The sequence below is a fragment of the Chelonia mydas genome, chromosome 6 (assembly GCF_015237465.2).
Source record: "Chelonia mydas isolate rCheMyd1 chromosome 6, rCheMyd1.pri.v2, whole genome shotgun sequence".
NCBI classification, from domain to species: Eukaryota; Metazoa; Chordata; order Testudines; family Cheloniidae; genus Chelonia; species Chelonia mydas.
Window position 1 is genome coordinate 50,979,280 of NC_051246.2, and position 280,295 is coordinate 51,259,574.

Consider the following 280,295-nt stretch of genomic DNA (forward strand, 5'->3'; position numbering starts at 1 on the left):
GTAAAACACACAATGTATTTTCACTTTAATATCTGATTGCATCCTTGTGGAGAAGACCATGGTTCGGCTTGTCAATGAGCTAAACTTGATATACAAGGTATATCTACACAGCATCTGGGAGTGAGGCTCCCCACCTGGCTCCGCAGACCTGTATTAGCAGGGCTTATGCTACCATGCTAAAAAATAGCTTGTATAGATGTTGCAGCTTGGGCCCAAGCCCACCCCCACTCCACGACAGCCCAAGATCCAGCCCGAGCTGCAATGTCTACATAGGAATTTTTAGTGCAGTAGAGCAAGCCCCACTAACACAAGTCTGTGGACCAGGGCTGGGACCTTAATAGGTCATTTCTATTTCTAATTACTGTGATTCTATTAAACTATATATTGACCAATGGCTTTACTCCGTCCTTATGAATTATATATTCCAAATTCCATTAAGGACAATGGAAGGACTCCCATTGACTATTACGATGATGATGATGATGGTAGTGTCTAGGGACCAACCAAAAACAAGGCCCATTGTACGAGCACTGGACAGACACAGCATAGTAGATGTCCCTGCCCTAAAGAGCTTACAATCTAAATAGATAATACAGTCACAGTGTAGGGGGAAAGAGATACAAAGTGAGCTGAATCAGGCCCGGTGCTATTACATAGAATGGACTGGGATCTGGATAGTTAGTACCCTGGAAGTCAACATCCTAATTAACATGATAGCAACTCTGTCATACCTATGTTAGGGTACAGTATTTCTTCCTCTGATACCAATGTGAGTTTTATCACTAATTCAAAGGAGCACAACTTGCCCTTAATCATGACTCTGTGTGTGTGTGTGTGTGTTTGTGTGTGTGTGTGTGTGTATATATATATATATATATATATTCTAAATACTTTATAAAGCATATTTTAAAGTTTTGGACCTAAAAAGAAATCCCAGCTGAATCTTGAACTACCAGGTTTGTTTGGTTTGAATTTTTATCATTTTTTGGACTGGGTTTATATTGCTTTTTTGGCAAGTTATAAAGTTAAGAAGTGAATGATGACAAATCTTAACTGTGCATCAGCATGTAAAGTACCAGGGACTTTGCCATGAGAGGGGACCATCAGGGCCTGAACAAGAACTGCTGGATCTGGGGTCTGATCCTGCTTCCTATACTCCGGTTTCTGAATGAGTACTGCTGAGTCAGGCTTTTAGCCCCAGAAGGACATTATTAGTAGTATAATTAAGGAGTATTTTCCTTTGCTTCTGGAAATCTCACAGACTCTATTAGTACCAGGCATTTTTTCATACAGCATTACATAGATACCATTGCTTCCATACTGTACCTGATCAATGTCATTGGGCATTTTGCCTAAATAAAGACATAAGAATTTGGGTCACTTAGCATTAAAATCCGGATACCTTTTGTTTGGACTTTGAGCTAGTCTTTGACATCTGAATGGATTTTGTTATTTTGAAAAATATGCTTGCAGCCTGCCCCAGTGAGAGAATCTGGTTTTACTATTTCAAAAATGCTGGTCTTGTGACGCATGAGGCAATTGGATGAAACATGGGTCTCCTCCAGCTAGGCCTTTTCCAGTGAGGTTGAGGATAGGGAAGCTGCTATTCTGAGGGTGCACTACAGCCCTCAGTCAGCTTGTCCCAATCTGAAGAGTTGTAAGAATTCTGAGGCATTATAAGCAATGAAAACCCACAGCTGCTATTCACATCCTGAAATTAGTCCCTCCCCAAAAGACTCTTTTGGATCATTATGTGATCCTGTCTCGCCGCCCACTCGCTCTGTCATTTCCTAAACTCTGATGTTCTTTACAGCATCTCTGGCAGTTAAAAGAACATATGTATCATTGCTGGTTTCTCCTGCCCACCCACTCCCAATGAGATGACTACAGTGATATTTTAATCAAGAATGAAGAACGCATAATTTAAGAAGCAGGGTCTGAGGCCTTGCCTGTACAGGAAAATTGCATCCTTTTAATTTAAATCTGTTTTTAAACCAATGGAGTTAAACTGATACAAAGCCCTGTGTAATGGATTGATGACCTTAGTTTGGTTTAAGAGTAATTTATTTTGCTTTAGCTTAAACCTGTTCCCAATTGATTTAGGCTAAACAAATAAAAGCTGCTCTTATACAGACATAAGTGTCCACACAGGTATTTGCACTGGTTTAGCTAAATCACTTTAAATTCACACTTTAGGTTATACCAGTTCAACTTTCCCATGTAGATAAGGCCTTTCAAAAAGGGATTTTTAAGGACAACAGTTTTGATTCAATAAAGCACTTTTACATGAGCCTAAGTCCTATTGAAGTTAATGAGCTTTATGTATATGCTCCAAGTTAGGCATATCCTTACATGCTGTCCTGAATCAGAGACCTAATCCTGCTCCCATTGAAATCAGCAGCAAAACTCTTCTTGATTTCAAGGGGAGTAGAACTGGGCTCCGACAAGTTTAACATTTACCCTGGCAAAGCCCTTTTCCAGTGGTTTGTGTGTTTGCTTTATGACTTAATGAATGTTGTTTTCTAGATATGAGTCCAAAATGGATCCAAGTACTCTAGAATAGTGAGGAAATGTGTTTCAACATTCTTTATTTACAGCTTGGGTCCACCTCTGCAAGATTCATTTGGACCCCCTTTATTTTGGGAAAATTTCTATCCGGATCTGAGCTTTACAATTTAGAACTGTCTTCATTATGGTCCTCACTCCCTCTTTTTGACTCAGACAAGATCTTTCATATATTTATTTTGATATGAAAGAATATTCTCCTTTTCCCCCTCAATTTTGAGATCATTCTGTCATAACTGTATAGGCTTATGTAAATTTTACCTGAAACAAGTGGAGTGCACCAATTGTTTCTAGCAATTCCATTTGGGAATTGCACCTTTCCTCTATCACAGCAGGTGAGCTCATTGTTATGTGCTCAAAAGATGCTGATGTTAAAAGGGATGTATTGAGCCCTGCTACACAGAACAAAATCAATATTTTTTTAAAGAAGCATAGGGAGAGATGGAGGAGGCCTTTTACTCTAAAGCTCAGTAAAATCTGTACCTGCCACCAAAAAACCCCAAAACCCAACAACAAAAACCAGCAGTATACAATGTGTTTTTGCATTTTAGCTGCTTTCAGACAAATGGTATCCCTTGAAATGTTTCACAGAGTTAGACTAACAAAGTCCCTTGCTCAACAGTACAAGGTTGGAGGGCTCTGGGGAGTAGAAGAACCAATAATCTTGTTGTGCACTGCAAGTGGCTTCCTCTGTTCTGCTCTTTACACAAATTCTTAACACTTCAGGCTATTCCCTGGTGCTCCACCTGGGGTAAGGCAGCTTTATACTTTTGGCACAGGGTACCACAGTGTAGCGCTTAAATAATAGTTACCTAAATAAATAGTACCCACAGGGAAGAGAAATACAGACATAGAGACAAGGGATCAAAGATATGTATTCATCTGAAAAGAGTTGGAGACAAAAGGTACCTCTGCACTGCAGCTGGGTGCATGCTTCCCAGCTGCTCGAGCTAGCATGCAAAAAATAGCAGCATGGATGTTGCGGCACTGGCAGAACTTGGGCTACCTGCCTGAGCACAAGCCCACCTGGACCCCTGGGTACATATTTGGGCTGCTAGCCTGAGCCACTTATGTTGCTATTTTTAATTGGCTACCTTGAGCAGAGCTAGTGTTTGTCTACCTGAGCTGGAAAGCATGCTCCCGGCTGCAGTGTAGATGTACCTTAAGTGAGGCAGAGATCCATAGGAAGTCTGTCCAGCGGACAGGAGCTGCAGAGGAAAAGACACTCACAACAGCATTGGTAAGGCTGTGTGGAGCAGTGGTTCTCAACCAGGGGTACATGTACCCCAGAGGGTGTGCAGAGTTAGCTTTGCAGGTGTTTATGGGGAGCTCCTCCCAAGTGTGTGCAGCAGCAAGGGGAAAGGCAGTGGAGCATCATGGGGCTGATCGTAGGCAAGCACTGACAGCTCGAGTGAATGAGAGATGATAGGTAGGATGGTGATTGACTGTGAAGGGCCTAGAAAGTGATTACAAGCAGCTTATGTTAGATGCAACAGAGATGCTGAAATGAATGGTGGAGACAATAGAGTTGTTTAAGAAATGGGGAGGATGTCCCTGTTTTCTATGTATATGTGAGAAGGCAGGAAGTCAAAGACATAATGTGGTGTGTTTTGTCCTTGCACTGTATTCAAGTAATATATATTTCCAATTGCCCCCCAACTCAAATCTCTCCTTTTTGTACATTATTTGAGATTGACTTTAGAGCACAAAGATATATTGTTGCAGTTTTTATCTGTTAATTTTAAACATTTTTTTTCTCCTGCATTTTTCATTTTCAAAGCCTACAAAGTTCTGTGCTGTTTTTCGAGTGTATTGCTTGTCAGGCAATGCTCCATGCCCTTGGCTGCCAATGTTTCATCTAAACACGGCTGGTCATTTAAAAAAATCCAGATGTGCCCATATGCTTAGTCACTACATAATTTTCATTTGATTTCCTGTGCCTCTCGAAATACTCTCCTAAACTCAGAGCATGCTAAACTCTCTCTCTCTCTCTCTCTCTCACACACACACACAGACACACACACACACACCCCTACCTACCTCACTATGTTAACACTAGAGTTGAGCACGTTTCAACACATATGCTGTGACTATTCATTTGACTGTTTAAACAAATTTGCTTGAGCTCCTTTTGCATTTGCTTTCCCAGGCTGCTCTAGCCAATGACTTTAGTGGCAAAAATGTGTGTGGAAACACTGAATTTCGAACAAACATCAAAAAGAGTCATAGGAAGTGAATTCTGAATGTGAAAATGTCAGTATTTGCACCAGAAATCTGATCCTAAGACCTACATCCATCTAGTCAGATGCAGAAAGTTACCTATGTGTCTGAAGTATAAAGCACAATACATATTTTTTTAATGTAATTCCTTGAACTGTCATGTAATTTCATTTTGTATAATACAAATGTCAGCTGGAATAACAATGGCAACAGCAGCAATGCACTACCTGCCTGTGAGAAGGATGTTGATAGGATAATTCCTTTTATTCTGTCGTTAATGGAAAATGGAACATACTGAACCATCATTCTGCTCTCCCTTGTACGCAGTGTACACTGGAGTAATTCTACTGACTTCATTGTACACGTGCAACGTAATCAGGTGCTCTGATTTTTCTTTATAAAAAAAAGTCTTATTAGGACTAAATGCCAATAATAACATAGAACATATTGGATGAATTAGGGAGTTTTTACAGTGCAGATGAAAAGTAAAATATGTGTAGTAATCCTATATGTTTCTATAACTTCTTCTTTAGGGTGTAAGTTGATTGCAGCAATACAGAAGATGATAAAAACCTTCCCTTCCAAACTATAGTATGAATGAGTGATATTATCTTCCTCAGTTCCTGTGACTATATGACAAATAAACCCAAACATTAGTAGCATAGCTCTAAATATTATTATCCCAAATAAGTCAATAGCACCTAGATCCTCAAAGGTATTTAGATACCTAACTCCCATTGATTTCCCACTGGATGTTTTCACTTCGCCATCTAAGAGGCCCAGTATAATTGGAATCAGATTAGAGGTTAGAACCCCTGAAGTCCTGCTATAGATTAAATGTGTAGCCTTTGGCAAGTCACTTCCCTTGCATCAGTTTCCCAATCTGCAGAACTGAGAACTATTTACTTACCTCCCTGGGATACTGTGAGAATTCGTTAATGTTAATAAATTAGCATGCAGATGAATAGGATGATCGATGCTCTGAATGCATTTTAACTGCTTTGAAGATATGATATGTTAAATCTTGTCACGTGATTGACCGTTATAAATATCTCTATATTTTAGATGAATCATGAGAAGTCATTATCTGTCCCAGCCACCACAAGTACTGCAGATCCGTGCATTTTTTTATATCGCTTTTCTAACCTGGTTATTTTCACTATGGATAGAATCAGACCATTCTCACTTAAAGGTGCTTATGCAATGTTATTGATGCAAAGTAAATTGGTTCTTTAAGCATATCAAGGAAACAATCTGATGCTTTAATCCTTCAACATGTCTAGCTTTGTTGGCAAAACAACAAGGGTTTATGGATATTGTGGCTGCTTTAATTTCTGCCCATAATTGTTAATAGTTCATAGCAATGATTTAAACAAAAAAGAACTGAAATATTACTATGGGATCAAAGCAAAGGAAAGAACAGGTTAGAAACCCACATGAAAAAATGTGAGGTCTAGGGGGCTATGGGGACATTGTCTCATGAGGTAAGAGTTTTCTCATGGGAAAAGTAACACTTTGCTTAAATAAAAGAAAATAGATAGTCAAGGACAATCAGTTTGTTGTTTGATGTAACAATGTTATCTGTTCTTCAGGCTTTTTTTGTTTCTGTTCAAGGCATAAACATAATTATTGAAGGAGGCTGTTTCATCTTCCCAGAGTACAAAAGTCCCCTTGCTAATTGCCACATCAAATGATTCAGAAGAACCCAATAGAAACCTGCAAATGACTGTGAAAAAATTCAGGCCATCACTAAAGGCTGGGTACCCCCTTTTTTTTTTGGTGATTTCCCATCACAGATTAGGTTACTTGGGTGGGGGGCTTATCACACAGGAAGGGTCTGGCTGCAGATTAGTTCTGCACGATTGCAGGTCTGTTATGCCAGTCTCATCCTTGACCAAATCCACGGCTAGCACCTTTATTGTATTTTCGCGATAAGCAAGAACATTGGACTGCCTAAGGAACAAAGAGGGAAGCAGAAGGCCTACTGTGTTACTAAAGTGTAACTTCTCTACTTTTGGTCATGCATCAGTGACATGAGTGCCAGGCCCCAGACTCTAACCCCACACAGAGCCAAAAAAAGCTGTCAGTCTCGGCGTGTTCAAAGACATCTCCTTTGTGAGGATAAAACTATAGTGGCATGGTCCATATACTCACTAAAGCATGCCTGAAGTCAAAAAGTCATAGTCCTCCTTTGTACTTATTGCTATTCACATTTTCTTCCATACTTGGTGCCCAATTACCACTGCTGTAATTTTTCTCTTGTTGGAAGCCATATAAGTTTAGCCACCACTTATCTTATCCAGGTCATGACCTAATGTATTTAGACTTTGCAAATATAAGTAACAGTTCCCTTATCAGTGTCACCAGGTCTCTTTAACACTTAGAAAGCAGAAAGATAAATATACTTGGCAGATACAATTTGATCCATTGCTAAGCCTTCCATTTTACCGATGACCCATGGAGCTGCCATTCACACATATGTTAACTATTATAACCTTATACCCTTCAGTTAAATCTCTGAAACTGATCAATTTATGTTTACAAAGCCAGACTTTCATATAACAGCATGTTTCAGAGTAGCAGCCGTGTTAGTCTGTATTCGCAAAAAGAAAAGGAGTACTTGTGGCACCTTAAAGATAAACAAATTTATCTGAGCATAAACTTTCGTGAGCTACAGCTCACTTCAGCGGATGCATCATGCATAACAGCATGCAAACCTCACCTGTAACAATGAACAGTGGATTTTATGTGTCTAGCTGTAGAGTCATTTATGCACATGCTTCTTGGGAAAAAATTGGCCAGGTTCTGATCTCAATTATACCAGTTTTAGATTGATCCAATTTCACTGATCTCACTGGAATTACTCCTGACCTACACCAATATCAGCTGATCAAGAGTCAGGCTCCACTTAAAACCAGATTCAGACCTAGTGGAAGCCAGCTGATTTCAGCATTGCTGGTCGAACTTTAACTTTTCTGCATTTCCTGACTTTTGGGGATGAATTGAGCAGCCTTAATGTTACTTTACAACTCTAATGCTGCCCTCCCAGGACTGTTCTCTAAGGCCTTTACCCTCTTCTCCTTCAAATCCTTTCTCAAAACCCACACCAGCCATGATGCCTAGAAGACATCAACCAGCATTTTAATGGCTAGACTGAGAGGTGGGTGAAAAAAATTGATATTCTGTTATGTATTAAGTTAATTACAAAGCTCTCTGTGTGTTTGTACGTATACACACATAAGCAAGTGTATATATGTATACATTTTTCATATTTTGATCATTTAATTCTTCACCACCTGGCATATATTGTTAGAGGGTAAGCTTTTTAAGGCAAGGACTGTGTCTACCTCTATTTTAGTACAGCTTCTAGCACAATGCGAATACTGACTAGGGCCTCTATGGGTGCTATTTCAGTATCAAAATTATATATATTGTTGCATTATATTTCTTAACAAAAAGTTCTGAAGGAGGTCAAAGCATTTAAGAACTTTCAGATGCTGAAGAGGGCATAATCTTTAAGCCTCTTTAAATATTTATACCTGTATTAGTGCTTGAGCCACTTTGCAGCTACATTAGCATTTAAACAACTTGAAATCCTTAAGTGGCATGAGGTTTTAAAGCACAGTAGATTTTTAAATAACATAATCATCTAAACCTCCTCAGATTGTCTTAAAAGCACCATTACTTAGAGAGGCATAACCATGTTACAGTGGCAGAATTGATCAATCCAGTAATAGCATACATTGAAAAGTGTGTATTGCATTAAGCCCTTTACAGTTAGCCCTTTTAAATCCTTATGGCTCTCTGCCTCACTGAAATGTGCTGAAAAGAAGTGCACACTTAACAGGCACCTAATTAGAGATGGGCTGAAGATGCAATATCAGATCTGGATGGGGATCCAGTTTAGAATGAATGGGGTGAGGGGGATTCAAGGGTAAATTCAATAATGTCAAAATCCTATAATATTTTGGTCCCAAATGATGGAAATCTCACAAGATCATCATAGTATCTGTTTTGTTGAATGACAGTTTTGAAAGACGCAAGGCCATCAGTTTTGTAGCATCCAACCCCTTGAACAGTAACTTCAGAAACCCATTGTTTATTAATCACAGAATAAACTTTTAGGCTGAAATTTCAAAGCTAAGCCTAAGGGGTTTGATGTTCAGTGCTCATTAAAATGAATGGGAATTGAGGTTCAAAATCTCCTAGATGGTTTGAAAATTTCAACCGAACTCTTCATTATTTTATTCTCCGTTTATAATCAGAGGGGTAGCTATGTTAGTCTGGATCTGTATAATGATATCCAGGCCAAATGATCCCTTCTCTCCTTGAAGCAAATGCACAACTTATGTTAATGTTATCGTGAAGTGTATGGACACACCAAAGGGAGAATAGTCAAAAAGGTGCTGTTCTGTGATTTTTTAAAAGTGTTCTGCCTCGGAGCCAAATCTTGGTCTAATTAGAATTTTGCCATAGATTTTAGCGCCTAGATAGAAAACTGTTCTAACAATATATTAACTGTACAAGAGCTGAATAGTTTGAAGTCCATTGGTCAGGATAACTCTGGCCTGATTCTTCTCTCAGGTACACCAGTATACACCACAAGAAACTCCACTGAAATCAATAGAGTTACAGCATCATGAGATGAAAGAAGATTAATGAGCAATATGGAGAGTCGAATTTGTTTCTATGAGTTGTATATGCCTTCTAGTGTTATTTCCTGCATTACTATATAGTGCTGACTCTTAATACAAAGAGCTTAAATACAATCCCGTTCTGTTACCCACATTTTATTAGACATAGAGCAATGTTGGCAAATACCAGAATCAACCCTTCAATTAATAATGGAGATCTAACATCTTAAGATGCTTTTTTTAAACTACAGAGACTTCACAAGCTGTTATCGGGTATTTTGTTTCGAACTGTAGACAATTTTTTATGACCACTACAAACATCCTCTGAGTATCCCCCTTGAGTAGGTTATAATATGCTTCAATCATCTAGAGTTCTTAAATGCTAGTTAACTAATAGAAAAAAGAAGAAAAGGAGGACTTGTGGCACCTTAGAGACTAACAAGTTTATCTGAGCATAAGCTTTCATGAGCTACAGCTCACTTCATTGGATGCATTCAGTGGAAAATACAGTGAGGAGATTTAGATACACAGAGAACATGAAACAATGGGTGTTACCATACACACTGTAACGAGAGTGATCAGGTAACGTGAGCTATTACCAGCAGGTAACGGTAACACCCATTGTTTCATGTTCTCTATGTATATAAATCTCCCCACTGTATTTTCCACTGAATGCATCCGAGGAAGTGAGCTGTAGCTCACGAAAGCTTATGCTCAAATAAATTTGTTAGTCTCTAAGGTGCCACTAGTCCTTCTTTTCTTTTTGAGGATACAGACTAACACGGCTGCTACTCTGAAACCAGAAAAAAGAAGATAACTATTTTAAGAAAATTAGAAACAACCTACTACTTACAGTGGAATCTTAACCAATCTAAAATGATGGCTCAGATTCATTATTTATTAAAATAGATTAACCAGAATTAACGGCTGAGCAGCACCACTGGCTCATTTACACAAGCAATCTGGTGGCAACTACAAATTTAGATGTGATTAAAGGCACAACTTAAATATATGTCCATGTATTTAAAGGAATGTATGGTCCTTAATTTCAAATCTAGAAATCAGAGTGTGATTCTACACTCCTTGCCTAGGCAAAGCTTCTATGGAAGTCAAAGAGTTTGTTTGAATAGAGACTGCAGAATCATTCCCTTAGTATTGATATTGACAAGAAAATATTGTATTGTGATTAAACTTCTAACTCTCTTTATCACTAGTAGTGCAGTGTCAGTATTAAATATAAGCCAATGACTGAGAAATGAGTTAAGCTTTTGGTAAGTTCTAAACACTGAGCTTTCCTGACAAGATACAGCAGACAGAGGATTAATACCATTGGCATTGCACTTAATTTTTGTATTGCATTTTCAGCCCAGGATGACAACACTTTTTTAGTCCAAATTAGAAAGTTGTTTGTTCCTGTTTTTTGAGCAGTTCCAATTTTTAAAGGGACCTTCTTCAGATCAATGTAACGAGGAACCATGCCGTGGAAATGAGAGAGTATTCTTGGAAAAAACAATTCAGTAAAAAAGTTCATTCTTCCTCTTTAAAAAAAACAAAACAAAACCTCTCTGACTGCATGATCTTATGGAAAGCTGTATAGTCAAAATCAGCAAGGAAAAGGGCTTTACACACATTTATCGTATTGCTTTTCTAGATTCATATAGTCTACCTTTTTCTTGCTTCCATCCTTTAATCCATCTCTTTCTCTACAGCTGAACATTAGCAGTTTGTTTTTTAATACATCTCAGTCCTAACTAATGAATAGTAATTATATAGGGTGGTTCCAGCCCTACTGAATGCAATAGGAGCTTTGCCATTGACTTAAAGAGTGCATAAGATCAAACCCTTACTGAGCCTTACTAAGTGAACCTGTAGGGGTGATAGTCCCAAACCCTATATCCAAGCATTCCATGTTTTGGTAAAGTTTGTCTCCAGGGACAGACTTTGCAGTTGTCCCGTTCGCTACAGCCGGGCAAGCCAAACCCCCAGATTCAAATTCTTCGTGAGTTTGGGGAAAATGGAAATTGGTTCCAAACTCTTTGACTCAAATCTTTTCTCTGATTTCATTTTCTTAGAGTCCATAATCTTAGTGAGCACCTCACAGCAGCTTTTGGTGGAAGAGCCAGTTTTATGGGATCCATTTTCAGATGTCACTCTTACCTAGAGTGAAGATGCCCAGGGGAATAAAGAGTAGAGGTTCTTTTTATTAATGATGTGTCAATGGATGAAGATTCCTGAACATTTAGTAAAGGGGTGTCAGGGTGGAGCAGCTGCACAGATTAAGAGAGCAGTGAACTCCAACTCCTTTTCATCTTCTAATTTATACAGCTCTTTGTGAAATTACTCCACAGGGCAATGTGTGAATAACTGCTAAGTAATGCATGATCCATCCCATTTAAAGGTGATACAAATGGGGCTACCTGTGTTAAGCCATCCCCATCCCCCAGTAGCTGTTATAGGCAATTGAGCCAGTGATGAGAAAACTCAGTGTCATAAACTGATTCAAGTGATATGGGCTGATTCTTAGCTAATTATTTTATAGTTCATTGACATCCAGCAAATGTGAGAACTGCAAACCTTATAGCCACAAGGTGCTATAAGATAGCTGTAAACAAAATGTCTTTGATCCAACAAATGGCATGCCAGGGCAATTCTGTACAAGGATCACCATGACAGAGCCTCACAGAAAGGACCACTGCCAAAATTAAGAATAAACTAGGCCCACCTCTGCTATTCCAATCCTGTGCCCATGGGAAAACTCTGACATGAAAAAGTCCAAAGCACTCAACCTACTTGTCACTATCAGACCTTCATCTCTGATCCAGTTACAATTCAGTAGATGTTTGTGAATTATAAAAGAAAAAGGACTCCTTCATTTGTGTTGGTATAAAATGAAAACCCTTATGAAAAGAGATCTCATCTGCTCTGAGTCTCTAAGGCTATGTCTACACTACAGCTTATGTCGGTATAAGATATTTTGCTCAGGGGTGTGATTTAAATAAATCACAAACACACACACACACCCTGAGTGACATAAGTTACACCGACATAGGCACTGGTGTGGATAGCACTATTTCTGCATGGTGACAGGTTTCAGAGTGGAAGCCATGTTAGTCTGTATCAGCAAAAACAACAAGGAGTCCTTGTTAGTCTCTAAGGTGCCACAAGGACTCCTCGTTGTTTTTTGCTATTTCTGTGTGGGAGAGGTCCTCCCTCTGACATAGATACTGCCACTCACGGGGGCTGGAGTGGTTAAGCCGATGTTGGCTTAGAGAGCATCGAAGCAGCTGCATCACTGTAAACTCTCTAGTGTAGCCATGCCCTAAAACTTTGTAACTCAAGGGGACAATTAGAATTCTTGAAAACCTGTAAAAACAAGAATACAGGTAAAGCAACATGGAATGTTTACAGAAAGCTTATACTAGAATCATAGAAATGTAGTGCTGGAAGAGACCTCAAGAGGTCCTCTAGTCCTGCCCCTTGTACTGGGGCAGGATCAGGTATATCTAGGTCATCCCTGACAAGTATTTGTCTAATCTGTTCTTAAAAACCTATAATGAGGGGGATTCCACAACCTCCCTTGGAAGCCTATTCCAATGCTTCACTATATTACACATTAAATGGAGAGAGCCTGGCTTAGCTGATCATGTACTGGCCTGGGATGCACAAGACCTGGGTTCTATTTTTGGTTTTGGTACTGGCCTGCTAGTGACCTTGGGCAAGTAATTTCATTTCTCTGTGACTCAATTTCCCCATCTGTAATATGGGGATAATGATATGCTACCCCCTTTGTAAGGGGCTTTGTGAACTATTATTCTTTGTTTCCCTTTGAAGACATAAATCCAAAAGTTAGCAGTAAAAAGCTGTCTCCTAATTATAGATAAATGCTACTTGCTGTTATAATGTCATAAAACTCTGAGAAAATGATGTTTTAACCAGGAGAACATGCCCTGAAAATCATTCAGTTAATCTGTTAATCTGTTTAATACATGTTCTATAATTTTTCACTGAAAAATCACAATTCACTTTATTTTTTAACTGTAATTACTTGGCCCTTAAGTTTTCCTGTGTTACTTTTACTGAAGAGAAGATCAAGTATTGGAGATCCAAAAGGTTTCTTGGTGTCCATCCTTGAATTAATTTCAGTGGTGTACATTCAGTGAATTTATTTTGTCAATCTACTTGCAAGTATTTGGAGGAGAGTTTCAGCCTTCAGTGATCAAAGTTTCTTCAAATTAGACATAAATAACATGTGTTTAAAGGTTTATTAGCATTGTTTACAAAGAATACATAAAATCTCCTTTTAATCTGTTACTGACAGATGTGAAGACTGCAAAACATTTACAAGGCAATTTGGTTTGAGATGTGTTGACCAAAGTGCCACTTAGTTGAGTGAGCTGGACATTTTTCTCAGAGTTTTATGACATTATAACATATTTTTAAAGTACCAGTTTAAATGTCCTAGCACAATAGAAATCCAAAGTGAAAGTATTTGAAATTCTTTTTTCTGTTTTTTTTTTTAAATGTAAGTTCAGAAAAGTGTGTTGAACACTCAGGAAGAGAACCTACATGCAGCCATAAGAAGTTTATCATTCTGTTAGAATGAAATCTCACACTGAGTACCTGAAAATAGAGGAGTTAGATATTTACATCCTTGTGATATATATAAAGAAAACCCCTTTTTCCGCATATGTCATTAGCGGGCACTCACATCCACCTCAAAATACAGGAAAACAGGACCCTTTCATGAGCTCTTTCACTACAGCTTTGTATAGTCAAACCTCTTTTATAGGAAGGGGTTGCTCTTGGGGTTAAAGCACTGGACTAGGACTCAAGAGATCCAGGGTGAGTTTCCAGCTCTGCTGCATACCTCCTGTGTGTCTTAGGCAAGCCAGTTACTCACTCTTTGCCTCAGTTCCCAACTTTCTGCTTTTATGATGTAACCTGCTCTTTGTTGTCTGTCCTGTCTATTTAGACTGTAAACTCTTCAGGGCAGGAACTGTCTCTTATGCATTTTTTTTTTTTTTTACAGTGCTTAACATAACGGGGCTCTGATCTCATTTGGATCTTCTAGTTACTGCAATAGTAATAATAATTATCATTCCCATCCCCTGGCAATGCCACAGACTTCCTTTGTAACCATAGTCCAGTCACTTGGAGCCTGAGTTTTAGACTAGCCTCAGGCCAGTCTCCCTTTTTTGTGCCAACAAAATTGTGGGTGCAAATAATTGTGCGTGTAAGTAATGTCATGTAGACATGTGAGACTCTGATTTCACTCACTAATTGGGTATCTCAATATCCGAAAGCTGTTAATTGTAGCTCACAATTATCTGCACTTGCCAACTATGGTCAAACAATAGGGAGCCTTAGCTAGCCTAGCCTTAGGTTCTCTGTCCCCCAGTTTACTCATCTATCAAATATTGGCTCCAAAACTTAATTAGTATTTTGTAAAGCACTTTAATGATCCTTGCAGAAACAAGGAATTAATTCAAAGCCTATCAATTAGTTTTACCCTGATACCTTTACTGCAGCATCCTATTATTATTATTTATTATAATATTTTCGTTTACCACATCGTCTCAAAGAGATACTAGAAAAATACATGGGGTTTTTTTTGTTTTTTTTTTCAAGCTTGGGACACCTTTCTCCTTCTTAAGGTTTGATTTTTACAGAAAGCAAAGCAAACAGCTGAACTGTTCAATTTTTGATGGGAAAAACTTTGACTGAGTGTTCATTCATTTAGGTAATTAATGCTTTAGTGCTAGTGGTCAGATATGCAATGGAGTTCAGCTCTGCCAGACCTTTCTCCTTATTTTAATGGCAAAATACAACACTGCATATCTTTAGATCAATGATTCCTACTTAAGGAGATCCCACATTCCGATTTAGTCTGATGAATTTCTATTGATTTATTATTACAAGTCTCATTATTCACATCATGACTTTAAATTCAGGGATGTTCTCTTTAATCTTATTTGTATTAGTATTCCGCATACAGTCTGAATTTCGGTGTTCTGAATGTCCTCTGCTCAAGTTTCCTTTAGATGATATAATACTTCCACTTGGAAGCTCCCATCATACCTTATGTTCTGTGAATATAAGCACATGGAATGTTTAATTCCAGCAGTACTTTCTCTGCCCTGATTTTGGGCTGCATCCTGCTAATGTTCTTAATACTAGATTCCCATGTGGACCAGGGTAGGATATGGTCAGTTCCACACCAAACTGGAGCCATACCGTAATACTTCCTTTATATGCATCTTTTTATCTAGCTGTTCAGCCAGAGGATAAGTAAGAAAGCTCTTAGTTCTGAGCTGCAAATAAGAAAATAAGAATTGCTGCAAAATTCTCCTCCCAGTTACATCTCGGAAATTGCATTGACTTACAGAGGAAAGGTGTTATGAGCAAAGGGATAGCCTGGGAAAAGGATAAAAGTGAGACTAAAAGAAAGAGGGAAACTTAGGAAAAGTCAACAGGCTTAAAATTGTGCTAAGCATAGAAAGAACTCGGAGATTTCAAATCTTCCATATACAGATGGCCTAAGCCAAAAAATTCAGGGATCTTTAGATATGGGGTTTTGTTGCAGGACCTTCTCTAGTTTCTAGGCCTGAGATTTTCAAAGGAACCTTTAATGGAGTTATGTATCCAACTACCACTGAATTTCAGTGACATTGGGACACTTAATGCCCTTAGGATATGTTGAAAATCCCAGTCTAAATGTTTAAATGATTTCTTTGCAGAATATTATGAATGTACTACATTTCCTAAGATCTTACTGGATATCCAGTATCTACACTGAAAGCATGTTTAATATATAGTTGAAAGCACTTACAGTAAACAGTCTCTAAAAATTGAGGTTCAATATTAGGAGACGTTTCCTTCCTTCCTTCCTTCCTTCCTTCCTTTTTTAAAATATCCTACTACAGCAAAATATCACAGGCTTAAAAGACATGATATAAATAATAGGCCCAATCTTGCATGGTGCTGGGTGACCACAACTTCCATCAGTTTCAAGGGCAATGGAGGGTGCTTGGCACTCTTAAGAGTCAACCCCATTTTACATCTTTTTATTGTTCATTTGCTTTCTGAAAAAAAAAAATTCACATGAAAGATGACAGATTGATAGCCTTGTTGCTTGTGGTTGGCAGGACTGCATTCAGATATCATGAATTTGGCCCAAAGTATCACGAGATTGGCTTTTAAAATCCTTATATTTTAAAAGAATAATAAATATAGGGCTCTGTAACCATGAGGGCTAGAAACTAACTTTTCAAAAAATGAAAGCTGAGATTCTCATGGAGATGTTGGACTCCAAGAACTGGGGCTTTAAGAAAAACACTAAATATTGTGAGACTCTCACTAAAATCCTGAGAGCTGGCAACACTGCTTGTTGATTGAAGTCCTTTAGTTTTACAATATCACAAGTCTATTGCAAGCTGTAGCTGTCTTCAACAGACTCTTCTGATATCTTAAGGCTGAGCTTGGGAGCCCACATTTTAAGGTAAGAGCTTATTCACTCAGCTGGAAATACCTAAACGTCACTATCAACCTGAGCAAATTCAAGCCATGTAGGAGGTCAAAACCTGTATTTCCCATTACAAATCTTCTCTACCATCCTGTCCCTTGTGATTTTTTTTTTTACATCTAGATAAGTGTAAGATATTTCAAATATGAAATTTCAAATATGAATTTCAAATATGATTTTGTAAGGGATTGCAAGAGTCCACCTATTTCAGAGGAATGACATTGTCATACTGGGGGAAAGACTTAATTTCTAAAAGGATAATAAAAATTAAGATTAGTTCAGGAATAGCTCCAAGAATATTATATAACCTATAAAATGTCTATTTAAAAAGGAGACACTTTGTCTTTTTTAAAAAAATCAACAACAACAACAAAAAACAATCCCGAAGCCTGTGAGAGTCCCACCATCTGAACAGAGTTCTTTTTCTTCCCAGATGAATTAGTTGTCAGGGGAGGAATTATTTTAGGAATCAAGTAACCTATGATTGTGAGTGACAGACTAACACAAGAGCAGATGCAAGGTTACTGCTGTCTATCCATTATACAGAAGGGAGGCCCATGCTTGTACTTCTCACTGTGAATACTGATTTAAGTTATTGAAAGAGTAATTAGAAGCAGGTCAAACCCACAAAACTATCCGTATGACTTATAATATTGTCTGTCAAATAGTGGATATTTTCTTGGGATATTGCTGGGGCGGGGGGAGTCTTGATTGCCTTACAGTATACTACTGACTCAAAAGTTCATAGAAATATAAATATATCATTGCACTTAAAGAAGAATTGGTATGATAGAACTTAGACTGTAGAGAATTCTGCAGCAACTGTGTCTCTGGTCTGTGTCTTTAGATACTGAAGGTGCTGTAAATCCACACAAATATGGTTACTTATAAATAGCAATATTCTGGATTCATTCAAAGACATATGATCATGAGCACTGCAGCACGTCTTGAAAAAAAGCCTATAATAATTTGAAAATAGAAACCATTAAAAATTCAGTACTGCCCACCCCAGGTATCTACAGCAATTGGGCTAACTTATTTAGCTAGAAGAATAGGGAATGCCTTGCTATTGCAATCACTATGCTTCTATGGAGTCTCTAATGACACCCATCATATTGCTATATCTGTTTAGAGCATATTATATATAACCATATATATATTCCTACATATAGAGAAAGAGATATTGATATTAGAGCCATATGAAATGCTTCTATGAATCCACATGAAACTTACCTGATTTTATTTATATATATATATATATATATATATATAGTTGCAAATTCAAAACTCAGACTAGCTTCACCCAAAGGATTGCCAAGGTTTGTGATATTTGCATTTGTACCTGGGTTGCCATATGATTTCACGTCCAAACCAATGTGTGGTTTATATGGGAACCAAAGCAAATTTCAGTTACTTTGACTGAAAACTCAAAGTAAAATGTATGGCTGGGAATCCTGCATAGATTAGAAAGGAAAATAATATGTAGGTGCACTCCATAAAGAATCCATGTATAGCTAGATCCCCATGTTTTAAAAGCTAATGCATACACAGTGTGTAGATAAAATAAACAGGTGTATATAATATATGTGCCTGTTAAATATTAATGACATCTGGCTATTTTCTCTCTACAGCACATGGTGAAACATAAGAGCACTGTGGACTGCAGTAGTAGACAATAAAGAAACAAAAAAACAGTGCCATCTTGTGGTAAATAATATATTCAAAGTGGAAGAATAGTTTTCCATAAGTACTTAAAACTCCCTCCAGAATTTTGAATTCAAACAAATTTGGATTTAGCACCAGGCCTTTTGCCCATCGCTTTTCATGGTGAACCTGAAAGTGCTAATAATTTTTTTTTTTATGTGGAGTTTGGCAGGTTGCTCAGTTATACCAACAAGAAATGTAACTGCTTACAATCAGCAGCTAAAACAAGAAGTTGTTAGACAATAACTTCGGTAGACACACGCAGTTTGATTCACCATTGTGTTAATCCTGTTTTACACCAGTGAATATGCATTGAATTCAAACTCCCAAGCCACATAACTATTCTTTAGTGGTTAAAGAATTTGCCCACGATCACACAGCAAAAGTGTGGTAGAGCCGGGAACACGTACGAGGAATATTGATTTAGCAACTAGAGCACACTGCTTCTTAGAGATATTAGTTGGAATTAATTCACAAGGCCTGTTTGTCAAAAATAGACTCTCAACCACAAAGTACGGTTTTGCATGAGCAAATCTGCACGTTTGGAATGTGCATGTGTTTTCTATCTCAGCCTCTGTGTGAAACATGAAACTGGTTAATCAATGCATTATTCCAACATCTGAAATTCCAGCATAACTAAAAATCAGCCCCTATATTTTATCTGGGGTGAAATTCTGGCCCTACTGAATCAAGAGGAATGTTGCCATTTACTTCAATGGGGCCAGGATTTCACTCCCTTGCGCACGTATATCTAAGATCACAGAACATTTTCGTTCTTACTACAAAGTATTTTTCCAAACTCATGTGATCTGTTTACCAGTGCAACTAGTAGTAATGACATATAATAATAATATAGTAATAATAAAAGACTGATAATTATTTGTAAGAGCCATGGACTGTCTGGTACAGTATCTGACAAAAAGTAATAAATAATCTGAAAGCTACTCCATTAATTTGCTCCATTTAATTGCTTTGGGATAAGGAAAACACTTTAAAGGAAAGAACAGCTACACTTTTGTCATTAGAAGTTAGTTCTAACTTTCAAAAACCCTCAATTTTTTGGATATTTGCAAGCATCATGGAAAATAAGGAACAGGGAGAGAGGAATATCATTTTAGACACATATTCTACATGGAGTTTGAGCAAATTTTTTTGGACATTTTCAACCTAAGACTTAAGGTTAATGAGTTTATTTGTGTCATTAATTCTTGGCTCTTAAGCAATAGTACTGGTAATAAAGGGATTGAAATGTCTTTATCAAAGGTATGTCATTCATCATAAGCAATAAAGCCTACTCTTTGTCATAAACGTTGGTTTTAAGTGTTCTGAATGCAGCCAGGAGGAGAGACACTTAAGTGAAATATTATAGGTAACTTTCGGGCAAAACTTAAGTGACCTGATTGCCACTGAGGTTTCAAGCTCCTGGATAAACAACCATTTTACAATGTTATTGAAACAAGTAACTTTAAATTTTATAACACCATACCTTTGAAAAGACAATTCAGCTGATTTTTATTGATGAATAAATTCCAATCCCACAATTCCAACTGAAGTCCATGAGAGCTGCAGATGCTCTGCACCACTGAAACATCAGGTTCAATGTGTTCCAAGTTGGGCACTGAAAAATCGAGGCATCAGAAATCAGTAGCTGCTTTTAAAAGTTTTAGGCCAAAATTGGACTCAGAAGGTCACACAGGAATATGAACCTGTTTTGTTGTTTTTCCAGACACAAAGGTAACCATACACTTTCTGTCTATATTGACTTTTGGTTTAGATTAAGGAAAACAACAAGAAAGAAAGTCAAAGTCACCACAGATGAGCTATATGCATGTGTCTTTTCTGTAACAGGCTGCAGCAACTCTGAGAACAAAATGATTGATCTCTCTGCGCATAGAGATCTTTGACATTTTGAAGTGTAGTGCATTGAAAACAAAGGAATCTTAATTTCATAGCTGTCTACACCACAAGATCTGAAACCAGGTCTTTGTTGTAACTATTAGATAAACTCCCTCCCAAAGAGTAACAATATCTACATTAAAAATAAAAGTCAGATCCTTTGGCTTCAATGGTGCTATGCCGATTTACAGCAGCTGAGGAACTGGTTTAAAGCAGCCACAGCACTTCATCACTTTGGGCTAGACTGATGCTCAGAGTATCATAATACTTCTCCTGTTTGCACATGCTCCTGTGGGCAGAAAGTTGTAATACCCCTCCCACCCCATAATGCAAATTACTTCCCCCCTGCCCTAATCTACATACTGCCCACCTATTTGCTTGAAGAGGGAGTAGCCAGCGTGCAGGGGCTGCACTCCACACTAGACCCAGATCCAGGATCCATGGGCTCCAAAAGCTGCCATGAGGCATGTAGGACAAGATCACAATCTAGCCCTTTGTGTCTAGCTATTGCAGGATAATTTGAGCACTGCCAGTGAGTGTGCTCTACCAATAGGGTCTTATTTTGTGGAGATCTCTTAGACATGTGGGAGTTTGGCACAAGATTCAGGAATGAGATATAATCCCACATTTGCTATAATATTTCCACAGCACCAGAAAGATGATAAATAAACTGTCTGGTCTAATCTGAATTTCTGGGCAAGGAAAGGATTGTACCACTTAAGAATAGACAAATGGCTCTGGTCTATTGTAGAAAAATGTATTTCCACATTTTAAAAGTAGGTGCTATTTAAATGGATGATGCGACGTGAGTGCCAACAAAAATACACTGGCTCAGCATTTGCAGTTTTAGGATTGATCTTAATTATTTTAACAAAATAAAGCAGAAGTCAACAACTTCAAACACAAAAACAAAAAAGCAGAAAGGCAACAAAGCACAGACAACAACCCAAGTTTCCAAATGAATTTCTTGTTTCCTTCAGATGCCTCCTACCCCAGACTCAGCTCTCTGGAAAGGGTGGCCTTTATTCCCTGGAGAAGGTTTTCAGAATATGCCTTTGCTATTTTTTTCTTAATGAAGAAATCAGTTGCATCCGCTTCTCTATCCTTACTTATACCTTTGGGGGAATAGATGGGCTTCTAGGTATCAGGGGCCTAACCTTGGTCTATCTCTTTTCTCTGACCAGCTCAAAAAAGGCAGCTGTAAATAAAACAGCGTGGATGGGATTAAAAACCTTGCAAGACAAATCAGCATTTCTGCTTTCAGAAGGTCCTGATTCCCTGTGGTCCTATTTCAGATAACTGACTACTACAATCTTTCAGTCCTGAAATTACTGTCCCTTGTATGTAGTGCACCCAGTTTTAATGCACCTGACCCGTTATATCTTATTTTCTGGAAACATTATGTTTCCCTTATTCAGTTTAGCCTTCCTCTTCTCTCTATCGCCTCTCCTCATCCTTAACAGACCACCCAACCTTTGGATGATTAGTATGACTGCATGTTAACAGATTCGTGTCCCAAGGAGCTTACAGCAGAAAAGTTCTAGGAGATGAAGAATTAATAGAGAAAATGAAGAGAAAAGAGGTAGATCTGCCAATTGTAACAGGGCGGGCTGTCTTTGTCAGGGCCAGGAGAGCAGCCGGTCCTCTTCTGGACAGAAGCCCAGATGGCAGTTGCTGGGAATCAGCTGACCCAGCTGGAGAACATTAAGTGATTGAGTCTGAATCCCACCTGGGGGATATAAATGAGGGCCCCAGCAGCCCCAGACTAGGAGAGGGTTCCCAGCCCCTTCCTAGGCTTTAGAGCCCAAGCTTCAGCCTGAGCTGTAACTTCAAAGTGCAGTCTATTTTTGCAGCATTAGTGGGAGTCCCACAAGCCCTAATCTGTTGACTTGGGCTGGGAGGCTTATTCCAAAATTCTGTGTAGACATACCCTTAGCTAGCAGAGGCCAGAAGGCCCCATAGTCTCAGTCAAGAACAGGACTATTGCTTTTGTTATTGTTCCACATGTCCTTCTGTTTGTACGTTGAGGATAAATTAAGCCCTGAGGAAAGGACTGCAAACTGAACTGGGCCTTGCCAATTGTTTGTCTCAGTCTGGCAAGTGGGTCCACCAGCCTACACCAATTATTCTTCAGGAGAAAAGAAGAAGATGGGACCACACAAGCCATGAAGACCCACCCTGATGGGCAGAAGCTTTGGGCCTAGCTTACATATACTGTTCACAAATATTGTTGGAGAAGTTACTTACTTCCCTTGAGATTGTGAAAAGAAGACTCTCAATGTTTCCTTCGGGCACCCTTATATAAAATACTCCTTTCAAACTAAAGATCTATAGACTCTGGAATTTCATAAATTAGATCACTGTTTGTAGTCAGAGACCACAGAGCTTAGGTCACAGGGATTCAATGATCCTATCTCATCCATTCTTGTGAAATAGAGTAAGACAACTCCCTGTTGATGTATAAGCCCTACCCATTAGTTCGTATAAGGATCTGACCTCAGAGATTAAGGGGCAGCAGTACTATGTACCCAGGGTACTTCTCCTCCTCTTTGGGTCTTGTGCTGGCAGGAGGTGGCCAGCCAGTATTAATCAGTGCCTTTACTATTAAATGACTGGCACATCGGTGTCTCTCCCTACCTAACTACAGAGCACAGGGGCCAAGGATCCTGCAGAGATCAGGAGAAGACATGCTTAAGCAAGAGGATTTCTAAGAGGCTTTCCAGTATGAGCAGAGGCAGGAAGATCTGGTAATCTCATAAGAAGCTGTTCTTGTGAGATTTTCAGCCCTATATTGCAGTTCCACAAGAATCAGAAAAGAATCCAAATGTCTGTAGGCTTATTAGCGATGGTTCAAATTTCAAAGTTCAGAACTGGATCCAAACATCTCCCAAAGCTAAGGCCCCCATTTCTTGCTTGTCCGTATTAAATCAAAAGTCCTGAGATTTTCTCTTGAGAATTCCCCCTCTGTTGTAAAGACAATACAATAAAATCCATATTTTTGAAGGTAGATGCTAACATTGGCCCATATTCTGCCATTACTTTTTAAACAGAACTCCCAATTTGTCTCAAAAAGCCTAACAATTGATGGCATAATCTGGTCCATGGTTATTCACTTACGTTGTGAACTTACAAATTACATCCTGTGGTTTGACCCCTGTGCCCACCCAGAGTCCTACTGAGTTGATAAGGACTCTGCAGAAGCTCAGAGCTCTACCTCTATGGAGCTCGTTGTAGGATAGAGACCTTAGGGCCTGATCTAATGACTAATTAGTCAGAAGGACTCCTTCCACTGCTGAGTCTTTAGGGCCCTGTGGTGACATCTGTGAGATATTTGCCTATTAACGAATGAGCTTAGTATCTTAGTATCTAAGAAATCCAGCTTCCACAGCAATTGAAATAAGAAGAGGGAAGGAAATATGCAGTTTTCTGACAGAAATAAAATCACAGACACAGATAACTGCTTAGCTGAATGAGCATTTAGTTGCTAGTATTTAAAAAATGCCAAAAGTGAATCATTATTTCCAATCCTTCCTATGAAAATATACCTCAGGCCTAAAGCAGAGCAAAGCATCATGTTCTAAACCTTGGCACATATTTATTCACTGACACTAAGAAGTAATTGATTTTAACATGACTGAAGTAATCAATTTCAACAAATGGCCATGAGCTATATATTACATGATGACAGCAGCAGGTACGTATATGAATGTGTTATAATTCCACATAGGTCAATGCACAGATTAACAAAGCATTTTAGTCACAGTTTAGGTCATAACATACAAAGCTGTCCAGTAGGTGGTGTTATGAGTCACAAGAACTGGAAGTTTCTCCAGAAAACTAAAGTAACATGAATGTAAGGCAATGTTAGGATTTCATAAGGTTGTGATATTGCTAAATTAACTCTTAGAAAGTGGTTAATGAAAGTAATTATATGTAGAAGAAAACAACAAAGCATCTGGAGTGAACCATTTGTACAAGCAAACTCCACATCCTGCAAGCCATTTCTTTCACAGGATTGCCATTCTGCCACAAATTCATGATAGGGGAGAGAACTTGATTTTTGTCACCTAAGGTCTATTCGGCCTCATTTTAAACATTAAAAATTAGAGATGAATCTGAGTTACACATTTAGAACCAGAAGAGGGGTTGTTCGAATCTAGGATTTGGGCCTGAGCCAGCTCTGTTAAAAGTAAAGGACCAGATCTGCAAGAACACCAGAGCATCAATCAGGGCACCAGGGGAGAGTGGAGTACAAGGGGCTTTCTACCCTCTTGAGCCTTGGGGCTTTGGATGGCAAACTGGCCCCCAGCCCAAGTTAGAACAGACTCAGTAGTGATCTAACATGCATGGGTGGATAATATCTCACACGGAGCTGCTCTGCTGGCCATGAGTGCCAGTGCACATCACACTCTGGTATTGGTCCCAGCCCAGCAGCTGGCTGTGTCAATCCTAAACCAGCTAACAGTTCCTTTGTACCAGCAGAATCCTCATCCGCTACCTCAGGGCTGCTGTAAGTCTCACCGCAGTGTTGGTGTTGTACAGAGGAGTCTTAGAAGGTGATGAGGGTCAGGCTCCAAAAGCTGAAAGAATGGTGGATTTACCAAACTAGTCCAGAGAAATGTGGCTATCCTTGAAAAGAGGAGACCTGAAGAAGGGTGAACCTTTTTGCTACTCACACCACTATTTAACCCTGTTGAGATTCCTACAGCCACAGAAGCAAGATGTTACAAAGTAAGGATGAGATATATCAAATGGTCTCCAACAGCTTACCAGTCAGGGCATATCCTTGGATAACTTTGTATCCTTGGTATCTTAGGCATTAGAGAGATACTGTACATTTCAGAGTCATCTCTGACTTTCCTCACTTTTGTGGTTTTATGGTTCAATATAACCAAATCTTCAGAAATTTTGACATTTTTGGATTCTTTCATACTATTGTACCAAGTGAAACTAAATAAAATGTAGTCAATCTATTTTTTCATTCTAATGCTTTAGCCAATAAAATATAAACTATATTCTGAAAATGTATAGCTGCTGAGAAAGAGCAATAGCATGGATTTGTCTGTAGCAGAATTAATGTGCAAAATATTGTGCCAATAACTATCTGCTTAGGGTCAGATTTTCAAAAAAGCCCAGCACTGACATTTTCTATTATTCTCATGGGGAGCTTCTGGGAATTGAACACTTTTGAAAATCTGGCCACTTCATTTAGATGCCTACATGGTAGCTGAGCTCTTTTGGGCCCAGGTGTGGGAGTTAAGTTCTTTGTTCATTTTCAGATGTCTGGGACATGTGAAACATGTACCCTGTTCTCTTCTTCTCAAAAGTAGGAAAACTGGCTTAATGATATGTTATTGAGGACCTGAATGTGAGGAAAGAGTCTGCTCTCTTTTGTGTCTCATTCCCTCATTTAATGTAACACATGAACTTATCCCATAGGTCCTGTGATGTGTCACTGTTCAGCACGTCACAAGACAATGCATCCATTGATCCAGAGTCCTTAGGTTTCAGTTTAATTTTACAAACCAGAGGGAGACATCCCCTGGCAAAAGTGAGTTTATGGCTTCTGTCTGAAGGCTGAATTTGACAGTACACTCTACAAATGACATATTAACTTACAAAATTCCATCAGGATGCAAAAGAAACAAAGACTGTTCTTCAGGTCCATCGATTAATTATGTTACAAACGCTAGCCCAATACAATTTAAATAATGGCTATTCTTGAGCATGAGAATATGGCTTAAAGAACACAAAACCATAGAGTTGTGAGCTTATTAACCACTGCTGCCTATTTATTACTCCAGATGTGCATAATGTTTATAAACATCTCTGGTGCTCAGTGTGCTACAAGGCTGGAAGGAAAGTATAACTCCTAATGAAATAAAATATACAAATGACCTTTTAATGTAGGTAAGGAGTTCAGAGTTACACAGTTGTTATTCCTTAATTGCTTGGGTTAGAACATTCGTTATCCAGTGGTAGTGCTTTCTTCAACATTCTTACTTTCTGGTAAAGGGTAGCAGTCACATAGCTAGCCTCCTACGCCTTCATATGCGATTTCACATAGATAAGCCAGTAATGGAAAGAAACAAAAATTGAGAGAAACACAGTCAGTTGACTAAATATCTATTCATCAGCTATAAACATCTAATCACAGGGTTTATCTCTAATTTGCCTTTCACCACCAGTTACAGTTTTACTGGTGTATGAGAATTATCTTGTTTATTACTGATAACTAAAGTGAGTAATATCAGGCTGTGACAGGGAGTGCTGATTTACCAGGAGTACAATAAAGAGAAATCGTATAGCCTCAGCTATTTGCTATGATTAACAAGGGCAGGGTCGACAATACTTATAAGGAAATATAAAAAATGTTGAAAATGGTTGTGGGGCGAAAGGCATCCAAAAAGATGGCATTCAGTGAATATTTAACATGGATCCACTATTTCAGCTTTATTACTGTTTATTATTATTATTTATTTGTATTACCATCGTGCCTAGGAACCATAATCATGGAGCAGCAAAACCGCATTGTGCTACGCTCTGTACAAACACAGAACTTTACCTGTTTTTGTTTTCTGTTTGTATGTTTTTTAAAAGACAGTAATATGCAGTCAATGTGTTTTAAATTTTACAGAGGCAAAACAAATTGAACGTCAAACTCAATCCAGTACGGTTTAGAATTTTAGCTAACTGGCTGTTTTACAAATAGTCTATCTAAATCCATAGAAAACACTGCTGACAATAATGTCCTGATGGCGTTCAGTTTTGTGCCATGCAAGTATTTATATCATTACCCATTAATTACAGGTGCAAGAGCTGGAGGTATGTCTAGTTTATTAGCACAGTGTACTGCTCAGTAGTGTACTCACAACACGTCTCTGCTTGGATATAGAAAGGCTCACTCATAAGAAAGGCAATTTCAATCAGTGCTGAATATGTAACCGAAAATAAAGTCAATACACTATTAAGACAGTTAAGCACATTGAAATCAATGAGAGTATTTTAATTGGCTTTGGATCAAGACTTTATAAAGCAAAGCAATCTAATGCATAACATTGATGAAATCCCCATGCCTTGCTGAACTCCAGTGTGTGTGTGCCCTTGTTACTCAGAATTATAAGCCAAGAAAATTCCAGGCCAGGTCTGTAAAAGGTATGGCTTCTGCTTTTTCTATCAAAGTATTCACAATTCTCTATAAAGCAAATTCCAAGAGAAATTCTAAATGTTTAAAAATATTTTTGCACTGGTATGCTCCAACAATCTTTTCTAAGACATAAGCTGGACATTAATGTCTATGCATAGGCTGGCACTTTGCCAAGATTGCCTTAAAGCTTCAATTGGTAGTAAGCAGCATGTTATCAAACAGTTTTATAACGTGACAACCAATACAGGTAGCTGAGCTTTCACGTGAACAATGAATATGACTTCTGTTTCTGCTGCCATTTTAAAATAGGAAACAAAGCATAAGAGGTGTTTGTTGAACCTACGCAGCCACTGGAAGACTCTGTTGTTCCATATACATGCAACTAGATGGCAAAGTATTTATTCAGTTTGAAGAATGTATTCTAAAGAAAGACAATTTGACTCAGGAAGACCCACCCCTCTGAAGTGCTAAGCAATTCCAGCAAGATTCTCATGTTCAGTTCCCAGTCACATAAATGCATTCAGCATCTCATAGGAAGTACTTAGCATCTTTAATATGTTATGTACCCATTCCTTGGCACAGGCTAAATCAGATTTATTATACTGCAGATGTGCAAAGGGACTTAAAGCTGCAATTCTCCTATTAATGCCATCCACTCACCCCTCTTTGTATTGATTGGAATGGGATGTGGCCAGAATATAGTATGGTCTAGTCATCCTACGCCAGCCCAACAGTTCCTAAGGGGCTGTTCCAACCAGTCTAAGTTATAGCAGTCATAGGGCTGCTATAATTTGCATCAGGGCTCAAAGTGGCCTCTTGCCACCTTCAGGGTGAGTGGAGGCAGAAAAGTAGCTTAGACCCTCTTTTGCATAGCCTCCCACAGCTGGGCCTAGCCTGAGTTTAGCACCACTGATGATTCAGCACTACATTTCTAACATGTAAGAAACAAAGTAACTCTCGTCTTTAATAAGATGATGGCTATCAAACTTAAACACTGGTGTTTTGGATAACGTCACAAACCGCATAAGGTAGTTAAATCAATAAAATTTGCGTGGATGAATATGTGACAGTTTTGTTACAAACATACAAAAGCTCCTTAAATTGTATGGTATGAACTGAAAATATATATATATATATATATATATATATTTCTGCCTCTGTAGTTTTTAGAAGATAATTCCAGAAACTTAATTACAGTCTGGTGTGTGAATTCATATTTACGTTATTTATACAATCAGAGGCGGTGCATAATGGTGACTGGGGAAAGCTAAGCCTCCCCAAACCTCACGCTGCTGGGTCGGGGGGGGGGGCAGTGGTGGATTTGGGGCCCCTGGAAAAATCTCCCCCTGCCATAGCTCGGGGGCTGGAGGAGAGCTTTTCCAGTCTCTGGGCCACAGCGGGGGGCAGGGCATTGAGGGGAAGAGGTGGAACAGGGTGGGGCCATGGGCAGGGTTGCAGGTGGAAGATGCAGAATGGGGGAGGGGCTCTGGGCTTGGAGCTCCAGCCTGGGCCGAGACGAGAGCTCAGTATGGTCCCGACTGAGGTGGCCCCATCTGAGCTCTCAGACCCCACTGCCCTGGCCAGGGCCACAGGGGGGCTGTGAGCAGTGAGTGGGATGGCCTTGGCCAGAAGAGGTGGGACAGGGAACGAGCCTCCCCAAGGGGAAGCTTTACCTGCCGCCCATGTATACAATGAAGCTGGGATTTTCAAAGAGGCCTAATTGAGTTAGTTAGCCAAATCACACTGAAATTCAATGGGAGCTGGACATCTAACTCACCTAGGTCTCCAGATTACTGTATACATCAGGTACTGTTATGATAAGAAAATATTTGGTCCCATGCTCTGGCAGCCAAACTTCCAGGTTCAAAAATCTCCAGAGACTTTTTAATTGGTCAGGGGCTTCAACAGGGACAATACAGGGACAATTTGTTAGTCTCTAAGGTGCCACAAGTACTCCTTTTCTTTTTGCGGATACAGACTAACACGGCTGTTACTCTTTCAGTGTTAGTCTGTATCCGCAAAAAGAAAAGGAGTACTTGTGGCACCTTAGAGACTAACAAATTTATTTGAGCATAAGCTTTCATGAGCTACAGCTCACTTCAGTATTTAGGTCACATGTGGAACTGAAGTTCTGGCACAATACCAAAGAAGAGACCAGTGCAGTGCAATTTATGCAGTGGGCCCAGAGAATGTTAACGTTTTCTTGCTGTAATTGTTTCATTCTCTTTCACAGAGGCACCTTTCTTTGCAATTTAAACAAAGCTGTCAGGGCTTAAGTTGAACCAACTAGCTGCTGATATTGTAATCCTTTTGCAGTTCATTGACCATAACTGAATTAAGTATTGGTCAAGTGCCATGTCACTAGTTCAATGGAATTCAGACTTTGGCACCCTGAAAAAGGCAACAGATGTGCTTTAATTGTTATATAATAACTTTTATATATATATATATATATATTTATATATTTTCAGTTTGCTGTGCTAATGAAATCTAATCTCATTGACCCTGCAGACAAAACCATAACATTAAGGACATTAATGGGAAGACAAAGGACCTGAACAATAACACAGTTTGGCAAGAGTCTAGGAATCAAAGCTTTATAGAATGTATTAGAAGTGACAGATGGCCGGACCTCACTTTCACAAGCCCCCTTTTTTAAATTAACTAAACAATCTGAGAATTAATGGCAAATGTATGAAAACAACTTGTGTACACATAATCATCCTAAAAAACAACTGCTTTCCCCAGGATTGCAGTAAATCAGAACAAAAACAAATTTGGTTAAATTAATTTATGTTGGAATTTCAAGTTATATCAGGGATGAATTTGAATCATAGTACATTATCTTGTGAATACAATAAATCATAAAAGGCCTCAGGGATTATTGTACATAAGACAGTAAAGGAAGTACTGAGTTTATTTCTTCACTTCATGTATAATGTGCATAATCTCATGTCATGAACTCACAAGTGGAAAACAGATTAATAAAAGGACATTCAGTTTTTCACATATTTAGTTATTACCTCTTTTGTAGTCGTGCATTTGAGTTTTCCTTCATAAGTGTCATGCTTCACACTTGTCTTTATTGAATTTCATCTTGTTGAATTTAGACGATTTCTTCAGTTTGTCAGGGGTATTTCGAATTGTAATCCTGTCCTCCAAAATGCTTGCAACTGCTCTCAGCTTGGTGTCATCTGCAAATTTTATAAGCATACTCTTCACTCCACTATTCAAATTATTATGAAAACATTGAATAGTACTGGACCCAAAACTGACCCTTATGGATAGGGTGGCCATATTTCCTTATGCTCAATATGGGACACCTTGTAAAATTTCTCATATTCAACAGCAATCAATCAGAACTATGCAGTAGCCCCCACAACATACTATAAAAACTCCAGAGCCCAGAAGCGAAAGGGGGGCCTCAAGGGTTGGGGGAGGTGGCCTCGGGCATAGGCGTAGTATGTCTTCTATTTTGGGGGGCAGGGGCCAGCAGGGCTCAAGCCAGCTCCACATGGCGGGTCCAGGGAGGGAGTGCCACCTTCACTCCGACTTTCCCCAGGAGGCCACCCAGTCTGTCTTGGTTGTGACAGGAGGGAGGCACAACCAAAAATTATAACTCAAAAGTTGGGGGGAGGGTTTCAGCTAAAAAAGTTTGAAAACAGTTCAGGGTGCAGGGAGGTGGGTAGCTGGGGGCTGTGGGGGGGCAGGAGGTAGCTCAGGGTGCAGGGAGGGGGTAGCAGGGGGCTATTTGCGGGCAGGGGGTAGCTCAGGATGCAGGGATGGGGGTAGCTGGGGGCTGTGTGCAGGCAGGGGGGTAGCTAGGGGCTGTGTATGGGCAGGGGATAGCTCAGGGCGAAGTGAGGGGGTAGCTAGGGGCTGTGTGCAGGCAGGAGGTAGCTCAGGGTGAAGGGAGCAGTCTCTGTTCCCTGAGGGCTCTGCCAGCCCCACCCCTACGGCTCTTACTGGCTGCCTGAGAAAAGGGTGCTGGGGAGCAGCCAGCAGGAGAGGAGGGCAGAGGGCTCCATGGTACCAGCCAGAGGAGCAGTTGCCCTGCACTGCCCGGCTCCAGCGTCCCGCCTCTGAACTGTCCAGAGGGCAGAGAGGGAAGGAGGTGTGGGGGGTGTGGAGCTGCCCCCGGGATACCCCTTCACGTGCACTGCAGTTTGGGGTGGCAACTTTCCCGGTGCCCCCCAACTCTGCCCATGGGCTCAGGGGGCTTCTGCCCCATGGAGAGCACTGGGGTCCAAGATTCAGCCCTGCAGCTCCTGCCTTCAGCCTCATGGAGGTCGCCAGGGCTCAGGCATTCAGCCCCACAGCTTCAGCTTCAGCCCCACGGTGGGTACTAGGAATCAGGGCTTCAGCCCCATCCACGGCTCTGGCTTCAGCCCTGCAGTGGGTGCTGGGAATCAGGGTTTTAAACCCCCTCCCCCCTGTGACTCTGGCTTCAGCCCCATGACAGGCGCTGGGAAATAGGGGCTTCAGCCCCCGCATGGCTTCAGCTTCAGCTCTGGAGCGCGCGTCAGGAATCAGGGTTTCAGCCTCCCCGCGGCTCTGGCTTCAGTCCCACAGCAGGCACCAGGGATCAGGGCTTCAGTCCCATGGCAGGCACAGGGAATCGGGGGCTTCAGCCTCCCCGCGGCTGTGGCTTCAGCCCTGTGGTGGGCGCCAGGGATCAGGGCTTCAGTCCCACATCTCCAGCTTCAGTCCCACGGCGGGGGCCAGGGATCAGGGCTTCAGTCCCATGTCTCCTGCTTCAGCCCCGCAGAGGGTGCCGGGGATCAGGGTTGCAGCCCCACGGGGGGTGCTGGGGCTCAGGCTCTGGGTTTCAGCATCGGCACCCAGTGACCCCCTTAAAGCGCTTGCAGACCCCAATTGAGAACCCCTGCTTAAGGTTTCACATGGTGAGGGGTGACACACACCTCTAACCCCTCACACATGGGGCTGCCTCTTGTCCTACCTGACATGTCATCTTCCTGCCTCTCCATGCAGCCTGAGGCCACCACGTGCTCTCACTGACAAGCCACCGCCTGCCCGCACTCACTCGCCAGCCACAAACAAGACACAGCTGGGGCTGCGCTGACTGACCACTGACTGACCAGCAGCGGGAGCAGAAAATACTGGACAATTTGCCCGTTTTTAAAAAAAAGGTGGGACACCTGCAATAGGGCTTAAATACGGGACTGTCCCGTTAAAAACAGGATGGATGGTCACCCCACTTATGGAGCCCCACTAGATATGCCTTCCCAGTTTGACAGCAAACCACTGATAACGATTCTCAGTATCATCTTTCAACCAGTTGTGCACCCACCTTACAGTAATTTAATCAACCACGTTTCCATAGTTTGCTTATGAGAGTGTCATGTCGTACTTTGTTAAAAGTCTTACTAAAATCAAAATATATCATGTCAACTGCTTCCTCCCCTCATCCAATAGGCCAGTAACCCTGTCAAAGACATATCTTAGAGGTATTATGAAAATAAATTAATTACTGTTTGTGAAGCACTCTGATACTATAGTGATGAGTGCCTTAGAAAACCCCCTGAGGAAATTAATAGTTCTCTCTTCAAAGCAGGGTTTGAACAGTGTGCAGTAATTAAGGCCTAGGGCCACACACTGAGCAACGAGGAGAAAACAGTATATTGAATAGTTGCTTATTAAGTAAGCATCATCTAGCCGGTTCACTATGTGGTAGGACTCCTATGGAAAAAAAATAGCATGTGATCATATAGTTAGACTCTGTCATAATACATATACACAAGACGTCCCTTGTAAGGTTGCATAGGCAATGTTCATTCTGGCATTTCCTAACTTTTATGTGCTTGGCTTTGCAACTTGAACAATGTTCTTTTAAGATAGATTTGCTGCGTGTAGCATAAAAAGAAGGAATAATGTTGGTGTTTAAACTTTTCAGCTTTTGATTGAAATCTTTGCTTCAGACACAGACTGGACTGCAAACATTTGGAGCTTCCAAACACTACAAGTGCCAAATATTTACTGGGAATGCTAGAAGGTACTGTAATTTTTTCCTTGTTTAGTATCACAAGCACAAATGGCTCATAAGAGGTTGTTGTTTTCAACTTGAGGGGAATTAGTTTAAAAGTTTAGTTAGTTATATGAATTTATATATCCCATTTTTAATTGCCTTATATCAGTTTGGTCTCACCTATTCAAGTCTGTGTCAGGATATACTCTAGGAATTATTTCCGGGAAGTTCTGTGGCCTGTGTTATACAGGAAGTCAGACTGTATAATGGTCCCTTCTGTCTTTGGAATCTATGAAATCTATGAATCTATACAGCACACACAAAGGAGTAAAAGAAGTAGGGTAACATCCTGGCCCAATTGAAGTCAATGTGAATTTTGGCATTGGCTTCAGAAGGCCAAGAATTTCACTCATAGTGTGTTCACAATTTGTATTATGCATCACGATTGCACAGATTACATCCTCATTATGCCCTGACAACAAATATATCCGCTCATCTTTACAAATAAGACAGCATGACTGAGAGAGCCATGGCAGTGAATTCAAGGCATAAGATGTCAGAAAATAGCTTGGCATTAAAAGGAAAAAATATTTTCATGTTGAGAACAAAATTAGTAAGAAGGAAATTAAAGGCATGCATCCCACAAATTGTTACATTATTCTGAATGTATTAAATCAGAGTCATTAAGAGAACAAATCTCTCTCAGAACTCCCGCTCACACTTTTCACAAATGTAGTGGGAGTTTTTCATAAAAGGTCTCTTATTCTATTTGGATTTAGATCAATACTTTGTTCAATGCATCTTGACATTTCATCCGTCATTACAAATTTCTCAAGAGGGAAGAAGGAAGATCCTTGTCTCCATGAGAGCAGAAAACAATGATTGAAATAAGAATACTGTATTTGTTGTTATGGCAGTTTATTTCAAAAATGACATAACCCAATATCACATACAGTACAAAGGCTGCATCATGTTCTTAGCCTTCAAGTTATGTCTTGCTGCCCAACATTGCCTCGTATAGCAGCAACTATGGAGTTATGCTTTAAAAAAAGTTTGAGGACAATAAATCAATATTTGGATCTGTAATACAGAATAGAAATAAAATCTTTTCAGCATATTCTGAGAAGTTTCAGCATACCATAAATCAGTGTTCAAAACCCTTTTCTATTTCTACTTTTCCACATTATTCTAGAAGATAGAATTGTGATTACAGATCTAAATAAATATATATCCATCAGCTGCAAACTAAACAGAAACAGAACTCAAAACTCCATTGACAAATGGCAAAGCAAAGTTGCCGGGTTTTTCCTCCTTCGCATTTTAGTGTTCAATATTTTTTTTTAACATATACACACAACAGCAAGATTATTTTATTTCCTGGAATCACTTTAATCATAGAATCACAGAAATGTAGGGCTGGAAAGGACCCTGAGAAGTCAGCAAGTCAAGCCCCTGCGCTGTGGCAAGACCAAGTAAACCTAGACCATCTCTGACAGGTTTGTGTGTGACCTGTTCTTAAAAACATCCAAGGATGGGGATTCCACAGCCTCCCTTGGAAGTCTATTCCAGAGCTTAATTAGCTTTTTTAAGTAGAAGGTTTTTCCTAATATCTAACCTAAATCTCCCTTGCTGCACATTAAGCCCATCACTTCTTGTCCTACCTTTAGTGGACACAAAGAACAATTGATCACAGTCCTCTTTAAAACAGCCCTTAACATATTTGAAGATTGTTATCAGATCCTGTCTCAGGCTTCTTTTCTGAAGACTAAACATGCCCAGTTTTTTTTTAACCTTTCCTTCTACATCAGGTTTTCTAAACCTTTTATCATTTTTGTTGCTCTCCTCTTGACTCTCTTCAATTTGTCCACATCTTTCTAAAGTGTGGTGCCCGGAACTGGACAATGTACTCCTGCTGAGGCCACACCAGTGCCAAGTAGAGCAGGATAATGACATAACTCTCTTGCATAAGACACTCCTGTTAATACACCCCAGAATGATATTACTCCTTTTTTGCAGCTGCATCACATTGTTGACTCACATTCACTTTGTGATCCACTATGACGCTCAGATCCTTTTCAGGAATACTACCACCTAACCAGTTATTTTCCATTATGTAGTTGTGCATTTCACTTTTCCTCCCTAAGTGAAGTACTTTGCATTTGTCTTTATTGAATTTCATCTTGTTGAATTTAGACCAATTCTCCAGTTGGTCAAGGTTGTTTTGAATCCTGTCCTCCAAAGTGCTTGCAACCCCTCCCAGCTTGGTGTCATCTGTATATTTTATATGCATACTCTACTCCATTATCCAAGTCATTAATGAAAATATTGAATTGTACCCAAGACTGACCCCTGCAGGACCTCACTAGATATGCCCTCCCAGGTGATAGCAAACCAGTGATAACTATTCTCTGAGTATGGTCTTTCAACCAATTGTGCACCACGTTAGAGTAGTTTCATCTAGAACACATTTCCCTAGTTTGCTAATGCATGTCATGTGGGTCAAGATATAATACATCTGCCCCACAACCAGTAGGCCAGTGACTCTGTCAAAGAAGGAAATTAGATTGGTTTGGAATGATTTGTTCTTGACATGCTGGCTATTCCTTATGACTCTTACACATTGATCGTTTAATAATTTGTTCTAGTATCTTTCCAGGTATTGAACTTAGGCTGACAGGTCTATAATTCCCCAAGATCTTTTTGTTCCCCCCTTTTAAGATAGCTACTATGTTTACCCTTCTTCAGTCTTCGGGACATCACCTGTTCTCCAGGAGTTCTCAAAGATAATTGCAAACAGTTCCAAGACTGCTTCAGTTAGTTCCTTAAGTACCCTAGGATGAATTTCATCAGGCCCTGCCAACCTGAATACATCTAACTTATCTAAATAGACTTCAACCTGTTCTTTCCCTATTTTGGCTTGAATTCTCTCCCCCTTATTGTTAACATTAATTGTGTTGATTATCTGTTTGTCATTAACCTTTTTAGTGAAGACTGAAGCAAAATAAACATTAAACACCTCAGCTTTATTGATGTCATCATTTATTAGCTCTCCTTCCCCACTGAGTATGGGACCTACATTTTCCTTCATCTTTCCCTTCTCCTAGAAGGGAACATTTTCTTCTTGTCTTTTATGTCCCTTGCTAGGGTAACTCATTTTGTGCCTTAGCCTTTCTGGTTTTGTTCCTACATGCTTCTGCTATTCGTTTTGTACTCCTCCTTAGTAATTTGTCCATGTTCCACCTTTTCGTATGATTTCTTTTTGATTTTCAGTGGAGTCATATTGGCCTCCTACTATTCTTCCTATCCTTTCTTTGCATTGGGATAGTTTGCAGTTGTGCCTTTAATATTGTATCTTGAGAAACAGCCAGCTCTCCTGAGCTCCTTTTTCCCTTAGATTTTCTTCCAGTTCCCTGAATTTGTTAAAGCCTGCTTTTATTGAAGTCCACTGTCCTTATTCTGCTGCTCTCACTCCTTCCTTTCCTTAGAATCTTGAAATCTTGCACTCCATGGTCACTTTCACCCAAATTACCTTTCACCTTCAGATTTGCTACCAATTCCTCCCTGTTGGTCAGAATCAAATCTAAAATGGCTGCCTCCTTGGTTACTTCCTCCACCTTTTGGAACAAAATATTGTCCCCTGTACATTCCAAGAACTTATTGAAAATTTTGTGTTTTGCCATATTACTTTTCCAACAGCTATCTGGGTTGTTAAAGTCCCCCACTAATACCACGTCCTGTGTTTTGGATATTTCCTTTATTTGTTCTAGAAATGCCTCATCCACCTCTGTTTTCTGATTTGGTGGTATATAGTAGACCTCTACCATGATGTCACCCTTATTTTTTTTTTTGAATGCATTATCCATCTATACTTATAATGGGGAAACAGTGCCATAAATCCATCTTAAACTATTTTTGCTGGCTGACCTTCAGTTAGCTACTAATCCTTCTGGACTGCACTTTTTATTGATTCCGAATGCAAACAACTTTACTCCTACAGAATATTCTAACACTCTCCCATTCATCATGATGTTCCAGAAATCTAACCTGCATAAAGTGCAACCATCAAAATCAGGTTTCATAAACAGTACAAATTTCCAGTGTAAACATTTTCACTCAGTTCACAAAATTTTCGTTTCACTATGCTAATGCTTTTGGTTAATAGTAAGATATGGTTATACCAGAAAAGAATCCAACATTTGACTACATTAGATGATGACTGGAGATTAGAGAACAGGGCTAATAACACATCCATCCCTTGGGTCTTTGTTTATAAGGTAGGATGTGAAAAGAGAATCCCAATGCCTCCCTCCATTTCTGCAAGCAAAGAAGAGCACAAACTTGCAGATCCAGCGCAGACAGCCATAGTAGGGAGGAGAGTGCTAGCTACCTACTTGCCCCTACTGAACGCTATGGGTGTTCAGTTGGCTTCAGCTGAGCAGATTAAGAGGGAGCATGACTGGGAGGACAGCTGCTTCTGATATATTGGAGGGGAGGGAGTAAGGATATAATCACATATTTAATTAATAGCATAAAGCACTGTGATTGAGAAGGCTTTTACAAAGCAATAGTTACAAAAAGTGCCAAGCTAGTACACCAGAGCACAGGGAGGTCTGTATCCTATGTCATAATGGTTGTTATAACAGCTGGCTAAATTCAACATCAATTGCAGTGGACAGCAGCAGTTGGGGGCCCTGCTTGTTGGCTGGCCACAAGGGACCCCTACTATAACCTGTCATCACTCATCTAATGAGCTTGAAACAAGAGCAAAGACTTCTTGATCATCGTTTGCTATCTTTAGAAGGGACGGCATGAACTCACAACTGCTGTGTGTGGCAGTCCCCGTTGGAGCTGAGCACTGGGTGCTGATGACAGAGTGTCAGGATCAATTTGCACTTACTCCTACACTCAAGTGGGCAGACACTGTGGATTCACAGTGCAAATACACATTTGTTTCTGTCCTGGCTAAAGCAACATTTTAGAAAAGACCTTTAAGTCTTGCAAGTCCGACCAAACTGAAGCTATGATTGGGACGCCACATCAAATTAAAACATTCAGTATCATGATTTTGAAAGCACATCATTTGTGTGGCTCCTTTGCTCATTACAATTATTTGATTAAAATTTGCTTCCGTTTATGTGGAGATAAAATACAAGATTAAACAAAGAACACGTGCATTAATCTTGTTGAAATATGAGAAGCTGAGAAATTCAGATTCATAATGGCATAAAAACGTTGGGTCTGAACCTGTAGAATGCTAAGCAGCTTCTGTGAAGAGCTGAGCACTCTCATCTCCCACTGCAGGATCATGACAGCCTTACTGAGCTTCTGTTGGACTTTTGGTGCCTAAACCCCATTATCTAGTGATCAGTAAGTTAGCTGACTTGCCCTTTGATCATACAGTGACTGTTGTTTGGTTGTCTGCACCATTGATTTGATCAATATGTCTAATTGTCTCTCTGTAGCAGCATCTGGTCGATATGGTAGAGTTAAGGGCCATCCAGAAACCCTGTAATCATAGCTTAGCATTCAAAACTTGGTCTGAGTGTAAGCATTCCATATCAAGGTGGAGCCAGGAAGGATATTTAAGACAAATATTTAGAGGGACAAATCAGTGATTTCAAGTTACAGGAATTAAGGTGTAACAGAAGTTCCATCATTCACAGCATCTGATGAAGTGGGTTTTAGCCCACGAAAGCTGATGCCCAAACAGATGTGTTAGTCTCTAAGGTGCCACAAGGACTCCTCATTTTGGGTTTGTTTTTTTTTGCTGATACAGCCTAACACGGTTACCACTGAAACCTGTCATTATTTAGGCTTTTTTATATCACACCCAATAAGCAATTACATTTGGTGAACAATGCCGGCTATATCCTGGCCTATTTTTGTGACTAGGGTGCACTTTCCTGCCCTAATTGAGGAAAGCAAGCACTGGGAAGGAAACCTCTTTACCTCCACTCCTCCACTCCATGAGAGTCCTTCCTACTCAGTAGGTCAGGCTGGTGCAGATCTGGTTACCATGCCAACTAACGAACTTTCTTAATTAATTTTGAACAGCAGGCTACAAATCCCAGTTAAGGCCCCAATCCTACATAAATGTATGCATGTGCTGGATTTAAACACATGAATAGGCCCATTGATTTTGAGAGGACTATTGACATGCTCACAGTAAATCATGTGCATTAGAGTTTGCTCGATTAGACCCCATTTGTGGATGTAATAAAATCCCCATGTGACTGGTAGTCTCTTTCCAGGAGAGTCCTCACTATTTGGACTGTACTAGCAGGGGTGCTGTTGTACTGTTACATGAGGACTGAGGTATGGACTGGTGGCTGAGATGTTGGGGAGAGGAAACATATTTCCCGGCTGGAGTCAGTGCTATTAGCTACTCATTTTCATAAGCGCTGTGTCCATTTGTAACATTCTGAACAAAAGAATGGGTAAAAGCAGTAAGAACAGTGGGGGAGAGGGGTATTATATTCATGTCTAGGTATGTTTGGCCTCCTACTAACAGCAAACCTCACCATGAATTATTACACCATAAATCAAGCTTTAGACTAGTTTAATTATAGAAATGTCTTATCCAGGTGCATGCAGGGTTAGCAGTCTTAACTGCAAGATACCTAAGTATATAGTAATCTCCTTTAATTTACAGCATGCTGTGGGATTCAGATTCTTTAGAACCACCATTCAGAATTTGAAAGGGTTGATTTGGCATCCTGATAACACACTTGGGTTGTATCTGACTTTCATAGGTGGATGTCTCAGCACACTATCCTTGTGGTATAGATCAAATGAGCTCCAGGCAACTGGCTGTGTGGAGATGAAGTGAGCTGTAGCTCACGAAAGCTCATGCTCAAATAAATTGGTTAGTCTCTAAGGTGCCACAAGTACTCCTTTTCTTTTTGCGAATACAGACTAACACGGCTGTTACTCTGATACCCAAGGTCAGTAAGGGTTACAGCTTCAGGCACTTAGAATTTGTTTTCTGACCACCTTTTCTCTACTACAGTATTTACTTTTCTCATCCCACCTAATTTACTGGATGAGATGTAGCAATACCTGTGGAGTTCATCAGCACTGTCACCATTGTGACAATCTTTCTCCTGAACTGTACTATCATTTCTCAGCTATGACTCACTAACAGGCAAATCAAACTACTTGATTTCCTAATGCCATTTCATAGATTATGTCACACTATGGCAGGAAGTGCATTGCCCTGTGGGCCATATTACCTTACCCCATATCACTTTACAAAGCACAAGGCTTTGTCGGTCCATCTTTGGGGGAGGTTAGGATGTTGCTGCTGTGCTCAATTCTCCTGGGCCAAATCCAGGAATATTTGCTCAATCCTTTACACGGTCAACAGTCCCACTGACTCGGAGCTGCCATTTCTTGGAGGGGGTGAGGCCATGGGAGTTTTGCCTAACTAAGAACAGAAAAAAAGTGGAGATCCCCCTGCATCTCCTAATCCTGTATATATCTTCTGTGAAGGGGACCCTTGTCTCCACACTGTCCCCTGGGCCCACCATCTCCCACTGTCCCCTGGACTGGACAACTCCTGCCAGCTCCCCCTACTTCCCTTGCAAAGATGAGGTGGCAGCATCCAAATCACAGAGCAGGCAGCAGAGAAGGTTCCTCTGCTTTGCTCTTAGGTTTGGGGGAGGGAAAAGAATGGTTTGCTTCCTTTCCCCTCCAAATCCATGTTGCTGGGACCCTACGGAATGCCCATAGAGGGACTCCCATGGAGCCTGGGTGGGGTGGATGGAGAGGCAGCTTCCTATGTGCTGGCACTTCCTCATTCCAGCAGCCTGTTCCCTCTCCACCACATACAGTGTGTGATCCACATTGTGCAGGCTCCCATACAGATGAGACGAATATTACCGTGATTAGATATGGGGGGCCTGAGTAAGGACTTCATGATTTGGCCTAATAATTTTGCTATTCTTTGCTTTCACTGATGTCAGTGGAACTTTGCTGATTTACATGAACTCAGGATCTGGCCCTTAACATTTTTGCTGTGCAGGGTTAGAGATATTAAAAGATTTAAAACATTACAGACAGCACAACAGTTTGAGCCAAAGCTGATAATTTTCACACAGGGTTCAGCTACATGTGATTTTAAATGGCTGAAATGAAGGCATCCTGGGAATCAGTATGTACAATGACAGAGTCATTTTGAATGGCATTGCAATAAATAGACATAAAAAACAACCTTAACAACAAAATAACAGCTACATTTCACTGATGTGTAGAGGCTGCCATCTGGTGGCCGTATTAAGAAATTGGTTACTGAAAATAATACACCAAATAATGAAAAAAGTCATTAGAATTAGCTCTTGCAAAGTAATAAGTTCCTTATATAGGTAATAATGTACACACATTATACGCACAAAGTGAAATCAAGCAGACCATTTTAATAGGGTCTTACCTTTCAAGATTAAAAGGAGACATGCATTATGATGCAGGGTAATGTTGCCACTGCAATACCCAGTTCTTGAACAATTTCTTCAGTGCATTAGGAACTAATATGTTTTCCCTGAATAGCAGATCTTTTCCACCCAGACTTTTTGGTACATACATGTTTATATAATTGTTTGTAAAACAGAAGTTTTCTCTAACAAGAAATTCAACCATTGCAAAATTAGTTTCCATTCTGCACTGGAACAGAAATCAAAGTACTGAAAAGTTCCTAAACAGAAATGTCCACACACACAAAAAAACTTTCAACTTTTCTTTCTAGAAAAAATCAAAATTTTTCATTAGAAATGACATTTTCCTTCAAAAAAATTCAGTTTAAACTAAACCATGTTTTTTGGCAGAAAAACTTTCCGCATAAGAAATTTTGACTAACTACTGAACAATTGCACATTTAAATATTTTGTAAATATTACACATGTTTATGTATCCCGAACACAATGTCATCTGGAATTCCAGTATGCCTCACAATTTAATACAGTGAAACTCAAGAGAAAAATACACACAAAATCCTCTCTATCCGAAACCATGTTCCATATCATTCAATGTTAAATCCAGTTGTTAAAAGAATTGCTTTTAAAAGAAAAAATACATTGGAACATAGATGAAGGAGTAAGAATAAATTACCTTGGCTAATTAATTATTCTCATATTAATATCATACTCTATTTTAGTGAGAATTTAGGGACATTTCTGAAGACCTTATTCTTCCTAAATATCCATTGATGTTGGTAGGAATGTTGCCTAAGTAAAGACTAAATAATGTGATTGTAGTATAAGAGTCTCAATTTGGGGTATACAGAAGTGGGTAAGCATAAAGATGACCCTGAACAGAGGGGCAACATAAAACTATGCACTTAGGCTCTGATCCTGCACCGTGAAAGTCAATGGGAGCTTTGTTACCGACATCAATGAGTGTAGGCTCAAGCACTAAAGCACTTAAGTGGGCCTTTGATGGTTCATAGGCCTTGTGCATCCTTCTACCCAGGGGTGAATTTTATCTATACTGTATATCATCCTCCAGCTTCACAAGTGATGAGATATTTCCCCTGAAATTTGTAGACACAGAAGCCTTGATTCTTCGTTGCATTAGCTTAGCCTCAGATTCTCCAAATGTCTCTGCCTCTATCTCATCCTGATTGTTGTGTCTGCTCATTATGAGCTGGCAAGGCATAAAAAAAGACTAAAATGGTCTGAACTCTCTAGAACACTGTAGCTCCCCACATTTGACTTATGATCTCTCTTGCCTTAAAATCATCAGCACTTCAGACTGTTCCGGGAAACATTGGTGGGAATTCTATTCTCCTCTGCAGAGATGAATTATGTGACTAATAGTGCATACACATACCAGAATCTCCCAATGACCACACACTGTAAAACTTCTGAAATAATGTTTCCAGAAAATGAAGCTACCAAAACAAGCCACTTTTATTTAGGTGCATGGCAGGCTATGATTTCACCATGAATGTTTAAGAATTTCAGTAGTAAACTAACTGCCCCAGTTCAGGATGATGCCTAAGCATATGCATGTGTTACTCTCCCTTGTTTCAATAGGACACCTGACATACTTAAGGTTATGGATGTGCTTAAATATCTTTCTGAATCATGGCCTATTCCAGTAGATAGATCTTTACATACCAGAACTTTCAACAAAATAAATGATTTTTTTCAGGAGAAGGAGACGGAAGGAGGTATGGGAGTGGAGAACTGGTGTAAAAAGACTGACAAATACAATGAACACTTCTACACATGTAGCAACAAATACAAATAAATAGAATTGATTGAATGCTTAGTTCTTGGGACTGGGAAGAACTGGGCCCCAAAACTCTACTCCCAGATCTGTGCCAAGTCACTCTGGGTCTGATCCAAAACCCATTGAAGCCAGTGGAAATACTCCATGTATTAGATCCTCCGTGTTTTTGGTTTAGTCACCTACCCACTATGTACCTCATTTTATTCATCTGTTAATAGGTGAGTGCTAAGCTAATAATTTGTCAAATGCTTTGTCATGGAATGAAAGATAATATTGAAGTGCAAAGTCTTGTTTATGACTTCTTGAAAATTTGGGAGGTGAATATGGAAAAACCTAGAGTAGGTATAAAAATATAACCAATGGATCATCATAGCAGGTCCAAAACCAGTGTAATGAAAAACATCAATTTTGGATGATTCCATTTCACAGGGTTCAAAGTGGGCTTGTTTTCCTCCCCACCTTCACCCCTCACAACATTTTTGGATTTTTTTTAATTGAAAAGGGACAACACTTTGTCTAGCTATTAATCATCTAGTGCTATGAATAGAGACCATAACATATCAATCCTTCTTCTCTAGACTTGCAGGTTGACTGACACCAGAGTATCATTCCTCTGCATTCATATCAGTCTTTGAAAAGTGCTCATCACTGCAGTACATGTGAAGGACTCTCCTCCATTTTTCAGTCATTTGACTCTGTTTTCCTCAGTGCAATGTTCTGGCTTTATGAATATACAACAGAAACCTGAACTGTAAACTAACTGACCTGGGACTCATTTGAAAGTTCATTTTGTTTGATAATGCTATTTTATTTTACTGAAGACAGTTTTCTTTCTCATTGGATTTTCAAGAAAAGTTTCTCCCCACAGTCATAAAATGAAATTGTGCCCCTTCAGTCAAATGCCCTGTCTGTAATTTCCACAATAGGGCACAGAAATCCATTTCAAATATTCACCTCATTCATTCATTGCCCCTCTCTTCTAAGTGCAGGCCAGTGAACTAGAAGTCATTTTTTATTCTCAGCTTCCACTGACCAGCTGATAAAAATAGATTCAAGAACTCAGATCCCAATCTCACAGTGAGCTTTGTGTAGATGACCCCAGCATCCATGAGGAGCTCTACTGTCTTCAGTGGTGCTCTGACTAGAGGGAGAGGTCTGCCAACATGGAGTTCATTGCAGAATTAGAGCCTATGAATTTAGGTTCACAAAGAATTTCAGTGATAATGGTGATATTGCCAAGAGGCCCCATTCAGAGATTGGGGCCTCATAGCACTAGAACACATTACACACATAAAAAAACAGTTCCTTCACCAAACAGCTTATGATTGAAGTATATGATGAAACACAACAGACAGATACCACAAACAGATGTGGGATGCACAAGTAACAATGATGCTAACTGTATGTAATAAAACACGGCCGTAGCAAAACTGCCCATCCGTAGTCAGGTTTTTGTGGGCATCATGGCATAATAGAGGTCTGAAGGAGGATAGCATGGTGACCTTGCAAATATTTACGAGGTGCTCCACCCAAGAATAAGAGGCAGCACTGGAGAAAGTGCAAAGGAATTTGTGGGGAAAAATTGGTTAATGGGTAATGAAGGATGGCATCACTGGTGGAGCAGAGCAAAGGTCAACAGCTCAGCAGCCATGAGAGATCATACTGGAGTCAGGAATAAGCCATGAAGTCCCTTAATATTGAAGACAAGTAGTTTGTACTTGACTTACTGGTGAAAAAGAGCCACTATAAGGATATAAAAAGAAACTGGTGACATGGTTGAAATGAGGAGTCAAGAAGACTTTTCTAGCAGGTTTTTGAATGGATTTAAGGGTGACAAGATGGCATTTGTCAAGAATAGAATTGGTCGAATTCTGGCCTTTGTCCCGGAAGAGATTGTAAGACCAGCTTCAGTGGACTGCAAGTATGCAAGAGAGACCATCTAGGATGGAATTAGAGGAAAGGAAGTCCAAATATCAAGTGTAACTGGTACATTCATTGAGCTGAGACATGATGCAGGTTAGAATGACTCTGCTCTACCAGTTTCTTAATAATAATAATAAATGTTAGATCTAAGTACAGTGGCATTTTGAAACAGGTTTGAAGTAAGAATGTTCCCTTAAAAATAAATAAAGATAAAACAGATGAGATGTCATTTTCTATTAGCACTAATCACATCTCTTTCTGATTGTTAAATTTTCTGCATGCCAGATTTCTGGCTGAGCTGCTCTTTTCTCTCGTTGCTCAATGTCATTGGAAATCTGAGGTATTTATTGAACACTCCATAAGGTGGAAATGCATCATCCCTGTCTAAAACTTGTACATCTTCATTGTCTTTCGATAAATTTAAATCTGTGCACCAGCTCAAGTTTTCAGTCTGCTAAATATGATTTTTTAAAACTCTTTTTTGAAATATAAAATGGACAAAGGGACCATTTTTCTTAAACGAATAAAAGTGTAATGGTGCAAATTTTATTTTAATGACTAGATGAAATCCTGTATTACTCAACCAAAAGTCCCATTGACTTCAAAATTCAGGACCCAAATACTGCAGTCCCTACTTGTTCAAAGCTCTCACTGACTTCATTTGTGCTCCCAAATGTGCATTTGTGTATGAAAATAAGGTAAATACATGCACATATGGGTAGCTAACCGAAGAGTGAAATAACAGAGGGTGAGGGGCTGCAAGATATAATAATGGTGGAGGACAGCTTCCCCTCTTCTTTTAAACCAGAAGGAGAGTGCCCGCCTCCTTGGTTTGCGTAAGCACAGCTCCCTCTTCTGACTGCTGTGATTAGACCTTCCCTCCTATTTTAACCACCTTAGGTATCTTTTTGCAAGTAAAGGTTGTTTGTTGTCCCTTGTTGTATTGGATGGGAGGTTAGACTGAGTTGTGGACAGTGTGAACTGCAGGGTTACCATAAAATTGAAAGCTTCATGGAAAATCTGAACTGATGTGTATAAAAGCCAAATGAACAGAACAAAAAATTAATTCCTGAGTTTTTATGTTTATTGAAAAGAGTATCTAAATACACTCAAATATTGCAACTTCACATTGCTATGAAGTACAGTTTTCTGTGACTATACAAGAACTCAGTAATTATCGCGAGAACAATTCTATCATTTGAAAATACAGCAGATACTCAAGGAAGAGGGACTAAAATACTGCAAAATGGGAATAGGACTGAAATTCTACAACGCTAATGCATCTACTTGTTCCTTTAATATATCTGGCCCATGTTCCCAAGGTTGGTAAACTGGAAGTACAGTTTAGTAGCCAGTAGATGGGGCTTGACATCTCCTGCCACGATAAGTTTGGTTTATTTAGATTGGAAAGTTATATCTTTCTTTGGGATTTTTTGCATGCTTTTTCCCCCACTTCTGGTTACTTTGAGAGTCTGATTTGTTGCCATGCTATTATGTATTAGTTGGTTGGTGGTATAATACTGATTTAGAGTGAGAAATAAAGAATGCCCAAATTTTAAGAAGCTTTTGAAATAAGTATTCGGACACTACAGTGATGGGGCCACAGAAATATCTAGTTGGAGAGATATAGTAGACTGGCAGTACAGAAGTTGACATTTTGTAGTAAACTCTTTAAAAGGGCTGTTTCATATTATTCTAATTCCCAGGTCTTTTTCTTTCTTAAGGAAGTAACTTCTGAAGTATTCTGCATTCAGAAAGTGGATTTAGCAAAGCACTTGCCTAACTTTAAGCAAGTGCTTAAGTGTGATTGAAGACAACGGAATTTAGCAGGTGCTTAAAGTTAAGCATGTTCTTAAATGCAAATTCTGAGAGTCTGCTGAGAAATGATGAAGTTAAGCATGTGCTTAAGTGCTTTCTGGAATCATGGTCTTAACTTATTTACCCCCTTTTACCAAGCTATAAACGGTGTCTGGTGGCTCTATTGTTTGTGAGCCTAAAAAATACATTTTCTAATCCATAGGTTTAAAGGAGTTCTTGGTGTGTGTTAAAGAATAAGGATTATCGGTCACCTATTCCTGTTTCCAATAAAACCTGACAAGTTTTAGACTGGCAACCACGTATAAGGTGTGAGAAATGACATTGCCACTCTTCCAGAAATAACAGGGTGTAATGAAGGCTCCCTTTCGTAATATAAGGGTTGAGGCTTGTTTACGCAGTGTGGTATTTCCATCCCAGCACAAGTTTTATGCACCATTTAAGTTTTAGGAATAACTCAGAAGAGAATTTACCCTCCAAAACACAAAACAACAGTTCAGGGCTATTTTGGTTTTGTTAGTAGATCTCGTATATTCTTTGTTCCTGAGCATATACTGTACTTAAAGCTCCCCCTCCAGGTGGCATTTTTTCCTCTGCAGAGTTTATAAGGGCAGCAGACTACTGGCCAAATCAGCTGTCCTTAACTAGACCATGATTCACTGGTTGTAAGTTGCTTGATATGGAGGTATTCAACCTGTGGGATTTACACTTACGCAAATAAATCATTAACAAATGGGTCCTTCAACTGCATTAGAAAAAAGTAATAATGGAGAAGTTCTAATGCACTTGAGCAAAACTGACAACATTAATCATTCATATATTTAAAACTGATGGTCATCAGTCCTGGCTTGATTTGAACTCAGTGACATCCACAAAACAAGCCCATGTATAAAAATTCTAGTTTATCCATTTTTGAGTTACCAGATCACTATTGGAAGACATAAAGAAAACATTCTTTTTATTCATGCTAAATAATTGAAAAATGGTTCAAACTTTCCCTCAACATTTCTTGGGACTAAGACCAAACATGAAAATATTCAGCCCAAAAGATATGTAGATAGATGATTTTTTAAAAAAAAGAATGATGTGGAAAAATGAGGATTAGAATGGAAAGCATATTTCATCCTTCACTAAAGTAGATGCCACTGTAATTACAGTAACAGAAACAGCTAAACTAGGAAAATGACAGATGATAGGCAGAAGGAGGGGAGGTTCTGCATTTAGGATGAGTCACAGTGAGTTTGCAGATAAAATGCAGTAAAATATTTTGGCTGGACAGTGTGAACAGAAGTTAGATGAGATAAGTTAAGTGATTCTCTGTAAGTGGTCTGGTCTTTAAATATGCAGCAGACGAAAGGTTGTGGAAGGACGGAGACATTGCTGACGAGGTGGCAGTTAGTGAATTACCTGCTATTTCTATCAGTCTTTCAGTATGAAGACATTGTGGAGGAGATGTTGTGATAGTGCAATATTGCAGCTACAGGGGCAGCACAGGAACAATTTCGATTTTAAGAAACCCAACTTCCATAGGATGTTGAATGCCCTGAGGAGTTTTAATTAAAACTCTTTAATGTGAGCTTCTCCAGACACATGAAAGAAGCAAAACTACAATTAAAACTCATTCAAGTCATCCTGATTAGGGAACCTGACAAAATGGTGTAGTCAAGAAATAAAAATGGAAGGAGTGTTGTCTAGAATTTACAGTAGACGGCTGGGATTCATGCCTCCTGGATTTCCAGTTGTGTCACTGACTTGCTCCCTTCCTGTGGACAAAGCACATAGCCACTCTATATCACAATTGCTCCAACGGTACAATGGAAAATTTAGATATTTATTAAAATCTATCTGTGAGGTAATTATTTTTCAGGTGTTTTGAGATTCTTACATGAATGGTGCCATATGAAAGTGTACTTCACTAACCAGGCAGCCTTTAACTTTTTCTTTATCCCTTCTTACCAGTGACACACCAGTCTTGTTACCTCATTCCACCAATGGCACAGCAGCTTTGATACCCAGTTTGTATCCTTCTTTTATAGGCATCTTTGTGCTTTCTCCCGTGCTGCTCCTTATATTTGGGATGCCTTCCCTCAACCAAGTCACTTCCCGCACACCTTCAAATCCCTTCTAAAAACCTCACTTCTGCCATCTTGCCTCTGAGAAGTGCATAGGAGGAAATGCTAAACACACTAATAAATATATAAGTTGTTTTAATGTAACCATCAAGATGCTGGTCGTATCAAAAGGCCCTACCCAATGATTGCTAAATCAATTAAAAGATTCCCATTGACTTCAGTGGGCATTAGATCAGGTGCTTATTGTGTAACCACATTATCTTGTTCTCATCTCCTTTATTCTTCCTCTCCCTTCCCACAATTTTGTCTGTTTTTGACCACCCCCATCATCTACATCCACATGCACTGTTTGTATCATGTTGAATCCGGATTGTATGCTATTTTGGGCAGGGATTGGTTTTTCTTTTGTAAGGCACACAGCTTATCTTTGGGTGCTTGATAGTAATAGATACAAAATGTTATTTTAAAATCATGAATTATTTGATAAGAATAAGAAAACATAGTATGTTACATGTTAATTAGCAGAAAGAAATATTAAACAAAGTAACAGAACACTTTAACTGACATTAATGAAACCCTGGAGATTCAGTGTAGACAGAAAGTAAATGAGGAAGCAATCACTAAGAACAAATGGTGAATCTCAGACAGGATAAGGAAATGTCAGGTTAATCTGACAATTATTTAGCTTCTGTCTTTACAGAGCAGGGAGAGTCCAAAGAGCTACTGGCCCATGGGGATTAGATTTCCTAACATGGAGTGGGAGGAGTGAAAGATTGTTTAGATCATAAGGGAAACGGCTATGGAAAGACTGAATGCACTTATGTGAACAAAAGTCTGAACAGTATGTGTATGTGAGTTTCCAAGGAAGTAACCAAAATTAATGACATCCTTATTGATATTTTTAGATAACTGCTAATCCTTTTGTCCTGTGGAGTAAATGACAAAGATAATAGAAGGGGCACTGAAGGGATAGAGCCAGAAATGAAGTTTGGCTAATACCAAAATTGAAAGTATTAAAATGACAAAGGGTGGTGCACAATTTTAAGGGATTTGGATTTTTCAGGTACACGAGAACTCGGGGTTGATAGTACGCAATGAAGGTTTGACATACAGAAGAGACCGACTTTATTTACCAGCCAAATTCATATGAGATGGGTCAGGATTACGAAAGAGTTTACCATGACATGTAGCAGAAGGCAATGTCCACTGAGTGCAATGGCTTCTATTACAACATAGAAAAAATAGGCATTGAAGTCATTGGATATTCACCAGAGATGAATTTGGGCAAATAAAGCTTTGGGCAAAAAAGGTAGAGCAGGCTAAAGTGGAACAATTAGGATTCATGCTGATCCATGTAATGGGACTACAGGTAGATTGAAATCAACCTCAATGTATGAAGAGAAAGAGTCCTATGTAAACAAGTAAAGCTGCTATACAAGGGTCTGAGTCAAACTCCAGGAAACTGCCATGATTTGCCACAAGTGAAAAATCTAGTAAATTTGAAAAATTGCATAACACATGACAAAAATATTAAACTACATTTTCCATTAAATACAGCATAACTCTGGCCCAGATTTTTAAAGGTTTTGGGGCGTAGCTCCACTGATAAAATACGTAAATAGTCATTGGACCAAGGGGGGTGAGAGATTGACTATATCCCTGTGGTTAGGGCACTCATGTAGCAGGTGGGAGACCCAAGTTCAAGTTGTGCTCCTGTAAAATTTAAATATTTTATAAAATATGGAACAGGTTCAACAGAAGAAAGCTCCACCCCAGAATGTCCCATAGGCATTAGGGCAATCACCTGGGACTTGTGAGACAATGGTTCAAATCCCTGTGTTCTGTATCAGGCAGAAGGGGAGGGTGCAACTGGGTCTCTGACATCCTGGGTGAGTGCATTAACCACTGGACTAAAGGAAGAGGTTACTCCTCCTCCTTGTTTTTTCTTGACCTGACCTGGTTTAGCCTAACTCCAGGAAAGCATTCACAGCTGTGACGCCCAAATGGAAGGAGGAACCTACTGCCTTTGCGGTTTGGGCCCCACCCTTTCCTTGGCATTTCCTACTGGCTATTTTAGGCTAATCCCCACTCAGCCCTGGTCTACACTAGGACTTTAGGTCGAATTTAGCAGCGTTAAATCAATGTAAACCTGCACCCGTCCACACGATGAAGCCCTTTTTTTCGACTTAAAGGGCTCTTAAAATCAATTTCCTTACTCCACCCCTGACAAGTGGATTAGCGCTTAAATCGGCCTTGCCGGGTCGAATTTGGGGTACTGTGGACACAATTTGACAGTATTGGCCTCCGGGAGCTATCCCAGAGTGCTCTATTGTGACCGCTCTGGACAGCACTCTCAACTCAGATGCACTGGCCAGGTAGACAGGAAAAGAACCGCGAAATTTTGAATCTCATTTCCAGAGACTGCGGGAACTGTGGGATACCTACCCACAGTGCAACACTCCGGAAGTCGACGCTTGCCTTGGTACTGTGGAAGCACTCCACTGAGTTAATGCACTTAATGCACTTAGAGCATTTTCTGTGGGGACACACACACTCGAATATATAAAACCGATTTCTAAAAAACCGACTTCTATAAATTTGACCTAATTTCGTAGTGTAGACATACCCTCAGAGTGCTGGTTTCAGTTAGTCCCCATTTGAGATGCCTAACTCTCCTCATGTGTTGTAGAACAAGCCTGGGTACCTAACCTGGTGGTAGGGCACCTAAAAGTTAGGGACTGCCAACACTGAGTCTAACACCCCTTTGTTCCCTCCTTTCCAGTTAGTAAGTATATGTCTCCTCTTTTTATATTGCTTTTTTCCCTGAGTTTCCCCTGAAGAAAATTTTCTTTGAAGCTGGGTATGAATGTTGAGCCAAGATTTTTTAACAGTCTGAGTGGGTTCTGCTTGGCGTCTCTACCCTTTTGCTGAACCTAGCCAGTTATGTAACTAAATCAGCAGAATACCTTTTCCATTAAAGTAAAAAAATTTACGTTTCACCATTTTGGTGGGGGCGGAGGGGTGTCAGTGTGAGGATTCTCCCCTCACACCAAGTTTTTCTTGAGGTAGCTCAATTGACTTTACTGGGGTTACTCAGGATTTAAACTGGTGTAAGTGAGAGGAGAAACTAGCCTAGCCAAGAGCATTTATTTCTTAAAGGCATCATGGGGATTAGCTTCCATCAGGTGTTCTTGCTTTTGACTACCTTCCTGCAAGTCAGGAATGGTCCTGCACAAGATGTAACATAGGTGGGGGGGGGGGGAGACGGGACGGACAAGAATTACGCTAAAGAGGTTGGATTAATTCAACCGAAGAGAGAGCACTTTTAAGGTTACTTCTAGAGGTACTGAAAAAAATCTATAATCGAGATTGATGAAACTGAATGAGAAATGAGGCTGAGAACATCACAAGTGAAGGGAAAAAGGAAAATTAAGAACAGACTGAGGATTCAGGCCCAGAGATTTCACTGACGCGGTAAACAACAGGACTAATTTGCCAAGTAAGGCCATCAAATAAAGTAAAGTTTAATGAGTTAGAGAGGAAGATGAACCTTTTACTTGAGAGAGTGGATTTAAGGATTTAGTGACACAGCAGGAACACAGAATAGAGATAAACATAAAAGGCTTGTTCGACCCAGCAACCTTTCCCAGTTCAGCAATTCCATATGGCTTTATACTTTTCATCTCTGATTCATCATTCTAAACAAGGTCAATTAAATGCCATAAGAAGAGTATTGTTGCACTGGAGGAATGGATTTAGGCAGGCGAGTCAGGGCCAAATTAATCCCTGGTGTAACACCACTGATGTCTAGGAGGGCTAACAGAGTTGTGCCAGGCATCAATTTGGCCCATTGACTTTATCTGGAGCTAAATAGCTCTGTATCCATATCAATGGAGAAGTGCCAAAAATAAAAAGCTGTCTCAATCTGGTTCCACAGGGTCTACGTTCTGTTGTCACATCACTGGTGTGTGATGTCATGAGCTGTGAAGCTCCTTTGTAGCAATTTTGCCATAATTTTAGACCACCAGGCTGGACTGACACTTCTTGTTTTAATCTGTGCATGAGAAGTTTGTTCTCTTTCTGGCAGTTCCTAAAAATGTTTACACAGCTTTCTACTGAGTGACTCAAATGGGTCAGGGGCAGAGTTAGGGATTCTCAGCAGATGGTAATGTTTTTTCATAAACTTGTTCTTTGAATTTGATGGGGGTGGGGGAGGTACAGTTCATGGCAATGGCCAGATACAAAGAATCAAATGAAATCAAAAGGGATGAAAGTATCAAGCAACCAGTAAGAGTAAAGGACAGCCAAAAAAAAGTCTGCAAGAATAAAAATAAAGCAATAAGAAATGTAGTAGATAGCAGTGCAACTTACATAAAGCAAAGCATTAGAGAATGCCACAGCATCCATAGATACAGCAAGGCAAAATAAAGGATATTGTAATAAACATGTTCCTGGTACAACAGCTGAGAAAGTGAATATCAAGCTGTCCAGAGTAGCACACGACCATGAGTGCCAACCTCATGGCAGACTGTCAAGGAACAGGTCAAAACCCCCAAACTGGTTTAATGTTCTATAATTGGATTTCACCAACCAAGTAACAAGTTTGAATTCCTAAAGCACTATAACACCCTTAGCATGGAGTCATAGACAGTCCCCTTTGGCACTCCACTCTATATTGCCACCCAAGCAAGCCTGCCTTTGTGATAGATGGTTTCTTATGCCAAAAATCACAACAGTATTCATGTTACAACCAGTCACTTGCCCCTAGGTCAATTGTACCTGAGATCTCAAACCAAAGACAATGCTTTTAGCCAGTCCTATAGTACTAAAAGTATTCATTAACTATGAAAAAGAGTTATTTTACAAGGTAAAAGCTGATAAACATACACACACAAATGGAGATAGAGTCTTAGGTTCCAAAAGCTATATGTGCTATAATATGCAAGCCCTGTGTGTCTTTTAGGGCTAACCCAAGTCAAATAGCTTGGGGATCCCTTGCTTGTGCTTAGAAATATTGCCCTCTCCAAAATCCAAGCAGCATACTGATCCAGTTTCTTCTTGTCAGGCATTTTTATTCCATCCCCCCAGAGTTCAAGCTGATGGGAGGAGTTCATGCACAGATCCCCTCTTCATGGGTGAGGTGAAGAGAAATCAACAAAATGTCCTTTGATATTTCACAATGGCTCATTTGGTTTCACTGGGCCTTCTTGTGTACAGGACCAGCATTTTATACTATCTATTGCTTCTTTCCTGTTTGAGGAGATACACAGTTACAGAGGTTTCAGAGTACGCATTTCAACAATTTTCATCCCACCATCAACCTCAGCCTAGACCAATCTACACAAGCGGTCCATTTCCTGGACACTACTGAGCTAATAAGCGATGGTCACAAACACCACCATATACTGGAAACCTACTGAGCGCTATACTTACCTACATGCCTCCAGCTTCCATCCAGGACGCACCACACGATCCATTGTCTACAGCCAAGCTCTAAGATACAACCGCATTTGCTCCAACCCCTCAAACAGAGACAATCACCTACAAGATCTCTATCAAGTATTCTTAAAATTACAGTACCCACCTGCTGAAGTGAAAAAACAGATTGACAGAGCCAGAAGAGTACCCAGAAGTCACCTACTACAGGACAGGCCGAACAAAGAAAATAACAGAACCCCACTAGCTGTCACCTTCAGCTCCCAACTAAAACCTCTCCAGCGCATCATCAAAGATTTACAACCTATCCTGAAAAAATGATCCCTCACTCTCACAGATTTTGGGAGACAGACCAGTCCTCGCTTACAGACAGCCCCCCAACCTGAAGCAAATACTCTCCAGCAACCACACAACAAAAACACTAACCCAGGAATCTATCCTTGCAACAAAGCCCGTTGCCAATTCTATCCATATATTTATTCAAGTGACACCATCATAGGACCTAATCACATTAGCCGTGCCATCAGGGGCTCATTCACCTGCACATCTACCAATGTGATATATACCATCATGTGCCAGCAATGCCCCTCTCCCATGTACATTGGCCAAACCAGACAGTCTCTATGCAAAAGAATAAATGGACACAAATCTGACATCAGGGATCATAACATTCAAAAACTGGTAGGAGATCACTTCAACCTCTTTGGCCACTCAGTAAAAGACTTAAGAGTGGCAATTTTGCAACAGAAAAGCTTCAAAAACAGACTCCAACGAGAAACTGCTGAGCTTGAATTAATATGCAAACTAGATACCATTAACTTGGGTTTGAATAGAGACTGGGAGTGGCTGGGTCATTACACATATTGAATCTATTTCCTTAAGTTAAGTATCCTCACACCTTCTTGTCAACTGTCCAAATGGGCCATCTTGATTATCACTACAAAAGTTTTTTCTCCTGCTGCTAATAGCTCATCTTAACTAATTAGCCTCTCACAGTTTGTATGGTAACTTCCAACTTATCTCTATGTATATATCTTACTCCATGATCCATTCTATGCATCCGATGAAGTGGGCTGTAGCCCACGAAAGCTTATGCTCTAATAAATTTGTTAGTCTCTAAGGTGCCACAAGTACTCCTGTTCTTTTTACAATTACAGAGGTTTACAATGCAAACACTCAAAATAACTTTATATCATGGGCTACAGACGTTAGAAGTGAGATCAATACATGCAGCATCATACAAGCATTTTGTCCATTCTAAACATTCTTTTCAACTTAACGTCTATTTTAACAACCTTAACTCATAGGTGAGCCAGACTGGTTTCCAGCTATGCATTTATCAACATGCAGTGAGGCCTCCGGGCCTTGGCTTGAGCTGGCTCCTGGTCTGCTAGCACCACAGTGAAATTAGAGGCTGTGGGAGGAGGACGATTTAGTTGTTTTATTTGAACTAGTCTGAGGAGTCTTGAGATGGGATTTTAAGATGGTCTGGGGATCTGAGAGCAGCAGACAGGGGAAGACAGGAAGGGTCATCTCAAAAATCCTTAATCTCAAAGGATGGCTAATACAAGGGAATCATCCTGTGGTGGCAGCTATGTGGTGCTGGCTATGATGGAAGCAGAGTCCAGAGAAATCAGACTACAATTGAAGTAAGGGTTAGAGAGAGAAATATAACTAAGGAGGAAAGGCTGACAGAAACCCACCTATATACAGTTCTTGAGACAGGGAGAGCGGGAGAGTCCATAGCTCACTCTCATTGCCTTGCAGGGGGGTTGTGTATCATATGGGATGGTGTTACTGGAGAGCAATCACATCCACTTCCCCTCCTTAAGGAATTGTTCATCCTCAGCCTCCTCCTTTCACCACTTTAAGCTCTGAAGAAGGGGACCCACTACAATAGTCCCAGGTACACTAATGGGTTTTAGTATCTCACCTGAAGGAGCAATTAGTTCCTTTCCCTGCTTCACTTGTGCTCTGCAAACCATGACCATTTATCCAGTTCTATGGATTTTTCACATCAATAGCACAAAGCTGATATTTTTTCAACTGTTGCTCAGGGATGCTTCTTCTTTAGGAAAAATGACCCCCTTGTCACATTACAATTGTAACTCTAGGCCACAAATGTGTGCAGGTCCTTTTATGGGATTGTAGTGGTGTAGGGATGTGTGTGGCCCTCCCTCACTGCCAGTCTCCGAGGAAGGCTACACCTCTTTGCTGTCATGCCCCTAGAGTAGCAGTCTATCAAAGGGGGAAAGTTAGCAGTCTCACTGGCTCAACCCTCAGTCATGGGAGAGCAGCAAACAATCTCGGGGCCCAAGCCCATAGATGAGGCAAGGTCCCAAGCAGCCTAGAGTTCCAGCCCTCAAGTGGGGTACAGTAGTTAAGGACTGTTCAGAGGCCCAGGCCCTTCGGCAGGGTGGGGCACCTTGCAATCTAGCGCTCTGGCCCTCAGGCAGGAGCAAGCACCACCCACAGTCTATGGGCTCAGGCCTGGGGTGAGCACCAAGCTGAGTCTATGGGTCAGGGTCAGGCACCCAGCAAACACTCTAGGGCACCGGCAGGGGTCTCATTGGGGTATAATGCCAGTGGCAATCCCAGCAGCTCCTCAACGTTGGGTGTGTCTGGCAATCCTGCTCCCTGTCGGAGGTGTCCTCAGGGCAGCAGGAGTCTTCCACAGGTTCCAGTTCCAGCAGCAGGCTAAAGGCATCTGCCTCCTTTGGCAGCTCCTGCTCAACTGAGCTACAGGGCCTGCCTATTATGCTTCCTGTTCCTGTCCTGCCTCTCTACATTCGGCGTGGTGGGCATGGACTCCCTGGTTCCGCCCACCAGGGTGTGTGTGGCCCTCCCTCACTGCCAATCCCTGAGGGAGGCCACACCTCTTTGCTACAGGGATCCACTATTCATTCCTCCTGCCCTTCGGCCAAGAGGCAATACAAGACAGGGCCATAGCCCTAAACTCCACTTTCTTAAATTGCTTTCAGGAGGCTTGCATAGTTGTCAGTACTAGCTTCAATCCATCTCCTCAGGGTAAAGACTTGTGCCTGGCCCCTGCAAAGTGAACAAATAAGGGGCAGCTTCCTTGTTCCCTCCTCTTCCTTCCTCTTCCATCCTGTACCCATCTAGTTGTTAACAAGCATAATTATCTGGTACCTTGTATTTTCTGTTATAGATGACTATTTGTGTGTGGAGCAATCTGTGATACTTGGGTTTGAACAGAGCGATGCCAGAATAAGATCTCCTGTCATGCATTACATTTCCTACTTGCCCTATTAGCTTTACTCTTGCTGACTGGAGATACAAGGATCACATCTTTGGTGTCACATTTGACTGCTTTCCCTCCGTCTCCACTATATCCAGGCTGTCACTGTATCCCATCAAATCTTCCTTTAAAATGTCTGTAACTTCTTCCTTTCCTCTTCATTGAATCATAGGACTAGAAAGGACCTCAAGAGGTCTTCTAGTCCAGTTCCCTGCACTCAAGGCAGGACTAAGTATTATCTAGACCTGCCAGGTGTTTGTCTAACCTGCTCTTAAAAACCTCCAATGATGGAGATTCCACAGCCTTCCTAGGCAGTTTATTCCAGTGCTTAACCACCCTGACAAGAAGCTTTTCCTAATGTCCAATCTAAATCTCCTTTGCTGCAATTTAAGCCCATGCTCAATGTTTTTTAGGATGTCTGTGCCTTATTGTTACCAATTCACTCAATGAGGCCCGATGACTTGTACTTTTATCTACAGCTTCCTATTCTACAGGAGCATGAAAAGAAAAACTGCTGGTGGTGAATTGCAGAACTGTGTGTACCTGCAGGCTGTGCATTACTGGACCATTACAATCCTAATGCCACTTCCATCTTATAAATGGACTTCTGAGTTTGCATTACCTGTTGGTGAGCACAGAAATTAGGACGTGTAATGTAATGTGCACTAACAGCCTGATCCAAAGTCCATTAAAATCAACAGAAAAAAATTCATTAGGTTTGGATCAGACTCTATGTATGGGAGCCAGCTTTATCTTTGAACCAGTGCATTATAGTCTGCATTATAGACATGAAAAAGATATAATGTACTACTCATTGTTTTTCTTATTAGCCCCTTTTTTGATGTATCTAAACAATCTATTTTGTTCAAATAAACATATTTCTACATTGTATCTGAAAATATGTGAATCTATGAGGATCTTCAAACCAGAAGATTGCTTAAACAAGGAAAGGGCTGAAAAGAAAGGAAAACACCAAGAAAATAACGGATTGAGCCCTTCCTGGAGACAAGAACCAGGTACAGTCAAACGCTGGAGTCCACAATTACTTAAAATTCTTTTGACCAATGTATTTCATTGTGAAATTAATCAAATACTGTTTCTGTTCGAAGCCGGGGTTCATTTCCTTTCCTTAGATAAACACTTGAAGGTGCCAGACTCCTCTGTGGGATGATAAATGACTTCCTAGACGTCATCAGAAAGGAAGTTGTTCCTCATAACTCTTCTAAATCTGTTACATATCAAATTTCCTGTGCATGGCTGCCACGCTGTGATGCTTTCCAAACTGTGTTTCACAAATTCTCAGTGTGCCCTAGAAAATCGAGACACTCCATTTCTAATTCAATCATTGGCCACGTTTTCAAAACACAGGAGGCCATAGATTGGATTCGTAAGCTAGTACATTACATCCTGCCTACCCAGAATACAAACAAGACTCAGTTCAGATGTTTGATTTATGGGGCTGTTCCATTTTGTTTTATTCTGTGATGAGATTGGAAAAAGATGAGGTACAGGTTCTACTGGAATAATCATGGAATACGAGTTTGTACTTTTACTGGTATTCTCTGCAATCGCATTGACGACCAATAAATATCATAACATCAGATCTGTAGAGTCTTCATCCATTTCCTTTACAACAAAATGGTTATAATAATAATTCTTTGAGTTCTATAGCACTTTGCATTGGTGGAGCATTCTTTATCAAAGCACTTTAATTCACCAAATTGCTTAAAGTCTAACAATACCACAGTGAGATAAGTTAATATTTTTAATATTCAGAGCTTGAGAAAATGAGATAGGGAGAATGTAAGTGACTCAACCAAGGTCACGCAGCAAGTCTGCAGCAGAGTCAGAGATAGAAAGCAGATTGCTTGATGAGCAGTTCTATGTTTTAGCCACCCAATTCTGCTTCGTCTCCATATAGTGATCTAAAGGGCATGTCTACACTACATAATTAGGTCGATTTTATAGAAGTCGATCTTTTAGTAACCGATTTTATACAGTCGATCGTGCATGTCTCCACTAAGCTCATTAGGTTGGCGGAGTGCATCCTCAATACTGTGGCTAGCTTCAACTCACAGAGTGGTGTACTGTGGGTAGCTATCCCACAGTCCCCGCTGCCCATTGGAATTCTGGGTTAAGCTCCCAATGCCTGATGGGGCAAAAACATTGTTGTGGGTGATTTTGGGTACATATCATCAGTCTCCCCTCCCTCCTGCCTTGAAAGCAACGGCAAACAATCATTTCACCCCTTTTTTCCTGGGTTATCCATGCAGATGCCATAGCACGGCAAGCCTGGAGCCCACTCAGCTGAACACTACTTTTGTGAGCATTGCAGACACCTTGTGCATTATCCTGCAGTATGTGCAGAGCCTAGGTAGGAGCCGCCAGCATGAGGAAGAGTGTGAGAAGGACATGGAAACAGACATTCCTGAAAACACAGGATGTAGCAATTGGGATATCATGGCAGCAATGGGGCATGTTGTTACAGCAGAATGCCGATTCAGCCTGGGAAACAAGCACAGACTTGTGGGACCGCATAGTGTTGCGGGTATGGGATGATTCCCAGTGGCTGTGAAACTTTTGCATGTGTAAGGCCACTTTCATGGAACTTTGTGAGTTGCTTTCCCCGGCCCTGAAGTGCAGGAATACCAAGATGAGAGCTGCCCTGACAGTTGAGAAGCAAGTGGTGATAGCCCTGTGGAAGCTAGCAAAGCCTGACTGCTACCAGTCAGTCGGGAATTAGTTTGGAGTGGGCAAATCTATCGTGTGGGCTGCTGTGATCCAAGTAGCCAGGGCAATCAATACCCTTCTGCTAAGAAGGGTAGTGAATCTGAGAAATGTGCAGGTCATAGTGGATGGCTTTGCTGCAGTGGGGTTCCCTAACTGTGGTGGGGCGATAGACGGAATGCATATTCCTATGTTATACCATGGGTACTGTGCTATCTAATTGGTTATGTTTTGGCTATATCCAGTGTATGTTTTATAGAAAGAATTAAGGTATTAAAATAAATGAATAGGATAGTGGATACTAGTATTAGCCATTTTCTTTTTATGCCTTGTAAGTAACAGACAGGATTTTATCTGTGCCTATGTTAATTAGATTAGAGGAATTTTGGAGGCCCAGGCCCCAGTGTGGGAAAGGACAGTTACAAGATTTAGTAAGGTCTAATTTATGATGCCTTTCTTGTTCAACATAAAACACTGCTATTTGTTACCTTTTGAAGGTCTCTGCAAAGAATTGTTTGTGTGAATGAGGAATGTATGCATCAGGGAAAGATAAGGTGTGAAGGCCATTTTTGAAGCCAGATGGCCAAGGGAGGAGGAGTGAAGAAACTGAAGAGACTCAGAGACACCAGAGAACCATCAATGGGCATCCATGGTTGAGGAGGGGCAGACTGACAACCCTGAGGTGAAGGCTGGCATCCTTAAAACACAAGATAATTGATTAAATCGAAACCAGATAGGATGACCCTTCTGGAGGTGTTTTAGGCCATCAAAAGATAACACCAATTAAGGAGTAACTGGTCACAAACTGACACAGCAAAATCCATAGACTTCAATGGAGTAAAAAGACTACAAGAACAGTGTGCTTTGCCATGGGACTTTGAGTTCGTCTTGCCACTACTCCAGGAGCATCAGATCGTGACTGACAGAGCCTGGCTCCCCTCTGTGACCAATCTGGCTGGCCACTAGATTGATCCAGACTCTGAACTGGTAACTATAAACATCGACTGGCAGGACTGTGTGCATGGTGAGTGTGTGTGTGACTGAAAAGCATATGCTAATTGCTGTCTTCTCAATAAATGCGGCGTGTTGCCTTTTACTCTATAAAAAGATCTCGTGTGCTCTGTTTAAGCATAACATCTATCTTGGCACAGGACCACCTTGCCAAAGAGTACATAAACCGCAAGGGGTACTTCTCAATGGTGTTGCAAGCACTGGTGGATCACAAGGGCCATTTCACTGACATCAGTGTGGGTTGGTTGGGAAAGGTGCATGATGCGCACATCTTTCGGAACTCCGGGCTGTTCGGAAACTGCAAGAAAGGACTTTCTTCCCAGACCAGAAAATTACTGTTGGGGATATTGAAATGGCAGTAGCTATCCTTGGGGACCCAGACTACCCCTTGCTCCCATGGCTCATGAAGCCATACACAGGCAGCCTGGACAGCGGTAAGGAGCAGTTCAACTATAGGCTGAGCAAGTGCAGAATGATAGTAGAATGTGCCTTTGGATGTTTAAAAGGGCACTGGCACAGTTTGCTGAGTAGGTTAGACCTCAGCGAAAGCAATATTCCCATTGTTATTGATGCTTGCTGTGTGCTCCATAATATCTATGAGACTAAGGGGGAGACGTTTATGGCGGGCTGGGAGGTTGAGGCAGATCGCCTGGCAGCCAATTTTGACTAGCCAGACACCAGGGCAATTAGAAGATCACACAGAGGCGTGCTGCGCATCAGAGGCTTTGAAAAACAGCTTCATGACTCACCAGGCTACGGTGTGACAGTTGTGTGTGTTTGTCCTTGATGCAAAGCTGCCCCCTTTGGCAAATGTACTTCCCTGTAAGCCAATCCCGCTTCCCCCTTCGATCACAGCTGGCACAGGAAATAAAGTCCCCACTGTTCTGAATCCATTTATTCTTTATTTATTAAAAAATACTTGAGATCACTGACAACTCTTATTAGTAAAAGGAAGCCTGGGTGTACAAAGGGTTTAATAATGGGGTGGGGTGGGGGAGGAAGGAAAGACAGGCCACATTGCTTATTGTAGCCACCCTACAAATCACAGCTGTTTGAATGACAGCCTTTTGTTGCTTGGGCCATCCCCTGGAGCTGAGTGGCAGGATGCCCGGAGCCTCTCCACCACGTTCTTGGGCTTCTGAGTGAGGAGGATGTGGAACTTAGTGAAGAGGGCAGGCGGTTACACAATGGCTGCAGCAGTGATCTGTACTCTAGTTGCCTTTCCTGCAGCTCCACCAGACTCCTCATCATGTCCATTTGCTCCCCCATTAGCCTCAGCATCTCCTCCTGCATGTTCCGATCATACTAACTGTATGCTTTCCTGGCCTCTGCCACCAAATGCCTCCATGCATGCAGCTGTGCCCTATCAGTGCAGGAGGACTGCATGAGCTCTGAAAACATGCCATCGCGAGTGCATTTTTTTCACCTTCTAATCTGCGATAACCTCAGGGACAGAGTTGATATGGGGAGCATAGAAGCATTTGCAGCTGCAGGGGGGAAAAAAAGGGAGAGTAGACTTTTAAGAAGATACATTTCTGAGAACAAAAGGGAAACTCTTTCACAGTGAATTGAGCAATTCACAGCAGACAACACGTGTTTTAGGTACAAGGTGGCATTTTGCCTTTTATATTGAGCACCTACTGGTATGGTGACACATCACACATGACTGGGCAACAGAATTCGGTTTGCAGGCAGCCATGGGAAGCCAAAGGGTACGGGAGGTTCTTCCATGTTCATAACATGTGGGAATGGTTTCAAACTGCAGCACCCTCCTTTCCCATAGCAACCAATGCCAATTGTGTTTGTTGTTTAAAAGGAGGGGCTGCGGTTTTGGGGTGGATGTGCAGCACACACACACACACACACACACACACACCCTTTAGCCAAGTGCAAATTGCCCAGCATGCTCTGGGTTTAATATGTCAGGGATCACCAAACAGAGGGGATTACTGTTCCCTTACAAAACTTCCCCTATTTCAACCAGGTGACCATGAATGATATCACTCTCCTGAGGCTAACACAGAAAGATAAAGACTGAATGTTGCATGAATGTGACCAAAACCCAGGACCATTCGCTGCCAATCTTTGTGCTGCAATGATTCCAGACCACTAGCTACTGGCTTGGCATGGTAAAGTGTCCTACCGTGGAGGATGAAATAAGGCAGCCCTCCCTAGAAACCTTCTGCAAAGGCTTTCAGAGTACCTCCAGGAGAGTTTCATTGAGATGTCCCTGGAGGATTCCTGCTCCATCCCCAGACACATTAACAGACTTTTCCATTAGCAGTACTGGCCACAAATGCATCCCAATTCTTCAGGGCAAATCAAACATTAAACACAATTGCTTTTAACCCCTGTAGTGTCGTTACAAATGTGCACTCACCAATGGTGCCTCCTCTACCTTCAGGGTCCGGGAACAATAGGCCGTGGGAGGATATTGGCTCCAGGGTGAGGAAAAGGTCCTGGCTGCCAGGAAGAATGGATTCTCCATTTGCCTGCTGTGCATTCTCCTCCTCCCCCTCTTCCTCATCCACAAAATCCTCCTCCATGTTGCATGAGGCTGCCACCTTGAACATGTCCATGGAGAGTGTTGGGGTACTGGTAGGGTCTCCCCCTAGAATGGCATGCAGCTGATCATAGAATCGGCATGTCTGGGGCTCTGACCCGGAGCAATATTTTCCTTCTTTGTCTTTTGGTAGGCTTGCCTGAGCTCCTTAATTTTCACACAGCACTGCTGTGCATCCCTGGTGTAACCTCTCTCCACCATGCCCTGTGAGATTTTGGCATATATGTTAGCATTTCTTCTGCTGGTTTGGGATTCTGCCTGCACAGATTCTTCTCCCTGTACTGCAGTCAGATCCAGTGTCTCCCGTTCGCTCCATGCTGGAACTCGTTTGCGATTCTGGGGCTGCATGGTCACCTGTTCTGCTGAGCTCACCACACTGACCAAACAGGAAATGAAATTCAAAAGTTCCCGATGCTTTTCCTGTGTACCTGGCTAGTGCATCAGAGTTGAAAGTGCTGTCCAGAGCGGTCACATTGGAGCATTCTGGGATAGCTCCCGGAGGCCAATACCATCAAATTGCATAGTGCTGCATCTACACTACCCCAAATTCAACCCAGGAAAGTCCATTTTAGTGCTAATCCCCTCATCAGGGAGGAGTACAGCAGTCGATTTTAAGAGCCCTTTAGGTTGGCGGAACGGGGTTGGTTGTGTAGATGCATTCATTCTAAAATTGACCTAACGCGGCTAAATTTGACCTAACCTCATAGTGTAGACCAGGCCAAAGTCTTGCTCATTGAGGCCAAATATAATCTGGATTTAACATATATGTGAAATCTATTGTACCAGAGGCTATTTTCATCCGAGAGAAGAGCAAGCAAGTTCTACCTGCCTCTAAAAATGTATGTTTGATAGTTTTTTTCCAGTATGTGAATGTAAAGTATGGTTGAAGGAAGCTAGACTACTTTATACAATTTAGAAATCCTTTTTTAAAAAAGGCCATTAAGAAGAGAAAATTATGCACAGTTAGCTAGATGTCAAAGTATTATAAGATGTACACACAATAATCTGAAGGCGTAAAATCATTGGCTACTAAATCAAGCCCAAAAGGCATTTTATGCCTCTAATTTCAATGAGCAAAGAAGTGTACTAGAAGAGGAGTCCCTTTAGAGCTATCTATATTACTGTATTAAATACTAGTGGAGGGTTTCCTGTTTATATCCTTCCTTTCCTTTACTTCCTATCAGTCAGTGACAATCAGGAGATATGCCAAAGGAGTACTCTCTAGAGATCTGTGAATAAATTCATTAAAAGAAATATAACTTTTTTGTCAAAAAAGTTGAATGAAATTCCATCTAGCACTCTACATTCAGATGATATTACATTCAAAAATTATCTGAAAACACCTAATACAATTTATGACAAGAACAATAGGAATGTACTGGAATTCACAGCTCTCCTATTTCAATGCATCTTCAACCATGAGAAGAAGATACACTTTACTTTGGAATATATCATATGCTTCATGGGTTGCTTCACCGCCGTGAACAGTGAAAAGGCAAAATGGATGTATTGCTAATGTTTTCAGGACCCGTTATCAATTCCTTTCTCCTTATCTTCTATTGAATTATTTTTGGAAACTTTGGTTGCAAAAAGTGCCTCTACAAGTGGTACTTTGTCTAGTAGTGAATCAGGCCCTTTAGTTGTTTATAGCACTTTTGTTTGTTATGGTACTGTAACAGAAGAAAGTAAGTGCTTAGCATATTTCTGTCTACTTCATATTAAAATGAATGATTTCTAAAAAAGAATTCTTGAGTTGGAAATCAATTATTTGAGAGAGAAAATATTCATACTGTTTTATAGGTTCTGCTTGTGTGGACTGCTTATGATGCCAATCGTTCATAGCTCTCCTTTAAATGCAACGCCTTCATAGAATGCATAGGTAACAAAACACTCAGCACTGTACAGAGTATGTGTTTTTAATTTTGTGGGACACCACATGTTAGGGGTGATTTTGTTTTTCATCTGGACTTCAATTAACACAGAGATATAGATCTCTAACTGCACCTACTATTATTGTATTGTGTACAGGTCCAGACTGAGGCATAGGCAATACAAGCACATGTGTAGGGCCCAAGAGGGCCGTCCATAGGATTTATGGGGCCATATCCAGTATTACTAAACTGGTGCCCCTATGCCCAAGGCAGCCTGAGCTCGCAGCCCGGAGGGGGTGGGAGGGATGAGGCAGCAAAGAATAACAAGACGCACGGCCCTGCCTCACAGTGGCAGAGAGTCACAGTTCCCCGCAGAGACCCTTGTACCCTCTCCCTCATGCAGAATGGACATGCAGAAGGTACCTAATTAAAAGCACTAAAATTGGGAATAAAAAATGTCAGTCACAGGTTTTTTGATATGCCCTGAAGTTTGTCAGACATTTATTTGCAAAAACTTTGAAGTAAGGGTGAGTCAACTGTCTTGCTGAGTACAACATTAAATATTATGGAATACATGATGCAGCTCGTCTCTGTTTTACATTTTCTTAATCAGTATTTCTAAGCTGATTTTATATTTTAAATGTACTCTTAACCCTTCATAACGTAATCATTCCAGATTAGTACATATTTAACTCACTGAAACAAAGACGTTATTTTAAATTAATCAGTCACAGAGGTTTAGTGTGTTCATAACAATGTTAATTGCTTTTAGAAAAAGGGAACACTAATTTACTTTGTGTGATCTCCATAACAATAGAAAAGGAGTACTTGTGGCACCTTAGAGACTAACTAATTTATGCTCAAATAAATTGGTTAGTCTCTAAGGTGCCACAAGTACTCCTTTTCTTTTTGCGAATACAGACTAACACTGCTGCTACTCTGAAACATAACAATAGACATGTTTATGAAATTTCACCAACTTTAAAAAATATGTTTCCAAAAAATTTAGGCCTAAAAGGACTGTATATCTCACTAAGATACTGATTTTGCTGGACCGTTCTCTTAGAACTAGTTCATCAGATAGTCAAAAGTAAAGAAAGGGAAATTCTTTGTCCAGCTATCTGGAAGGAAAAGGGTGTTGTCCCTTTAAGGGCTCTCTTCAATGGGGGTAGGGCGGGGGGAATGGGGATGAAGGGAGAAAGGGATGGACAGAAAGGACAGGAAGACTTTGGAAGCAAGTTTTTTTTTTTTACTATAGCAATTAAAATGTGTATTTTAGATAAGGGTGATCTTTTTTGAAGGATTTATTTAAAAAACTATGTGTCTGAAGATCCAGGCATTTAAGGCTAAAGATGATTTTGTATCTAAAAATCTATGCAAGGATTTTTTAGAGATGTGATTTTATAATCTTCACCAACTCACTAATGCAATATTTTAAAGCAAATTTTAAACTAAGGTCCTATAGACTGACATGTTCTGTGTAAATATTACAGTAATGCACAACTGTTTTTGTCAGTAAATTCAGAAACTGACAGTATACACCTGGGGTTTGGCAAATGCCTGTTAAATGACTTAATTCCCCCTTGAATGGCTCTTTGACAGTTTCAATGCTGTGTTAATAAGTCTGGCAGGCTGGAGCGCTTTTTCACTTTTAACTACTAGATCCCCTACAGAGGAAGACTCACCAGGCTGCGGCAGCCAGCTGTGGGAGCCTGCAGGAAGGGTCAGAACAGGGACAGGAAAGCCAAAAGGGTGGACACTAAGGACATGGCTACACTTGCATGATGTAGAGCCCTTTGAGTTAAACCAGCCTTCACAGAACACAGTAGGGAAAGCGCTGCAGTCTGTCCACAAGGACAGCTTCAAGTGTGCTGGCGTGGCCACATTTGCAGCACTTGCAGAGGCATTGGGCGTGGTGCATTATGGGCAGCTATCCCAGCATGCAAGTGACTGCAACGGTGCTTTTCAAATGGGGGGGAGGGAGGATGGAGTGTGACAGGGAGTGTGTTGTTGGGGGGCTGAGCGTATGTCAGCTTGCTGTCTTGTAAGTTCAGACTTCAGCAGGACCCCCCTCACCCCGCTCCTCTCTCCCTCACACACAGCGTACCACACAAATGGTTGCTTTGTCTCGGAGGAGATAAGCAGCGGGCTGTCAGAAATGGAGCTTTCAATGGGCATTTCCGTCATTCCAAACAATGACAAGAGTGGCCACTTGACTTAAGGAGATTATGGGATGTTTCCGGAGGCTGATCAGAGCACAGTAATGCAACACCTCGTTCACACTGGTGCCGCGGTGCTCCAGAGGGGGCGCAGCAAACATTATTCCACTCGCTGAGGTGGAGTACCAGCAGCGCTGTAGCCGCGGATTCAGAGCGCTCTACGTATCTTGCCAGTGTGGATGGGTAGTGAGCTAGTGCACCCGGAGCTCCTTTATTGCCCTGTAACTCGCAAGTGTAGCCAAGCCCTAAGACCCAATGGTGCCCCAAATTTTCAGGTGCCCTGTGCATCTGCATATGTTGTGTATGTCTAAGGACGGCCCTGGGGCCCAAGCTCCTGGACAGAGGGGATTACATAAGAATTTCAGCTTGCTTTATTTTTAAAAAAGGAACTTTCTAGCCCTCACAGTGGTGAAGAAATGTTAGAAAACAGGACCTGAATGTAACAGGTGCAGTGACATCTACCAGGGTCTTCAGACAGGCTGATACAATAGCTCTGAAACACATGAGCTACCCCAGACATCACAATAGGGTGCTAACTCCAAGACCCACTTCTCTGTGGGACCCCCATCAACACTAAGGCCATCAGTGCTCCTTGTACTCTACTGAAACAGTTCTTGCCAAAGTCTTTAATAACATTTTTCTAGCCAAAGGTCAGAATCAGTCCTCCATTCTCATCCTCCTTGACCTGTCACAGTCGACCATGCTTTTCTTCATAGATTCATAGTTTATAAGGCCAGAAGGGACCACTGTGATCATCCAGTCTCACCTCCTGTATAATACAGGCCACAGAGCTTCCCTGAATTGATTCCTGTTTCAAGTAGTGCAAAACAGAAGAAAAACATCCAATCTTGATTTAAACATTGCCAGTGATGGAGAATCCATGACAACCCTTGGTAAGTTGTTCCAATATTTAATTACCCTCACTGTTAAAAATATGTACCTTATTTCCAGTCGAAGTTTGTCTAGCTTCAACTTCCAGCCATTGGATCTTGTTATACTTTTGTCTAATAGACTGAAGAGCTTTTTACCAAAGTTGTGCTCCCCCAGTAGGTACTTATATACTGTGTTCAAGTCATCCCTTAACCTTCTGTTTGTTAAACTAAATAGATTGAGCACCTGGGACCAAATTTACAAAGATACTTAGATGCCTAACTCCCAGTTTTAGGCACCACCATGAGCCACAAAACGCCCATTCAGCTACCACCTAACCTTGTAAGCACCTGAACTCACTTGGCACCTAAGTTTTCAGGAAAAAGAATCCCAACACTCCTAAGTATCTGCCTTTGGGCATGCACACTGGTGCTTCACTCTAGGCAAGTCTGGAAACCTATCTCTTGCCTATGCCCGAGTGCGATCTATGAACTAGAGGAAGACAGGCATGCTCTTCCACCTATCTCAGAGGTGCTCAGAGGCCACCTAACAGACTGCTCCACTCACAATGGAAGGAAGGATTAAGAGTAGGAGGGGTTAGTGTGTTTAGTAGAACTTTCAGCCTAGTGCTTAGAGCAGTCATTTGCTATGTAGGAGACTCAGGTTCAATTCCCTGCTCTACCTCATGGGAAGGCAGTATTTACCTGAACAGAGGCCTCCTCTCAGGTGGCTGCCCTAAATAAGGTGCTTTGGTATATTCTGGGGTGGGGAGTTCCTTAATCTCTCCTGTTGAAGATGTTCTACTTTGTATCAATAATTAAATAGGCAATTTAGTTCCAGGTAGTGGAACTAAAACATCAATAAAATTAATGCCTTATCCTCCTTAAAACTGTCCCTTTCTGTGAAGCCTATCAAAACCTTTCAGCAGTTCTCAAGTTTTTTGTAAGCATCACAGAAAAAGATAGTTTTAAGGAGCGTTTAAGGAACCATCTGTTCTGTTAGTACAGTGCCTAGCACAATGGGGTCCTGGTCCATAACTAGGGTTTGTGGGTGCTACTCTAATACAAATAATAATAATAACCATCTGTGATGAGGTATCTACCCCACACAGGTAAACAAAGAGTTAAAAGCAGTCAGAGAATTCAATTAGCCCACCTGGTTGCACCTGGAGAGTGGGTCAAGTCTAATTAATGATGAAACCCAGCTGGGGAGAGGTTTAGTGGTGTTATAAACAGAGGCAGTTCAGCACCGGGAAGAAAAGGAGTTTAAAAAATAGCAAGAATTGTGGAATAAGGAGAAAAGAGGAAGATGATTCTATGAAGTATGCCCCCAGATAGAGGATAACGCACCATTTCAAAGGTATAAAAGGATCAGAGAAGCTCTCCTATTTAGATTGTTAACTGGTTGCTTTGATTTGACTAATAACTTATATTTATTGAATAAATACAAATGTGACACATGAAAGGATAAAGAAACAGTTGCTCACCTGATATGGAAATGCTGGGGGTGTTCCCAGGAAAGAAAGGCTCTTTGTGAAGAATTTAGCTGCTTTAAGGTGACAGAACATTCTGTAAGGTGTTTAATATTACCCCACTTTCCCCAATACTCTCACGAAAAAAACTCTCCTTAAGGCTGTAGAGGAAAGCAAGAAAGTGTAGTGGTGTGAATGTATGAGGGCTATAGTAGGTGGTGGTTATAGACTCAGTAGATGCATTTACTTATCTGTTATGCATAAGAAGAAGAAAAGGAAGGGGGCTGTAGGGAGAAACTTTGCATTCGCTCTCCTGATACTCAGAGCAAAGAAACAACAAGGCTCATTCAGGGCCAGTAGAAAGCCCAGGGGAAGCTTATTAGGAAGAAGTCCAGAGAGCTGGTAGCAAGGAATCTGGCAGAGTGAACGTTGATTGCCTGTCCTAAGGTTACTGAACTGGTAGTTGATGTAGAAGGTGGGCCTGGGTTCCCTTAGAGCCACTGGTAAAGTGACGGGATGCCCCTGAGAAGATGATCTGGACTACTGGAGAACATGAGAAAGTGGGTATGAACCTCTGGGACTACAATTGAGGGCAGCAGATCTCACAGAGGGGTTGGATATTTGTCTTGTTTTGCTGGACTTTGTTACCTGGGAAGGGGTAGGGACCAAAGCATGACCTGGCTGGAGGGCCATGTCAGGAGGAAAGGCAGACTACCCTGGGATCAGAGTGATGTTTGGCAGGGGTCTCTATACAGGAGAGACTGCTGTACCATGCTTATCCATGAGGGGGCACTCTAGTGATGAGTCAACTCTTCTACACTATCTCAGAATAAGTCTCTCTTCATAATAAGATGAGATGGATGCAGTGGGTCTAGCCAGCCAAGCCACTACATGCTGGAGGGTGGGGGGACTCTCCTGCTGCTTTCATTGCTTTTATAGATGGGAGATGGCAGGAGAAAGGATTTCTGCTATTTCTCCTGGGGAAGGTAGAGGGCCCGTGTCATGACTCTGCATCTCTGGAGGTGGGAAGGGAGAGGGACCCCCAATACTGCAATTTCAGGTGAGTGAAAGGAATGGGGGCCATGCCATGGTGTTCCTTGGGCCTCAGAGTGTCTTTAATTATTGTTTATATTATGTTAGCACCGAGGAGCCGCAGTGATGGACCAGGACCACATTTTACTGGGTGCTGTACAAACACAGAACTAAAAGATTCTCTGCCCCAAGGAACTTCCATTCTAAGTCAGTCCATTCCTGATTATGTAGCTTTCCTCCCTTGGGAGACTGAATATAAGTGCTGCAAAGAGATAGATTTGTGTTATGGTGAAGATATTGTCTCTACTAGAACAAGTTAAATGTACAGAAACTTATTGTGGCTAACGTACCTATTAAAGAAAGAACTGTGCAAGAGCAGAGCTTAATAAGAGAAGACCACTCATGATGATGTAGAATTGTTTGTTGGATACAAGAATTGCCACAGTTATAGGCAGATAGCCATAGAGCTAACTATAGCATGAGGGGTCCACTTTAGTTATGCACCTGATCTTCAAAACTTATTTGCAAATATTTCATTTTTTATGTAGGCAAGGAGATATCAGTTATGCCTGGGGAAGTTTCAGTAGCATACCGTAATGTAATACACTTTCAACACAGTGGGATTAGCATCAAATATGAACTGCTTCTGACACTTCTCTGCTACAGAGAATATATAAGGTGTTTGTACCTAGAATTGTACTGAATGGTATTAAGCACTGAAAAGGAACTCTTGAGTTTGGAAGTGTTTCAAAAGTACATTTGCACTAGAACATAATGGGCAGTACAGGATAACAATTAGATCTGCCCTCTATATGTTTCTCTTGAGCCTTTTAAGGTACATTTTTCCTGAACTGTAAAAGGAAGACAAGACTACTTTTTTTTTCCAAAAAATATATACAAGATTTTCTATTCTACTGACTTTCCAGAATGTATCAAATTTGAAGGGCAAAATAACATACAGCTATTTGGATTGTGAACTATTTGGGGGCAGAGACCATCTTTTTGTTCTGTGTTTATACAGCACCTAGCACAATGAGGACCTAGTCACTATGGTAATACAAATAATAAACAATAAGTGAACTTTAGTGGGCTACACTGTATGACATGACTTAGAGTGGTGTATACTGCAGCCTACATCAGAGAGGTCTCTTGTTTTATACAAAGAGCAATGACTATCCAGTTACCAGGGATGGGCCTTGGCCCTGAATGTCTGGTGCAAAACTTAGCCATAACTTAAGTGCATTTAGCTCCAAGGTTTGGGGTTGGGTCCCATGTCTTCTATGTATTTTTATAAGAAAACAAAGAGTGGTGTTCATTGGTCCTGCTTTGAGCAGGGGGTTGGACTAGATGACCTCCTGAGGTCCCTTCCAACCCTGATATTCTATGATTCTATGATTTGGCCCATTGAAGTCCGTAATTAAAGACTCCCACCCTAAGTAGACTTCCAATTTGTGCATCAAACCATTACATAAATACAGTAAGCTATTAAACAAATGGGAAAGGAAAAGCGTCCTCTATTCTTCCTCTTCTAAAGTCTTCCCTTGAGTCACTACCATTGGTGTACTTGAATGTAAATATAGTGTCACAGCAAATACATATTTGGTGTCTGAATGGTTTATTTTATTGGCCTACACAAGTTATTAAATCTGAGTTATAATGCATATAAATTAGTGGCCAGTGAGTGTTGTTTAGTTATTGAGAAGCCTTGCCATTGACAGAATGACCTGTACTGGCTTTCTTGACAGAAAGTGTTGAAGTTGTTATGCTAAATTCTGGACAATGTAGTATAAATATTTACCCACCCATTAAAGAGATGCTGTATTCAGCCTCAGGATGTTAAGCTCCAGGAGAGCATACAAGTTTTCATAGGAAGCCAAGATCATGTTATACAGGGGAAACCTCAGATCTTGATGTGGTAAATGAATGCTTGCACTAACAAGGTGATGATAAAAAGAAGCCTGGACTTGGGCACAAGCACATCTCATTCATGCCTGCAAAAAATAATCAATAAAAATTGTAAAAGGTATATATCCCCACAGACCCATCTCTCTATGTGGGTTCCTATACGGTGCCTGTCAGTGTGGTATCGGAGATGGTGAACTCTTTTCAGTGCTGATACTTTCGTTATAAATTCATGACAACAAAAAAGTCCAATGAAGATCTGAAACTTGGCTTTCAGTCTCAAAATGTATGTTTCATCAGTTTTAGGAAAAATATCTGCTGATCTTTGAGTCAGGGTTTTGTTTCCATACCTCCTCTACCAATACCAGAAATGCAGGCACTGCTGGATAAATTAGTGGAGTTTTTAATACTTATTTCCCCTCCCTCCCTCCCCCCCCCCGCCCCGTTTAAAACAGCAGTGTGAGACTCAATGTCTTTAAAAAGGCCGTGAGGCAAGAATTTCACAAGCTCCCTGCCAAAACTTTGTCAATACCACCCATTTCCTACCTGCAATGATATCCCTGGATTTTTTTTTTGAGGGGGGAAAAAAACTGTCTAATATGCTTAATTATGTTAACCTGCGTGATAGGGAGATGAAGGAGTCCACTAAGCTTACTTTTACATGTGACCTACTGTAAATTAGGATATACCCAGGTCTCCAGAGATGAAAGTCTTGTCCATGAACCTGTTGGGACACCATCCTATTAGGCTTGTTATTTGTTAAACGAGTGCTGATGTTGTGCTCAGTTTTATAGAAGATTAAAATGCACACGATTCCTGTCCTGGGAAGCGTACATGCCCCTTTATTGTAGATATTTGGAATGTTGGTCCTTATTTTTGGTTTTGTTCTACCAGGATGGTTTTTGGAAAATGTGCCCAGGGGGTTAAAGTAAAGAGGTTTCATGAGAGGACAGCTATTGCTCTTCTACTAAAGCAGAGAAGCTTCCCCTTTCTCTCCTTGCTTTGAAGGAGCAGGGCTCTCCCTCAGCTCCCCCATTTCCTTAGCCAGTGCAGAGCTTCATTTGCTGTTTCAGTATACTTCCTCCCCTGAATCTATGTATATGGATTTCCTTTGTGCTCAAGTAAATGGCAATTAGTCAGGTATTGGTATGAGGAAGAAGTACAGCAGCTTAACTGCGTAAGTGTCAAAAAGTGGTACAATGAATCTGAGCTTCACATGATTGCTGGTTGAGATGTAGAGAAAAAGCTGGAAAAGCCTGAGAATTTGTCCAGCTGCTTGGCACATCATAGGCATTTAAATGTGTTCTAACAGGATTGTTTTTATATATTCTATAGCACTGCAACTATGCTAGTCACCTAAAAAAACAGATAAGACATGGTCCCTGAACAGAACTACTAATGGTCTAATTTTAGACAGGACACAACAAACCGGTAGCAAAAAAGTAGGGGAGAGGTTGATTGTCTATGTAAGTAAAATGTACAAATGTCCTTGTTAGCTCATTTCTTTTCAGTCTCAATAGTGGAAGGGTCCATTTAGGGAAGGAAGAACATATTTCTAGATCCTGTGCTTTAAAGGATTAAGATGAGAGCATCTTGCCCTTCTCTCTCCCCTTCAACCTTCTAAACATAGATATCTTGTACTTTTGTACTATTTGGAAGTCATATGTTAAGGGCCATGTCCTCCTCTAGTGTGAAGTCATATAGCTCCATTGACATCCACATGTTTCTAGACACTACTATTGCTCTAAATAGGGTGACCATATCCCAAAGGGAAAATGGGACACCGTATAGGGCTAGCCCGTGCCCTCCTGCCCCCCTGCATGGGGCTGGCCTAAGCCACTTATCGGAGCGTGGGTCCCCTCTCCCCATTTGCAGGGCTGGTGGCACTGCTCGTCCCACGCATGAGCTTGGGGCTGGCATCGTTGCTTGCCCAAGCCCTGCCTGTCTCCCCGCATATTCATCCGCACTACACTTTTTTGACAAAAGTGGGCATTTATCCTGTTTGCTCAGGCCACCTGATCAAGTCAGCAAGAGCAAACAGGGCAAGTAGCCAATTTTGCCAAAAAAGGGTCAGGATGGCTGGGACACGGCTTTAAAAAAGGGACTGTCCTGGCCAAAACAGGATGTACGGTCACCTTAGCTCTAAATAGAGGTTGAGTAACCAGACAGATTTGGGTCAGGTACATGTTTACTGGACACTGTCTCCTTTCTCCTTTGCTGTTACCTATTTTGCTGTCTGTGACTGCTGCAGTTTCGGAGTCAACAGCTCCAACCACCCAGGGAATTTTCTTTAGAATGTAGAAGAATAAGGTCTCCATAACATTTCACTCAGTCTAAGCTTTTCTTATGGGGAATTCATGTACGCATGAAAATAGGGTCTTGTACACGTGAAAATAGGGTCTTGTCTGATTTTTTTTTTTCTGACACTCCATATTTGAGGCACTAATGGCAAGGCTTTGAGAATTCTCAGCATTTATGAAAAAACAGCCATGGCCCACCTTGGGTTTTATGGGAGAAAAGGAATGTGAATCAAAAAATTAAATTCACAGAACTTTGTGTGTGGCCTTCTCTGCTATGCAGAACATCTTTGTGTATGTTCATGTCTGCCATGGCTTTGAGAAAAGTCTTTTACTTGTATAGCAACAAACTGTCATAAGTCAGAGTGTTTACGTTCTTAAGTGTTGTGTCATATTTCTTGACTAAGATAATGAAACAAATTAAACAAAACGCCACACAGATTCTTCTGTTAGAAAACTTAGCAAAATTCTTACAGATTCAGATTATAGCAGTAGGTATATTTGACTAGCTTCATTTTCTGTTTTTACAAGCAATCTCAGCTGGCATGCTGAAAGTAAATGCTAAGTACAAATATGCATTTTTCACATTAAATTACACAAGGAACGATGGTCTAATTGTTACCCTCTTTCCACCTACATCCTAACTTTTGCTCAAAGACTTCACTGAAAACCCTAACCTAAAAGGAGCTAGATGCCCAAATCCCACTGGCTTTCAACAGGAGTTGGGCACTTTACTCCCTTAGCCCTGGTCTACACTAGGACTTTAGGTCGAATTTAGCAGCATTAAATCGATGTAAACCTGCACCCGTCCACACGATGAAGCTCTTTATTTCGACTTAAAGGGCTCTTAAAATCGATTTCCTTACTCCACCCCTGACAAGTGGATTAGCGCTTAAATCGGCCTTGTCTGCTCGAATTTGGGGTACTGTGGACACAATTCGACGGTATTGGCCTCTGGGAGCTATCCCAGAGTGCTCCATTTTGACCACTCTGGACAGCACTCTCAACTCAGATGCACTCGCCAGGTAGACAGGAAAAGAACCGCGAACTTTTGAATCTCATTTCCTGTTTGGCCAGCGTGGCAAGCTGCAGGTGACCATGCAGAGTTCATCAGCAGAGGTGACCATGATGGAGTCCCAGAATCGCAAAAGAGCTCCAGCATGGACTGAACAGGAGGTACGGGATCTGATCGCTGTATGGGGAGAGGAATCCGTGCTATCAGAACTCCGTTCCAGTTTTCGAAATGCCAAAACCTTTGTCAAAATCTCCCAGGGCATGAAGGACAGAGGCCATAACAGGGACCCGAAGCAGTGCCGCGTGAAACTGAAGGCAAGCCTACCAGAAAACCAGAGAGGCAAACGGCCGCTCCGGGTCAGAGCCCCAAACATGCCGCTTCTATGATGAGCTGCATGCCATTTTAGGGGTTTAGCCACCACTACCCCAGCCGTGTTGTTTGACTCCTTCAATGGAGATGGAGGCAATACGGAAGCAGGTTTTGGGGACGAAGAAGATGATGAGGTTGTAGATAGCTCACAGTAAGCAAGCGGAGAAACCGGTTTTCTCGACAGCCAGGAACTGTTTCTCACCCTGGACCTGGAGTCAGTACCCCCCGAACCCACCCAAGGCTGCCTCCTGGACCCAGCAGGCACAGAAGGGACCTCCGGTGAGTGTACCTTTTAAAATACTATACATGGTTTAAAAGCAAGCATGTGAAAGGATTACTTTGCCCTGGCATTCGCGGCTCTCCTGGATATACTCCCAAAGCCTTTGCAAAAGGTTTCTGGGGAGGGCAGCCTTATTGCGTCCTTCATGGTAGGACACTTTACCACTCCAGGCCAGTAACACGTACTCGGGAATCATTGTACAACAAAGCATTGCAGTGTATGTTTGCTGGCGTTCAAACAACATCCGTTCTTTATCTCTCTGTGTTATCCTCAGGAGAGTGAGATATCATTCATGGTCACCTGGTTGAAATAGGGTGCTTTTCTTCAGGGGACACTCAGAGGAGCCCATTCCTGCTGGGCTGTTTGCCTGTGGCTAAGCAGAAATGTTCCCCGCTGTTAGCCACAGGGAGGGGGGAGGGTTGAGGGGATAGCCACGCGGTGGGGGGAGGCAAAATGCAACCTTGTAACAAAAGCACATGTGCTATGTATGTAATGTTAACAGCAAGGTTTACCCTGAAAGAGTGTAGCCACTCTTTTATAAAATGTGTCTTTTTAAATACCGCTGTCCCTTTTTTTTTTCTCCACCAGCTGCATGTGTTTCAATGATCACAGGATCTTCACCTTCCCAGAGGCTAGTGAAGATTAGAAAGAAAAAAAAAAACGCACTCGAGATAAAATGTTCTCCGAGCTCATGCTGTCCTCCCACACTGACAGAGCACAGACGAATGCGTGGAGGCAAATAATGTCAGAGTGCAGGAAAGCACAAAATGACCAGGAGGAGAGGTGGCGGGCTGAAGAGAGTAAGTGGCGGGCTGAAGACAGGGCTGAAGCTCAAATGTGGCGGCAGCGTGATGAGAGGAGGCAGGATTCAATGCTGAGGCTGCTGGAGGACCAAACCAGTATGCTCCAGTGTATGGTTGAGCTGCAGCAAAGGCAGCTGGAGCACAGACTGCCACTACAGCCCCTGTGTAACCAACCGCCCTCCTCCCCAAGTTCCATAGCCTCCACACCCAGACGCCCAAGAACGCGGTGGGGGGGCCACCGGCCAACCAGCCACTCTGCCACAGAGGATTGCCCAAAACAAAGAAGGCTGGCATTCAATAAATTTTAAAGTTGTAAACTTTTAAAGTGCTGTGTGGCATTTTCCTTCCCTCCTCCACCACCCCTCCTGGGCTACCTTGGTAGTCATCCCCCTATTTGTGTGATGAATGAATAAAGAATGCATGAATGTGAAGCAACAATGACTTTATTGCCTCTGCAAGTGGTGATCGAAGGGAGGAGGGGAGGGTGGTTAGCTTACAGGGAAGTAGAGTGAACCAAGGGGCGGGGGGTTTCATCAAGGAGAAACAAACAGAACTTTCACACCGTAGCCTGGCCAGTCATGAAACTGGTTTTCAAAGCTTCTCTGATGCATACCGCGCCCTCCTGTGCTCTTCTAACCGCCCTGGTGTCTGGCTGCGCGTAACCAGCAGCCAGGTGATTTGCCTCAACCTCCCACCCCGCCATAAACGTCTCCCCCTTACTCTCACAGATATTGTGGAGCACACAGCAAGCAGTAATAACAGTGGGAATATTGGTTTCGCTGAGGTCTAAGCGAGTCAGTAAACTGCGCCAGCGCGCCTTTAAACGTCCAAATGCACATTCCACCACCATTCTGCACTGTGCACCATTCTGCACAGCCTGTAGTTGAACAGCTCCTGACTACTGTCCAGGCTGCCTGTGTATGGCTTCATGAGCCATGGCATTAAGGGGTAGACTGGGTCCCCAGGGATATCTATAGGCATTTCAACATCCCCAACAGGTATTTTCTGGTCTGGGAATAAAGTCCCTTCCTGCAGCTTTTGAAACAGACCAGAGTTCCTGAAGATGCGAGCGTCATGTACTTTTCTCGGCCATCCCACGTTGATGTTGGTGAAACGTCCCTTGTGATCCACCAGAGCTTGCAGCACTATTGAAAAGTACCCCTTGCGGTTTATGTACTCGGCGGCTTGGTGCTCCAGTGCCAAGATAGGGATATGGGTTCCGTCTATGGCCCTACCACAGTTAGGGAATCCCATTGCAGCAAAGCCATCCACTATGACCTGCACATTTCCCAGACTCACTACCCTTGATATCAGCAGATCTTTGATTGCGTGGGCTACTTGCATCACAGCAGCCCCAACGGTAGATTTGCCCACTCCAAACTGATTCCCAACTGACCAGTAGCTGTCTGGCATTGCAAGCTTCCACAGGGCTATTGCCACTCGCTTCTCAACTGTGAGGGCTGCTTTCATCTTGGTATTCATGCGCTTCAGGGCAGGGGAAAGCAAGTCACAAAGTTCCATGAAAGTGCCCTTATGCATGCGAAAGTTTCGCAGCCACTGGGAATCGTCCCAGACCTGCAACACTATGCGGTCCCACCAGTCTGTGCTTGTTTCCCGAGCCCAGAATCGGCGTTCCACAGCATGAACCTGCCCCATTAGCACCATGATGCATGCATTGGCAGGGCCCATGCTTTCAGAGAAATCTGTGTCCATGTCCTGATCACTCATGTGACCGCGCTGACGTCGCCTCCTCGCCCGATATCGCTTTGCTAGGTTCTGGTGCTGCATATACTGCTGGATAATGCGTGTGGTGTTTAATGTGCTCCTAATTGCCAAAGTGAGCTGAGCGGCCTCCATGCTTGCCTTGGTATGGCGTCCGCACAGAAAAAAGGCGCGGAACGATTGTCTGCCGTTGCTCTGACGGAGGGAGGGGCGACTGACGACACAGCTTACAGGTTTGGCTTCAGGGAGCTAAAATCAACAAAGGTGGTGGCTTTACATCAAGGAGTATTTCAGGCACGACTTCACGGAGGGTTCCAATAAGAAATGGTGCACCTAAGTTATTGTTCTTATTGGAACAAGGAGGTTAGCCTGGCTGCTGATTGATACATGGCTAGATTTACCTCGCTGCACCTTCTCTGTGAGTGACTGCAGTGTGACCTAGAGGAATGAGTCCCCTAGACAGGGGAGGGGGCAAATGAGTACAAAACAAATCTGGTCTATTTCTTGTTTTGATCCACTCCATCTATCTTTTCCATCTTTGGCTGGCAGCAGACGGTGCAGAAGGACTGCATGCCATCCACATCTCATGGCTGCTCGGCAGAAGATGGTGCAGTAGGACTGCTAGCCATCCTCATCTCTTGCCTGACCGGCAGAAGATGATGCAATAGGACTGCTAGCAATCCGTATCACCTACCCGCTCACCATAAGACAGTTCAATAGGACTGACTGCAGGACTAAAGAGAATGACCTGGTCAAGTCACTCCAAATTTAGTCCCTGCGCCCATGTCTGCCCAGGCGCTCCCAGCCGACATGGCCAGGAGCACCTCGGACATGACGAGGACAGCTACCAGTCGTACTGTACCGTCTGCTGCCACAAGGCAATGGGTTGCTGCTACTGTGTAGCAATGCCGTACCGCATCTGCCAGCACCCAGGAGACATACGGTGACGGTTACCTGAGCAGGCTCCATGCTTGCCATGGTATAGCGTCTGCACAGGTAACTCAGGAAAAAAGGCGCGAAACGATTGTCTGCCCTTGCTTTCACGGAGGGAGGGAGGGCCTGACGATATTACCCAGAACCACCCGCGACAATGTTTTAGCCCCATCAGGCATTGGGATCTCAACCCAGAATTCCAATGGGCAGTGGAGACTGCGGGAACTGTGGGATAGCTACCCACACTGCAACGCTCCGGAAGTCGACTCTAGCCTCGGTACTGTGGAAGCACTCCGCCGAGTTAATGCACTTAATGCACTTAGAGCATTTTCTGTGGGGACACACTCGAATATATAAAACCGATTTCTAAAAAACCGACTTCTATAAATTCGACCTTATTCCGTAGTGTAGACATGATCCAGCCTAAACACAGATCTCAACATAAGAGACCTGTTACAGTGATTTTTTTCACCAGCAGAGGATCTCTATTGACTTCAGCTAAGCTATATAGATTTACTCCAGTTGAGGTGCTCACTTGAAATGTCTCAGAACCCTTAAGACACACATTGCGGTTGATTAATTACATACAGCTCATGGGCCAGATCAGCAGCAGTGACAATTTTCACAAGCTGAGATTTGTCCCCATAAGTCAATGCATTATGAGTTACCAACAATAGTCATTTTCAACTTGTCTGGGAAGGTCAGTGATTTTACAGTGATCTTTGAGGTGCCTTTGATGACAAAAAGGGTGGCTTTAGACTCTTCATATTAGAAGGGTACTTATAGCTTTTCCAGGGAATATAGATGGGTCACCTTCTAAGGGATAAGGGCACCTAAAAGTAGGTGTCTAAATGACTATGTCAGCACACAAACAAGAGTGGCCTGACTTTCAGAGCTGCTGATCACCCACAAGACAAAAAATCAGGCCACTCTTATTTAGGTCTGATATGTGAATTTGAAGTTAGACTCTAAACCAGCTAGGTTTCCAAATGTTGCCCTTATTTTTCTAAATGCTTATCTAAATCAACCCCCAAATTTGGATGTGTAACCTAGACCTGCTCAGCATGGTTCTGTCTCCCTAAAGTGGTGGCTGAGCCATATGTAGAAATGGATGAGCCAACTCCAGCCTTAAGAGAGCTGGTTTGTTTAGCAGTGCAGTGGAAGATCATGCTTTCAGATGCAAAGGTCCCATGTTTGATCTCTGCTGCCAGTGACCCATCCAAGGAATAAAAGAAGCTTATCCAACCACTTGTGTCTGAAAACCTAAGCTGGAAATCCTAGCATGAGTCCAAGTCTTAAATTGCTCAGTCATTTTTAATCTGTGAATTTTATGTAAAACTATTGGGGGGGGGGGGGAGAAATGGTGGTGACACATTAGGGCCATAAAGGCTAGTGGAGTGAGAGGGCTATCATAGCAGAAGATGATAGAATCATAGGACTGGAAGTCCAGTCCTTTGCACTAGACCATTCCTGACCGGTGTTTGTCTAACCTGTTCTTAAAAACCTCCAAAAAACAGATTCCCTAGGCAATTTGTTTCAGTGCTTAACCACCCTGACAGTTAGGAAGTTTTTCCTAATGTCTAACTTAAACGTCTCTTGCTGCAATTTAAGACCATTGCTTCTTGTCCTATCCTCAGTGGGTAACGAGAACAATTCTTCTCCCTCCTCCTTTTGTGTGCTTGAAACTATTATCTCTTCTATGAAGAAAGATTTAAAAACTTGGATGTATTTAATCTGGAGGTAATTTTTTTTAAACCCTTTTAATTATTTTTGTTGCTCCCCTCTGGACTTCCTCCAGTTTGTCTACATCTTTCCTGAAATGTGGCACCCAGAACTGGACACAATTCTCCACCTGAGACTTTATCAGTGGAGAAGTTTTTCAGCCTATAGGGAAAGATTCCTTGCTTGCCACTCCGATTCATCTGAGATGATAAGCATGGGAGAACCCACCTTTTTTTACTTTCAGTAAATTTTGCCATGATGGAGAAGCTTAGTAGACAAACCTGGATTTGATTTCCAACCCCCCCACACCCACCCATCCCCAGTCTCACACGAGAAGTTAAAGAGCAAGGATGAATTAAACACGACAGAACAACTCTGCCTTGTTGCTGAGCAGACAAACACATAACACTCTATCAGCATATTGTACTAAATGTCTTCATAGCACACACTGATAAGATAATTTGTTTTTCTTGGTTGTGCTGAGTGTGCTACTCCCCATCCCATAATAGGCCTGAGATAGCAAGAAAATGTATTTTCTCCATGCTAATGCTTGATTTTTCTTTCTGAAAATTATTAATCCCTCTCCAGGTGATCTGGATTTACATCTATTTCAGCATCCTTCCCTGAGATTCAATGAGAGAACTATACTCACATCATGAGTAATGCACGTAAGTGTCTGGTAGATTAGATTCTTAATATGATGTTCTGCAGGGAAACTTAGGTTTTGCAAGTACTGTATTTCCAGAGGGGGAAGTGTCTATAGCAGAAGCATGGAGATTGTATAATGAAACTGAATTTCTCCATCTACCACTTTTGGTTTAGTTACATTAATGGCACAGGAGAAAAAATGGTAAAATACTTTCCCACACCCAGATCTGCAGCCAAAGAAAAATGTTTTTTTCAAAATACCAGTGGAACTTGAACTTTGCTGAATTTCAACATGGGATTGAATACCTGTGGAATGCATCATTTGTTCCAGGAGAGCCTTGAGTGGGCCTGACTGTTATAAAAAGCCAGTCAGCTGCAAACCAGCTGACTGGCGAACAGCAGAGAGGCTAAGAGAGGGAGTTTGCCTGGGGAGAGCCCACTAAGGCTTTCATCTTGCAGGCTTCTCTGAGTAGTTACTGCAACACTTGAGGAAGCTCTTAGAAGGAAGGTAATATGGACGGTGAGCGTTCAGCTGTTGTTACCTGCACAGGATGTGCCATGTTTGTCTTTCTTCCACAGGAAAGAAGCGACTTTCTGTACAAACAGCAAAGAGTCCTGTGGCACCTTATAGACTAACAGACATATGGGATGTTAGATGGGGTGGGATCTGAGTTACTACAGAGAATTCTTTCCTGGATATCTAGCTGGTGAATTTTGCCCACATGCTCAGGGTTCAGCTGATCGCCATATTTGGGGTCGGGAAGGACTGGAAGATTGGAAGAGGCCCTGGGGGTTTTTCGCCTTCCCCTGTAGCATGTGGCACGGGTCACTTGCTGGAGGATTCTCTGCACCTTGAAGTCTTTAAACCATGATTTGAAGACTTCAATAGCTCAGACATAGGTGAGCGGTTTATTGCAGGAGTGTGTGGGTGAGATTCTGTGACTAGATGATCATAATGGTCCCTTCTGACCTTAATATCTATGAGTCTATGGAGCATAAGCTTTCGTGGGTGAATACCCACTTCGTTGGATGCATGTAGTGGAAATTTCTGTACAAAGTGCAAGCTCGTCTCCATATTGGAAGAGAAGGCTCAAGGTCTGGAGAAACAAGTATCGACCCTGCATTGCATAAGAGAAACTGAAGATTTCCTGGACAGATGGCAGGATATGCTTCTACGGACACAACATTCTGAAGATTGAGAGCAGGCTGCGCAGCGGGGACAGAAGGATGGTGAAGAAATTTGGCAGCATGTGACCTCCAGAAGAAGAAAGGGGAGCATCCATGTACCAGCATGCAGATACAGGAAAGCAACCGTTTTCATGTTCTCTCCACAGGTACTAATGCGGAAAGTGGACTAGATGATACATCTGAGGGAAAGAGAGCAGAAGGCGTCTCCGCCGATTGGAAGGCATGAGATGCACTGTCCTAGGGATGGGGGTTCCACGACCACCGCTCCCAAGAGAAGGGCGTGGGTGATGGTGGTCGGGGACTCCCTCCTCAGGGGGACTGAGTCATCTATCTGCCACCCCGACCGGGAAAACTGAGAAGTCCGCTGCTTGCCAGGAGCTAGGATTCATGATGTGACAGAGAGACTGCCGAGACTCATCAAGCCCTCAGATCGCTACCCCTTCCTACTTCTCCACATGGGCACCAATGTTACTGCCAAGAATGACCTTGAGCAGATCACTGCAGACTACGTAGCTCTGGGAAGAAGGATAAAGGCATTTGAGGTGCAAGTGGTGGTCTCGTCCATCCTCCCTTTGGAATGAAAAGGCCTGGGTAGAGACCATTGAATCGTGGAAGTCAACGAATGGCTACGCAGATGGTGTCGGAGAGAAGGCTTTGGATTCTTTGACCATGGGATGCTGTTCCAAGAAGGAGGAGTGCTAGGCACAGACAAGTTCCACCTAACGAAGAGGGAAGAGCATCTTTACAAGCAGGCTGGCTCACCTAGTGAGGAGGGCTTTAAACTAGGTTCACTGGTGGAAGGAGACCAAAGCCGTGAGGTAAGTGGGGAAGTGGGATATTGGGAGGAAGCACAAGCAGGAGAGCGCAAGAGGGGAGAAAGCAGGACAATCAGAGAGTTATCTTAAGTGCCTATACAGAAATGCAAGAAGCCTGGGAAACAAGCAGGGAGAACTGGAAGTCCTGGCACAGTCAAGGAATTATGATGTGATTGGAATAACAGAGACTTGGTGGGATAACTCACATGACTGGAGTACTGTCATGGATGGATATAAACTGTTCAGGAAGGACAGGCAGGGCAGAAAAGGTGGGGGAGTTGCATTGTATGTAAGAGAGCAGTATGATGGCTCAGAGCTCTGGTATGAAACTGCAGAAAAACCTGATAGTTTCTGGATTAAGTTTAGAAGTGTGAGCAACAAGGGTGATGTCGTGGTGGGAGTCTGCTATAGACCACCAGACCAGGGGGATGAGATGGACAAGGCTTTCTTCCAGCAAATAACGGAAGTTACTAGATCACAGGCCCTGGTTCTCATGGGAGACTTCAATCACCCTGATATCTGCTGAGAGAGCACTACAGCGGTGCACAGACAATCCAAGAAGTTTTTGGAAAGTGTAGGGGACAATTTCCTGGTGCAAGTGCTGGAGGAACCAACTAGAAAAGCTGGACGTGCACAAGTCCATGGGGCCGGACGAGTTGCATCCGACAGTGCTAAAGGAATTGGCGGATGTGATTGCAGAGCCATTGGCCATTATCTTTGAAAACTCGTGGCGAACGGGGGAAGTCCCAGATGACTGGAAAAAGGCTAATGTAGTGCCAATCTTTAAAAAAGGGAAGAAGGAGGATCCTGGGAACTACAGGCCAGTCAGCCTCACCTCAGTCCCCGGAAAAATCATGGAGCAGGTCCTCAAGGAATCAATCCTGAAGCACTTACACGAGAGGAAAGTGATCAGGAACAGTCAGCATGGATTCACCAAGGGTAGGTCATGCCTGACTAATCTAATCGCCTTCTATGATGAGATTACTGGTTCTGTGGATGAAGGGAAAGCAGTGGATGTATTGTTTCTTGACTTTAGCAAAGCTTTTGACACGGTCTCCCACAGTATTCTTGTCAGCAAGTTAAAGAAGTATGGGCTGGATGAATGCACTATAAGGTGGGTAGAAAGTTGGCTAGATTATCGGTCTCAATGGGTAGTGATCAATGGCTCCATGTCTAGTTGGCAGCCGGTGTCAAGTGGAGTGCCCAGGGGTCGGTCCTGGGGCCAGTTTTGTTCAATATCTTCATAAATGATCTGGAGGATGGTGTGGATTGCACTCTCAGCAAATTTGCGGATGATACTAAACTGGGAGGAGTGGTAGATACGCTGGAGGGCAGGGATAGGATACAGAGGGACCTAGACAAATTGGAGGATTGGGCCAAAAGAAATCTGATGAGGTTCAATAAGGATAAGTGCAGGGTCCTGCACTTAGGACGGAAGAACCCAATGCACAGCTACAGACTAGGGACCGAATGGCTAGGCAGCAGTTCTGCGGAAAAGGACCTAGGGGTTACAGTGGACGAGAAGCTGGATATGAGTCAGCAGTGTGCCCTTGTTGCCAAGAAGGCCAATGGCATTTTGGGATGTATAAGTAGGGGCATAGCGAGCAGATCGAGGGACGTGATCGTTCCCCTCTATTCAACATTGGTGAGGCCTCATCTGGAGTACTGTGTCCAGTTTTGGGCCCCACACTACAAGAAGGATGTGGATAAATTGGAGAGAGTCCAGCGAAGGGCAACAAAAATGATTAGGGATCTGGAACACATGACTTATGAGGAGAGGCTGAGGGAACTGAGATTGTTTAGTGTGCAGAAGAGAAGAATGAGGGGGGATTTGATAGCTGCTTTCAATTACCTGAGAGGTGGTTCCAGAGAGGATGGTTCTAGACTATTCTCAGTGGTAGAAGAGGACAGGACAAGGAGTAATGGTCTCAAGTTGCAGTGGGGGAGGTTTAGGTTGGATATTAGGAAAAACTTTTTCACTAGGAGGGTGGTGAAACACTGGAATGCGTTACCTAGGGAAGTGGTAGAATCTGCTTCCTTAGAAGTTTTTAAGGTCAGGCTTGACAAAGCCCTGGCTGGGATGATTTGATTGGGGATTGGTCCTGCTTTGAGCAGGGGGTTGGACTAGATGACCTCCTGAGGTCCCTTCCAACCCTGATATTCTATGATTCTATGATTCTATGATTCTAGGGGCAGAGCTCCTTTTGACCCGCTGCTCACAAACCGGGAAGAATTAGTAGGGGAAGCAAAAGTGGAGGGGAACCTGGGAGGCAGTGACCATGAGATGGTCGAGTTCAGGATCCTGACACAAGGAAGAAAGGAGAGCAGCAGAATACAGACGCTGGACTTCAGAAAAGCAGACTGACTCCCTCAGGGAACTGATGGGCAGGATCCTCTGGGAGAATAACATGAGGGGGAAAGGAGTCCAGGAGGGTTGGCTGTATTTTAAAGAATCCTTATTGAGATTACACAAAAAAAGCCATCCCAATGTGTAGAAAAAATAGTAAATATGGCAGGTGACCAGCTTGGCTTAACAGTGAAATCCTTGCTGATTTTAAACACAAAAAAGAAGCTTACAAGAAGTGGAAGACTGGACAAATGACCAGGGAGGAGTATAAAAATATTGCTCAGATATGCAGGGGTGAAATCAGGAAGGCCAAAGCACACTTGGAGTTGCAGCTAGCAAGAGATGTTAAGAGTAACAAGAAGGGTTTCTTCAGGTATGTTAGCAACAAGAAGAAAGTCAAGGAAAGTGTGGACCCCTTACTGAATGGGGGAGGCAACCTAGTGACAGAGGATGTGGAAAAAGCTAATGTACTCAATGCTTTTTTTGCCTCTGTCTTCACGAACAAGGTCAGCTCCCAGACTACTGCACTGGGCAGAACAGCTTGGGGAGGAAGTGACCAGCCCTCTGTGGAGAAAGAATTGGTTCTGGACTATTTAGAAAAGCTGGACGAGCAAAAGTCCATGGGGTCGGATGCGCTGCATCCGAGAGTGCTAAAGGAGTTGGCGGATTGCAGAGCCATTCGCTATTATCTTTGAAAACTCATGGTGATCAGGGGAGGTCCCGGACAACTGGAAAAAGGTTAACATAGTGCCCATTTTTAAAAAAGGGAAGGAGGAGGATCTGGGGAACTACAGGCCAGTCAGCGTCACCTCAGTCCCTTGAAAAATCATGGAGCAGATCCTCAAGGAATCAATTCTGAAGCACTTAGAGGAGAGGAAAGTGATCAGGAACAGTCAGCATGGATTCACAAAAGGCAAGTGATGCCTGACTAATCTAATTGCCTTCTATGATGAGATAACTGGCTCTGTGGAATAGGGGAAAGCAGTGGACTTGTTATTCCTTGACTTCAGCAAAGCTTTTGATACGGTCTCCCACAGTATTCTTGCCAGCAAGTTAAAGAAGTACGGGCTGGATGGATGGACTATAAGGTGGATAGAAAGTTGGCTAGATTGTCGGTCTCAATGGGTAGTGATCAATGGCTCCATGTCTAGTTGGCAGCCAGTATCAAGCGGAGTGCCCCAAGCGTCGGTCCTGGGGCCGGTTTTGTTCAATATCATCTTTAATGATCTGGAGGATGGCATGGACTGCACCCTTAGCAAGTTTGCAGATGACACTAAACTGGGAGGAGTGGTAGATACGCTGGAGGGTAGGGATAGGATATAGAGGGACCTAGACAAATTGGAGGATTTGGCCAAAAGAAATCTGATGAGGTTCAACAAGGACAAGTGCAGAGTTCTGCACTTAGGACGGAAGAATCCCATGCTCCGCTACAGACTAGGGACTGAATGGCTAGGCAGCAGTTCTGCAGAAAAGGACCTAGGGGTTACAGTGGACGAGAAGCTGGATATGAGTAAACAGTATGCCCTTGTTGCCAAGAAGGCTAACTGCATTTTGGGCAGTATAAGTAGAAGCATTGCCAGCAGATCGAGGGACTTGATCATTCCCCGCTATTCGACATTGGTGAGGCCTCATCTGGAGTATTGTGTCCAGTTTTGGGCCCCACACTACAAGAAGGATGTGGAAAAATTGGAGAGAGTCCAGCGGAGGGCAACAAAAATGATTAGAGGACTGGAACACATGACTTATGAGGAGAGGCTGAGGGAACTGGGATTGTTTAGTTTGCGGAAGAGAAGAATGAGGGGGGATTTGATAGCTGCTTTCAACTACCTGAAAGGGGGTTCCAAAGAGGACGGATCTAGACAGTTCTCAGTGGTAGCAGATGACAGAACAAGGAGTAATGGTCTCAAGTTGCAGTGGGGTAAGTTTAGGTTGGATATTAGGAAAAACCTTTTTCACTAGGAGGGTGGTGAAGCACTGGAATGCATTACCTAGGAAGGTGGTGGAATCTCCTTCCTTTTGAGGTTTTTAAGGTCAGGCTTGACAAAGCCCTGGCTGGGATGATTTAGTTGTGGATTGGTCCTGCTTTGAGCAGGGGGTTGGACTAGATGACCTCCTGAGGTCCCTTCCAACCCTGATACTCTATGATTCTATGATTTGGTGCTCCTGGTCAAAACTGATTAGATACTAGCTGCATGAATAATGGGTTTAGGATTTCAGCCTCTTTTTGTGATTAGCTCCCAACCTCCTCTCTTCCACTGCAGGGTAGTAAAGCCTTCATCCAAGGAAAACACTGATCTCCTCTGTATGGAACAACTCTCTGAAGACAGAGTTAAAGCCGGTCTACTCACAATTATGACAAAGAGCAGTCCTGTGATACACAAGAGTTGTACCTTCCAGTCCTTCACTCATATTCGAGAGAGATGCCATCTCGCTCAGTAAATCACTGTAGGTGCTTTCAAATCCACCTGTACCTTAGTATTTTCATGTGATGGTCAACAGTCAAAAATCAGCATTTGCCCTCACTGAGCACAGTCAGTATCTGAGATAAACATTGCTTTTCTCTGCTCAGAACAGGAAGAACTTCAATATCTCAGATAATATTTACTAACAGCTACCCACAGAATTTTGACATTTTAGTAAAAAGAAAAGGAGTACTTGTGGCACCTTAGAGACTAACCAATTTATTTGAGCATAAGCTTTCGTGAGCTACAGCTCACTTCATTGATGCATACTGTGGAAAGTGTAGAAGATCTTTTATACACACAAAGCATGAAAAAATACCTCCCCCCACCCCACTCTCCTGCTGGCAATAGCTTATCTAAAGTGACCATTCTCCTTATAATGTGTATGATAATCAAAGGTGGGCCATTTCCAGCACAAATCCAGGGTTTAACAAGAACGTCTGGGGGGGGGGGGGGTAGGAAAAAACAAGGGGAAATAGGTTTCAGAGTAACAGCCGTGTTACTCTGTATTCGCAAAAAGAAAAGGAGTACTTGTGGCACCTTAGAGACTAGCCAATTTATTTGAGCATAAGCTTTCGTGACCTACAGCTCACTTCATCGGATGCATATTGTGGAAAGTGTAGAAGATCTTTTATACACACAAAGCATGAAAAAATACCTCCCCCCACCCCACTCTCCTGCTGGCAATAGCTTATCTAAAGTGACCATTCTCCTTATAATGTGTATGATAATCAAAGGTGGGCCATTTCCAGCACAAATCCAGGGTTTAACAAGAACGTCTGGGGGGGGGGGGTAGGAAAAAACAAGGGGAAATAGGTTTCAGAGTAACAGCCGTGTTACTCTGTATTCGCAAAAAGAAAAGGAGTACTTGTGGCACCTTAGAGACTAACCAATTTATTTGAGCATAAGCTTTCGTGAGCTACAGCTTACATAAAGCTTATGCTCAAATAAATTGATTAGTCTGTAAGGTGCCACAAGTACTCCTTTTCTTTTTAAGGGGAAATAGGTTACCTTGCATAATGACTTAGGCACTCCCAGTCTCTATTCAAGCCTAAGTTAATTGTATCCAATTTGCAAATGAATTCCAATTCAACAGTTTCTTGCTGGAGTCTGGATGTGAAGTTTTGTTGTTGAAGACAGACTAACACGGCTGTTATTCTGAAACCTGACATTTTAGTAGTGACTGAACCACTACACCTTATGGACCAGATTGCAAAACCCCTTCCTCTCCATAGGCCCCAATTTAGGAAAGCACTTAAATTTATCCCTATTCAGGAGAGTACTTCAGCCTGTACTTAGTATTTAAGCACCCTCCTGAGAGGTATGTTTTCTTCAGCAGGGGCCATAATGAAAAAATGTTCACACACATTGTCCCACTGACTTTAGTCACCTGAGTAATTCCTCTCCTCTCTGTGTGTGTGTGTGTGTGTGTGTGTGTGTGTGTGTCTGGGGGGGTGGGGGGGAAGAGAAGTGTTTCACAACCTGGCCTTAAACCATCATCATTCTCTAATAATTGAGTAGTCCTGTGTATGCACTACTTCTGTGGTATAAATTGTGTGTGTGTGTGTGTAATCTAAGTATATTTAATGACCTATATAATAAATATCAAATGTGGAATTTAAGAGGTTCTTTAGACCTTTTTGTATTTTTACTCACTATCAAATGCATAAAGAAAAGGAGCACTTGTGGCACCTTAGAGACTAACCAATTTATTTGAGCTCACAAAAGCTTATGCTCAACTAACACGGCTGTTACTCTGAAACCTATCAAATGCATGTTGCCTTCTCAGCTTTTTGCTGTTTTCCATTCGTGGCAGTAGTTACACTGAAAAACTTAACCTTTGCTAGTTTACAAGTCTTTCCTTCTACTCAGACTTGAATATAATTGTAATACCTGATATCAATTGGAAATTTTAACCACTGATGATATTCAATAGAATATTTAAAATGATATTCAAACAAATTCACAAACTGCATCTTACAAAGAAAAACGCATCGGAGTCTGGGCAGTGGCACTGAGTGCCAACATTTTATTTTGTAGTCACTATACATATTTCCAAAAAGCTAAAGCATATTTTTCTTTTCAGGCCCTCTGTCTGGCATCCATTTTTAGAAGTACAGAAAAATTCCTCCAGCCTTCTAGATAGCTAAGTCCTAAAGTGCTATAAAAACAGTGTAAATATTTCTGTTGCTGGTGTTCCAGTTACCACAAAAGGGTTGCTAAGCTATTATGCTATTATCTTTGTCAGGAAGTTTGTTTTCCTCTCATGAAGGAAAACTGCCAGTCATTTTAATATGGTTATGCAAATATCCTGTTTTCCAACGGATTCCATCAGAGCAATCAAACACTCTTATCCTCAGTGTAAATGTAAATCTACTGAATCTTCCTCTGTCAATATTCCTAAGAACCACTTGTTGTTTATGTTCTGGAGTGATTGCAATAGCAAATTTATCTATATTTAACTTTGTCCCAGGAGACAAAGCCCACTGTGGGAAGACTTTACTATTGCAAAATGAGGAAGACTTTTACAAATAGTATTTTAATATCATGTTTATGAAAAGAATATAGTTAAACTATGATGTTGCTGTGTTTAATGGAAGGATACAGAGTGTGACATATTTAGGGAAAAGGAGAGGATAAAGTGGTGGTTAATCATTGTAAAATGTAAACAAGTATGTAAGCCTTTAATTGACTCTTTTGAACTGTAAATAGACTCTAGGATAGTGAGAACTTGTGAGTGTGTGCTTGCAGAAAGAGAAATTTTGTTTTAAATTAAAGTATTACCCTCCTTGTGGTGTTTGACGTCTCCACAGCATAGGCCCTGATTCAGCCAAGCATTTAAGCTTATGCTTAACTTTAAGCAAGTGGTTAAGAGCTTTGCTGGATCAGGACATTCAGTTTCACTTTCTGGTTCTCACTCTCACTAAATGTAAATAGAAAGTGAAGCTGACCTGTCCGATCGCATTAGAGATCCAGGTAAATAAGGCATAAAAAGTAACTAGTTTAATTAAACATAATGGTAAAAAGTGAGGTGCCAGTCCTTCAAATATGAAAGTTATGAACATGCTTATGACTATCCCTTTGGACTACTTGCATGGGTAAAGTTATGTACAAGCTAATATATTTAGGCATTATTCTAAATAGAATCCTAAAGTCCTCACTCAGTTTTCTTCACTAATTACTTCCTTGATTTCAATCACTGTTTTGCTTGAGTAAGGGCTTCCAGCTTTTGGCCACAGTCTCTTCTTATTATTCAAGGTAACTGAGACAGTTTTTATTATCTAATATAAGTAGATATAAACCTGGGTCCAATCATGAACCAAAATGAACCTCACACTTTAAACTTCAGATGAGTTCAGTTAACCTTTTAGTTTATTTGTGTTAATTTTTGCATGCCTCTGCACTGCCTGGTGTTCCTCAGAAATAGATTCATAGATATTTAGGTCAGAAGGGACCATTATGATCATCTAGTCTGACCTCCTGCACAACGCAGGCCACAGAATTTCACCCACCACCCCTACAAAAAAAACACCTCACACCTATATCTGTGCTATTGAAGTCCTCAAATCGTAGTTTAAAGAATTCAAGGAGCAGAGAATCCTCCAGCAAGTGACCCGTGCCCCATGCTACAGAGGAAGGCGAAAAACCTCCAGGGCCTCTTCCAATCTGCCCTGGAGGAAAATTCCTTCCCGACCCCAAATATGGCGTTCAGCTAAACCCTGAGCATATGGGCAAGATTCATCAGCCAGATACTACAGAAAATTCTTTCCTGGGTAACTCAGATCTCACTCCATCTAATAGCCCATCACAGGCCATTGGGCCTATTTACCATGAATATTTAATTACCAAAACCATGTTATCCCATCATACCATCTCCTCCATAAACTTATCGAGTTTAATCTTAAAACCAGATAAATCTTTTGCCCCCACTGCTTCCCTTGGAAGGCTATTCCAAAACTTCACTCCTCTGATGGTTAAAAACCTTCGTCTAATTTCTAGTCTAAATTTCCTAGTGGCCAGTTTATATCCATTTGTTCTTGTGTCCACATTGGTACTGAGCTTAAATAATTCCTCTCCAGTATTTATCCCTCTGATATATTTATAGAGAGCAATCATATCCCCCCTCAACCTTCTTTTAGTTAGGCTAAACAAGCCAAGCTCCCTGAGTCTCCTTTCATAAGACAAGTTTTCCATTCCTCGGATCATCCTAGTAGCCCTTCTCTGTACCTGTTCCAGTTTGAATTCATCCTTCTTAAACATGGGAGAGCAGAACTGCACACAGTATTCCAGGTGAGGTCTCACCAGTGCCTTGTATAACGGTACTAAAACCTCCTTATCCCTACTGGAAATACCTCTCCTGATGCATCCCAAGACCGCATTACCCTTTTTCACAGCCATATCACATTGGCGGCTCATAGTCATCCTATGATCAACCAATACTCCAAGGTCCTTTTCCTCCTCCGTTACTTCTAATTGATGCGTCCCTAGCTTATAACTAAAATTCTTGTTATTAATCCCTAAATGCATGACCTTACACTTCTCACTATTAAATTTCATTCTGTTACTATTACTCCAGTTTACAAGGTCATCCAGATCCTCCTGTAGGGTATCCCTGTCCTTCTCTAAATTGGCAATACCTCCCAGTATTGTATCATCCGCAAACCTTATTAGCACACTCCCACTTTTTGTGCCAAGGTCAGTAATAAGAAGATTAAATAAGATTGGTCCCAAAACCGATCCTTGAGGAACTCCACTGGTAACCTCCCTCCAGCCTGACAGGTCACCTTTCAGTAGGACCCGTTGTAGTCTCCCCTTTAACCAATTCCTTATCCACCTTTCAATTTTCCTATTGATCCCCATCTTACCCAATTTAACTAATAATTCCCCATGTGGCACGGTATCAAATGCCTTACTAAAATCTAGGTAAATTAGATCCACTGCGTTTCCTTTGTCTAAAAAATCTGTTACTTTCTCAAAGAAGGAGATCAGGTTGGTTTGGCACGATCTACCTTTTGTAAAACCATGTTGTATTTTGTCCCATTTACCATTGACTTCAATGTCCTTAACTACCTTCTCCTTCAAAATTTTTTCCAAGACCTTGCATACTACAGATGTCAAACTAACAGGCCTATAATTACCCGGATCACTTTTTTTCCCTTTCTTAAAAATAGGAACTATGTTAGCAATTCTCCAATCATACGGTACAACCCCTGAGTTTACAGATTCATTAAAAATTCTTGCTAATGGGCTTGCAATTTCATGTGCCAATTCCTTTAATATTCTTGGATGAAGATTATCTGGGCCCCCCGATTTAGTCCCATTAAGCTGTTTGAGTTTCGCTTCTACCTCAAATATGGTAATGTCTACCTCCATATCCTCATTCCCATTTGTCATGCTACCATTATCCCTAAGATCCTCTTTAGTCTTCTTAAAGACTGAGGCAAAGTATTTGTTTAGATATTGGGCCATGCCTAGATTATCCTTGACCTCCACTCCATCCTCAGTGTTTAGCGGTCCCACTCCTTCTTTCTTTGTTTTCTTCTTATTTATATGGCTATAGAACCTTTTACTACTGGTTTTAATTCCCTTTGCAAGGTCCAACTCTACTTGACTTTTAGCCTGTCTCACTTTATCCCTACATGTTCTGACCTCAATAAGGTAGCTTTCCTTGCTGATCCCTCCCTTCTTCCACTTCCTATATGCTTTCTGCTTTTAATCACCCCTCTGAGATGCTTGCTCATCCAGCTTGGTCTACAACTCCTGCCTATGAATTTTTCCCCCTTACTTGGGATGCTGGCTTCCGCAGTTTTGACTTAAAATAATCCCAGGCCTCCTCTACCTTTAGATCCATAAATTCTTCAGTCCAATCCACTTCCCTAACCAATTTCCTTAATTTTTGAAAGTTAGCCCTTTTGAAATCAAAAACTCTAGCTGCAGATTTATTTTTATTAATCCTTCCATTCAGTTTGAACTGAATTAGCTCATGATCACTTGAGCCAAGATTATCCCCTACAACCATTTCTTCTATGAGGTCCTCACTACTCACCCAAAAAACCAAATCTAAAATGGCATCCCCTCTAGTTGGTTCAGCAACTACTTGCTGAAGGAATCCATCAGCTATCGCATCTAGGAAAATCTGAGCCCTATTATTATTACTAGCACTCATCCTCCAGTCTATATCTGGGAAGTTAAAGTCTCCCATGATCACACAGTTTCCATTAGTAGGTTTCAGAGTAACAGCCGTGTTAGCCTGTAGTCACAAAAAGAAAAGGAGTACTTGTGGCACCTTAGAGACTAACCAATTTATTTGAGCATAAGCTTTCGTGAGCTACAGCATCCGAGGATGCATCTGATGAAGTGAGCTGTAGCTCACGAAAGCTTATGCTCAAATAAATTGGTTAGTCTCTAAGGTGCCACAAGTACTCCTGTTCTTTTTCCATTAGTATTTACTTTATTAAAAACATTAAAAAGGGCTCTATCCATATCCAAATTAGATCCCGGCGGTGTATAGCACACCCCAAGCACTATCCCAGGGGATGCTCTAATAGTTTTCTTCCCCAATGTAATTTTTGCCCAGACGGACTCAGTCATATCCATTTCATTGCTTCTTATTTCTTTACATTCTACCTCATCATTAATATACAATGCTAATCCACCACCTTTACCTTTATTTTGGTCTTTCCTAAACAGCACATACCCTTCAATACCTGTAGTCCAGTCATGACTACTATTCCACCATGTTTCTGTTATCCCTATAATATCTGGTTTCACTTCCTGCACCAGTAGCTCTAGTTCCTCCATTTTGTTACCTAGGCTCCTAGCATTAGTGTACAAACATCTTAATTTTTGCTGTTTGGCCTCACTCACATTCTGTACCCTATTAGGCAGGGTCATTTTACTACCAGTATAACCTATAGACTTGTATCTACACTGCCCTTCCTCCTACCCATGGCTGTATCCACTCTTACTTCATTTTCTTTCTTCTCAATGCTAAATTCTGGCGTGGAGATTACCTGGACATCTCCCCCTAATTCCTAGTTTAAAGCTCTCTTAATCAGTTGTGCCAGCCTCCATCCTAGAAGTCTATTTCCTTCCCTACTCAGATGAAGTCCAACCCGAGAGAACTGTCCTCTATCCATGAATGCCTCCCAGTGGCCATACATCCCAAAGCCCTCCTTATAGCACCACTGCCTAAGCCATCTGTTGATAGTCATAATCTTGTCACACCTTTGTTGCCCTTCTCTAGGAACAGGCAGAATCCCACTAAAGATCACGTGAGCCTCAATTTCCTTAAGTGTCTTCCCCAGCCTAGCATAGTCTCCCTTAATACTTTCCAGTGAGAATCTAGCCGTATCATTTGTTCCCACATGAAGGATAATTAGGGGATTCTTTCCCACTCCCTTTAGAATCCTTTTCAACCTCAGGTCTACATCCCGTATCTTAGCACCTGGAAGACAGCACACCCTCCTATTCTCTGGATCAGCTCTGGTTACAGACCTGTGTATTCTTCTCAGTAAAGAGTCCCCAATCACATAGACCTGTCTTTTCCTAGTGACGGTGCTATTCTCCAGTCTACCCCCTGTTCCCTCTGGCTGCAAGTTCTTTCCATTCCTATTCTCTGTTGTAATCCTCTTCAACCTATCCTGAATCCTTCTGGGGCTCATATTTGGTGTAATCTCCATTAACTCTTCCCTTTTCCTTTAGGACTAGCCGCTCTTCTCTTCTTCCTTGCCCTTCCACCTTCATTGACTACCTGCTGAGCCCCTTCTTCATTTTCCAACTCTGCAAACCTATTCCTGAGCTCTATTTCTCCTTCACTAGCCCATCTTTTCCTCTGCCTGGTTCTTTTAGTCACATGCTTCCACTGACCACTTTCCTCACCCAGTCTCCCCTCAGAATTCCCCAGCCCTGCTTCCATCTGCAAGTCTGAGCTTTTCCCTTCAGATACCTCATGTCTTTGCTCCATAATCTGCTCAAACCCCTTCCTAAACTCTACCAGACTCTCCACCTGCATCTCCAAACCTCGGATCTTTTCCTCCATCAGCTCTATCAGACGGCATTTCATACAGACAAAACTCTTACCAGGTTCCCCCTCTAGGATCATGTACATACCACAGCTTCCACATCCAGTCATCTTGAGTGTGTCTTCCATGACATGGGTCACTCCCGCTGCTACTTCTGTATCTGTCATTGCCTTCCCACCTAAATCCTGTTAATCTGGGAAACACAAACCACACCAAAACACCACCCCCCACAGCAAAAAACAAGCACCACAAGACAAACTCCCCTTTCAAACTCCCAGTCAAACTCCCCTGTTTACAGCTCTGTTTGCTAGCTCCTGTGCCGCTGCAGCTGTCTGCAGAAATGGAGGTTCCAAAATACTGCCAGGAAATATATTGCAGTGTTTCTGACCTCTCTGAAACTGGGAAGCAATGAAAATCTGATCAAAGGTACAATGAGATCTACAGTGTGAATTCCAGGCAAAAGTGATCACTTCATACTTGATTGAATAAATGTCTGAATTATTTGAGTTTGGCCCATTAGTCACTGATGATACTCTTGACACTGGGGACCATATATAGACACAGAGCAACTAAAAGGACAGAAAAATATCCATTCTGAGATGGTCATTTAATTCTATATGATTTAAACTGTGGAGTAGAATATCCTGTGTACTGGAAATACCATCTTGGTCTTGCATCTCTATGGATCAATCCAATCTTTTTTGCTAAATCCACACTAATTGATGTGAGAATTTTGATGCTCAGAGCAGAAAAATCCTGTTGCCTTCTAAAAAATGTGCGAGCTATCCTAAAACTCTTTCAGGGAGAATCATATTTTGACAAAAAGGCATTTAATTAACCAACTTCCCTATTTTTCTTGTAGGTCTAATTACAGCTGTCCTATAAAGACCCTTGAATTGGTCCTGAATGGTATGCCTCTAGTGCATGCACCTTTTAAAATAGGTGTTTTCTCCTAAATAAATGTAAGCATTAATGACAAATGTGCAATTAGAAGCCCTAGGCTGAAGTATTCTATATGCACAGAGCAGATGCAGAAGGAGAGACAGGCCTGTTGCTATGCTTGAGACATGACCAAGCATCCATACCCACTGAATGATGGCTTTGTAAGGCAAGCTTGGATTGCTGTATCTTCTTTATCAGCACTGTACATAAAGAACTTCAGTCTAGGGCTAGGTTTGAGACAGCATCCTTAGTCTTTCTTCTAAGACTGCCAACAAGGTTGCCAAATGCAATGAAAGTAACTGTTCTTAATGTGCTTTAATACCAGGTACTTTGGTGTGGTGCAGAAGCATGTGTGTGAAAAAGATGCTTGCATTTATAGAAAATACCACAAGATGACAAAGATGAGCCAATTACTATTTGTTACATACATCAGTAATCCCATTAGAGTCAATCTGACTACTTCCGTGAGAAAGGTAAGCAGAATTAGATGTATAACCTGATGTATAAAATGTAGAAAAACCACTCGGAATTTGACCCAGCCTTCCTTTGGATGGCATGTGCTCTTTCATCAGTCTCTTCTGGGATACTGCATGTTCTAAATTGTCATAATGAAGATGGCAAGGACAAATAAAATGTAGCTACAGGACCAGATCTTGCGGACAAAGTTCCTGTTGACTTTAACTGAGCTCCCACTAGAATCAGTGGTGGTTTTGCCTGACTTAAGGACTGCAGGATTTGGCCTATATTGATTTGTATGCATGTGCTCAGAGCGTCACTGAACTGCAAAGATCAAGACTCCCTCAAACATAGTGATATTTTCCACTGCAGCTTTTCTGAGAATGCTACCTTTAGTTTTTACTCCTGAAAACCATCATTTTATACTACACAAACACTTTTCTCTTCACTGATTTTTGGTGGGAGAGGCTTGAGGTTTGTTTTACTGCATCATGAAATAGTTTGTGCTGTGTTTGATTCTTTTATCTGGTTGATGTGATCACAAAAGTCCATTTAGGGCTAAGCTTTTTGCTTCCATTTCTAACAGCAATGTTAGGATGGAGATACATTAATTCAAATATATTCAGCAAGGACTAACACAGATATAGAAAACATCTTATTATCATCCACTTGCAGCAGGGCTTTCATTTTTCTCTGAATAACAGGTCAGGGTCAGCCACCTTTTCAAACGAAGTGACCTCTGTCTGTTATCTCAACTTTTATAGACCTAGTATACCAGGTCAATCCCCCATTTGTCTCTCTGGAGAACTGTTAAATCTCCTAGCCTGTTTGATTTGTTTGTTTGTTTTTCCCATTCAAAAATGATAGATTTGGGGCAACCCTTTAACTAGTAATGCAAAATAGCTAGTAGTAACTTCTAGAAGCATGTGTTCCTGTATTTGATTAAACACTCTTCCATCAGGAGGGAGAAGGGGGAATGTATGGAGGCAATACCTGAATTGTCCTCCAGACAGAACAACAAAATTGAGTTGGATGCGGACTAACTTGTTACTATGAAATACTGGAGTTGGGCTGGGCTTTTTTAGATCTTTCAAGGGTACATGCTGAAGGATAGTGTCTACTGCAATGAAACAAAGGCCCCACTTTAAGCACTGAGGCAGTACTGTGATAGAAATAATCAATAATCATTGGGATAGAGGTGTGTGGTTTTTATGTATTTTATTTAGGCATGTTGACTTTTCTTCCCCCAAAACTAAGTTTCAAATATTTAGTCTCTGTATGAAATTCTCATGATATATCCACTGTCTTGAAGTCTTGTTTACTGCTGATCTGATGCTTTAATATGTGTGAGACATGTTGTAAGTGTTGCTATGTTTGTGAACCAATAAAAAGTACTCTAAAGAAAGAAAAGAAGTACTAGTGGCACCTTAGAGACTAACCAATAGAGAAGTGGAATTTAATTATTTTAATATGTAACCTGGGGTTTCCAAAGGAGCCTGAGGTAGTTTAGAACAAAATTCCAAATGCATGTTAATGGGATTTGGGTACCTTTACTCCCTAAGGCTCCTTTGAAAACCACAGTCAAACCTGGATTAAGGTGGAGGATTTAGTGTGTCTCTTTTTGCAGACTCCATTCAAGAGTTGAAATAATATCACAAATAGTGAACATAATTTTATGCATTAGCTTACTTTTAAAAGTAAGAAAGAACTCAATTTTTCCAGGTTATCTGTACCAAATGACTCCCTAAAAGGTAATTAATGAACAGAATGGCTTCTAAACTAGGGTGTTCAGTAAAGTTGTTGGTTTTTTTAAAAGCTTCAGTTATTGAAGGATGATACAGTTTACTAATTAAATTTTGTTTTTCTGTTTTAAATGTAAAGGATTATAATGGGGGATTAGAGGCACCAAAAGGTTAATGGGATGGGTTTGAACCATCTAAAATGTAAAAGGCTCTGTATCTCAACTCAAAAGTTACCAAAAATGTATGGTTTGTAATTAAACAGGAAACCAGCAGCAATCTGCTTATTTTGGGGAATTTGTAAGGAAAACTTTATACAGTTCTATTATGTCCAAACTCCATGATACTATTAAAAACCTCTCTCCAGTTTAGTACCATCTCTGAAAAATAAGTCTCCTCATTGCTGACGTAGCAATACTGGTTTATCAACATTACTGAGGTTTTAATGACATTCCACAGGGAAATGCTTCTAGAAATTAAAAGGTAATATGACAAAAGAATTGCAAAGTTTCTACTCGTTGTTCTGCTGACGCTGTCACTATCGTTGATATGAGCCCTCACAAAGTTACCAGCTGTCTTTTACATAAGTTATGCACTTAAAACATTAATATGACCTTTAAAGAACATTCAACACTTTATGCCTCTCTCTCAAAATGTTTAGATTTGTTCAGAATGTACTAGTGTGTGTTTCTTTAAGGCAGCTCAACATTCAATAATGGGTTTTGTGGTACTGTGACCCAATGAAATGTATTCTGAGGAGCACATTATGTATTAACATTTCTTCAGTAAAACAGACTGTCAGGTTTTATAAGATGTTAGACTAATCTATTCATTACTGTTGCCTAGGAGTTATGTTCATTTCAACACGTTTCAGTCGTGTTTTGTTTTTTCTGGTGTGTGAATTTAATGTTAATGCACCACTTCCACTGGCTAAAATGCCATGTGGCATGCAGTTTTCACACACAAGTCAGCCAGAGTGGAAGTCAATAGTGGAAACATAAATACAGGTTTTTATACTAACAAATTTTTTAGAATGATTAGCTGGAATTAAGAGTGAAATAAGTACTGTAGGAGAACTCATACATGAGATAAGCAAAATGAATCCTTTGTACCTTTCTGGCTATCATGGGCATTAATATCTCTGCTTACAGAATACCATAAATTACATGGCACTTGTAAGTAGCAAATCCTACTTTAGGATTTACTGTCTGTATCTACTTTAGCAAATGAAAGAAGATAAAAATATTGGGACAAATTCATCCCTGGTGCAACTCAGCTGAAATCAATGGACTTACACCAAGGATGAACACAACCCATGTTTATCCAGTCTACCTTTAGTGAGTTAGTCCTCTGTAGTGCGAAAATTTATTCAGAGAAAGTATTGCCAAAAACAAAATATTTGGTATCATGTCTGTGACAGGGCAAGGACTGAAGCCCATCATCGGATTAAAACATTTCCCAGGCCTAGATGTACTCAGGCCTTTTTCATAAAGTAAATTCATATTCGGCTATCCTTTGGAAAATGTACTGAAAGCAGTGAGAGGTGAAGGGTAATTTCTAAAGTACAGTAGGAATGAAAGAGTGAACAATAGTCAGCTACCTGGATTTTCAATTAAAATATGACCTACTGTATTTGTCTGTACGGGATATTTTTGTTAGACTTTCTGGAGTGATACCAAAGAAGTCATGACCCTGCATTTTGCTCATGATGGATGGGATAGATTATGTGGTGGGGGGGGGGGACGGTGACGGGGACTCCTACTGCATTTATAGCCCCAGTTCTCAAAAAAAGTCAACATCTCCTTTTAGTTACACAGCTACATAGGCAATATTGATGCCATCTTTAACTAAGATTAGGCAATAAGGGCCAAATGCAGAAATCCTTAAGAGTTGTGACTGTGTTAAAGCTTTTTGTTTTTTTGGGGTCTAACTAAGAACTTCAGAATTTGCCTTCAGGAATTGTTGTAATAGAACAGACGAGTACTCTATCTGTACTTGACATATAGCAAGAATTAGAGTTTTTTTGCAACATGTTGGTAACAAAAATATAACTTGTGAACCAAAACACCAAGTTTCTTATAGCTCCAGTCAGAACAAGCTTATTTCCCATATTCTCAGAACTACTTTGTCTATCTGCATTTTCTTATCTCTTTTACTTATACCCTAATATGACCCCATTAGGCAGGCTAAAGTCTCCTCCGATTTTGCTCCTGCAGTCTGAATCTTTCCAGAGGAAGAAACATCCCAAATGGATAAAAGTTATCCAAGAGAAACACTAACAAAGACAGTGAGATACTAGGTGCTTTGGTTGAATGTACACACCCAGTCATGGCCAGTGCAGTCTGTAGCTTAGGACTGCTCCTGGATTCCTTTCTCAGCAACATGAGGCTCCCACATAGCAGCACCAGAGAATAATGCTTTCTACCATCTCTGGTTAGCAAGGAGCTCCGTCCCATCCTGGTGAACAGTGACCGGGCCTCAGTTATTCATGGCTTTGTCACTTCCTGGCTGAAATACAATAACTCCTCACTTAACGTTGTAGTTACGTTCCCAAAAAATGTGACTTTAAGCAAAACGATGTTAAGCGAATCTAATTTCCCCATAAGAATTAATGTAAATAGGGGGGTTAGGTTCCAGGGATTTTTTTTTTTTGCCAGACAAAAGGCATTATGTGCATTTTAAACAAGAAATTTAATACAGGTATAAGTTTTAAACAATGTTAAAGAAACAATTTAATATTATAATCATCATTGCTGAGCATGAAGCTTGGTTGAAGTGGTGGAGTTAGAGAGTGGAAGAGGGTGGATTGTCCGGCCGCTCCTCTTGCTGTTCTTGCAAGCTCAGGCACCAACTTTGCCAGGGACAGGGGGCTCAACCCTCAGCCCGTCCACACCACCCCTTTCCCCCAAACCCCATCCTTAAGCCGCCTCTTCTCCCCTGCCTCGTCATCGTCCTCCTCCTTCTCCTTTACTCCGCACGCCATGTCCTTGCTCCTTCCCCCTGCCCCCAGCCTCCTGCCGGCGGCAGTCCACTGTCTTGCGGTGTTCAGGAGGCGGGGGGGAAGGAGCAAGGATGTGGCACGCAGCCTCCCCCTCCTTCCCCTGCCTCCTGCCTGTGGCAATCAGCTGGTTTGGGGCATTCAGGAGGCAGGGGAGAGAGGAGGGATGGGGGAGGCTTGTGGGCCGCATCCTCGCTCCTTCCCCCTGCCTCCTGAACACCGCAAGACAGCTGATTGCAGCAGGCAGGAGACGGGGGAAGCAGGGGTAAGGCACTGATCCGCGGGGTGCACAGGCGGGTGAAGGTGCTGGGTGGGGAGCGTAGGGGAGATGATATGGGGTCCGCCAGCTGTGGACAAAGCAGGCAGCCAAATGACGTTATAGGGGAGCATTGCACAACTTTAAACAAGCATGTTCTGTAATGGAGCAGGGACGTAACCTCGAAACAACGTTAAGCGAGAGGACGTTAAGTGGGGAGTTACTGTTTAGCAATGTGATAAACCCGGGCATGAAGCCTTCAGCACTTAGGAAAGTGCAACTAGCACAGAGCACTGCAATGCATCTCCTCAGCAACACAGGCTACCCTCAGCTCATTAACCTTGTGCTCTGCTCTCTGTACTGGCTTGCCATTGAATATCACATCAAGTTCAAGGTCTCAGTCTGTATTTTCAAAGTTGTTATGGCCCGGGCCCAGGCTGCCTAAAGCTCAGGCTGAAGACTATGTTGGACCACCATGTTCCTCTGGCACAATGGAACTTTCCACAATAAGGGTAAAACTCATCTGTGCAGGAGTCAGAACTTTTTCAGAGACCACCCCAGGTCTGTGGAATGAACTCCCACAAGAATCCAGGACCAGCACAATCCTCACAACCTTCTGCTCTAAGAGCAAGGCTCAGTTCTTTGACCTGGCCTTCTCTAACATAAACATGTAGCAACATGTGTATGTTATAAAAATTCCATAATAAACATTCTACTGAACACACTCCTCCCTCTGGGGACAGGATGAGAGAGCAAACATGTGATGAATGTTAGTCACGTCGCTTAATGAACTACTGGAAGGCGTTCAGATAATATGGTGATGAGCATGATATAAGAATGTATATAGATTAGCATGAAATTAGTGCAAAATGGGCCAAATTCTGAGAGGTGCAACACCACAGTTCTCATTTTCTCCCAGTCCCATGGAGAATGAGAAGAGAGACACCTCACAAGGCAATGTCACAGTTGTAATTTTCTCATAGGACTATCCTTGGCAGCCATATAGTGACTCTGTAATAACATGCTAGAATCTTTGAAGGGGAATCCCCCTAGAATGGAAATATCTTTAGAAGGAGCATCTCACTAACTATGTTCAAGTCTGTGGGAAATTATGATGCTATGATGATCTCCTCTAAACTGGAGAGGAATGATTTTTTATTTTTAAATTATGGTTTATTCTTGGCAACTCCCCCATGGTGACTTTGTCCTGAAAACAAGACCTTTAGGAGACTCTCAGAAGCTGGAAACCCCATTAGCAGTATTTATTCAGTAGACCTGACAAAGACAAATCTGGTTTTATAACTTTTCTCCTCCCACCCAGCTGTTCCTTTCCGTCCCCATTCCAGAGAAGTTGCTATCTATGTTAATAACCACTCTGTAGAGATGAAAGAAATAGATCTTCCAAATGAAGAGAAGATCAGTTGGAAAGCAGCCCTGTATCTGCACAATCTGACATGTGGCACCTGATCTTATAGTTTTGAAATATTTTCTATTATTTTTATTTGTCTTTTGTAGGGTGGGGCATAAGGGAGTGTTGTATGTAGGCATGCAGAAAACTTTGCTAATCTGAGTGCATTGTGTATGTTGTGAATGTATGATCATAACTCTGCATATGTACATACACAGACTATGAAGTTACCTGTAATTATCTATACAATAGACTAGACCACTTTCTCTCTCTTCACTGAACACAAAGTGCATTTCTACTCTCCAAAAAGTGACTGTAAAATTGTGGAGTTTCATGTTAATGACTCAACAATTTCAGTATCAAATGTATTGTCAATTTCAGATTTTCAATATCAATATTATTGGTTTGGTTCTGCATAATTAGCAGTAGAAAAGAGCAGAAAAATCTTTAGCCTTTAAAGGCAGGTATAATTCTGAATGCATGTGTAACCCATGCTGACTGGTGCCAGTCCGCGAGCCATCAGCTGCCGGTCTGCGCGCACATTGGAAAAAAAAAATTGCCGGTCCCCCACATCAGATAGCTTTAGAAGCACTGATCTAAACCATCCTGACAGGTATTTGTCTAACCTGTTCTTAAACTTCCAGTGACAGAAATTCCACAACCTCCATAGGTTATTTGTTCTAGCGCTTAACTACCCTGACAGTTAGGAAGCTTTTCCTCATATCTAACCTAAATCTCCTTTGCGCAATTTAAGACCAGAATTTCTTATCCTATCTTCAGTGTTAAGAAGAACAATTTATCACCCTCCTTTTTATGTACTTAAAGACTGTTATGTTTCCCTTCAGTCTTCTCCAGTCTAAACAAACCCTATTTTTAATCTTCCCTCATAGGTCATGTTTTCTAGACCTTTAATCATTTTTGTTGCTCTCCTCTGGACTTTCTCCAATTTTTTCACCTCTTTCTTGAAGTGTGGTACCCAGAACTGGACACAGTACTCCAGTTGAGGCCTTATCAATGCTGAGTAGAGTGGAAGAATTGTTTCTTGGGTCTTGTTTACAATGCTCCTACTAATACATTCCAAAATGATGTTCATTTTTTCTGCAACAGCATTACATTGTTTGACTCCTATTTAGTTTGCAATCCACTATAACTCCCAGATCCTCTTCTGCAGTACTTCTTCCTAGGCAGTCATTTCCCACTTGTTCATCACAGTATGTGAACTGTCCATTTTACTTGAACTAAACTTGGAAAAATAATATTGAATTTAGAAAAGGAAAAAGCAAGTTATTAATATTTTTACTTCACTTTCAAGATATTTTCTATTTTTCACATGAATCTGCAAAGCCTCCATAGTATCTAGCACTTAGAGTCATTTATTTTATGCTCAAAATGGCAAAAATAACATAGACTTCAATTAGAATAGAATCTGAGGCCCTTCTTATAACTCAGTGGCCAGGCATATGCAGCGTTTTGCATTATCTCCGTTATCTTCTATGACAAAGTGAAAATGAAGATGCTTGTGCTTAAGAAGCCTGATGAACTTTCTTGTTTTACACACAGCCCTGTTAAGATTTGATTTTGGTTAAATAAAACATCTTGTGGTGATTTGCTTCTGTACCTCTTTTTAGTAAAACCCTGTGAAAACCATCTCAGGCATTCCCTGCCACGCCACCCAAAATTTCCAATACAGCTTTGATTATTTTGTATTTTTTATTTCAGAAGGTGGAGAAAGCTACTAGGGAATAGGCTGTTCTAGATTTGATTTGGACAAAGAAGGAGGAACAGGCTGAGAATTTGAAAGTAGAAGGCAGCTTAGGCGAAAGTGATCATGAAATGGTAGAGTGCATGAGTTTAAGACAGTGGTGGGTAATCTCTGGCCTGCAGGCCGCACGCGGCTCATCAGGGTAATCTGCTGGTGGGCCACCAGACAGTTTGTTTACATTTCCGCAGCCACCTGCATCTCCCAGTGGATGCGGTTCGCCGTTCCTGGCCAATGGGAGCTGCAGGAAGCAGCAGCTAGCACGTCCTTGGCAGATGTAAGTACGGAGAGCTTATTTTACATCCTCCCTCACAGTCATACTTTTTGTGATTTTTAGTAGAGCTAGAATCCAGTCTTGCCACCCAATACGTGCAGGCATTGGCATGTATCTTTGTAAGATCAGATACTTCACTTATGCAAATATCAGAATTGAGTTGGTATGTGATGATTCATGTCTTGGTATCAGAGGGCAGGGCAGTGCTTTTAAATGCTAAACCTATGTTTAGACCTAGATTGAACAGATAACCAACCTAGAAAAAGGATATGCAAAGGTACATAAAGAGCCTTACATAGTTTCAACTTCCAGTTATTGAAAGTTGTGTAATCAAAGGTAAATGGCTATCTTGACTACAAAGCATACAGTTCCTTGGAAACGGTTGTCCAGTGCATAAGCTTTAACACAATGCTTGACTAACAAATTTTTCCTTTGTTGGACTTTAAGATTTATCCCCTCATTTAAAAAGATCAAATAAATAAACTCAAGTTTATGAAATCTATGTTTGCATTTAAAACTGTTCTGCTGTTCATTGTAAGATAACTCTGGAGACATGGACTGTGTTATTATATCACTTCCATTAAACATTGGAAGCTCATGTTTTTACAAAAAAATTCATACAAGCATTCTTCCCCTGTTAATCCAAACAGAGAGGTTGTGAACTGTACCTCAAAACAGAACTTTTCAATAGTTCTCTTTACAAATCAGTAGCACCAATATGGTATGCCAACTACAATGCAATGTAATTAATTGTCCTTTTAGAAGAAAAAAACTTTTAAGGCAGAATACCTTCTGCATATAGCTCATAGGCATTTTTAACCAAAAAAGGTAATATAGCATTTCACTGTTTATAATAGCAACATGAAATACGATGTTTCAAGCTGTTAGAGAAAACATATTTCAACCTTTCCTGCCCATTTCCAAGTTTCTTTATCTTTTTTTAAAAACTGGCTATGAATCTCTGACAGATTTATAGAAACTTCCATTTTTCACTTTCAAAACGTTTTAACAAAGCTTCAGAGATTAACAAAATATCACCTGAGTTCTGGCACTTATGTAAGAATTTCACACAGTTTGGAACGAATAAACATGTAAAAATCAATCCCAGAGACTGACAGAAAGCGGAACTAATTAAAAAGACCAAAACTGCAGAGATTGTTTTTTGAGACAAACATGTCTTTTCCTTAAACTTATTTCAATATTTATCACATGAGCAAGGTTACTGCTGCAGTGTATCGTGGATAATATTAATACTCTGGCAGTATTTATAAATGTTTGGCACTGCAATGTGTTGGTTATTAGCATTACTGTAATAATAAGATGAGTGTAAATGTTAAGCCCTGCTAGGTGACTTTCAGTCCAGTACTTTAGGCCTCTGTCTTACCAGTGTACCTACATGGACTTCAGTAAAGTTACTCTTGATTTACACCAATGTAAACAGAGGAGAATCAGTCTCCATGTAGTTTTCATTAAATGTTTTCTTACATAATTCCATTGTCTATTTAACAATAATACGTTAAGCTATTCTGTGGGTGTAGGGCCAATATTGCAGGGTGCTGAGCACCCTAAATTTCTTTAGACTTTGCCTTGCACAAGGTACTCGGCATCCCTTGAGATCAGGCCCTGATACAAATCAGGCAAAATGCACTCTCAGAATTACACTATGCTATTATGTTCTATTGTGATCACAGAGAAATGTCAGTGAATTTGCTGCTGGAGTGGGGAACAGCAGTTTAGGATGAAAGAGTTGTCTTCCTCAACGTAGAAAAAATTCCACAGTCAATGTCACTAAAGGAAAAAAAACACTTCTGAAACAAAAATTGTTTCTATCATTTAATCATGTCACTCTGTTTTTGCAAACTCTGCCCTAGCCATGTTAGGATGGCCTGTGAAACTTGTCCTGAAGATGAAACTCTCTAATCAGTGTTGGCATATGTCAATTGTGAATTAAGATTATAAACTTGTTGTTCAAGAAATTCAAGGTAAGTTCCATTAGAACACTGAACTCCACCTTTATTTATCAGCAGTGTTTTTTTATTTTTTCCCCATTAACTTCCTGTTCATATAAATCGAGAGGTCCAATTTTCACTAGCGGTTTCTTTTTGTTTCTAGCACACTGTAGCATCTGAAACAGGAATACGTGAACAGGGGACTGCAACTGCACCTTCCACTGCAGAATGTACTTCCTTGCCACTGTTACCAAGTAAGGAACCTCTTTTGATTATACTACTGTGCATTAAACTGACTGAAATCATTTTTATTTAATTTTATAATCTTGATTCTTTAGTATATTTTAGAATAAAGTTTATCTGAGGTCTGTTGGATTGCTCAGCAGTTCTGTAAACATCAAATGCACTCAGTAAGCATTACAATTTTTAAAATTAAAGCGTTAGAGGTAACAAGTTATAGAACACAATTCTCTGCAGATCCAATTTTAGTTGATGATAATGGAAATTCTCTGTGCAAAACAAATGGAGATCTGCAGCAGAGCTACATACTGCAGATAACACCACTCAACAACACTGCATGAAACAGTATCTAAAGAAAGACACGTGGATTGGAGAGCTTTGCCTTCAAACGTGCATTATTGGATATCCAAGCTTGTGTCCACAGTATGTACTGTATGTAGAACCTCCCTTTTATTAATGTTATGTGGTGTTCTATGAATTCAGGCCATTATTTTTCGGAGGACAAAACAATAGTCTTAATTGGAAAGCAAAAATAAAATAGAAAGTGAATTATGGTGTGTTGACCATCAGACTTTTTTCAAACTTGTTTTTTAGTGGATGGCTTAACAATACAACTGGTCAAAATTCAGAATTTCCTTTCCAGGGGAAAAACTGACATTTTGAAATATGCTACAAATGGAAATGTTTGAAAATATTTAGTTTCAGCTCAATCAAAACAATTGGGAGGGAGGGATAGCTCAGAGGTTTGAGCACTGGCCTGCTAAACCTAAGGTTTGTGAGTTCAATCCTTGAGGGGGGCCATTTAGGGTTATGGGCCAAAAATTGGGGATTGGTCCTGGTTTGAGCAGGGGGTTGGACTAGATGACATCCTGAGGTCCTGTCCAACCCTGATATTCTATGAAACATTATTAAAATGTTTTGTTCAGATTTTGATTTTATGTAAAATTAGAATTTAATACAATATAAAATAAAACACATTTTTAAACAAAAAGTTGAAACATTCTGTTCTGATAAGTTTGAAGTGTTCCAGTTTTGACCTCATTGAAACTGTTTTCAATTTTTTTCTAAGTGAAATTTCATTGAGACACATTACTGCAGAAAGTTTTGATTTTGACAAAAGAGCATTTTCCAATGGAAAATTTTTGACAAGCTCTAGATAGTAACTTAAGTATCATGTGTGGAATGTCTCGCTTCCCTAGAACAACATGTTCAAATCCCAACACAGTTGATTCATACTTCTGAGGTAGCTATATTATCATGCAATTTTCTTGCATGAGGATCTTTTGGATGTGAACCAGATGTTCTACGTGAACATAAAAGATGTAAGGGCACTGTTTGCAATAGTAGAGGCTTGCTCTGGTGTCCTTGATCCACCCCTCTGTGTTGTTCATTGTGTTGCATTCTGTTTGGATACCACCCAAAGCGGATGGTTGTCAGTGGTGTTGTATGTACATCTGTCTATAAAGTGACAAGGGATGAAAGTCAGTGTACAAATGTAAAATATCTGTAGCTGAAAAAGTTAGCAAAATGGAAAGAAAGCAGTAGGAATCAAAGGTATTTCACAGGGGAGAAAAAACTGAAGATAAATATCGAAACACTACAGCAAGTACTAATTGTAAACAAAGGATCCACAAAAACATAGAGGTATTAGTCCTGGGTTGCAGTAGAATAGATGGTGCCTTGCATTTGCTATAATCCAAACTATCTGTCCCAGTTGTAAAGTCTAGCAAATAAACTTATTCCAGTTCATAGGCCATGGAGATGGGGGGAGACACTTGGTTCATGGCCCAACCATTTTTTGGCTAGGCCAAACTCCAGTGGTGCTGTGACCCCCAGTGCTACTCTCTCAAATTTGGAGAGGGTAGGGGCTAATGGGCCGGGGTAGGGTGACCAGATGTCCTGATAAAATCGGGACTGTCCCGATATTTAGTTATTTGTCCCATGTCCCGACTGATGTACAGTCGGGACGCCATTTGTCCCAATATTTTGCTTCAGCGGCACTCTGGCTTTTTTTTTTTTTTTCCTTGTGGCGGCAAAAGACCCAGAGCTGGCCCTGGTGGGGGGGGGGAGGAGTGAGCCTGTGGCTGCCCCCCCGTGTGTCCCAATATTTGTTCTTGTCATCTGGTCACCCTAGTCAGGGGGTCAGTTTGCTGGAGGTGGTTGTGGGATGCCTAAGAGGGCAAGAGAAGGGTCAGGCAGGGGTGCAAATCTATGCCCCCCCCCAAAAGGTGCACCACAGCCCTCACAGTTAGTAAGGTGACTGCTATTGTCTCAAGTGGTGCAGACTGAGGGTAGTTCTGGATAAATAGGGAACATTGTGCAATCACATAAGAAGGAAACATAAGCTTTTGGAAGTACAAGAACCCAATCACAATAAAATAGCTGAATCATGATCATATTCAGAGTAATGTGTGTGTATATATAGGAAGTGAATGCCACTGATATTTTTGGAAGTGATGAGGGAGGAAGAAAGGGAGTAAAATTTGGCTTAAGTACCAGCTTAACAGGTCCAAACCAAATGCTTTTCCCCTCCCCATTTCCATCCCCACCAACAGCCTCATATTAAATAAGAGAAGGAGTGGAAGCTAACTTGCTTTGGATGTGTGACCTCTACCCTCTAGTGACTGGTCCACAGGGATGATAGAGGATTTGCTGCTACTCTCAGTTAGAGCAGAGCAGTCATTCTCAACCAGAGGTATGTGTACCCCTGTGGGTACACGGAGGTCTTCCAGTGGGTACACCAACTCATCTAGATATTTGCCTAGTTTTACAACAAGCTACATTTAAAGCATTAGCAAAGTCAGTACAAACTAAAATTTCATACAGACAATGACTTGTTTATACTGCTCTATATACACTGAAATGTAAGTACAATATTTATATTCTAATTGATTTATTTTATAGTTTATATGGCAAAAGTGAGAAAGTAAGCAATTTTTCAGAAGTAGTGTGCTGTGACACTTTTGTATTTTTATCTGATTTTTGTAAGCAAGTAGTTTTTAAGTGAGGTGAAACTTGGGGTGCACAAAACAAATCAGACTCCTGAAAGGTGTACTGCAGTCTGGAAAGGTTGAGAGCCACTACATTAGAGCACATCTCCTTTAGATCAAATGCGGCCTTTGTTTTTGGAGCTGTAAAAGTAGGGGTTTAGGTCCAGGTCTGCACTAATGTTTGATTTTCCTAGTAATTGTGTCTGTCGTGAATGCGTGGATTCCTTACAATAGGTAAATATTTTATCCATGAAGAGCTCAACTCAGAAAAGCTAACTGATTAATGGTCACACAGCAAGTCCTTGCCAGAGCTAGGAAAGATCTGATCTATTGACTCCCAAGCCTGTGCTTTAGCCACTAAACCATTCTAAGTTAGCATGATGTTTGCAAGCCTATTGAACTGAAAGAATACGTCGTACGCTTTCTTTAATGTGGGTTTATTTACAGTACCAGGAAAGTTTTCTCAACCTTAAACTCTACTGGTAATTCTATATAAAACAAGTCCGTGACAGTGACTAGCAAGTATTAGTTAAAACAGGGCAAGCTTAAGATGTATGAACACAGGGAAAAAAGTATGAGTATCTTTTTATGAGCAAAAGTGGAAATAGCAAAATACTGGTAAGTGATCCTTCGCATATGTAATCTCATAACATGACACAGGATTGTGCTGTAGATTGCGAGAGTTAGGAAAGCAAGGCATACACTGAGCATTCAGGGCTTTAATTATCACTTTTCAGTTATATATCCTAGTATATTGTAAGGAAATGCTGCTTCATAACTCAGGATGATAGGTACAACTCTTGGACCATCCCAGAGTAGGAGAAAAATTCTAGGAGCCTGTGACACATCACTCGATGAATATTTCCATACAGAACAGCACTGGTCTCAAGCTGAGTCTTATTTATTCGGGGGGAAGGTTTATATGTACTCAGTAAAATTCACCCCTGTGAAGAGGGACAATCCCAAGACCTAGTTACCTCTTATGTCCCATTGCTGCCCTGTTTTTGAGACTTTAATGGTGCACAGACCTCATGCTGACCATCAGCACTAAGATGAATTTCACTGTTAGCATGTGCATATGTAAAGAGATGGCCTTGAATCCAAACCCCAGATTCGAGTTCAGAGCTGACAAATTTAAAATGGAAAAGTTCAGATCTGAATCTACATTTCAAGCTCGCAAGTTTAAGAGTGTTTGGAATTGCCTATGAAAGGAATGCAAAATTCAGATCTGGAGCTGACATTTGGATTGAATTAACACATAATCCTGCAAATTCCATTGTTTCATTTAAAAAAAAAGAAAAGGCACTTGCATGTCCTCTGGGATCAGTGTTCTCACTCAGACATCCCCACGCATTCAACAATTTCTATTGAGATGTTAAAATATCTTCCCTACATTGTAAAAGAAACTGGATTTTACCCTCTGTAATATGAAATCATTCAAATTTCACCTAGCAAAAGAAACAGCATACAAGACACATAACAAGGATTTTTGTTTATACAGTTATTTAATATAAATTAAAGAGCATATTACATTGCCACCCTTTGTTCTCAAAATCATTTTCACTTTAAAAAGTGTGAAGATTTGCAGCAGTTTTCTCTAATTTAACATGCGTGAGAAAAATTTAATCATTCATCCTGCTCCACTAGCTTGCTGGTGCCCCCTTGTGTTTAAAAGAACCGGATACATTTTGCCTGATGCTTTTTAATCCTTTAAGATAAACTTCATACAGGAGAACTTGAAATATTGGAGCCAGTTGAAAAATGAAATCTAATTTTGAGAAAAAACTGAATTTTTGAAGTTCTTTCATTTTGAAGGGCTCAAAACAGGTCACTTTTTTGTTTTTTCATAATGTTTTAAATGTTTAAATATTCTGAAAAATATTATTGAAAAATTTGAAAGTAAAATTTTTTCACATGAAAATAAAAAATTTGGATAGTGCTGAAAATTTTTTAAAAAAGCCATTTTTCAAATAATTGTTTTTACTATCACTATTAATTATTACAACGGCTCTATTGAACCAAAAATATTTGTTTCACTATTATAGAGGTATTTCATAGATACATGATTACTAAAACAAAACTGGGTACCTGTGGAATGAGATACTACTCAGTGTAAGGCTGGCAGAAGCTCGCCCTGTATTCTTAACCAGAGAAGGCATGGTAAGAAAAGATTTACAAGACTTGGGGCCTGATTCTGATGTCACTCTTACATGTTCTATACAGGCATATAGAAATTCTCTGAGATCAGAATCTGAACCTGTATTATGCAACTAGGCCTGTCACTTACTTGCTTTCATACCTTGGGCAAATCACTTAACTATGCTGAGCTTTAGTGTCTCCATCTGTAAAAGGAGATATTAACACTATGTACCTTTTTTACAGCATCTTGAGATGAGGGTGAATGACTATAAGAAGTACCCTGTATGTCTGTCTGTCTTTTGGCACCATAAAAATGTTGTTGTTCATAGAAATATAATATCAACTTAGTTGCTAATGCCTACATTTTGTGTTTAGTCATGTAAACAGACCTAGGGGAGAGAAAAACCATGGCATTCAGGTCCCAGAACTAACACAAATGTATTTGTGAATTCTCCTCTGAGTCAGCAGCAGAATTGGCAAACACACATGTGATTGGGACTGGGGTTAATGGCAGAAAATTACACCCATCATATCTGTTGCAACTCAGGTGTCGGTGTATAGTCCACATTGATTAGAAGCATATGAGGACATGTCAGCAGCATATCTACCAAAAAAGAAATACTAGACTGTGGCGCAGCAATTGAAATAGTGAGGTGCAGATACAGTTGGATGGATGGTATATGCAGGTATAGTACAAAGATCCGAGTTCTAAAGGATGCTAAAATGCATTGTGTTTTCAAAATTTGCCTTAAAATGTCCCCTTTTGAAGGGACCTCAACCTAGCCACCATATGTTCACAAGTTTGCTTATGCAAGTACAGTAGTTTGTAATGCATTTTTTGAACACTATCATTTGTAGAAACAAATGATGGTATATACACTGTTATCTGAAGCCCCTTAAATTGAATTTTCATCTGTGGTTATGAGGACTTTCCTGTATATACTTCTGACCGCTGCCCTGCAAGCGGCACATATTCTGGAAGAGGATTCCTTAGTCCAGGCTCTTGACTGAGAATCCCGAGCAGGGTAAGATCCAAATGACTGATCTTCAGCTACCATTCTTTAGCGGTAGCAGACTGTTTATTTGAGCTCTCTGGGACAGTCTTCATGAAATTCCCAATCAACAGTTTAAATCTCAAATGATTCATTTATTAAGGGTATACAGAGAAGATGAGACTAAAACAAAATGGCCTGCTTGACACTTCTAGACTGAAATGTGACAAAAATTAATCTAGACAGGTTCTTCTTAAACTTAAATTATTCTTACTCATTTTTAACACACTACTGCTTGTGTTGAAGCTCGCTGTGTTGCAGATGCTACACCTGGTGTATTTTATGGGTGTGTTAGTTTTAATTATGCAATGGGAGACATGCAGCATCCTTTACACCATTGCTGTTTGCTCACATATGGCTGTGTATGTGCAAATACACACTCTGCCCTTGCACTTTATAATAATCAGGACACAATCATAGCAGCCTTATTTTATTTATTTAGATGTATAAAAAGCATAACATGAATATGCTCATCTAATACTCTGGGCACCTTTGATTATTTTTTTAAAATATACTAATATAAACAGACCTGTCAATTCCCCAACAACTCAATACATAGTGATGACAGAAATGACCAAAATTAATTGACTGAATCCGCAATCTTCAAATGCCTACATTCATCCAAATCCAACACTCATATCCTTATATGATATTCAGTCCTGCTTGGATCTATGTATTCTTCCCTGGCTAAATTATTCCATATAGAAACAGTTTTTCTTGGGGCACATACATTAGAGGTATATAGGTAGGAAGACTGAAGAAGACAACACATTTGTTTCTTTAACTGTCAGCACCATCCTTACATCTGATTTCTGCATAGTTTATTCCCTTTTTTTCAAGTGAACCTTCACAGAGGCCATGCTTGAATTTGGACCTCACTTGTTTTTTTAACACAAGCTCTCTAGAGATGAATTATTGATATCAACACAGGTAACTTAAAACAAACAAACCAGAAATATTTGACAGTAGAATACAGTTAAGGATGAAACATAAGGATGAAACATACAGAAGGCAAGAAACTCTGTAGTAGTCCTTCCGCATAAGTACTCCACTAATTATGGTTAACTATAAAAGGGTCTTGCAATATTTGTATGTTAAATACCAGGGGAAATAATTATTGTATTAGACCCCTATGGCACGAGTGGCTGAATGTAAAACATGTGATTGTTTCCTGAGACACTGTGTAACCATAGTATATTTGGTAACATCACCCAGATAGTTTTGCAACATGTTGTTGTATCTTTTATACATTTTGTAATGCCAGATTCTGACACCTTCACTCACACTGAGTAGCACTTTAGTCCTGTAACAAGTAGCCCTGTTTCAGTGGGACAATATGAATAATAAAGTACTACTTTTTGTGAATGAGATTGATGAAATCTGGCCCTAAATTATCTGCTCTCTCTGCATCAAATGTGCCATTAAATAATTGACACTCTAGTAGGTAGGAGTTCTAGTGATTTTATTCAATTATATGTAATAAAGATGTATCAATGTATAGCTGTCTGTTTCAGGTATTTGTCTACCTTAAGCCATTATAACTACTGGCAAAATGCCTCTTGATTTCAATGTGAACCAGAGAGGAAGTATAATTATAGATTAAGGCCAGAAGGAACTATTGTGATCAAATGATACATGTGCATACAGGAGTGACTGCTGCTTTTATGCTGTTCAGATCATTTTGATTATATGTATGCCACTGTCTTCAAATATCCATCTAACCAAACTGCTGAAGAGATGTATTAGAAGGAGCACTGAGAAGGTTTCACAATACCTGAAGTGAATAAAAGGCTTAACCTCTTCTCTATACTTTTCCTTGTAAATTGTACAGTGATCTTAGATTGGAAAGGCAACATCACAGTGTGGAACGGGTCACTGAATTCAACAGGTTTCAGAGTAGCAGCCGTATTAGTCAGTATTCGCAAAAAGAAAAGGAGTACTTGTGGCACCTGAGAGACTAACCAATTTATTTGAGCATAAGCTTTTGTGAGTGCATCCGATGAAGTGAGCTGTAGCTCACGAAAGCTTATGCTCAAATAAATTGGTTAGTCTCTAAGGTGCCACAAGTACTCCTTTTCTTTTTGTGAATGCAACACACATCTCTGGAGAGGAGTATATTATAAATTAAATAAATGCCAAAGCATATAGACAAATACTCAACTCTTTTCTCCATGTGATATAAAGGGGGCTCAAGGAACTTTAGCTGTAACCAGAACCATGAAGGCTCTTGCTTTCTAATCTAGGGCGAACACTGTCTGTCTGCTTTTCTAACTGGCACCTCAGTAGAGTCAGAAAGACAAGAGTCAGAATGCAGTGGTGGCTGGCATAGGTAGAGCCTGCCATTCAGAACCTATATTTGGGGTTAGTTGTGACTTGAACTACACACCCCTGCAAGGGAGTAACAAGAGTCTTAACTCCCCTTATGCTCTCTTAGGTCCAGGCATGCAGGAATAAGTGGCTGTCAGTGGGTGGGGAGTGGAGGGAAATGACAAGTGGCTTGGTTCCATCCCTCCCGCCCCCTTGCCTATTCAGCTGGACTGGCATGGGGTTTGCTATAATTTCCTTCCCTCAACAGCAAGAAAGGAGCAAGAGGAACTGTGACTCAGAGTTGTGTCTGAGTCAGTGCCTCTCTGGCTACTCCCATGGCAATGCAGCTTATACACAACTTCTTGCAGTTAAATCAAAATCTAGCCTTCGAAGTCCTCTCTGGACCCACAGATAGCATTACATCTCACAGTGTCCTCCTCAGTGGGAGAAGCATTGAGTTCCTTCAGCTTCCTCAAAATGTCTCTTGAAAACTTTTACCAGTACTAGTGCTAAAACTTGTACTAGTTACTGTTAGCCACTGAAAGAAAAGAAGTACTAGTGGCACCTTAGAGACTAACCAGTTTATTTGAGCATAAGCTACAGCTCACTTCATTGGATGCATTCAGTGGAACATACAGTTAGCCACTGAAGAGACCCCAAATCTTGGCTGCTGTAAAGTGAGCAAAGTAAACACAAGTAATACAAGGGAGAATGGGGTGTCAAATGTGTTTTGTGTGTAAGCAGATGCTATAAAATAATAATTTAGGCCCAAATTCTGCAAGCACTTATGCTCATGCTTAACTTTAAGTAAGTGGGACTACTTGTGCTTGAAGTTAAGTATGTGCATAAGTTTTTGCAGGATCAGGGCCACAGTGAACCTTGTGACTGTTCATGGTTACTTCATGTAGAGCTAAGAAGGGAAGAACCCAAGGTAGGAAATGTAGGAATCCCTTTTTATTTTAAAGTAAAAGAGTTTGTATCTGAAACCTTCCTTATCTCTCCTGCTGATCTGCTAACAGGTTTTATTTTATTTGACAAAGCAATACATTAGTTTGGGTAGCAAATCCCCAGTTTGACATCTTTACCCGGTCCTATGCCCTAAAAATATATCCCGTTTTTAGGGCATATATTACTGTATGCAATGAGTTAATTTGACATAATGCATATTTCTGTTTATAAAGTGAACTCTAAATACCTCTCTCACCCTTACCCAAATTCAGCAAAGCGCTTAAGTCCTTCTAGCACTAGCACTTCAGCACAGCAATTACATTTTCATTGGAAGGGGAAAGAATAAGTCAGCCAGTGCCAGTCCTAGTTATGATGCCTATACAATAGGACCCTGATCCTGCAAACATGAGTATATACGCTTACCTTTACTAGCTTGGCTCATGTCATTGAAATCACATACTGGCGAGTTGGTGTCTTTACATTTTGGGCCATATCCAATAGCTGGAGTTTTGCACAAAAAATGAACTGACTTCAATGAGAATTCCTCAGAGGGAATGATAGGATATAAAGAGCAAGCTATCAAGTGCTTTGAGATCTGTGGATGAAGAGTGCTATATGAAAGCTAGGTATTGAGTATTACATGGTCCAATTGTATTCCTTGTATGTGCCCTACCTGTTGACATTTTGCAACTGACGATTGGAGGTGGGAGGTTATTGCTTACAGTATTACTATTGAAGAAAATACATTGGCTATGGGATTGTTCTTGTAAACACAGTCAGTGTTTTGTTTCATGATCATGTGATTATCCTCAAAGAGTGTCACTCTATTGCCAAAGCTGTTCTCTTCGGTGCCCCTTATTAAAATTCTACCACCCAATCCAAGAGAGAATTGGAGTGATTTCCCTCCCTCCCATAGGGTTCACCTCTAAGCCATCCAAGGGGTTCATAAAAATAATTCTAGGACAAAACTAATTAAATCATTCCAGGGCAACTGCAAGACAATTGGGGAAAACCCCAGACCCCAATAAAATGTCTGTTTTCTGTGTTTCAAATTATGTGAGAGGAGCCCTGCTATACTATCCAGGTACTCAGTATATTTTTCAGGAGCGAAGTATAAACATTGCATGCAAGTGTACTTAATATAAGCTTGATTGCCAAGTGGTGCTGTCTCCTTCCCTGCTTGTGAGAAAGCATTTTTGTTCAAATGGGCAGACAAATGAATAGATTCACTGGCCCATTCCGCTTCTTCCTTGCAAGTACACACTCCAATGGTAGACTGGGGATTATCACAAGAGGCCCTTGTTAAAACACTGACAGAACTTCACTGACATTTACTGAAAGTTCAGTTGGCAGCTATCACAGAGCCTGGCCATTGAAGGGGAGTCAGCCTACCTGCCACAGGCTTCTGGAAGAGAGAATGAGCCAACTCAGTTACATCGGAAAAGAATTCAATCTCTAGGTGGCTGGTTGGTAGCTAATTATCTAATGAGCCTGATAAAAGGTTACTAGGGTGCAGCTGGGATAAGTTGTAGAGACTGGAAGCTGGAGAGGTGCTCCCAGGAGAACTCACCAGAGCAAGGGCTCTGGAAAGTGTGCTCTGAAGGACAGGTAACTCCTAAGCAATGGCTGGCAAGTCCAGCCTATAAGGACTGACATGCTGTACCAGAAAAGAGCTGCAGCTGTCAGATCTATGTAGACCTCTAGCTCTGGGGAAGGGCCAGGTAGTGGCAAGATATCTAACCCCAAGAAAGGGATCTGGGCAGAGAGAACCCTACTGGAGTGAAGAGATGGACCTAGGTGGGAATAGTCTGTCTCAGGATATCCATCTTCCAACTATGATGCTGGGAGGAAGGCTTGCTTGTATTTTATTTTTGATAAATAAAGTAGACCTCCCTACCCCTCAGGAAGGCTGTATTGTTCCCTACGTAAAGCCTTAGTGACCTTCTAGATGACATTGGGGGATAGGGAGCACTACAAGGTCACATTTAGTACCCCTTCCTGGCCATAGATCCAGGACATCCTTTGACAACAGCCCTATTCTCCAATGTACATATGTTAATGTTGTACAGGTACACATTTTATTTGAATGTATGGTACCTTTTTTGAGGGGAAGATTTTTGCTTGCTATACTTACATGAGTAGTCTGATGTAAGAGGGATGAATAAAATGAGCATGATTTTTTATGCTTGTTTTTTCCATGAACCAGTTCACCTTAGAATTATAGATTTCAAGGCAAGAAGAGACCTTTAGTCTGAGCTCCATGCTTTGGTATTGGCTCTTTCTCCATTCACAGGATGTTAGTGTGCTAGCCAAATCACGTATCTACTGGCACTGCCTGTACAATGGTGAAACCAGCATCTGTTTTTTGCTTTATCTGACCATTTTATATCCATGAATGCACCAACGTTCCTTATGAAAGCTGCCTGGTACTTTGACATTAGATTAGTAAGAAGTCCATGGCCCTGCACTCACCAATGTGGTGAAAAGTACTATTGCACTGTGTGCCTTGATCATTGCATGAATGCAAATGATCATAAGTGGAAGCAACGTAGCTTACAGACTTATGGAGACAGGACTGCTTCTTTGAATGCAAGACTTTGTTCTTAAATTTGATCCTTTATAGGAGTACATGGCACGTACTATATTTTTAATTTTCAAGATCTTTTATGAAGGCTTGATAAGTCATTAACATTTAGTATTGTCCCCATTCATCCAGATGTCTGGTTCAATATATAAAACCCCTAAAATAATTACACTGGTTGGCTGGCACAGAAACTCAGTATTTGAAATCTTACTTGTCAGACCAACATTTTCCAAGGCAATTACAAAACAATGTCATCATGAGGAGGGCTGCCTTTGAATGGGCTATAGTCCCAGTCAAGTCCTCTGCAAAGAATAGCCTTTATCAAAAGGCATATGCTTTGTGATAACAGCCAAGCCATGAATGACTACTTCGTTGCAATGTATTGTGTGTATGTTTAGGAAAGGTCCCAATGCCCAAAATCTTCACAGATGGTAAGAATCCTGATGTGAGGTATTCCACCTTCTTAAAATCCAACTAGCTAAGCCATTCACTTACCACGGATGGCTTAACTTTGGTCAGCCCCAGCTAGATAAATGAGTGATTTCACACTCACCAATCATGAAAGTATCACTTCTACTCTCTTAACTGGATGCTTCTACATCTGTACTTTATGTGTGTGGGAATATTCATCAAAAATGATGAGTTAAATTCCAGGTTGATGAGTGTTACTCTATGCAATAAAACCTAGAAATGAGGTCTATGGGCTAGATTATGATATTTTGTCACACTGAGTAGCACCTAAATAGTCTGAGACTATTCACATCTATAAGGTTTTATTTAGTAAGAGTACTGGAATTTGGATCCTTATGGCTGCATTTTCCAAGACTACGGTAGGCAGTTGGTTAATTGCGTGTGAAGATTTCCAGTTTCTACTTTACAAAACCTAATAGGGAAAAAAAACCACCTTTTTTATATTTTAAACTTTGTGAAATATATATTTTGATCTTGCTCATATATAGGATTCTGCTGTGACTCTCCAGCAGGAATGAATGAAATTTAGACAAAGGAAAAGAGAACTGTCTTTGATATTAAGGGCATGATCCTCTAGCAGTTTATACTCACATAAATAAGAGTAGCAAGATTAGGCTCAAATATATCACAGACCTACAAAACAACATACTGTACTGCTACTCTAATATTTTCAAAATTGCCTAAACTCATATTTGAATAAAAATAAAAATTAAAAGGGAGTAAACAATGGGTTTTAAAAATAGCCTAGAAGCATATTGACTCATTTTAAAGCCTCTCAGGATTACATTCTGTCAAGAAATTATCTAAATTCTAAAATTCCCTTGATTATACATTTACCCAACTGTGTCTTTCCACTCCATCACGTCCGATTTCAAACTTATTCTGAGAAAAATTGTTCTTTGTTTTAGTACTGCAGTGACCATAAAAGCCTAACCAGTTAAACCACCAAGGAAACCTGAGAAAGTGAAATTAGGAGTCTGACTACTGAAGCACTCCTTCAGTGAGAGAGAAAAAGAATCAGGTCTGTGGCCTAGTGCTATGCATAGAAGGTAAGAGTTTGAATTCTAATACCATCTCTAGCCCCCAATACTTCTGCAGCTTTGGCTAAGCCAATTGGAGTTACATTGGCACCCTGCAATCTGCCCTGAATAAGGGGTAGACCATAGCTGCACTGCTCCAGGAGCAATGAGGCATCAAAATGACTCCATCACAATAGGGTCCTTGCGTCCCCCTTGTTCTATGGGAGAAGTAAACTGTGCCTGCCTCTTTCTTGGTGCAGCTCATTTTGGAAGCAGTGGTAGCCAGTGTACTGGGGAGAGGACAGAACCAAGGCCCGGCCTACTTGTGCAGGAGGGGGAGCAGAAGCCTAGCAGCAGCTGCTCTCACCCCCCCCCCCACCATAACCTGCAATGCAGGTAGCCCACCTAGGGGAATGAGGGAGTTCCTTATGCACTTTACTCCCTTGCACAGGTATTCATGAGCTACAAAATGCCCTGCTTCCATTTCCCCATCTCTAACATCACTGATGAGGCTCAATGAGTCAGGTCTTTAAAGATATGTAGGCTCCTAAAGGCGAAAGTAGGTGCTTTTGAAAATCCCACAAGGCACTTATCTGCATCTTTAGGCAACTACATTAAAAACTAGGCCCTTAGGAATGATTTTAGATGACAAGGCCTACATATTCTTAAAAAGAGGGGAAAATAAAGTTAAAAATAAAACTCTGGTGGGCACTCAACCATTAAATCCTGATCTCACTAGGCAGTTGAGCACCAGCAAGATGCATGAGGAGGGCCTCCTCACGACAGTCCTATTAAATTTTGGCCTTTCCTTGGGTAAAAGCCCAAAATGTGCTAAAGGATTTGTTTTCTTTAATGAAAGATTCATGGACAGGTTCAGCATCCATGAAGTCTGGGAAAGTTAAAGAAATAGTTAAACTATGATACAAAAAAGATTAGGACACTGAAAATCCTCCAAAAGGAGACAGATCAATATCTTCAATAATTACCCTGTTAAGTGGCATTTGGCTTTGAAGATGTCAAACCACCAAAGACTTTATAGTGCTAATAGCATCTTAATTATATTTTACTCTGATTGCTATCAGCAGTCAAGACACATTAATTTTCTCAGCACCCTGAATGCTGGGGGTGATGTCCAAGAACTCACCCCAACCCCCTTAAAAGTTCTTCTGAGGTTACAGTGTGTGGTTTCCAAAAGTTGCCTAGGCTTCTGCAGCCTGCTGGAGAGAAAAAAACGTTAGTGACCTTTGAGAGGAATTCTCCCTGCACATGTCAGCTGCTGCCATCATTCAGGCGGGTTACTCAAACGCCCAAGGTCAGCTCACTTGCTGCAAACCCACTTTGTTTAAGGGAGATCTGGGTTGGGATTTATTATATTTATCTATGGGTGTCATTGGCAGGGTTTTATGGATACATAAGAAGGCGCCTTCCTTTACAGGCTACGGTTCAGCACTTTTTTTTTTTTCCCCTCTCTTGCCTGCAGCAAAACTGGAGGAGAGCGCCTGAAATCTCCTTTGGCCTCAAAGCCTGTGGAAAGGCTCTGGGAATGTTTCAAGTTTAGAAAAGAGCCAAATACCCTCCGCTCTGCCGGGTCCCCTTTCTCTAAATTCTCCCATCTCAACACCGCAGACTTACTGCAGAGAGGGTTGGGCAGCCCCATCCTAACCTCTCTGCATTTTCTAGGCACCCCAATTTCACCCCCTCCCGGCAACTCCGGAGTCTGACCAGAGCCTGGGATTACCACAGGAGCCCGTTCGGCAGTAGTGCGTCTCCTCCTGTAAAGGGAATGCTCCTGTCCCCACAGTCCCGGGACAAAACACCCAGCTACAGGTGCTCCGATCTCGGATGCCTGTCAACCAACGGTGCAGAAGAGAGAGAGCTCGTATTCCACCCGACCGGCGCCTCAGGGCAGAGCCACACAACGGTTCTGACTCGCTAGTCCGGGGGACGCACGCAAGCCAGCAAAGCAAAGCACGGGCGCTGGTGGGGCCCCTAGGAGATGCCGGGAGCCCGAAGCTGGTCTCTGCGCTACCGTGAGCGGGACGTGCGCCCAACTCTTCCTCGGGCGGTTCCTCCGGCAGCTTAGGGTCCGCGTGTGCGTCGGTGAGCCCCGGATCCGGGAGAGGTTTGGATCATGTGGGGAGAGACGCTCCCATCCGCCTGCTCCCGGCTGGATTTTCGTGCATAGTTCTGCACCCATCTGAGTCACGCGGGGTGGGGGGGGGGGCTGGGTTCCCACTGCCTTATGTCTCCAGCGGCCGCAGTTAGCGTGAGCGGACTCGGCGCAGAGCGCTGCTATTTAAAGTCAGTGCCTCTCTCTTCGCCAGGGGGGCTCCTCGCGCAGCGGCTGCAATAGCAGCAGCGATCAATTTAAACCTCCTGTGCCGGGCAGAGGCTGCATCTGTGACTCGCTGCAAGGGGAGCAGGGTCAGCTCTTTGGTGCGTTTTAAGCTGCTCTGTTTTCCAGGGCAATTTTGGGAATTTTCTTTTCTCTCTCTTTCTCTCTCTCTTTCAAATTTGGCTGCCTTCAATTCCAGGGACCCTACTTTTATTGTTAGTGGTGGTAGTAGGATTGCTTGCAAGTGTGCTGTGTGGCAACCTGCAGTAGCGGACTGGCTTCTTGTGCCCATTGAATGAGACCCCCCCCCCCCAAAAAAAAAAAAAAAAAAAAGCAAAGAGGAAGGATCCCTTCAAGTTCAAATATTCTTTTTGGTACTAATTTGCAGCTGAGCTTTCCAGGCTTGGATAAGAAATGGATAAGGATGAGCTTGACCTTCACAGAATCCCCCCAGAGGCACCTTGGGGGCCACGTAAGTGTTTATAGCAATGGGGGAGGGGGGATGCAAAAGGTCTTAGAGTTTGGAGCTTGGGGATGTTGTTAAAGGGAACGTCATTTTACTCTAGTCTGGTAATTCTAAAGGAAAACCAGATTATCCAAATGCTTCCCCATAAGAAGTGCCATATTAAGGAACTTACTAGCAATTTTTATTTAATACTTTAAAATTCCAGGAGTAATATCCTACTTAGCAAAGTACTGGCAAAAATAAGTCTTTATTTTCTTCTAAAACATAAAACATGATCAGTCATAGATGCCCAAATATAGCAATTGAAAGCTCAAGTCTTACAAAGCCAATCTACCCATGAAACACTGAAAAATGCAGTATATGGTAATGATATATAAACAAATACTATTTCAATGAATTCACATTATAAAACCGAAGACAAACAAAGAAGGATTTAAATTGAAATGTCTTTCTGTGTGTGTATAAATGAGGTGTGCAGCTAATCAGTAATGTATTTGTTAAATAAGGTAATTTGTGTATCCCACTATTAATTAATGAGTGCAAACAGACATCTATCGATTGGAGAGTGAAAGTACATTCCTTGGCTGAGAACTTACTTAACATTTAGAACCAAAGAACAGATACCTTGGATGATATGGGGCACAGGGAGAGAATTTCCTTGGTTTCCCCCTTAGAAATAAATCATTGCTGTGTATGTGTGCATCTATATGCACACACACAAAAAATTCACTTACTTCAACAGTTGGAAAACAAATGACACCATCAATGTTTATTGAATGAAATTTTCTCCTAGTTTAGAGGCTGTTAAACTCAGAATTGAGCTGCTAAGCAGGAACATACTGTAACACTTGATTATCCAGCTGAATTGTATACAAACGAAGTAAATTTAGAATGGCAACGTTTATAAATTCCATGCTTTACAATCAAAATTCCAAATCTAACTGTGTGCTGCTAAGAATAGCACGGGGAGCCCTTTCTTCACTCCCTTTTTTTGGATTCCCATGAAGACTGTTATCCTAAAGTCTGCGTATTAAACAGCCAAATATTTAACTGGAGTTCAGCCCATTTCTAAAAGTAACACTGTATGCTCATCAAATCTCAGACTAGCCAGAGTGTCTCAGGATAAAAAAGAAAAAAAACTTGTGGAAATCAACCTGACAGAAAACAGCTGGGTTTTATATCAAAATATTGCTCTTCTGCTGTCCATTAATTGCCCCCATGTTAACATATTTATAGTAGAAGAAGAGGTATAACTTCTTCATTTCAAAGTTGAACATGAAGGGGCACTCTGGAGGGAAAAAAAGCAGGAAAAACAGGGGAAGCTACAGTGTTATCAAAGTACCTCAAGAGTGAAATCAATATGAGGACCGATTGGTACTAAAAAAAAAATACTATTTCTCATGAGGCAGGCAGCTATTTATCATAAGGCAATCAAAGTGATAGCCAAAAGAGCTCTGAGAAATTATAAATAATACTTTAGTGACATTCTCCATTTAATTTACTGATTCACCCATTAGCAGCGTGAACTGAATGTACCCAATCCCATCAATATGAGCAGGGAACAATTTTTGGTCTCCCAAATACATCATTGCATTTCTATTGACAAGCCATCCAAAATGCTTCTTTTGAATGTTTATTAAAATATAAGCCATCTAACTACACTGCAGAGCTGTAGATTGTCAGTTTACCTTGGGAACCTTTGCTCCCACTGAAAAATGATGTAGGACCTATTCCTGAAGTCTCTACTTGGTCCTTACTCAAGCAAAACTTCCACTGACTGCTGTTGCAGTTTAGCCTGGAGTAAGGATTGAGGGACATATTTTTAAAAAACAGAAGAGAATGGGTAAACAAGAAAAATCTGCAAAAATTGGTTGACTTATGCGAGACTATAGTCGAGCCTAAGTGTCATCAGTGCCCCTCTGCCATTGACTCATCAGAAGCCCCCTCCAGGAATTTTGGGCTTCATTGGTATCATGAAGGGGAAAGATCAAAGGGGATGAGTGTCATCTGCTGTGTCATGGCCCCACAAACCCATAGGCATGTGATAGTGCGTGGCATTGCTAACAGTTTTCAGCATTCTCTTATGCTGTGGAGTTGCAAGTAGAGGTAGTGCTGGGGCTCCCTCTATAAAGGAGGCACGGGCAACATAGTGTCTGAAGGAACCATGCTGGCATAGGTAAGATGAGACCTTGGGGAGCAGTTTGGAGGCAATGGGCATGAGGCTCAGTATATCTTTAGGACTGGAGGATGAGGTCTCCTGCAGAACTAGAATGGAAGCAAATCCCCACTTCCAAGTGAAGTTTAAACCATCAACCCCTTCTTCCCCCTGGGGTGAAATCTTGACCCTACTAAAGTCAATGGGAGTTTTGCCAGGGTTTCACCCCATACCCATTTCCCTGGCTCTCCCTCTAGAAGAGATTATTCAGCTCTGAATTGGAACTTCTGGAGCAGACCTATAGGTTTATTGTTTTTATTACATTTCTGCCCTTGATAACAACACTTGAGCTATTTCCACTCAAAGTGATGAATTATCTCCAGCTAATAATTAATCAGTAGTGATAAGAGACTAACTAATAACCACTTTGATTTAATTAGACTTTCTCTTCCAGCTCTGCAGTCATTCACCTCATTAACTTTGTTTTAATTTGAAATAACTTATTCATTTATGGAGATGGGTACACGTTCAGCCCGAGCACCTCCAGCAGGTAGTTTTGATTCAGTGACAGTTCTTGGGGTCTGCAGCCAGATGTCTCACTCTGCTGAATAACTTGCGGTACAATATGTCTAGTCCTCCATAAGCCTGGCAGGCAGCAGAACAGTTCACCAGTCACTGCAAGGGGTTATGGAGAAAGTGAGTATCAGGAAATAAGTGACACAGCAGAGCTGGTAATGGGGTTAAGACCCAGCATGTTTACCACAACCAGAAGCTGCTATAGCTATGGTCTGTTACGCAACTGTAGTTATGAAATATGGAAGAAGGCTAGCCTGCCAAAACAGAAGGCAGAAGAGTCACCCTGGGAAGTGGGAGCATTTGTTGGCACCAAGAGGGAAAAAATGTCCCTTTTAAATTGTATTATACCCCCTGGATTCTGATGAGAAAAGGAAATTCTGGGGACTCACTGTGAGTGGGGAGAGAGATTGTATTCAATCACTTTTCTTGGAGAATCTTAGCAGACATTGCAGATTTCAGGGCCTGATCCAGGTGCTGAATGCCCTCATCTCCCATTGGCTTCAAAGCACTGAGCACTTCTCAGGAACTGCTCAGCACCTTGGAACGACTGGGACTTTGGCAAGCAGCTTTCTGGTGCATTTATGGTAGCCTTCTTCACACATTGTTAGAGTAAACCCAACAAGTAAATACAAGAGAGGCATTTAGCTCTAATTCATCCACCATCTGTAGGGGTGTTTACCATACATTCTAAAAACAAAGCTAAGTATAACTCAAAAGCTTGTACAGCCTCACAATGTATATTCTGAGGTCTGAATCCTGTATGGTGCTGAGTACACTGAAATCAATGAGAGATGAGGGTGTTGAGGAACTCTCTGGATTGGGCCTATATTGAATACATGGAATTGACCTCAGACAAGGTGACAAAGCATTTCAAGAACTGTAGTCTTCAGAGTTCCATTTCATATGCAGTCACAGTTATTTTGTAGGTAAATAATAATCTGTTATTTATTTTGACTCCAAGGGCATAAGCAGGCATATGTCACAATTTGTTTTTTTTTTGCCCCTTGTGATAATGGCTGGGGTCATGACAATATACCTCTGGATATATAATATCTAACTGGATCTGCTTGGCTAGTGACCATATTATGTGAAATTGGTCTGCATACCTTAGGAGATTCCAGTAATAGCATGGATGGGAACAAAAGGAAAATGTGTATATGCAAATTTAAAATGATGAGCCCCAACCATGTTTGCCATAAACATTCTGCCTTTATAATTAGATCCTACAATCCACATGCAGGCAGCACTTACTTTGACTTTAAGAGTGGTTATATGCATGAAAGCATTGTTGGAACTATCTATCTCCATCACTTGTAGAACACCTGTCACACTGACACCTTCAATACCCCAGTCCTGTGCCAACTGTTATACCGATGTGTTCTCTGAGAAATTCCTGCTATTTTTGGTTCTAAGTATAGGAAAATATTGCAATGTCTTAGCTGCTACTCTGAGATAATTTAAATAAAGGTAAGCTTTTTAACAGCAATCAAAATAGGTGGCTTGTAAGTTAGAGCCCTCTCATGCAAACTCTTATTCATGCAAATGGTCCTTGTAATATTTATACTCTGGGATTGTTAGTGCTGGTTAGGACTACTCGCATGTATATGGGTTTGCAGGTTCTAAGCCCTTAGAGTGCAACTCCCCAAGATGGAATTTGTCACTTTTTAAATAATCTTTAAAGTTCCATAGATAGCTATCTTTACGGAGAATATCGCTGCTTTTTTTTTTTTAAGAGGTTACAAGGGAACTTGTACAACATTTTTCTCCTAGGTCAGTTGCACAACATAGATGCTTATTGGTCATATTATAATCCTGATACTAAGCCTTTTTACAGCACATTTCAAATTGCTTTACAAACATTTAAGGAATCATGTCAACATCCTGTGAGGCTGGAAAATATTATCTCCATTTTACAGAAGGAAGGATTCAGGCAGAGAAATTCAGTGACTTAACTTTGGCTGTAGAGCAAATTAGTTTGAGAACTGAGTTTAAAACTCAGGTGTTTCTGGATGCCAGGCCTGTGACCATTCCTGTCTGTATGCCAGGAAACTTGATCAGTATGCACCAGTATGTGCAAAATTCTCTCTCCTGTCCACACTACAGATATTTATTGCCTGTTCTGCACTCACTGATGTCAGTTGAAGTTCTGCTCATAGAACAAGCTCAGAATATGGAACAGAAATCTGCATGGCTGATGAGATCAAATAGCAAAATTCTGTCCAAGGAGAAGAGATTAAACTAATTTTAAAAGCACCCGGTTAATAATGACAGGAAAGGAAACGCATGGACAACCATTAAATTCACAAATACAAAATTCAGAACATGTTGCCTTGTATTAGGTAAATCACACAACCACTGTTCTGAGCCGGCTATCCTGAGCAGATACTTACTTAACGTTGGCCTTGTGATGCTGCTGAAGTAAGGATGAAAGACTTTTAGACTCTTGTCTTCACTGTATCCCTAAATATAAATAGCTTGCTCTAAAATATAATTTATCCATGCCACCTTTTTCCATTGCTTTTATTTTTGGGGCAGTTTTACAATTGACTTCAGTGGGATAAGATAGGGCCTTATTTAGGACTCTCAGGATTTGACTCCTTAACTTCAGTGGGGTTTGAAAGTGTTCAACTCCTTACAGGATCTGGGCCTGCTTAGTGTGATCAATAACAGGAAGAAATTTATTCATTTATGTCTAGTCTGTCATATTGTTATATTATTTTTTCAAAATCTTGTTTCCCATCCCCTATATGTTTGTGTATAGTGACTGATTTTTAAATTTTTTTTTTCTTGACTAGCATGTAGAAATTCAAAGAACTTTGTGCCAACCTAGGGGGAAAATTATTGCAATGTATAAAAGAAGGAAGTGTTTGTGCCAAAAGTCACTAAATTGACCCAAACTGATTTGTGGTACTGATGTCTTAAAAGGGAATTCTGCATGTGCATCTGTGTGCATACACTTTTCCACCCCTATTCTAGCACCAGAGCCACTGCAGGAAAAATTTCAGGGAGAGCAGCAGACTTAGTGGGTGTGTTTCACTGACTTGTGTGCATATGCTCCCTGACTTGATAGTGGCAGTGTATGCACGTGTACATACACACACACACACACGCACAGTGTTATGAGCAGGAACAATCTGTTCATTGGGTTGCTGAGAGATGAACATTCAGGCATCCATTAAAACTGTTTTCTTGAACATGAGTATGGGCCCATTTGGTGGTTATGTGTGTGAGGGAGCTGAATAAGGCCATGTGTCCTCTGCTCTAATATTCAAGTGTGCACACTGCCAATATCAATGGAAGATGTGTATTGAATGGTTTGGGGCATCAGATGTGGCAGCAGTGAGAGGATAAGGCTGAACAGACTATGTCAAAGCAAGCTCTGTCATGTACAGTGAAGCCCTGGTATAGTTCTACTTACTGGTAGAAATTATTACATTGCTGTATATCTCCTGTGTTCACTGGCACAGAGTCTGAACCTGGTCTAAAGATGAAAAATGGTTCTCTATATGTAATATGCATTTCAGCATGTGGTCAGGCAAACCTCTCGCAGATGCTGGTATCTGAGTGCATATTGTGAATGTTCTTTTTGATGAATGACGAGTCAAGGTTTCTAAAAATAAATTAATGGTTTTTCCTTTTTTTATTTCCTGTGACTTAATATATTTTATTCAACCATATAATTACCAGGAGACTTAGTGTAACAGCTGAGTTACCAAGTTTGGATATGGAACTGAACTGTCTCACCATTTGCAGTGGGGGTAGAGGATTAGGATCCTGGGTTTGTGATGTGTGTTGAGGATGGAAGGGGAGTGGATCCAGGGTTCTGCTGCAGGCTTCTTTCTAATACAGAATGTTCACATGTTTAATTTGTAGAATATTGGGAAATGCCCTCTCCTGTACCTTTAGCACTATGGAGATCGTTGGAAAGACCTTGTAAATAAATGCATCTGCACAATCAGCAAAAGAGAATCTAAGAAATCTATTAAGGTCTGTTAATTACTAAAATAATTAAGCGTGAGGGAGCTTCCAATTAACTATTCCCTCAACACCACTCCTAATACTGATCAGGCTATAGTCCAAAATAACAATTACTTCCACTTCATTAAGTCAAGCAAAATTTTTTTACATAATTTAAGCTCCTAGCACATACTCTCAGTTCATCATCTTGCTGATAAGCCCATAATCTTGCATTCAAATAGGTCTGAAGATATATGCATTTCATTCAGGTTTTAAGTAAGTGAAGAGTCCACCTTTTTGTAGGGATTATCTACTAAAATATTGGGATCTTCTAACCTATAGAAAACATAAGTTACTATCTTGTTTCTGTGTCCTTGGAAAATATAGGGCCCAATCTAAAATATGCCTGGATGTCAATGGGGAATTGAGGGAGTACATCTCTTTAGAGGAGACTCAGAGCACTTCCCAGGATCAGGTCCATACGGTACCCTGTATATCCAATGCAAAAGCAAACCTTATAGAGTATACTATATATCTCTCAAAAAGGTACATCTTTAGGCAGTATAATGTATGCCTGATGTAAGGGCTTGTCTTATAGGATATGCTGTATGGACAATGGATGGGGAGGGCTTACTGCAGTCCACTATGCATAGTACTAATAAAAATGGAATGACCGAATTGACTAGAGACATGACTTGGGTAGTAATAAAACCTCCCTTCAATATGATAAGTAGAGTTCTCAGGGCTGCTGTGTCCAGACAAGTGATTAAAGAAATTTAGACCATAGCAATATACTGTACATGTTTCTAAGTGATCTCTACTCCTTGACCTTGTGTGTATTATAAGATTAAAATAAGAATTTTCCCTTTTCCCATTCCATGTATTCCTTTTCTGGGCTTATGAGATACAGGCTCTTAAGTTTTTGGTGCGTACAGTATGTACTATGTCTGTGCATTCTAATCCACACTACTAGCATTTCTTTATAGCCTCTGTTTGCAAATATATTTTGTATGAAAGATTGTTTCCTTTTTGTCCTTTCGGGAGCCATAACATGTTTAGCTTTATCCACACCTGTGCTTAGAATTACTGTTGCACTGTTTGCTGAAAAATAGAATTTCTGTTAATGTCAGTATATAGGGCCTTGTGAAAGGCATCTAAATCATAGATTCTGAATGTCTAGATGATGAGATGAAATAAAAGTTTGAAAGTTGGACCAGGGGAAAAAAAGTTAGTTTTATCTTTGGATCCATGCTTGTGTCTTCCATTTTCTTCAATGAAAGACACCTATAAACACTAGCAGAATTTAGCCCTAATCATTTTAATTCAGTGTATTGGGATTGCAGGTTTCCAGGGACATGGAATTCAATGATCTAAAAGTAGAATCTTATTAGTAGGTGACCTGAATTCTGTCTGAACAGTTTTCTAGGTCCTCTGATGATCACAGGGAAGCAGATTTGAAATATCATTATTGATAATGACTGTAAAGGTGAAATAATATTTGGCAGGCAGTTGAGCCTGGGCTAAAATGCATTTCAGAATGAAAGCTCAGTTTAAGGCATGTCTTGGAGACTGACTTAAACCAAACAACAAAGACAAGAAATTCAGTATTATAACTGAAACCCTGAGAAAGGTTCAGCTATTGTGCCATGCTGTTGTACAGGAGGTTCAGGCTTTCCAAACACAGGAATGTATTACATATCTGAGCTATAGTACCTAAGGACATTCTCATACTCAGTAAATTCTCTTTTAAGGTGGGTGAGGAGGCTAGATTGAGGTCCAAGGGTTAAACACTGATATGTAACATTAATCTGAATAATCCTGTTGTGGTGGGTTTATAATGGAATAAATCTTTTGTACTTCTGTAGCACCTTCCAACTGCAGATATCAAAGAACAAACCATAATGAGCTTGCAATGGGGTTGCACAGATGTACCTGAGGGCATGATTTGGAGAAAATAGGTGTCGCACAGGTCTTACTGAGAGTATGATTTGGCTTGCCAAACCTTTATTACACATGATTATGATGAGGAGAGGACTTGACTTTCGGATCTGAATTTGTTGGGCTGGCAGTTGAGGGCAAAACCTTTTTCCTTCCAACCTGAGTAAATTTGAAATGGAGTCAATGAGAGACAATAAAACATGGAACTACATAGTGGCATTTTTGCAAAGTAGGCTGCTGCAAATTGCAGTGGAGGAGACCAAAACAGCATATTTCTGCCCAGAATCAGGGGAGTGCAATGATCGTGTTAAGCCATCTTTGCAACCCCACTTCTGAGCTGCTCCAGGTGTTCCTCAGCTACAGCTTAGGATCTGGGCCTAAAGCTACCATGCTACACTCATTAGTTTGGCTGTCTGCTTCAAAGAGATCATTGGCTGATCAGCACATTTAGAAAATATGGCTTCATTTTAGGTCCATATTAGTTTCCTCTCAGAGCAAATATGGTCTCAAACTAGGGTTACGATAATAACTGATAATAATGCTAACATCAACTGGAAGAAAAACTGTGCCTTAAAAATACCATTTCAAATGATCATGTAAAAAGTATTTTCTCTTCATGCTGGTCCAGTAAATAAATTTATGATAGACGTATGAATCTTCAAAAAGGGAGAAAAAAAATCACTGCCAGAATATAAATGATTCGTTGGATGACAGAAAGCAGAACCTCTACAGCCTGCCAATGGAAAAGCAGAACCCTTTTTCACACTGTAGACTTTTAAAATTTTATAATAATACCTGCTGCATAAATATAAGCCTTCCACGTTAGTTGTTTTTAAATGGTAGGTACGTTAATTTCATTTTAATCTTTCTCCTTTCAGCAGCTTGCTAATAATACTTCTGCTAAAGAAGCTAGGCTCTTGTTTCCAAAATATAATTTAGTTTTACTTTTCTATTAAAATGAATGAAGCCTCTTTTTTGAGTCAGTTTCTCTGTCTTGCAGTGTATTTTTCCAGAATAGTTTATCTAAGGCTAGTCTTGAAAGTTTTTGAGTCTAATCAGGCAAAGCACTTAAGCAAGTGCTATAATTTTAAGCACGTGAGTAGACCCAATGATCGCTTTTGGTGAAGAACAAGGTGGTCAAGTGGCTGAAGGCCTGATCTTGCAGATGCTAAGCAGCCTCCATTTATAACCACCTTCAGTTAGGGTTGCCAATCCTCCAGGATTGTCTTGGAGTTTCCAGGAATTAAAGATTAATCTTTAATTAAAGATTAATGTCATGTGATGAAACCTTCAGGAATATGTCCAACCAAAACTGGCAACCCTACTTTCAGTAAAAATTTAATTTGCATAGTACTTTCCAAGATGTTCTCAGCACCCACCACTAGCATAGCCTAAACTGAAACACAGGGACGCTACTCTTTCTTTTAACTACTGAGTCATATTACAAGTTAGAGTCTGCATCCCTTTCTCAGGAATATTTTTAATTACGTCAGTGGGTGTTTAGTCTGAGTAAGAAGTGTGGGATCAGTCCACTCTTCCTTAAAGACCCAATCCTGTGAGGTGCTGAGCACCCTGAATTCCAGTTAAATTACAAAGGGGCCTGTTCTACCTCCAATTTAAGTCAGTGAGAGTTTTGCCATTGACTTCACTTCTGGAGCAGAAACACAGGTCTAATTGGAGTTAAAGGCCCACTAACTCACAGGATCTAGCACTAAATCTTTATAGCAATGTCCAGTCAAAGCAGTCCTGGAGGGCCAGATACTGGTTTTGGTATGTTCACATAATTCACCTGAAAGCAGTGAAGACCTAGTCATGCAACTGGCTCTCTCCAGACAGACCCCAACACATAGTAAAGTCTGGGGCCCAGAACTGCCCACGCAGAATCAACTGCAGAATTTAAGCTTGGAAGTTTTTGCAGGTTGGAAAAAACACAGATCTATTTAAACGTCTATTAAAAATAATAGTTAAAACAAATGCATTCTGTGTATAAACTGCCTGTGGCTCAATACTAATCAACTGAAGAATATTCAAACTGAAAAATAATCAGTTCTCCTAGTCATACTTTTTCAGAGGGGTGACACATCCAAACACATTGAGATGTGTTGGGTTCAGTTTCAGCTCAAAACACTGGACAAATTTCAGCCCTTACCAAATGTAATCCCCTTGCCCTTTTGTTTCACAGTGGATTTTGGAACAGAATGTTTACATCTTGCCTCCTCTCTGTGTGGCTGCTTCTATTATTACTGTCTTTTTTAGGAATAGGGTTTAAGACATAAAAAAGATGAAAATACAGGAGATAAAACAGAGACAGAAGTGGAGGGGGAAGGAGACACTTTAAAATAAACTCTGCTCTGGAAGTTTGCATTCTGTCCGGAACCTGAATTAGTTTTGGAGCAGCATCATTATTTTTAATATCTATTTCCCCACTTGACTCTTCTGTCAGCTTTTTCCTTATTTATCATCTAAGTGACCCCTGAGGGGACACTTGTGAAAGAAAAACTAATCTGTAGTGAAGGACAAAAATGCAGCTTTTGTTAAACTGCAAATGACTTGATAAGTTGGCAAAACCAAACATTTTTGAATTCCCATAAGAATTTGAAAATACATCTGGTTCTTCTTCCCCCCCAAATAATGCTGCATTGTTGTGGGGATAGGGAAGATGGAAGCAAAAAGGATGGGGCGGGGAGATATTGTCCCAGTGAAACTCAGGTTGAGCCAATTTTTGGGTGGTTGCCACCTCTTTCCACTTCCGGTGGTTGAGCAAATGCAGATAGGTTTGTAGCAGTCTAAGGGGCGGGGGCGGGGGGGGAACAGTTTCTCCCACTGGTTCACATGAACTGCTCTGAACTGGAACAGATGTGGATGTACAGAACTATCTGCTTACAGCAACCGTTCCATTTATAACTGCAATTTTCTATTCAGGTCTTTATCATTTTAACTTATTTTGTGCTTCCACATTCTGTTCCAAAAACTACATAACAAAATAGCCCCAATTGGGTGGGTTTTCAACTTGCATTCAAAAACGTTGGAAATGTTATTCCTTGCATGACTTTACAAGAGCAAGACTTTTCTGTTCAATGCTTTATTGGTAATAGTGATAGTCTGAGGCAGTGTTCATTTTGGGTCTGGAGCCTGTTTAAGGGGGGGTTCCGAATGCTGGCTCAAGATCAAACTAGGGCTACTCTGGCTTCAGATTCAAGAGTGCTAAAAGCTCACAAAATGTTCCTTACAATATTTAATCTCAAACTGGTCCTTTCATGAAACATATCTTTTATTGGACAATGTTCAGACTAGATGTAGAAAATAGATCCCTTCTTGGTTTGGATGAAATCCCTAACCAGATCAGTAATGACCGATTCAGATCCAGGGATTCAAATCCAGTTCCCCTGAAATTCAGGCCTCTGTGTGGATGGTGGTTCAGATGAGCTCCTACATTGTTAAACTCTTCATTAATAAAATTCAGCATTGAATGCTTTCCATTCCATCTTACATAAGAACACAAGAATGGCCATAGTGGGTAAGACCAGTAGTCCATCTAGCCGCATATCCTGTCTTCTGACAGTGGCGGGTGCAAGATGCTTTAGAAGGAGTGAACAGAACAAGGCAATTTATCAAGTAATCTATCCACTGTTATCCAGTCCCAGCTTCTAGTAGTTAGTGGCCTAGGGACATCTATATCATGAGGATGTATCTTTGACCATCTTGGCTAATAGTCATTTTGGACCTATCTGCCATGAAAGTATGTAATTATTTGTTAACAGAGTTATATTTTTGGCCTTCACAACATCCCCTGGCAATGAGTTCCACAAGTTGGCTGTGCACCATGTGAAGAAGCAGTTTATGTTTGTTTTAAACCTGCTGCCTGTTAATTTCCTTGTGTGACCCCTGGGTTTGTGTATTATATGAAGGAGTAAATGACACTTTTTCTCCACACCATTCATGATTTTATAGACCTCTATCATATCCCCCCCCCCCGAGTCATCTCTTTTCTAAGCTGAATACTGCAAGTCTTTTTACTCCTTCCTCATATGGAAGCTGTTCCTTACCCCTAATCATTTTTGTTGCCCTTCTCTGCTTTTTTCCAATTCTAATATATCTTTTTTGAGATGGGGTGACCAGAACTGCACACAGTATTCAAGTTGTGGGTGTACCAGGATTCTATATAGCGACATTATATTTTCTGTCTTCTCTATTCCTTTCCTAATGGTTCCTAACATTCTGTTAGCTTTTTTGCTGATGCTGAACAATGAGCAGATGTTTTCAGAGATCTATCCAGGATGATTCCAAGATCTTTCTTGAGTGGTAGCAGCTAATTTAGAGCCCATCATTTTGTATGTGTAGTTGGATTATGTTTTCCAACATGCACTGCATTTATTAACATTGACTTTCATCTGCCATTTTCTTGCCCAGTCACCCAGTTTTGTGAGATCCCTTTGAAACTCTTCAGAGTATGCTTTGGAGTTAACTATCTTGAGTAATTGTGTATTATCTGCAAACTTTGCCACCTCACTGTTTACCCCTTTTTCCAGATCATGTATGAATATGTTGAACATCTCTGGTCCCAGTACAGATCCTTGGGGGACCCTGATATTTACCTCTCTCCACTGTGAAAGTCCATTTATTCCTACCCTTTGTTTCCTATCTTTTAACCAGTTACTAATTCATGAGAGTACTTTCCCTCTTATCCCATGACTCCTTAAGTTGCATAAAAGCCTTTGGTGAGGGACCTTGTCAAAGGCTTTCTGAAAGTCCAAGTACACTATATCAACTGGATCACCCTTGTCTACATGTTTATTTGACACCCCCGCCCCCAAAGAATTCTGATAGATTGGTGAGGCATGATTTCCCTTTACAAAAGCCGTGTTGACTCTTCCCCCAATGTATTGTGTTTATCTATGTGTCCGATCATTCTGTTCTTTGCTATAGTTTCAACCAATTTGCCTGGTACTGAATTTAGGCTTACTGGGCTATAATTGCCAGTATCACCTCTGGAGCCTTTTAAAAAATTGGCGTTACATTAGCTATCCTCCAGTCATCTGGTACAGAGGCTGATTTAAGTGATAGGTTACATATCAAAGTTTGTAGTTCTGCAATTTCATATTTGAGATCCTTCAGAACTTTTAGGTGAATACCATCTGGTATTTATCAACTTATTCCAAAACACTGACACCTCAATTTGGGACAGTTCCTCACATTTGCCACCTAAAAACAATGGCCCAGTTGTGGGAATCTCCCTAACATCGTCACAATTAAGTCTCATAACATTTCAGTGTAGTACGTAGTTAAATGTTCTGACTCCTGCTGACTGAGCTGCAAAGAGGTTAAGGGACATGCCCACAGTTGCGGAAGGAATCAGTGGTAATGTTGGGTATAGAATACAGAAGTTACTGACCCCAGTCCTGTGCTCAGTATACCAGACCACACTGCCTCTATTACAAAATTACTTTAGTGGTCAATTTTTTCAGAATGACTTTGTTTGTTTGAGTATCAGGGGACTGTGCTTGTCAAATTTGTTTTAGCTCTCCACTTTCAGCCTTAATACAGCAAACAAATTCCCCCTAAGTTCAGAGACCGATAGGATCATAATAAAAGTTATCACGCTCTGGGATTCAGGCTAGGGTCATGCTTTCAAAGCTGTCCATTTGAAGTGAGAGTTTTTTGCTTCCCTTATTATGGTATTGACTAATATGCACTTATGGGAATCCTTATGCATGCTGTATTCTCATACTATTCAGTGGGAGTTTGGTATAGTAAAGAACTGCGGGATCAGATAGCAGGTTGGCAAGTTTTGATGAAAAGGAAGAAGGAGCACCTCCCTTTCATATGCTGACATTTTGTTTGTACAGAAGGAAGTTCTGTAGTCCATTTAAATCCCATCTGCCCAATGTATGTAGCTTGCTATATTTTTATTTTACTTATTTTAATTCCCATTAGGAGTTTTGCATGACAAGAAGCCACAGGAGTTCAGTTTTAAGTGCTTTTCTAATGCCTTTGAATATGTTCATGATTACATCTTCTGTTGATGCCACTAGAAGAGTCCCTGTTTAGCCCCTGAATTGAAAGATTTTCCTCCTAAAAAACTGTACTTTCCCTGCACCATCCATTCTAAGCTTTCACCCTTGCTAGATATGCGTGTAACCTATGAAATTCAGGTGCAGGGTGGTGTGCAGATTTCAAACATTTCCAAAGTTGAGGAAGCTTGGATTTGGAATTCAAGTTTCATATATTACATAGACAGGATCTAATTGCAAAATTCAGGTCAAGGCTTAGCTCTGGATATCCAAAGTTCATTGGTGTTTGGACTGGGGCCATCTCTAGTTTGTTCATTCTTTTTCTTGAGCCTTTTACCCTGAATTGTTCTGTCCCCTCTACAATTCATGATTTATAATTGCCTGATAAAATATTGTCAAGTTCTAGCTTTTATTTAAAGAATATCTAGTGTAGGCAACTTAGTATACAATTGTTTGATGGGTCAATTCCACCTTTGTTTGCATTAGCCGGTCCCTGTTGACTTTATCCTTTAAGCAGAAGTAATCTTAGGTAGTCTGGTTTTAGTCTATGACTTTGCTATTTTGTGTTCAGAGTAAACAAAGGCTATAACCCCAAGTGGGTAGAATTACATGGGGGAAAGGAGTGTTCTTTCCTTCAACAAATAAATCAGCTCCTTCTACAATGCAAGAGTATATACCAATGTAACAGGGTGTGTATAGTAAGCATAAGCAGACATACTAACAGAGGGGAAATATCTGACAAGTTTTAAGTATGTCCCCTGTTCAAGTGAAGTCTTTTAGCAGACAGGTCTGTCACATTTATTCCCTAATAACTTTTGACAATAGGCAGACATTACCACAGAGTTTATTTTAAGGAAGATTGTTTAATTCTGCATCTTGGGTTTTTTTCTGGTTACTTTTCCTCTTTTTTTTTCATACAAAGAATCTGGTCATTTATTGAGTTTGAGGTATGGTTATATTTGGGAAGGAAGCAATAGACACAGAGAACTGCTGGACTATATCTGAGGTGTCTGGCTATAGGAAAGGTGCTCTCAGCTCCCATGATTTCTGCAGACATAATTCCCACTGAAGTGAATGGGAGCTTTGTATACTCCAGTGACTGTAGAATCTGAAGCTGTATCCAGGAATGATTTTATATTCCTGAGTTATCTGTTGGTCAGCAGGCAGGGAAAGTAAGACACAATTTTCTTGTACAAGAGAGGAATAGAGTGTTGGTTAGAACCAAACATCCCTACAGAGCTCCAATTCACCTTGTTTGCAATGCTCTTACAGTTGCAATCCCCAGACTCTTCTGAGCAGAGATTGAAAATTATGTGGAAATATGCCAAACTGTGTGTCAGAACAGGACACTTTGTTCTTTGGAGCAAAGGAAATTGAAGCTAGGTTTCCAAAGAGAGATGCTAACCCATTTTGTGTCTTAGCACTGTAAACCTGGGTCTGTGGGACCTGGGCTTGTGGACTTGGTGTTTCCAAGTCCATGCTGGAGTGTCCATATGGCATTGTAAACCTGGGCGTACAATTTCTGGACCTGGGTCTCACAGCTAACATGTACATACTGTATTATGCAGACCTTCTGACTCAAGTTTGCTGCTTGAGCTCATTGCACTGCAAAATGAGAGGCCTTGAACCTCAGTTAGAGGGACTCGGACTCTGACCCACCCCCCCAGCAGGGTCCTAGGACCTGAGTGCTTGCTGACCCGAGTCAGACTGATTTTGTGTGTGAATGGAAGGGGGACTTGAGCTCAAAGCTGAGTCAGAGCTCTAGTTTAGTGTGCAATGTAGAAAACAGACACAGATATTCATTGCTTTCATGTCTCTACATTTACTGCTGCAGTCTCTCCACAACAGTAAACTCTAGGCTGAGCAGCTCCTGAGAGGCACTGAGTGCCCTCCACTCCCCTAGCTTCCCACGGTCAGAGGGCACCCGGATGGAACAATGAGTCAGTATTAGGCAGCTGTGCAACATGCATCTGATCTGATTAATGTATTCTGGGGAAAGCAGGGCTGCCTCACTTGGGAGAATGATCAAGGATTCAGGAACAGGAGGAAGATAAAATTTCATTTGGGAATTGCACAAAAGAGACAGTCCATCCTGAGAGGCTCAGCTGGGAAGAAGGGTCTGGGAGGCTTTTAAAGGGCTTTGGGTGGGATTACAATTTTGGTGAATCATGGTTACATTTTACAGAGTGTATAAATAGTAATACTGCAGTACAGATGTATACAACACTTTGCAGTAATAAAAATACTCCAAAGAACATATATTCTAAGGATGAACACAGAATAGTACAATTACTACAAGAATTTGAAAGGCAAGTTGCATTTGGATGTTAATACAAGAATATGGAATTATGATACTGGATTAGACCACTGGTCCATCTAGTCCAGTATCATGTCTGCAACATCGGCCAGTACCAGATGCTTGAGAAGAGGTGTAGGAAGGTGTAGCAGCAGGCAGGTATGGCATGGGATGACTTGACCCAATGGAAGTTTCCTCCCAGCCCCAATAGATAAAGCATAGCTAAACCTCAAAGCATTAGGGTTTTATATTCCTTCTAAAACTCATGTATGGTTTTGCAGTATTTCCTGTTACAACTTTGTATATTCTTTTTATCCATATAAATGTCTAATACCTTTTGGAAATCTGCTAAGCTCTTGGACTCAGTTGATATTTTGTGGCAATGAGTTCCATAGGCTAAAGCACATTCTGTTAATAAGTATTTCTTTTTATCAAGTTTCCCTTTGCACCTTTCAGTTTCATTTAATGTCCCCATGGACATTCAACAGGTGGTGGATGGGGGGTTAGGAGTGATTTTAAAGGAGCTTAGTGAATATTGATTTGGAAGCTGGTTCATTGCCAGCTTCTGTAATTGGAAGAAGACATGGCGGCCAGACTGTCAGCTGATATAAATCAGAGTAGCTTCACTGAAGGCCATCTATACCATTTGAGGATGTGGCCCAGAGTCAAGAGTGGGCAAGGGGAGTAGTGATAAGGAGGGAGGCAAGGGTAATGATGTGAGGATCAAACAAGATTTTTGTGACATTATAACATAAAAATTACTCAATATTGTGGTAGTACAAAAGTAACAAATGTTCATTTGGATTTCTGTTGCTAGGGATTTGCTTTGCTTTGTTGTATAGCAGCAAACTAAGGAATTTAGTTTGAACATGCACAAAAGGAAAAGAGGGAAAAGATTAACATTTAAAGCTCAAAACTTCAAGTAAATCTTCACTTAGTAAACTCCTATATTCTCTTTCACTTAGTCTTTTAAAGGGAAAAATCCTACCTTCTAAGTTTTTCACATCCTCTCCAAATGTTCCTGTTGGAGGGGAAAAGTCAGCTTTACGTGGTAGTGCTCAGAGTTTGTGTTAAAGTTTGAGCCTGTGTTTTCTCAACACAAAAGAAGACATATGCTCATAAAGAGGGAAAGCAAAGAAAACCAAAAGAAAATGTGCTGGCAGTCACTTAATGTTTGCATGTCAGTTACTGGAAAACTGCGGGCAGAACAGGTGTCAAGGTTCCTTCCCCACTCTGAACTCTAGGGTACAGATGTGGGGACCTGCATGAAAGACCCCCTAAGCTTATTCTTATCAGCTTAGGTAAAAACTTCCCCAAGGTACAAACTTTGCCTTGTCCTTGAACCATATACTGCCACCACCAAGCGTTTTTAAACAAAAAACAGGGAAAGAGCCCACTTGGAGACATCTTCCTCCAAAATATCCCCCCAAGCCCTACACCCCCTTTCCTGGGGAAGGCTTGATAAAAATCCTCACCAATTGGTACAGGTGAACACAGACCCAAGCCCTTGGATCTTAAGAACAATGAAAAATCAATCAGGTTCTTAAAAGAAGAATTTTAATTAAAAGGTAAAAGAATCACCTCTGTAAAATCAGGATGGTAAATACCTTATAGGGTAATCAGATTCAAAACATAGAGAATCCCTCTAGGCAGAACCTTAAGTTACAAGACACAAAAACAGGAATATACATTCCATCCAGCATAGCTTATTTTATTTATTTATTAAACAAAAGGAAATCTAATGCATTTCTAGCTAGATTACTTACTAACTTAACAGGAGTTGTAAGGCTGCATTCCTGATCTGTTCCTGGCAAAAGCATCACACAGACAGACAACCCCTTTATTCCGCCCCCCCTCCAGATTTGAAAGTATCTTGTCCCCTCATTGGTCATTTTGGGTCAGGTGCCAGCGAGGTTATCTTAGCTTCTTAAACCTTTACAGGTGAAAGGGTTTTGCCTCTGGACAGGAGGGATTTTATAGCACTGTATACAGAAAGATGGTTACCCTTCCCTTTATATTTATGACAGCAGGGCACATGGAATCACTCTAGCATGCCAACCTGGTCACAGCAAAGTGTTGTAAGGTTAGATTTGTGCTGGCTTGCTGATCTTGACTCTGGTTAGACAGAAGTTAAACAGAGAAAAATAGGAGAAATAAGGTGATGCAGAAACTGACATACTGTAGAGGGACTAGCAGGAGCCTTTGGTTCACCTCTTGTGGAGATGATGCTCTTCTTGTCTAGACTGATCAGAACATTTTTTTCAGGATCAGGAAAAAGGTCCAGTGATGTGGTAATTGCCCAAGTACCAGCCTGTAATGGTAATGATGTCCTTGGTGTGCTTTAAATTCTCTGCAATATTAATTTATTAAGTGCTTTAGGGAATAAAATGTTAAAGGGGTACCAACATTGGTCAGTCAAAAGAGCTGTCCTGTCATCTGCATATGGACATTCCCTTTCATTTTATGAAAGTTCTAGTCTGGTCTAACAGTCTTGTAACTTCACTAAGAGCTTTGAAAAACCCTTTATCAACCATTTGTAGGTCAAAGATTAAAGTGACCTTCCACTTCAGAGAAATTAAGGTTTTAATTCAATCCAAAATCCGGCAAAACAGTGGATAAAGCATAGGGTGGGTAGGGGTCTAGGTACACATGCAATCAGAATGGAGACAAGAGCGGAGCTGTAGGTACCTTACATGCTCAGAAGATTCAGCTGAATTCACAAGAGCTGAGGAAGCCAATGCAGAGAGATATAAGCATACTAGCATAGGCTAGTAAACCTACCAGCATTTTAAAATAGTGCCAGAGCTGGGATATAAATTTATTTGTGACATCACTGACACTTTCTTCAGTCTCTGGCCTCTCTCACCCTTCCTCAATGATACCTCTCTCCTGCTACCTCCTCCTGTAAATTATTTTACACTAGTAACAATATACACAACACGTAACACTAACATACTACAAACTGTTACTACACTAGTACTGTGCTAGAGTGGAAAAGAAAAGCTTGTTATGTAAATCCTAAATATAGTGCTTTACAAGGGAATGGCTTATCGTCTATTTGTTTTTACCCTTCTGTTATTCACATGAAAAAAAAACCATGTAATGATCTCTCTGGTGTAAATGAAGTTGATAGTCCTCAAAAGATGTTTTATGGTGTGTGAGGGGAGATTCCTGTGAGAGGCTGTTAGTGAGAACAAGCCAAACAGGAGGCATGAAAGGAGGAATCAGAGGCAGCAATATTACAAATGCACAAGTCATTGAATTCATTAAGCATTTTACAAAAGTTCAGTGTGGAGAGAAATTGCTAAAATTGGGAGTTTGCAACATAGAATCAAGGAGTTCTCAGTAGATGCTAAATGAACAGAGAAAGATCCATGTGATCTTACTGAATTTAAAAGATAAATAGAAAGAGGGAAGCTCTCCACAGTACTATTGCACCTTCAAAATCTTTGGGCCTTATTTCATAAAATATTATGGAGTATTTACAGAAATGGTGCAAAAATGTTGCAGTTACAGTATGGTAAGTTCTATTCACTTTTAAGCCTTACTATGGAATACTGTAATGGCTTTTGTGTTAACAGGTAACTAACAAAAATTACAGGACCACCTTCAGATGGAAAACTTCAGACTTCTGTCTTGTTCTGAGTGATACATTCTCTTATTCACCCCAGCATGTGTACATATTCCATTATCCAGGATGTGGTAGAAACATTTTGGAAATGGCTTTATAAAAGTACTTCCACCTCTGTTTTCCCTTGATACCAACAGCTATTGCGCCCCTGAAAAGAAAATTTCTAAAAACTAATTAATGTGCCTGTAAGGTAAGAAAGTGTTAAGTTAATGTTTGTAATGTAAGTGTTCAAATTTTATGCACTATTTGCTTAGATGGCCTTAGAAATTTGTTGTTTAAAGGCAAGGACCAAGGCCCCACTAGGATCTAGGGATAGACTCTAGAGGAGTCAATAAAAATGTGGATATGCCAAGGAAGAAGATAGATGGGTTAGGCCTGTGGCTAGGGTTAGGTCAGATTCCAGGTGGTTTCCATTATCTGCATCCTTTATTCTTCAGCCTACAATGTGCATATAGTTCTGACCGTGTCCACTGAACTTTCCAGCATGAACAGAAAGGGATGATATGTCAAAACTTCTTGGACTCTGTTACTATAGATATATTGATTCTCCCTTTCCAGCCCTTTTTCTGGGACAGGGGGAAGCTTATTTTAATGTGCAAATAGAGGAAGCAGGGAGACCGCAACTCTACCTCTGTGTAATTAAACACTTAAGTAATGCCGGTGGGAAACAACTGTTTTTAAAGTAACATGATGGAACTGTTTAGGAGTTTTGGTGGCAATAAGCCCAGGTATATTCACAACTGAGAGTGCACTCTCTCTCTGGCCTGATGTTTCAAATATCCTTAAGGTCGGACCTGTTAATGGGCTCTGCTTAACTGTTTTTAAAGACCTGATTCAATAAGCAGGTATATAACTTAAAGCAAGTGAATCAATGGAACTACTCACATGTGTAATGTTACATGATGCTAAGGCTCCATTCAGCAATGTAATTAAGTCCATATCTTAGTGAGGCTCAAATAGGACGAATGGTTGTTCAGGTTTTAAAGAAATATATAAAGATATCAATACATTTCATAATCCATATAATAGTAGCCTGTATATACGGATTATTCATACGGGGTAATTCTGGTAGAATTCACTGCATTATAGTCTAAGGGGTTTTTTTTATTCAATTCTGCTTCTTTCTGTGAATTCTATTGAGAGCTGGTTGAAATTTTTTCATATTTTGAGTCTGATTTTTTTCAGTTAAGATTTTTTCCTGGAAATTTTCAATTTCAACAAAAAACAGAAGGAGAGGGGAAAATTTCAGTTTGCTACCCATTTTTTTTTTTTTTTTTTTGCAAATAGTGCTGGAATTCCTATCGTATTTCAGAGATTTTCTTTGATATCTCCAATGTCACAAAGAAGCATCATATATGTCTTGCTATTCTCTGTGCCCCCATTATCAGAGTATGTAGGTGCCAATAATATTCTTCTTCGAGTGATTGCACATGTCCAGTCCATGGCAGGAGTATACATTACCAGTGCACTAGACCCGGACATTTTTTCCCCTGTCGGTATCTGTCAGGGCAGTGCCCCTAGCATTCGTGCACCATTGCTTTATGGTATACAGACCAGGGCTGCCCCCAACCACCCTCAGTTCCTTCTTTCTGCCCATGATAAGTATTCAGAGCATGTCAGCTTGCTACTGTACATTTTCTCCCACTGCAGAGGGTTTATCTCTCCTATGTAAATAGTTAGCTAATAGTACTTGTTAGTGTAAGTTAGCATGGCTTGCTTTGTTGTTTTTTATTACAGCTTTGAGTATCAAATCCCTACCTTACAAGGGGAATAGTCTCCCAATACTGGGGTTTATGCCCATCTCCAAGCTTTAAGCCTCGTGCCAGCTGCAAAAAGTCTTTCCTGATGCATAACTCCTGTTCTGATCTGTGTCTAAAGACCCTTGGTGAGGATCACTTGCAAGATCGTCCACCTTCTGAACCTTTCCGTTCAGGATGGGCATCTGGTATTTCTACCTTGGTTAGCAGTGCCCCTCCAGAAAATGCATTGGAAAGTCAGCACCAATCCCTTTCTCTGGTGCCAGGGAAGAAGCACATCGAAACAGCATTCCTTAAAAGAGCCGAGCTCCTCTAGATGGTCACGGTCCCCAGTGTCACTGCTAGTAAACTGTCAGGAGGCAGAGTGCCATACAGGCTCTCCTTTGGACTCGCTCAAATTTGCCAACCTAGAACTGGACATTGTATTCCAGCTGAGGCCTCACCAGCACTGAATAGAATGAGAAAATTACCTCCTGTGACTTACATAGGACATTCCTATTAATACACCCAAGAATGATATTAGCCTTTTTAGCAGTTGCATCACATTGTTGACTCATATTCCATCTGTGACTCATTAGACGCTGCAGATCCTTTTCAGCAGTACTATTGCCTCACCAGTTCTTCCCCATTTTGTAATTACACATTTGATTTTCTTTTCTTCCTAAGCATAGTACTTTGCACTTGTCTTTATTGATTTATAGCTTGTTGAATTCAGACCAGTTCTCCAATTTGTCAAGGTCTTTTTGAATTCTAATCCTGCCCTCCAAAGTGCTTGCAACCCCTCCCAGCTTGATGTCATCTGCAAATTTTATAAGCATATTCTCCACTACATTATTTAAGTCATAATGAAAATACTGAATAGTACCAGACCCAGTACAGACCACTACTGGATCCCACTAGATCCATCCTCCCAGTTTGACAGCAAGCCATTGATAACTACTCTTTTGAGTTCAGTCTTTCAACCATCTGTGCACCTGTTTTATAGTAATTTCAACAGGACCACATTTCCTTAGTTCGCTTATGAGACTACCATGTGGGATTGTGTCAAAAGCCTTACAAAAATCAAGATATATTAGTCTACAGCTTCCATCCTATCCCCTAGGCAAGTAACCCTGTCAAAGAAGGAAATTAGGTTGGTTTGGCATGAGTTCTTGGCAAATCTATACTGGCTATTCTTTATAACCCTATCGTCCTCTAGGTGATTCTAAATTGATTGCTTAGTAATTTGTTGCAGTATCTTTCCAGATATCAAAGTTAAGCTGACTGTTCCACAGTTCCCTGGGTCCTCTTTCTCCCTTCCCACTTTTTTTAAAGATAGATACTATGTTTGCCATTCTTCAATTCTCTGGAACCTCACCCGTCCTCTGTGAGTTCTTGAAGATAATTGCTAATGGCCGCAAGACTGCTTCAATTAGGTCCTTAAATACTCTGGGACAAACTTCATCTGGCCCAGCCAACTTGAGTACATCTAACTTATCTAAATATTCTTTAACCTGTTCTTTCCCTATTTTGTCTTGTGTTCCTTCCTCCTTGTTGATTGTGTCAAGAGTCTGGTTGTGGTTCACCTTTTTAGTGACGACTGAAGCAAAATAGGCCTTCTTGAGGTTGTCTCTTATTACTCTCCTTCCCTGCTACGTAGAGGCCCTATACTTTCCTTTGCTTTCTCTTGATTCTAATGTATTTATGGAACCTCTAACTGCCTTTTATGTCCTTTGCTAGGTACAACTCATTTTGTGCCTTTCTGATTTTGCCCTTACATGCTTGTGCTATTCATTTATACTCATCCTCAGGAATTTGTACTTGTTTCTACTTTTTGTAGGATTCCTTTTTGATTGTGAGGTCATTAAAGAGCTCTTGGTGGAGCCATATTGGCTTCTTTTGTTTGCATCAGGATGATTTGCTGTTTTGCCTTTAGTATTATCTCTTTTGAGAAACTGTCAGCTCTCCTGAACTCCTTTTTTCCCTAAGATTTTCATCCCATGGGACCTTATTTACCAGTTCTCTGAGTTTGCTAAAGTGTTTTTTTTGAAGTCCATTGTCCTTATTTTGCGGTTCACTCCTTCCTTTCCTTAGCATTAAATCTATAATTTCATAATCACTCACCCAAATTTCCCTCAACCTTCAGATTCACAGCCAGTTCCTTTCTGCTAGTCAGAATGGAGTCTAAAGTGTCTGTCCCTCTGGATACTTCCTCCACCTTCTGAAACAAAAAGTTGGCCCCACTCTTTCTGTGTTGGACCATTCCAACTGGTTTTCTTATTGAATTGTAATGAGAGGGAAAGCTGGCTATTGTCCTTTTTCTGTTGCATTTTCTGCTGTTGTTCAGAACCTGATCAGTAAGGGTGTGGAGAATATTAAGAACTTTTAAAATAATTGTCTATATTTTATTTGTAAAACCTACAGGACGGGAGCTGGAGGAGGGAGAGCTCTGAGGCTCTGTCATTCCCACAAGACGTGGGAATCCCTCTAATATCCCTCACATCCACTACAGGCACATTGCCACGCTGCAGATTCCGAGTGCCTCTGCCCTGAGTCCCGCATTCCACCACCACTCCGTTGCCATGGATTATACCACTCCTCAGTACTTCTGAGCATAAGAACCACTAATGCAAAATTCTCTTTCACACGTGGAACTATATTGCCATAAGCAGTACATACCAGTGAAGATTCTAAATGAGTCTTTTGATGTTATCAGTGTGTGTGGTTATTGTCACATCACATAGCTCTTGATGCAATATTGCTTTATTCAGATAAAGCCAATGTTAGGTTTTTTAAAAGATAATCAGTGGATAGAAATGTCCATCTTCTAGGTGTGAGCAATGATGTTGCCACCAATGATGTCTGTAAATCTTAGAATTGTCTGGCCTTCCTCAATGATGCAATATGGTTGATTAAAAATACAATTAAAGTCAGACAATAGCTTGTGGGTTAAAAAACAAAACAAACAGAAAAACCATCACCTCTCACTGATTTTTATGGAGCATATTTTCACTTGGGTGTGCTGCTGCGACAGTATTTCAACATTTAAAGAGCACTTCAAATTGTTTATTGAGCTGGTATGTGATATGCCATCCAAACCACCAGGGCTAATATCATAAATCACCCCGATGCAGTTTGCATAAAGAAAGGAGCCAATTGGGCATCAACATACCAGAAAAGTTCCAGACAATCAGTGTGTCTCCAGCTATGTCAACATGATCCTAAATTATTACTTTTTAATAATAAGAATGAAGACACTAATTTGTCTGTCTTCAGCTGCTATTGGTATTTGATTTGCTGACTCTTGTTTACGAGGCCCTGGGTCAAGTCCTGCACTTGTGCCTGAAGGCCTGCTCAGCCAGACGCAGTAGAGATGCCATCTGATACAACCAGTTGAAAAGGAATCCTGACAGTGCAGTGGAGAAATCCACATAGCAGGCTGAAGTAGGTGCTGCGATGTGCCCTTTTAACTCCTTTCAGCTGGCCCACATTGTTCAGTGGTAACAATGCTAGTATACATATATGTGCTTCTGTAATAGTGTGCACTCAACAGCTTTGGAGCTAGCCAGGCTCTGTCTAAACTTAATGGGGAAGATATTTATATATCCACCCCCAGGGTATCTCCTTCCACAAGCCACCATTTTATTCCAGCCTCTCAGGCTATGAGAAACATCTCAGCACATGAGCCAGCAATATCAGTTAATGCACTTTTGAGTTCCCTGTCTGCTAAATCCAGAATTTACAGCAATGTTTGTGGAGGTACAAATTACCTTTCCTCTGTTGGGTTCATAGGGCCACCAATGGCAAGAAAGCCCTGCAGAGAGACAATGAATAAACAAGATGAGAATGGTGGAGATCAGTTCTAAACAATTTCTTTTATTGAAAATGTGTAATAAGAGTTAAACATCAAGAAACTGAATTCAGGGCCACATAAGCCAGAATCAGGCCCCAGGTAAAAATTACATAGAGAAAATAGGTTAAGGAATTTGAGGTTTTGTACTAATATTGAAATAACTATTCCTTTAATTGTACTTGTATCCTGGTTGAGCTATGCAGTTGCTTGATCATGTGTACAGTTACCACCATCCTCTGTGCACACTGTGTATTGTGTATGTATACTGGGAGTAAAAGTGTCTTTAAACCAACTTTCCGCTATGTTCTCCCTCTCTCTTGCCTGTCCAATTCTGGATCAATTAGGGACCAAGCTGACCCTCAGTGAAAATCATGGTACCTACTTCCCCTCCTTTTCCCCGACTGACAATTGCTGCTGTACTTTGCACCGGCTGGCCCCTTAGCGGCCATTATGCCAGTGAAAATTGTTGAAGCACCACATGCAATAGCCCCTATCAGACACCCCACTACTCAAGCATGGCCCCTACACTGGAAAGGAAGGGTGTAGTGCAGAGCCCACTATGCTGTATCAGTATCACTTGGAGATTCTCCTAGGCCAGGGGCAAATCTGGCGGCTTTGCTATGCAAAGAAGCTAGAAACTGGTCCAGCAATCTGGCCCTGTATGTGTGTGTATTAATCCTTGGACTGTATGCTTTTCAGGTCAGGGGCATTGTCCTCCTGTAGGTTTATACAAGAGACAAGGTGGGTAAGGTAATATATTTTACTAGACCATTTTCTGTTGGTGGAAGGAACAAGCGTTCAAGCTTCACAGAGATTTTCAGGTCTGGAGAAAGAAACCAGAGTGTCCAAACTAAATAGAAGGTGGGGCAGATTGTTACACATAACACACATGTTGTAGGAGACCACTTAAAATGAAGAAGGCAATTAACACCTCTTCAGTCAGGACAGTGGAAGATTAGTGGGCAATAGGGTGTTGTAAAAACTGGGCCATAGAACACGTGTCTGTGGTAAGTCCATGGTTTTCAGTGTTCAGCAGAGTTATGAATTTAAATTCCCAGGCCTGTCTTTTGAAAGGGTTGTGCAGATTTCCTTTAAGAATGTGGACTGAGAGGTCAGATTTTGAGTGATCGCTTTGTGAAAAGTGCTCGCCTGTGGGTGATATGGTGTTTTTGTCTTATAATTTTTCTGTGAGTTCATTTGAGAGCTTAGTAATTTATCTGGCTTAACCCAAATAGTCGTCGTCGGTGCATTTGATGCACTGGATGAGGTGTGCCACATGTTGTGATAGGCATGTGTAGGACTCATAAATCTTGAAAGGGGTGTTGATCATCATAGCAGTGGACATATGTCTACAGGTTTTGCATCTGTTATTCTGGCAGGGTATGGTGCCACTTTGAGTTGGTGTGTCCTGGTCAGTGGAGAGCTTGCTTCTGATGTTGATGTTGGAAGGGCGGGATGAGGGGGTTAAAGGCCAGAAGTTAATATTTTGCTTACATAGGGCAATAGCCTATCCAGTGTCATCACTCCTGTTCCATTCTTACCACTGTTGTTCCATCACATCACATCATAGAGTATCTCCCGTGCAACAACCAAGGGTTCCAAAAATCCAGAGGTTAAGAAAACAGCATGTGAGTAGATTCAAGGGCAAAAAAAGGAACCTTTCTACATAAGGATTGAAACAGTTCCTTCCGTAACTCAATATTGCACCATCTTTGGTTTTAATTTATAGGCTGTCATTTGTTACTATTGCCCTCCACTCTAGTCAAATATTGCTATCAATAAAAGTACTGTGGCCAGCTCAAATGAATTTCTTTTCCATTTTCAAACAACAAATTTGCTCTCCATGTATAGTAATTTTAAAGGCAATCACTATGATATGATTTTTGAAGAACACAAAGACTGAATGTTAATGTTTTCATTTCAGAAATAGAAGCACATTCATGAAAACAAAAACCTCTTAGCTGGCAAGCAATGCATGATGCTTCTGAAAACAAGTTGAACATATCAGTGTGGAACAGAAATTATGAAGACTAAAACAGGAAAGTTTGCTGGTAGACTGTAGTTGCAATATGTTGTTGAAATTCTTTTTGGAATTACAGATATGCTGAAGCAATATATCAAAAATAAAAATAAAATGACTTTTGTCTAAATATTTTGATAAAAACACAAACTTTCCATCATATAGAATATTATTTTCTATCATGTTTCTAGGCTTGGAGAGCAAAATATTAAGGTTTAATTCCATTTTATTCCACTGTTTAGTATTCCCACTGAACTATCTGACAAACATTTACCCGATAAATGAACTAGTGGACTTGCTTACTATTTTCTTTAAAGCAAAACTATTTTTCAGTTAAGTAAAAATAGAAATAACATATTAAACTATGGTGGAAGCATATAAACTTAATCCCATCTTGGAAGGAGAAAGTGGTGAGGAGATAGGGAAAGAATCCCTCTCTTTAAACTTCTAGGGTGAAACTCTGGCTCCATAAAGTCAATGGGAATTTTGCCATTGTCTTCACTGGGGCCAGGAATGCTTCCTAGAGCAAATCTACTAATAAGAACACAACACCTTCAGGAATTTCACTGGGAAATGATGGAAAGAAATAATGTGTGCTCTCCCTTTCCATACATCTTCATTTGTGCCGTGAATGCATTTCCCATTTCTCTTATCATTCATGTTATCAGACAAATAATCGCAGAACACATAATGAGTCTGGAATGCTATGGCCCGCTCTGTGCCTTACTATGCTGGCCTAAAGCTTCTACACTGAAGATTCACAGTGATTTTAAAGTACTTTGATCATGAAGAAACCATTAATAATTTTATAAATGGCTCCCTCCTCTCCGCAAGAGAACAATATGTTCTCTGTGTGCTGTAAACATATTTGTTTACAGTCCTTTGTATAATCGATTTAAAGGTTAAAAAAGCTATTTTTCTGAAAAGCAGGAAAAAGTGCACTAACAATAAACCTATTTGTTGGCTGCTTATTTTAAGTTAGATACATGGTAGTTTTATGTATTTTCTATTCACAGTATAAAAATAGGTTTTATGGGTTCACTCCTGCAAGCACAATTCCCATTGCAATTTGAAAATGAACAGGAGTTTTGTCTGTTTGTCTACAAGAAATGCAGAATCTGGCCCCTTTTTGGGAACACTATTGCATGAAGTCATTTGTAGCTAAGCTTTGATGGGCAATAAGAATGATATGGTAACTATAATGGTTTCTGATGATCTGTAGGTAGCACTGAATAGGTGATATTCTCTTTTGTGTTCTCTCTAGTTGTCAGGTCATAGTACATCTGAAAACTAGTCTTTATCTGCTGGAGTTTCTCCGTTGCAGGGGGGTGGTTTCTGCATAGCGTTCTGTACAAGATACTGAAAAACATTAACCAATTTTTCCTGAAATTAGTAAGCTACATGGCAAACTCAAAGCTCAGCCATGCTATAATATTTTATCTTTCTTTGAAGCATCTAATACTGGCTGCTTCCAGGGATAAGATACAAGACCACATTAGAACAGTGGTAATATCTGATATGGCAAGTCCTGTCTGATTCTGATGTCCTTTGGAACTACGCTGTCAGGAAGCAGGGAGATAGGGGTGATTTTGGGAACAGGACAGGCCTAGAAGCACTGTACTCAGGCACATTCCCCTGCCACCTCTGAAACTCCTGAGATTCTCCAGGTTTAGGGATAGAACCCACAGCTCATTTCAGGGGGCACAATTCCTAGCTGGCCAATGGAATAATCTAGAAGAAATTCCATGAAGAGAACCTCCAGGAGGCTTCCTCTCTTATCCCTTTTTGTAGTGTACAGGAATGGGGTAGTATCTGTTAAGAGAGCCTGTGAGCCCTCTTATGAGACTCCCTGTCTATTATTGGTGAAGCCACCGGAGCTTGACAGAACAGTAGTTTATACGCATAGCTAGGTTTTGTGTGTTTGCATATAGGTAGTAAACATGGTTATTTGGAATCCAACTGCCTATGTGGTGTCTTCATATTCTCAGTATTGTGCAGAAAGCAAAGACAAAACAATTGTTTTAAAGGGATACTACCCAATTCCTATACACTGTACCTTCAGATGGATTTTACTGCAGGAGAGGGTGATCTGGCCCCTTGTGAGTCTTTATTCATTTCCCTGGCTGTAGTAACACTTGCAAGGCCCTGACAAGGAGCTTGTTGGAAAGTATTTAACTTCAACCAGACTTTAAGGCAATGCCCGGTATACCTATTTTTGGAAGAATTTCAATCCATTCTAAATCTCTGAGATAAAATGATATAACTATTTGCCATGGGTGTGTTTATTTCATCTACAAAACAGCAGCTTAATACAATAGACCTTTGTTAAGGAGGAGATTCTGTTTATGGTGCATACTGTAGGCTGCACAGTCATAGTTGGCGTCCCTTGTGAGGGCCAAAATATAAAGATTTTATGGGCTGCTTCAAACTGTAATTCATGATTTTAAACTAAACATTATATTAAGACTTTGTACTTCTAGTATGCCTTTCAGCTGAGGATCTCAAAGTTCTGTACAAATACATTGGTCCAAATTCTGTCTCCGGCCAGCACTGAAAGTTGAGAGTATGCTGACATCTGAATACTGTGCTCCAAGAATCTTGCTCCCAAGATGGGATTCCCCCAGAAATCCTAAACAGGAGCAGCTTGCTTCCTTGGACAGCATATGCCACAGATCCAGCTTGTGCACTAGCAGGCTATGGGCTGGACCTCCTCCTTGGCTAGCAGGCCACACCCTCTTGAAGTGCATGTATCTGTGTGGTACTCAGATCTCTCCTGATACCTCCTTGAGAATAAGCAGAGAGTCTGCCCTGTTATCTGGATGGGGAAGAGGCTTCCCTCCCTTGAACACCAACAGACAGTACTTAAATTAAAGGTACATGTCATATCCATCCAAGATAGTTCCCCACCTAATGAGTCTTTCCAATCTTATTTCTATTATTATACCCCTGTTCTTACCTTGTCAGTGAGAGATAGAAAAGTATCACTTCTCCCGCCAATGAAATTTAGTAGCTTATTAACGTCATACAGTAACACTGCATTACAGTTTGGGACAGGGAATGAAGATGTCTGCATCCAGGTGAAACTTCAAGATCTTCAATGACTACAGATACTACCTCTCTCTTAATGTAGTGCTGAGTCATTGGTTCAGGACCAACTCTCTGGGCTACCTATTGAATCAAGCCCATCCCATTTGGCAGTACATTCTGTTTATTGGTGTTCTATGTAAATCTTCAATACAAGAACAGATTCAGCTCAACTGTGTGTAGACTGAGATATCTGACAGTATCACAGCGTAAGGTGAAATGGCAGCATTTAGATATGGAACACTACTAAGTGGCCTTTAGACCACATTTATATGCTTGAAACATCTTCAATAACATACATGCTTCTGTAGAGACCCAAAAGGTGGTAGTGTACAGAATAATATTAATTTACAATAAAATGTATAGATAAAACAATATATAGTTTACTTATACCTTCACCCTGGAAGTACTAATGCATGTGTTTAAGTTTAATCAGTGAGTTGTCCCATTGATCTCAATGTGTAAAGTTAAATATGTGCATAAGTCATTGCAGGATTAGGGTCTTAGACTGTAAACTATATAGGGCATGGCCTGTCTTCTTATTGTGTGTCCCGAGGGTAGCACAATGGAGCCCCCAATGCCTCCAGATGCTAAAACAATATAAGTAATAATATTTGTACCCCCACTTGTACAAGTGCAGCATTGCAAGCTGTTATGGCTAAGTGCATTTTACATTTTTACTTATTTTGGATTAACAAGAGAAAGCAGTAGTTCGATATTTGTAATAGCTCAAACATACATACATATTAGACCAACATACCTTAATATTTCCCTGAATATTCTTCTCCCACAAGCACATCTGTCCTTTCTCCTGCTCCTCACAGTAGGAGTGACATCCTTTCTCCCGTGGGCCATGCAAATTAATAATAATTGATATGTAAAAATTCCATTTAAAAGGAACTATCAGAATTCATAGGTTACAAAAGTGATTTAACCTCCCTTCCTTACCTGCTCTACCCTCTTTTCTATTGTTCTGCCCCATGCCATAGACCCAACACTTCAAAACACACTCACTGAAGTAATCTTACTTCCTTGAGTAATTCCATTGAAATCAAATGGCTACTCATGTGAGTAAGGGTTGCAGGATTAGGGCCTTTCAATTGTAATCCCTTTGAAGGGGTTCCTGTGATTCTGCTCTCATTAGCAGTGATATAAATACAGAATGATTTCACTGGAGTTATCCCAAATATGCGTCAGTATAACGGGAGCAGAATTTGGCTAATTGTTTCTTTTATGTGGCTGTAAATTAAAATAGACAGCTATGGGGTACATAGATAATAAGAATTATGCAAATTATTTAATTAGTCATGCCAATAAATAGCTTTCCTCACAAGAACCTATTAATATTGTGTGTAGAATAAAGTAGTGGCATTCTCAATAAAGGTTTTAATGGACCATGGAGACTGAACTCTCTTCTTACCATAGGTCAGAAATGGGCCACATTGGTGGGATAGGGTGGCGGAGTGTTCCCTGACATTATCCCTGCTGTACTTGTCCAGGAGACAAGGAGAGGATTTCAGTTTCCAGGACTTTTGTTTTTTTATGAGCACTAAAATGTATAAAGAAAACAAAGAGGAGGTGGTAAGTGGATCAACTTTGTGGGAAAGATTGTTCTCAGCTTAGCTTAAGCCTGACGGAACAACCTGTACCTTTGAATGTTGCAGATAGACAGAAAATCAAGGAAAAGCAGGGGGTGCTGAGGGAGAATTCTGCTCCAGGTGGCAGTGTATCTTCCACAGAGCCATGCTGTGGGAAGTCAGATTTCCAGAAAATTCTGCTTTGAAACAGCAATTATTGTTTATTAGTAGCAGGCGGAAGTATAGTACAGTATAAGCCAAACGTAGAATCTAGAGAGGAGGAAAGTCAGTACAAGTGGCAAACAAATATATTTGTTACAGGCTACCAAGCAGCTTTCATAACATGGTTTTTGTATATACCTAGCATGATGGGGCCATGATCAGATTTGGAGCCTCTGAATACTACTGTAATACAATAAATAATGATAAACATGGTGCCTTAATTTTAAGGATTCTAGTAACAAATTTTCAATACCAAAGCCCCTTTTGAGAAGGACCTATAATATGATTTTTAAACAATTATTTCACACAGTTAAAAATCCTGTTTATTTTTACTGCTAATCGCTGCATGATTTTTAAATTGTCCAGCATTACCATTGTAGAAATCAGACCCATATTTCCTAAATGGCAATGAACTAATTCTTTGTTTGACATGAGAGACTCTAATCCTTATATTCATGCAAAGGCTGGCAGACCAATGTGCTTTTCTCTGTTGGATTTCAGTGTGTGTTGGGAACAACTGAGGTTTCAAACTTATATGTATTTATTCCAGCCGTTTTCTTAAATATAATCATTCAATAGAAAACAAATGAAGATGAGATAAGAAAAAAACTTCAGTTAAATTCTCTCTGAGAAACATTTCTTTCAGCTATCTGCAATAATTTGTTTACATACAGTCAGGGTGACTTCATGATATTCATTTAGCTGTGAACACACTTTACTGAGAGCTGTATGTTACACTCTGCCTGCCTGCTGATCATCCATTGATTCTAATGAAAATTTCTTTTGTGGTTTGAGAGTATTAAATGGCTGTTAAGTGCTTATTACTAAAATATTTAAACTAATTGTTTTGGTGTGCAACCAGGGGGTCCAATACTGCAAATTGCCTGACGTCCTGTTCCCGTGGGTACTCCCACTGAAGTCAAAGGGAAGGAGTATTACTCAAGTGAGTTACGGTTGCAGGATCAAGTCCCAAATTTGCATAAAAGAAAATAATCCATTTGTAGTTATGAGAGGACAGTTTGGATGAGAATCTTAACAATTGTGTTTCTAAAGTCTGAGCAAAGTGAAACAAATGTTTTCAACAGGGAGGGAATTCATTATGGGAGAATACTCCTGCACATGCCATTTCCTTTCTTCTATTGTCTCACTTAGATTTTACAATAGTATTTTTTTCAGGGTGACTGTTGTCTCTTCTGGTCTTCTTATTCTTAATATTCCTTCCTCAGGATCCTTTCTGTTTGGTTCATACAAGTATGTGATTTGCAGCTGTGCTTTACCAACCTTAGTCGTTTGACCAGTGCTTGATTATTTTTTTTAAACTTTTTGTTTTCATCGCAACTGATGTCTCCTGGGGTTTTAAGTTTAATGAGTACCTCTTTTTCCCTGAGGATTGTCTGGCTGACAAAACTGGTTATTACCTGCAAGGCCTTCTTCCCAAAAACATGCACTCATGCTTCTGTCTCTAGGCAGAGTTTGGCTGACTTGTTGCATTCACATTAGGGAAGTAACCAGGGAATTCCATCCCCCTTTCTCTAAGAACGAAGGGGGACATCACAAGATTGAGTTGACCCTGTATATGTAACACAACATTCTACCACAAAAATGCAGCCTCCAAGAGTAGGTAGTGCCCTGAGGAAATAACTTGTTGGTGGACCTGAAAAGATTCATAGGATCATAGCAACTGAAAGCTTTTGTCAGACTCAGAGGCAGAATCACTGGACGAAAATAAGAAAAGCTGTTGTAACACTATATTTCTAACTGGAATTATTCAGGGGGCTAAGTTGTGACTTGGACTACCTTCTCCTTGTACCCTGGGGCAGCCTGCCTGGATCCTGAGTCCAAAGCTCGCCTCAGAGCAGATAGCTGGGAATTGGTTACAGTCGTCGCTCTCTGGCCTGTGCAGCTTTGACTATATTGGTGCCAGGGGCAGAAGGGGTGTGGTCATAACTTGCTGCTGTTATACATCATCCGCAAATTACCACTCACTTCCTTCACCTCCAGAACACGCCAACAGAGGTGGAATCATGACTCAGAAGTCTGGGTCGTAGTGTCCCAAGGCTACTCCTGGACTGATGCAATTTATGCCCCAACCCTTTCAGGGCTGTGCCTAAAGGCTCCATCTAAGCCAGGAAGTACTGGCAATTTCTAAACTTAAAGGTATTCAGTTAAGTGCAAAGATTTTAGAACTCAAGCAAAATAAGTTATTTAAACTTTTCCTAATCTAAGAAGCTTTGAGTTCAGTTTGATTTGAATTTTGAGCAGAGATTTGCTTATATTGTTTGAACCATTTCAACATTCTTTCCTGGAAAAACAAACAAACAAAACCTACTTCATAAGAAACAAAGCAACAGGATCGTCCACAAAAAGGCCACACTGCTTTTGCCATCTTCTGAAACTTTTCAGCTGAGAACCAGTGGAGATCCTGCCACATCATTTCTTTTGGGGAAACGATGTCTCAGGATCCAGAGGAAAACTCCCTAGAGTGCAGGGACCCCATGGAGAGCATACCTCAGGCTCTTCATCTTAGCCCCTCCTCCCTAAGCATCGCTCACCTCAAAATGTTGAAGATGTTCATTGGATGCACCTGTCCCTCCATCTGAGGTGCAGAGTGAAAGTTAACATTCAAACCATCAGCACTAAGTCCTAGGGGATTTTCAGGTAAGATTTCTATGTTGCTGCTAGGGATTGATATTGTACACCTCTGAGCTCTTTTTCAGCTGGCTTTTCTTCCCCTTCCAAATGACTGATCCTCCCAAATATTCATGGGATTACAACCACATAGCGTTCAGATGGAGGGGCATAAACCTATATTGGAGAAGAGGAGAATGCTGCAGCTTTGGCTCCAATCCCATCATCCTTCCCAACCTTGCATTCTGTGCCCATTGGCCATATTTGGCCTATATTTGGGTTACTTTCATTTCCTTAATGCCTAAATGTGGGAGGAGAGAGAGAGAGAGGGTCCATGAGAGATGCAACAGGGGTCCATATTAGTATTTCATCATCTCTGTCCTACTCTCCCAATCTGTACAGCTCGCCACAAAAAAAGTACTGCTGCTGAGAAACAGCAATTATTATGACCAGTTACTCTGTGGATCAAAAATCTTGAATGTGATTTCTCCCTAAAGACACATGAATACAAATCAAGAACCTACCTATCTTTACTAATTGTCAGGATATAGAGACATGTGGACATTAATGAATAATGGAATTGCCTGGCAATGCCACAGGTCAAGAAAATAGAAGACATTTATGCCTAATGTTGACTGAACACGGGCGTGTGCAGTTAATTGAAACTATTGTTCAAATGTTGGCCTCTGCCAGGTGCACACAACACCATCATAATTCATATATGGTCAAGGCTGAGACATATGAGACATAGAGTATGGTATTTTATTATATACTACATACCTGTAGGTTTAATGAGATGCAAGAGCAAGGATAGTGAAGAAATAGCTTATTGGCCCTCTCTGTTGGCCATTGAGAGAGCAGTAGTTGTATCAGCCCTTATTTGCATCTCATGTAATGTATTCTGATTGGCTAACAGAAAGGGTTGTGATAGTCATACTCTCGGGACATCAAGAATGGCCTTAGGGTAAAGAGACAGTGAAGTTGGGAATTTCCATAAAAGACCTCATGCTAAGAAAAAATACTAGGTTATGCCCTTGCCCCTACAGGACGAGAGCGTGCTGACATGCTATGTTTGCTATGTATACTAATATTTCTATAAATACCACTGGAAATGTTTTCCAAATCCGAGAAAACATGAATTGTGTTTTAATATGTTTAAAATAAAATAGGAATTGAAATCCATATCATTTACATGAATGAAAGTCTCAATTTGGAAGAGTGGCTTCAACAATAGTTTAAATGCTGCTAAAGGACAAAGGGAAGGTCTGAGGTATAACGTATGGCCATAGACCATTCAAACTAAAATTCAGTTATGCTTACTATTCTGAACAGTATCCCAAAAATAAACTTGATGGTGTGCACCAGAGTGCTTTTACCTTTTATGCCAGACAGCAAATTTGACATCACTAATTATATGCAGGTTGGGATTTTAGCTAAATGGCTTGGACTGACCTATCCAATATTAAATTATATTATGACATTCTGATGTAGAAAATTACTGCAAACTTGTTCTAACTAGGATTATATCAATAAAATACTCACATTTCACATGTTTTCTCATAGTCATAAAACAAAATTTTGATTCCTTACCTACTATGTTTACATTTGTTCTTTCATATATTGCCAGGCTACTGGTGTGCAAACACAGAGGTAAATATATACTGGCAGATGGGTGATTATTTGAATTCACACAATAGTACTGAGTCATCTGGACAGAGTTCCAGTCTGATCTTGCATGTATCCTATTGTAGACTCAGTGATTTATGTTCCAAAATGCAACCTCACAACAAAGAGGGCTCAATTAATCACTTCCAATTTTCTCTTTATTTAAGTCTTTACTCATACTTATGTTTTGCTGCACCACTGTATTTTAATATGTTTTAGATTTCTTGGATAACTCCTAGAAAAACACCCATCAGTTCACAAACACACATTTTACAAGTCCTGAAGGTATATACAGATTCTTTAGCTTAGGAAAGAGGTAATGATCTGCTCCCATGTTCCTGGTCACCTCAAAAGTCCGAATAAAGACACTGGGATTTTATCAGGCACAAGAAATTCAGAATAGTGTTCAATATATGCTATAAAACCATTTGAACACTACATAACTAGAGAATGAATGACTTGGCCCTTAGGATTCTGCGACTGAGAACAGGGATATCACCTTCATATATGTAGGAAGTGTGTATAAATATATATATTTCCTATATATGTGTGTACATATGAATCATAAAAATAGGTAATGTTCCATAATATAAATTTGCATTGAGCTTTCCAGTGAAACCCTGATTTGGCCACAGCTCTACATTCTTCAAAAGAAAATCCTTTTGTTTGAACTTCTTGTTCATTAATGATTTGCTAAGGTTTGGGATCTATGCCCAGATGCTAAAGAAGAGTGGCACCTCCATTCTAAAGCAGTTTGCGAGCTGGGCATCCAGGTTCTGATGAAATGCTTAAGTTCCAAAGAGATGTTATACTTGTGCCAAGAAACTGAAGAGATGTGGGAAATGCCCCACAGTTCTAAAGTAGTATGGAGCTGTGCACCAGTATTCTGAAGAAGGTGTCAGAAACATACCCCATTCTAAAGGAGAGTGGGTGCTGAGCATCCAGGTTCCCAAGAAGCACAACAGTTGTGCCGAAGTTCTGAAGAAGTGTGGAAAATGTTCATAGTTTTAAAGTGGCATGAGAGCTGGGTTCAAGATTTCAAAGTAGTATGAATTCCAAAGAATCATAGTATCTGGATCCCATAGTTCCAAAGAAGAGTGATAGCTGCCCCAGATCTCTGGCAAGCACAAGAAGTATACCAAGGTGACTTACACGTCTCCTCTCACATCCTGGGTCAATGCCTTCACTACAGTGGAACAGCTAACTCCTACATGTCCTTCTGTGGAACTCATCTAGCCTGCAAGGAATCTGGAAGGTATTATAATATCCACCTTCTAGCCCTGCCTAGCCTTTAAGTGAGTTTTGAAGCCACTAGATTCATTGAGCCTGGAGCAAGAACTCTCCTCTGCCCCAATCCTCAAAACACCAGGATAATCATATCATGCAATGAATCTGGACTCATGTAATAATTACAAATGAGATTCTAAGCCTTGCAAGGATACCTTAAAGTTTTTAGTAAAACATACTGGATATTAGGGACACTTTGTCTCCATAGACTTAATGAAGTATGCAGACTTCTTAAAGTCCATAGCAAAGCAGCCAGAAAGAAAAGTTTTTAAAAGTCTATGGGTGTCAGTTTGAAGAAATTCTAGTACCATTCTACCATGTAAAACACCATAAATCTAGGATAGAATGTACATTTATATCCTGTAATTAGTCAAAAATATATGTAGATACATTGAGGTACTAGAATTTTTTTTCTTGATAACTTTATCAAAACACTAAAGAAATCTCTAGACTAACGACTTTATGCTAGAGTTACATGTTTGGAAGTATCAGTAACCTTTTAGGGAAAAAATACACACAAGAACATTGTCGCTTTAACAACCAAACATTAGAAAGGCAGGAACTGTAAATTCAGTTCAGAATTTGATAGTATAAAAACACCCAGTTAAGGTACTCCAGACAACCTTATCTCGCTTTTACTAACGTCTTGGGGCGGGGGGAGGGTGATTAGAGCAAGGTTAATTTTTAAAATGATTGATTTTATTTTATTAAATAAATATTTGACTTTTTTTGTTACTTTTAAGTTACTGTGTCTTTGGGGAGGTGTTGGTTTTTTTGTTAACCTTTACTCCATCTTAAAGTACTGGTGTGTATGCCAGTATTTATATATACATACTCTCTCTCTCACACACACACATACACACACACACATATATTTACAATACAATATGTGCAGAAGAGCTGAAGTTTAAATGCAAGTTTTGTTCAATAAAACATAATATTAGCTAGTTCATATGTTGGATTGTGTTGTAAATGCTATGTGGTATTAGAAGATCAAACTTTTACATAATCCAGCTATACTATTCAGGAAAGCATCTACTGACTGCAGTGTTAATTTGCATGAGTGAGGATTGCGGCCTCAAGTCTTTGTTTACTTTCACTCTCCAGTCCCTCAGTTCTCTGTGAGGTGCTTGTCACTCACGACTTATATACCTCAAAATTGCTAAGCGTTTCCACAGCCTATTGAAGTCAATGGAAATCTTTCCATTGAGTCCAGGAAGCTTTGAATCAGGCCTGAAGCGTCTACTAGTTCTACTTATAGGAACTCAGAGGTAAATATTGATATTTTAACACTGAGTAGCTTTTTATCACAACACAAAAGATGCTTTGACTGATACATACTTTGGGTTTTATGCAGGTTCAATGGGAGTAGATCACATTGGGTTTTGAGGTTTTGTAAAATCTACTGCAGTATATATTTCCATGTTGATATTTATCACAGGCTATAAGATTCTGTGATGACCTTTATCACAGTATGTGTTTCTGTAGTGCTAGCTGTGATGATAAGTATGTTCAAACTGGTTAAAAGGATATATAGAGGTTTTTTAGCCAACCTTTAATTCCACTGTGGAATTCACCTCTACGGAATATTATTGTGGCAAATAATTCCTTACAGCTGAGCCAAATCTGAAATAGTAAATTTGAATTTGGCTGAAGGTTGGCAATTTCAGATTAAGCTAAGAATTTGTGAACTCAAAAAATCCAAAGAATTACTTTGCCTGTATAACTTGTATTAAAGCTATACAAGGGTATTTTATCAGCCCAGTTAAGTGCCAGACTCCCTTTTTGCAGCCCCAGTTTGCACCCACAAAATGAATTAATGACACAAGTACTTGTGTCATTAACTACCTGACTTGCCCCTTTCTGAAAATGTACCTCACAGTTGAAGTATAGATTGAATAAATTCAGAGAAGAGGAAAAACGAAATATGTAAAATGTTGCAGAATTTTATTTGCAGTGAAATGATGTCCCCTCACTCATCCCTATAGTTCACAGTATTGCCAACCCCAAATGTTCAAAAATCATGAGGCAGGCTCACCAAAAATCATGAGTTTATGTAAAAATAATAGATCTGGTGTTCTTGTTATTTGCCTTCTGCTTTTTGAGCCTTTAGGCTGCACCGGGGTCACATTTTTTAAGCTTTCTCCACAGCCACAAGGGCTAGAAACTTACTTTTCTTTAGGAAAGGCTGAAATTATCACATATCCACTTGACTCCAGGAGCAGGGGCTTTAATGAAAACAATAATTATCATGGGACCTCATGACAAAATAGTGAGAATTGGCAGCACTGCTTTCACTTCTGTTTAAAGGCTAGTTACTTTCCAGAAGGCTCTTAAACACAACACTACAGTGATCGAGTTGCAGTTCTCATAGGAGAATATTTAAAACCAAACACCAAGAAAATTCTACATTTTTAAGTTGAGGAAAAAAATGGAGACTTCTGAAGTATATCGGGGCCATTGCAGGCAGGAAAGGAAAACAAACAGGCACAGGAGCTCTGGGGAGCTCTTCCTCTTGAAAATAGTTGGAGGGTCAAATCTTCCAGTCCTTAAACAGGTAAAACTCCTACTGTCATCAGTGCCTCCACTCATAGATATTAACGTGCTCAATAACTATACACTTCATAGACTCATAGACTTTAAGGTCAGAAGGGGCCGTTATGACCATCTAGTCTGACCTGCACAATGAAGGCCACAGAATCTCACCCACACACTCCTGCAATAAACCGCTCATCTATGTCTGAGCTATTGAAGTCCTCAAATCATGGTTTAAATATACTTAAATATCTGAGCCATCTTATCCAGGGCTATACATTTTATACACGTTGGCTCAGGGACTATGTTTTCTGGCATATTCAGAACAGTGCTGAGCACATAGATGATGCCTGGTGAATAATACAAGTCATGACAATAATCATTGACTTTATGGACTCTGTGGATGCAGTTTCTGTTCTTTGCTCTGGAATTGGCCTCAGTACAGCTGAAACCCTAAGAAATTGAGACATAAACACATCTGATACTCATACAACACTTTCTCACTCCTGCCTTTACTCAAAGTAAAAAAAAAATTACAAAACAAAATGGTGTTCAGGTAAAATGTATATTTAACAGCAGCCATTACTCAACAACCCAGCATAGGGCAGGACCTGCCACTTCCTTGGGGGTTTAGAGCTCTCCTCTCATCTGACTCTCGTTCTCTTTCTTTCTTCATCCTTCCTGACCTCTGTGCTGCTTTTCATGGTGTCAGCCATGACATCCTTCCTAACTGCCTTGGGACTGTTTGCTGGAGTCTCAGAGAACTGGCCTTCTTGGTTTTGCTCCCATCTATCAGAGTCCTCTTTTTTTGCAGCAGAGAGAGAGGCTGGTTCAGTGGATAGGGAGCTACCCTAAGAAACTTGGGTTCTACTCCCACCATGGACTTCCTTTATGACCTCAGGCCAGTGCCTTAGGGACAGAGTTTCAAAGGTTTTTAGGCACCCAAAGATGCAGCTAGGCATCTAGTGGGGTTTACAAAGCACCTAACCTTCTAGGCACTTTTGAAAATCTCACTAGGTGCCTAAATACTTTTGAAAATCTGGCCTTTAGTTTCTCTGTGCCCAGTGCTTCAGCTGTACAATGGGGTTAACAACACTGCTCTACCTCACAGAGGGGCTGTTAAGGTTAATAGGTTAGACATTGTGAGGCACTCAGATACTATGGTGATGTGGCCACATAAGTACCACAAGTAGAGTGGGAACTTTATCTATACCACTGCTATCCTTTCCCTTGGTTTTGGCCCCTTCTTTTCACCTATCCCCCTCACAGCTCCCTCTTTTCTGAATGTAACCTGGGCTGTATTTCTTCTGAGTCCCCTGTGTTCTGTCTTCAACACCCCCTCCCACCCCCCCACCCCCGCCAAAGCGCCTTGCAAAGGGGTTCCTGTTTTATAGACTCTTCTAATGACTTCCAGATCCTTAATTTAATTACCAACTCTTTCTTATCTTAATCACCCTCCCCCTTTTTGTAAACAAAATATGGACTCCCTGCCCCAGGGGCACAAGCTGGGAGCAGCACCTCTCCTCTGCAGAACTCACATGTCACACTCAGGCGGTGCTGCAGTTAAGAGCTCTGCCTGGGGCTAGGATGTGCGCTGCGAGCAGAGCTCCTGTACAAAACTACTCCCCCGAAATGGTGACTTTTGACTTTTAGGCAAAAAATATGGAGTCTCTTGAACCAAAATAGGAATAAAAATTCTACTGTACAAGGGGAAAAGGGCATGCAACCTCCACTCCACTGCTAATGTGCAGAATCATTTTATTTTTAACTAAAATGTATTCAAGTCCCTGTGGGGCTGAGAAGAGACCATTAGTAAACAAATCTTGAGTTTTAATAAGCACTGTAGAAAGCAATTTAGGTAATTATTCAGAAGGGAGCTGGAAAGAGCAGAGGGCACAGTCAGGGTAGCAGGAGGTAAGGCTGAGAGGGGAGGAACAACAAAGGGTGGGAACAGAGAAGGAAGGCAGGGCAGAGAAAGGCAAGAACTGCTTATGTTTCAGATGGGGTACATTGGGAGGAACTAAGACAGGGATGAAAGTGTTTAGACCAACCTGTTTCTTTTTTTTTTAGACACTGACCGTGCATTTCATGGGGTGGAATTTCTGCCAGAAGATCTTGGTGAGGCTCTAAATAAGACTGCAATGAGAGTGAATGAGAAATATTCCTCTCTACCTGCTGAGGAGAAGGGGATTCACATTATCAACATCCGAGCTATTGAAGACATCGGATACGTCCAGCATGAAAGTATAGTGAGTAGAGCAGTTATTAGATGGTACTTATCTTCTGGGGTTTTGTACCCTGGCTTATCACCCTGGAATCCAAGTGCCTTCATTCTCAACACCATCACCCCTCTGCAAAAATGTATAAATGTTAAAAATATATATTTGGGGATTTGGATAGTGTGAGTTCTGCACTATTCCTTGTCAGATGTGATCAGTTACCAGCAACCACAATACAGGCAATTTTAAAGGGTTTGTGTTGACTCATATATAGCAGGAAGGGAGTGGGAGAGATTGAGGGATCCTAATTTGAGCTAAATCATATAAAGGGCTTAGGGTGACCAGATGTCCTGATTTTATAGGGACAGTCCAGATATCTGGGGCTTTTTCTTACTTAGGCTCCTAATACCCCCTGCCCCCATCCCGATTTTTCACACTTGCTATCTGGTCACCCCAAAAGGGCTGCTTATTCACAGATTAAACAAACCAGCAAACAAGGCAATGGCAGCTTTTTGAATCTGTGTGGCTGTATCAAAGAGAGCCCTTAAATGTCTAAACATATGCACCCAAAAGCTACACATCTTCTTGCATTGATAACATTACACCAATAACCTACAGTATAGATTCCTGTTGTCTGAATGGATTTTCACTGTCATTTGTTATGCCTTCATTAAATTTTTTAATTAAAATGTTTTGTACCTTAAATACCCCTGCAGTAATTTCTAAATGTTGTAATGTAGATGCCCAGGTCGTTAGGAATCAGTAATGTCACATACCTGTAAAAGGTCAGAATGTGTATAGGTGTGTTGATACCATTGCTATCCCTCTGATCAATATTGTCTCATTGTTTCCTTGAACTCCCTTGTCCATCTGTATCCATCTGTTGTCTCTTGTCTTAGATTGTAAACTCTTTTTTTTTCTTTGTCTTTTTTTTTCTCCTGTTTGTACAGCATGTAGTACAATGGGGTTGTGGTCCATGATAGGCACTATGGTTATACAAATTAATAATAATAGAGGAGGGAACAGAGGTTGAGAAGGACCGAAACACAAATGTTAAATGATCAAGGAAATGTACTGGAAATAGAATATTACCTTCCACAATGGAGAAAGAATACTTAATTGGAATTGACTTGGGAGTGAAGAATAGAGCATGAACAGCCTCCTAAGTGTGGGGATTTAAAACTAAAATGTCCTTTTAGTGGTTTTACCTTTAGATTGAGCAGTTAGATCCTCATTTGGTGTAAATCAGCATAGCTCTGCTTATTTCAATGTCGCTACACTGATTTACATCAAATGAGGATATGGCCTACCAATATCTTCTCAACCTTAACCCGAGGTTAATGCAGTTATTGGTCTGGGAATTTCCTTAGCATTTTAATAGCATTATAGCAAGAAATTCCTGTTATACTTGCCATGTGGAACTGTGTATTCTCCCCCAAGTACATAAATGATATTATAGATTACAGGCGTGTAGCCGCTTGGTTAATAGACGGGCACCAATATTTCTTCCAAGCAGTACTTGCAAGCTTCTTAAAATCTTTCCACCTTGCCAGTTCAGATGTGGTCTTCATGATATCCTCATACTTTAGTAATTTTATTGAGGCCAAGTCTATAGATTCCTTAAAGTCCTTAACCGATCAGGTTTTACCACAGTGTAAGTAGGACTCAGGGATGGGGCAGGGCCGGGGAAGGAGAGGGGGACAGGTTCTCAGCAGGAATCTATACAGAGCTGAGAATCTCAGTGTCTGTGATATATTAACCCAGATTTGTTTTTATGAACTGTGGGGTCGGAGGTGTTAGTCTCTATGTTTCCCCATCCCAGTGATTTTACTAGTTTCTAAGATCAATTAGATTCTGTGCTGGGCTTAGAAAATGAAATGAGCACATGAGCTGCTTAAATACTTGGTTGAATCCTTTCCGTGCTTATAGTCTCCATAGAAGATCATGTGGGAATGAAAGATGTGCAAATGTGAGTCCATTTGGGACTGAGAGAGGAAGGAGCCATATTTTTTTGTACCCTAGAGCATTGGCTCATTTCCCTGCTTTTTTGGATCCTCAGTAGTTCCCATTCTGTTTCTGAATCTTGGTGCTGTTCCCATGCTTGTTTGGAGCACTGGTGCAGTTCTTAAACCTTAGCAAATTACTAGTGAATGACTCCAAAATTAAACCATCTGTACTGTCCAATCCAAACATATGCGCTAGAGCTCACCAAACACTCTGGAATAAAATACATTTTAAGTAAGTTGACCATGCTGCTTGGGGGAAATAACATGACAAAAACCATTACAACATTCTTTTTTTTTTTTCGCAAAAAGTGAACATCTGTTTTTATTGAGGTGAAAATTTCCATTAGAATTATTCTCTAAAGAGTGAGTGAGAGTGTGTGTGTGAGAGAGAGAGAGATAGAGAGAGAGAAAGCTGGTAGCAATCTTAACTATGGAAAGACTCCAATCTCTCCAGATTTAAAAACAAACATTTGAAATACAAATGGAGTTTGCAAAGGAAGATCCCAATTGAGAGAAGTGCCGCTGGTCCTCATCATCCACTGGGCCAGATTCTTTAATGTAATCTGTCCCCTTTCTGCTGGCTAAAAGGGACCAGAAAGCAAATAAATCTTCTATGCCATCCTTTACCACCCCTATTACAGAAGGTGTTCTGGGGGGTAGGGAAAGGTGTGGCCATAGTGCACTGCTCTCGGATGATCTCCAGATGATAGGTGGCACCTTGGGTGCAGGCCATAAACAACTGGCACAGTAGTTCTAATCTGCTGGAACCATCTGCTTGATCCAATGCAGAACTGGCCACAGAACCTGGGAGGTGAAAATGGCTTCTTTGTGACTTCCACAGTCTAGCCCAGTTATTTCAATAAGAATTGAAGACACTCAGCACTTTTCAGAATTGGCCCACTGATAGATACTGAGCACCCTAGGAAGTCCCATTCACTTTGTGGGAATAGTAGGTGCTCATAGGATCAGGCCATAACTTTTACCTTTTAGACCAGCCTGCATTTTACTGAGGAATTCATCATTTGACCCCAAGTTTTCAAAATTAAATGAGACTGGTGGTCTTGATGGAATCCCCAGAGTTCCCAGGCCTTATTGAGAGTGGCTGGTTGCACTTAAGAGATTTGACTGCATGAAGACTGAAGTATTTTGTATCCCAGAATATTTTGCTGTCACAAAATCTGCTCATCTTTGAATTGCCCCCTGCAAACCAAATGTCCGAATGGTGTTCTTGAAGGGGGATGCTGAGGAGAGGAGTGGTCCCATCTGGACTCTTCCTTCATCAACAAATGAACGATGAGTAAATTATATCTTGTTACCATTGGCATAGTTATTACTATGCTTGTAAAACAAGAGAGACATTTGCTTGGTCATCCCAACCTGGCTTCCTATTTGAAGTGTTTATCAGCTAGCTCCCTTCCAACTCAGGCAGATTGAGAATTGTTGGCCAAAGTCAGAGTATTGCCTGAGTGTAAATTGACTTCAGAACTTGGCCTAATAATAGACAAAATCTTGGGACCAGTTTGTCCCCTGAAGGCACTGGCTTACATTAGAGAAAGTATGGAACTGCCTTATCCCAGGAGGAGTTCTAAGACAGCAGGATCCTGCAGGTTTGAAGGACAGTGGGTTGATACTGCAGAAAGAGATGTACTTGGGCCACATTCACCAAGACCGAAGACGCCCTAAATATGTGGAAGGTGCTTCTGGTGAAGGATCAGAGGAAGAGGGGATGATGCCTCTTTAAATCAGACTAGCCATTCCAACAAAAATTGACCTTTTAGCAGAATGTACATATTTTTCATGCATCCTGAAGGATTTTGTTTTAATCTGGTCCTAAGAACTTAATATTGAGTCTAAAGTAGGCTGTAATGAATTGCACTCTGAATGTTGTTATGAGTACAGCCAAACTTTGTAATACTTTGAATTAAAACCTCACTAATAGGTATGACCACATCCTTCAATTAACATAACTGTAAAGATAAGCCCCACACCTAAGAGAAGAGGAATATGTGAACCCATATAGGAGCTTTTGCTAAGTGTTGTTGTAGGTCCGGTGTGGGTGGAAGGAAGGAGAGAAGGCTGAACAGACAGAAATAGGGAGAGACAGAAGTCTGGTCTACACTTAAGTTAGGTCAACATAGCTGAGCGCTGGTAGGTATCCTGACCTAATCCCTGGTGTAGGCACAACTAGGTCAGTGGAAGAATGCTTCCATTGACCTAGCTACTGTGGCTCATGGTGGTGGAGTTTCTACAGCAACAGAGAAACCCTTTACCATCACTGTTGACTCATCTACACTGCAGCAGTATAGTGGCACAGCAATGGTGATGTAGCTATGCAACTGTAGCATCTATAATGTAGAAATGGCCTAACAGACAGAGGGAGAGCCAAAAGGAGCAGCTGAAATCCAGGTGTTTGACCCTGGAAGAAACCTGAAAGAGGTTTTTCAGTCAGGGATGCAGGCTAACAAGAGTGTTCTTGGTGCTTGTGCTTGATGCTTGCGTGGTCCTGCTATTTGATTCCTTTTGCATTTAGAGAGACAAGTCTTTTGTAAATAAACAAAACTGCACCAAAGAAACATCTGTTACCAATTTCTGCTCCCAACTGGGACATCCCAGGGCCCCAAACTTTGACTAGCCACTCAGGTGAAAAATGGTAACAATATGTAGCTCTCTTCATTTGAAGATATCAAATCTGGCCTCTTTGTGAACACAACTGTGTTCCCCCAAATGTTTGCATCCACTGTTTTATGTACCAAGCAAACTGCAGATGCACATAGTGCAGTTGGACATTGAACTTTTCGATTTGCAACTGATGGCCAACTGCTACCATTTGCACCAGCAATTTATTACAGGGGAAAGTATTTCTTGCCTTAAAATTCTGCCTACTAAATTAAAAGCCATAAAATGTACAAGGGCTCCTGAACCTTTGTAGTGTCACTGCTGCCATTAGTATTTACTGTGGAAACAAGTAAAATCTATTGGCCCATTTCTGCCCTTGTCGTTATGTGTGCACATCCAAAGGCAGAATCTGGTATTGTGTGAGAACGCACTATATGAGAGAGGCGTATAAATAGTGTTATGTATTAATATTTTATTAATATTAATTTTTTGTATTTACCCTGTCAAGTCTAGAATTAATAAAGAAATGATTTATTTAGGGTTCTACTGGAGTTTCAGTCTCAGAAATGGAGTTTCTAGCGTCTCATAACACCAGTGTAAATAGGTTTTAATTTGCAGTGAATTATTCCAGTCTGGAGTACGTATCTTTGTTACCATCAAATTGCAATGAGACGTGGGCTGTACACGAGAGAAAAATTTAAACTAAGCAAGGACTGAACCCGGTTCCCTGTCTACTATCCACTTGCATTTTTGGCTCTGCTACATAACCAGCTGGCTCCTGTTAGTCTCTATCTAAGCTGATCTCTTTCTCAGATGATGCAAACTTGTAGCCAGAGATAAGAGAAGTGAGAAATGTTTGCACATGAAATTAATCTGTTTATCAGAATTAAAACACAGATGTCTTTGGTGAAGGACAGATGATCTTACTGGTGATTAGCCTACAAAGGGGGAAAATCAAACCCACCAAGTAGCTCACTTATGAACTAGTGTGCTGGTAATTAGATTAAATTCCAGTCATTTTATCTATTAATTTCTGACCAATAAAACGCCAACTGGTCAATCATCAGAATTGCAGGTGTTAACTTGCAAAATCTTTCACTAAGTGGCACAGGAGGCAGTCCTCAAACTCTCATGTGTTTGAAGGTAAGACGTTCTCTGCTCTGTACAAGGAGAAACAATGTGAATGTGGTTTTTTTTAATGTTTGGTTTGTTTGGTGTCCATGTCTGCAAGTGTACTAATGACTCTTCTTCCTCCCCCCATTGTTCACAGTTATTAAATTCGCTGTGTCAGGATCCAGATGCCAACTGCAAACATGGACTCTATTTTCGAGATGGCAAGAGGAAAGTGGATTATATCTTGGTTTACCATTTTAAGAAGTCCTCAGTCAGTAAGACGCTCACTAGGCGAATTCATCACAATGACTCAAGTGCCCAAAGCATCAAACAGGATCATCAGCTTCCTGGGAAGGGTGGGCACCTTGACGTGGGAGAAAGTGAGAGCATGGACTATCACGAAGATGACAAGAGATTCCGCAGAGAGGAGTATGAAGGCAACCTCATGGAGGCTGGTCTGGAATTGGAAAGAGATGAAGATGTAAATAAACTTTTGAACTCTTTTACCTTAATAAGATAAGTAAGCGCCAAATACTGAGAAATATCAAGCAGTTCCTGAGAACCTGAAACCCCTGTTGCCTCTAGTGGGAGTTACAGATGCTCTTGGCCTCCCAGTATTTGGCCTTTATTTTTTGTAGCACCCTCAACTCCCTTTCATACCAGTCATCTCAGCAACTCACTGGGTCAGCCCATAGTGTAGTTGATCTCCCAGTATATAAAAGACAGTTTCTGAAGTAAGTGTTAACTTTTTAAAATTCATATTTTAATTTCTCAAGAAAAAAACATGTGATGCAGGCTTCTCACGGCATTTTCATCATCCAGGAATTGAAGTACTCTGAGTATTTAGTGAAGAATAAAACTGGAGCATTTTTAGAACTGTCTTATCTGATATTTTCCAGACAGATACCCATATTTCTCTGGAAAATATCTGATACGAGTATACAAGTGTACTGTACTTCAAGAGCTTAACTGCCTGAACTCTGCACTAAACTAAGATGTGTATCAACAGCCCCAAAGAGCCTGATATGGCAGCTGAGATCAGTAACGAATAAACCCTAGTAGTTGTGAGAAGAGTACGTTACCTCAATTTTGTCTTAGCATAATAGGATATAACTTCTCCTTCTTAATAAATATAATATAACACAAACTGATAGCACATTTTGAAACCACTGGGAAAATGTTACTCAATATGCTCATTAGCAATATTCAGATTCTCTCAGCTATTCATATTCTATATAATGTCCATAGCATTAATCAACTTCATGGCCTAAACAAGCAAATATACTGTGAACACATTCAGGACAGTAGCATATTTAGCCTCTCATGGTGTGGAGGGGCTGAAACGAATGGAATCCCCTTGGTTGTTCACACACTCTCCTCTCACTTAGTCCACACAAGGCCCTCCATGCAGACACTACAGGTTCTGCGGGTTTGGGTGGGAGCGTGACCAGTCAGTGGCATGGAGAAGTTTTTATGTAGCATTGTCCCAAGACAAACCAGTTGAGAAATTCCCATGGAAATGAGTTCTGACCCTGTTAATATTAAGCACCACATCCCAGGACCTGTCTCTTACTGTCTATGACACCCCTCCCATCCAGCCCCCGAGAGATAGTGGGGGGTGTGAAGGAACAAGGTGGCAGAGAGGCCTGGTTCCTGAGAGTCCTACTTCTGGGGAAAGGGAGAAGCCAGGGGAGTACCACAGAAGGGCCAGCCATCAGTGAATGCCCTGGACATCTTTGCAGATGGCCAGATGTGTGTAAGTTTTCTCCGCGGATTTCAGGATTTCCATATATTTTGGAGAGCCCTTTCTCCTACTCCAGGCCTGCAAATCCTGCCTTCTCTCCCTCAGAAACTCAAACATCTGCAGTATTTCCCTCTAATTATACCCCTCTTCTGGGTTTGTCCTGGCCATAACTTTCTCCCTCCTGTTGGAGCAAAACTGAGGACAAAAGTGGAGTGGAGGAGGAGAAAAGGTATAAAAGTGGTGACCATTGTCAATCCAAGAAGTTAATCATTACAATATTTAATACATCTCAGAGTTAGACTTCTGCATACCGCGGGCTTTTAAAATAGCAAATACATTAATACAGACATCAGGGGGAAAAATTTTTGTGGAATTGCTAAAAGTGAACTTTAACTCATCTACGTAGTACTCTTCATAATTAGCCTCCTTGTTAAAATATGTAGAATTTTTTAAAAATCTGTAATTTAAGAGACTTTTTGAAAGTTCTTAAGATGGACCCACATCAAACCCTGAGATCTGAACATCCCTGAACCTTTTGGACTGTTCAAAACCGAGATGTGAATTTGAGGTACCCCTTAGATTGAACAACTCTATTGGTGTGTTTAAAATATTGACCTAGATCTGAAGTTTCTCATTTTAGGACTATCTCTTGAAAGTTCATGTGTATCCTTTATTATAACAGAAGTCACTGACACTTTAATATTACAGCTAAAACTGAGCCTGAAAAAAAAACTCCAGCTTCAAACACCCCTTGAACTTTGGTCAACATCTAAACTGCATCTAAATTCTGTGGCTTTGGCCCACCTGTAATTCCAATCTGTTTTTAAAAAGAGCTATTTACACTGAAATTGTCACATTTCAGTTTAGCCTGCAAAGGAATGAAATCTATTCATGGGGACCTTGTGTAAACAGTCTAGATTAAGTGCATGGGTTTCAGATGTTATTTCATCTTTCCGCTATAATTAGAGATCAGTGATGCTGTACATAACTCCTTTCACCTGCACAGCAAAAACAATGTGTTCTATTAAAAGACTGACTATATAAATGATTGGGGGTGTATGTGATCTGCTGCCAGTGTGATTAGCAGAGATAGCCATGGTCAGATTCATTTCAAAGGAAGCGACTATGTTTTAATTAACTGATCCAGCCAATGTGCCTGAAGTTGCAGAGGGAGAAGGTAAACATTTTGTAAATTTTATTTACAATATCTAAAAGCTGGGTTTTAAATCTGTGATCTGCGCATTAAAAAATGCTCAATATGTCCATTAAATATTCATGAATGTATAGATAGGACAAACCCTGGAAAAGCGAAATGAGTTTCCATTTCAGGTTCTATATTCCCAAGTGTAAGTAAAAAGAGCCTTCCATCTAATTTGCAAACTATCATAGTAGATTGGCAGTCATCTTGTGCCAAGTCGTGCAGTTTAAAATAGTTTACACGACAGGGTGTCCCCACCTCTGACATGTAGTACTACTTTAAATAATGTTGAAGGTCTTTGAGTTCAAACTAGGACATCATGCATAGCCATCCTGAGGGACACTGTCCTCTCAATACAAGATCAAAACAGAAAAGAAATGTACAGAGATGAGAGCCACAGGGATCTACATCAACTTGCATGTCCAAAGCTTGAATGTAAGGCAAAGGCTTGCAGACACTTGCTTGAGTCTGAAGGGCATTATTGGGAGAGCCATGAAGTCACACTGCAGATCTTTAATATTAGTAAAAGTGAGCACTTGTTACAAGTAAGACCTATATTAAATTGCTTAAACTCTCTTCCGTGGAGTTAACTCATAAATGTTTTTGAAGCTGTGACACATCGAAGGATGGCAACTATTTATGTCCCCAGAGTAATGTATTTCCAGAAAGCAGGTGCAGAATATTACAGGCTGAAACAAGCTTTTATACTTGCATAAGCAAGTATAGCAGCGAGAATGGAAAGATAAAGCCAGAAAGATTGAAGTCTTTTCCTGTTTAAAGCTATACCTCAATTTAAATTGAATAGCCTATTGATCTGATGAATGATGGGAGCCATTCACTCTCATGCTTTGAAATGGAAAGGGGAGAAAACCACTATCACAATATAATGTACATTTAAATACATGTGCATCTGACAAGGGCCTGAAGGATCGTGGGTGGCTGTAAGTGTCGGAAAATCTCTACCGCATATGCGTGAGGATGACAAGCACAGGAATCGGACAAGGCACTCTTCTTTTGCTAGTTGCCCATCTTCCTAGGATTCCCCTTTTCAATGGCAGGATGGCATCTAGACAACACTATTCTGGGGGCAAGGAGGAGGAAGGCTTTTTTTTCTCATGCATAATTGGAGTTTTCAGCACTTCCACTACACACAGGAACAAAAAGGTCGAGTGCTGTCATCTGTTGTCTTTGTGAGTATATGCTATCGAAAGCATGGAATCGCCCCAGGTTCTTCCTTGCTTTCAGTGTTACAAACGAGGTGGTTATGCTTTTGAAGATTTCTGTTCTTCAAATACAGAACCTGTGCTACTGGCTTTAAAATTCTCTGCAGACTTACTTGCCTTTGCACATAGATAACACAGCTGTTCCTAGGAAAGCTCCTCAGTTTATGTGCAGGCCAGAAATAAGGCAAGTAGGTACTTCAACTCCATGGCTCTTAGATCACACCATACAAAAATATCTGAAGACCTAAATATTACTTATAAACTTGGCTGCCAAAGGAAGGCAGAAAATAGATGGGAGCAATTCCTGTGATCTATATGTGTTCATGAGCTCCATGGCTTCCTCTTAATGCCAACTGCTGATTTTGAAGGCTAGCCTCAAATCAAATGTCACCAGTCTGCTCTTGTGAAATGCATTGGCATGCCCTATCTGTTCCTCTTTACAATTACATGACTGCACTCAACACATGCAGCTCAGAAGCAGCAAGCATGAACTCTCTCAGCAGCTGCGTCATTACTGGGGATAGTGAGGAACACACCGCCAAGAGCAAATGTGTCTTTTGAAAATAACTTTTATAATAGAAAAGATGAATGAACCACAATTCTGCACAATTCAGCAGGGACAACCCAACCCACCCTATCCCTGTACGCTAGCATTTGGAGGGCGGGGGTGGGGGGCAGGATTGTCATAGGAACCATTATACCAACTCTCTGCCTCTTCATATAGTCAGCTATGCTGGCTTTAGGACAGCTTCATGTCAGCCATGCAGTACAAAGTGGCCCTAATGCAGGGAAGAATCTGGACCAATGTATAAAGAAATTGGATATTTTCCTATAAATCTTTCTGTAGTATTAATGTAAAAGTTCACCATTTAAGCTCAGATGTACACAACAGATCTGCAGATGAAGCATTTTTGCCTCTTAGACTGTCATTCTGATCCTTAGAGGTTCTGAGCATATGCTGTGAGACGCTGCTGACTATCCTCAACTCCATTTACATCAATCCATTTAACACCTTTCACAAGATGCTCAAATCTCACAGGTTCAGGCTCTTTTGGGTATGTCTACAACCCTCCCAACCTGAGCCCAAACATCTACATCACAGTTAAACAGTCCCTTAGCCTGAGCCCTGAAAGCCCAAGTCAGCTGGCATGGGCCAGCTGTGAATTTTTAATTGCAGTGTAGACATACTCTTGTCTAATTCAAATGTGAGTGACTGGGTATATTTTCCTTGTCCATAGGAAATACCCTTTATTTTCCAAGCAACTCTTACTTTCTCACTTTAAAATAAGATAATTATTCTACCTTGGGATAATTATTTTGTTGGAGGACAATGGTGTTTCATGTTTGTGGTTTGAGCACCTTGTGGACAGTAAATCAGAAGATTTATTCAATGATAGTATCGTAGCTATTTAGAAGCAGTTGTTCCCTAGTTTTGTTTTAAACAGATTAGATTTATAATGTTGTCTGGTGGAGGCTACTTGATTCCTCAATATGTATGAAACTGGAAGAAAAATAGAATTTTATTTTATTTCATCTGAATTATTGTCTCTTTCTTCCTTTTTTAGACTAAAATACATGGGGTTGGATTTGTAAAAATACATGCACCTTGGAATGTTTTGTGCCGGGAGGCAGAATTTCTGAAACTCAAGATGCCCACAAAAAAGGTTTGTGATAATTTTCTTTTTCTCCAGAAGTCACACCTCCACATACACACACAATTTACGCACAACACTTACATAGGGCTTTTCATCCTCACAGCACTTTACAAGCATTAACTAATCCTCACAACAATTTTGCGAGGGAGATAAGTATTTCTATTTGCCTTTTACACATAAGGAAATTTGAGGAGGAAGGCCTAATTAACTTACCTAACGCTACGGAAAGAATCATGTTTATAACTGGGAACAGAAATCAAGAGTTCCTAGCTCCTGGTCCTATTCTTCACATGATACAAATGAGTCTGTACAGTATTTCATAGCTTCAGTACATTTTGAAGTGGTAGACTGCAGCTGATAATGGACTCTTAAATATACATTATGGGGGATGCTTATTTTTTCTTACTCCAGCAAAGCCCCAATCCTGAAAACACGTGTGGGAGTAGTATTTTGAATGCAAATAGTTCCATTGAGCTGAGAGACTACTCATGTGCATAAAGTTAATCATGCACATAAATGTTTGCAGGGTCTGGAACTAAATTAGCTTAGAATAAATTACCCTTCGGAATATTTGGAATATCGTTATAAAAGTGATAGTGTATTTTCTCCAGAGACCAAAATTTAAATAATCTTTGATATGTAGCTGTACCTATTCAGTGAACATAACGTAGAGGTGGATTAATATTTAATGATATCCTAAGTGCCGGTTCCAGACACTGCAGAGAAAGAAGTCTCTAATGGAACAAGAGACAGCCTCAAAGCCCAAAGTAATTTATTGTAAGTAAAACTAAATTTAAACTTTTGGTTTAAATATTGTATTAGTAGCATCCTAGCCCACTTATTGCTTTGTTTACTTTAATTGTGTTTCCTCTTTTGTTAAGGCCATTAAGCTCCTTGGAGCAATTGTATTTCATAGGAAAGGGCATTTTTGTCAAGAGAGTGAGTGAGAGGTTTCTAAGCTTTCAGGCACACTCCAGTTATTGCCTGTACCTAGCAGAAATGAGGAATGAATTTTCACTTGGCTACGCCTAGAAATGAGCTCAAACCAAATTCCTTCATCTAGGTAGTTTGTATCTGGCTTTAGAGCGGAACTTTGTGGCTCAGGCTGTGACGTTTATTCTTTTCTTTTTTTTATCTTCTAATACAATTCCTGTATAACTTTGGCACTTGTTTGGTACCATAGGCCCAAATTGCCCTTACTGCACTGGTGAAAAGTAGTTCCACTGTGGTTCCATTACATGGAAGAGGTGGGATGCCAAAAGCCCATGATGCAGGGCATTCACATGCCGGCTTCCCTGTGTACCATGGAGATCAGAAGTGTGCTCCTGATGTGGTTACACTCATCAGTTCTTGGGAGAAAGGAATCCATTGCTATGTGGATCTTCCAGTCCTTGGTCTCACCCCACAGAGTGGCTTACAAGGGCCACAGAAGTTACTTCAACCTTTAACCCGCTATAGTGGCCACAGAGTAGCTCTATGGTTTTAGCTCTGTGAAGCGGTCCAGCCTTATCCTTTGGAATGAATAAGGGGCAGGATTTGACTCTTAGGGAACAATTGGACTCTGAGTTTGCCTCAATTTGCCCCTTTCACAACCTGTCCATCTGTTTCTCAACCTTTTAAAGAAGGTAGAGCAATAGCACACTGCTCCTCATTAGTTTATTTGAGTGTATTTATTTAAATGATGGTTTTATTCCTTATACTTCTGAATCTTTTATGAATAATTTGAGAGCGATACAGTATTAATTGTTCATTTTCCTTCTTCTCAGGTGTATCAGATAAATCAAGCCCATGGTCTTTTGAAAAAAATTAATTCTGTAATTCAAAAAATAACAGAACCTATCCAGCCAAAAGTAGCAGAACTCAAACCACAGACAGTGAAACGCCTCTCTTACCCCTTCTCCCGGGAGAAACAACACTTGTAAGTGAAAGCTTCATCTAAATTAACCGTTTGCATCAACAGGATCCAGACTTTGTAATACCACTTGCCACACAGGCATGAATAGGTTAATAGAAAAATGTTCATCAGCACTGATATTGCAGTAGTGATCATTAAAATGGGCACTTTTCCTTCTCATAATAAGTGAAATCTTATCTAGTTCACTGTGCAGGAATCAGGCTTTTTAAGAGTCTCTGTGTGGCCTTTGTGTTCATTTTAGCTGTCATATAGTATATGTAGCAACCCTCCTGAACAGAGTAACAAATATGTCTGTTTTACTACAAAGATAAATTTATATCATAATACTTATGGTTTTACTATGGTCCTTTTCACTGCAAAAACGAAGTGTTCAGTAAGATTTGTAGATAGGAGTGTGGTTTGATAAACATAACTGATAGCCTCCTTAATAGTATATGGGCAGGTAATACATGTATTGTGTACCATCTACAAGGAGAGGGCCTGATTTGGCTCTCCTTGAAGTCAGTGGTAGTTTTGCCATTGATTTCAATAGGAACAGGTTTGGGCCCATTTTGAGATCTCAAGAATAATTTCAATTGTGTATACATGCATGTCAGGAAAAATGGAAAAAGCAGAGGCTGGGCACAGCATCTTCACCACACAGACATTTGTTTTTACCTTTAGTGGACACAGAAGATGAAAGGGTGCTGTGCAGTAGGATGGTATCAGGCAGAATCTGGTTGCATGTAAATGACATGTTTGCAGAGTATGTAACCTCTGATAACGTGCCCAGATTTGTAGAAATTGACCTGATATGAGAATTTATAGCATGAGGGATGTTCATCCAATAAAACAATCAGATGCCCGAGTATCACAAAGGATCAGATTTAGTAACTTGCACTCGGATTGAAAAGGAGCTTACACATGTCTTGTCTCACTTTTTTTTTCTTCTTTCAATTAAACTACTTTTAGCATAATCATTGAATCAAGGAGGCAAAAGATGGCCCAGCATGATTAACAAAAGAACTCTTGGCTAGATCAAAAAAATCACTGGGTGAAATGCTAGGTCAGTGTTATGCAGAAAATCAGAGTAGATGATCATAACGGTCCCTTTTGGCCTTAAAATCTATGAATCTATAAAACCAATGAAACATGTTGCCAAACCCCCTAAACCGGGGAGTTTGGGACGGGCATTTCTTTTAGAAGGGATATTAGATTAGATTCATTTTATGTTTATTCATTGACAATAACATTCATTACAAGCAGTAAACTTTACTGCTCAGCGGTATCCCCAGGATAAATGAAAAGAGGTCACCAAGTGTAGAAAATTATAGGCAGCTTTTTACCTAATGTGCAATCTTTTTTTCTCCTTTCTAATGTTTTAACAGATTTGATTTGTCTGACAAAGAGTCCTTTTTTGACAGCAAAACTAGAAGCACAATAGTAAGTATTGTATTTTAAAATCATTTACAGCAGGGGTATTCCCATTATGATGTGGGTTTCAAGTGCTCCTTTGCTAGTTTTAATCCAAACTCCCAGTACCAAATGCCACTAATTGTCAATGACAGAAGTTGTTTACATAACAAAATGAAGCGTTTCCAGTGCACAGTTCTAGTGTGGCTGCTAAATACTGTTTGGGATTAACAGTATGTCTTCTTTTGCACAGTAACTCAGTTTTGATTCTATTAGGCTTTGTCCACACTTATGGTGGTGTGTAGAGTACAGGCACTATACGTGTAGAAACATGCCACTGTGAAAGGCAGGGGGTGTCCACACTTCTCACTGCAGTGTGTAGCTACACGCGGCAGGGAAAGACTGTGGCATTGGGGAGGCTTTCCCCTCAGCTTTCCGCCTGCTAGAGCCTTTCAATATTGCTGGAGCCTTTCACTACAACTGGGAAAAGCTCTGGCAGCAGGCAGGCAGCAGGACACTACATTGCTAAAAATAGCAGCGTAGACATGGGAGGTGTTGTTGGGGCATGTAGAGAGCAACGTAGGCTATATTCACTGGGCGTTCAGGCATTTTGGGCACTCTACTCTACTCTGCCCACCTAAGCTGTGCCTCACCGTTTACACTGCTCTTTATACACATGCTCACTTGGTGTGCAGTGTCTGTACTTTACACTCCACCAAATGTGTAGACGTACCCTTAGAGTCTCAATAATTCTGGGACGCAGCATGGACTTGGACTCAGATCTGGATGCCTTTCCTGGCTCTGCTACAGGTCTGCTCAGTAACATTGGGCAAGTCACTTTCCCTTCCTATGCCTATATTCCCACATTTGTAAAGTGAGGCCCCTGACCTCCTTTGTAAAGTGCTTTGAGATTTACTGATGAAAAACACTATCTAAGAGCTAGGTATTACTGGCACTGGTGGATATTTTTAAAGCAGCATTGGGCTATGGAGCAGGATTAACATCTCCTAACTTTTAAAATAATATCTGTATTAACAACAACAAAAATTACATTAAACCAAGCTTAATAGGAACAGAAGTCACTGAATTTCAATTGGAGTTATTGTTTGAATGACCATTCCCCCTTATTATGTTAACTTGTAACACTCACTTCTATGGTGCACTTTAGTCAGTGCTAGGGTAGATTGTCAGAACTCTAATAATATTTAGCAGGTGTATAGAATCTTTCATCCACAGAGTTCTTTACAAAGGAAGTCAGTCACCATTTTACAGATGGTGAAACTGAAGCATCTGGGAGTGAAGTGACTTGCCCAAAGGTACACAGTGAGTTGGTTCAGAGCCAGGAACAGAATACAGATTCTGCCTCCACATCTGGTGTTCTATTCACTAGACACACTCCCTCGTATACTGCTTGTACAGCATTTTATAAATTTGCCCTAATTTACACCCCTACAACTCCATTGCAGGACTTAATGCTCTGTGTGTAGGAGAAGTGCCATAGAGAGACAAGGTGAGTGAGGTAATACCATTTACTGGACAAACTTCTATTCGTGAGAGAGACCAGCTTTCAAGCTTACACAGAGCTCTTCTGAAGAGCTGCTATTATTATTTAATTGTTTTGTGCCACAGACATGTAATGCAAATAAAGACATAGTCCCTGCCCCGAGAGCATTTACCATCTAAGGACTAGATTGTGCCTTAGGCATGTCAGAGGTGATGTAGTCTAGTGGATAGGGTACTGGATGTGGAGTCAGGAAACCTAGGTTGTATTACAGGCTCTGTTCCTGACCTATGGCATCATCATGAGCAGGTAATTTTACCTTTCTGTGTCTGTGTTTCCTCCTGTCTTTTGTCTGTCTTGTCCATTTAGTTTGTAAGCTCTTTTGGGCAGGGTGACTCTTGCCATTTTTTTCACAATGGAGTTCTGGTATTCTTTAAGGTCCTTAGGCACTACAATAATACAGATAATAATAATGGCGTCCCAATCTCATCTAAGACCTCTCGGTGCAAATAATAATAGAGGAATGATTCCTCTGAGGCTCCTCTAACTTCCTGCCCACTTGTTTCCTTGCTCATCTGCTGTATAGACCCTGAGCATCCCGAGACACTATGGTTTGGCCCTTACACAGCTGTATGATGTTAAGGGAATCCTCACACAAAGACATGCCCCTTGGCTGTGTCGGGGCGGGGGGTAGTCACAATATAGCCCTAAATTAAGAAAAGAGCAAAGGGAGGAGATGAGAGGTTTGGGCAGGGAACAAGGATGAAGACAATATGATCAGGCAGTCCCTTGAGAAGCTAATGCATGTGTCTCAAGAAGAGTTATGTTGTTTGTTGATAGAACTATAGTTTATAACATATAATCATTAGTAAACATATGAGACAATTGAATTGATTTCTGTAACAACCCCTCAGCTCAACCAAGTTGCCATATGTGAGAACGAGAGCAAGAGCTCAAGCAAGTTAAGAAATAGTAATATTTAAGGGAGATAAGGTGGGTGAGGTAATAACTTTCATTGGACCAGCTTCTGTTGGTGAAAGAGACAAGCTTTCAAACACCATGAACCGAAAAGCTTGTCTGATTCACTAACAGAAGTTGGTCCAAGAAAAGTTATTACCTCACCCACCTTTTATCTCTTGTATCCTGGGACCAACACTGCAAACAGTAAGATTTAAGGCAGAATGACAGACCGGAAGAAGGTTGGCCTAGTGGATAGGGAACTTGATTGGGCTTAGACAAGTCACTTAGTCTACTCTGTGTCTCAGTTCCCCATCTGTAAAATGAGGATAATATTTTCTTACCTCACTTCAATGTTGCAAGGATAAAATCCATCCACGATTATGAGGCACTCATATTCTGTGGTGATGAGTCATATACGTACCTCCTAAGATAAAAGCAAAGACATCCAAAAGTAACCCTTTGAATGTTTATATGAATAGGCATATAATTTACAATGCCAGAGTATACTTGGGCATCCTTAGCATGTAAATTCTTTACTAAATAGACCTCAAAGATTATTTTGGCTCCATCAAGGTCTGTGTGGTAGAGTCCTTCATCATTGCACTTCTGAAACTGGTGCACTCTCTCAAAGCACTAACTTATAGATGTGGCTGCACTAGCAAGTTATAAACATTAATTGGCCCTTTAGAATATCTTTAAGAAGAGCAACAGCACCCTCGGTTATCGCCTGCCTTGAAAGAAGCGAGGAATGTCCCATATATCCACCTGCCCACTCAATTCAAGAGGGAAAGGAAATTGCATGATGGTGCCCTTGGCTGGGACATGGTGTAGAGGAGATAGAGCAGGCCAGCATCCTGAAGAAATCACTTTGTGACCAGACAGGGCAAAGGGGAGTAGAGTGCTTTCCCTCACAGGGTTTATTTATTATTTCATTCATTTTTAGTTATAAAAGAATTTCCCCTAGCCTCCCTCCAGCCCAATATTTGCTTCATTGCATGAGAGCACATCTCTTTACTACAGGGGTGATTATTCAGCCACTCAAGCTGCCTGGTGGAACATACAAACATATTTGACAATAAATTAAATAATAAATAAATGCCATTTTTGACACTGAAGTCATAATGCCTAGGAAATTTTAGTGTCGAGTTATTTTATTGTGGAACTCAGTGTTTGACAAAATGGTGAGTACTTGGAGCTTTGCCTAGATCTAATGGGCCAGATCCCCAGGTAGTAAAATATTCACAGTACCATTTTAGTCAATGAAGTTACGTCAGTTTCCACCAGCTGAGGATCTAGCGCTATATGCCAGTTTAGCAACATACAAGATGCTTGTCGGAAAAGGTCTTTAATCTGGGATCTATGTGTTTCCTATGGCGCCTATGAATAGCATCACTATCATAGTGAACAGTTAAATCTAACACACTCTTCCTCAAACAAATAAAAATCGCATATCTTACTAACTGGCAGTTTAGTCATCAAGCTTTTTTCCCCCCTTTCTACAGAAAGTGTATATGAAAATAACCACATTCTTTAAAACATAATAACATCAAGCTTTTAATAGAGAACATTGATTTACTAGCTGTGATCAACAGCTCAATTGTGCCAATAACTTTTATTTGGGTTGTACTCTGAAAAAGATTTGTTTGCACAGAACATGTTGATGTCCACTGGCAGTATCTCAAGTAACTCTTTCTTTTCTTCCATCTTGCAAATATAGGTTTATGAAATATTGAAAAGAACAACATGTACCAAAGCCAAGTACAGCATGGGTAAGGAACTTTACGTAGGTTTGAGATCAGCATAATTTTCAGGTGTCACAAATGTTTGCAAATTTGCAGCTGAAGGGATGGTTTGTTCATTTGTTTTGTTTTTATCCTCCATGTTTTGATTTAAGTTCATTTAGTTTAGTTATTGTGTTTATGATTTATGTTTAGTCAGGAACATTTTTCATCTGTAAAGATGTAGATTCATTGCTGTAAACCAATTTTATGGTCAGATCTTTAAGCAAATTGTAAAGCAAGATTAATATTTTCAGGCACAAAGAGGTCATTCACAAAGGGGCTGAATGGCAGTATAAAACACTAAGATATGGCCCAAGAACTAATAATGTGGTTATTATTACTAGGGGTTCAATCCTATCCACATTAAAGTCAATGAGAGTATTCATGGACTTCAGCAGCTTAAGGATCACAGTCTAGATCCAGCCACATAAATCCAGTCTGTTTCAATAGTCACCTAAAATTGTTATCATTTGATATCTCTTTAAGGGCTTGTGTGAAATGGTCTCAGTTGACAAGTCTTCAAAACTCTCCCATAATTGGCACTTATTGGCATTCTTCACTAACTCAGCAGAGAGGCCATGTATGGGAGTGGGCATGGGGACTAGATTAATTCGTCATCACTAGAAGTAGCCGTAGTCTCTCCAGTTCAGTGACAAAGTGGAGGAGAAACTTACACTACTGCTGCCGATGGATGTAGGATTTTAGCCTTCAGAACTGATCCAACTGTTAAATTCATTAACAGGAAGAAATAAAAATCAGGTCACCCTGATAAAGACCTGCTGACCATGTATCCCCTCTTCAGCTGTTTTATAGTCTCTTTAACACTGATTATGATATGCAGGGATCCACTAAACTATGGCACTGAAGTGAATAAATAGCTCGTAATAAACCAAATCATGTGTGGCAAAAACTAAATTTCCTCAAGTCCAGTCATCTCCACACCTGATATCCCATGGAAGACAAAAATCAAATGGAAAAACTGGCAACTGTTAAAACATTCATTTGTCCACAGGTAGTTAAATACAAGTATGAATTACAGGTAGCTCTGACAAAATATTGACAAAAATGCTGTTAAGAAATCCATCTAATAATGGAGGGATGATTAAGCCAGATGTGCTTTGTATACTCTGACTTTGCAATTTAAGACATAACCTACGGTGTACAGGTGGCGAATCCTTATATGCCTTAAGATTACTTTGGATGCAACCAGGCACTGTTCCTGTAATGTGGAAAATCCAAATGCAGGAGTGGCCTCCTTTTCTCAAAGCTCCTGTTGGATCGGTTTCACAGCCGAAATGACAAACTTTCACAGTGGCAGGGGGAAAGTCCCACAGCTCAATGTGGAATCTTGTCCTAGAGTTGGCTGCTTTCGTGCTTTCCTGGTCAGAAACAGGAACCACATTAACAGTTACTTGAATGAGGAAAAAGACGTTATGTTTTTGGGTCCCCCTGCTTCTTCCGCCTTCACCAGACATGGGCATGGAAAAACCACACACAGTGCATGATATAAAGAGGTGATTGGGCCACGTAATCAGTGGGTGTAAATCAGCGTGGTTCCATCTGACCTTGTATGTTCAGTCATTATATAATCAAAGAAAGTTTTGGAACAGATTTGAACAAATACGAGTAACACTGGGATATTTTGGAAGTGCTTTCCTCTGAACTTTGCTGCCAAGTAGAAATAACAAAGCTGCCCAGTGAACACTCTAGTCTTTTGCTGTTTATTAGTGCATACTTGTGAAACTGCGAATTGTAGTCCAAAACTTTTCATGTCCATATGTAGTAGGTGGGGTGCTCAAATCTTCAGCAGTGCAATCACTAGAGCTGCGCATTACCAGCCTGCTACCTATTTCTAACTGAAGGTAGTATGAAACCTGCAGGTAATTCTTACTGCTTGATAACTGTGCAGTCTTGGTAGGATTTTTTTTTTAAAGCATGGCCTTGAAAGGTACTGAGCACCTCTTGAGGGTTGAGGACACTCAGTAACTCCTCCAGCAGTCACTTAATGCCTTGTAGGATCAGGGCCTCAATGAGCTTGTAAAAATGTCCAGAGTACCAGAAAACACACCCTTCATTGGTTCATGCTCTTAGGGTATATCTACATTGAAGATCATATCCATGTCCATGGATGGTAAGGGGGTTTGGGCATGTGTCAGAGGCCATGCCCACATGATAGAGTAGACCAGTGGTTCTCAAACTTATTTGATCAGGCCCCCTTCTTTGTGTCTGTAGTCATTTATTTCCCCCTCCCCCCAAGTATATATACCACCACCCAGCACTGAAGGCAGAGCAGAGAGTAGTGGCTGCTGGCTGGTCACCCAGCTCTGAAGGCAGCACTGTGCCAGCAGCAGTACAGAAGAAAGAGAGACCATGTGAAAAATAACACTCATCAATATCACTTTTCACATTGAACTTAGTGCACCATTGCCACCCTTACTTCTGTGCTGCTGCTGCCATCTTGGGGCTGACAGCCAGAGCCCCACCACCTCCAGGTGATGGATGGGGGCGGGGGAAAAGGAGAGCCGAGCCTACGTGGTATGGCTCCAGCTGTACCCTTTATCCCTGTCTCCCAGGCGTGCACGGACCTTCTGCGTGAGCCCCAGCCACCTGGGGCTGACAGCCAAAGCTCTTAAAGAAAAAAAAAAACCAAAAAAACCCCCACAGTTCGTGCCTCCCTTGGCACATTCCCATGCTTTCCTTGGGAGACCTACCCCATTGTTTGAGAACCACTGGTGTAGACATACCCTATATTTCTCTACATCCGGACCCATGCTGTTATGTCAGTGAGGGATCAGTAAACAATTGTCTAGCTAGAACACACCACAATATGTCAGGTTTTTTGTTTTCTCTTTATAATATTCTTAAACTCTTATTATACACATTGGCCCAATTTTGATCTGGTGATAATCAACTTAGCTCTGTTACAATCAATGGAACAATGTCAATTTACTCCAACTGAGGACGTGATCTTAAAAGTCATCGTTCAAGATTAGGTAGCAGAGTCACCACACATATATCTTCAGTGGGTAACGAGACCCATTCAAAGACTTGTAGAAACTCCATATTTGGCAGTAGCTATATTAATGCCAACAGCTATAATAAAACTTACAGTATCTCGAAATTATATACCGTAGCCTCCAAGGATCTGTGTCCTGTTAAGCACTCTTTGGAATTCTGTAGCAAGATGAGATTTCTAAGTGCATTCTTCTCCCATTGCACAATTCTAATCATATGTATAACTTCTCCTGTTATGTCCTCACTTCTCTTAATTAATCCGAAAGTTAAAGAATGAGATCACTCTCCACAAGGCAGAGAATAAACTCCACAGAGCTTTCCCACCCCACACACATTATAGATGCAGCATTAACTGCTTTAAGGATCATGCATGTAACTAATAGACAAATGTGTAAACAGGGACAGGAGAGGGAAGAAAGACGGAAACTACACTTTTAAATAAAAGATGGAAATGTGGTAAATATGGTAAGTATTATGCCAAGGTCTTTGCAAAGGCTTTCCCTACAACTTTGCTAACCAATCTCAAAAACTCTGAGTGTATGATGAGTGCCTATGTATTAGGGTTGCCAACTTTGTATTTCAAAAATAAGGGACTGTTTTCTTAGCACCCCTTCCCCGCCCCCCCTCCTGGTACTAGTAATACTAATAATTAGTAGTACTCATCTACATTTGCCTGGGGTATTTCTTGCTGCTTTTTGCAGCACTCAGAAACTCCCGACCTTCTTGTACAGAGATTTAAAAATAAGGGATGTCCCTTGTAATAAGGAACTGTTGGCAACCCTAGTATGTATGTTCCCTTACACAATCAATCCAGCCATATTCTTCTTATGATCCAGCCTTTTGCTTTAAAATCTACAGCCTTGCTCTTCAAATCAGACTGACTTTTCAGAGAATGTCATTTATTGTAATGACTCGTTTCAAGTCATTGTCTCCTAATTCTTCATTCTCAAACATATGACTTCCTCTTACTCTCTGCAGTTTTCCATTTTGTAAAATGAATCCTGCTTAATGATCTGTATGAATGAAAATGAAACTATATAGAGAGGAATTAGATGGCAGAAGATTTATTAGCTAACCAAATGAGTACTATTTTGAGGGAATTCTTCAGAAATGTTGGATGTTAACTTGAGACTGTCCAAATTTAAAATTGTACATTGCTATTATGCCTTTGTCTTTCAAGGAATCACCAGTCTGCTTGCCAATGGAGTTTACAGTGCTGCATATCCTTTGCATGATGTAAGTGATCTTGGAATATATTTTACATTTCTACAATCTGACACCAAAAAATCCTTAGTGTGTTATGTATTAATGGCATCATCTCAAACATCTTTAGTGTTTCACAAGCTTAATTTCCTGCTCCGCTTTTATAATGAGTTTTCACAACTTGTACAGTCTTTACCTGTCAGCTGTGTTGGCTTTTAATAATACCTGCCAAGTTAGTTCCCTTGGTCATCAAAAATGCTACTTTAATATAAAGTTAGTGGAGTTATTAATGTGTCTTGGCAAATTAAATACTTTTGCTACTTTTTGACCTTCTGCTCCCAAGGACTCTGGCACTATGGCGAGGAAATGTATTCATATCTGTACTCCAAGTGGCTAATTTCCTGGTCTAAATCCCCTGGCATCCCCCTATATAAATAGCAAATAATGGGTTGCCATTGGGGAAGTGTCCAAATACTTTTTAATGTACAGTGCCAGTAGAGATTGGTAGGATCAGACAGTAAGGAAATTTATATGGAGTCTTTTACCACAGGTGTACTGGTGTGGATCTGTAGTGGATCCGGGTTGGTAGTGACCCAAAGATTTCTTCCTCTGACTTGATGGTCTTATAAAATGAGTTGGGGATCACTATCCATGCCAAAGTGGACTGATGGGTACACCACAGTTAGCATTAATTGACACCCTTACCCAAGAGACTGAGAAGTGGCTGGTGTTGAAACATTTACAGATGGTCCCTTCCTATAGAGGCTTCATGAATGTCTATAGAGCAGTGTTTGATGCCCCTGCTGCACCTGTTCTGTGAGTGTATAAAGGATCATGATGTGAAGCTGAAGTAACACAGTGGTGGAAAAGGCCCTTTGAACCTCATACTCCTCTCACTTGCCGGGGGTTTAAAACTAATGAAACTTCATTGACTTGAATGGGTTTCTCACTGGTTTACATTGGTGTGAATGAGATCAGAATCCGGCCTTTTGTCTATCTGGCATTTATCACAAGCATCTGCTATAGAGATACCATTTAGCATTCAAAAAAGATTAAATAAATTCTACTTCATGTACATGCTAATGCTCTGCTGTGCTTTATTAGACATGTAGACAGCTACTGATAGCCACTGATATGTATATTTTATTTGTTCCATAATTGTATTCCTTATCATATTTAGAAATGACCCCAAATCAAAGCCCCAGATTTAATCATCCCTGAGCTTTGGGACAATTTGGATATGGGTCAGCCTTCTAAGCTGGTCTCCTCTTTTTATAATGGATGAACTAAACGCCAAATATCACTCAAATGTGGGCCTATCTCTAATCACATTCTTCCCTTAACATTTTTAGGCTGCCTTTATTACTTATTCATTGCTTTTTACCCTGTGACCGACTTTATTACTTTTTCTTCATGTGCTCGATGACAGAAGACAAAGTGTGCCATGAGAAATGACCCCATATAATACAGCATTATTTTACAAATTGCCTTTCTGTTTTTGATGCATTACGTGAGTGGGATACATGGTATGTGAGCCGCATAACGGCTCTGGGTGTGACTTGTTGGATGATGCCATTTTTCTTTCTTTAAAGGGTGACTACGAAGGTGAAAATGTTGAGCTCAATGACAGAAAAGTAAGTTGATATATGCGATTCAGCAAGTTCTCAAGAGTGTTAGCCTCACAAGTCACCTGTCGGGAACTGGACATTTGCCAAGATTTCCCAGAAAATATCGTGGAAAGGCAATCAGTGCCATATAGCAGAAGTATTTCTAAATGTTAATTTTACTCCAACATGGATGTGTATAAATTACCCCATGTAATAATGGTGCATTTCACATCATCATAGGAAAAATGTCAGCATTTACATTCTAATTTCTCTTAAGGTTGCTGTGACATTAAGTACAATCTGGACTGATGGACAGCTGTGTCCCCTCAGTTCTCCAACCTGGGGTGCCTTTTACACTGCTTTGCTGTGAGAGCAACCACTCCTGGCCTGCTCACACATACATATGTAAATCACTCCCAGCTATACTGCATGAGTGCTATGCATGAGTAAGGGGATCAGAATCTGACCCTGAGGAAAATAATCTCAAAAGTAACCATTTTGATACTTAGAATTTATTGGGCAAAAAAAGATTGCCTGGTTTCAAACAAGGTTTTGCTGTATGTAACTAAGTTAAGGGCAAATTTTTATTCTTTAAGTCCCAGCCTGTGCTAAGGAGTGCTACAGTTCATCTCCCAAATGGGCCCTACTGGCAGTATTGGATCTCACTTAGTTCCGGTTTAGCCAAGTTCATGACTTAAAGGATGTTGTTACTCTCCTGATGCAGGGTGCTTCAGACTGACTGTGTTTCAAGACACCGTGTTAAGAGAGAGATAGATAGATAGAATTTCATCAGACCTTTTGTTTTCCATTTTTAAATATATAATATTTTTATAGAAAAAACAAGAAAGTGGGAATGAGGAGGAAGGTTATAAGATAGGTATAATAAACTATGGAAGGACAATTGCACAAGATCATATTTTGTACATATATAGTGTTCTGTAAGTATAATCAACTTAATTCTCACAATGCTTCCAAGAAGAGGGGTTTCCATTTTGCAGACAGAAAAACTGAGACAAAAAGCTTAAGACCAAAGTTTTCAAAAGAGGACACAAAGTTTGGGGGCCTCAGTTATTGGGTTTCTAAACTTGAGACTGCTTGGGGCTGACTTTCAGAATTGGTGCATACCCACAACTCCAAATGAAGTCAGTGGGAAGTGCAGGTGGTCAGCATGTCTGAAAATCAGACAAAAGGCATCTGAGATCGGGCCCCCGAAATCAGAGGCCAATGAGGCTTTTGGGTTTTTTTATTTAATTTTATTTTATTTCATGGTAGAATTGTAAGCTGCTGAGATGTCAGGTTTCACCACATCGTGATTCAAATAAGCTAATGACTTTAGGAAACATCAGCCTGTTGTTAGCTATTCTTATATGAACAAAATATCTGAAATTGGTTTATCTGCACCTAAGAGTAATTAATTTAGAACTCCTTGTGTCCACGAGTTAGAAGCCTTTTATTTAATTAATTATTTAACAATTAGGCAATGCTAGTTTTTATGATTTAATTATTTTGCTTCTATGAATCAGTTTAAATAAAACTCTAAAGAAAAATATCACACTCTTTGGTTTTGTAAATAGGGCAGTGTTCACATCCCCATTCTCAGCTCCACATGGGCTATTTAATATTCCACTTACTGTTTTCTAATTGTTAATTCAGAGAGAGGGTTTGACTTTAAGCCCAGCTTTAGGTAAAAGTGACGCATACACTGCGCCACGCAGGTGGATAGCCATGGCTGGCATTGACACACAGAGGCACACCTCCAAATTAAATCCTGCCCAGCTATCCCTGTGCTGCAGGTTAGGTTCGTAATTTGCTGTTGGCCTATACCCCCATTCCAGCCAGAAGTAGGGATGATGGGGTGCAGGCTATGCCCATCTCCATGCCCAGTCACCTACCACATGCTCTGGTAGTGGGAAATAAGTGAGCATGCAGCTCACTTGCTTGCTTCCTCATGTCTAGAACTAAGGTGCAAGTGACCCCTGTGATGATAGGTGGAATGCTAAATTGGTTAAAATTAAACTAGAAACAAAGGGAAAAAAGATGCAGTTAGCAGCAACTTTTAAATGAATCCTGGTGTTTCAGAATTTGAATGCACTTGCTGATTAAATTAATCTGATTCTGATTCTCTGTGCTACATTTCATGTGTTTTGGGTTTTTTCTTACCAAAGATTACAGTTAAAGAAACATATTGATAGCAACCAACTCATGCATTTAAATTTTAGAGGTTTTACCATTGTCAAATGATTGAATGAAGACAGTGGTGACCATTAGAACAAACAGACCTATTCGTTGCTATTGCTTGCAGGGATTAATAATTGTTATATTGTTTATATTAATATATCAAACTAAAGAAAAAAACTAAATAGAGAGATTATCATTGTACTGGAATTCGCAGGTAGATCATGGGAATCTAGGGCTTTATTTTTCCTGGTTCTGTGTGAAGAACTTTCACAGAAATCAATGAGATTTTTGTACCAAAACTAATATTCTGTGGCAAGATATAAAATGAGCTGAATGGCAAGAAGGATGTCAAGTAGCCAGTTTAATAACTCCTTGTTCTCTCTTCAGAATTGGACTGGGTCAGGAAGAATCAAATCTCAGAAGTGTAGTATTGTTTACAATGTAAATTATGTAATAAATTGAGTGCTTTCAGATGAACCTAGTTTTGTGAGTATTTAATTTCATTTTGTGAGCCATTAATGGTGACCTTTATTTTCTTTGGCCCAAATCCTGACTGAAAGTAATGAGTGAAGACCATTGTGTTCTTCTTAAGATCTTAAATGCAGTTTCTTGGACACTTCAGTACATTTCCTCTCTACAGATGCAAAATATTAGTGCAGCAACAGCAAACTAGTTTATTCCAGTTTGGTGTCTGTATGTCTCTCTCTCTCTAATAACTCCAAGAACAACCATCCTTCACACCCACATCCATTCTGCTAAAGACTTGACTGATGTATGACTTGCAACAAATCATAAAATCCCCCTTACATCTATCCATTAGTCCTGTTGTTGGAGAGCTTTTAATGCAGTAGAATTCATCATTGTAGCATGCAGTGTGCCAAACCATCAAACTTGTTTTTCATACTTAATGCAGATGCATGTATTGGTCGATTGAGGTATGTGCAACCACAAGAAGAGCGACCCCAGAGCACAACACGAACTGTGCAGTAACTTGGAACAAAAGGAGAAACAGCTCATTTACGTGATGCCTTATTTTAGCTTTCATTTGTGATTTATTTTATAGCTCCTGTGTGAGGAATGGGCAAGCTATGGAGTCTTTTATAAATACCAGCCAATTGACCTAGTGAGGTAAGGAGAATTCTAAATGCCCTGTTTCCAGGCAGAATTTTAGAAGTTTCATAAAGTTTTATGCAGTGTGATAGAATCATTAGATCTTCATAAACACAGATCCTGGAGCCCTTCCCCTACCTTCCACCAGACTGCCCTCATAAAGTTCACAGATACAGATACAGGGCCTGATTCTCTCCCTGGATTCTACTGGTTTCCCAAGCTCGGCATCCCTGGCAGTGGAAAGTCCTCCCTGGGGGATGATAAAGAAAGACACAAACCTTCTATAGGCTTGGAGCCCTTGATGCAGCTCAGAGAGAGAGCGGGGAGGGGGGGTGGGCAGAACTTGCTAGGGATGGGTCAGGGCCGGGGCACCCAGTATACGTGCTGATTCCCTGGCTAGAACATAAAGCTACCTTCCCTCCGTAGCAGGGGCGGCAGGTTTGCATAATTTTTGGTGGTGCCCAGAACAGGTCCAAGTCCCGTCCCCCCCCCCACACACACACCTGTCTTGTAAGCTGATATATATTTTTTAAAATAATGTAAAAATGTGAGGCCTCTGGCATGGGGCTGGTAAAGAGGCGTTTGGGGTGTGGGAGGGGCTCAGGCAGAGGGTTGGGGGGCAGGGATGAGGGCTGTGGGGTGGGGCTGGGGATGAGGGGTTCACAATGCAGGAGGGGACTCAGGGATGGGGCAGAGGGTTAGGGTGCAGGGGGATGAGGGCTCTAGCTGGGGCTGGGAATGAGGGGTTTGGGGTGTGGGAGGGGCTCAGGGCTAGGGCAGAGGGTTGGGTGTGTTGGGGGGTGAGGGCTCTGGGATGGGGCAGGGCTGGCGATAAGGAGTTTGGGGTGCAGGCAGGCTGCCCCAGGGCTGGGGCCAGAGAGGAGGACTCCCCCCAACCCTCTCCCTGCCAGCAGCAGCAAGCTCCGGGGAGGGGCCTCCGCTCCCACCCGGCAGCACACTCACCTCACACCACTGTCACTGCACATGGTCCTAGGGCCCCTCTCAGGTCCGGGAAGCCCCCTCGCCTGCCCTCCGGTGGGCTGGGGGGGGCTGCCATCACATGTGCACCTCCTCCCCTGCTGCTGCCCCTCACTGTAGCCTCACTGGGGGTGGGGGATGGGTCTGCCCCTTGCCCAGTGTGGGGCAGGAGCAGTGACTGCAGGCGGGGGGAGCCGCTGTGTTGGTGGAGGGTCCCGCTGGAAAAGGGAAGGGTCCGAAGCGGAAGGGAAGGGCAGGGTCAGCCTTCCCTGGCGCTAGTGCATGGGGGCATTAGGACCCTGCAGCAACAGTTGATGCTGGGAACCAGCAGAGCCCAGCGCAGCATGGAGTTGCAGGGGGCAGCCACCCGCTTGAGACAGGGACACTCTGAGGCCCGGGGGAGAAACACGAGGGCAGAAAGTGGGGGCCAGGGGAGATTCAGGGGAGGTACGTGGGGGCAGCAGGCTGGGCTGGGAGAGAGACCGGCCCCAAATATTGGAGGAGCCGGGCCCTGAATATTGCTGGAGTCCGGGCACCCCGGGCCCATATAACTTGCCGCCCCTGCTCCATAGAGGCACTGTGGCAGGATATTGATAATAGCTAGATATTTGTGCTTAGTTATTACAGTGACTATAGACCATTAGACAGACTGACAAAGCTTGAAAACCAGAAAGTGATGGGGCCAGATGGGAAACAGACATTTAGTTTAGTTACATCAGCCCTTTCAAGTGACTTAAACCAGAAGATGCATTTGAGCTTGCAGTTACGTTTAAATTAAAGTTCCAATGGGAACGGGGACAAGGCTTTCTTTTCCTAAATTCCCACTTCACTCTCTCTCAGGTTGACCATGCATTCCCAATACCTTCAAAAGTCCAGCTTAGCACAATGGGAATTTAAGGTGCACAAAAGAATATAAGATTTTGATTTTTTTTTCTTTTTATTGAGGATGAGTTTTGTTTGTCATAGTTGAGATTCAGAGTCCATGGAGTAATTTCAATAAAGAAAAGGGAAAAATTCTTGTTTAGGGAGATTTGATCATGATAAATCTAAATATATCTGTTTAGATACACACAAGAGCAAAAGAGTTTGGCGAGTAGGGCTAACTGACTTTCTTGGTTCCTCCATCACTGGATTCATTCCAAGGGGCATGCAAAAAGGAATCCTCCTAGGGGAAATGCATTCCAGCTAGTCAAGAGTTTACTTTCCCCTTCAAGCTTAATACTGCTGTGATTCATAATTTTAGCCATGGTATATTTTAAGCTATAGTAAACATTTCACTGTTTTTTTTTCCCCTCAATGTATTTCAGAAAATACTTTGGAGAGAAGATTGGACTGTATTTTGCCTGGCTGGGAGTTTATACTCAAATGCTCATTCCTGCTTCCATTGTAGGGGTTATTGTGTTTCTGTATGGCTGTGCAACGGTGGATGAGAATATACCAAGGTAAAAAAAATATGCAGATGCTCACTTTTATTTCTTTACACATCCAAACGGCATTCAGAATCCAGGCTGTTATATATGTATGACACCAATCGTTTATTCAAGCTTTATGTTGGTGCTGAGTTGTAGGGTTGGAGCACTGAAATCTTCAATCCTACCTGGGACCAGGCCATCAGTTGGAATACTGGCCACAGCCGTTTTGCATTACTTATGCAGTGTGATAGAATAATGAGATCTTCATAAACACAGATCTTAGAGCCCCTCCCCTACCTTCCACCAGGCTGCCCTCATAAAGTTCATTCGTATCATTCATGGCATAGAGAGAATTCATACTGAATAGAGTTCAAAAATGTTCCTGAGGCTGGAAAACAAGACTTACAATAAGAAAAGGAGTACTTGTGGCACCTTAGGGACTAACCAATTTATTTGAGCATAAGCTTTCGTGAGCTACAGCTCACTTCATCGGATGCATACTTTCCATAGTATGCATCCGATGAAGTGAGCTGTAGCTCACGAAAGCTTATGCTCAAATAAATTGGTTAGTCTCTAAGGTGCCACAAGTACTCCTTTTCTTTGCGAATACAGACTAACATGGCTGTTACTCTAAGACTTACAATGTGAGGCTTAAGGAGCTCGATCTATTCAGTTTATCAAAGAGAAGTTTGGGCGGTAACTTGATCATTGTGTACAGAGACTTAGATGTGGAAAAGATATCAGATGGAAGGGATTTTTATTCTTGGTGACAAAGATATAACAAGATCCAATGGCTGGAAGTCAACTTTGAAATAAGATGCAATTTCCTAGCAGGGATGATGATTAAACTTTGAACATCTTACCTGGGTGGTGGTGAACTCACTATCATTGTTTGGAGTCTTCAAAATGAGATTAAATATCTTTCTAAAAGATATTCTTTAAGTCAGCTTCTGGGAAAAATTCTGCCTGTGTGTGCAGGAAGTCACATGGGACATAGGATGGTCATAGTGGTCTCTTCTGGCATGAGAGTCTGTGAATCCTGATGTTTATTTGTTCCCTTCATGGGCCTTGGAGAGAACAGGAAGCTCTGCATTACCCTCACCATGCTCAAAACACTTGCAGTTCTGCTTCAAGATAATGATTATGAACAAATATCATGCTTCAGGGATTCAGTGAGTCACCTGCAGGGGTCAGGAAGGATATTTTCCCCCAAAGCACAATTGGCCAGATGTATTTGGGATGGGAGCAGGGGGCAGTCACCTTCCTCGGAAGAATCAGGCAGTGGCCACAGCTGGAGATAGGACACCAGACAGGGTGGACTAATACTCTGAAGCAGCACAGAAAATCCTCTTTCTTAGAAGCTTGACTGGTATATCTTGTTCACATGCACAAGATACAACTGATCTCCACATTGGGGTTGAAAAGGAATTTCCCTCCAAATCATATTGGCAGAGACCTAGCAGGTTTTCACCTTCCTTTGCAGCATGGAGCACGAATCACCTGCTAGGATCATCTGGGCAAATCTCACCTAATCAATTCCCTTCCATTTCAGTGGCCTAAAGGTGTTGCTGGCACCTCAGTCTCTCCTGTTTTCTGCTTGTGGCACACAACAATTTAAACCCAAGTAACGGCTCAGTATAGGAGTAATTGCGTGAAATTTACTAGCCTGTGATGTACAGGGCAGAGTAGATGATCTAATAGTTCCATCTGGCCTTAAACTCTGTGAAATCTATGAAAAGGTGCACAAGGTACATGAATTCACCCTGTGCAGCCAGTCTTTCTCCTTTGCACAATTTCAGCACAAGCCTTGCCTCTCTGCATCAGGTTGAATTCCAAACTTAGGCTGCAGTCATAAACACAATGTGACTACTCAGGTGTATAACATCAATCACATGTGTTTGCAGAATCAAGTGAATACATGTGTTCATGTCAGATAATTTGGCAAAGTTTTAACATCAGTAAATTTTCTTATCTGTTGGAGTAAAGATACAATTAATCGTAAAATAGAATGTCCCTGCCAGCAGTTTAGGAATCTAGGCAGCCTGGTTCTGGAACAATTATAATTTAGAACTGCTGCATCATAAAACTTCCATATGCCTGATCAGAAATAGTTCACATCAATCAGGCCATTGGAGATGAGAAAAGATTAGTTTTCTGGGCGTTTGTTTTAGTTTTTCAAGTATAGTGGAAATATCAGTGCTATAGGATATGTAAAATAAATTAAGATAATTACATAATTTTGTATTGAACAACAGTTTTTCCTTCTGGTACTTGGTTGAAGCAACTAAAAACCCAAAATAAAATGCTACATATCTGTGAAAGTGTAGTGTCATTAAGGCCTAGAGTTTGGCACACCAGGAAGCTACTCCCCATTCCTGAAACCAGCTCTACACCAGACTGTCTGATGGACTGCATTAATATATGTATGCTGTCTGGCAATGGGTCCCAAGTGTCTATCTGCCAGCCTGCAAATGCCAGAACACAGTCAGCTTTGGCCACACCTCCTGCATGCCTCATCATTTGAGTATTTTACATGTGATGGGTACTCTTCCACACCAGGGGAATCTCTAGGAGGGAACATTTGGCCTCTTTCTGTTCCCTTTTAATGCTGGAGCTCTCAAAGGGTTTGAAGCAGATTTCAGGACTGAGTCCACAATATCCAATACTGGGCAAAAATGTTATGTTATCAGTATTCTACCACCTTAATAATCTAATAGTGAGTTATTATTATTTATTAATACAGTGCCATAGGTGTGCATGACAATGTATAAGCATTCACAGTATTTATCTAAGAGTTTGTTCTCCACAGCAGAAAGATAAAATATGTACAGAACAAAATACATGTTCTCAGAAAGTAGAATCTGCAAAACAGCTGTGGGTAAAAAAACAGATAGCATGTAGACAAAATAGAAGGTCACAGTTAAGCTTATGATGAATCAGCACTTGCTTAAGTTTTGAGTTTATATACACCTAAATCTCCAGAGATGTGACAAAATAATCATGTGGCCTGTTGATGAGGTATGTGCTAAAAATAATTTATTTTAGCTCACTTGTTGACAGCGACTTTTCTGTTCTTTTCATAATTGTAGATCAGATCATTATATAAATTAATCTTAAAAGAATATAAAAAAATTGTGTAACCAGAACACAGATGGCATGTCTGTTATAAAGTAGTGGAAAGCATCTACTATGAACAACAAAGACAACTCAAGAATACATATGTCTAAACTAGGTAATCTGGTCAAATTAGTAAAATCCAGGTGCCAGGTGTTTTTTAATTGTACTATTTAGTTATTTATTATACATTTTCAAAAAAGGCCTCTAATTTTGCATTTCCAGTTTTGCTTCCATAATCTGTTTCATGTGCAAATGATAGAAATTTAGATATCAATCAGGAACAATGATATCTGTGTCCACAAATCATGTAGTTGGATGTCTAGGGCAGATTTTCTGGTCTGATAGGGTTGCTTTGCATCACTCCAACTGTTGACAAGCTTAGCAGCCAGCATAGAAGCTCCTCCAATATCCCCTTACCAGCCTCTAGAATAGGGGGGGTTTCTGTGTAGACGATGTAGTGAGCTCATCTTCCTGCCCCAGATGCTAGAGTAATTGCTGGGAATCATAGGCAGTCTTGCTTAAAGTAGAGCAATCCCCTTCCTGCTGTGATTTATGCTGGGCACTGGCACAGGTTGAAATCAATTTTGCCTATCACCTCACCAGTCCTATCCCTTGCTTAGCACAGCAGGACTAGAGAATCTAGCCCCGAAACTCTATCACTTTCGCATGCTACTGATTGCACCTGCAATTGATTGTAGATGCAAAATTAGCATTTCAATTGAGGCACCTTAAAACATGTGGTGCTAAGATTCATGACTATATAGTGGCCTAATTCCAACAATTCCGAGACGCTCTTTCTCATACCGCACAGCAAACTTTAGACCGGACTGCCAGATAGTCTCTTTTCCCCATTAAATGGAGTGCAGGTCAAAGCAAAAAACATTGGATCAATTTCATTTAATGAGCCTCTTCTAACAGTGTTGCCTTGATCTGAGGTCACATATTCCCGATAGTGTAGTTCCAGAGACAGAGCTAAGTGAGGGGGTTGTCTTGAGGACAGTAGAGAGGAAGAACAGTTTTGTGATTAAAGCTCTGGAGATCGGAGTTCAATTTCCAGGTCTCCCACAGACACTCTCTCTCTCTCTCTCTGCCTCAGTTCCCCATGTATCAAATGGGGTTAATACTTATTTTTCTCCTATCCTTTGTCTGCCTTTATTTACACTGTAAGCACTTCAGAACAGGCTCTGTCTCACTTTGTGTTTATACAGTGAATAGCATAGGGCCTGATTCATTTCCTCTTGATGTCAATGGAGAGACTTCTGTTGACCTGAATGGGAATTGGATCAGGCCTATAGTGGGACCCTGATGTCATTTGGGGCTTCTAGGACTGACCATAATACAAAATAAGTAACAATACTAAGAAGAGGTTGAGAAATGAGAAGAAATATGAAGGGAGCATTTGGCAGCCCAGCAGGTTGAATGTGCATTCAGTGACGGGGAACATATGCAGAGGACAAATGTCTTATCAAAAGAAATGACCTGTGCATGTCAGATGAAATGTATTAACCTTACTCTTTGCATTTACTTGTCGCTTTCCTTGCAGTATGGAGATGTGTGATGACAGAAACAACATCACCATGTGCCCTCTATGTGACAAAACGTGCAGTTACTGGAAAATGAGCTCTGCCTGTGCCACCGCTCGAGCGAGTCACCTGTTTGACAACCCAGCAACTGTCTTCTTCTCTGTCTTTATGGCTCTGTGGGGTAAGAAATGTATGGCTTTGACGTGGGGTTTTTAATTCTCTTAAGTACAAGAGGAAAACAAACAAACAAACAAAAGCTAAACCAGTATTTCTATGCTCGGGCAGTTAATTATGTCAAGTTCCTCGTCACCCAGCCCCCTCCCCGCTTTTTCCAATGAAACTGTCGTCCCTAAATTTATATGCTGGACTGAAGGTTAAAATTCAGGAGGTTGCTCAGACGAATATAAAATGAAATTGTTAGGCATATGTCATATAACTGCTGCATGGCATGTCTAGATTTCATTAAGGGGATTGCACAGCTTGCCAACAAAATCTAGTTACAGAGCCAGCTTCCAAATTAGAACATTGCTGAAGAGATGTATAGAGTACGTGGGGCAGAGAGGGGAAAGAGGAGCGTAATGGCCGTTCGTGTCTCAGAACAAAACGTGACTGAGTTTTGCTGTGCTCATAAGTGCAATTAAGTTTATCAGGGAACAGGCCTGGACTAGTGGTCTGCACAGAGGACCATGAACCTGAAGCTGCTGCGTTCTAATTATTTTTCAAATGCTGACTCCTCCTGAGCTCTTGAGCAAGTTTCTCTGCTTCAGTTTCCACTTGTAAAATTGAGTTGTTAATATTTAGCTGTCCCAGGGAAGTGTTGTGAGAATGAATTAGCTAAAGTTTGTAAAGTGGTTAGAAGCATTGTGTAAGTGCTAAACATTATTACTATTGTCTCAGCTAGATTCCCTAGTGTGGACAGTAGCCTAGATGGTATCAGAAAACCCCGACACAGGAGATTTCTGTTGAAGAGAGATTCAGTGCTGAAGTAACACAAGGACTTATTCCTTTAGGATAGAGAACTCAGTTAGTCAAGATCATTGCCACTGGTGGGAAGCACAAAGCAATAGTTTCCTTTTAGCTGGTTGGGTGAACAGAGAGAACTCCAATTTCTAGCATTACTAATCTTTGTGGATGACATTCACTTGCTGTGGGAGGTTTCATATAAGGCCCTCATGGCTATGGAACCGTCACACTGGCCCTGCATGAGGGGGAATACCAGTTAAGTGACTAACCACATCCTCTGCAAGTCAGGGGGTTTCCATTAGGAGAGATAAAGATAGATGGTCTGGAGCCACTTGTGTACAAACTTAATACATAGGAACCCTGCACTAGGGAGCACAGACAAAGGCTAGCTGCCATTCCAGCCCACAGTCTGCATTTCAGCCTAATAGCCTGCTTCCGCTTCGGTGGGGGTGGATTCATTCCTACCATCCGCCACATTGAATAGCCACAACGTCACTAGTACGTCACTAAAAGCAGCACAAGGAGATTTTTGCCTATGCGGGCTTTTATGTATGAGTAGTGAGCTCCATTTTTGACACTGTATCTCATTTAGTTCTGGAAATACAACCTAGTTTCCATTTACTGAGATATATAGGGAACCATTTTTTTTATTAGCAGTAATTTAAGATGAGGTTAGTGTATCCTTCAAAATAAAGTAATAACTTTGTTTTCGTGGCCAAAATTTATAGAAGGTGCAATACCATCTGCTATGACTGAATATTCTGTTCAATATAAGGTTGGAAGAGGGGTGGGTACCTATCGTATGATCCTGTTGAGAGTTGGGTTAAAATGCACACAGAAAACAGGCATAATAAGATAATCAGCAGGAAATATGAAGGAGAGGTGCAGAATCTGTGGTGGTCAGTGATCTGTTATCTTGAACAGCATCTTGTCATGTTACATATATTGAGAAATGTGATATAACCCAGAGCAGCATGCCAACCCATGTCAGAGACTTTAAATAGTCTGATTCTGTCATATGGGTAATCAAATATCTACTTGCACGCTCTCTCTCTCTCTCTCTGTGTGCATTGACAGGTACTCCAATTGGTCTGCAGCCTACTCAAATGTATCATGACATGGAAGGTTGCCTGGGTTCCATTTCTTAGTAGAGTATATTGGTCCCCTCCACCCATTTTTGGTGACTGAAGGGGCAATCTCTATCATTATGCAAAGTCAGAGTAAACAAACAACTTGGGGGTGTGTCAGCAAAACACCTCCCCTACAACTGCTTGTGTATTTGGATACTTGTATATCCTTCATCACCAGAGCATCTGAAAGCCTCACAGACATTTATGAATTTATTCTTTGGGGCAGAGAAGTATTGCGCTTATTTTACAATGAAGAACTGAGATATAAGGCAATCAAGGCCCTTCTTTTAAAAAAGTATTTAAGCATATGCCTAACTTAAACGCTTGAATTTTTCCATTAACTTTAATAGTACTACTTACATGCTTAAGTACCTCAAAGTAAGGCCTTAGGCCTGGATACATAAAGGTACGTTGGCACCTCTGTGTCATTTTTAGATGCCACCATGATCCACAAAACTCCTATGTATTTTAGAGTAAGGCTATGTCAACACTACTGCCTATGTCAGCAAAACTTATGTCGCTCAGGGGTATAACTGTTCCACCCCCTGCGTGACATAAGTTATACCGACATACGTTTTCATGTGCACAGCACTATGTCGGCGGGAGAAATTCTCCCACGAACATAGCTACCGCCGCTCGCTGGGGTCAGGTTTTTATGCTGACGGGAAAGCTCTTTGTATGCCTGTCGACATAAAGCGTCTTCACCACATGCGCTGCAGTGGCACAGCTGTATCGGTTCAAGTGCACTGCTGCGGCGTGCGCTCTACACCTATGTTTCTGCCTCTGGGCATGCACCCTGCTGCTTCCCTCTAGGCTAGGGCTCCCAGCCATCCAGGATTGTCCTGGAGTCTCCAGGAATCAAAGAGTAATCTTTCATTCAAGATTATGTCCTGTGATGAAACCTCCAGGAATACGTCCAACCAAAATTGGCAACCCTACTCTAGGTACTCAGATGTTTATCTCTTACCCTAAGCCCCAGAGCAATCCACACCCAGGGGAAGATAGGCATTCATTCACCTAACTTCTGTGCTGGGCCTGATCCAGTCAGTGTGCTCAGAGGCTGCCACATAACTCCACACAAAACAATGGGGGGGGAGGGAAAGTTTCTTATATGCTTTAGCCCAGCGGTGAGGGTACTTACCTAGGAAGTGGGAAACCAAGGGTTCAAATCCCCCCTCTGCCTGAGGGGGAAAAGGGATTTGACCAGGAATCTGCCACTTCTCTTAGAGCCCCAACCACTGGACTATGGGATACTCTGATGTGGGACTCCTTCACTCTCCTGTTGAAGTTGTTCCACTTTAAATACATAATTGAATAATTAATATTAATTGGGCTGGAGGAAAAGGGAGAATCACTGTGTATCTTAGTGGTAAGAGCACTCAGTGGTGAGGTGACAGATCCGTTCTCCTCATCAGGCAGAGGGGAGTGGACTTGAACGTGGGGTCTCCCACACCCCAGGTGAGTACCCTCATCACTGGACTCAATGTTACAAGGGAGCTGTCTCCCACCCCCCAGCTGTTTTGTATGGAATTGTGCAGCCTCTGACCACACCTACTGGATCAGGCCCTGAAGACAAATTTGGCAGAGGAACCCTTATCTTCCCCCAGTTCATGTATCACAAGCAGAGATAGGCACCTCCCTTCAAGGGGTGGGCCTCAGGACATATCAACTATCCCATTGGCTCCTGGCCTAGGTTACTGGCTTTTGTGGATTGCATTCCTGGGCACCTATGCCTCCCCATTCATTGTACAGGAAGCCTAGGCACCTAACTCAGGTCTTGTGGACTGCGGTGTTGTTCCTGTGATTATCTGGGAGCCTGAGACCCTTTGTGGATGTGGATCTAAGTGACTTCCACAAAATCACACAGGAAATCTCTGGAAGGGCTGGGAATGGAACTGCGATAACCTGAGTCACAGGATAGGGCCTTAACTACAAGATCATCCTTCCTCTCTCACATGGCCAACCTGCCTGGCACCTAGACAGTTGTTCCACATCTGCTACTGTTGCTACAAGCCAATAACACACTGTGCTTCCCAAAGACAGGATTTTTCCCATACCATACCCTTATGTGTCCGTGACTTACTGGTCTTTCTCACGCCACCTCCAACACACATGCTGTATTGCTATGGAGACAAGAGTTCATTCCTTAGGTATCAGAAAGGTGAAGATTTTGTCACAGTTATTTTTAGTAAAAGTCAGGGACAGGTCACGGGCAATAAACAAAAATTCACGGAAGCCCATGACCTGTCCCTGACTTTTACTAAAAATAACTGTGACAAAATGGGGCTGAGCCCAAGCCCTACTGTGGGAGGAGAGCAGGAGGGTCCCCCTGCCGCCCATGGTGGCTGACAGCTCCGGATTTCCCCACAACCTGCAGCAGCTGAGAGCTGCATGGGTGCCTACAGTGGCTCGAGCTCCAGGTGGCCCCCCACCACCTGTTGCTGTTGCGAGTTGTAAGGGGCCCTTCATCACCTGCAGCGACTCAGAGATCTGGGGTTCTCCTGCTGCCCATGACAGCTAGGAGCTGCGGGGGTCTCCGCTGCCCACGGCGTCTCGGAGCTCTAGGGCCAGCGTGTGAGAGCTCCGGGTCCCCCCCAACCTGTGGCTGCTGAGAGCCCCTCCGCTGTGGCTCAGAGCTCGGAGCTGCAGGGACCCCCTGTCACCTGCAATACCTGGGAGCTGCGGATCCCCCATCTCTTAAATAAGCAGTCTGACATTGATTTTCTGTCCCCTAAAAATAAGGCCTGAATTTGTGTGGTATGAAACCTCATCCAGAATCCCTCAAAATCCAGCTCAAATAATGATCTAGAAAGCAATCTACCAGAACCTTTGAGCTCAGTTTGTGTTTATGGGCACAGATGAAATATGAAAATGCATGTGTGTTTGGCAGAAAGACATTCTTTCTTTGCTACTTCTTTGAACCTGCCGCACTCAGTTGGTGCTTCTCATATGAGTTAACAGATGGCTATGTTTCAGATGTAATATTTAATTTTACATTTTTCTAAGTTGATGCTGTAAAATGATTTCTGGTAGCAGCATGACACAATGTGTCTTTCATTTTCTCACTGTACATGAAAACTACAGACCACAGTGTAAGAGCTCCCAGGGACACAGAGAAGGGGCAGGGATTCAAGGATTATATCATAGACTGTTTTAAGATATAATTATGATGTTACCAGTTTACAGGAAGCACAAGAGTTATAAAGGGGTTCAGCTGTAGGCTTTGTACGTGAGAATTTCACTTGGAGGACTGATGAATGCTAAAAGCATAGCCTGATTCCAGTCACCCTTTTATCTATATTAGTCTTTCTGTCTCTCCCCTCTCTGCTTCCAAGGTTTTACTGAATATCATGGGTACATCTTGTTGAGCACATCTGTTAGTATTCACTGCAGAAGAATTCTTGTGCGGTTAGCCTTTCTCAATGGACTTGCTTCTTTCATAATTACTTATTTACTGAACTGTGCTGGTTTGTTCCCAGCATTAAAATGTATGTCCTCTGAGAACTTCCTCCACCTCAAAGGCACGTACACTGATAAAGAACAGGGTTATTTGCTACAACTCAAGAGTTGTTTTCATATTGCTCCTTTTTCCTGGGTCTAGCCTGTTAAAAACAAAATGACTGCTGCACAGTGGATCCCCTTACAATGGCCATTAAAAAGCTCCCTATTTGCAACACTTATCAGGTTTGGTCTACATGCAGTTTTTGTATAACTATTTTGGTTACGTGTGTGATCATTTATTGAAACAGTTATACTAGTAAAACCTCTAGTGTGGACATATTTACATCAGTATAAAGGTGTCTTATACAGTATAGCTTACGGTATGTCTACACTACGAAATTAGGTCGAATTTATAGAAGTCGGTTTTTTAGAAATCGTTTTTATATATTCGAGTGTGTGTGTCCCCAATGAAAATGCTCTAAGTGCATTAAGTGCATTAACTCGGCGGAGTGCTTCCACAGTACAGAGGCTAGAGTCGACTTCCGGAGCGTTGCACTGTGGGTAGCTATCCCACAGTTCCCGCAGTCTCTGCTGCCCATTGGAATTCTGGGTTGAGATCCCAATGCCTGATGGGGCTAAAACATTGTTGCGGGTGGTTCTGGGTACATATCGTCAGGCCCCCGTTCCCTCCCTCCCTCCGTGAAAGCAGCAGCAGACAATCATTTCGCGCCTTTTTTCTTGAGTTACCTGTTCAGACGCCATACCACGGCAAGCATGGAGCCCACTCAGGTAACCGTCACCATATGTCTCCTGGGTGCTGGCAGACGTGGTACTGCATTGCTACACAGCAGCAGCAACCCCTTGCCTTGTGGCAGCAGATGGTGCAATAGGACTGGTAGCCGTCATCGTCATGTCCGAGGTGCTCCTGGCCACGTCGGCCCAGAGCGCCTGGGCAGACATGGGTGTAGGGATTACATTAGAAGTGACTTGACCAGGTCATTCTCTTTAGTCCTGCAGTCAGTCCTATTGAACCATCTTATGGTGACCAGGCAGGCGATACGGATGGCTAGCAGTCCTACTGCACCGTCCTCTGCCGAGCAGCCATGAGATGTGGATGGCATGCAGTCCTTCTGCACCGTCTGCTGCCAGCCAAAGATGTAAAATATAGATGGAGTGGATCAAAACAAGAAATAGACCAGATTTGTTTTGTACTCATTTGCTTCCCCCCTCCCCCGTTTAGGGGACTCATTCCTCTAGGTCACACTGCAGTCACTCACAGAGAAGGTGCAGCGAGGTAAATCTAGCCATGTATCAATCAAAGGCCAGACCAACCTGCTTGTTCCAATAAGAACAATTACTTAGGTGCACCATTTCTTATTCGAACCCTCCGTGAAGTCCTGCCTGAAATACTCATTGATGTAGAGCCACCCCCTTTGTTGATTTTAATTCCCTGTAAGCCAACCCTGTAAGCCATGTTGTCAGTCGCCCCTCCCTCCGTCAGAGCAACGGCAGACAATCGTTCCGCGCCTTTTTTCTGTGCGGACGCCATACCAAGGCAAGCATGGAGGCCGCTCAGCTCACTTTGGCAATTAGGAGCACATTAAACACCACACGCGTTATCCAGCAGTATATGCAGCACCAGAACCTGGCAGAGCGATACCGGGCGAGGAGGCGACGTCAGCGCGGTCGCGTGAGTGATCAGGACATGGACGCAGATTTCTCTGAAAGCATGGGCCCTGGCAATGCATGCATCATGGTGCTAATGGGGCAGGTCCATGCTGTGGAACGCCGATTCTGGGCTCGGGAAACAAGCACAGACTGGTGGGACCGCATAGTGTTGCGGGTCTGGGACGATTTCCAGTGGCTGCGAAACTTTCGCATGCGTAAGGGCACTTTTATGGAACTCTGTGACTTGCTTTCCCCTGCCCTGAAGCGCATGAATACCAAGATGAGAGCTGCCCTCACAGTTGAGAAGTGAGTGGTGATAGCCCTGTGGAAGCTTGCAACGCCAGACAGTTACCGGTCAGTTGGGAATCAATTTGGAGCGGGCAAATCTACTGTTGGGGCTGCTGTGATGCAAGTAGCCCACGCAATCAAAGATCTGCTGATATCAAGGGTAGTGAGTCTGGGAAATGTGCAGGTCATAGTGGATGGCTTTGCTGCAATGGGATTCCCTAACTGTGGTGGGGCCATAGACGGAACCCATATCCCTATCTTGGCACCGGAGCACCAATCCGGCAAGTATATAAACCGCAAGGGGTACTTTTCAATAGTGCTGCAAGCTCTGGTGGATCACAAGGGACATTTCACCAACATCAACATGGGATGGCCGGGAAAGGTACATGACGCTCGCATCTTCAGGAACTCTGCTCTGTTTCAAAAGCTGCAGGAAGGGACTTTATTCCCAGACCAGAAAATAACTGTTGGGGATGTTGAAATGCCTATAGTTATCCTTGGGGACCCAGCCTACCCCTTAATGCCATGGCTCATGAAGCCATACACAGGCAGCCTGGACAGTAGTCAGGAGCTGTTCAGCTACAGGCTGAGCAAGTGCAGAATGGTGGTAGAATGTGCATTTGGACGTTTAAAGGCGCGCTGGCGCAGTTTACTGACTCGCTTAGACCTCAGTGAAACCAATATTCCCACTGTTATTACTGCTTGCTGTGCGCTCCACAATATCTGTGTGAGTAAGGAGGAGATGTTTATGGCAGCGTGGGAGGTTGAGGCAAATCGCCTGGCTGCTGGTTACGCGCAGCCAGACACCAGGGCGGTTAGAAGAGTACAGGAGGGCGCGGTATGCATCAGAGAAGCTTTGAAAACCAGTTTCATGACTGGACAGGTTACGGTGTGAAAGTTCTGTTTGTTTCTCCTTGATGAAATCCCCCGCCCCTTGGTTCACTCTTCTTCCCTGTAAGCTAACCACCCTTCCCTCCTCCCTTCGATCACCGCTTGCAGAGGCAATAAAGTCATTGTTGCTTCACATTCATGCATTCTTTATTCATTCATCACACAAATAGGGGGATGACTACCAAGGTAGCCCAGGAGGGGTGGTGGAGGAGGGAAGGAAAATGCCACATAGCACTTTAAAAGTTTACAACTTTAAAATTTATTGAATGCCAGCCTTCTGTTTTTTGGGCAATCCTCTGTGGTGGAGTGGCTGGTTGGCCAGAGGCCCCCCCACCGCGTTCTTGGGCATCTGGGTGAGGAGGCTATGGAACTTGGAGAGGAGGGCGGTTGGTTACACAGGGGCTGTAGTGGCAGTCTGTGCTCCAGTTGCCTTTGCTGCAGCTCAACCATACACTGGAGCATACTGGTTTGATCCTCCAGCAGCCTCAGCATTGAATCCTGCCTCCTCTCATCATGCTGCCGCCACATTTGAGCTTCAGCCCTCTCTTCAGCCCGCCACTTACTCTCTTCAGCCCTCCACCTCTCCTCCCGGTCATTTTGTGCTTTCCTGCACTCTGACATTATTTGCCTCCACGCATTCATCTGTGCTCTGTCAGTGTGGGAGGACAGCATGAGCTCAGAGAACATTTCATCACGAGTGCGGTTTTTTTTCTTTCTAATCTTCATTAGCCTCTGGGAAGGAGAAGATCCCGTGATCATTGAAACACATGCAGCTGGTGGAGAAAAAAAAAAAGGACAGCGGTATTTAAAAAGACACATTTTATAAAACAGTGGCTACACTCTTTCAGGGTAAACCTTGCTGTTAACATTACATACATAGCACATGTGCTTTCGTTACAAGGTCGCATTTTGCCTCCCCCCCACCGCGTGGCTACCCCCTCAAACCTCCCTCCTCCCCGTGGCTAACAGCGGGGAACATTTCTGTTCAGCCACAGGCAAACAACCCAGCAGGAACAGGCATCTCTGAGTGTCCCCTGAAGAAAAGCACCCTATTTCAACCAGGTGACCATGAATGATATCACTCTCCTGAGGATAACACAGAGAGATAAAGAACGGATGTTGTTTGAACACCAGCAAACATACACTGCAATGCTTTGTTGTACAATGATTCCCGAGTACGTGTTACTGGCCTGGAGTGGTAAAGTGTCCTACCATGGAGGACGCAATAAGGCTGCCCTCCCCAGAAACCTTTTGCAAAGATTTTGGGAGTACATCCAGGAGAGCCGCGAATGCTAGGGCAAATTAATCCTTTCACATGCTTGCTTTTAAACCATGTATAGTTTTTAAAAGGTACACTCACCAGAGGTCCCTTCTCCGCCTGCCGGGTCCAGGAGGCAGCCTTGGGTGGGTTCGGGGGGTACTGGCTCCAGGTCCAGGGTGAGAAACAGTTCCTGGCTGTTGGGAAAACTGGTTTCTCCGCTTGCTTGCTGTGAGCTATCTACAACCTCATCATCATCATCATCTTCTTCTTCGTCCCCAAAACCTGCTTCCGTGTTGCCTCCATCTCCATTGAAGGAGTCAAACAACACGGCTGGGGTAGTGGTGGCTGAACCCCCTAAAATGGCATGCAGCTCATCATAGAAGCGGCATGTTTGGGGCTCTGACCCGGAGCGGCCGTTCGCCTCTCTGGTTTTCTGGTAGGCTTGCCTCAGCTCCTTAAGTTTCATGCGGCACTGCTTCGGGTCCCTGTTATGGCCTCTGTCCTTCATGCCCTGGGAGATTTTGACAAAGGTTTTGGCGTTTCGAAAACTGGAACGGAGTTCTGGTAGCACAGATTCCTCTCCCCATACAGCGATCAGATCCCGTACCTCCTGTTCAGTCCATGCTGGAGCTCTTTTGCAATTCTGGGACTCCATCATGGTCACCTCTGCTGATGAGCTCTGCATGGTCACCTCTGCTGATGAGCTCTGCATGGTCACCTCTGCTGAGGAGCCCTGCATGGTCACCTGCAGCTTGTCACGCTGGCCAAACAGGAAATGAGATTCAAAAGTTCGCGGTTCTTTTCCTGTCTACCTGGCCAGTGCATCTGAGTTGAGAGTGCTGTCCAGAGTGGTCACAATGGAGCACTCTGGGATAGCTCCCGGAGGCCAATACCGTTGAATTGTGTCCACAGTACCCCAAATTCGACCCGGCAAGGCCGATTTAAGCGCTAATCCACTTGTCGGGGTGAAGTAAGGAAATCGATTTTAAGAGCCATTTAAGTCGAAAAAAAGGGCTTCATCGTGTGGACGGGTGCAGGTTTACATCGATTTAATGCTGCTAAATTCGACCTAAAGTCCTAGTGTAGACCAGGGCTCATTCTCCTTTATTTTACTTCCCTAATGGGAATAACTTATAAGTACCTTTATACCAATATAACTGTGTCCACACTTGGGGATGTGCTGGGGGGGAAGGGGTCATACCACTTTAACTATACCAGTATAGTTAGAGATCTGCAACTGTTATGTACGGACAAAACTAATACTGTTCAGCTTGATAGGCAGCCATATACAAATGACACCTGCTAATATCATTACAGAGACACAAAATATTAGTTAAATTTGATTTGGGCACCTAACTCCCTGAGGTACCTTTGAAAATTCCAGCCTTAATCGTGCACTTAACTATCCGCTACCAGGAACAAACAAAGGTTTTGTGGGTATATGAGCATTTCTTTTGGCTCCCATAGTTAAAAGTTGGCTCCCAGAGTTTGGCCCTTAGTATTTACCAAGTACTCCTACTGGAGAACTCAGAATTCTCACTAACATAAATTTCCATTTACAATTTAATTATAAATTATTTTTAAAAACATCTCCTGAAATTAAACTGCCCTAATAACTAGCCACCTTCTGTCCAAACCTAATGGAAGTTTTGGATGTACCAGATATGCGAAACCAGGCCCTTATGCATAATAGTTTTACTTATTAACATCTTGTAGATATCAGGCCAATTCTGCTCTCAGTTGTTCTCAGTGGAGATCCTCTGGATTTACACCAGGGTAACTGAGAATAAATTTGACCCAACACACCTAAGCAGATACTTTAGACAAATTCTAACCCAGGCCAATTTGATTTTGAAGACCTTATAAATGGTCCAAATAACTATGCTCTAACAAACTTTTTTTTAATTTCTAGCTGCCACTTTTATGGAACACTGGAAGAGAAAACAGATGCGTCTCAACTATAGATGGGATCTGACTGGGTTTGAAGAGGAAGAGGTTAGTTTTTAAGTTGGTTTGGTTTGACTCCATTTCCTGGTTTTGTTTTGTTACATTTTAACTTCAATAGTTACACTGTAAATGGCGCCTTACTCTAAACTGTTAAGACTTTGCTTCATGGAATACTGCAAGAATTTTGCAGTAATTCCTTGGTACAAAGGAAGATCCTGTATGTGAACTATTTCTGAGTTTTTTATTATGGGTGTATTGCTGGCACATCTTGTTCCCATGGAAGCATAATTGTATATCTACAACAACACCCCCCCCACACACACACACACTGTTTTTAAAAAAATTATGTTAGGTCATACCTAGTAATGCAGGCATGGAATATATTGCTCATACATAATTCCCTGACTCAAGAAAGGACATTAAAAGCAGAGAGACTTACTCGCCTCTTAGCTACTCTGCTATAAGTCAGGAATGGCTCTGTCAAAGTTGATAAAGTTTACACCATTGTAAAGCCAGCATGAAGAACCAGTTTCTGAAAATGGCATAGTTGCTCCATTCAAGCCAATGGGAAAAGCTCCCATAAACATTAATGGTGCAGGATCACATTTTAATCAGGAAAATTTTGTGGAAAATACTGCAGGTACATTGGTATGGAGCATTGTGTAAAAACACTAGGGACACAAATTTGGAGGTTGTCTTTGCCGTGTGTGCCAAAAGACATGTTTGGGAGTGGTTAGAGATAGGAAGATCCAAGCAAAAGAGTACTAAATATATAATATATGCAAAAGAGTGCTAAATATTAAAATGTTTATGGAATAAAAGGAAAAGAGACATTTTGAGGATCTACATTTCAAAGCCCCTGATCCAAAGTCCATTGGAGGCAGTTGTAGTTTATCAGTGGCTTCAATACGTTTTGGATGAGACCCTAGCCACACAATTCATTTGAGCATCTTTGGCATACACAAAAAACCCATAGAAGATAAGGAGTACGGTTTAGATTTATTCCATCTCAGGTGTTTTGGGTTTTTTAGAAACAATATTTGGATTGCAAATTGGAATTGAAGGCAATGGGAGTTCTGAGTGGTAAATATTTTGGGCTTTATTCAGCCCAAAAAACCATTCAAAGCCATCACTCAGCTGCAGCTGTTCCACTAACTTCCATGAGAGCTGGACTGGGCCCAATATCTTTGTAAAGTTCATTTCTTGGGATTTATGCCTGTAGTTCTTTTATTAAAAATATGACTGCCTGTGCAATCTAGACATAGTGATTATATTCACAAAAAATATGATTCAGTTATATGGGAGTGTATTGTAGGACACCTTTTATTAAACAGTGTGTCATGCTATCTGATGGCCCTGATATAATTATTCTACAAAAGCTTTTTTATTTTTAATTGACTTCTCAGAAGAAAGTTTGGTTTCTAAGGTCCCAGTCCTGGTAAGTTCTCCATGCAGGCATATCCTGTGCCAATGCACGCTGCAGGATTGGGGCCTGCTATTTTATTGGATGACAATAAGAGGATGCTTTTTTTCCTAGCTATTGTAAGACGACTATCCTTTTATTTTTGGTATCTAATTGTTAGCATACATGAAAGTGGAAAGGATTAACTGTATCTTTCCAACAGCTATCCCCTTTGTGGGTGTGTTCAGAGTTCTCTGCAGTAAAAACAATGTCTGACCAGAGACAGCAGCTGTTAAAAAAGTATATTTTACTCTCCACTTAATATGCTCCCCGCTAGCTCCCCTTGTTTAGCAGCACACTTACGCTCCTGACTTCCCATTGACTTCATTGGGACTTAAACAGATGCTTAAATGCTTGTTGAATCAGGATCTTAGATGGCATCCTAAAATACTAAAATATTTAATCTTCTGTAGGGTACATTTATTCAGTAAACTTTTTGATGCAGTAATGTTAGTATATCATCAATATGAAAACAAGAGCAGACTGATTTTTCTTGGTTGTGTCTATCCATCCACTCTATCTATCATGTTGTTGCATGTGATTTAAAAAAAAATAAATTCAGTGCAATTTGCAACAGTGCAGTAATCATCTTTTTTGTTTGTTTTTTGTGTTTTGTTTTTTTCTTTCTTTTCTGGTTTCCCGAAGGAGGCAGTCAAGGTTTGGAATTTTTTTAATTGCTCTACCTTTTTTATTACCTGTCTATCAGTGAAAGGTATCTTTTTGATTTCACCCACTTCTTTTTTCCAGCATCTAATTTCCTTAAAGCTCCCACTACAGCTTTCTTTCCTTTTTTCCAGTGGTTGGTCTTTTTTTTTTCAAATCCATTCTATTTTTCCATTCAGTGCATTCTTGTGGGTACTTTTGGAATCCTTCAGCTATCTTGTTCCTTCTATTTCGGGTTATTTTCCTATATCTCCTCTTTTCATTGTATGTGGCTAGTTTAATATGCAGTGTCTGTTGCATTGCAAAGATGTACCTTTCTAGGGATGTTGCTGTAGGTATGAATAAATTTGGTATCCAAACTTGGCCCACCTGAGGGCCTCATTGGCAACTTGCCAGTACCCCAAGAGCTGCACATATTTTGCCTAAATTATAGCAGATAACAGCTACCCTTCATGAAGCATGGTTCATAGAGATTATAGTTTGTAGAATGCAATGTTTCATCTTGATCCAAATGGCAATGTCTCATATCAAGATGGAACATCAAATGTTGTGATCTGTAGACTCTGCAAGCTGCACTGTAAATCACAATGACCCAAGCTTGATCTGCACAGGGTTACACTTGATATATTCTGTAGAGCTTTTTTCTGTTTCCTAAACATTTAGTCCAAGGAACAGAATTTAGAATGATATAGTACTTCAAAGATTTTAGCTACAATATGCTATCAACGTTATGTTAGTGATATGTATAGTAAATTAGAATTCAGTATGAGAAATTGGAAACTAGTAGGAACTGGACTTGTCATTTGTTCATATATAGATGAACTAGGAAATCGATATAATTTCTTTACTATTAAATGTGACTTATTTCACAGGCTCATCCAAGAGCAGAATATGAAGCTAAAGTATTAGAAAAATCACTGAGGAAAGAATACATACATAAAAAGGTATGGTAAAAATATTTATTTCTTTAACCACGTAAACTTCTTTGGTGAACAAATCCATTTACAGATGACTTGACCAAGATTCTGGAAACAAAAATAAACATAAAGACACTGTTGTATATCAAATATAAGCTTTCAAACATTTCTTTAACCATTAATTACATTTGCAGTAGTACATACATTTCATATATATAAAGTAGTACAACTCTAGAAATGACTTCAATGTTTGGGTATAAGATATATTTTAATAGAATTTTTCACCTATCATTTGAATTCTTATTAGGCTATGGATAAAGTTTGAGAAATCTATAACTTAACCTGGTATCTTGCAGTATTATAAGTAACTAGAACTTCTCAGAAGAGATTCTCATGCCTTCCTAGCATCCATCATCATAACAACATGCTAATTGTTTGGATCAAACCTTGAGGTCCTTTACTTATTCCAATCAAAGTTTGGCTGAATAAGAACTGAGCAAAAACTGAATGCTGATTCATATCCTACTGCAGATTTTCCCACAGGAGAGGTATCTGGAAGAGGAAAACTCAGGAAGCGTCTCTGATGGATTTTCCTCCCTACTTTTCCATTGGGAAATTAAGATTTGCTTTCTCCTTCTTTGTGGTGTATGTATCTATTGGAATGGACTGTTCACAAATTTAAAAATGCCTCTAAAAGACAAATATTCAGCCACTGGATTGGAATCTGGCTTTCTGCACTTAGGTCTTGAGATGTTTGTGGCTTTTAAAAATCCCATGGCATTTAATAAAATAGTTACTAAAATAGTTAATAATAATACTAACCCCAATATCCTGGCTGGATTCCAGCTTGGGCAATAACCTTCCACATTTCTAAATATAATCCCCCTGCCATCTCAGCTGAATAAGGTATCCTTCACTTCTGGTCCCAACGTCTTTTGTTGTGTTGTGGTTAAACAGTTGCTACGTGTCACCCCAGAGGTGGCTGCATTTCAGTGGTGGATGAAGTGATACCTGTGAGTAGCTTGTACAGCATAGCAGACGTTTGGATTGTAAGACACATTGGGATCCTTCAAGATAGAAGGTATTCTGTAAATGCAAGCTATTATTATAGCCAGTTATCATATGACAATTAGGTTACTTAGTGATGGACACCTATCTACTTAGTGATGGAATTATTTTAATTTTGTCTGTTTTGTTTTCTTACATGCTGACATTTAGGTATAGTTTGGCCATTCTTAAACAATGGCATCAGCTGGTTCGAATACATTTTAGTTAGACTATAGCAGAAAATGTTCAAGCTTAACCTCTTTAATATGAAAAGGTTTTAATTTCAGTGTGGAATATCTTACATGCAGCATTACTTTTAAAAAAAGAAGCTTTTTTGTGATGAAAAAAGAAGATCTGAATATGTTGTTTTTATTTCCCCAGCAAAAGTGGGGGGCTTTCTACTTTTAATACTTTAGAAATACAGGTCTCACTCCTGTAAATTTCAGCCTAAAGTGTCAATGTATTAAAGCTTGCAGTAAACATCCCTTCTGAGACCTCTTGGAAGCCAGTCAAACCAGGAAAAAACAGATCTGAAATTCCTGATATTTCTCAGACCAAACCTCAAAACGAAAAAAAAAACTTTCAGAAGAGAAGTCTTTCAGGCTTTCTTTATGCATCATAAAGAAGAAGAAAAGGGCCTGATATTTTGTAAATTCTTTGCAGGTCACCTTTAAAAGTGGGATTTCTTCCAGATAGTGGGTTGTTGGTTTTTTGGTTTTATTTTTATTTTTTTAAATAAACCTGAAGCTGGAACACAAACCATTGAGCAAACTAATGAAGTACTTGTTGCTAAATTGCACTGTGTACTTACTCAGCAGAGAGAGTGTGGATTAATTTGGCATTGTTAGTCAATGCTTTGTAACGTTGTATCGCATGGTCCTTTTTTTTTTCCTTTGATTGCCATCAGAAGCGTCGACATTTGCCAGAAGAGACAGCAAACAAATGGAGACAGAGAGTTAAGACAGTCATGGCTGGGGTGAAATTGGTACATTTCATTCAAATTTATGGAGAAACTCAAACTATGAGTAATTATGGAAGACACAAATTGATTGTTTTGGTTGTTGAACCTTTGTTTAATATTCACGTTCAGTTGTTATTTTCTCCTCTCTTCGGCACCCAGAAAGACACTGTGTTTACGTGTAGTGGGGATGGCACTGCATGGCTAATCTTTGGGTTACCATATTGAATGGATGTTGCATTTTTGTAATGAAGCATGTGCCACATGATTGACAGAGTTGCCTGCTGCTCTGTTAGACAACATGCATGTAACTTTGAATGAGATATTGTTGTTCAGTACAATGTAGTGTCATCTTCTTTAATGTTACTTTCCTTTGACATTTTCTTTCCGCTCTTAAGAAATCACTCTCATGCTGCAAACTTTACAAATGAAATCAGATCAGAGATGACTTTCTAAATGAGATTGTCATTCCCAGATAGATTGTGTGATCAAAATTGATGGAGTGATCAAATATAGTAAGTGTGATCCTGCAGAGATTTTGCATGTGAGTAACTTATCTCATGGGTAGTCTCGCTGGCATCAATATTATTCATGTGTGTAAAAGTTACTCATAGTTAGGTGTTCACAGGATTAGATCCATAGCAAAGGAAAATCAACCCTGGCAACATTGCACTAAGGGCCCAATCCTGAACAGCCTCCCCCATGTGAGCAATCTATATTGCAATGGGATAACCTATAGGATCAAGTATTCCTCATGTGAGTAAGGCTTGCAGGGACAGTCCTAATGGTGCTTTATTGAAAACATATTTTAACAAAAAAAGTTGAAATCTTTTCTGGGAAAGGAAAATAAAATATTTACACTAGGAGAAATCTAATTTCACAGTGTAATAGTTTACTTAAGTGTGTTTCTCAAAAAAGCTGTTCAGACTCATTTGTACAATGCAGGACTTAGCACCAAATTGAAGCTAAATGTGCTGTAAGAAGTTTTCCTGTATAAAATTGTATCTGTAAACATGTGTCCTTCCACCTTCCAACTGGTTGCGTGTTTGATTGTTTTCCTGTGCCTTGGTGTTTTTGTTACAAGAACAAATAGAAGGGATCTTTTTAGATGCTGTATTAAATTACAGGGTGGATTTTTTTTTCATATTTTAGACTGATAAAGAGAAACTGACATGGAAAGATCGTTTTCCAGCATATTTTACCAATTTTGTTGGCATTATCTTCATGGTAAGTATTTCCTGGCAAATATTTAAGATTCACCTTAGTGAGTCATTGTGAAATCCACCTTTTACAATGGACACATCTTTATCTAGGAGAAAAAACTGTTTGATCACTTTAAAGTTTAAATCATTGGAAAATCACTTTGCTCAGGTGGTACTTGACTTTTGTTTTGCTTGTATGTCTTTCTTTCATAGTGTCCTTAATGAGGACTGGGAAACAAAAGATATATTTCTCTATAGAACTGTACACTTCCCATGCACTGCTTTGAAAGGGATGGTAATTTACCACACACAGTCTGCTTTGGAGAGTTTGTCAGTCATGGGTTCTTTTGGATTACAGGTTCCAAACTGAGTGTGTCTTCTCTTGCATCTGAGTCAGAGCAGTCGAAGTTCACCAGTTACATGTAACACAGGGTCTGTAATTCAGAAGATGGGCAGAAAATTGCTGTAGTTATTATGACTCAGATTGTCCCTTCTCATGGTAATACCTGCAGGACAGGTGGCTGGGGATCCCAATTCCAGAGTTCTTAACTAATTGTTCCATGAAATTGTCTCCATGGAATAAGCCCTGGGGTCTCCAAATCTGGATACTCCAAGGGAGGCCAAGGGCATTCAAATGGAGACCATGTGCTTCCATGCCAGTTCTGATCCTGGTGGCTACCAGCCTCTCAGCTCCTTAGCAGCACAGCTCCAGTACAGCCTCATTATCAGGGATTCCCTCTGGCCTTATCTGTCCTCTGCCTTAGTGTGTGTGTGTGTGTGAGCAAGAGAAAAGAGAGACTCTCAGTGGAAAAGATAATATAGGCCCTAGGCTATATTATCTCTTCCTGGGAATCTCTGTGAGGATGAGGAAGGACAAAATTGTCCTAGGCCCTAGTCTATACTTGGCCTATCCAGTTGCTGCCCCCTATTCCAGTGTGTAGACCCACAGAATGGCCTCTGAGGGGGCAGAGGTGCTACACAGGTAGCTGACCCCCCACTTCTGCATTGCAGGTAAAACAAAGAACTCATGGAGATGTTTGAGTCTGGGAACAATGATCTAGGCCTACATGTAGAATAGCCCACAGTTCAGTGTTTTAATTCTTTATTCCGAACGGGTGGGCCTGCACCATTTGGGATCAGAGGACAGAAATATGTTCCTGAAGTCCTCTTAAGGCCCAATCCTGAGAGGTTCTGAGTGCCTCCTTTGATTTCAGTGGGAGCTTCTCAGGAAAGTGCTCAGTATCTTACAGGATCATGTTCTTAATATACTCTTCCATTTAAGCAGGGCTTTTTTTCCCAAATCTTTCAGGAGTCAGCTATATTTTTCTGGGTTTTATTATACTCTTGTAATAATATGTAGTTGATCTGCAGCACCATTACTTTTAGTTTAATCTTTGAACTCTCACAAAATTGGAGGTCTCAGAAGGACATTCAGAAGTTAAGACACAAAGAAAAGCTAAGCCATATCACTCTCAGAAATATTCTCCTCTTCATATCTACAGGCCACATTCATTCCTGGATTTTCCTTTATAACAAGCCACTTACCACATATCCATTATGTTATGAGCATCAATTAAAAGTGAAGTGCATCAATATTAATATAAACTATACCTCTAGCATTTGCATTTAGCTTCCTTTTTATTAAGTGCTAACACCATAATATAAAATTACTGTTATGATCAAAGTGCTAGGAACAGAGGATCTGTGCCAGAGCCAATTGAAGTCAATAAGAGTCCTTTCAGTGATATCAGTGGGATTGGGATCAGGCCCAGGGAGTACATGGGAGGCATTTCAGAGTTCAATCTGCTTGCTGATGAATGACAGTCTGGTGTTTTATAACAGATAATGCCACCTTTTATTCCCAGGTTGGACTGACATTTGCTATCGTGTTTGGAGTCATTATATACAGAATCTCCACTGCAGCAGCCTTAGCCCTCAGCTCAACTCCCTCTGGCCGGTCTAGTGTTAGAGTAACAGTCACTGCAACTGCAGTTATTATTAATCTGGTGGTGATCATCATCCTGGATGAAGTATATGGCTGCATAGCCAGGTGGCTAACTCAGATTGGTAGGTATAAATCATTGTCAGTTCTATTAGATCAGTTATTTTATAAAGTACAAAAACTACTTATTTACATGGCATCATTTTCTAACTTCAGACAAATAAGCAAAAACAGGAAATTCAACCATAAGGCTGCAATTCTATCTCCTTAGCTTAAAGAAAAAACATCAAAGGGCACATGAAATTGGTTTTATTTTTAGCTGCTTTTTCTCTCTGCTGCTATTGCTCCAATTATGAGTGGGCAAAATGGATCCGGATAAATTAAAACTCTTGTGCCCAGTCATAACTTATTTTGGGGATGCAAATTATTTTGGGTCTTTCTAAGGTTTGGTAATGTACAGATACTTTTTCTTTTCTTTTCTTTCTTTCTTTCTTTCTTTCTTTCTTTCTTTCTTTCTTTTTTTCACTTCCAATCATTATTTATTTAGCACAGAAAAATATAAAGACATGGAAAAAAGAAGTGCCAAAACACTGTAGAACTAATTTTCTTGTGCTATTTTCAGACAGGACCAGAAGCAGAAGGGCCAGAAATTTTATCCAATCTCCTGTTTTATGCTAGATCCATACTAATTTTACAGACACAAATAGTTTGGATATTCTCATTGCAAGTGAGATTCATGGGAGTTCCAGACACAGAGTTGTTATCAAATTGGGCCTATTGTTTGCGAAATACTGTAAAGTAGGTCACCAAATTACCTTTCTTTTTTCTCTAATCAATTTTCTTATCTTCCCCTGCCATAGCTGTTTGTGTAAATGTGCCGTTCTGCCATCAATACATGCAGGCAGCTCCCATGGACTTCACTTGAGGACAGCCCTCCTGTTTTGTTATGCTCTTTTGTTGTTTTTTTAAAAAGGTCACATATATTAAGTAGATCAGAATAAGTTATCTGTGTGGCTTGTTTCTTTTCCCATTGGTCATTGCCTTCAGTGGTATCAGGTTTCTGCACCGCCATTTAAATATGTTCATATGTCTTTAAGGGAATAGTTGTTTGGATTACATTAGGGAGTTTTCCAAAGTCCCAACTTCATAAACCCTTAACACTTTCCAGTCCAGAAGTTTCCTTTATGTGTGTCTTGTTTATTTCAGAGGTCCCCAAAACAGACAAGAGTTTTGAAGAGCGGCTGATCTTCAAGGCCTTCCTTCTGAAATTTGTCAATGCCTACACTCCCATTTTCTATGTTGCTTTCTTCAAAGGCCGGTGAGTAACCTAGACATCTAGTTTAAAATTTCAGCTGTTACTGTGAGATTATTTTTGTAGGGACATGTTCTGATTGAGTCTCAGTGTGCAGCTAGTACTGGGAGTCTTACATACATCTAAAGATACATCTAAAGACATCTAAAGTGTGATCCATAGAATTTATCTGTCTCTCTCTCTCTCCTGGTATTGTCCCCTTACTTGACTTCCCACTTCTCTTTCTCATCTCCTCATGTTATCTCATTTTAACTAAAGTTTGTTTATTTTTCTTTGTTAGATGTACTTTTAAAATAAGTTTGTAGATATGTGTCTGTAATACTTAGGATGTATCTAGAAAACTTGGTAAAAACTTTATAATTTAACTAATTCACCAACTAAATTTAAAAAATAAAATTAAAATATTCCAAACACAAGTACCTAAAATTGTCTGAACTTTACTATGTGATGACAAATTATTAACTGATCCTAAAGTCCTTGGGCATGTGTAACTCTCATTCAAAGAATTAGCTATTTTACATGAAGGACTGCAGGATCAGATGTATAAAGAAGGTAGAATATAATTCTAACCATTGTTTCCAAACTATCCTAGATTTGTTGGACGTCCAGGAGATTATGTCTACATTTTTCATTCTTTCCGAATGGAAGAGGTAATTGTAATTTATCTTGTGCATATTCATCATTGATCAAGAAAATAACAGTGAATTCACGATCAAATGATTTGGCAAAAATGCTGACTTAATCTCCTTTCTTGGCTTTAGTGTGCCCCTGGTGGTTGCTTAATGGAATTGTGCATCCAGCTTAGTATTATCATGTTGGGCAAACAGCTGATTCAGAATAATCTCTTTGAGATTGGTATCCCGTAAGTAATATAGTTACCTTCATTTTATATCATACGTAAAGTACACTGCATATCAACCTTTTATGATGCAAATATCTGGCTTCTTTTGGTTTATAGTCCTCATGCAAGAAATCTTTACAGCAAGACTATGCCTGCAATATAGCTGTGTCTTTGTACCCCATAGCATTTTCAAACTCCTCATGCATTTTTGTAACATGCGGACTTTTTTGAAAAGTGTTAGACTATTGATTTTATACTCTTTACAGCTGAGTTTGATGTTCAGTATTTGGTTCAGTTGTTACCAGATTTGAATATCAGTGAGTGCTGATCCCTAATTGCTTGTCTTTACCTTTGGCTTTTACACAGTTTTTGTACAGATTATGAAAACTGATGATATAAGGCTTTTTTGTGTCTATTAGCATGAATTTAACTGTCATTCCTGAACCATCCAAACAGGGAGTGCTTTTTTAATGGGGAAAAAAACCTGCTAAGCTGATCATTTTTTTTCTTCCAGAAAAATGAAGAAATTAATCAGATATATCAAATTAAAGCAAAAACGCTCTTTAGATCATGAGGAGCATATGAAAAAAAAACAACGCTATGAAGTGGACTATAACTTGGAACCTTTTGCTGGGCTTACTCCAGAATACATGGAAATGAGTGAGTGAAGTGGAAAATAATTAAGTTTAAACTGTAATGACTATAACTGTGGAGATGGTGAGTTGAGTTCTTTGAACTAGCAGATATGATTCATGTTACACTACTTTATAAAAATGTCCCCCCTGGCAGTAACTGAAACCTTGCTGGCTGCTACAGGTGACTAACTGGTTCCTGTGGTATGGCATAATGGCCTGTGTGTGTGTGTGTGTATACCACTGTCCTAGAGTGGCTAACCTAGAGAAGATAAAAGAGCCCTATAACAACAGCTCAAGTGGAAAAGGGCTGGCTTCTATCTTCCATACCATATGTTTGTGGTAATAGCTGACAGCCATGGTTCCAGATACCTCAATACAGTACTGAAATACCAGGTGTTATCTGTTGATCTTTGTTACAGTTTAACACACAGTTTGAAATATACTCTATTTATAGCACCATTTACATTTGGCTCCAAGAGACAAATTTTGCTCTCAGTTGCACCCCTGTACACCAGCAATAACTCCACTGAAGTTAGTAGAGTTAATTCTGGTTTAAGAGAGCATAAAATTTGGCCCTGTTTCCTGAATTCTGGGCTGAATCCTCACAGATACTCCAGCAATCTCACACAGATCATACACAAATTGTTATTAGTAATTAGGGATGTTGATTAATCGCAGTTAACTCACGCAATTAACTCAATTGCACTGTTAAATAATAGAATACCCACCAAAATTTATTAAATTTTGTGGATGTTTTTCTACATTTTCATACATATTATATTCTGTGTTGTAATTGAAATCAAAGTATATATTATTTTTGCTTACAAATATTTGCACTGTAAAAATGATAAACAAAAGAAATTGTATTTTTCAGTTCACCTCATATAAGTACCATAGTGCAGTCTCTTCGTCCTGAAAGTGCAACTTACAAATGTAGATTTTTTTTGTTACATAACTGCAGTCAAAAACAAAACAATGTAAAACTTCAGAGCCTACAAGTCCATTCAGTCTGTCTTCTTGTTCAACCAATTGCTAAGACAAACAAGTTTGTTTACATTTAATGGAGATAATGCTGCCCTCTTCTTATTTACAATGTCACCAGAAAGTGAGAACAGGCGTTTGCATGGCACTTTTGTAGCCGGCATTGCAAGGTATTTATGTTCCAGATATGCTAAACATTCGTATGCCCCTTCATGCTTCGGGCACCATTCCAGAGGACATGCTTCCATACTGATGATGCTCATTAAAAAAAAATAAGCATTAATTAAATTTCTGACTGAGCACCTTGGGGGAGAATTGCATGTCCCCTGCTCTGTTTTACCGCATTCTGCCATATATTTCATGTTATAGCAGTCTCGGATGATGACCCAACGCATGTTGTTCATTTTAAGAACACTTTCACTGCAGATTTCACAAAATGCAAAGAAGGTATCAATGTGAGATTTCTAAAGATAACTACAGCACTTGACCCAAGGTTTAAGAATCTGAAGTGCCTTCCAAAATCTGAGAGGGATGAGGTGTGGAGCATGCTTTCAGAAGTCTTAAAAGAGCAACACTCCAATGCGGAAACTACAGAACCCAAACCACCAAAAAAGAAAATCAACCTTCTGCTGGTGGCATCTGACTCAGACAATGAAAATGAACATGCGTCAGTCCGCACTGCTTTGGATCATTATCGAACAGAACCCGTCATCAGCATGGACGCATGTCCCCTGGAATGGTGGTTGAAGCATGAAGGGACATGTGAATCTTTAGAGCATCTGGCACGTAAATCTCTTGCGATGCCAGCTACAACAGTGCCATGAGAACACCTGTTCTCACTTTCAGGTGACATTATAAACAAGCGGGTAGCATTATCTCTTGCAAATGTAAACAAACTTGATTGGCTGAACAAGAAGTGGGACTGAATGGACCTGCAGGCTCTAAAATTTTACATTGTTTTATTTTTGAATGCAAGTTTTTTTGTACATAATTCTACATTTCTACATTCCGCTTTCATGATAAAGAGATTGCACTACAGTATTTGTATTAGGTGAATTGAAAAATACTATTTTGTTTTTTTACAGTACAAATGCTTGTAATAAAAAATAAATTTTAAGTGAGCACTGTACACTTTGTATTTTGTTGTAATTGAAATCAGTATATTTGAAAATGTAGAAAACATCAAAAAATATTTAAATAAATGGTATTCTATTAGTAACAGTGCGAATAATAGCAATTAATTTTTTTAATCACTTGTCAGTCCTATTAGTAATTGATTAATTAGTACTTAATTTAAGCATAGAGTGTCAGCTTACTGCTGTTGAAGGAGCAGGGGACAGGTAGCTGTAATCCACCTTTCCATTCCCCTCATCCTGGAGGATGCTAAGGACTGCTCTGCGTTATGCTGGTTGCTGCAGTCTCATAAGCACCATTCCAGGGCTGATTGAAGTGTGGTACATTCCAGCCCCACTCCCAGCATGACTCCTCCCTGCCTCTGACATGCTTCCTATTCAGATGGGGAGCAGGTGGCCTAAACCTGGCTAAACCATCTTTGCACCACTCAGGGGATTTAATTAAGTCAAAAGAATTCCCAGCTGCCCCTTTAGGGCATCTTCGTGGTTGGTTTGTGCTGCCTGACCAGCACAAACTATCAGAACAGGGACTTATGGCTCTTTATGCTTGGATGAAGTACCAATTAATCAACTACATATTGAAATTTGTGTGAGGTATAACTAGCAAGTCTCTCTATGTTGTTAGGGTTTGTAGAAACATTTACAGGGGCAGCATTAATTTGTTGTAACACACCAAAGCACAGTTCATAATTGCAGAGCACTCTCAGTGAAACAGTTTCTCTTTTCAGTTATCCAGTTTGGATTTGTAACCTTGTTTGTTGCATCCTTCCCGCTGGCTCCTTTGTTTGCGTTGTTGAACAACATCATTGAAATACGTTTAGATGCAAAGAAATTTGTCACTGAGCTTAGAAGACCAGTTGCAGTCAGAGCAAAAGATATAGGTAAGTAGATTACCAAATAGCCTAGTAGATTACCAAATAGCCTAGTCATGAGGTAATGTTACTCCTTTTTTATTTATTGATTGATGGCAGGAATTTTTTTATGCTGAGTTGGGTTAATTAACAGGAAGATCTTTATAGTACAATTGAAAACATTAGAGTGTAACTTAGCTGTGAATTGTCATAACTTATCAAAGCTTTACTTTTAAAATATTAAGAGCAGTGTTTTAAATTCAGATTAATATTTTATTAAGTTAGCATAAAACATCTGAGGATCAGGAATGATCAATAAAACAATGAGATACAGTGCATGGTTTTCCACATCAATAGTTCTTCCTGGCCATGCAAGTTTTATTGCGGAAACAAAAGCTTCTGCATTAAAAACTCCAGATCCTCTGCTGGGCAGGGGAGATACATAGGGGCAAAGGGGAGACTGAGTGACTGTTGAAACATGTGGGAGTTATTTCAGCTGCTTCCTTCCTGGCCAGTATGAATTCTGGGACATTGGAGGCTAGAAACAGCAGTGGATCTGGCTGAAACCAGGTCCTACAATTGCATAGAAGCACAGAACCAGGTCTGCTACCTGCGGGATCTCTTGACGGCAGAGGAGATGAGAGATGGATTTGCCCCTGCAAGCTATTTTCCCTCATTACCAGTTAATTGGGATACTGGAAATTCACAAACAGAAAACTCAATGAAAAGAATTATTCACGTTATAGTATAGTCAATCTGAGCAAAGAAAATCTACTGTTAATTACCATACAATGTGTTCCACAGTTCTGGGGCATTTCTGAATGCTCCCCACTGTGCCTAGGTATAGAAGGACACATGAAGGGTTGTTTCTGTGGTCTTTTCCTTTCCTTTTGTCAAATTGTTGCCATCACCATCACATCCTTTTTTCTGTAGTTTGTGTGAGTTCCCTGGCTTCTTCAGCAACTTCTGTGTTTTTAAAATGTCTGTGTATTGTAATTCAGTGCTAGTGAGATAGTTGAGGAGAATTTCAGATTAAAATGAGTTTCTGCCAAGGTTCCACAGGGCCAAAATATCACCTTGTCATGAAGAAAACCACATAAGGCTTGAGACAGGAATTAACAGACAGAAAGGAGGAGCATGCATAATGAGAGGGGATGTTCTAGAATCTAGATAACAGAAATCCTGTGCAATCTCTGGCAGTGACCAGGGGCCTACTCCTGCTCCCCACAATCAGCTCTTCACCAAGCACAACTGGTACACAGCCCAAGATTGGCCTTTAAACATGAGCAGAAGAAGACCCTATATCTGATTCTGTTACAACTCTGCTGGAAAAACAGATGCTTTTTTCTGCTCCGCTAGTTTTTCTGAAACACGAATTAAGTCACTGTTGCTAAAAAGAGATATACTAACCAGATGCAAAATAAATGATGAGAAAGGTGGAGTTGACTGTATGTTTATTCACAGATGCTAGAACTAGGGGTGCTGAGGGTGCTGCTGCACTACCTGACTTGAAGGGGTTTCTATCATATACATGATTTAAAGCTTGATTCAGTGCCTCTCAGGAGCCTCGCTATACAATTTGTTCCAGCACCCCTGTGCTTATTAGTTGCTCAGGGTTTATCTTAATTACATAGGATTCTCTAGGTTACAAAGTACTAGTCCCTGGAAACTTTATGTATAGTAAACACGCACCAAACCAGTAGATGTTAGACAAACTCATCTTGAGTGTCTAAGGGCTACAGAAGCTCAAGTCCCAGCTGGGGTGCTGTTTTGTCATGGAACTGTGACCTTATACATCTAGATACCAGAGTCATTGGCACAGATCAAACCTGGGACATTCAGCACCAAAACCACAGGCCCCTAGTACTTGAGCTAAAGGAGAACTCTTTTAGCTGTGATTAGTAACCAGAAGGTTGTTACAATCCTAGGGGGACAGTTGCTGGTTGGGTGCGTTATCATATACACAAAATCAGTGTGTTATACCAAGACACCACAGAATATAAGGAGAGACTGCGCAGTGGGACTGGGTGATCTTTGTGCATCGTCCTTCCAGCACACCCCCACGGTTGATACTAAGTTAATATGCTGTCAGTATATCTTTTCCATGCACAGCCTCCATACTGCAGAAACCATGCTCAGGGGTTCCCAGATACAGTGAAGTGAGCAGCAAGGGGAAACCTTACCAGAGTGGCTTCATTGGAACCATGCTGCTGGGGAGGAGGGCAGAGGCAATGCAAAGAAATAAGGCATCCATGTGGAAAGCCCTAGTTTATGACAGATCCCTTAAGATTGGTACTCTCAACAGAGCAATATATTCTGCAAAGGGATCTTCTGTTGAGATTCTAGTTCCCCATGTGTCATTTTTTCCTCCTTCCTACAGAAAATTATTTGGGCCCATTTGATCAAGCTTCATGATTTTTTTGCTTATATACTGGCTACTTTCTTCCATTTTGCAGTAACCTTGCCTTCCTCTTCCCCCTCCCCCCCGCAAAAGAGTGGCTGGCTCAGGTGCTTTTAAAAATGAGGCAGGTGTCTAAATATGGATGTATGGAGCCATATTTTAGGCTCCTGTTGGTTTCTGTTGTATGAAATAGGGTTTGTTACAAACTGAAGACAAACTAAATAAAGTTTGTTACAAACTAAATAAAGCTGTAGTGATGTGCAATCACGAGACGTGGCAGATACATGATATTTTCAGTTAACAATGATAAGTTTAACAATCTGAAAGCATTTACCACCATGTTTGTCTTTCCCATAGGAATCTGGTATAATATCCTCAGAGGTGTAGGAAAACTTGCTGTAATAATAAATGTAAGTAATCCTTTGTCAGTAAAATTTGAATGCAATGGGCCTGATTCTCCACTCCATTACACTGGTTTTCTTCTAACTAATTTCCACTGAAGTCAGTGGAGTCACATGATTTAAAGAAGCTCATCAACTAGAGAATCAGGTCCAGGGTTTAGTTTTACATTGTCACAGCGTATCATATATTATTTATGCATTATAAAAACTTGCAAAATTAAAAGGTTCAGTACTAAAGGCTAGTTGGCAATAAAAGCCATAGTAAACACAATCAGTGGTAGCCTTGGCATCTTTTTCCAGACTATTTTTACTGCATCTGCTGACCTTAAACTAGCCTTTCTTCCTAGTGGTCTAGATATTTTGTAAGTATCTTTCCCTGATCACATTTTTAAACAAATGCTAATTTAAAAAACCTGTTACCCCTCTACACATATTGGGCCAGATCTTCACCTGGTGCACGTCAGTTTAGCTTGACTGCATTCAGTTTACACCACCTGGGGATCTGATGTGTTCATATGATGTGTTCATATTAGGAAGATGGGATATGATCCATGTCTTTAGGACTCTGTGCAACTACGGAAATTAATAAGAATGTTTTCATTCACTTCAATGAGTGCAGACTAGGCCCTTAGGAAAACATGCAAGACTACTTCGATGTGTCATACATGTGATGCTTTGGATCATTCGAGTCTTCAGAAAACTTTTATACTGGGGTTAAAACAGTAGAATAGCTCTGACTTTTGTTTACATTTACACATTTTTCTGTGGGGGTGTATTCCATGTGGTACACAAACAAACACTATTTCATCTCATAGTCCCTTCACACCCACCAAAAGTTAGATCTGTGTCAAAGTTACAAACAAGGTGAAAAGAGGGTCTAGAAACAACAAGAGAGGAGACAGTGCTGGACATGTGGCTCTTCTTGAATACCATGCATCTGTGGAGTCTCTGGTTTTCTCCCAGCCTTAAGTTCTAAGGATGTGATTTCCCCTTACATTATCTTATAAATAGATCCGGATGAAATCTTTCAAACAAAATTTTTCTCAGGAAAAAATGCAGATTTGGGTCAACTGAAACACTGTGCAAATTTGTATAGATTTTGTTGAATCGCTTTGGTCAAAAATAAATAGCCTACAAAAAATTTTGAAAAAGTAAAAATGTTTCATTTCAACACTTCAAATTAAACATTTTGATTCAAAATGACTTTTTATTTTGAAATTACCTTGAATTTCATTTTGTAAAAATTAAAAAAGAAAAAGAATCAAAATCAAAATGGAGCCTTTTGTTTTGAGTAGAACAAAACATTTTGTGTGACCCAAAATGAATTTTTTTAACTTTTCTATTCACTAAAAGTTTTGAAAATTTTCATTTTCTGGTCAACTCAAAATTATTGTTTTCTTGAATTTTCAGACTTGACAGAAAACTAAACAAATCTATTATTTGCACAGCTCTACTTTTAAGCTCCCTCTCTAGCTCCTGGACAGTTGTCACTGTGGAGTCTTCTTCCAACTGGAAGGAGAAGATGAGAGGCCACTCAGAGGCCTGTGCCACTCTTGAAGTGGTCCTCAGGATAGCAAAGAGCATATAGCCCATCACCCTCCCTCCAAGCAGGTTAGCTTCACCATGCACCTCAGTCACTTGGGAAGTGATTTCTCACTGAAGACTGATCCAAAATCCATTGAAATCAATGGAAGGACTTCCACTGACTTCAGAGGACTTTGGATCAAGCCCTTATTTCCAAGCAGGGAAGTCTCAGAGGCAGCACCCAGAATTGTTGGCAGAGCTAGTTCCCAATCAGTCTTATATTTTGGTGTTCTGCCTTTAATTTCCCCTTTCTCATCTTTTCTGCTTCTCCTCTTTTGCCTTAGAAAATCTTCCTATTCTCCCACATTCCTCCCTGTAATCTCTCTCTTCAGGAATTAACCACTGTTGTTCTCCTTACCTTAATCTATCTACTCTCTGTTTTCTATCATAGCATAAGTAAAACTTTTTGTACTGCACATACATGAGCTGCACGCAAATTACAGTCTTTCATGATAGCAATAAATGAGAAAAGCCAAAGCTATTGAGAACACAACTAAATTGTCTGTCCTTGCACTCTGTATATCACGCTTATTTATAAAACCTGAGGAGAATAAGAAATTTTAGTGACTGTAAAAAGGCCATCTGGCCCAACATGCTTGCTGTTTTATCTTGATCTAGTTAAAAACCTCATTAAAATTAACAGATTTTTGCAAAGCAGAGGGCATTTAAAGAGTTGGTTCACTGTAAGTTATTTGCAGCACATAAAAGTACATCCAGAGCAATCAATCAGAGCTTATACAATCCATCTGGGACCAGTTGTAATTGGAGCAGAGGGGAATAGCATGGTGTTTTGCTTTTTAGCAATGTTGCACAAGTTATTTTGTACAGTCATAGGCTTAATATAATTAATACACAGCAGAAGAGCACAGTAAAATCTAAGACACCTTTAAGGTTGGAAACATTACTGGTATTTCAAAAGAAAAATACCTGCTATTTATTTATTCTAGTCATTTATCTAAGAATAGCAAAAGACCAAAACAAAACAAAAAAACTCTGCAAAGTCTAAGAAACTCTAGAGTCTGGGTCTGATCATGGTTGATCAAGTTGTAGTGATCTTTAGCAGCTTTTGCTACAAGGAGATCTTGTTCCCTTTTTTTGTTGTGATCAGCTATTATCTGATATGCAGGGCCAGATGAAACAAATCTGGGGTCTCTGCAAGGTCATTTGTTTGGAGCCCCCATCTTCAACGCCCAAAGCTCAGTCTGTAATCTTCTCTTTCTGTCTACCCTAAACACAGAATGTGAGGGCTTGCGATAGGGGTTGAGAGGGAGCGAAGAGGGAACAGAAAAAGTAGTGTGTCCAGGACTAGTACATGTGTTTGTGGAATTCGAGGAATAGCGGATAGAGGTTTTGTGCTACATAAGGGTGATGGGGACTGAGTAATGAAAACGGGGACAATATCTGGATTCCCCAGGGAGCTCAAGTTATTTACATAGAGATCTCAGCCAACATGAAGCTACTTATACTTGACACCATGCAGCTCTGGAACTTGAGCAGCAAACATCACACTGATGAGGTTTCCGTATCCTTAGCATCCCATGGGCTGCAGACTTAGACTTATTGTCTGAATCAGCCCACTGTATACCATTTCTTCGATTCATAAGCATTATGTGGGGAAGATGCACTTGAGTATATTATCCACTAAGCATTACCTGAATATTGCGTTCATTCTTTACTCTTATGGCTTAGGCATTTGTGATCTCATTCACATCTGACTTCATTCCACGCCTCGTGTACCTGTATATGTACAGTGAGAATGGCACCATGCATGGCTTCGTGAACCATACGCTATCCTCTTTTAATGTCAGCGATTTTCAAGGAGGAACAGCTCCAAATGAACCAATGGAACTTGGCTACGAGGTTCAGATATGCAGGTACTCTCTTGAATGATAGCCATTTTAAGTTATTTTCCCTGTTGAATGGAGGTACTAGCTTCTTCATGTATCTGGTGGGACTCATAGTTACACAGTCACATACCACCTGATTTAGGTCCTGTTGTAGTCTATTGGCAGCTCAGTCTTCTTTATCCAATAGAGAGAGCAGTTACCATTGAAATCTTTGCATATAGGTAAAGTTACCACAGCACTTGTAGCATATACATTGCTTAGTTTGAGAAAATGAGTAAACATTAAATACTTGTCAGGGCATTTGCAAAGTGTTTATTGCTGACAAAATATTTATCAACTATTGGGGTTAGAGGAGGGAGCCAAAAAAAAACAAAAAACCTCAAACTTCCAACATTGTATGGAACTCCCCTATCCAATTTCAGGATCTAGCATGATTGGTGAGTTTAAAAAGTCATAACCTCCTCCACTTTTAAAAAGTCATATCCAGCATCCTTCCAGCTAGGATAGGGCAACACCACTTTCTTAATCACCCAAAGCTGCTGGTGGGTCAGTGCAAGGCACTTCTCTCCTTTGCTTGGCCAAAAAGCCTCTGCCTCACTTCAAGTCACTACAGAACTAGAGGGAGATACTGGTAATTATAGGAGGGTCTTCTGCAACATGCTTGTTCCAGGATGGTGCCATTTTACTGAGATGATCTTATGTTTCCATGATTCTATTTTTGAGGCTTGTAAAATATCACCACATCGTAATGTTGTTCTGTGACATGATGTTTTGATACAGTCACTTCACAGCATACTGATGCTTTGGGGCAACAAGATGACATTTTGCCAAGATGTCACAATTTTGCATCATGATTAGGCTTGGCAGGAATCGATTTAAATCGATAGATGTCAGTAAACATTGATTTCAACTGACGCATCAAAATAGACGGGGGAAAAAAATCCATCTGTTACAAATGGCACAAATGCAGCCTCCCCCGTGCACTTGTGTCTGCAAGGATTGGCTGTCTCTGGCCCTGTAGTAGTGCAGAGAGCATCTGCAGCCTTACTGTCACAGGAGTGAGGGAATCGGGCCATGATGGAGAAGCTGCAGAGACTCGCTGTGGAGCCAGTGATGCTGGATCCCTGCAGCACAAAGTGCAAGGAAGGCTATGGTCCTGGTGGGGCAGAGCAGAGACCCCTGGCCAAGGCCGCAAGGAGGAGGGCAAGCCTCTGGCCTCCAGGAGGCCACCCTGCTGTTGAATGTCTCCTGCCTGGGGATGGAGACATTCAGCAGAAAGGTGGCCTCCTCTGCGGCTGGGTGCTCATCTTCATCCTTCTCATTGCAGTCCTGGCCAGGGGTCTCTGCTCTGGCTGCAGCCTTCCCCATCCATGTGCCTGCAGGGATCTGGTGTCATCGGCCCCACAACTATGCAGGGAGCCATCTGCAGCTCCACCATCACGGCTCCTCTCTCTCACTCACCAGGCAGGAGTATAGGGGCCACTCCCAGGCAGAACTGTTCAGCAGCAGAGTGACCTTCCCTGCTGCTGGGGGCTCATCCTCCTCCTTGCAGTCCTGGCCAGGGTCTGTGCTTTGCTGGGCCAGCACTTTGCTGGGCCTCCCCTGCATCTTGTTTCCTAATGTCTTGGGCCCTTCAGCGCTTGGGTCCTTGCAGCTCAGCTGTCGGTGCTGGGAACTCCCTGAAACATCACTGTCAGCACTTTTCCTAACTCCAGCCACAACCTTGTCTCCCTTAGTTTCCCACAACTTTAAAAATAGAAGTTGTTTAAAATAATAATAGATATTAATCAAAAATGCAAAAAAATAAAAACTGAAGTCTGCCAACCCTAATCATGATGTACTGATGCAATGACACTACTTCAAGATCTACCTATCATACTGTCCAGTTGATCCAGTAGTTCAAGCTGACAATAATGGCAACTTTGTCTACACTGTGGGCCCAATTTTCCAGTCCCTCCTGGTGTGGAATTCCCATTGACTTCAGCACTGACAGAATTAAATCCTTGGTCTTAGACCCATCTAAAATCCTAATATACATGGAACTAGTGTGATCAAAACAAATGTTACATATTATTTGCGTTTTTGAAGGAAAATTCTTGCTGAATATTTCAGCTGGTCAAGAAATCTGGGTCAACGTTGAAATGCATTCTTTGCCTAGGCTAACTTAGATATGCATCAGCTTCAAAATGTTCTCAAAGCCTGCAATTGGGGATCAAAGCCAAGAGCAGCAATGAAAGCAATTCAAACAGCAAAGATAAGGACAAAGATTGGAGACGTTACAGAAAAAAAATACAGGATTTTGGTCTGTTTCTACTGGAAAATGACAGAAATTGACAAGAGAAAAAAAGGCAGATCATTCAGAGTTTTTCTTAATTTACACTATTTACAACTGTCGAAGAAATCAAAACTTAATCTGTTAAAATGACTATTAAAATTAAAAATCACTTTTACTGTGACATGAAAGTAAAAACCAGCTAGAATCAGCAAAGTTATCTACTCTTACCTACCTTTCCTTTCCTCTATATCCCTGAGGTGATCTCTCTTGGGGGAGGAAATACCAGTTTGATTGAAATGTTTTCAGTGTAGAATTATGACTAGAAGGAAAGAGTAGGCTTCATGGTCCAACACAGAGCACTGTGTTTTCTTCTCTCCTTTCCCCACAAGTCCCTTTTTAATTCTCATTCCATCTTTTCTCTCACACTCCCTTTCTTCTTGTAAAATCACATTTCAGAATATGGAGATATAATTCCTGCATACATTTATAATATAATGGTGCTAATTTAAATTCTTCCATTTTTTGGTCAGGATACTTTTTAAAAACAAAATAAAATTGCTATTGATACATCACAGATTCATAGAATATATAAACCAGTGCTATGGTGAAATTCTTCTTTCATATCAACTCAGCAAGAGCTTGACTCCAATCTTCTGTTCTTCCTATGTGTGGAAATCTAAATATTGGAGTTCTGATCCACCATATCAATTTGAGTTCAGTATTTTGCTCTTATAACTGAACCTGAAACATAAAATACCTCCCAAACTTGGAAGAAGTTGAGATTGTGATCTGAATTTTGCAGCTCAGCCCCTCTTTACTCTGAGTTTATATTGTTCATACTGATCAGAAAGCATAAACATTTAAGAGTTGTCTTCTTCTAATCCACATAAAATTTCAAGGCTGTGGCAGGCTGTTAGTTTTGTCTTGTTTGGCTGGATTTTTACACAGCCTTTCTGTAAGAGGGATTTGTATCAAGAAGATCTGAATCAGTGTTTAATGCATATTCTGTACTAAATCCTAATTGTGTGAACATTTTAAAACAACATCCTTGATTTATTATGTCTTGTTTTACAGATACAAAGATTACCGAGAACCCCCATGGTCTGAAAACAAATATGAAATTTCAAAGGACTTCTGGGCTGTCCTAGCAGCAAGATTAGCATTTGTGATAGTTTTTCAGGTACTGTTTGATGTAAATCTTTTCAGACTCCTAACAAGGAAAGAGAGATCACATATACATACATAAAACTATTCCTTAACTAAATGAGATGAGAGTTCACTGGATATCATTTACCAGTCAGAATTCCTCCCTGAGGGCATTGATCTTCACAACCTTCTCAAGCATGATGCAAAGCCACAGAACAGCCACAGGATGTATCCCCCACAGGATGTATCCCCCTATATACTCCCTGCACCACATGCAGTGTATATAGACCAGTAACTTTAATGGGAGGTGAGGCACAAGGCCTGTGCATCACTTAGGTCCCATTTAAATCCTACAAGCATGGATTAAGAAGTATTTAAGTGCAGACTTGGAATAGCCAATGTGCACTCTGTACACTTGCACAGGGCCCCTAACATAGGGGGTGCTCTGCTCACTGGATTTGGATGGGTGGCATTGTGATGGGCCAAACTTGAGTGGCGCTCTGACCCCACATGCCATGTAGAAATGCCACTCATTCAAATTTGGCCTAGCCACCAGCCCGTCTTGTCCTGTGAGTGGGAGGCAGGCAGTGGGATTGAAGAGAGTCACTGGGCAGCCAGGATCAGGAGGAGCCTCCCTAGCCCGGGACAGCAGCAGAGAGCTGAGCCAGGATGGGAGGAATGGGGGGCCCACTGGTGAGCCCCCAGGAAGATCCCAAAGCAGTGGGTGAGGGACTGGGGGTAAATTGTTGGTGGGCTATTGGGCGAGCGGGAAGAGATTCAGGGCTGTGGGGTGAGGGGTGGAGGCAAGTGGGGAATGTTAAGAAGCAGTGGAGTGAATTGTGCGGGCTGTGGAGGTAATGGGGGCCAGGATGTGGGGGCTATGGCAGCTGGGGCTGTGGTGTTGGGGGCTTCAGTGAGAGGGATGTATGTCAGGGCTGATGGGATACATGGGGTGGCTGTCAGGATAAGTGGGGACTGGGGAAGGGTTTCTGGGGTATATATTTGTTGGGAGGTACATTCAGGGCTTGGTGTGGTAGGTAGGTATGGGTTGGGTGCGCTTGCTGGATGGCCCTCTATTCATGTCGTGCAGCTCTGGCAGAAGCTGGAGCAAAGCTCAAGCAGTCACAGCATCCCACAGGTTTGGCCCAGCCACCCCTCTGTCATGACAGCAGATGAGGTGTGGCGGTCACTGGGCCTAATTTGAATGTAGGTCCCCAATTTCCATAGAGCACGGGGCCTCAAAAGCCTTTAAACCAAGCCTGCTTCAGTGATTCATAGACTGGTATGCTGGTCCTGAATGGATTTCATCTAGAGTGATTTCTGGAGCAGGCCAAAAAATGAATTTCTAGCCATGGGAAATGCCAAGATTTCAAAATTTGATTTCCTCTGAAACTGGGAGGAAAAAGTCAAAATCTCTGCGTTTTTTACTAAATAAAAATATTTCATATAATGGATTACATAAACATCAACATTGAAGTAAACATTTTGACCTATTGAAATGTTTTGATACTAATTCATCAACATTTTTGACAAAATGGTTATGTTCCTATGAAATGTTCTGTTTTGTCAAATCAGCATTTTGTAACAGTGAACTGTTCCCTCAGAAAATTCTCAGCCTACTTAGTCATTTTTCATGCACTGTTAATGTCAAGCATAAACGCCATATACCAACTACAGTATTTCCCTCTGTCTTCTCATTACTGTATATTCTCTGCATAAGTCAGGGAGACCTATCCCTGCCATTTTCCTCTGTCGCCTAATATTTATGGGAAAGTGATGGTAAAGCTAAATAGCTGATACATGGAACTTTCAACATGCTTGTGAGGAAGAGAAAGGCCCAGCCTAGAATATTGTCCCTTCTGAACTACAACAAAAATCTAAATATCTATATCTATTCTCGTTTCATTTGACTTTGCTAACATTTTCTTAAAATTTATTTTTCAGAACTTGGTCATGTTTATGAGTGACTTTGTGGACTGGATTATCCCAGACATTCCCAAGGACATTAGTCAGCAGATTCATAAAGAGAAAGTTCTCATGGTGGAGGTGTTCATGAAAGAAGAACAGGGAAAGCTGCAAATGATAGAAACCTGGAAAGACAAGGACATGAAAAAAGGTGAAAACTGTAACAACCACAGTCCCAAGGTCTCAAGGAGCCACAGCGGGAGCATGTCCTCCTGCCATTCATATCACATTGATGTATAGAAGAGGAGGGTAGTTTTTGTTTTGTTGAGGCATTCCACTGATAAACAAGCCATCACTTAAAGGGCAAGACTTGATTTATGGACAACCAGGTGAATGTTTAAGTATGTGCAACCATTTTGCTCCCATCTTTGTGAGAAATGCACTTCTTACAAATATGGAAGGCCACATTCTATTTCTGATAGGATTTTTTTTTAAGTAATGCAGGGAATTTTTATATTTCATAGTTAGATAACACTGTGGATGTTCGTGTGTGTTAACAAAATGCTGGTACTTAGAAATGTTCTCTGAGAATCTGACTTTAGCTTATTAATTAAGAAATAACCAAAGTAAATTTCAAATCATAATAATTTTAAATCTTTTTGGCAGTCCATCCCTGAAAGGCTTTGGGCAGATCTACAAAATATATGCAAAGTCAATTTTACAATGTGCTCTAGCATTTCATTTAACAGGAGAAGAGAAACAATATAAACCTTCTAAGGCATCTTCAGTTTCAAAAGATGCAGCTCAGCTCCTCTGGCAGACATAATCTGGATTTGAACCTGCAGATCCTAGGCAAACAAAACTCTCCTTGTCAGGAGTCTGAAAAGATTTACATCAAACAGTATATAACTAGGCTAGATACACTGAAGCTGGTGCACGGTAAATTACCCATTGGGAGATTCACCCCATCGACAGGGATAGGGCGGGGGAATAGCTTTTTTTTTCTTTTTTTTTTTTAAAGCTGAGACTCCACAGGGACCCTGCTAGCAGTCTGCTGTGCGCTAGAGTCTTCCATTTGGGCACTTCCCCACTTTGAAAAATAAGAAGATGAAGTCGGTGCCGCACACGTTAACCTTAACCCCAACTCTGTGCACCACTGACAGCTGTTCACTTACCCCAAAAGCTCATCAGGTGAACGATTCACGTTGGTGCAGGTGCTCCAATGCCCTAGACTGTATTGTGGTCTTGTCATAGTCTACTAAGGGTTCTGAAGCAGTACCAGCACAATTTCATAGGATTTCCCAGCAGCCAGAGCACTGTGGAGCATTTTCAAAAGTGTCCCTGAATTATGAGCACATGTATAGCTACAGTAATTTACACTGCCCTGCCTAATATCTAGGCACCATCGTTGCTGAAAGGATACACTGAATCCACCTTTCCCCACCAGCTCCAGCCCACTCTCCTTTGCAATGAAGAGGAGGTCACAGCCATTTTGCTTGGCTACAGTCTCCCCAGCGTGGCAGACTTTCTGATGCTAGTAACATCTACCAGAGACTATGCCAGGAAGAGTAAGGGTAGATTCTGGATGAATATGGATCTTATTGTCTTTAATGGAAGTTTTGCCTACTCTGGAACTACAGGACCAGAACTTCAATTACAGGACTTTTATTTTGTCTTAAAATATGTTATCTTATATATATAACATTTCCTTAAAATAAATCTAAAATCCTTATCTGTAATGCATATCTAGACCCCATCAGTGCAACTCTTTTCATGTACAGTAAATTTTTAGTTTAAGGTTTGTCTAGTGATAAACTGCACTTCCTAAGAATATTGGTGCAATTAACCTCATTTCTTTTAACACCTTCTCTTGTCCATTGCACTTATACTGAAAAAGCAAACGAAACAATACACTAAACCAAATAACTAAAATAAAAACAAAAGTTTTTCAGTCTGTCTACTGTATGGTTTGTTACAAAACCAAATGTCAAAAGACTTATAGTTCATGAAAATAAGTGGGGTGGGGATGGGGGGGTGTCTTTTTTTATTTTTATTTTGTTTGCCAAAGTAATATAAAGATTTAAAATAGAACTTTAAAAATACCACACTTTGTTTTGTAATATTTATTGTTTTTACTATAAAGTATGTGATTACCTTCAGATGTTTTTTCTGTAGTCTGTTCAAAAAGACACCAGAAGAGAAATTATGTGGAAAGAAGTGAATTATAATAACCAAATATTGTTAAAACTAATTTAAAATATTGATCCAACCAAAGATTTTTATTAATAAAGGGCTTATATTTTGTTAACGCTTGTTTCTCTAATATTTTGACTTGCAGGAATGTCACTATTTTTTTTAAATTATAATTTGACATGTTTTAGTAAAATAGGGCCAAATCCTGTCTGTTTTATTCTTGCACAGAGTATGCCTGGTAGTACCTATATGCAAAATCAGGCTCACTGACTGCAGCAGAGCCACTAGCATATGAGTAAGACAAGCAGAGTTTTGTCCATACTTCTTACAGAAAATATATTCTTTATTTCATTCATTAATAACCTAAAAATTCTAGAAGGAAACCAACAGGTAGACACCTTTTACGAAGATAAATGTTCGGGAACTTCCTCTGAAGGAATTTCAATTGTAAATAATTTATCTAATATTCTTGGCTTAATACTGACATTCCTGTAAATAGTAAAACTATACCCAAGTACATATTTGTCATAAATTTTATTATTTGCTGAAATCATAAGAGTAACTGATGGTTATACTTTCTTTTGTACAGTAAATTGTTTGAAATGAGATTTTGTATATAAATACTGTATTACTACTTAGATGACTATATAAAAATCCTTTCATGGAAACCATTTTTTAAGAAAAGTAAATGCTTTAATTTTTTTGTTGAACATTTATTCAGAATAAATTGAAATATACAAGAGTTTCTCCTGTGGGACAGATTCCATTCCCCCGTCATCACCACAGACTGTGTGCAAACATGAGTATTGTTGGACTTGAGAGACGTGGAAAATGAGTTGAATGAATGCATAAATGTAGTGATATTGTTACATGCAGTACTCTTTACACCAGTGGTGGGCAACCTGCACCCCGCGGGTCACACGCAGCCCATCAGGGTAATCCGCTGGCGGGCCGCAAGACAGTTTGTTTACATTGACCATCCACAGGCATGGCCACCTGCAGCTCCCAGAGTGGCCGCGGTTCGCTGTTCTCGGCCAATGGGAGCAGCAGGCAGGGACGTGCTGGCCGCCATTTCCCACAGCTCCCATTGGCTGGGAATGGCAAGATGCGGATGGCTGTGCCTGCGGACAGTCAATGTAAACAAACTGTCTTCCGGCCCGCCAGTGGATTACCCTGAGGGGCCGCAGGTTGCCCACCACTGCTTTACACTGTGCTTTGTCTGTGTGAGCATTAGTGACAAGAGCTGAGAAATCTTTCTGCCATTATACATGAACCAATCTGTTTATAGACGCTATTGTAAGCAGAGGTGGTGCTAGGCATAAGCAGACTAAGCAATTGCTTAGAGCCCTGAGCAGTTCAAGAGTGGCCTCTATTAATTATTAATATGTGTTGGGGGGGCAAAATATTCCTGCTTAGGGCCCCCAATGGACTAGCACCGGCACTGATTGTAAGCCCCTTGTGTGAGATGCTGACTGCCCTCATCTCCCATTGACTTCAGTCAGAGCCGAGGCTGCTCAGCACCTAAGAGTCTTCATTAGCATAGTTTTAATTGGATTCTTGGCAAGGATATGTGTCTGAATAGCAGGCAAAAATGTTATTGTATCAAAAGGTAAAACTAGAGCTGTAACACTGGCTCATTCTCTCACATCTCCCTTTGCTTAACCCACCTCAGAATGTGGAAGAGTGGAGAAGATGAAAGGGATAGATTGTGCAGATTATATTCTTATTGCAGTTGTCAGACCTGTTCAACTAACATGGTTGGATTTAAGCAATTTAATTTTTTTGTCCACCAACCTTTGGATTGGAGTTTCCGGTAGAGCAAAAAAGAGAGATTTTTCACACCAGTCTTCCCTTTCAGCCCCCAAAATCTGCAATTCAGCTACTTTGATTGGTGCACTTAGCATTTAACTAGAAAGTAGCGTGTCATGTACTGAGATATTGGATATTGAAAAGTGTTCCTAGACTACACACAGACACTTTAAATAGTTCATTTTTAGGAGTTTAATATAACATATAAGGCCCCAATTCAGAAAAGCATTAAAACACACGCTTAACTTGAAACATTAGTCAGCCCACTGAAGCCAACGTGCAGTGTTTTATATTATTGTGCTTGGGCTGATGTATTCTCCAAACAAAGGTAAGGCCTTAGTTTTGTACTAAAGATGTCTTATCAAGTAGGCTAAGAACAAACCTTAACAATAACCCATGTCAAACACAGTCCCAGTTCATGTTATTCAGGTAATAGATTTGGACCAGAGTGGGCAAATCTTGTAAGAAGCCAGTAAGGCATTGATTAACTGGTGGTTGGCTTGACTCTGTCGCTTCTGAAAGACTGATGACAAAGTAGGAGGTAGGTGTGCCATAGAGGTGAGAATTCAGTTAGTTATCTGATGCTAATGAAAGCTCTATTTATATTCTTGTTGCAAGTGGAGGCAAGTTTGTTGTTTCACCTTTCAGATAACAGTTTGAGGAGTGATTATGTTCATAAAAGATTGAACAGAAACACCAGCGGGCATTAATTCACAACCAGAGTGCAGGGAGTGAGGAAGAAATAATAGTACTAATTGCAAAGACCTGAATGTGATTCTCAGCTACAGTGTGGGCAAGAGTCCCAGTGTGTGAAGATGGGTAGCACTTGAATCTCCCTCAGCTGAGTACTGCATTAACATGAAGGTGCCTGTTCTCTGACATCCTATCAATTAGCACTTTAGAGCTGCTTCCTGCAGTGAATGTTAAATGCTAGCGATCCAACAAAGGAAAAATCAGTCTTCTCCAAGGGGCAAAAAAATAATTTGAGTGCAAAGCTGTAACAACTGAAATTGTGAAATTGTCCACTGTGCACTTAGCAAGTGAAGGCTGAAGGGCAGGAAAGATTAGAGTTGGAAGTGTTTAGCTGGAACATTTTAAAATATTGCTATAATACACTACTTATCTTTCACTAACAAAAGTAGGAGAGACATAATTTCTGTCTGAAGCGGAAATACTCTGACCCTATTCTGTTGACAGTACAAGACTAAATCTTCTGGATTGCCATTTCATTGTGTTTTTAAGATACTGCACTACAAATACTTTGCAGACTTAAATTGTTTAAGGGTAAATAAGACTCAAGTCAAGGCACAGATATGCTTTTATTTTTAACCTTTCAGTGATGTTTGGTGCTGTAGCTGCTAATGAGCTTTCTGGTTGTTACATGATATTTAATAATAATTTTAAAAATTGCTTTTCATCTTCTTAGTTGAGAGGGTGGGGCACCACTGATACCTTTAGGTATTTTGAAAGCATTTTCATTTTCCAATGACATTTTCAGAAGTAAAGAACTATTCTTGTTTTTAATCCTTATATATGTCTTAACATTCACTATTATTCTACTCCCCTTGCTCAATTATTTTCACATGTAAACTGCTATTTTTCATGACTTAAGCACAATATGCCATTTTTAATACAGTAATAAATTAGAGTAGTAATCATTTTTATTTTATTTATTTTTATTTTAGCCAAACAGACAAATACTTAGGGAAAGAAAGTAATCATTTTTTAAAGACCTAAAGGACACCATAAATGTTTCTTTCTTCACTTTTGACATCCTCTTTACGGGCCTAATCCAAAGCCCACTGAAATCAAAGGAAGTCTTTCTTTGGCTCCCTTTAGCTACAATGTAAATCAAACAACTAAGAAAGGGAAAGTTGACAGCAATGAATACAAATCAGAAGCTAGGAATTATAGGAAAATTGATAAGGGAAGCCAAAGGACACAAGGAAAAATCAATGGTCAGAGGAATTAAGGACTATAAAATGGAGCTTTTTAAGTGTACTGGGAATAAAAAGAATCCCAACAATGGCTAGTAGATGGAAATGGTAGTATTGTCAATAATAATGCAGAAAAGGAAGAGGTGTTCAATAAATATTTCTGTTCTGTATTTGGGACACTGTTTCATGTAGTTATATCATATAATGGGGGGTGAAACACTTTCCAATAGGTACTTAGGAGACTGTTAAACAGCTACTAACATTAGACATTTTTAAATCAGCAATGCCAGATAACTTGCCTTCGAGAGTTTTAAAAGAGCTGGCTAGGGCGCTCACTAGATAATTGATTTTCAATAACTCTTGGAACACTGGGAAAGTTACAGTGGATTGGAAGAAAGCTAATGTGCCAATATTTTACAAGGGCAAACTGGACAACAAGGTTAATTATGGGCCTATCAGCCTGATATCGATCTCAGGCAAAATAATGGAAACAGCTGATGTGGAACTCAATAAAGAATTAAAGGAGGTAATATAAGTAACGTCAGCCAACATAGGTTTATGGAACTAGATCCTTTCAAACTAAAAATATATTTTATTGATGAAATTAAAAATTTGAATAATGGTAATAGTTTTGATGTAATAGACTTCTGTAAGGCATTTGACTTGGTACTGCACATTTTGATAAAAAACTTCAGCAACACAAAATTAACACAGCACACATTAAATGGATTAAACACGGGCTAACTGATAGATCTCAAAATATAACAGTAAACAGGGAAACATTTTCAATCAGGTGTGCATCCAAAGTGAACTTTTCCTAAGTCCCAGTATGATCAGATGGGAATTGGTTTGGACCCTTATAGGGAAGAGCCACAAATGTCACATCTGGAGTTAAATTTCTCCCATGTCCACAGGTGTTTGGCTCTGAGCTTTTGGTTCAGGTGCATCTCTAAATAGAGGGATGTAGCTCTAAAGTCAACAAAAGGACCTCTTTGCTGCTGTTTGGTTTAGCCAGGAGTAAGAAATATTAGCCATTCACTATCAGGTGACTGAGCAGAGATGGACAGAAAGGCCCCTCTGCTCTAAAGGTCTTCCCTCAAAGTTACACAAAAATGGCAAAATAGAGTGAGAATGTGGGTGGGAGGGTGGGTGTAGCTCTGTACAAACGCTCTCAGATTGCAAGCCACATTGCTGTAATTGTATGCACTTTGTATTTAAGAATGATGCTGTACAATTATCACAAAAAAGCATGAAGTGTCTGAACTATGTTGAGGTACAGTTAAGCATACTGGAGGTGTCTTTTAATTGTTATTGTTTGAATAAACTAAAAAATGTATATACTGTGTATATATAAAAATTGTATAGATTTGATTGTATCCAATTCCCACACCTTCCATGTGGCACTTGTCTTCCTAGATGATACGCTTTCAAGTGCAAGGAACTTGTCCTTCATTTGTGTTTGTATGTCGTGACAAAACTCTGACCTTACCTCAGTGGGTCCTACGCTTCCAAGCGGATTATGCTAGCCTCAGAGGCTCACTGTGACCACCACGTAGACCTTCTCTCTGTAGAGGCAAGGGTCACAGCCTACTGAGCCATTTGCATCATAAGCCAGCAAGGGAGGTGGGAAGAAGCAACCCGCCCTTGCAAAGTCTCGGTTGTACCACAATCTCTGTGATTACTCGGGGAGAGTGGGAGGGGAGGAGCCCGGGCCTGCCCTCTACTCTGGGCTCCAGCCCAGGGACCCTAATAGTAGCAGCTATTGGTAGCTGACTTTTGAAACAGGACAAGTATAATTCCCTGGGCCACTTTCCCACAGCAGCCCCCACTTCCTCTACATCTACTTCACCCTTATCTCAGGGCCTCCTTCCTTGTGCCTGACAAGGTTTGTACTGCCCTGTTTCTCCAGCCATGCAGCTTCCTCCTACAGCTCCTGACACATCCTCCTAACTGGGAGGCTTTTAACTAGTTCCAGCCAGCCCTTGATTGGCTTCAGGTGCCCCAATCAACCTAGCTGTCTCCACTGCTTTCTAGAAGGATCTTAATTGGCCCCAGGTGTCTTAATTGACCTGGAGCAGCTGCCATTTGGTTAGCATAGTAACAGGGATTTGTTTAGCCTGTGGCTAATATACCTGTTTCTCACTACTTTCCTATAGCCATCTGGCCTTTTCCCATCACAATGTGTATTTGAATTCAACACTGCACTACGAACCCATCATGTATTGAATGGTTTGTTTAAAGAATAGAAAAATATACTATATTTCAGAGGTAGCCTTTACTTTGAATGCCAAAGGTGGGGTTCTGTGACAGTGGATTTATTTTCTTACTCATTATTTCTGAATTCCTATGAGTAACTAGCCTAGTCATATCCTGTATCATTTATTGGCAGCACTGAATTATCCAGAATGTAAAAGGAAATGACTACTTGAAGAACACTGTTTGAGCAGGCAGGGCACCTCCCTTTCTAATCAGATTCCAAAAAATGTGTACCTTCCAACTGACTCATACAGAAAAGGAAAGGACTGTTTGATTATGTTCTTTAATGGGAAAAGTAAAATGTACTTAGTCGCACCTCTAATCAGTGACTGTATTTAGATGAAACAATCCCAGATGTCTGCATTGGCATTTGTTCTTTAAGAAATAAATGCACCTTAGTTTGGTATTAAATTATGAGTCATTGTCTGTGCTCAATACTGTGACCACAATAGGCCCGATTCTGCTCTCATGAACATCACTATCAATCAAGAGTAACTCTTCTGAAGTCAGTGGAGAAAACACCACTGGTGTAAAACTAGTGTGAGGTCCCATTCAGAATTACTTCCCATTTTCTTAATGTAAAGCCAGCTTCATTCTTTCTCTTTGTTAAATGGATGTTTTAGTAACTGATGGAGGGGAGGGGACCAGTTTTTATTTTCTAGTCTATGAGAGCACTGGGAAGTGAGTGCAGAAACAGAATATTTGGGTGCTGACAGGAAAAAGCATATGTTACTTAACAGCACCCCGTTCAGCCAAATAAAGGCTATAACACTGAAGGTTCCAAAGGGAACTCTGTTCAGTTGGAAGAGCTCACGGCTGAAATATTCACACTGGGAAAATCTTGTCCTTACTTCTGCAGCCACAGAGGCTTCTTTAGCAGAAGATCTGCTGCTTTTCTGCTGAGCAAGGTTGGAGCAGGATTCCAGAGGCTGAAATCAGTGGGACTAGTCACATGCTTGGGCTTGTGCAAAACGTGTTCCCAAGAGTGGGACCTAAGTTGGTGCAAAAATTGACCCACTCTCTGTAAAATAATTCATGGTGATGCACTTTAAACCTCTTTTTTTATAACTGTCTATAAATTTGTATTTCCAACATAGGAAGAGACAACACACACACACACACACTTCAGCTCTTAAGTATTTCCCTTCCCCTGTTTTTATTGGGTTGGAAACTGAAAGGAAGATGGCAGGTAAGTAAGAAAATAAATGTATATAATATTTAGACATACCTAAGTGATAGCATGTTAGCTTTGGGGACTGGCAGTCAAGACTCCCATAGTATATTGCCAACTCTGCCACTGATTCACTATGTGATTCTAGACAAGTCATTTAGTCTCTCTGTTCCTCAGTTTCCCCATGTGTAAAAATTTATATGTGGCTTAATTAAAAAGTATGGCTTTAGTGGACAGCAATGTAATGTTAAGCTAATGTGTGGATCTATCATAATAGTTATATGTATAATGCTTGTATAATGTCTGTTAATTACATTGTATGATAAACATTGATTATTTAAGGAAAAAATCAAATATAAGAGGTTTTTAGCTAGGAAAAAATAAACAAAAGTTTAAACTTTACCTTTCCCCTAAAGGTAATTTAATTTAATTTAACTGATGCTAGCCTTCTCCTGCCAACAGTAACACAACATAAATGTATCTACAGTTGGTTGGATTAACCCTCCCCTTGTTTCAATAGTAAGGTCTGCCATTGGTAACAATTGATTTTTTTGTTGCTGTTGTTACTTGGTCAAATCTTTTAACTGTTTGCAAGGTATTTATGCCGAAGTTCAGTTCCTTGGCTGTACTTGTGTTTTTTTCCCCACAGAGAGCTATTTCAGAAGTCTATCTCTAATTTTCTCTCTTTTAAACCATAATAATTTTACATTTCCAAAAGCCCCTTTCATACTGGACAATTCCCTTTTAGGATCCTGAAGCACTTTACAAACAGTATAGAAACAGCTTCCTCATCAAAATGCAGCCACCTGTGGAGTGGAAGGCAGCCACAACACTGCACACAGCACACGTGTAGAGAAGGGTAAGTTTTGACCAAAGACTCCAGGGCAAACCACTTCATTAATTAAAAGTACCAGGGGAGCTTTAATGTCCATGCAGAGCATTCATGATCTCACATACAAAAGACCCTCAAGATGGGAGTAGTGTAAGAACCTCGATATATAACAAATTTCATGGAGCTCAGCTTATCTATCTTAGAAGTACAAAGAAATGAGATATTATCCAGCTAAATTACTTTTCTTGTCCTTGTTCTTTTACTTCCCTCTGGATTGTTACTTTATTTCTCCTTAACTGCAATATTCTTCAGTATTTCTGTCTGAGATGCCCATAAGTTCCTTAAAAGAGAATGATACTTGATAGCTGAAAGTCAGATAGGTAACTTATCTCCATTATTCAAACCTATTTAAGCCTATTTAAATTGAAGACATCATCTGTAAGTTCCAGCTACCAACTGACTCTCTTATTCAGCAGTTGACAATTGCCGGTTTCAATTATGTTTTCCTCTTTTTTTCTGGCCAGAGAAGTAAGACTGCTTTTTTTCACAGCCCCATTCTGGCTGGGATGTGTTTTGGGGAATCCATTCAGTTCCATAGAAAGAGGATGCCAGCAAAATGATTGATCACACCAGGCAGGAATGCAATGAATTTCAATATCACGTCATTTTGGATGCCCCCCTTCTGCTTTCTATTTGCCGAGATAAAAACCACATGGCCCTTGCCAGTTTTCTCACTCTTATGACAGTCAGCCCAGCCATTCTCACAAAAGCCACTTATCCACCTGTAAAGCAACAGCAGGAGGGAGGCAAGCTTTCTCAAGTCCCATCTGGTTTGAATCCAGCTTCTACCTCTGAAGCTGCCTGTTGGCTTTCTCCTCACCCTGCAGCTGGGGCACCAGTTTTGATCTGGATAGTCAGGTCATATATGTGGTAGCAGCTCTTTTAAAGACATGTTCCTGAGCTCTCCTCTAATCTGTACAATCTCAGTCATAAGCCACTACCGATCCAATGAGCACCATGCCCTCTTACCTCAGCTATTCAGGTATATGAGGGAGCAGGGCAACATGCTAAAGTATCAAACTGATTTTGACTTTCATCATATCAAAGGCAAGCAAAATAAATATGAACTGACAGACTTGTAGCTCAGAAACAAGGCAAGAGATGAAATATATACAGTGATACTGCAATATGTATTATATACTTCATACTTTGTACCCAGGGTTCCCAGTCTTGGGAAGGGAAAGCAATCTCTATTAAATGAGAGAGAGTGGTCTGATAAAGAAATCAGATCCCGTATTTTCCAAGCCTTCCACAAGGAACGTCATTGAGGAGAAGGGTGGAAGACATTGTTTATATGAGGCTGTTTGGCCAGTTTATATAGATGCACTGACCTCAGACCCAGAGGATGCTGCTTAAGAGTAGTAGAGAAAGCACTATAATTACAACTGGATACAGCAGCTCCAATATGATGGGAATGAGCACTGATATCTACATTAGATTAGAGTAAGTAGACCATCGGTCTCACAGGAAGCATTGTGTGAATGTACTAGAATACAGAAAGAAGTATATAGGGGACCAGACTGTAGGTGTCCCAGAATGAGGCAAACCCAGCCAGATGGGCCAAAGCTGGGCCATGCAAAGCACCTTCCAAAAGTGTAACACAAACCCACTTAGCAAAACCGTTGTTGCTCAGGGGATTTCAAACACAGTGCTATAAACGTTACTTAAATATCATTAATGTACAATACACACAACTTGGTATACTGCTTTTAAAGCAACAACAAGGAAACAAATTATGTACCTCCCAATAGACATCTAAGCTGTACCATCTACACCACGTTTACACGCACAAAGTAACTGAAGCCAACTCATAGGACAGAGAGCAAAATCCTTTACAGAATACATTTTGTATTCTTTAGTGGATGCCTAGATACCTTGGAGACTGGCACCTTATAGAAATCTAGAGAGCTGGAGTTCTTACTAATGCTGTTCTCGAAACTCTGCAGCACAGATCTGTTTAATGTTCTATAAAGCTTTGAGCACCCTCTGTCTGATTTTGTAAGATACTGCCCTTGAAATCTACATATCATTTGATTATGTGACAGGATCACTCTCAGAGCTATATATCTGGGAAACTGTCACTGAAATCTGAGCTGGTCAAATGCATAGTTTTTGTCAAACTTTATTCTGCACATTGAAAAGGTTAAAATTTGTTGCCTACTGGCCGACATCTCCTTCACTTAACCCTGTGAATTGGCTTTAGAGGCAATAGGCTAAAGGAAAGCAAGCTGCTTGGGTTTTTCATCTGTGCATGTATCAGACTAGCCTTAACAGACCAAATTCAGGCTTGGTAAAAATGGGTGCAACTCCATTGTGCCAAATTTCAGAGGTGAGTCTAAGGAAATTAAACAGTGTTGATACCAATTTAGACTCCCTGACACTCACATTTACATACTGAACTGCAATTACATCACTTCACATATCAGCTCTGACTCTGGCCCTGAATTTATGGGTGTCTAAAATAATTTGAGTTTAAGGAGGTTTAATTTACATGCTGAGGGAGCTATCAAAAAGGTGTAAATTACTGTAATTTAGAGTTCCTTTGCATAGACTCAGCTCTGAATTTGACCCACTGACATCACCAAGCCTGAACTGAGTTCCATGTATTTTCTTGTTTCACTAATGCAGTTTGATAGATTCATATTTTATTGCAGAATAAAAATATACACTAAGATGCCTCATTCTGTACAATCAGACTTTATATTGTTTATTACTAGGCCTTATGCCTGACAATTCTTTACATTCTGAACCTGAGTATTTCAAATTGCTGTGCTGTGAATGGATCTTACCTGGACCTCATTACACCAGCCCACACTAACTCTGGTGCCTCATGCCTTTGTTTAAAGGCATCATCAGGACACAAGAAAGAAAATACTTAGACCTACTCTGTTCCTTAGAAAACAGGGAACGTAAGTGCCTAGAGTGAGTTCCATCATTATCAGTGTTGATAATTCTCTCCAGTATTAGCATATCCTCTCCATATGACACTGCTGCTGGTAATTCTCCCCTTCCTGCACCATTTGGGGCTCCCACAGAACCAGACCTTTAAGCAGGTCTGATATTCCAGCCAGTGGAGGGCAGTGGTGATGCATATACATTAGCCATCTTATAACACCTGCCTGATAGGAAGTCTGCCCATTTCTCCTGGATCAAAAAAGAAGAGAGGAGGCTGGTGACGACACCAGTGTTAACCCTGATTTTTGTGATTAGTTGGAGGTAGGGTCAGAGAAGGTTTCACATGTACCATGGGGATGACAGAATTTAAAGGGACTAATTGTTGGGGGTTGGTTTGTTCTTTTCGGACTTTTTACAATTTTTGCCGGAAAGTTAAGTTGTAGAAAATGTCTTTTGGCCTCCTTAAAACTGGAGCATGAGGATGGAGATGTGGGAGACACAGACAATAACCTTTGAGTTTGTATAGGTGAGACTGGAAACTCTTTGGGGCAGGGGCTGTACCTTCTGTGTATGTACAGTGCCTAGTAAACTGAAGGCTTGGCTGGAAATAATTAATAATCTTTGTGGTCTGGGGAAGAGTGAGAGAGCTCCTCCCCACCCCCGACACACACACAGCAGAGTAAAGGGGAGAACTTCAGGTTGGTTTACGAAGTTATGAGAAAAGTCCAGGGGTTGGTCCCTGTAAAGCCCATAATCACAAGTTCCCCAGGGCTTAGCAGCGTCAGTGCTGAATTTAGGCTGGGAGCTTTTCTTAAAACTAAAAGCTTTCTCTGTATAAAAACAGGCTTGAAAATATTAATTGATTGCTGGGTTTGAAAATTTGTCTGATTTTCTTAACAATCATGGGGTATTCATAATTCTAGTCTTCACCTTTGAGGTCAGTGAAATTCTCAGGTCCCTCAGCTTTTAGAAGAACCTGATATCAATTCGTTGCTGTGGATGGCAGTATAACTCAAGCAGCTGCTGCTGCTGCTCCTGCAGATAGCCTGCAGCTGAGTTGACCTCTCCATTGAGCAGCCATTTTGACTTTTGGCCACAAGGAGAAGCATCTTAATAGCATGATGGACAAGGAATAAAGGACTCCTATGTTCTGATCCTGGCTGTGACACTGGCTCCCTTTGTGGCCTTTATCAACTCACTTCATCACTTAACTGCTGTGATTCATTCCCCTCTTGTAAAGAGAAAATAATAAGTAGGCCTTGCAGAGTTATGTGCTGATTGATAGCTTGTAAAGCACTATGTAAATGCTAAACTTGACCAGAAGCCATAAAATCCTTCAGCAAATGGGGGCCTAGTTATCCCTAGACTCCCTGGCTTATTTAAACACTTACCATCCTCAAATGTTTTCAAATTGCAGGAAACTATGCACAGATAACCAGCCAAGCAGCTAGACCCTCTTTTTCCTGCAGCAGGAGGCAGGTAGTGAACTGAATGTTTACACCAAACACACACATTGTGCATAATTTAACATAAAATGACTCTGTTAACTTTATGTATTCCTCACTGTGGGGATAGTTTTCAAATAAGGTTTAATCTGCCCTCATATCTATTCTGAATTTGGTCACCTACTTTTCTGTGTCGTCAATATCCTAAACACTAATCTCTGCAGGAAACTATATGGAATAGGCACAATGTACTTAGCAGTGAGCACCCTGACAGTGAGCACCCTGACTTACTCCATAATTACCCCATCCTAATTTATCTACCCCTACACTGAAAAATCCATGTACACTTCCAGGGGTCCAGTTTCAACATGATGTCATAGTTCAATCTCAGTTTAGGTGCTGAGAACTGAGCAAAGTGTGAAAATAGGCTTGTGATTCTCTTATGATTAGGGCTTACTATTGGATTAGTAAAAAGAATATGCTAACTTAATTCTTAATGTAAATCCACTGATTTAAAGGGAATTACACCAAGCATAAATTTGTCCCACTTTTTTAGTGTGAAATAAACCTTTATGTAGCTACCATAATAATTCAGAGTAAAACTTCTGAATCCTTTCACATTCTTTTCTATTTTTTATATTTTTGAACATCAGTTTTTACTCTTGATACAATTCTTAAGGGGAAGGATTTGATTTAAATATATACACAATCCTTAACTGTGATGTTTTACTTAACATATAATTGAATTGCTTTGCTTTTTCATAATAATTTAGAACCATTTTGACAGTTCTTCTGTTGATCTTTAGACTACAGATTTTGATGTATTTATTTAGTACTATGTGTGTAAATGGCACTAGTATTCAGGGTATGTGTGTGTATACGGTAGGATAGATAGTTGTATGGTATTGCCATCTAGTGTTCACTGGAAAATAGAGCACTCCCGGAGGCTGAAAAGTTTGCATCAACTCATGTGATTTCCGGTGACAGGCAGATCTCTGTGTAAAAGGAAAGCTGCCTTCAGCACAGTGAAGTTTTTCTTCATCGCGGCTAGGCTTTCAGGGCAACATAGATTAAACCAGGAAGTAAGTAGCAACTCCTATGAAATGAAACATATCTTTACATATTGTTCATAACAGCAATTTGATTTCCAGGAGAAAGTATATTGAAGTTTGTTCCAAACTTTGGAAAGTATAAGATTTTAGTTACTGATAATGACAGTGCGTTGTGAAAGTGAAAGTAAGAAATGCTTGTAGAGAAATAGCTAATGTTAATTGCCTTCCAGGAAGGTAATCATGCCAAAGAGCTTTACTTTTGTTTTAAGAACTTGTATATTTAATAAAAGAAAGTTTTAGCTTCAGATGAAAGGTGTTTCCTAGGCAAGTAGAAAGCAAACAACATGTGAGACTTCCTGTATGTTTTCTTACACACAAAATATTTTTTTCTTGATATTCTTTCACAGGGCTTACCAAAATGGACCCATTTTTGTCTCTCTTGCATTCATTTTCCATGAGTTTATCTGACCATGATCTCTCTTCCCTTAAATTTCTGTGCCTGGACAAAATTGGCAAAAGGAAGCTTGAGTCCGTCAAAACTGGTATTGATCTCTTCCTCATCCTCCTTGAACAGCGGGAGATTGCAAAAGAGAAGGTAGATTTTCTCCAGCTCATGATCAAAAGCATTAAAAGAGAAGATCTGATAATCCAGCTACAGGAGTTCATAGAAGGTGGACAAGGTGATGTTGTCAACCATCTAGATGAGACAGAAAAACGTAGGTGGACACATCTTCTTATTTTTATTTTGCAAACTAACACTGTGGGAACCACTGTTAAATGGGTTTTCTTAAAGTAAGGTATATGTGGAAATCTTTCAATCTAACCCCTAACACTGTTGCATAGGAATACTTTGGAGCAGAGATCTGCCTCACTCTTTTAAAAAAAAAAAAAAAAGGTGAATAATGTTTCAAATAGTTGGAAATAGTTTTGTGGTGAAATTTACCCCTCTTCAAAAGGCCAGTACATGAACTATGCATTATTTGAGTCTCACTTACTCTTAACAAGGACTTCCAAACTAGTACTATCTCTGGCTCTAGACTGCCACATGGAATTCCACACACTAGCTTCTGCACTGGCCACACGCAGGAGGGTGAGGGAGTACATGCTGCAACCAGCTTTTCAGAAAGGGTAGCATAGCTCCCCTGGCACTCATGGAGAAGTTTTGTCACTGTGTGACGCAAGGCTTCTGGAAACTCCATCAGGTCTGAGGTGTTTCTACACTGCCCTCAGCACATCCAGTGGCTTTACTGTGACAATGTGATCCTTAATATGTACCTATACAGTAAGAATTAATAGAGAAATGCACATTGTAAATGTCTCTTCGTAAATCATTCATTTGGCATAAACTGGAATTTTCCATTTTGTTTATTTTTCAGGTCAGCAGAATGTAGCTTTTGAAGTTATATGTGACAATGTTGGGAAGAACTGGAAAATGCTAGTTCGAAGATTAGGAATTTCTGATACAAAAATTGACAGAATTCTAACAGCCAGTCCTTATAACTTGCAAGAACAATTGATGCAGTCACTTCGAGAGTGGCAGAAATGGAAGGGAAAGGAAGCTAAGGTTGCTGACTTAATAAAAGCCCTTCGGGATTGCAAAATGAACTTGGTAGCAGACAAAGTAGAAAATGAACTTTTACAACGGGAGAACTAAAACTAAATGAAATCAATACAATATATACAAAATGCAATATTAAAACTGAGAGCTTAAATGAAAAGGGAGGGAATGCTGTCTAACTGTTAGAACAAGAGTCAGGATACTCCACCATTGATTTAGGAGCTTAAATTCACATTTATAGACATAGACCAAGATTTTCAGAAAACACTTATGATTTTGGGTCCTTAATTTTTGGGTTCTCAATCTGAGACCATTTAAAGGGTTTTGATATTTCAGAAAATGCTGATTGCCTGCCCTTTGAGAATCCTTATTTTTTTATCAAGTTAGGCACCCAAAATCATTAGTATCTTATGAAAATTCTGGCCTTAGCATCTGATTTGTAGATACTTAAATCTTGATGCCCACAGTCATATTTAGGCACTCAAGTGTGAAATTCTCTTTGCCTCCCACATCTGCCAAATAGGAATATTACTACGTACTTGTGGAACCTACCTCAAAGGAGTTTTGTGAAGCTTATTCATGTAATGCTTATAAAGAAGTTTGTGCTCCATGGATGAAATGCTTCTTCCTAAATATAAAATATTATTCTTAAATTCACAAAAATCAAGAAATTCAAAATTGCAATTCCTTCAGTACCCCTAACTCAGCCCACTATCCATATATGGTATTTTGGATGACTGCAGATGCTTTTAAAATTTGCTTTGAAATATGTATGCAGGGTGATTGGTGTGGGAAACTGACTTCTATGCATTTCCAAATATTTGAAATTTCCAAATTTTTGGCTAAATAATTTTGTTGGTAATAAAAAAACCCCAAACAGATACTAGCAATATGCTGCCCTTTCTGCCAGATCTTGAGAGGTAAGGAATATGTTCTGAGTGGTGCTTCAAGCGCTTCTTTTCCATGCAAGGGTGTTAAACACCATATAGAATTAGGCCTTAAGATTGCAGTGCAAGGAGCCCAGCAGTTCTGGTGGCCTTTCCTCAGCTCAAAAATGCCTGTTTTCAGAATAAACTGCCTGAGACAAAGGGTTTATATTAAGTGCCTTCCCTGCCATAAAGAATGGGATGCTACCCTGCCACTGTAAAATACATAGAAAGACCTTGCCCTGTAGTTGTTTAAAAGACCCTCCTTGTTCCTCCTGCAAAAGATTCGGCCCATTGTAACTGTACATCTGAGGATGCTGCTCATAGCCACCACCACAGCGACTCTGACAACCGACCCTGTTAGTAGAATCCAGAGCACTGACCCCATTTGGATCATCGGCACAATTTTCAATGGGGAAAGTAGAATTCAGTTGTCTGTGCTCTTAATAACATCAAATGTTAAGACAAAGAGATACAGAGTGAATAAAGAAAAGCTTTTCTTATGGAGAAATGAAGTTACTGAAGAAAATATAACCCTATCCCCTACAGTTTATCCACCCTGCTGTGCAGATGAGGATCAATTCTTTACTACATGGTGCTCTAACTGAAGGTGGCTCCAGGTCCAATACTGCTTTAATCAGCATTCTTCAGTTTTCCTTGACGTCAGCTCCTTCAAATTTGGCCCTTACACTAACCCAAGATTGTGAAAACTGCACCTACTTTAAAACCTGCTTTCATGCCTTCTCTATCACCTATGTCGAGTGCCAGCATCTTGCATGAGTTCCTCTGAAATCAATATTGATTTGACTTTGACTAGGACAGCAGGTAGCCTCAGAAACATAATGTAAAATTCATACCTAAACGGAGAGGCTTCACTTCTCTGCTAAACCTGTCTCATTTTGTTTTGGGTAGCTGATAGCATACTGCTCTTTGTCAGTTTCACTGCACTCAGCACTAGTATGAAATTGACAAGAAGCCTGAAATTCAATAGGAATGACAGCAGGTAGAAACAACACAAAACTGTCATGACTGTCTCCATATTTTCAATTCAGCTGATGACTGAGCTTCAGAAATTGGCAAGTTAACACATGATTACAATTACTAGAAAAGTTGAAGTAATGTGTACCTAGTACCGTCATACAACATTGTCATAAAGGCTTTTCTTTAGAAGCTGAACAGTGAAAGATTGGCACACAGATATTTATGATCCTAATAAGCCGGAGACCAGTGTTTGCAAGTGTCTACGTAGAAAGGAGTAAAGGGTGATGCTCTGGCTTCCACATGTCTGTCTTTGTGCATATATAGTTTCAAGTAATTGAACCGTAATAGAACAATAGCTTGCTTTGCCTGTATCTCATACAGACTTCAGAAGAGTTCTTAAGAACTAATGAATAAATAAACAAATTCTGAATTCAGTGCTGAATAAAATGCTAATCTGGAGCTGAATGACAAATTCAACAAATTTTAGTTTGTTAAAATAATCTATGGATTTTTTTTCATTATTCTTCCTGCTCTAAAGATAACACGATCTGTTTCAAAATTTTCTGCCTATCATTCTCTATATTCAGGGGGTTTTTTGGTAATGTTGGTTGGATGAGCTGTTACGTTTACAGAAAATGCAAATGTAATTTTGTAGTGAAATAGCAAAACCTCCTCTGCAACAACTGAAAGTTCAATGTCCCAAGCAATTTGTCCTCATTACTTTTTCCCCTTTATTCCCAATATTTAACATAACATATGGTATTTTGGATCACAGCAGATATACACATATATGATACAAAGATTACAAATATGGTACTTCTTGCATGTAATTAGAATATCTTCTTTTGAGAACTAACCGGAAAAGTTTTTACATGTGGCTGAGTCATATTTTTGAAGGAAGCAGCACCTGACCCATACTATGGTTAAAACCAAATTTGCTCAAGAATTGGAACATAATAATATAAAATTGGTTGACTCTGTGAAATAAGGAAGCAATGGGGATAGTGGGGGGAGCGGTAGGATGCACCAAAAGATCATGTTTGAATTTCTGCATGTAAGATTGAAATTGTAAGATTTTATATGCGCATTTCACAAATGGTATTTATTAAAACATCTTTCCTTTCATGAAAAAATGAATTTGATATCTGTGTTGATAGGGGAGAAAAAAGTAAAAATGTGCAGTTGTCAATTATATATTTTCCTGATTTGACATAACATGAGAAAAATATGGGAGCCTTCATTCAAAGTTTAATTTTTCTTGAGTTCTCAATATCAAAAAGTTGTGATTAAAAATCCAAAATTCAACTTCTTATAGCCACATAAACTGTGAAGGAAACTGTGTCTAGTGATTACTATGGGGAATTAGAAGACGTCTCTTCTGTTCCAAATTCTGCCACTAGCCTCCTCTAAGCTTGGGGAGGAAAAAAAATCACTTGGCCTCTAAATGCCTCCATTTCCCCAAATATAGAACAGGAGTAAAAAGAGTTCACCGTAGTTATCAGGAGCTCTGAGAACAAAGTATTGTCATTAATGCTTCCTCACCCACTCACAGATTATGAACAGCAAAAGTTTAAATGAAAGACATGCAAAGCTAATCTCTACTTTAAAGTCTGTGAATCCCTACATTATGTGGCTTATAAATGAAGGCATATTACAGCCTTTCTAACCATTTAATATATAGTTTAAAGGGAGAGCATGAAGTTATAGCCTTAAAATAATAAATAGCATGAAAACTCAAAAATGTTAGAAATATTTCCCCATTCTGTGTTTACTTTTTGTATTTCACTTTTTGTACAATAAAAATAAACTAGATTTTTTTTAATGTGCATTGCTAGGCAGTTTTGCTTCCTGGTTCTCATGCGCAATGATGCAATGATTAGATTACAAAAAATGTCAGTGAATGCTTAAAGCCAAACAAAAGTTTCCTTTCAATTATACTTGTTAAATTGAATTAAAACATTTATATTGAATACTAAACCTTGTTTTTAAAAAGTGGCAATACTAAAACCTACATTTCGGGCATTGGTTACTAGTGTTCATTTTCATAAAATCAAACAATATAACATGTAAGACTTAATAGTGTTTCTCTTGGAATTTCTTATAGTTACTACTGGGGCACAATTGCCACAGTATGAAGACGTGAATGTACCACATCATTCTGTAGTAGGCCAGTGTAATCTCAGAAAGGTTCTGCCTCCTCTGGAGAGCCTGAAACCAAATCCCTGCCAAAAGTGTTGCATGGGGAAGAGTTGTGATGTAAAAGAGTGCCCTAAAATTCTCTTTCTTTTTAAATCTGACCATGCAATGTTGAGTAAAGACTCAGGAGGCTTATTTGGCAGAAGAGAAGGCACAACACTTTAAAAAAAAAATATGCATGAACACAGCCTCAATTTGAGGCTTCTGGAAACATCTGGGCATGCTCAGAAATTAAACAGCCATTAGCATAGTCACTCCAGAACAAGTGTTACACCATACCATTTGAAAATATATATATATATTTATATAGCGCATGTATTACTGTGATATGAATACCTGTAATGCCCATTCTAGCAATTTCATACCTTATCCTTCCACCACCTTGTGAGGGCCAAATACTTCATGAGAATTACTAAAGCCTTACCTACTCAGACCCATGGTCTGCTAATGAGTTGTTTAAAAAAATATATCAAAATGACCTACCAGGGCAAAGGATGCTGGGCACCTCTCCCACCTCTGATCTCAGGCAGAGTACTTCTGGAGGGTTCTTTCATCAGGTCACTGGACAGGGGAGATAGTGGGGCTGTCATCTTCCCTGATACCCCTCCCCCCCCACACACACACACTTGCCTTTGTGTTTTGGGATATGAATCATATATAATGTGTTTAAATGTAAAAACAAATGCATGTACCATTACTTTTTCATAAATTAATTAAAGAACTTAAGTACTTATGCTATAGGGTCATCATTAAAATTCCTTGTATGTAAAGGGTTTAAGTGCAATGTTTGTTTTCCTTCCACATTCTCTATCCCTGGAGCACATTTTATCTCACATTTCACTGCCCTGAAATACCAGCATGCTAACTGCTGTATATAGTCCCCTCATTAACACAAGCAGCACATTGTGTGTTCACATGCTGAATCTTTCTGAGCTGTACCTTTCACCTCTGTCTTCTTAACTCATACTTTTCATGTCTTGAGTATTTTTAACTTCCATTTTTAAGTCTGGTTCATATTATTCTTTGAGGTTCTTGCCTTTTCCCTGCAGAGATCTTCTTTTACCCCCTGAAATATGTTGATAAATTTCCATCATTAGGAGAGATTTTCTGAACTGCTCTCTTTGGTTTATTACTTATTTCCTGTAACAGTGTTTTTACTGCAAATTTTAAAAGTACAATTATGAAATCACAGAAATGAATTCACTGCCTCTTCTGTGTGCCATAGGAAAGTTAGATTTTTTTTACTGAGGGAAGGTGCTGTTTCCTTCCATGATGTTGAACTACAACTAGTAAAACTATAAGAGCTTTAAAAATGTGTTGCTACATTCATAACCCCTTCATTGTTGGAGCAATTAGAGCTATATAAGGAGTCTGTATGTTGCAGTGGATTCTGGAAATAGTAGATTGAAATGAAAGAAAAGGAAAGGAAAGGAAATACATTATATTCTGCCAAGGTTATAGCCAATGAAGCTCAGATTTCTTTAACTTTATAAGGAAACACATACAGACATGCCTATAACATGAAGACACCCATATCCACTTGTATATAGGAACCTATACAAACGTGCAGCCACCCTTTAGGCTCTGAAGAAAGTATACTGAAGTAGGCATAAATTTCATCAGAAGAATTATTTCTTTCATACTGGATTTTACCCATTCATCACTAAAATAGCTACAGCTTCATAAAAAAATCACGGTGTGGAGGTTTCTTTTCTCAGTGCTCATTGTAATGCACAATTTTATTTTAATCTGTATGTTTAGTTAGTAATTTCTACATTTCCAGTGACATATGATGAATGACAGAGGCTGAAGTTGTTTAATTTTAGTGTATTTTCAAGCATACCACAGATTTTTTTACTTTAGCTGCAGAAACTCAATTAGCATTAATATCATGTCCATTTCCCCCATCTTTCTAACACAAGAACGGACATACTGGCTCACACCAAAGGTCTATCTAGCCCAGTATCCTGTCTTCTGACAGTGGCCAATGACAGGTGCCCCAGAGGGAATTAACAGAACAGATAATCATCAAGTGATCCATCTCCTGTCGCCCATTCCCAGCTTCTGGCAAAGAGAGGCTAGCAACACCATTCCTGCCCATCCTGGCTAATAGCCATTGATGGATCTATCCTCTATGAATTTATCTAGATCTTTTTTGAACCCTCTTATAGTCTTGGCCTTCACAACATCCTCTGGCAAGGAGTTCCACAGGTTGACTGTGCATTGTGTGGAAAAAATACTTCCTTTTGTTTGTTTTAAACATGCTGACTATTAATTTCATTTGGTGGCCCCTAGTTCTTGTGTTATGAGTAGGAGTAAATAACACTTCCTTATTTACTTTCTCCATATCAGTCATGATATTATAGACCTCAATTATATCCCCCCTTAGTCGTCTCTTTTCCAAGCTGAAAAGTCACAGTTTTATTAATCTCTCCTCATATGGAAGCCATTCCATACCCCTAATAATTTCTGTTGCCCTTTTCTGAACCTTTTCCAATTCCAATATATCTTTTTTGAGATGGGGCGACCACATCTGCATGCAGTATTCAAAATGTGTGCCTACCATGGATTTATATAGAGGCAATATGATATTTTCTGTCTTATTATTTATCCCTTTCTTAATGATTCCCAACATTCTGTTCACTTTTTTGATTGCCACTGCACATTGAATGTATGTTTTCAGAGAACTATCCACAATGACTCCAAGATCTCTTTCTTGTGTGGTAACAGCTAATTTAGACTCCATTTTATATGTATAGTTAAGATTATGTTTTCCAATGTGCTTTACTCTGCATTTATCAACATTGAATTTTATCTGTCATTTTGTTGCCCAGTCACCCAGTTTTGTGAGATCCTTTTGTAGCTCTGCGCAGTCCGCCTGGGACTTAACTATCTTGAATAGTTTTGTATCATTTGCAAATTTTGCCACCTCACTGTTTATCCCTTTTCCCAGATCATTTAGGAATACATTAAATAGGACTGGGCCCAGTATAGACCTCTGGGGGACACCACTATTTATCTCTCTCCATTGTGAAAACTGACCATTTATTCCTACCCTTTGTTTCCTATCTTTTAACCAATTACCAATCCATGAGAGAACCTTCCCTCTTACCCCATGACTGCATACTTTGCTTAAGAGCCTTTGTTGAGGGACGTTTTAAAGGCTTTCTGAAAATCTAAATACACTACATCCACTAGATACCCCTTGCTGACCCCCTCAAAAAATTCTAGTAGATTGGAGAGGCATGATTTCCCTTTACAAAAACCATGTTAACTATTCCCCAACAAATTATGTCCATCTATGTGTTCTTTAAAAAGTTTCAAGCAAGCCTGTTTTCATATTACTTTTGTGCTAAGAAATAACCACTGTAAGTGAAAATTTGGTAAAATTGTTTTGCATGCTTTTGTTGCTTTTTTAAACCCCTTTACTACTACTGAAGTCAATAGGACTAGTCATATGAGCAAAGTTTGCTGGCTCTGGTCTCAGTACCATAGGTACTTCATATGTTGAGCTACTTTTTCAAAAGGGCTGTATCCATTGCTCTAGAACTATGGGTGTAATTTTGCACACACATATTTTGACATACAGTTATATGTGACAAAGTTTTGTCTGTGCAAAAAGTGACTTCTTGTGACAGGATGCTATGAGCAGCACCCTGATCACTGACATTGCTGCAGCCTGGGTGACAATCATTGGGCTAACAAGGTAATTGCGGGGAGAATATAATGGGAGGAAACAAGGGCAGCTCAAGAGGAGCTCAGAGGGTGAGTGTGGGCTGGGGAGGGCTTTAGAAAAGCCTACCTTTGTTGTAAGCCTGTATTACTATGAAGAGGGAAATAAATACACACTTTGGTGTAAGATAAACAGCCCGGTGTGTGTTTGTGTTTGTGACTGTGAAACCATCTGAACTGGCTTGGCAGTGAGGTTCACAAGGTAGCAACAGAGGTGCCCTGTGACACTTGTATATGAAAAAAGCATTTGTACATACAAATTGATAGCTGATTTTGTATACAGATCAAACTGACTTATCTGCAGAAATTCAGTATGGACATCTAAAGTTGGATCAAAAAAGAGTGCGTGCAAACACTTGGTCAAAAAAAAATTGTCTCTACGTGTAGCCTCTTTAAGTGGTTTAGAAACTTTTCCTATGTTTGTTGTACATGGTTCTGCTCCAAAGCTATAATCATTTGTCTTGTAGAATAATCACTCTCTGCTATTATTCAGGATCTAATAAATTCTATTTGTTAAAGTAGGCACATGTCTCCACTTTTAAAAAACAACTTCTCTTACCCCATCTATTAAACTAGACACAGCACTAACTATATCTAAACAATAAAATCAACCCCCCAATCACCCTTTTTATCTTCTTTTCTGAACAGTAGACTCATGGGCAAATGCTTTCTGTGGCATTATAGCATATATTGCTCAATTATAGCAATTTATAGAAACACTGGGCATTACGAGTGCTCAGTACCTTTTAGGAGTGGACCATACACACTAGATGCTAGATCCTGGTCCCTTTACCCCGCTCCAGTGGCACAAAGTGAGCAGAACCAGTGTGGGGGAATTGTTAGCAGTCATACTCTGTTAGCTTAGCTGGCTCCTTAATTACCACTGCATGGCAGCCACCTATGAAGGCGTACCTTGGGGGGGGCTGGAGTGTACTGATTTCTGCCCATTCCAACTAGCAGAGCATTCTGTGAGAGCTGTTACAAGTTGGCAGAGTTTATAGCTGCCTTCAGGCTACTCTACACTGGCCAAAAAACAAAAAAAATCAAAAACAGTCCTAGGATCAGGTAACTACAGCTGGGTCCTGACAGCCCTTCCTCATTGCTGTATCCAGCGGAGACTGGGCACAGCAGAGGGGTTGGGGCCTAGGAAATAAGAAAATTATTTCCAAGTCTTCTAAAAATGTTCCTAAAATATTTGAGGGTGCACCAGTTTTTGCAGTCACATTCACTCATGAAAACTGGGAATTGTGTGTGAAGCTGCATGTTTGTGCATGCAATTACTAATTTATATGCACACAGATTAAAACTAATTAGAGCAAAAACTATGTAGTGTACAGTCTACCTACATTTGCAATGTTGTTGTACATCACTTAGCCAATATTTATTTTGTATAATTCAGCAATGTTTTCAAGTAAAAACATCACTTTTAACACTAGAAAGCAAAATAGATTATATTTCCACTCAATATATACATCTTTTTTAGAGAAAAATGTAAAAATACCTCTAATCTCATTCTCCTGATAAACCAAAAATAGACAAGCAGTTACATTTACTGAGAAGCTTTGAAAACTTCCTGTGCCCTGGGATTTATTTCAGTGCTCATAATAGGCTTAAATCTAAAACACAGTTTTGGTGTAAAGTAGGGCTATCAAGCGATTAAAAAAATTAATTGCGTTTAATCATACTGTTAAACAACAATAGTATACCATTTTTTATTTAAATATTTTTTGGACATTTTCAAATATATTGATTTCAATTACAACACCAAATACAAAGAGTACAGTGCTCACTTTATATTTATTTTTGATTACAAATATTTGCACTGTAAATAGCAAAAGAAATAGTATTTTTCAATTCACCTAATACAAGTACTGTAGTGCAATCTCTTTATCATGAAAGTTGAACTTATAAATGTAGAATTATGTACCAAAAAACCTGTTTTATTTTTGAATGCAATGTAAAATTTTAGAGCCTGCAAGTCCACTCAGTCCTACTTCTTGTTCAGCCAATCACTGAGACAAATAAGTTTGTTTACACTTGCAGGAGATAATGCTACCTGCTTCTTGTTTACAATGTCACCTAAAAGTGAGAACAGGTGTTCTCGTGGCACTGTTATAGCCAGCATCCAAGATATTTACGTGCCAGATTTGCTAAAGATTCATATGTCCCTTCATTGTTCAACCACCTTTCCAGGGGACACATGTCCATGCTGATGATGGGTTCTGCTCAATAACAATCAAAAGCAGCTTTCTTTTTTGGTGGTTTGGGTTCTGTAGTTTCTGCCTCAGAGTTTTGTTCTTTTAAGACTTCTGAGAGCGTGCTCCACACCTCATGCCTCTCAGATTTTGGAAGGCACTTCAGATTCTTAAACCTTGGGTCGAGTGCTGTAGCTATCTTTAGAAATCTCACATTGGTACCTTCTTTGCATTTTGTCAAATCTGCTGTGAAAGTGTTCTTAAAATGAACAATATATGCTGGGTCATCATCTGAGATGACTATAAAATGAAATATATGGCAGAATACGGGTATAACAGAGCAGGGGACATACAATTCTCCCCTAAGGAGTTCAATCACAAATTTAATTAACACATTTTTTTTAACGAGCATCAGCAGCATGAAGCATGTCCTCTGGAATGATGGCTGAAGCATGAAGAGGTATGTGCATGTTTATCATATCTGGCACGTAAATACCTTGTAATCCCAGCTACAAAAGTGTCATGCAAATGTCTGTTCTCACTTTCAGGGGACATTGTAAATAAGAAGAGGGCAGTATTATTTCCTGTAAATGTAAACAAACATGTTTGTCTTAGCAAATCGCTGAGCAAGAAGTAGGACTGAGTGGCCTTGTAGGCTCTGAAGTTTTACATTGTTTTGTTTTTGAGTGCAGTTATTTAACAAAAAAACTCTACATTTGTAAATTGCACTTTCACGACAAAGAGATTGCAGTACAGTACTTGTATGAGGTGAATTGAAAAATACTATTTCTTTTAACATTTTTACAGTGCAAATATTTAGAATAAAAAATAATATACACTTTGATCTCAATTACAACACAGAATACAATATATATGAAAATGTAGAAAAACATCCAAAATATTGAATAAATTTTAATTGGTATTCTATTGTTTAACAGGACTGAGATTAATCGCGATTAATTTTTTTAATCACGATTAATTTTTTCAGTTAATCGCGTAAGTTAACTGCGATTAGTCGACTGCCCTAGTGTAAAGCCTAGGAAATTGTTCTAGCTATATTTGGAGACTTATCAGGCATATATTGCAACTATTTAAGGAGAAAATAGGTCAATGACTGCAGCTGATGAATGTTGCCTTCATTTACTGTTCTATGTTTTGATTCGACAGAAAGTGGCCCTGTCCAGTTTCATGCAAGAGAATGATTTCATAGCCACCAGTTGGATTTAAACACTCAGTTCTGAATGAAGAGCTCTTTTTTAAAAAAAAATAACTGGCAAGATAATCTATTTATAAACTCTTTGTTTCTTTGGGGAAAAAGATTTCCTTTATTTTCTGGGACCAGTTAAACATTACAGTTCCCAACACTGAAACATTTACTTGCATGAGTAACCTGTTCTCATTCGACTAAAGACTACTTGAGTAAGAATTTGACACATCCCTATATTTTGTTTCAAATGAACACATTAATAAACAAGAATGTAAATCCTTAACTATGTAACCTAGACAGCTGCCAAGAGAGGTATTTTAATGTTTGTTATATGACCAATCCTCCACATATTGGCCGTGATTTTCCATTTCTGTATTCCGTGTTATTGTGTTATTGTGTGGGGGATGGATAGAGGCGTCTTTAATCCACATTTGTGCTCCCCATATTTTTGGGGAAGCCAGTGGCCTCAACAATCAGAGAGTTGCCCATGATCCCTGTGGATAGCTAGACCACAGCATCCTCTGGCCATTACTCCCTCCCTCTCTCTAGAATCTCTGCAGAATGCCTCCTTTCTTCCCTGGCATCACTTAAGAGAGGAGCTGGGAAGGGGGTTAAGTACAGAATCCTCAGGCCAGATGGGGAAATCCTCTGCTCTGGAGATATTCCCTAGGGAGCATTTTAACCAGATTTTCAGTGAGTAGTATAGAAGGGGCAGATTGCAATGAAGAATTAAGCACAAGGTATAGATTCTCTTTATATACTTTTCATTATTCATGGGAATTAGTGATCACAAAAGGTCTCCAGGGCTGCCAATCCACAACAACTCTCCCGTAAGAGATTTAGATGGAATATTTATATAAGGTATGTATGTAAAAAAATGTAATTTAGTATTAAATGTTCAGTGGTCATCCTTAAAAGACTTGGATTTGCTTTGCAAGTAAACAATATTACCGCAGTATTCAGTTTCCCTAAACTTAGTATTCTTACTGTAGCATATGCTTATTATTGGCAATGCTGTAGTCAAGCAAAACTGGAAAGTTTAACTGAGACCACTGTACCTGACAATGACTGACAAAGATGATGCTGCCAAGCCTCCATCCACAAGGAGACTTACCAAAACCGCTCGTGATCCAATGCTGCATCATAAGGAGTGTAAGCTGCTTTGTGTGGACTGAGCTCTGAGGCTAATAACTTGAGCTCCTGGGGAATCAAGACATCTTTCTTTCTAATGCAGCCTTGCCTGGGGCACATCACAGGTTAGCCTCTTTGTCCTGTTTAAAAGGAAAGAGGACACTCCTTAATTTCCTTCCACAAACACGTACCCCCATTTTGGATCCCCATGTGCCTTGTAAGAGCTGAACAACCTTACATCCATCATGCCACAGGAGCTTAGGGCACCTCGAACACTGGCATTGCAATGAGGACTATAACTTTGCAGAGCGCTGTGAATTTGCTTGGGTAAGACCTAATGTGTCAGATGATCAAGCCCTAGTTAAATCTAATGTATTCAAATTAGGCAGATAGCTGAGTTTGCTCACCAATCTAAAGTAGCAAACAGGGCTGCTACTAGAGTTGCCTCAATACCTGAGTGCAGGACAGAGAACATCCTGTTTTGGAAACGTTGTTATGCTAAGCACTACAGCAGCAGCAATGTCCTGTTTTTTCTAGTGAGAATGGGTTGGGGAATATTTCTAGTTTGTTTCAACAACATTTTTTGGTATCACAAAAGTGACATCATTGAAGGCTGACAAAACAAAACACAAATCATGCAACTGAAATGAACCACAGGAGCTGAAAAACCTTTCATTCATGCTCTCTATAGAACTTTCTTCAAGTATTAACAAGTGGCCCGGAATACAGGCTTTTTTCCTTGATTCTGACCTTAAACTGATATAGGTAAGATGTACTGTGTGTCTCCTGGCAGTTCAGCTTCTGAGGTCAAGGACATCTCTGCTGTAGGCTGCCAGCAACAATGCTGTAATTACTACATGTCCTTGTCTTTCCAGAATATGTGGTAAAGCATCCAAACTTTAATGTGGTGGTTTTATACAGCACAGAAAAGCTGCTTCATCCCACTTGGCACTGTGAAGGAAAGCAATTTCAAAGAATAGAGGACAAATACAGACCAATCCAGCAAAATGCCAAAAATTACTGTGAGGTGCTACGGGAACTAAATTCCTGCTGATTTTGGCAGGAAGAACTCTGCATATCTCAGACTCAGATCCACAGTTTCTAGATATTAAAATAAAACAAAATTAGTGAAGGGCCTGAATCAAACCCCCAGCCTCATGTACCTCTGATCACCAGAGTAGTGCGGAATCTGAACTTGGACTTGATGCAAATTTCACTGCTAACACCTCTCTATAGATTGGATTGAACCACCCCTGGAACTAAGCACTTCATAACTTTGGGAACTCCAAAATCCAAATCCAGATTTGAATTTTGCAGTTCACACCTACCTCCAGAAACTACTAAATTGACACCCTAAATTCTGGTAGGCCTGAAAATTGATACTTTCATTTCAAGAATAACATTGATAATCCAAAATTCCCTCTTGTTTGAAACAGGGTTAGGTCCCCCACATCTACTAGTTACATTGAAAATTCCTTTGATTAGCCCAAAGGTTAACTAGCTGAACTAGCTGAACTTATTCAAGGTTCCCCTTGGCATGTGGTTAGTCAAACTTGTATCCAAAAGCTGATTACTGCTGCAAAAAGCAATGTTTGTACTTTGCTTGGAAGATGATATATATTGGAATCACACTTATGCTAAAACAGCACAGTTTACTATGAGATTACAATGAAGAGTTCTAAGGTGCCACAAGTACTCCTTTTCTTTTTGCGAATACAGACTAACACGGCTGTTACTCTGAAATGAAGAGTTTGAGACTAAAGTCAAATGCTTCCTCTTGCCCTGATATATTCAAACACTTCTAAATAAAATTATTGTAAAATGATCTGGAAAAGCAAAACTATCCTGTAAGGACTATTTATTATGCCAAGTCAAGTCTAAGGACTATAGTTTGCCAGTATCTCTATATGGATCTATTTCCTTGTGGCAACCACCAGGGGGAGCCCTACCTTTTGTTAACACTCTGCATTCTATTTTTAGATAAACCCTAAGCACATAAGGTATAGGTCTGGGAGAGATTCTGTACTGCCAAGAGGCTCAGTAGAGAATGTGCAGCCCAAGGGAAAGGGAGTAAAGATGGCTTTATAACTTCTTTACACTCTCCCAATTCTAGAGCATTATAGGGACCAGCTGGTGTACCATGTGGTGTAAATTAGAGCAACCACAGGCTTCTCTCATTTACAGCAGCCCACCAAAAGCTTCCTAAGAGCTGTTCCTTAATACGGAGCTGCAAAGACTCTATCAAGTACTGATATGACTTCTTCTGCCTCCTAGCCCCATGCCCCCTGCAGGATGGCAGCATACGATCATTTATGATGCTGTACACACTTGAGAAATTTTCATCACTGGCTGCAGGGCTTTTATGACCATTGTATGGCAATGGAGCAGCATGCATGGGCCACAGTGGAACGGAGGTCATTCTATGTCCATTTTTAGCTCATGTGAATTCAGTGCTGCATGAAAGATGTTGGACTGAAAGCTTTGGAAGACGAAGCCCTTTTAGTTATTCATAAATAAGTCAGCTCAAACAGCAGCAGTACAAATTTCCCCATGCTCTCCTGAATAACACTTTCTAGGTGGTAAAGGACAGGTCATTCTCTTTGCCCTTTTGGTCGTTGACTTCATTGATGAGAGAGCCAACCAGAGTGCTATTTGGTGCCAATTTCAATGGTGGTTTTTGTGAGGATGGCATCTAGGTGCTGGTAACTGGTCTGAGACCACCAAATTAATCTCACAGCAGTTAAATATTCCAAATCTGAAATATACAAAATAGTGTTCTTTTTACATGAAGAAATATGAACCATTAAAAGAAAGTATTACTGCTGTGCACATAATAGAACCTCTTTTTGTCCCTTGAATAATATGCATATTGATTTGGGATGGGCTTTGAACTATATTTTGAATTAAAACAAGCTATATGCATTACCTAAAGTAGGCAAAGGGGTGAGCATATTGCATTTCTATGTATGAGAATTTAATGGGTTTTTTTCTCTGTTTTGACAGCTTTACTTATGGCCCAACCTAGGAGTCTGTTCATAAGAAAATATTTATGCTGGCTCTTTTATGAGAGAGTAATGATGTCAATAATATGGCATAAGTCAAAATGTTTCATGTGAGCAGAGTTTAGAGGAACATGAATTTTAGCCCAGAAACAAACTGAGGGCAATGTTTCCCCTTGCTTATTATAGACTGAGTCCCTTAATGATTCCTGACTGTTCCATCCTGGACTTCTATTCCCTTCATTACGCACACACACAAGACTATTACTGTCCATTTGCTAGGTCTTTACTGCTATCATCACATTATCGTCCAGTAAGATATTAGCTAATGATTAACTAGTTAACGTTTGTACAGTGCTAATTAAGTGTTAAGTATAATTATTATATAGCAACAAGCAGTGCTGAGCCAGGTCTCAGATCTTGTCTCACTCCCTCAAGACAGTAGATATTTTGTCAGAAGGTGGGAGAGGGGACAGTGTTTCCCATCTTTCTCGTCTCCAGAGATAGCTAGTTTATTAATCTTACAGTCAGCAGATGGATTTTATGTGGCTTTTATATAAGGAAACAAATGTTACCAGCTTTTGCTACACCTCCATAAAAGCTGTGAGATACCATCATAAAGAAATGTGACAACTATTTGAAGAGCAAAAAGCATGTCCAACAAGCATGAGACATCCACAATAGCAACAATTTTTAACTCTCTCTGAGTATGACATCCTACAGTCATAGAATCATAGAATATCAGGGTTGGCAGGGACCTCAGGAGGTCATCTAATCCAACCCCCTGCTCAAAGCAGGACCGATCCCCAATTAAATCATCCCAGCCAGGGCTTTGTCAAGCCTGACCTTAAAAACTTCTAAGGAAGGAGATTCCACCACCTCCCTAGGTAACGCATTCCAGTGTTTCACCACCCTCCTAGTGAAAAAGTTTTTCCTAATATCCAACCTAAATCTCCCCCACTGTAACTTGAGACCATTACTCCTCGTTTTGTCATCTGCTACCACTGAGAACAGTCTAGAGCCATCCTCTTTGAAACCCCCTTTCAGGTAGTTGAAAGCAGCTATCAAATCCCCCCTCATTCTTTTCTTCCGTAGACTAAACATCCCCAGTTCCCTCAGCCTTTCCTCATAAGTCATGTGTTCCAGTCCCCTAATCATTTTTGTTGCCCTCTGCTGGACTCTTTCTAATTTTTCCACATCCTTCTTGTAGTGTGGGGCCCAAAACTGGACACAGTACTCTACAGTCCTTAGATGCCAAATCTGCCAGTGATGTCAACAAGAGCCATGCCTGCTTAAGGATGGCAAAATTGGGTCTAAAGTCCAATATAACAAAGTATAAAAATGCAGTTTTATGATACTGTAGCGGGTTGGTCACCCACTGTGGCCTTAAAGGGCTTAAAACAGCCCAGGAGGGGGCTGTGGCTGGGAGCAAGCAGTTCCCAGGCTGATTGGGGGAAGCAGGCTCAGTTGTGGCCACGCCCCAATCAGGGCTCAGCTGGACCTTATAAGAGGGCGGTGGGCCAGGAGCAGAGAGTCTCCTTTAGCTGTGGAGGGAGATGGGCCTGGCTGCTGGGGAGCGTACCAGGGTACCAGAGGTCAAGCAGGGTGGGGGAAGGCCAGAGGAGCTGGGAGGCTCCAGACTGGAAAAGCCCCAGGCTGCAGGCCTAGCAGATGGCCTAAGATAGGATACTGGGGTTGCAACAGGGGAGCTGATGAGTAGGCAGAGGCAGCAGGTCCAAACCCCAGCCTTGCCTGTGATGATTAGCTTATATACTACAGTCTGCCCCAGTGTGTGGTGGCTCAATGGTGACTGGCAGTAGCCAAAGACTGAGGCGAGGTGGGGATAGCGGGTGGGGTGTTCCCTGGGGAGGGGAGACCCAGACACCATGGGGGTACTGCCAGGGGGCAGCACCCTGGGTAAAAGGGGCACTGGGGTCTGGGAGGGACACAGAAGCAAGCAGGACACCGGCCTGCAGAGGGTGCACTGGAGACTGGTGAGCTAATTCCCTTAGAGACCACCAGCAGGAGGCGCTGCAGGGGTGAGTCCCGCACTGTGACAGATACCCTGGAGTACACACTTCTAATTTGCAAAGAAGATTAACTAAATATAGACAAAACTATTTGATAGTAGAAATGCAGAGTGCTAGTAGTCCAAAATGAGGATGTGCAGTTATTATCCAAACATGCTTTGTTTCATTCTGAATGCTAGCTGTTAATTCATAAGTGGATGCGTCCCTAGCAGCAGTTGGGAAGAGGCTATCCTGAAACCAATGACTGAGGAAGGAGTCAATTGGAGGCTTCAGTGAGTTTTTACCTTGGGGATTATTTTCTTAGATATATTACTGGCCTAAAATCAATTAAAAATAGAAATCTAGTTACTTGGCTATCTGGCTTGAAATCCAATTGTGTATTTGAAAGATTGGTGTCAAAAGGTAGGGTTTTAGGTTTGTGGGGCACTGGGTAGTCTCTTTGGAATAGATACATTCTAAACAGTCAGATAATATGTCTGCACAGAAGGTGCAACTATAGAATGTACTCATAATGGCTGAGAGGATATATACTGGTATCTATCTTCTATGCCTTTGCATAGTGAATGAAATCCAACTTTGTGCCAATGGTCTGCACAAGGCTGTCCTCATTATTTAAATCCTCCATGTGCACTATGCTGGTGGTGGACACCTGGTTGGAGGAACCATACAGGAGGTCCCTTTATTCCCTGTGTGCTGGGAGGGTGGCTCTGGTCAGGCCAATACAGAGGACGTCACTGATGGCAGGCCACAAAAGGAGCTACTGGATCTACTATTTATTTTTCTTATTTATTTAGACAAATAATAAAAAAATGCCCATGGAAGGCTCTAGGTACCATAATATATAAAAAGTAATATAGTATTATTCCAACAGCATCACAATAATAATTTCAAACTAGAACTCAGCCAACCAGCCACCTGCATTTAAAAAAAAATACATTGATCCAGTGGCACTAACCGTTCATTCAAGTAGCAAGGGGAAAGGGGCCAGCCAGTATTCCAGCTCCTATGTGGGGGTATGGGTGGGGGTGTGTGAGACCATTGTGGAGAGGGCTGTCCTGCAAGTCCTCTGGCTTTGGGTTGGGGAGTGATGGATTTTTACCTATTATAGCCCTTGCAGATTTCATCCACATTGTCTACTTATTCAGGTTTCATGAATGCAAAGTAAATTTCACTCACTATAAATAGCCCATTTTTAAAATTATAGTATGACAGAGGCAATGTTCAATCAATGATGTAAAAACATTACATAGAAGACCAAGTTACTGATCTGCAGCTGATATGTCCCCCCATATTATTAGAGAAGTGTATTTAAATTTCAAATTTAATACATAGACCTTTGGGGCATGTTTAATTTATGATGGAGGGTTAGGGCAGGTCCATGCAGCAGCCAGCAGAAAAGGAATTTTAAAGAAAAGCTATGATCAGTGGAAAATAAATGGAAAACATACAAGCAAACATTCAAAATCCCTACAACTTTGACAAACAGTACAGGTATTTTCTGCAAAGGAGAGAAGACATGCTTGCTGTGTTTCCTTCACTTTTTTTTTTCAAATTTATTTTGCATTGACTAGAGAACCATCCCCAAAGGCCTCATTTTGTTTCTCTGATAACAGTAGATCTGCCCTTTTTAAAATTTCATTGTCGTCCCTGAAGATTCTATTTCTGGTTCCAATTCTTTTAAGCCTGTATGTTGCTACTTGCAGCTACTATTAGATGTTATAACCTCAGTATTCACTGTTACATGGATGATTCTCAAACATACTTATGTTTGACCTGTCAGATCCTGGAATAGCAGCCGCCTTCATGTCCAAATGCTCAAGGAAAAATTCAGATTTAAATAGTTTGGCTATACCTTAATATAGCCAAGATAGAATTTCTTATTGTTTGTTACAAGACAATAGTGTTAGAGGTGAGCTTCCTTTGACAGCAGTTTAGTGGGACATAGCTATTGCAGATACTGTAATTTCATTAGGAACCTTGGGATCATCTTGGAAGGTGAGGTCGTTTTTGGCCAAGTATATTGCGGTCACCACAAGTTGAATTTTTTTCCATGCTTTTTAAAATTTTTATCCATTACAGTGCTTGTTATGATTTCCTGGCGTAGCTGTGTTCTCTTTGATGGCTTTGAACTATAGTAGCCATTTAATTTCAACAAATCAGAAATGTCCAGCCAAAATTTCTAGGCAAAAATTTGAAATTATGGAGGGAAAAAAAGTGTCCACTGCATATGTACATGAATTAATGGATTTCCTAGAAACAATTTTTGTAAAGCAGTATTTTCATGTGAACCGAAAACTTGCACCAAAAGGTTCTTTTGTCTGGGCTATATTATAGTGGAATTAGTAAAAGAATCTACAGGTGGATGTTTCAATCCAATTCAGTTCTATATGACTTTAGTAACTGCTGGATATAATTTCACACAAATGATGCTCCTTTAATAAAGGGATATTATCATCCTCAAAGCTAGTCCTTTTAACTTTTTTTTTTTAAGTTTCAACTACAAAACCTGCCACTATAACAACACTGTCTGGTGTTTGGGGTTGTGTTTTTGTTTTGTTTTTAGAAAATTTTTTCTCTTCCCTGCTGTGGTGTGAAGAACCCACAACACAGAATGCTGTCTATACATAAAATGCTATCCAATGCACTTAAATTGACTTTGGATCAGGCCCTAAGTCAATAAGGGGGCCTTCCACTGTAAAAATAGTTATTATTTCCCCTCATCCTCTTTAATTTATAGAAAGCTGAGGTCAGTGGTTCTCCACTCTGGCCCACCACTCATTCAGGGAAAGCCCCTGGTGGGCCGGGCCGGTTTGTTTATCTGCCGCGTCCGTAGGTTTGGCCGATTGTGGCTCCCACTGACTGTGGTTCGCCGCTCCAGGCCTATGGGGGCTGCAGAAAGCGGCGTGGGCCAAGGGATGTGCTGGGGCGCGCT

General features: G+C 40.6%; 2 protein-coding genes and 1 long non-coding RNA gene across 6 annotated transcripts; all 3 read left to right on the plus strand.

Moving 5' to 3' along the window:
• Positions 1-70,936: 70,936 nt before the first annotated feature.
• Positions 70,937-90,619, plus strand: LOC122466352. The gene is made up of 3 exons (XR_006291778.1): positions 70,937-71,026; positions 83,802-83,881; positions 90,473-90,619. It is a non-coding gene; the product is annotated as an uncharacterized LOC122466352 (long non-coding RNA).
• Positions 90,620-110,619: 20,000 nt separating this feature from the next.
• ANO1 (anoctamin 1) lies at positions 110,620-243,540 on the plus strand. Of its 3 annotated transcripts, XM_043549369.1 has the most exons (31): positions 110,620-110,732; positions 124,118-124,258; positions 125,909-126,328; positions 126,952-127,035; positions 170,271-170,449; positions 176,312-176,635; positions 181,885-181,983; positions 183,741-183,892; positions 185,257-185,311; positions 189,460-189,511; positions 192,938-193,003; positions 193,719-193,774; positions 195,334-195,375; positions 198,590-198,654; positions 200,922-201,056; positions 205,687-205,847; positions 217,221-217,303; positions 219,363-219,374; positions 220,253-220,324; positions 222,252-222,329; positions 223,455-223,529; positions 225,370-225,571; positions 226,653-226,764; positions 227,351-227,408; positions 227,520-227,620; positions 228,114-228,259; positions 231,077-231,229; positions 233,958-234,010; positions 237,275-237,459; positions 240,782-240,887; positions 242,798-243,540. In XM_043549369.1, exons 4-31 carry the CDS (start codon positions 126,978-126,980, stop codon positions 243,056-243,058), a joined length of 3,141 nt encoding a protein of 1,046 aa, XP_043405304.1. In that variant the 5' UTR covers positions 110,620-110,732; positions 124,118-124,258; positions 125,909-126,328; positions 126,952-126,977; the 3' UTR covers positions 243,059-243,540. The 3 variants fall into 3 exon arrangements, with proteins under 3 accessions (XP_043405304.1, XP_037755912.1, XP_027685944.2); XM_037899984.2 differs by lacking the exons at positions 110,620-110,732; positions 124,118-124,258; positions 125,909-126,328; positions 222,252-222,329 and adding an exon at positions 126,485-126,664; XM_027830143.3 differs by lacking the exons at positions 110,620-110,732; positions 124,118-124,258; positions 125,909-126,328; positions 192,938-193,003; positions 222,252-222,329 and adding an exon at positions 126,485-126,664.
• A 12,600-nt stretch (positions 243,541-256,140) lies between these two features.
• Positions 256,141-263,699, plus strand: FADD (Fas associated via death domain). 2 transcript variants are annotated; one of them, XM_043549068.1, is made up of 3 exons: positions 256,141-256,232; positions 258,816-259,124; positions 259,785-263,699. In XM_043549068.1, exons 2-3 carry the CDS (start codon positions 258,827-258,829, stop codon positions 260,060-260,062), a joined length of 576 nt encoding a protein of 191 aa, XP_043405003.1. In that variant the 5' UTR covers positions 256,141-256,232; positions 258,816-258,826; the 3' UTR covers positions 260,063-263,699. The 2 variants fall into 2 exon arrangements, with proteins under 2 accessions (XP_043405003.1, XP_007068010.1); XM_007067948.4 differs by lacking the exon at positions 256,141-256,232 and adding an exon at positions 258,303-258,438.
• Positions 263,700-280,295: the final 16,596 nt, after the last annotated feature.

Excerpts from the sequence above, each read along its gene's own strand:
- FADD (XM_043549068.1), top strand. The coding sequence starts at position 258,827 with ATGGACCCATTTTTGTCTCTCTTGCATTCATTTTCCATGAGTTTATCT. Across the intron at positions 259,125-259,784 it reads TCTAGATGAGACAGAAAAAC|GTCAGCAGAATGTAGCTTTT; the intron begins GTAGGTGGACAC and ends TTTATTTTTCAG.
- ANO1 (XM_043549369.1), top strand. The coding sequence starts at position 126,978 with ATGGATAAGGATGAGCTTGACCTTCACAGAATCCCCCCAGAGGCACCT. Across the intron at positions 193,775-195,333 it reads CTGCATATCCTTTGCATGAT|GGTGACTACGAAGGTGAAAA; the intron begins GTAAGTGATCTT and ends CTTTCTTTAAAG. Across the intron at positions 222,330-223,454 it reads TCATGGCTGGGGTGAAATTG|ACTGATAAAGAGAAACTGAC; the intron begins GTACATTTCATT and ends TTCATATTTTAG.